Source organism: Sciurus vulgaris, assembly GCF_902686455.1.
Source record: "Sciurus vulgaris genome assembly, chromosome: 13".
Taxonomy (NCBI): Eukaryota; Metazoa; Chordata; class Mammalia; order Rodentia; family Sciuridae; genus Sciurus; species Sciurus vulgaris.
Window position 1 is genome coordinate 71689589 of NC_136474.1, and position 212454 is coordinate 71902042.

At 39.7% G+C, this 212454-nt stretch overlaps 6 protein-coding genes across 15 annotated transcripts in view; 1 reads left to right on the plus strand and 5 right to left on the minus strand.

The window, feature by feature from the left end:
• The first annotated feature begins 8747 nt into the window (after positions 1–8747).
• KATNAL2 (katanin catalytic subunit A1 like 2) lies at positions 8748–93177 on the plus strand. 7 transcript variants are annotated; one of them, XM_079108782.1, is made up of 16 exons: positions 8748–8872; positions 44865–44935; positions 50441–50607; positions 51884–51926; positions 56546–56663; positions 57595–57690; positions 59316–59414; positions 59628–59705; positions 62765–62863; positions 65494–65557; positions 65736–65854; positions 70227–70318; positions 72774–72884; positions 89295–89457; positions 90617–90719; positions 91220–93177. In XM_079108782.1, the coding sequence occupies exons 1-16, from the start codon at positions 8822–8824 to the stop codon at positions 91357–91359; spliced, it is 1614 nt and encodes a 537-aa protein (XP_078964908.1). In that variant the 5' UTR covers positions 8748–8821; the 3' UTR covers positions 91360–93177. The 7 variants fall into 7 exon arrangements, with proteins under 7 accessions (XP_078964908.1, XP_078964911.1, XP_078964912.1 ...); XM_079108783.1 differs by lacking the exon at positions 8748–8872 and adding an exon at positions 41045–41646; XM_079108784.1 differs by lacking the exon at positions 8748–8872 and adding an exon at positions 41045–41498.
• On the minus strand, positions 21857–25912 carry LOC306642641 (elongin-A-like). The gene is made up of 2 exons (XM_079108396.1): positions 23596–25912; positions 21857–23410 (listed from the first exon to the last, which is right to left on the minus strand). Exons 1-2 carry the CDS (start codon positions 24562–24564, stop codon positions 22217–22219), a joined length of 2163 nt encoding a protein of 720 aa, XP_078964522.1. The 5' UTR covers positions 24565–25912; the 3' UTR covers positions 21857–22216.
• A 2454-nt stretch (positions 93178–95631) lies between the features above and the next one.
• HDHD2 (haloacid dehalogenase like hydrolase domain containing 2) lies at positions 95632–123685 on the minus strand (the record flags this gene model as incomplete). The annotated part of the gene is made up of 6 exons (XM_079108804.1): positions 95632–97012; positions 101340–101403; positions 104126–104342; positions 116266–116350; positions 120963–121171; positions 123585–123685. 6 exons carry the CDS (start codon positions 123683–123685, stop codon positions 96909–96911), a joined length of 780 nt encoding a protein of 259 aa, XP_078964930.1. The 3' UTR covers positions 95632–96908.
• Positions 123686–134067: 10382 nt separating this feature from the next.
• IER3IP1 (immediate early response 3 interacting protein 1) lies at positions 134068–150191 on the minus strand. The gene is made up of 3 exons (XM_079108803.1): positions 149997–150191; positions 135560–135661; positions 134068–135169 (listed from the first exon to the last, which is right to left on the minus strand). Exons 1-3 carry the CDS (start codon positions 150085–150087, stop codon positions 135114–135116), a joined length of 249 nt encoding a protein of 82 aa, XP_078964929.1. The 5' UTR covers positions 150088–150191; the 3' UTR covers positions 134068–135113.
• Positions 150192–156870: 6679 nt separating this feature from the next.
• Positions 156871–159596, minus strand: LOC306643299 (NF-kappa-B-repressing factor-like; the record flags this gene model as incomplete). The annotated part of the gene is given in 8 exon segments (XM_079109357.1): positions 156871–157843; positions 157845–158524; positions 158527–158550; positions 158553–158731; positions 158733–159238; positions 159336–159462; positions 159464–159530; positions 159533–159596. Coding segments are annotated over 8 exon segments (2346 nt in total). The 3' UTR covers positions 156871–157144.
• Positions 159597–180130: 20534 nt separating this feature from the next.
• SKOR2 (SKI family transcriptional corepressor 2) overlaps positions 180131–212454 on the minus strand; it is a 52458-nt gene continuing 20134 nt past the window's right edge. For 2 of the 4 annotated variants that reach the window (XM_079108233.1, XM_079108232.1), the window contains exons 5-10: positions 208475–208525; positions 203786–203851; positions 203307–203405; positions 193448–193515; positions 185573–185638; positions 180131–180814 (exon numbers count right to left, since the gene is read on the minus strand). In XM_079108233.1, the coding sequence (XP_078964359.1) occupies positions 185576–185638; positions 193448–193515; positions 203307–203405; positions 203786–203851; positions 208475–208525 (347 nt within the window). In that variant the 3' untranslated portion in view covers positions 180131–180814; positions 185573–185575. The remainder of the gene's footprint in view (positions 180815–185572; positions 185639–193447; positions 193516–203306; positions 203406–203785; positions 203852–208474; positions 208526–212454) is intronic. The other 2 variants (XM_079108235.1, XM_079108234.1) reach the window with 1 other exon arrangement.

A 212454-nucleotide genomic window follows, 5' to 3' on the forward strand; every position in this document is an offset into this window, starting at 1 on the left:
AATATTTGGCTCTTGCCCTCAGAGTCAGCCTAAACACAGGGAACAAGAGAACTTCTCTAAGGAGCTTTGCAACTCTGGGCCACACAACCTTCCGATCAGGGAGATTGTGAGACCACTAGAGGAGGAAAAGCCAATCAGTGCACCTGCTGCAGAGGAGGGTCCTTGGGAAAGGGAGCCATCCCTAATGCTTCCAAAGGAAGCCACCTCATCAAGGAGACCCTACCAGGTGAATGGCACTAAAGGAGCTAAGAAGCTGCTCTCAAGTTCCCCAAGAGTCACCCCTGTGGGAACTCAGCTGACTCTTAACAGCAGATAGGAACAAGGTCAATTTGACAAGCTTGGTCTTAAACACCTAGCAAAACATTTAAAACCAAAACACAGTTATTCCTGGACATTTTAAAAACAAAACAATAGTGATTTTCATGTAACTTAAGATGTACACTTGTGTTAGGCCCAAAATAAATAAAACAGGAGGTAACAAAAAAATATTCTTAGACAAAAATGCCTGATAACTATCAAGAGAAACAGAGTTATAAGTTTTTAGTCAGTTTAAGGCCTACAGATCATCATAACCTCCAGTACAGGTAGATTTAACCCATGTTTGCTGGTATGATTCTCTAGCCCTGAGTAGCAAAAATAAAGGGATCTCTACTAAACAAAAAGATCATACCAGTAAAAAGATATTTTACAAAAATCAGATGGCATTGAGTAACTTAACTAAATGTTGTGTTCACATTCCTGATAACTCCAACAGTGTTAAGATTTACAATTAAGGCCTTATCCTCTCCAGCCTTGTTAGACTTTGTTAGGCCTTTTACATAAACAACGTCTCAGCTCTTCCACCTCCTGGTAAGAGATTATTAATTTCTATCAGCTTCATGATATTCATTGACATGTTCCAGATGCTATTTATTTTGCACTCATGGTTTTTTGTTTCTTTCATAGAACAAGACTTTTACCCCTAGAAAGATCCAGTTTCTAAAAAGGAACTTTTAACTGCTTGCCCCACCCCACCTCGCCCCCTCTCAGCTCGAAGCAGCAAGAGCAGTCATCACCCTTTTTCCTTACAGCAGTAAAAAGTCCCTAAAATTAGAGGGATAATAATAAAAATTTTGAAAAGACAGTCAATCTAGATAGGTAAATTGGGTAAAATCACAAAAATAAGGGCCAGTTTGGGTTCAGAAAGTTGGAGGCAAATAACTTCTGAAAGATTCTGAAAATGTTAATGCTTCCAGAGCCCTTCCTCCACCCTTCCCAAGAACCTGCTCCTGTTCTAACCTGTTGTTAAATCTCTCCAACAGGTTCAACTTACGAGAGAACCAGCCCCAAGAGACCACTGATTTCCAAAACCCATTTCAGTCAGAAGACTACATCAATGTCAAATGGGTTCCAAAAAGAAAACATATGGGACTCACGCATTGATCTAAATGAGTGGCCCTGTACTTTCAATCAGGCCATGCATGATAAACTGTTCAACTAAATATGTTAGAGACAGAATCCAGTCTCTTAAGCTAATGGGGTTGCACACTCACTGTAATCACCTATGCACTACTAATGAATCAATGATTTGATTATGTACAAAAAACTAGTGGGGAATGTGATGGGCTGACAGATCTGGCTCCATGAGAATGTTCTAGGCCAGACTCTAAGGGAAATGACTAAACAGACTCCATTTTGCTCTGAGACTCCATGTTATGTAGGAAATAAGTTTCTCCCATGGGAACACCCCGCCTCTGTACTCATCATCAGTTACTTAGCATGACATGTTTAATAATATACAATGGCAACTCCTATGTAATAACCAATGTACCATGTAAACGGTAATTGTGTGGATGGATGTTAGCAACCATTCTTTAGTTTGTACCTAGGTAAGGGTCAGTTTGACCCACTTCCCCCTCTGTCGATGATCTCATGATGTTAGTTTGTAATTTTGAATCATAGCAACAGACACTTATGATTGATGTGATTTTTGGTAAAAGAACCCCTACAACCCTGTGGTTGGCGCTGTTCTCCCAATAGCCATTTTTTTGGGGGCATTGTGTGAGACAGTCAGCTGGCCAGCTTAATAAAGACTCTCAAATTCGGACTTCTCGGTGGTGATCGGTGTGTTCTTAAGTTGCGCCCTATAACATTTCCTGTTAAGGTTTATATTTTGACCTCTTCCCATGAATCACGACTATTCTTAGTGACACATAGAATAGCAAGTCCTTCCTAGAAGGTTTTCAGTTTACTGTGCCCAGATCCATCAGAGAAGTGTATTTCTTAAATAAGACTTGAATGTTGACTTTACTCCTTGATCCACGGACTGCAGAATGGACATGTGTTAGCAGGCATGAAACAACATTAATCCAAGTTTACATCTCCATCCAAGCGTGGGTAGCCAGGTACACTGCAAGTGAGCAATAATTGTTTTGAAAACAATCTTTTTTTCCGAGCAGTAGTTGTCAACAGTGGACTTAAAATATTTATATATTTATTTAACAGAACAAATTTAGTAGTTTATTCAACCTAACCGCATCTACAGTTTTGAAGCACAGTAATTTGTATAGTTGTCCCTTGGTGTTTGTGGAGCAATCCTCTTGACTTTTTCTTCAAAATACATCCAGAGGGTTGGGACTGTAGCTTAGGGGTGGAGTGCTTCCTAGTACGCATGAGGTCCTGGGTTCCATCCCCAGTACCGCCAAAAGTAAAAATAAAATTTAAAAAGACCAGAATCTGTACCCACTGATGGAGGGATAAACACAATGTACTCTATCCATACAATGAAATATTACCCAGTCATAAAAAGGAAGGACATTCAGACACATGGTAAGTTGTGGATTCAGCTCGAAGACAATATGCTAAGTGACATAATCTTGTCACAAGAAGATAAATACTGTATGATTTCACTTCTAGGAGATACTTGGAGTAGTGAAATTCACAGAGATAGAAAGTAGAATAGTGAGGGCTGGGGAGATAGCTCAGTTGGTAGAGTGCTTGCCTCAGAAGCACAAAGCCCTGGGTTCAAATCCCCAGCACCACCAAAAAAAAAAAAAAAAGGTAGAATGGTGACTGTCAGCAGGCGAGGGAGGGAGGCCTAACATACGTCACAGACCATGTCGTCAACTGACGTGCTGTCGCCCAGGCTTCGCTGTTGGATTTACAGAGCCTGGGGAGAGGAGAGTTAGTATAATTCTTAAGCCCCTAGGATTTTCACAATGGTAAACGAACTAGCCTCTAACAAGAGTTCACCTTTTCCTTAAGCTTTGAACCAGGCAATAGCTTCTCCCTTCCAGCTATGAAAAGTCCTTGCTGACTTCTGCTCCCAGCAGCAGATTGTTTCATTTACACGGAAAACCTGTTGAGCATGGCCGCACTCCTCAGGTGTCTCAGCAAGACCTTCCAGACACCTTGCTGCAGTCCTACATCAGCTCTTGTGGCTCCACCTTGCACTTTTTAATTAAGGAGCTGGCTCCTTTCCTAACACCTAACGGACCCACCTCCACTAGTTTCTTTTCTTCTGCATTTTCCTCATCTCTCTCAGCCTTCATGGAACTCAAGAGGTTTAAGGCCTGCTCTGGATTAGGGTATAACTTAAAGAAATGTGGCCATTTTGCACCTCTGAAATGTTCCGGGGATCAGCAATAAGGCTCTTTTGCTTTCTGAGCTCGAAGGCGTAGCACTCCTAACTTCCTTTCAAGGACTTTTCCTTTGAATTCATAACTTGGCTGCTTGATGCAAGAGGTCTGCTTTGGGAAATGCTTTCCTCCTGAGCTTAATCATTTCTAGTTTTTTTTTTTTTTTTTTTTTTTTTTTTGCGGGGGGGGGGGGGGGCCGGGGGCGGTGCTGGGGATTGAACCCAGGGCCTTGTGCTTGCAAGGCAAGCACTCTACCAACTGAGCTATATCCCCAGCACTGTTTGTTTGTTTGTTTGTTTACTTAAAGTGAATGAACCATGACTCTTTCTTTCACCTGAACACTTACCATATGGGTGAGGTGCCCAGATGGGGTCCAGGTTCTTTGCCTCCTGAATAAATAATTGAGCAAGACACTAGAGGAACAAGCAAAGCTAGATTTACTGAAAGTGAAAGAGAAAGTAACAGACTGTGTGGGGGTGGGGTAGGGAGGAGCTCAAGGCTCTGACTTCTGAACAAATCTTGTCTTTTATATACCTTGATCCTCTCCCAAGAACCTTATTGAAGATCTTACCCCATTTTTTCCCAGTGGTTACTTACTTTTGGTACTGGGAATTGAACCCAGAGCGCTTAACCGCTGAGCCACATCCCAAGTCTTTTTTATTTTTTTAAGGTTTTTGTTTTTTATTTTGGGGGTTACCAGGGATTGAACTCACGGGCCCTCAACACTAAGTCACATCTGTAAGGAATTCGGCCTCCCCACCACCTGTCAATCTGCGCTCCACCCGCCTCTTCTGTTATAGGAATTTCCGGCTTACGCTGCCCCTATAGTCTTCCTGCCTCCCACAATACGTTCTAACATGTCATTGGTCCATCAGTCAGTCTGTAAGAATTCTCCTCTGCGATTGGTTCCTCCCAGCCTGCGAAATTCCAATATCTGAGAGAAACCATGCGCCATGTTCTCTCTTTTCTTCTTTCCTTTTCCCCCATCAGACATGAATCATCCGCATAAAATAAAGTCCCTTGTGTGAGACCTCGTGTCTGCCAAGTGTTTTTCTGGGAGCTATCGCCGAGCCACAATTGCCCCTAACAACATCCCCACCTCTTTTTTATATTTTATTTAGAGACACGGTCTCACTGAGTTGCTGAGTGCCTTACTGTTGCTGAGACTGGCTTTGAACTCGCCATTCTCCTGCCTTGGCCTCCCCAGCTGCTGGGATTACAGGCATGCGCCACTATGCCTAGCTGCCCTTTTTATTTTTTATTTTGAGACAGGACCTTGCTAACTGCTGAGACTGGCCTCAAGGTTGTGATCCTCCTGCCTCAGCCTCTCAAGCAGCTGGGATTACAGGTGTATGCCACCACACACTGCTGCTAGTTTTATTTTTGCCTAATTAGAATACAGTTTCCTTTGGTTACTTGATTTTGCCTGATTGGAATCCAGAACCTGTGGCGGGAGTTGCCATGTGAAAAACCCTCTTCTGCTGGAAATTTTCATGGTAATGGGACTTACCTAAACAGAGACAGGATGACACATCCCCCTGTTTTGTATTCCAGCTGGTATTTTTCTAGTATCCTGCCTCCACCATCTTGATGTCCCTAAACTACTTCTTTTAGAGGCCATTGCAGGTTGTTAATTGACTTAATTTCAACATTTTGGTGTCTCAGGGAATAAGTAGACCCTGAGGAGAGACAGGGAGGGGCCAACTAGAGAAGCAGTCAGAACACACAACACCTACTGATTAGATTCACTGCCTTATCTGGGCAGGACTGGTGCCCCCAAACCATTAGATAAACATCAAAGATCACTGATCACAGATCACAGATCATCATAACAGATAAAATAATAAAGAGAAAGCTGGAAACATTTCGAGAATTGCCAGATTGTGACACAGAGACACAAAGTGAGCACATGTTGGAGAAATGGGTTCAATAAACTGGCTCACCCCAGGGTTGCCACAAAACTTCAATTTGTAGAAAACACAAATCTGCTAAATGCAATTAAGTGTGAAATACCACAAATACTACAAAGCGAGGTATGCCTATAAATCACATAGTACATTATCTGGTTGTCTGGCTATGTGTGTGTGTGTGTGTGTGTGTGTATTTATTTATTTATTTAGACCAGGGATTGAACCCAGATACATTTAACCACTGAGTCATATCCCCACTCTCCCCTTTTTTTTTTTTTTTTTTTTTTTAAATGTGAAACATTTAATTTAAGACTTGCTAGGCTGGGGTTGTGGCTCAGTGGTAGAGTGCTCATCTAGCATGTGTGAGGCCCTGGGTTTGATCCTCAGCACCACATAAAAATAAAACATAGGTGTTGTGTCCACCTACAACTAAAACAAAATATTTAAAAAAATATTTCCACTACAATATATAAAATAGCACACAGTGTACACTATAGTTGCCAGGTTTACTTTTCTTTCTTTCCTTCCTTCCTTTCGTTCCCTCCCTCCTTCCTTTCTTCCTTCATTCCTTCCTTCTTTCTTTCTGAAATTGTAAGTAACATTGTGGTTAAGACTTGTATCTTCACCCTTGAAAAAGTCTACATTCCATCACAGTGATGTGTGGTCAGACTTAACAGCCCCAACTGTTAAACACTTGGATCAAGTCATAACCAGTTTTATCTCAGAAGGACTCTGTACACATTTATAGATTCAAGAACCTTAATAGTTTACCCAACAATTCATTAATATACAGAAATATGCATCATGAGAAGCAAGAAGTATCACCCACCCTTCTGCATATTAGCAAGTTGTCACTCCTGAGCAACAGGGCTCACATCCCAGAGGACTGTGGGCAGTCACTTTTGTCATTCGTCCTGAGTGAAAGATGGAATGACTGAAGCACAAATGCAATATATTATAAGCAATCTCTTACAAAAAAGTACAAATTCAAGCAAAGTTCTTCACAGAATTTCCTACAAAACCCCATAAGCTCTCTCTCACACTATCCGGCGAGCCATCTGGGCATCTTTGGGCATGATGGTGACTCTCTTAGCCTAGATGGCACACAGATTTGTATCATCAAATAAACCCACCAGGGCCGCTTCACTAGCCTCCTGAAGGGCGCCAATGGGTGCACTCTGTATCGGTTTTGAAATCCTGGGTGATCTCTCTCACTGACCCCTGGAAAGCAACTTCCGGACGAGAAGCTTGTTGGATTTATGGTATCCTGTAATCTCTGGAAGTGCCCTGTCCGCCGCCTGTAGTGATGAGGTTCCTCTACCCTGCCGGTAGGGGGAGCGCTTTCCCCCGCAGCCTTGGTGGCAGGCAGTTCCGTGGGGAGGCTTTTCCACCAGGGGACTTACGAGGGATCTGCTTGGTTTGGACCATTTTGTCTTACTCAAAGCTGAAGTCTTAGGCCACTCCACCTCCGACCCAAGCTGCCCCAATGAAGACCCCTAGCCGCTAAGCTACTTCAACCAGCGACCAAACAAACCACTTGCCCTCCAGCCCTTTCTACTTTTTATTTTGAAACAGGATCTCGCTAAGTTGCTTAGGGTCTCATTAAGTTGCTGGGGCTTAAGATCTTCCTGCCTCAGCCTCCAGAGTTGCTGGAATTACAGGCTTGCACCATCACAGGCAGCATAGCTGTTTAATAAACTATTGCTATTATTACAAAAAAGTAGTCAATGATTTCAAAATAAGTCAACTTGGAATAAAGTAACGATCGTAAAATGCACAGTGAAGTCCTATAAAGTTGTACAATTAATTTGCATTAATAATTATAATTAAAACTATAATACTCGGTGGGCTGCCCCGCGGGCAGACGCAGCGGGGCAAGTTCGGAGCTGCCCAGGCAGTGCTCTAACCCCGTGAACCCGCCAGGTGTCCGCTCCCTATGACAGGCAGCAGGCGGGCTAGTTTGCCCTGCAGGCTGACTCTCACCTAGGTCCTCAGGCTGCCTATGACCAGCACACCCTACGACCTCCTGGGGCTCCTTCCTTGGCTGTAGGGCGCAGGACACGTCAGTGGGAGAAGGAAGGGGGCATGACAGCACTCCTGCTGTCAGTCTGCGATCCTAGCCAGCCATTGGTCCACTTGTCAGTTTGTGCTTGGCAGCCATTGGCTTAATCCCTAGCCCGGGAATTTTAACTGCTCAGCAATTGGCCCAATCATCATTAGCCCGGGAAATTCAATTACTTAAGCGAAGCTTTCTCTCTCTCTCTCTCTCTCTCTCTCTCTCTCTCTCTCTCTCTCTCTCTCTCTCTCTCTCTCTCTCTCTCTCTCTCTCTCTCTCGTCTGGGCACATTTTCACTTTTCAAAAACAAGTGTCCAATTTTCATAAATAAAAAAAAAAGATTGTGAAACACTCTATAGTTCAATTTCCCAGTTAGGAAACTTTGGACTACTGGCAAAAACTGTTTTAAAAAAGTAGAGGTAGAATGTGTTGAGAAGTGAATAAAAGGTGAGGAAAGAGAAGTGAATGAGAGGGGATCCAATTCAGCAATTATGAGAGCCTTTTTTTAGTTTGAGGAGACGAATATTTTGAATCTCAAGGGGAGAAAATGGATGGAGAAGGCTGAAGATAATGATGATGGTTTGGAATAGGATTCACAACAAGAGACGAGAAAGCCATTGAAGTCGTGGATCAGGAAGGGAGGGGGGCGGGAGGAAGGGAAGGAGGCAGAGTCTGTTTATGCATTCCTGATGAAAGCTTTGCTGATGCAAAGGAAGTTGGAGAAGGAGGGAAAGTTCGAATGCACCGTTTGCTTTCTTGAAAGTCCCTGACGGCCAAAGTGTTCATAGCAGATTCTTGCAGTGGGGGCCATGTAGGGACAATTTTAAAGAAAAGGAGTAACTTCAAACCTTTACCCTAGATGGTGGTGGCGGGATGTCAACATTTAGTCATTGAGTCACAAAGGCCTGCACAACTACCAGAATGAAATTTGGGGTAACTTGCATTTTAGAGAAACAAAATAATTGCAAACCCCGCCCCAGGCTCTAGCAATCATCCTCTCTGTCTTTTGATTGGCAAGAACCATGCACAAGCTCTAGAAAAAACTTGGTTTGACATTGATTGACGCGCTACAGAATCCGTCTGTGGCCAGTGATAGGCTGAGCTGTCTGGGCTCTACCCAATCCCCAGAGGGGCGGGCCAGTTAAGCGTCAGGTTTCCCCGAGCCGCATTTCTGCGATGTCCTTACTGGTCAGTGGCTGGCTCCTCTCCTCCCTGCTCTGGGTCCTAACATATGACTGATGGAGCTTTCTTACCAGACCCTCAAATTCACGCACCAGGCGCGGGAAGCGGTAAGGAAAGCACACGTGGGAACAAAACAAAACAAAACTGTACCGGGAAATGTTCATCCCTGGTCGCCGCAAGCCGGTTGGCGTGTCTCCGGTTGCTATGGCGACAAAGTCCACTACGCTAGTGGCGCCGGCGCAGTGAGAGGCCCCAGGCCCCACTGTTAAAGTCCGCGGCTGGGCTTGAGGCGGTGATGGGGGAGGGCTAAACCTGGGCCAGAGGCGGGTTTAGGGGAGACAAAAGGGATGGCAGACTCCGCTTGTGACATTAAACGGGGTTCCGAAGGGGCGGTACTGTTAGCCTGGATGTCGTCGTGGGTTTGGGGAATGGTCCAAATGAAGTCGTCGAAAGGCCCGGAACCACTGACCTGGAATTAGAATTCTGGATTCTGGTCCCGCCTCCCCACTGCCAGCTAGAGACCTTAGGCATTTAATTTTCCTCGGGGGGCCTCCGTTTCAACATTTGAAAGCAAGGGAATTCGACTCTAATTCTTTCATATGAAGATTACAGAACTTTACAATAACTTCTGTGGCTTCCTGTGGTTTGTATCCTCTACTACCACCCAGCAAACTTTCCAAAGATGACATAAATTGAGAACATGCTATATACGTCAGCACTAGGGAGATAAAAACAATGCTTTTGGGGTGGGGGAGGCAATGAATACAATTAGAAGTTAAAATACTGGACTGGGGAGATAGCTCAGCTGGTAAAAGTGCTTGCTTGCCTCACAAGCACAAGGCCCTGAGTTCGATCCCCAGTACTGAAAAAAAAAAAAAAAAAAAAAGTTAAAAAAGAAATTCAGATTTACTAGTTTGGGATGGGCTCTGTACATCAGTATTTATTAAAAACTCATGGGCTCTGTACATCAGTATTTATTAAAAACTCAATAGGTGATTGTAATGCGTAGCCAAAGTTATGAACTCTAGAATCTTCTACCTTTACAAAACCAATAATACAAAAGATAAAAATAAACAAAACAAAACCCTTCTATTTGGCATCCCCCCTACCTACCAACCTCTCTCTGGTTTTCTCCAAGTTCTTGAAAAAGTTGGCCATGCTTCTCTTTCTACTTTCTCACCTATGAATTGTTCTTAAGCCCTTTTCAATCTGAGCCTAAATTTCCTGCATCAGAATCTTTTTGGGTTGCCTTTTAATAAAGAGATTCCTGGGCCTCACCAAGATTTACTGAATCAGAAACTCTGCCAGGGCTGGGGAGATAGCTCAATTGATAGAGTGCTTGGCTTGCAAGGCAAGGCCCTGGGTTCTATCCCCACTACCCCCACCCCCACCCCCCCCAAAAAAAAAAAAAAAAAAGAAAAAAAAGAAACTCTGTAAACATGCACTCTGAGTTTGAAAACCCAGTTTTAAATGGTCTCCTACTTTTCATGACTTCGGTACTATTCATATACCAAAAACTCCTCCAAGCTAACTCTAGACTGGACTTCTTTGCTGGGTCCCAGGAGCATGTCCTGGAAGATGGAAGATGGAAAGGACAATGAATCACCTGATACTTGACATATATGTCTATTATCTGTGAATATGTCAAGTCTCTGCATCCTAACTTGTTCAATACCTAATTTTTAATCTTCTTCTCTAAAACCTATACTCTTTCCAGTCTTCCCCGGTCTGGGAATGTGAATCCATGATACACCCAATTGCTCAAATCAGAATTCTGAGTCATCTGAGGCTCTTTCCTCCTAGTCCTTCCCCGCCATCTTTTACATAAGGAAGACATCAGCAAACCTAATTGATTCTACTCCTATAATGTAATTTTAATAATTCATGTTTCCACAGCTGCCATCCTGATCTGAGCCGCCATAATCTCTCATGTGAACCACTTCAATACCTTCTTAGCGAATCTCTATTGGGTTTTGCCTCTCTCCAGTTTCTTCTTCAGCCAATGATCAGAGTATTCTTCTTAAAAAGATGTCACTCTATAGATAGGATTTTTTTTTTCTTTTCTTTTCTTTTTTTTTTTTGGTGGGGGGATACTGGTGCTTAACCACTGAGTCATATCCCCAGCCCTTTTTGTTTTGTTTTGAGACAGGATCTCACCAAGTTCTTTAGGGCCTCCCTAAGTTGCTGATACTGGCCCTGAACTTGTTATAATCCTCCTGCCTCAGCCTCTCAAGTTACTGGGATTACAGGAGTGGGCCATCATGCCTGGATAGATAGGATTTTTTTTTTGGGGGGGGGAGGGTATGGCGATTGAACCCAGGGGTGCTTAACCACTGAGCCACATCCCCAGCCCTTTTTGTACTTTATTTAGAGACAGGGTCTCACTGAGTTGCTTAAGGTCTTGCTAAATTGTTAAGGCTGGCTTTGAAGTCATGATCCTCCTGCTGGAGTCTCCCAGGTTGCTGGGATTACAGATGTGCTCCACGGCATGTGGATACACAGGATCTTTTTAATGGCTTTCCATTATGCTTGGGATGAACCACAAACCCTGACAGGCCCTACAAAGTTCTGCAATGATGTCCCACCATGTGCCTCCAGGCTGTCCCCTCACCACTTTCCATTTTGCTTCCCAGCTCCAGTCACATCTCTGGCACGTCTCTGAACTCCATGTGGTCTGCACCCCACAATTGAGTATTTAATTGTGTTGCTTGTATCTAACAGACTCTCAAACAGATTTCTGAAAACTTGAAGGCAGAGATCCAAACCTTATTTTTTGTTGTAGTCCCTAGAGGTGCTGAGAGCAGTTTAGGTATGCTCACTGATGGCAGAGTCTCTTGGGGTCAAGTGAAAGGAAGTGTGCTGATTAGGGATCTGGAGAAGGGAAGAAGACGGAGGTGGAGAAGGTGAGCCTGTGAACTGGATTTATAGAGAAGCTATATCAGTTCTTGTAGTAGAATTTCTGGAATATTTCCTTTTTATTTGATTAATTTTTATTGTTTCAAATGATTTATTTATTCCTTTATTGTCAATTTTATTTTTATTTTTAACAAAGTAATGTCAGCATATTGTTTAAAATTTTAATAGTTCAACAAAACTGTTTTAAGAAATGACTCTCCTGCTTCCCTCACCCTGCCCTCAATTGCTGTTCCCCAGAAGCAACCAATTCACCTCTTCCAGCAGCTGCTTTTAAGAAACACGCTTATACTCCTAAAATTTGCTTTCTCATTCTGTTAGTCTCCCCACTTGTATGAAGGATGAGCACTTAGCTGTCTTTGACCTCCCCCACCCTCTCCCTCCTCCCACCGTGAACACATACTTCCCTTCCCACATTCTCCCAAGAAAGAAATTCTATCACAATTTTTCTTAAATCAGTTTTCATTACTTATATTAACCTGACCGTGTAAATATAATTTACAGCTGAGCTGTATAGACACTGTGGTTTATTTTATTTTTTATTGAACTCAGGACAAGACTCAATCATATCTTAACAAATGCCTTATTTTTTTAGCTTAGTTTCCTATATATTTAATACCACTTCATTCCCAAACTTTCTGACAGAACTATAAAACTCCTTTCAAGATGGCGAAGCTCATCAGATGATTTCCAAGTTCCATTGTTTTCCCCCTTGATAACATCCTGTCTGGATCTCCCACACCCTCTGCTGTGCAGAGTGGTTGCTCCATGAACTAGCTCTACAATTTTCTTCCTGAAAGTTTCTTTCCTCTTTCCTGTGTTAGAAATTTCATTTCCTTAGTTCCATCTTCCTCCTTTTCCTATAACCCTCTTTTAGTGATCAATCAATAACTGCCTGAGAAAAGATACCTGGGAAGTAAAGTACATATACAAAACTCTAGTTTCCTCTTACATTTTTTTTTTTAAACCAGGGAATGAACCCAGGGGTACTTAACCACTGAGCCACATCCCCAGACATTTTATGGTTTTTATTTTGAGATAGGGCCTTGCCAAGTTGCTTAGTGCCTTACTAAATTGTCAAGGCTGGCTTTGAACTTGCAATCCTCCTGCCTCAGGCTCCCCAAATTGCTGGGTGATTACAGGTGTGGGTCACTGCGCCCAGCTCCTCTCATCTTGACTCATGGTTTGGCTGAGAATAATATTCTGGGTTGAATTAATTTCGTCTCAGCTGGGAAGAACTTGCTGCATTACTTTTGCTGGGGATTGAACCTAGAGCTTTCTGCATTGGAGGCAAGCACTTTACCAACTAAGCTACATCCCCAGCCTGCTGCATTATTTTTTAACTTCCAGTATGATTGTGAGAAGTCTGTTGTTATTCTTTCTCTTTTTCTGTAAAAACTTTTAGAATCTTTTCCTTAACATCCTTGAGTTCTAAATTTTTATAAAGACATGGCTTATTGAGGTTCTTTTTTTCATTCACAGTGCTGGTGTGAAGTTAAATGTCATTTAAATCAAGGGCATTTATGCCTTCAGTTGTGGAAAAAAATTCTTGTATTATACCTTTAGATAATTTTCTTCCTTTTTTCAAACCCATTTTTTTTCCTTTCTGGAAGTCCTATTCACTTAATGTTTAACTTTTAAATTGGGCTTCAATAATGTTGTTTTTTATTTTGCCCCTCTTAGCCTTTTTGGTTTGCTTGTCAAGGTATTTTCTCAACTTTTTATTTCATTTTATTTTTAAATTTAAAATTTCTGCTATGAGCCAGACCATGTGGTGCATGCCTATAATTCCAGCAACTCAGGAGGCTGGGGTAGGAGGATCTCAAATTTGAGGCCAAATTGGGCAACTTAGTGAGACCCTGTCTCAAAGTAAGAAATAAGAACTGGGAAGGGGGCTGGGGGCTGTGGCTGTGGTTGTGGCTCAGGGGCAGAGCCCTTTCCTAGCATGTGTGAGGCACTGGGTTTGATCCTCAGCACCACATAAAAATAAATAAATTTTTAAAAAAAGGTATTGTGTCCATCTACAACCAAAAAAAAAAAAAAAAAAAAAGAAGAAGAAGAAGAGCTGGAAATATGGCTCAGTGGCACAGTGCTCCTGGGTTCAACCCCCAGTACCCACACACTCACAAATCAGCTATGATATGTGATATTTTTTCCAGACTTTTTAAATTAATTGACTGAATGTTTCTTTTTCATTGTATCTTGTTCCTGCAAGATGCTGTGGTTTCACCTATCTCATTTTATTTAGATATTTATTGTCTACTGAGTACAAAGAATCATACTAGGTGCTCTTTTATGGGATGGTTCCAGAAAAGTGAATATTTTAAAAATTGACTGATGTACGATTCACATCTAAAAGATGACTCTGTGTGTGTGTGTGTGTGTGTGTGTGTGAGTGTGAGTGGTGCTGGGGATTGAACCCAGGGCCTTGTGCTTGCGAGGCAGGCACTCTACCAACTGAGCTATGTCCCCAGCCCTAAAAGATAACTTTATTGTTTTTTTGGTTGGTTTCAAGTTAGGTGTTTGTCAGTTATGTGTTTATATATTCAAATTTCATTTTAAAGTGGTTATTTGTTTGAATTTGGGAGGGGCTGGTCAGCTGAACCTGGGAAGGAATGGTGGTTAGATACTTTTGAATTCACATTCCGGTTTTCACTTAACATTAGGTCGATATACATTAATTCATTACTTCATATAAAAGCCATTATTTGTGCCCTTTCTCTAAAACATGGCGCTGGTGTTGGAGCGACCCACCTATGGAAGCAGACGCTGTGACTGGTGTTAGGAAATCCCTCTTCCCTTGGCGTTCATGGTTCTTGTCTCCTAGTTTCCCCCTTTTCTTCCTGGTCTCCCTGATGAACTTCTCTCTTTCTCTGACCCTTTAATTCTTGTTCTTTAGGCTCTGAGTTTGTTTTTTTTTGGCCAGCCCCTTCACTAGTTTGATAAAGCACCCCTCCTTGATGTAGCGAGTAGATGTCATCCCATCATCCTACTCTAGGAAACTATAATTGGATATTTATTTACCTGTAGGTTCTTTCCTCAGTGGACTATAAGTTCCTTAAGGGCAAGTTCTCTGGCAAGTTTTCTTTTCTGCAAGTGCATTGATCTTGTTTTTGCAGGACCTCCCAGTTTTTAATATGTATTTAAAACCTGAGATGTTTTGAAAATTCAGATTCTGATTTAATAGTTTTGAGGTGGGGGTTGTGATAATTAATTTCAGGTGTCAACTTGATTCCAGATCTCCAGAATCCATATCCATGAATTCAACCAACCATGGATTGAAAATATGTGAAAAAAGAAATCGTGTCTGTACTGAATATGTACAGACTTTTTTCCTTTATTCATCAAACAATAAGTATCAATAGTATACATAGCATCTATATTACATTAGGTATAAATAATCTAGACATGACTTTAAGTATACATGATATGCAGTTACATGTAAATACTATGTCGTTTTATGTCAGAAATTTGAAATCCACAGATGTTGATATCTTGGGGGACTCTGGAACCAATCCCCTTGGATATTAAGGGATGACTGTGTATGTATATAAACAAATATATCTTCCTGGTTCCGGTCTCTCTCAGAACTCTTACTAACATAGGTTTGTATCACAAACACCGCGTAATACTGATGTCGTCGGTGTCTTTGGGTAGCAAAGATCTGGGAAGAAGGACTTTCTCTTCCAACATTTAAAATTTAGTGTTTGGACTGCTCCTTCTTGGCTGTTGGGTGCACAGTGGGTTTAGCTGTGACTGGATTGTTTTCCTCCAGGTTTTCTTACTTGGAATCAATCTGGCACCATCGTGTGTTTTGTGAGACCAATTCTGAGAATGGGAAGCAGAGGGGAAGGGCCAAAGTTGAGGCATGCTGATGGGACTTAGGGTGCGATCCCTGAAACTGAGTGGAGGATATGGGGAGAAGGGATGTAAAGGGGACAAATAAAACGCAGTGTCTTACAAGTGTCCAAGACAAAATCTGGGCAAAAGAATTAACTCTTGGAGAGAAATGGAAAAGACATGTGGATCTTGGAAGATAATTCTGAATATGCAGGGAAGGACAGGGTCTTTGCAAAGTTGCTGAGACTGGCTCTAAACCTGGAATCCTCCTGCTTCAGTTTCCCAAGGACTAAAATTGAAGATTTTTCTTAGAACATCATTTGTCATATTCATTTGATCAAGAATTTGAAGATTTATATGTGATAAGAACTTCACTATTTGAAGACTTCACCATTACTGAATATGAAAGGGGGAGTCACAATTCTCAAATGAATATTTATGGGCCATCTATAAGTCCTAATATGAAGTGTTGTTCTTTAAATTATTTCCAAACATTGTTCTATATTGAGTAATTCAGTCTTGAAACTAGCACTCTTTGAGAGAAGCTTTGTTTTTATTTGATTCAGGACAAAACTTGGTTAATAGTTCACTATAAAGGATTAAAAGTTGACTTTTGTGAAATATTGATTTTTTTTTTCTTTTTAGGTATAAGTATTCTCAGTATGCACAAGTATTAGTTACCATAGTATGTGGTTAAAATTTCAGTTATCATTGTATTAACTGTAAATAGTTATATAAATTTTGCTACTAGCTTTTTAGTTCATAAATTATCTTGCAAATAAAAGATGTACATCATCAAAAACAAATAAAATTTAGTGTTTAATTAAGAAGAGACTATATCCGATCTGCATATCTCTACCACTTTCTTTTTTTCAGCCTGAATGCAAGAAGCTTCTCAATGCCGCTCTAGGTCCAAGCAAGCTGTGAGGAGCATTGCTTCACAGTGTTTTTAATTTGACCACACAATTAAAAATAAACAAACAGTAATTGGCATCAATGCACAGGAGTGGTTTTTGGAAAGCTGAGATTGATGTATACACTCATGTACACACAAATAATCTTGAAACAAAGTCACTTTTATATATTCTTATGTGTTATTGTAAATGCTCTTCAAAAGTTGCAACTTGGCCTAGGTTAAGCCTTTTATATTAAAAAAAATATTTACTATAAGTATTTGGTAATTAATGAAGTGGCTGACTTGTTTTGAAATGAGTGTTGTTAAATGCCTGAGCTTTTATTAATTGCATGGGCCCCTAAAAAAAAAGCAGAGTAATTGAAAATTTAATTACATCAGTGATTTTCTTCAAAGAACTGAGGCTTATTAAACTTTAAATGTTCAAACATTTAAGCAACTATTGAAATACCAATAGCTATAAACAATGTGGAGTTCTAAATACTAATTAAACAAACTCTAAATCACTGTAAAGCTAAGCTGAATTTTAAGTAACTCATGTTTTAAGTGCTCACTTCTGAAGATTAACTTCACTTCTGACCACTGCTGCAACCCTGTGGGCTCTTTATTTTAGTATTGAACGTTACACTCTGGGGCACTTGACCACCGAGCCACATCCCCAGCCCTTTTTTATATTTTATTTAGACACAGGGTCTCACTGAGTTGCTTAGGGCCTTGCTAAGTTAGTGAGGCTGGTTTGAACCTGGTAATCCTCCTGTCTCAGCTTCCTGAGCCACTGGGTTGACAGGTGTGCACCACTGTGCTGGGCTCTTGGGCTTTTAAAATTCTGTGACTGCTCTTGAGCCACATTCGTCCTGTTCCTGAACCAAGAAAGGGAAACTGTTTAGACAACTGCGAACACTTTCCTCATGAGACTACTTCCTTCCTTCCTTTTTTCCTTCTTCTCTTTCTTTCTTTACTACTGAGAATAAACACATGTGAATTTGTATATTCACGTTTGATGCCAAAACAAAGTTACTGTCTTTCTTTTGTAACAATAACATTTATTGGGTTTTACTTTTAAATATTTTTTTGTTGTTGTTGCAGATGGACACAATTCCTTCCTTCCTTCCTTCCTTCCTTCCTTCCTTCCTTCCTTCCTTCCTTCCTTCCTTCCTTCCCTCCCTCCCTCCCTCCCTCCCTCCCTCCCTCCCTCCCTCCTTCCTTCCTTCCTTCCTTCCTTCCTTCCTTCCTTCCTTCCTTCCTTCCTTCCTTCCTTCCTTTTCCTTTCTTTTCTTTCTTGCTGAGGATTGAATCCAGGGCCTCACATGCGCTAGGCAAGTGCTCTACCACTGAGCCACCAACCCCTGCCCAGATTTTACTTTCAAATATCAAACTATAAATCTCATCACCCAGAAAAATCTTGTAAATCTTTTAAAAAATTGATATAGCCTTATGCTTTCAAACTGAATTGCTAGTACCAAAATAGCTATCTTGCTATATTTAAAAAAACAAAAAACAAACAAACAAAAAAACCCAAAAAACATAGAAAACTGGACTATAGATTTTGGAAAATGTGACCACGAAAGAAGGCCTTGGAAGAAGTCACTGGATCCTGGCACAGAAAAAAGCCTAAGAAGAGCACAAGAGTTTTGCCGAGACAGAGATGGGAATTTGGCAAGATTTGGTTGGTTAGAAACGAGAAGGAAGAGTCTCAGGGAGGAGAGAGCTATGCAGAGAAACGTTCCATAATAATTTGGTTTTGCCTGAATGCTAATTTGGGGCACATACACAGACTATGTAGGTAGGAAGTAGGGGGAAGATCAGTTACCAGGGAACCATAAGCCGAGCACCTCCCAGGACTTAGCATTGGGAGACATTGGAGCTCTGACCAACCAAGTAGAGAAATCTTAGAGAGCAGAAGGACTTGAGTGGAGATCTCATAAGGGCTATAAAAAAGAGGAAGCAAAGCTAGCCCTAGAACAAAGTCTATTTCAAACACCCCTGTCCAAACAGCTTTAAAACAAACCTTGACAGAATGTAAAAACCAAACCACTGGCCAAAACAAAACTACACACTTCAAGACATTCTCAATAGCTGGCATCCCGTCAAACTTACTGAAGGTCATAGGAAACAGGAAAATAAGATAAAATCAGAACAAAAAGCAGAAAATAAAAGGAGCTCTATAAGTGTCAGAGAAGGTGAAATTGGCAGTTGAGGGCTTTAAAAATAGTCTAAATATGTTTAAAGATTTTTTAAAAACATAGTTATGGAAAGGAGAGAAACACAAAGATATAAGCACAAAGAGAACTTCTAGAGTTGATAATGACAGTACCTTCATGGAAACATTCACCGGATGGGCATAAGGAGATGAGTAGGTTGAAGAAACCACACTAGAAACTACTGCACCTGAAGCACACAGAGAGAAGACAAGAAGCAAACGAATAAGCCTCCATGTCCCAAGCACAATATGAAGTGGTCTAACACACGCAGTTCCCATCCCAGAGTGGAGACGGGAAGGAGAAGAAAACGCAGAATAATGGTGGCCCAAACCACGCCCCCATCCCAGAAGTTACAAAAACCTTTCAGGCAGGATATACACTGTGACTTTGAGAAAGCAAGTTGCTGCTGTGCCGAGAGCTGCCCCAGGGAGAGGACCCCCAATCCCCAGGGGGAGCTTCCATCCAGCAACCAGTCAGAAGCGGAGGCCCTCAGTCCTGAAATCATAAACAACAGTATTCTGTGGCCAACCAGCAAGGCAGAAGCAATATTTTCAGATGCTGTGTGTGTCGGGGGGTGCAGCTCTGTAATCCCAGTGACTCGAGAAGCTTCCTGAGTCGCTGGAATTATAGGTGTGTAATCACTGTGCCTGGCTTATAGGTGTTTTTGCATTTTTTCCTTTCCTTTTTTTTTACGGTATTAAAGATCAAACCCAGAGCCTCTTGCACACGTTAGGCACGTGCTCTCTACCACTGAGATACATCTCTAGATCCGTTTTTTGTTTTTGTTTTGTTTTTTTTTTTAAACAGGGTCTTGCTAAATTGCCAAGGCTGGCTGAAAACTTGTGGTCCTTCTATATGGGCATTTGTTTGATGTGGGGGTGGGGTGGGGATTAAGGGAAATTGAACCCAAGTGTACTTAACCATTGAGCGGTATTTCTAGCCCTTTTAAATATGTTATTTAGAGACAGGATATTGCTAAGTGGCATAGGGCCTCACTAAATTTGCTGAGGCTGGCTTTGAACTCCTGATTCTCATGTCTCGGCCTCCTGAGCCACTGGATTTCAGGCGTGCACCACAGCGCCCAGCTGTGGCATCCTTTATAAACACAAATTTCTTAATTTTATTCTGCTGTTCTTGTGTTTTGAGATGGGGTCTTGCTGTATTTCCCAGGCTTATCTTGAGCTCATGGGTTTGATGGTCCTCCCTCCTCAGTCTCTCCGGAAGTTGGAACTATAGGTGTGTACGCTCTACCTGTCTCAAAATTTATAATTTTAATAAAGGTCACTCCATCAACCTTTTCCTCTACAATCAGTAATTTTTATACCCTCAATCTTTCTCTTTTTCAGATTCATGAAGACAGTCTTTCACAGAATCTTCTAAAAATCTTATTTTTTGCAAACCATGTGAAACTGATTGCAGTGTGTATGTGTGTGTGTGTGTGTGTGTGTGTGTGTGTGTATACCCTGGGTGCACATGAAAGGAATGAAGTATTTGTTAGGAACAGTTTTTTCAAAAACACTTATTAGAAAGATGTTCACACTGTTGTTTGTCCATGTGCCTGTGGAACTGTTTCTGGGTCCTTGGGAACTGTGCTATTGGTCTATTTTTTTTTTTTAATATTTTTTAATTGTCAATGGACCTTTATTTTATTTATTTATATGCGGTGCTGAGAATTGAACCCAGTGCCTCACACATGCCAGGCAAGTGCTCTTACCACTAAGCCACAACCCCATCCCCATCCCCATGTCTATTTGTTTCTTATCCTAGTACCAGTGTTTTTGTTTGGGGGGGAGGGCAGAGATTTTTTTGGGGGGGGGGATGGTATAAGAAAGGAAGATTTTATTTTATTTTTTTATTAAATTTTTTTATTTTTACAGACTGCATTTTGATTCATTGTACACAAATGAGGTACAACTTTTCATTTCTGTGGTTGTACACAATGTGGATTGACATCATTCATATAATCGTACATATACATAGGGTAATACTGTTTCATTCTACTATCTTTCCGTTCCCCCACCCCCTCCCACCCCATTTTCCTCTACACCATCCAGAGTTCCTTCATTCTTCTCTTCCCCCTCCACCATCCCCCCTCGTTATATATTGTCACCCACTCATCAGAGAAAACATTCGGCCTTTGGTTTTTTTGGGCTTGGCCTATTTCACTTAGCAGGCTATTTTCCAACTTTATTCATTTACCAGCAAATGCCATAATTTTATTGTTCTTTATGGCTGAGTAATATTCCATTGTATCTATATGCCACAGTTTCTTTATCCATTCTTCAATCAAAGGGCATCTAGGTTGGTTCCACAATGTAGCTATTGTGAATTGAGCTGCTATGAACATCGATGTGGCTGCATCACTGTAGTAAGCTGATTTTAAGTCCTTTGGGTATAAACGGAGGAGTGGGATGGCCGGGTCAAATGGTGGATCCATTCCAAGTTTCCCAGCCCTTTTTTGTACTTTATTTAGAGACAGTTCTCACTGAGTGACTTAGGGCCTTGCTAAGTTGCTGAGGCTGGCTTTGAACTCTCAATCCTCCTGCCTCAGCTTCCTGAGTAGCTGGAATTACAGGCGTGCACCATCCCTCCTGGCTTGTTCTTTTTTGTTGTTGTTGGAGTTTGTTTTGTTTTTCGCCTTTTTGTTTTTCGTGCTGGGGATAGAACACAGGGGTGCTTTACCACTGGACTTATCCCAGCCCTTTTTATTTTTTATTTTTACAGTCAAATTAATCAGTCTTTCCAACTATCAACTTCTGGGGCTATATCTAAGAAGCCCTCATCTACTCCCAGATTTAAAAAAAAAATACTATGTACAGTCTTTATTAATATATACAATTTAGGGACATTTATTAATTAAAAAATTATCATTGCATACAAAGAGCTTAGTTAACAACAAAAGCATAAAAAGGCAATAACCGTGCATGGTGCACTCACAAGCGCAACACCCAAAAAGTGTTATGGGGCACAATTTAAGAACACACCCATCACCACTGAGAAGTCCAAATTTGAGTCTTTATTAAGCCGGCTGGTTGACTATCTCACACAATGCCCTAAAAATGGCTATTGGGAGAACAGCCCCGACTATAGGGTTGCAGGAGTTTTTATACCATAAATTAGTACATCAATCAAAATTGTCAGTTACTGTAAATAAAAATTACAAACTAACATCACAGGATCTGAAATCATTAGCAGAGGGGGAAGTGGGTCAAAATGACCTAAACAATCACTGTTGACATTATCATTAACATGGTAATTTATTTAGGAAACTAGGAATCATAAAGAGAACTATTTTTCATTATACAAGAATTGCCATTTCACCATTTTGTGTTGACACACAAGTCGTGCTAAGAACTGTTGACAGGTACCGAGGCGGGGCATTCCCACGGGAGAAGCATGTCCTGCATAACCTGGAGTCTTAAGGTAAAATGGGGTCTGTTTATTCATTGCCCATAGAGTCTGGTCCATGACATTCCATGAGGTCAAATAGGTCAACCCATCATTAAAGTCCAGGGTTAAGAGTCCAAGTTTTCAAAACCGGAACGCCTCCTCTGGAAATCCCATCTCCAAGACAAGTCCTCAGTTCATCTTCGGGAGATTCGCCTGTTGTAATCTTTGATCGCCTTCGCCATCAGTGGGGCAGCTTTCTTACCAGTGGATTTCCTGATGTTGACCACTGGTGCCAAGTAAGCCCTTCCAGTGTTCAGAGAGGCACCTGTTGGTCTCTTAGCTACAGGGTTAAAGCTGCTGCTGCTGCTGCTGCTTCTGGAGGGGGTGTCACTGCTTCCTGTAGGGTACTGGGCTGGTTCGAACTTGGCTTTTTCGGAGGCAGCTGCTGCTACTGTCCCAAACTTCTCCTGCCTCCTTGGAACATCACCAGGCGACTTAAAAAAGATCATCTTTGTTTTTCGGCCTTGGGGCTTGTTAGTACGAGCAGACTGAATTCTCCTCGTCAGGGCTTGTAGTCGCTGCTCTTGGGCATCCTGAAGCCGCAGATACATCTCCCGCCAGGACTCATTCTCCTTTGGCATTTCTTTCTTAAATTCTTTGTGACAGTGAATCCTCCATAACTGATCTGCTTCTTCAACTGAAACTTGATTGTATTTCTCCATGCAGTACAGCTGATCAGGTGCACATTTCTTCAAAACAGAATGCGGGAGTCCACTTTCTTCCAAGATGGAACCGTTGTGCATAAGTTCCTGGCTGCACTGCTGGTGCGAGGTCATTTGGGCAAGGTGGCCGCATTTGGAACCAGAATATACTTTCATCTTAGAATATTTTCTGCATCCAGTAAATCCAGCTTCTTCCTCTTTCTCTGGTGAAGAGAGTGTTGTTCCATCTGGTTGGAAGAAGTACATCAGGTCGTAGGTAGGAGGTGGACTGTGGGTTGCCTCCTCATGGGGTAATGACAGGTCTGGCAGTCCTGGAGGTGCTTCTGTGGAGAACTCTTCCATCTCGGCCGAGTACACGTCAGCAGGCTGCCACTTCTCTGACTGGTTTCCATTCATCAGAGGAAAGTTCTGAACAAAGTCAAAGTGTTTTCTAGACCTTTTAGAATCATTTTCTTTCATTTCCTTTTCTTTCCCTGCAGTGACTGAAGTCTTCGTTGTTTTCTTTTTCTTCTGAGGCTGGTCATACGTGAGGTATGTCTCAAAATGCATAGTGGGCTCCTCGAATTCTTCATCAAATGACTTTCTATCTGTAAGCAAAAATAACCAAAAGAGTTTCAGCAACAAAATGAAAGTACAAATAACCGGGATGGGAGCAGACTTCATGGATCAGAGATGCCTTTTATTCCTCAGGGGAGTCAGGCATCAGAGACTAACTTTCTGGGTAGAAAATGGCACTGAATTTATTTGGGAAAGGATCCCCTTCTCCCAGGGACTGCTACCTTGAATTGGTGGTTATCTCCCTTCCAGGGCTTACTCTGTCCCTGGGAGAAAATTGATTGGAAGGATCAAAGTGTGGGCATCTCGCTCCCTCCCTCCCTCCCCCCAGGCCACACACTGTCTTGGGGGGGTTTATCAATTCCATATCCTTCACTACCTAAATGAGAAGTTTCTAGCTTACCTTTCTGATTCATCACGTTGTCGGAAATCTCCTTCGCTTTGGGCAACAGGTCCTCTTTCTCCTGGGGTAGATCCAGGGGACCTTCTTGACGGAGTCCTGTCCACTTCTGAAAGGCAATAGCTTGGCCTTGTCCAGGCATGTGGCCCCGAGCAGTGGGCTCGAGGTCCTCCGGGGATCTGGAGTGGTCCACGGACATCTGACGAGCACTGCTGGACCCCACGGAGGTCTGAACATGGCCGCAATCAGAAGACCCCCAGCCTGAAGGAAAAGCTGCGACCCTGGGGCGCTTCTTGCTCTCATCTCTCCCCTCGCGGCTGTGAGACCTCTTGCGAGATCTCTGAGGTGGCCACAGCTCTCTCTGCGCTTTCTGTCCTTGCTCAGGACTGCTCGATGGACTCCTGGGGACGCTCCATTTTTCTTGGTAGCCCCGGTCCACTTCCTCCTTTCGAAGAGCATCCCCGGGGCGCTTTGGGGAACGGCTCTGCTCAGAGTCCTGAGGACCAGGCCCTGGATTTCGCTCCAGAAGAGCCAACTTCTTCCACTGGGCCGCCAAGTCCCTGGCCAAGTCGCCAACAAGCTCTTGTTTTCGCAAGCTCTTCACTGTCTTCCTAACACCAGTCTCCTCAAGGATGTCTGGTGTGATCGGCAAGGCGGAGAGTTTCTTCAGATATTTCTGCAGCTTCTTAGAGCGGGTGCTGGAGGCCAGGCGCGCCTGCAGTTTCTGCACCGCTTGCAGCACCCACTCGGCCGCCATCACTGACCCCGGCTCGGCTTCCTCCCTGGACATGGTTCGGTGTCGCTCCACAGGCAGCATCTGGTCTCTAGGAACAGCGGGCCACCTGGTCTGGGTTCGCTGGTCCATGCTGACCACTGCTGGGTAGGCCTGCTTCTGGTCCCCAGGGTGTAGGACCTCAGCTGGAACCACCTCTGCAGTGTGCGGTCCAGGACCGAAGGAAGCCGCAGACCAGACCTGGCCTTATATAGCCCCCTGCTCCACCCCCTGCGGAGACTGAGCCACGCCCTAATGGACTCCTTTGGTTCCTGGACCGCTACCCAGATGCCGGACTCTGCCTGGACCTATTTTTTTTTTTTTTAATATTTTTATTAGTTATTGATGGACATTTATTTTATTTACTTATTTATATGTGGTGCTTAGAATCGAACCCAGTGCCTCACACATGCTAGGCAAGCGCTCTACCACTGAGCCACAACCCCAGCCCTGCCCACACCTATTGATTAGATCAGCAGGACTGCTTCAATTAGGGGTGACCACCTCAGGCTGTTTCAGCACAACCTAACTCAGTGAGTTCTGTTATTTCTGTTTTATAGAGGAGGAAACTGAAGTTCAGGGAAATTAAATTAAATTGCACTCAGTCACATAACAGGAAGATGAGACGGAAACCAGAACTGAACATGAATAGTCTAGGTGGAGTGTGAGCGCAGGAATTGAGGCCTACAGAGAAAGAGGATGTGTTTAAATTTGGGAAGCTTAGCTCTGTACGGTAATAGTAGTTCCTTTGGTTTGGTTCCAAAGCACATCTAGCATCAAATAAATTGAATGGATATGGCCCTTTGCTCTAATTACCTGACTGTTAGCACTAGGGTCTGAGTTAGAAGAGCCCAAGACACTCCAAGTGTCCTGAGGGCACCTACTCTCAGGTAACACCCTAGAAATACTACATTTTATTATGACTATTAAAATGAAAAATGAGTCTTAACTGAAAATGTCACTGTTGGTTGCATTTCATTTTATGAGATCAAATTGGATTAGACCCAAAATGTAAATGTCAGTGTTGATTACATCACCTTTGATTAGCAAACTTAATTGGATCCTGATTGGATTTCTTAGAATGTACCTGACCTGAACTTTCCCCCAGACTTAGGAAAGCATAGTGGTTACTCTTCCTTTATTTATTTTATTTTATTTTTAAACTCTTGAACAGTTTATATTGACATACATTCTAGGGCGTTGTGTAACTTTCTCACTCAACTTTCCAGTTATCTCAACCCTATTTACTTTGTAGCCTGTATTATCCCCTTCAATTTATGTTGTTTTGTTTCGTTTTTTTAAAATCCAAGTCTTAGAATTTATTAGATTAACCAGGCATGCATGTTTGTAATCCCAGTGGCTCAGGAGGCTGAGGCAGGAGGATTGCCAGTTCAAAGTCAAGGTCCTAAGCAATTTCGCAAGACCCTGTCTCAAAATAAAAATTTAAAAAAGGGCTGGAGATGTTGCCCAGGGATTAAATACCCCTGCCTTCAATCCCTGGGTACCAAATATATATATATATATATATATATATATATATATATATATATGATTATATATTGATTAATATAAATACATATTAGATTAATATACATTAGATTAACAATATATATATATTAGATTAATATATATTAGATTAAAAAGCTCCTGACAGTTTATTATTGCTCTCAGTATTCTCAGTAGTATAAATTTGCAGTTGTAATGTTGCATTATTACTTTGATAGTCAGGAATTAAATTTACATAAATAAAGTTTAAACAAATGACAGGTAGCAAGAGAATGAATAAAATAAAACATCATAGTCCAACAGTGTAGATACATTAAGGGGTTAAGCAAGGTGTGTATGCATATCTATTCTTTCCAATCTTATTCTTTTTTTTTTTTTGTACCACGGATTGAAGCCAGGGGATGTTGCCCCTGAGCAGCATCCTCAGCCCTTTTAAAAATTTTTTATTTTGAGACAGGGTCTTGCTAAATAGCTTAGGACCTTGACTTTGAACTGGCAATTCTCCTGCCTCAGGCTCCTGAGCCACTGGGATTACAGGCATGTACCACTGCACCTAGCTCCAGTCTTATTTGATATGTGTGTGTACATGCACATGCATATAAATGTATGAGTTATCAGAACAAAATCACATAACTGATACTGTTCTCTGACTTACTGCTTCTTTTATAGGATACAACCCAGGATATGGGTTGTATTTGGTCATTTGTACCTTTTAAGTCTCTTCAAATGTAGCAGAGCTTCCTCCCCCTCACCGCCATCTTTTCTATTTTTTTATTTTACTAGTTTGCAGTCATCTATTTTATAATAACTTCAATCTTTTTTGTAGTTGTAGAGGGACAGCTTGTCTTTATTTTATTTTATTTAAAAATTTTTTATGTGGTGCTAAGGATCGAACCCAGTGCCTCACACATGCTAGGCAAGCGCTCTGCCACTGAGTTACAGCCCTAGCCCCAGGTGATGACACTTTAGTCAACAACAGACTGTCTGCAACAGTGGTCCCGTAAGATCCTATCACCTATCAGAGCTGTGACCATCTTAGTTTTCATGAACTCTTTATGATGTTAGCAACACAAGGACATCTGTTAGTGATAAAGCTATCAGAAACTAGCTTGCTGTTGAGAGACACATGGTTTTATTTTTAAATTAGTTTTTTCATTTTTGGGGAGAACTTAGGTATTGAACCCAGGGGTGTTTTACCACTGAGATACATTCCTAATCCCTTCTATTTTTTAATTTTTTTTATTTTTGAGGCAGGGTCTCCCTAAGGTGCTGAGGCTGGCAAATTATGATTCTTCTGCTTCAGCCTCCTGAGTCCCTGGTATTACAGGCAGGCATCACCATGCCTATCTATCTATCTATCTATCTATCTATCTATCTATCTATCTATCTATCTATCTATTTTGTATCAGGAATTGAACCCCAGGGCACTTAACCACTGAGCCACATCCCCAGCACCCCCCATCCTTTTTTGTATTTTATTTAGATACAGGGTCTCATGGAGATGCTTAGGGCCTCCCTAAGTTACTGAAGCTGGCTTTGAACTTGTGATCATCCTGCTTCAGCCTCCTCAGTCACAGGGATTCCAGGTGTGCACCACAGCACCATTTCCATCTATTTATTTTGAAAGACACTGACTTGTCCATGAAACTATGCCAATTGTTTTTCAGAGCATTTACCCTTGTAGATCTGTCTGGTTACTTCCTCATGGTTTAACCTGCTGCTCTGTCTTCTGTGAAATGGAAGGTGACTTTGTGTATTTGTATTACACCTTTTCATTTTCCTCCTAAATTTCACATTGCATTGTCACTGAACCCAGGTTCAGAGGCTTATCCCGCAGGAAAACCAATGTCTAAGAGATGAGTGTTGGGAGGAAGAAAGGCTTTATTCAATGGCCAAAAAATAGAAAAGAGGGAGCTTTGCTCAGCTTAGCTGCTCAACTCCAGGAGGGCTTTGGGTGGGGGTTACAATATAGAATAGGAATAATGAGGGAGAGGGAGGAGGCAATAAGGGAAGGAACAGTCCCATGTTTTCTGGGAATAGGCAGAAATCTTCTAGGTACCATCTCTCTTCGCTTCTTTTGTGATTTGGTGTTTCCAGTTATGGTATCTGATATACATCTTTAATCTTGAAGAGGGGAGGGAAAGAGCACCGAGGCAGGTCTCGGTCAAGTTAACCTTGTATTATAGTTTTGAATGAAACATTTCCCAAATGTTCAACAGGTCTGCTGAAGAGCTGATTAGACTATGGCTCAAAAGTCAAAACAACAGAGGAGACAGACACAAGCCTTTACATTCCATTTCAGCCACTCACAAGACACCTGTAAGCCCCAGAGAAGAGTCAGTGTTTTCAGCAAAGCAGACTTCAGGTCCCTAAGGAGTGACTTAGGCAACTGTTATCATACCATCTACAAAGCTAGTGGGAACTAATAATGTATTGCCCAACTGCGTGGCCTCCCAAATTAGTGATTTTTTAGCCAATTAAGAACAAGCGAGGGTTGGGGATATAGCTCAGTTGGTGGAGTGCTTTCCTAGCATGCACAAGGCCCAGGGTTCCATCCCCAGCTCCCTGCCCCTTCTCCAAAAAAACAAAAAACAAAAAACAAACAAACAAACAAAAAAAACCCACAAGAGAATCTAGAGGGTTTATTTAGGGTTTCTCTCGGTAACAGCAGCACACTCTTACTGTCAAAGGACTGTCACGCTCTGACTGTGCGAGTTGTCTCTATTCTCCATTCTGCAGTTTTCTTAGACTAGAAAGTAGCTTTTGTAAACACGAGCTTTGGAAAACAACATAAATGTCATAATCGCAAATCTTTTTTTTTTTTCTTTTGTGGGGGTACGGAGATTGGGCTCGGGGCATTCAACCATCGAGCCACGTCTCCAGCCCTATGCTGTATTTTATTTAGAGACAGGGTCTCACTGAGTTGCTTAGGGCCTCACTTTTGCTGAGACTGGCTTTGAACTCAAGATCCTCCTGCCTCAGCCTCCCAAGCCATTGGGATTACAGGCAGGGACCACGGTGCCTGGCATCATAATCACAAATCTTGTTCTATCTTTAACATCAATAATATGGTATGAAAAGTCCCCTGTGTTTCAATACTTTATACTTCCTTTCTGAAATCCCAAATTCTATGACCAATTCACAGTCCTGATTATAATAAATGCCCCTCTTCAAGGAGCACTTGCTATGTTCCTGAGCATGGGTGATCAATTCTGGCTTGTATTAAATGCAGTAAATCTCTTTCCTGGATCTTCAAACACTCCTTCAGATAGTTCTAGTGTTTTGCGAGGTTGTGCACCATTCGAAATTTAGGAAGTTTCCTGGTAGAATCAGGAGGTAATCAGAAAGCAAAAACCAAATTAGAACCTACGGGTATATGTATATATATATATTCAAGCTTTTAAGTGAATATTAGATGCAGGAACTATAGAATAGAACTACAATAAAAACATTTGAAAGAAGAGATATGTCCTTTTTAACTGTTTGTTTTGGAGATGGAAAACTCAGTGCAAAAGTTAGATCTCATTACAGAAATTGAAACAAGCACATGCAAATTAATCTCCATTGCACCCGTAAAAAGGAAATTAAAAGCACTAATGTTGCATGTGGTGTATATACAGTAACATTTCCTAAATATCTTCTGGGTTTAAGACTGGGAATGATATTCAATGCTTCCTTTTCCTCAGGCTATAGTATCATAGGATTCAATTTGGAATCTGATAATGGAGACATTTTTGTGGTACAATAGCCCACAGAGGAAATGAAGGAAGAAGTAAACAGTCAGATTATTGAAACAGGCATCTAGATTAGATGTTCACTTTTGGGCCTCCTTTCTTTGGTAGACAGAAATTAATTGAGCATCTAATTGTGTCCATTTCAGGGGCTCACCATCTCTTAACAAGTTAAATCAACCATTTGTTAGTAGCTCATTCTTAGTTTTTTAATTCAGAAGATGATTTTCTATGCTAATTTGAATGGCATGGGTGGAAAGATGTAGATCTGGCAACCTTTACACTTTTAATTAACAAATTTGTAAGACTGCATTTTGTGTTTGAAGTACTAGAAGCTCGTCTTAAATATTTAGTGCTAGGTATTTGAATCGTGTCTTCTCATTTCCAACTCTTTTTTGCTCTTACTATATGGTGAATTTCCATCCAAATTGTCTCAAAGTAAGTCACATTATCATTTCAAGGCCTGGTCAGCCCAAGTACAAGCTGCTTCATAGTCTCCATACTACAAAAGTCATTTCTGAATGGCCTCCTTACCAAACAGGATTCAACATGACTGAACCAAAGGGTGTTTTTCATTTCCCATCATCTGTCATAGATGTTAGGACTCTGGCAAACATTGTGATTTTAGTAAAAAAGAAAAACCAAAAAATTGTGGAAATATTTTTTGATTTGGATCTGAGCCCTGTGTTAATGCAGGAATGTTCCGAAGTGAGATGATCAGATTATCAGAGCAGTAATCTAATCCATTCATCCTCGTTTGGATGGACTAATTGGGTGGCAGGTGGGTGGGGCATGCCCTAGAAGGGTGCGTCTTCCCTGCGGCCCCTTCCCCTCTCTCTCTTTGCTTCCTGGCCACTATGAGGTGAGTAGCACAGAACAGCCACAGAGTTCTGCCTCTCCTCGGGCCCAAAGTGATGGAGCTGGCTAACAATGGACTGAACTTCTGAAACTGTGAGCCCATAATCAACTTTTCCTCCTATAAGTCTTGTCAGGTATTTTGGTCACAGTGATGTGATGTTGGCTAATACAGGCTTCTTATATTGGTTGAAGAATATGGTCAACATTGTTCAGATCAGTTTAGGATCTGGAGGTCCCTCCATCCCGAGTTAGATCTTCTGGCTTCCTGCTTATCCAAGTATGTTCCCTAGGTCAATGGCACTGTTTAAATGGATGTCACAGATGCTAAAAGAAGTGTGAAGGATATGATTCTATGATGCTCCAGCTCAAGTTTTGTTATGGAGGCTGTGAAAGCCACCCAAGATAGCCTGGTTCTATTTCAGTTTGTGGCAATGACCTTCTTTCCTTACTCTGCTTACCTTACTTCTTACCCTGGACCACCCATGGGTAGAGGACAGTAACACTGGATTCCCATGTCTGTGTGTACGTGCATGTGTGTGCACCCATGGACCCATGGGTATTTCTGTAACATAGTGCTGTTTGTCTTCTGTATTATAAAATGCTAAGAGTGGAATGAATAGCTGGGTTAATGGGTGTCTGCATTTTTCACTGTGATAGATTTTTGTTGATTTGCTTTATAAAAGGATTATGTAATTTACATTTTCAACAATGGTATCTGCATACATATTCTTGTCAACTTCTAATGACACAATGCAAAAATTTCTACATTTTTGAAAATTTGAGATTTTTCTTTCTTTTTTTTATTATTGTTTTTTTTGAGACAGGGTCTTGAGCTGGAACTAAAGATGGGGGCAGGGGTCTGGGGAAAGCCAGGAAACTCATTAGAGGGACAAAAAAATAGATCTTGGGACAGATGTCTAAAAGGGGCCTGGGGACTGCGGATGTGACCCCAGTGGTAGAGCAATGCCTAGATGCATAAGGCCCTGGGTTCAATCCCCAGCACCACAAAAATAAAATAAAACAACATGGTAAAAAAATAATAATAATTTTTCAATTATAGAATTATATCCTTCACACTTCTTTTGGAATCCATGGAGTCATTTAAAGAGTTGCCTGGGCTGGTCTTGAACTTACTCAAGCAATCTTTGGACCTCAGCCTTCCAAGTGCTGGAACCAGGCACATCATAAAAATTTGAGGTTCTTTTTGAAAGAAGCTTCTTTTCATACCAATGAACCAAAGAAGTACTAACAATATTTAAGATGGTGTCTTCAATTTTATGTGAGTTACAAATTACTATAAAAACAAAAGAGAAAAAAACAATAAAGAGAAATGTCTATCTAGATGATTTTGTGTTTTGTTTTCTGTCTGATGAGTCGGTTCCTATGGTCACTTTGGTGTAGCAAGCTTGGTGAAGTCCAGAGTAAGGAGTAAGGCAAGCAGAGTAAGGAAAGAAGGTCATTGTCAAAAACCGAAATAGAGCCAGGCTATCTTGGGAGTGATGAGCAGGCCCTCATGCGGTGTGGCTGGAAAGCAGCTCTTTTCACTGCTACCATTTTCACTTTGAACAACTTCAAAATATTGAATAGAATGATTTCCATTTTCAGTCAGACTATATATTGGGGCAAATAATAATTTATTTTTAAATTAAATTAAGCTTATTTAAAAAGTATTTCCATGCTCATTTTATTATCTATTAATAATTTTATTACCTTCTTTCCTTTGCCCCTTCCTCCTCCTTTTTGCATTTTAAAACTACCTTACATTTTAAAATGCAAAAAAGTTATGGTATAATTCCCATACCATACAACTCACCCATTTGAAGTGTACAGATCAATGGCTTTTAGGACATGCACAATTAACATCCAGTGCCACGATCAATATTAGAACATTTTCATCAGCCCTGCCAAACACCCATTAACTGTCACCCCTATCTGCTCATTCTCCTCAGTCCTTCCATCCCCCTTTTATTTTGTTTTTTCATTATTATTGTTTTTTAATTTTGGGGGTACCAGGGATTGAAATCAGGGGCACTCGACCATTGAGCCACATCCCCAGTTCTATTTTGTATTTTATTATTTAGAGACAGGGTCTGAGTTACTTAGGGCTTTGCTTTTTGCTGAGCTTGGCTTTGAACTCTGGATTCTCCTGCCTCAGGCTCCCGAGTTGCTAGGATTATAGGTGTGTCACATATCTTAAACACGAGGAAACTATTAATGCTCAGTGGAGTTGCAGCTATTTTCCATGAAGACATAATGATTAGCATAGTGATTTTGAATGGGATTATGGGCGTGGGCCACCGTGTTATTTTATTTTTTGTGACGCTGGGGATATTTTTTTGTGGTGCTGGGGATTGAACCCAGGGCCTTGTGCCTTCTAGGCATTGCTCTACCACTGAGGCCACATCCACAGTCCCCAGGCCCCTTTTAGACATCTGTCCCAAGATCTATTTTTTGTCCCTCTAATGAGTTTTCTGGCTTTCCCCAGACTCCCGCCCCCATCTTTAGGAAATTCAGCCGAAGCCAATGAGTCCTGTGCATTGTTGGGGAGCACAACCCAAGTATCAGGACACCAAATCAGACCCTCTAACTGTGGATGGGTGTAAATATCATAAGAAATGGGCAAGTCAGTGTCCCATATAGATCTTTCAATAGATAGATGGACAGATATGGACTGGATTAGCTTTATTTATAAAAGGCCTATGGCTCTCCAGCAATTAAAAGGTCTAATCTATGGGTACACTACTCCTGTTGCAGCAGGTGACTCATTTTTTGAAGGAAGTCTAGCTAGTCATTGCTAAAAATGGTCCCTAATGTTAGCAACGTGTGATACTAGGCTTGAGGAATTGTGAGACACACCATTCGTTTGTTATCAATTAAGAAATACCATATGTCTCACTGATACGTGGATGATGACACATATAGGGGGTGGGAAGGGGGCAAGAATGGAGGAAGGAGGGACTCTATAGAGGGATAAGAGGGGTGGGAGGGGGTTGGGGGGGACGAAAAAAATAACAGAATGAATCAAAATCTATTACCCTAGATAAATGTATAATTACACAAATGGTATGCCTCTACTTCATATACAAACACAGAAACAAGATGTATCCCATTTGTTTACAATAAAAATGAATTTAAAAAAAGAAAAAAATTCTGGGAAAACATTAAGCCTTTGGTTTTTTGGGATTGAGAGAGAAGAATGGAGGAACTTTAGATTATGTAGAAGGAAATGAGAGGGGCTGGGTATGAAAAATGGTGGAATGAGACAGACATTATCACCCTATGTACATGTATGATTACATGAATGGCATGAATCTACATCGTGCACAACCATAGAAACGAAATGATGTACCCCATTTGTGTACAATGAATCAAACTGCAGTCTGTATAAAATAAAAAAGTGAATAAATAATTTTAAAAAAGAAAAAAAAAATACCATATGGCAAACCATAGTTGTTTTTGGCTAATTTGGAAGCTTGGCTTTGGTAAGTTAAAATAGCTTCTTTGGTCTGAAGAGAGGGATAGAGTGGAGAGTGATAAGGAATTGATAAAGGGGAGGAAGAGCCCGGTTCAGGAGCTGGGGTTCTGCTCCCAACTCTTAGTGGGCTTTTGAGCAAACCCCTTAACTCTTCTGAATCAGGGCTTCCTGACAATGGTCTCCAGGGACCGTCTAGGCCCTAAAATTCCGGAACCCACATTCCAAGCATGGGTTTGAGAATTTATACATTTAGAAACATAGAGTATCAATCCTGTTTCTTTCTGTTTATGGGAGTTGTATTTTTCTTCTGAAAACTTGATTTACACTGAATGCTACAATGCTGGACATCTTTTTTATGCAAACAAAATCACTTGGGAACTTCATGATGTGCTTCTCCTCTTATTACACTAGATGGCACTACAGGCAAGGCGAATCAAATTAAAAAAAAAGCCATTGATGGCTAATGCTATTTGGAAAAGGACCATTTTACTGTGAACAACTATAAAATATCTTAGACTGGGATTCAGTATGCACACACATATACGCACACGTGTGTGTACACATACACATGCAAAAGCAACAAAAGTTTCATGAAGCACTACCAAACTTTTGTACCTGCTGTACATTTTGTGATAATTGTATTTCATTGAACTTTGTTGCTTGTAAGCCATTAAATTGATTTCATGATCTGCAGTTTGAAACAATGATCTAGTAAATATATCAGGAATATTAGTTTCCAACCACAAAAATGTGTAGGGTATGTGAATAAATACACACTACCCCCCCCCCCCCCCCCCCCCGTACTGGGTACTGAACTCAGGGGCACTTAACCACTGAGGCATATCCCCAGCCATTTTTTATATTTTATTTAGAGACAGGGTCTCACTGAGTTGCTTAGGGCCTTGCTAAATTGCTGAGGCTGGCTTTGAACTCATGATCCTCCTGCCTCATCAATTTTTATTTTTCAATTTTACTTTACAAAAGCTGAGGGGATGGAAAAAAGACAAATACATATTCTAACAGGAAAAATTAATGAAGAACAACTTTTACTTAATACTTGGCACCATGCCAGGTACTGTGGCCTGGTCTTTAATGATGTTTCCATTTCCTGGGAAAGACGAGTCATTTTGAGTGACATAAGAGAGCAGCCTGATAAGAGACTGTGAAGTTATTCCCACAAGCCAGAAAACTATAGAAACAGATAGCTTAAGTGAAAATTTGATGGACTAGATAGCTAATATCTAAACCTTATCTTTGAAATGAACTTTTGTTAGGAAAATTATGTGCAGTTGAACAAAAGGAGTCACAAAAAAAAAGCAAATTCCACTCACATAAAGTTTAAAGGTGAGAAAGTTAAACAAATATATTTTTAAGATGTATATATACTTGATAAAACCATAAAGAAAAAGGGAATGATTAACATGGGTTGGCAGGGAGGGGAACCATCTGCAAGGACACCTGGAAAGGGTTTCCAAGATACTGAAGTTGCTCTGGATCTCAACTAGTGTGGTGTTTGTTAATATTAAAAATGGATGCATATTCTTTTGTATGAATTATATATTTCACAATAACAAGAATAACTAAGACAATTACTGCAATTGCTTTTTTTTTTCTCTGAGAAATGCAAACAGATTCATTAAGGAAAGCAGGAGCACATTTAAGGGAGAATGAGAGCCATCTCGAGAGTGAGAAGCAGCCTGTAATAGCCTTCTTGATTCTCTCTTGTTGGTAATTTAATTTTAGGTTTGTTAGCCTTCTGACTTAAGGGGTCTCATGATGGACAGAGGAAAGAACATGCCCAGGATTGCTGTTTTGCAGTGCCCAGTCACATGCTTTTAAAGCTCTCCTTAGTGTTATCAGATCTGTCCTTGAATATAAATTCAGATTTTAGAAATAAATGGTAAGATCTTCTATTCACAAATACTTTGTATATTGAAAGAGGCATACCTTCAAATAATAGGACTATTCAACAGATGTTTGATTTGACAGTCATCGAAAGTCAAGTTTTAGCAGGGCACAGTGGTGCATGCCTGTAATCCTAGAGACTCAGCAGGTTGACACAGGAGGATGTTATTTGAGGCTAGTCTCAGCAACTTAGGGAGGCCCTAAGCAACTTAGTGAGGCCCTGTCTCAAAACACAAACAAAAAATCAAAAAGGTCTGGTGCTGTAGCTCAGTGGCAAAGAGCCCCTGGGTTCAATCCCCAGTGCCAAAAAAAAAAAAAAAAAAAGAGTGAGTTTTAGAAAAAACTAATGACTTGAAAAAATATATTTTAAAGAAAAAAAACCTCAAATTATCAAATTACATGAGACCCTTACTTTGTAAGAAGACTTAAAGAATATAACAAAAATGTTTTCTTTCCTCTTTTGCCTGTATTCATTGTGTCACTTTCCTACAAGGGCCACATGCTATTTTGGCAAATTTGGACTGGGGTAAAACTCATCATAAATCTATATTGAAGACAATTTTAAAATAAGACTTTCAGAAACGTTTTGAACAATGCAATAGGAATATGATCTGCCAATGGACTACTTTGAAGGAGTAAACATCCACTTATTTTAATATTTTTCTCAATTTTTTGATTTGTTCTAATTAGTTATACATGACAGTAGAATGCATTTTGATACAACATACATAAATGGAGTATAACTTCTCATTTGTCTGGTTGTACATGATGTAGAGTTATACAGGTCGTGTAATCATATATGCACATAGGGTGACGATGTCCTAGTCATTTTATTATCACTCCTACCCCTATAACCCTCCCCTTCCTTCCCTTCCCTTTGTCTAAAGCAAAGTACCTCTATTCTCCCTAGCTACCCCCTTATTGTGAATTAGAATCCACATATCAGATAAAACATTCAACCTTTGGTTCTTTGGGATTGGCTCATTTGGCTTAGCATGATATTATCCAGTTCCATCCATTTACTGGCAAATGCCATAATTTCATTTCTTGTTTAAGGCTAAGTAATATTCCCTTGTGTATATACACCACAATGTCTTTATCCATTCATCTGTTGAAAGGGATCTGGGTTAGTTCCATAGTTTAGCTATTGTGAGTTGAGCTGTTATAAACATTGATGTGGCAGCATCACTAAAGTATGCTGATTTTAAGTCCTTTTGGGTATATACTGAGGAGTGGAATAACTGGGTCAAAGGGTGGTTCCTTCCAAGTTTTCTGAGGAATCTCCATACTGCTTTCTATAGTGGTTGCACCAGTTTGCAACCCCACCAGCAGTGTGTGAGCGCACCTTTTCACCCACATCCTTGCCAACAATTATTGTTACTTGTATTCTTGATAATTGCTATTCTGACTGGAGAGAGGTGGAACCTCAGTGTGGTTTTGATTTGCATTACTCTAATTGCTAGAGATGTTGAACGTTTCTTCATATATTTGTTGACCGATTGTACTTCTGTGAAGTATCTGTTCAGTTACTTAGCCTATTTATTGATTAGGTTATTTGTTTTTTCGGTTAAACCTCCATTTAAATGTGCTGTGAACCCCACTGTAGGTGAGAGTTCCAAGTCCTTGCATTCAACCAACTGAGGTCCAATAATATTTAGGATAAAAATTATCTTTACTGGGGCTGGGGTTGTGGCTTAATGGTAGAGCACTTGCCTGGCATGTGTGAGATACTGGGTTTGATCCTCAGCACCGTACAAAAATAAATAAACAAAATAAAGGTATTGTATCCATCTACAACTTAAAGTTCTTTAAAAATTGTCTTTACTGTACATGAACAGACCTTTATCTTGTCATTATTCCCTAAATAATACAATAAAACAAATTTACATAGCATTACATTGTATTTATTATTAAAAGTAGTCTAGAGATGAGTTGGAGCATACGGGAGTATGATTGTTGGTTTTGGGCAAATGCTTCATCACTTTATATAAGGGACTTGAACATCCTCAAATTTTGGTATCTGTAGCAGGTAGGTGGGAGTGGGGGGAGGGGGTCCTGGAATCAATCCTCTATGAATACCAAGGGACAACTACAGTAGGTCTGACAAATTTGTTCAAAAACAAATTGTTATTTAAAAAATACTTAATTATTTTAGAGAAACTTTATTTCAGAGCAAAATTGAGCAGAAAGGATAGCTCTCATATACCTCCAGCCTCTGCTTTCCTTTATTGTCAGCATCTCATCAGTCCATCAGTGAATTTACTCTGACACACTATTATTGTCCAAAGTCCATTTTCCTTTATGGTTATACTTGGTGTTTCTTACATGTATTCTGTAGGTTTGGACAAATGCTTCATGACATGTACCTGTTATTACAGCAACATATGGAATAATTTTGCTGCCCTAAAACTCCGGAGTTCCTCCTGTTCAGTGCTTTCTCCTTCATAGCCCATGGCAAACACTGACTCATTTAGTCTTCATAATCTTGCCTTTTCTAGAATGCCACGGAGCTGGAGTCAATCCCACAGTTTGTATCCTTTTTTAAATTGGCTTCTTCCACTTACTAATATGCATCTAAATTTTCTTCACACTTTTTCATGACTGAATAGCTCATTTTCTTCTTTGCACTGAGAAATATTCCCTTGTCTGGATGTACCAGAGTTTATTTATCCACTTACCTACTGAAGGACATCTTGGTTGCTTCCAAGTTTGGGGCGATAATGAATAAGCTGTTATAAACATCTGTAAGCAGATTGTTTTGTGAACACAGACTTTCAGTTTATTTGGGTGAATGCTAAGGAGTTTGAATGCTGACTCAGATGCTAAGAGCACATTTAGTCTTTGAAGAAAGTGCCAAACTCTTCCAACGTGGTTATACTGCTTTCCCTCCCACCAGCAACGGGTGAGTTTCTGTCACTCTGCGTTCTTGTCAGCATTTGGTGTTGTCAACGTTTTGGATTTTCAATTACCCCACAGGTTCATGGTGGTAGTTCATTGTTGATTTAATTTGTCATTCCTTGATGACATATGATATCATCTTTTCATTTACTTACTTGCCATCTGATATATCTTCTTTCCTGAGGCATCAGTGTTGTAGAGACCTGCCCTTGGGCTGAAGTGACCTCCGGGGTTCTCATACACTGACACTTTGATCCCACAGGAAGAGTTTCAGTCAAGTCACACCAAGTACAGATAGGAGTTTGTTAGAAAAAGAGGGAGTACAGATACCAGTACTGGTACTGAATGGACCAGCTCTGGGGAAAAAGGCGTAGCTCTTGTAGAGTCTGGGGTGTTTAAGGGATTTGGGTTCCTTTGTTCTTGTCATAATTTCTCATTTCCCCTTAAGTGGTTTATTACCCTTTGGAAACTCTCAGCAAATTTTCTCTTTGGGGGTCATGATGACCTGGTCACAGGGATGACTGTGACCTGTTTTTGGTGATGGCCTGATCCTAAGAGGTTGGTGTAACATTTTCTTGAAACAATAGTTCCCTTAGGGCTTATAATTAACTATGGCTGTGAGAGGTTTGGCATACGAGTTCCCGTATTTCAGATGCTTGTCTGTTTTGAAAAAAGTTCCCTGTGATTCTCAGTGCTGAGACCCCCGAGTCCACTTTGAAGCACATGTCTGCTGTCCTCCCTGTGAGTTACCACCCTTACTGCCCTCCCCCTACCCACCAGCTCATGGCTGCCTGTCTACTTAACTCAGTTTATGTTTTGACCATTTTTTAGTTTTTTTTAATTGTTGATGCTGATAAATCTCAAACCCCAAATTGTTTTATCTGTGCTTCTGATTGACCAGCTATAGATCAGCTTCCCACAACCCCCTCCTTGGGTTTGAGCCACTAGAGGGGCTCAGAGAACTTTACTTACATTTATTTATAACTGCAAAGTATCTAGATAAGACATGCATAAGACAAAGCAGGAGGGAAGGACTATGGAGCATCCAGGACCGCTCTGGGCATGCCACTCTCAGAAACCTGCCTGTGTTCAGCTAGCCAGAAGCCCTCCCAATTCTGCAGTGTGGGTTTTATACAAGCTTTTGTTTTTGGTACTGGAAACTGAACCCAGGGGCACATAACCGCTGAGCCACATCCCCAACCCTTTTTATTTTTCTTTTGAGACACAGTCTCACCAAGTTGCTTAGGGCCTTGAATTTGCAATCCTGCTTTCTCAGCCTTCTCAGTCTCTGGGTTATGCAACCATGCCCTGCTTATGCAGGCTCTATTACGTGGGCATGATTGATTAAATCATTGGTCATTCTTGGTCCACTCTATCCCTAGCCCTTCTCCTCTCCCCAGAGGTTGGGGAAGGGTTGGACTGAAAGTCCCAACCCTCTAACCCTGCCTTGGTGAAGCTACCTATGGGCTGCTAGTCCTCTCATTAGCTACAAAGAGAGCCTGTCACTTTGGAAATTCCAAGGATTTTAAGAGCTATATGGCAAGAAGCTGGGATGAAGAACAAATATATATTTTACAATCTCACAAGGAAGCAGGCAAAATAGTAACTTATTTTATGAAGATATATTTTTTTTTTTCTCTCATTAGCTACAAAGAGAGCCTGTCACTTTGGAAATTCCAAGGATTTTAAGAGCTATATAGGAAGAAGCTGGGATGAAGAACAAATATATATTTTGCAATCTCACAAGGAAGCAGGCAAAATAGTAACTTATTTTATGAAGATTTTTTTTTTTTTTTTTGCAGTGCTGGGGATTGAACCTAGAGTCTTGTGTGCACTCTATGAACTGAACTATATCCCCAATTCCCTGTTAACTTGCTTAAACAGTAATAATTAAACATGACTGAACCTCTTTTTTATGATTTTAAATCATAAAATAATACCATATCCAAAACAAAAACAAAAACAAAGCAGGATGCTATAAAAAAGGAACAATCAGAATAAGAACAAGTTCCTGGAAATTAAAAATATTCTCTAAATAAATTATATAGAATGTTTCAAAGACAAGGTCAAGGAAATTGCCTAACAAATATGAAAAGAGAGAGAGAGAGAGAGAGAGAGAGAGAGAGAGAGAGAGAGAGGAAGAGAAATTGAACACTGTAAGAAAAAAGAATATTAAAAGATCAGTCTGGAATATGTCTTTATTCAGTTAATAGGAGTTCTTAAAAATAGAACATAAGTAAGTAATTTTCTAAGCAAATAATAAAACAAAATTTTCCAAGAATGGAAATGTGGAAATAACTCGCTTGATGATGGCCAACATAGTAAATGGAAAAAGACCCTGTAATGGTTAATTTGAGTTGTCAACTTGATTGGATTAAGAGATGCCAATGATTAAGAGGCTTCTGGTCATGTCAGTGAGGGTGAGTCTAGGAATGATTGGAACGTAGGACAGTGAACTGAAGTGGAGCCCCTCCCTAAGCTTGGGCAGCACCATCCAATAGGATGGAATAAAAGCTGGAAGAACAAGGAAGCAGAGGCAGATGCAAGCTCGGCTCTTCTTGACCAGGTTCTCGATCGCTGCTTCCATCGTCTGAGGATATCGGACTCTTCCCTTCTTCACTCTTCCAAAGTGGGCTCTGCCAGTGATTCTCCAGGTAGTTTCCAGAAGCCTTGGTCTCAGACTAGGGTAGCACTGTTGATCCCTCTTATTCTGGGGCTTCTGCCTCCTGGACTGTGCCGCTACTCGTTCTTTCAGCTCTCCAGCTGCAGATGGCCATTGTGGACTATCCAACTTCTGCTCATGTAAGCCAATCTAATAAATCCCCTTTTATAATCATACTTCCTGTTGATTCTCTTCCTCTAGAGAACCCTGACTAATACAGACTCAAACTAAAGAAACTAATTTCTGGATATCAGAGTTAAAAATGGGATCCTAAAAGCTTCCAGAGAAATGTTAAGTTTGCTTTAAAGGGGCCTTAATACATTTTAAGTTTGCTTTAAAGTTTTCTTGGTACACAGTGAGCCACAACCTAACCTGATGTGTGAACAAGCAAGTACTCACACAAGTGGTTGAGTCTTGTACCAAGTAGTTGAGCTCAGCCAATCACAAGCAGACAACTGTTGCAACTGTGTTCAGGTAAGGCAAATGCAAGCTATAACCAACGGGGCTTTCTCTGTAAGTCACTTCCATTTTCTGTACATCACTTCTTTTTCTCTGGCTATAACCTCCCATGTGGTGAGGTGGGGTACATTCTGAGCCATTTTTTGACCCAGACTGTTGATAGATTCTAAGAATTACAAGTAAAGTCAATTAAGGTCTGTGAAACCACGGTTGTTGTGGTTTTGTCTTTTTAACAGAAGGGGGAAAAAACTCATTACATGCAAGCATCAGGGTATAATGTGATAATGTCAAAAAATATGATAATGTCATGCACTTTGAGTTTTTGTTTGTTTTTGTTAATCCCTAGTTAACAAAGATTAAGGGATTAAGCCCAGGGGTGCTTAACCACTGAGCCACATCCCCGGTCCTTTTAATTTGGGGACAGGGTCTTGCATAGTTGCTCAGGGCCTCAATAAGTTGCTGAGGCTGGTTTTGAACTTGTGATCCTCCTTCCTCAGCCTCCCGAGTCACTGGGAGTACAGGCCTGCATCACTGCGTCTAGCTCCTTGTCCTGCCCTTTCAAACGATCAGATTTAAAGTAGAAGACACTTTCAGGCAGGCAAATATTTAACAACATTTACTTCCCATCCATTTTTACTCAAAAGAATGTATGCTATTAAAAAAAGGGAGTGACCAGAAAAGGGAAAGACTAAGTTTCCAGAGGATCTAACTAAGGAAAGTTAAAAAGGAAAATCCGTGGTTTGTGTCCCTACAACAAGCTCATACAGGAACTCAGCTGGAGGGCAGAGGCTAGGAGGGAAGCCATGGTGAGGCTGAGGGGGTAATGGACACATTATCTGATGTAATCAACAGTGGGGAAAGTGATAGAACTCATTGGTGTTTGGTAACTAGTAATAGGTATGTGGAAAGTAACCCAATAAAAATGGGGTAATTATTCACTTAAAAAAATTGTTGTAACCAGCCCTGGTGGCACACAGCTGTAAACTGAGTGACTTGGAAGGCTGAGGCAGGAGGATCGCCAGTTCAAAGTTAGTCTCAGCAACTTATTGAGGCCCAAAGCAACTCAGTGAGACCCTATCTCTAAATAAAATATAAAGAAGGACTGGGGGTGTGGCTTAGAGGTTAAGTACCCCAGTTCAATCTCCAATGCCTCCCACCCCCCAAAAGAATTGTTGTATGGAATTGAAAAATAATCATAGAAATATTTGGCTCAGCAGTGAGCAATATTAACCTGGTCCTAATAATACAATCAGTTGAATATTGATTTAACAATAAGGGGAGGAGAGGAGAAGAAGGGTATAAAGCATCTTAATTCTCTTCCACCTGGACAGGAAGTAAATAGTTTATGCCTACATAGGTTGATCATAAAACTGTGGCATTATTTAGATATATGGGATTAAATATCAGAAGAAACAGCTGAAATAATTAAGGTCATTCTCTTTAGGGAGTGAGAGTGAGTGGTGAGGTAATGGAATGGGGCAGAAGACTTTGTTTTCATTCAAGTTTTGTAGGAGTATATAATTTTCAACCTTAAAAGGAAGAAAATTTTGGTACATGGCCCAACACGGATGGACCTTGAGAACAGTACACCAAGTGAAATAAGCCAGACACAAAGAGGCAAACACCGTGTGAGTCTACTTACAGGAGGGACCCGGAACAAGCAAATCCATAGAAGCAGAGAGTGGAGAGGCGGATGCCAGGCGCTGGGTTGTGGGGAGTGTGGAGTTCGTGCCTCATGGGATGGAGTGTCAGTTGGGGAAGATGAAGAGGTTCTGGAGATGGACGGTGGGGATGGTTGTACAACTATGTGAATACAATTAATGCCACTGAACTGTATATTAAAGTGGTTAAGATGGTAAATTTTTTTTTTTTTTTTTTTTTTTTTGCGGTGCTGGGGATTGAACAGAGGGCCTTGTGCTTGCGAGGCAAGCACTCTACCAACTGAGCTATCTTCCCAGCCCAAAATGGTAAATTTTGTTATATGCATTTGACCACAATAAAAACTATCTTAAACATAAAAAAATTAGTACTACTTGATTTTTAGATAATTATATGCATGTTTCATTTTATTATAAAATTATTCTTTAGGATGTTCTCAATGAAATATCTATATTGATATCTGTCTCGAGTGTTTGTACATAGATTTCATGACATAATTTGTGGACTTTCATTTTTTCCCCAGTTCTCATCTGTGTTCTCCTTAGATGAAGATGGTTATTTTCAATTAATGGAAGTACCTTTGAATTTAGTATTTTGTGATGCATTTTGGGAGAATTTGTGATACCAGATTACTAAACACAGCATATTAACACTGGGAATAAAAGTACAAATGCTTACAGTTTTAATAAGTTGAATAAGGACCTTATTATGCTGGAATTTTCCTTTTATGAGCCTCTGCTATCCTCAGCGTGCAGTCTAGCCATGCAGTCACCCCTGGATGTGGTTTATTGGAGTTCTCTGCATTTGTGCAGGGACTGGGTGGGACACTGAGTGAATTAAAGATATAGTGGCCAGTAAGTGCAGGTTGTCACAGCTGATTTCTGGCTCATGGTTTTATTTTTATAATCACTTTCCTTACCCTGGTCCAAATAGCAGGAGTGTATTTGTCTCTTCCCTGTTGTGAGCAATAAAAGGCCAATTAGCTTGACAGGAAGTTCAACCGGTAAAGTGCAATCCTAATTCAAATCATTGTCCCTTAAGTTTACAATTCAGAAAGCCAGCTTTAAGAAGGAAAAGACGGTGGAAAACAACTTTATTCATCCTTAGAGACTTCAGACTGCTTCTAGCCTTTAAGTCATGCCACTTGGTTTGATAGGTTGCTGTTACCTTCAAGGGTTTATTGCTATAAAAGCCACGTTAGAGCTTGTCATCCCATCTAAATTTTCTTCTTTGTTCACAGTGCGAGATGAGGACGGAAGCACGCCGAAAAAATCTGCTCATTTTGATTTTACATTACTTAACACAAGAAGGGTATGTTACATTACAAACATTTACAGAGATGATTCCTCTCTTTCTCTGACCTCCGCTTTCCCAGACACAATTAAAAGAGCAGGTTCATATTTATAGAAAAATTGAGTAGAATGTAGAGTCCCCGCACATCCACTCCTTCCCTGGGTCTCCTCTATCATTACTGCTATTACCTTTTTGTGGTGTTGGGGTTCGTGCATGCCAGGCAAGCTCTACCACTGGGCTGCACCCCAACCACTCTCCTATTACTGTGTTGGGGATCAAATCCCTAGGCAGGGGCGCCACTACTGAGCTACATCCCCAACCCTCCTATTATTAATATCTTGAATTGACACAGTACATTTGTTAATGAGTCAATTTTGATACATCGTTAGCCAAAGTCCACAGTTTACATCAGGGTTTACTCTGTTGTATAGTTCTGAGTTTTGACAGATACAGATTGACCTGCATCAGTACTTACAGTGTCATACAGAATTATTTTGCTGCCCTAAAAATCCACTCTGCTCCACTTATTCTCTCTTCTTGTCCTACTGGAAAAGTGAGACAGACTTTCATTTTCTCACTTACCTACATGTTTTTTCTCATTATGCATTGAAAACTTTATTAACAGATCTACTTAGTATTCAAAATACTTCTCCTTTCCCCTTCAGGCTTAAAGATAGCACAGAAATGAAATAACTCTCTTCTGAATTTTTTCTTTCCTTAAAATGTTGGGAGGTTTGTTTTTGATTCAGGGTCATCTCAGAAAAATCAGAATATGCATGGGCCATGTTTTTCAAGAGTTTTTTTTTTTTAATGATAATCTTTTAAAATAAAAAAAATGAAATCTTTGCAACTGTATTGAAGCATCATTTTGTAATTTAAGTCACTGAAAGAGTCGGGGTTTTGTTTTTGTTTTTGTTTGCTAAAATTTACGATGCATGCATTTTGGCCAACAATTTTAACACTACACCTTAAACAAACTTTGTTGTTGATTTACTTTATTCTCTTGTTTGACAATGTTGTAAGCTCGTTGATTGCAAAATGTGATCTTAATGTGAAAGTTTTGATAATGACTTTCCCCCCCCCCCCGGTAAATGTGATGAAATTACTACAATGTCTTTAACACAAAAACATTCCCCATCCCCACTTACTTTGAAACTCACAGTTTTATCAGACATTGCTTTATGATGTTTGAGATTTAAATTTTATTGAGAAAATGGTTCATTCTGTTTCAGTCAGCTTTTTTGCTGTTCTGACTAAAAATTCAACCAGAACAACTTCAGAGGAGGAAAAGTTTATTCAAGGGCTCACAGTTTCAGAGGTCTCAGTCGTATACAGCCAGTTTCATTCCCCAAGGGTCTCAGGCGAGGCTGAACATCATGGCAGAAGAGTGTGGCAGAGGGAACCAGCTCACATGATGTTCAGAAAACAGAGAGGTCTCCACTTGCCAGATATAAATATGTACCCAAAAGCCATGCCCCAATGCCCACCTCCTCCAGCCATACTTACCACTTCAGTTACCACTCAGTTAATCCTTATCAGGAGATTCAATCACTGATTGGGTTAAGACTCTCACAACCAATCATTTCTCCTCTGAACCTTCTTGCATTGTCTCACACGTGAGCTTTTGGGGGACACCTCACATCCAAACCGTAACAATTCTTTCCCCATCACCAACAGTCTTAATCTAGAGAAATGAGTGGGCAGGTCATAAACTGACGCTCACCAGCTAAATTTCTGTATCCATGCATAGCACTGGAGAGAAAGCAATACTCTGAGAAGAACAGACCTGATTTCAGTCCTTTCTATGTCCCCATCTATGATGTGAAGATATTCTAGAAATTGATGAGTCAAGCAGTGTGATATGGCCCGTGGGTTGTTCTGAGTTATTCACCAGACCCTAAGGAAAGCAAATCTAAGGGCAGCATATGAGAATGTGCCAGATGTCTACTCTAAGGCAGGGGTATTGGCTTCTTAAGGTAGGAAAAGCTTCCTGGGTAAGCACATAGAGGTAGGAGCCAGACTTTGTGTTTTGTGTGTGGTGCTGGTGATTGAACCCTGGGCCTCACACACGTGAGCCAAGCACTCCACCCCTGAGCTACATCCCCAGCCCTTTAAAAATTTTTTATTTTGAGACAGGTTCTCAGTTGTCCAGGGATTAAATTTAAATTTAATAAATAGATAAAATTTAAATCCCAAACTTGTGATCCTCCTGCCTCTGCCTCCTGAGCAACTGGGATTATAGGCTGTGTCACCACGGCCAGCAGAATGCTTTTATGTCAAATGCTTCAAGGTCACATGTTTAATGCGAATTAAATATGTGATATGCTTAGAATAGAATAGTGCCTGACACAAAGTGAGTGCCTATGAGTATTTGCTAATTTTACTATGGAAGAGACAGGATTTGGATTTTATTATTTCTATACACAACCTGGTTTAGCAACAGACTTAAAGCATATGGAATGTGAATTTGGTCCATTTTATCAATTCTTTTAATGGAATATCAGCTCTATCTAAAGACTCCAGAAGTGTGTAGCACATTGGGAACAATAATTTTGTTAGGCGTTATTTTCAATTAGTTTTATGCTCAGGTAACCTTAACAAACATTAGGTTAAACTAAAGTAAACAAGTCCCCTTATTTCAGGACTTCTCACACCATCTAATTTGCTATGTGCAATGGGAATATTTGTGCTAACATAGGTATTTAGGGTTCTGCAAACCAATGTGACCAAGGAACTTTTTTTTTTCCCTGAGACTATCTTTAGAGACTAATTTCCTATGGAACACTTTGAGAATGCTGTCTTTGTAGATTAATTGGCTCATATAAAACTTAGGCTCATCATGATAGGACACAGAACTATGAGAATAATATTAATAGTTGCTCAGTAAATGTTATCTGACTAACCACTGAGGAACATATTAGAATATAGATGGGTAGAATAGAAAGCAAGACAAATATGTTTACACAGACATTCCCTGATTTTTATTGCAATGTATTTTACACTCCAGAAATTGTCTCAGAAAGAAGAACTGTAGAAACAAAAAGACCAATAAGTCAGCATACCTAACTCTTCTTCAGTGTTTATTATGGCCAGAATTTACTGTGCACTACTTAAAATGTATGCATTTCCCCAATTTGCCACTAGATGGCTCTTTGCTCTCAAATCAATAAGAATTATACTAGAGTTGATGATTTTCCAGAGACCTGCAGGGAAAGGGGTGAAAGACAGGATTATCATCAAGATGAAAAGTGGACTATAGGTTGTTATTTTTTGTTTGGTTTTTTTGTGGTCCTGGGGGTACGAACCCAGGGACTTGTGCTTGCGAGGCGAGCACTCTACCAACTGAGCTATCTCTCCAGCCCCTGACTATAGGTATTTTAAAGGATCTATGTTAGTATATAAGAAAGGATACCTCTCCTTAATGAAGTACTGGGAATTCAGGAAAGAGAACAGATTATTGTGAATAGGAATGATCAACCTGGTAAAGCCTTGTTAGAGGTGATGTGAGCAGGATTTGAAAGACATGTAGAATATACACAGAAAGGTGTGATTGGCAGAGGTGCAGAGGACGAAGGGGCACGGCAGGAGTGGAACACTTAAGACCAGCGTTTGAATGTGTGAGTGGGAATTAGTGAGGGTAGACTCTGGAGGGTCGTGGATGTTGGCCTTTCAGTCCCACATGTCCATCCTCTGGGGCCTGAGGGATGTAACAGCCTTCCTCCTGCGTCCTGTTCACTTGCTTGCTGCTGTGCCTAGTGTTCTTTCTACTGTGCTGTCCTGTCACTCTGTTGGCCAAGAACCCGAGTGGCACTACAAAAGACCTGGTTCCAGCTCAAACAATATATTAGAAACATGCAGAAGCAATTTTGTTCCTTTGATCAGCTAGCTGGGAAGCATGGGGTCTGCAGTCCTCTTTTCTAGTCATTTTACCACAATCCTGGAAATAGTTCAGAATGCAGTGGGATTCAGTAACGGACTACAAGCAATCTAAAGTGCACGTCCCCGTCTTCCACCTTTGCTTATTTATTGCTTCACAAGTGCCTGTATGTGGTTAGTCATTTTAAAAGAAAGATGTTGAGTTATTTCTGCGCAGTTGAATTTTCTTTTGACTTATCTGTATTTCCTAGTTGTTTCTTAAATGAACATGTATTACTTTATACAAAACAAAATTATGTTTTTTTAAACTTATTTTGTTTTCAATCCCTGTAAAATGGGGATTAAGACATAGCAAAGAAGCCTGGTGAGATATCAGTAAGTATATAAGCTGACTAACTCCCCAGTCAACTGGCTGACTGTGGTGAGTGAATTCTTTGAAATTAACTTGAGAGCCAGGCATAGTAGCGTATGCCTGTGATTCTAGCAACTTGGAAGTTTGAGGCAGAAGGCCAGCTTCAACAACTTAGTAAGGCCCACAGCAACTCATTGATATACTGTCTCAAAATAAAAACTTAAAAGAGTGCTCAGTGGTAAAGCGCCTCTGGGTTCAATTCCTAGTACAAAAAAATTAGCTTGAGAGAGATAAATACATTTAAAGGTCATTGGCAATAATCATGGCAACCTCTTTAAACAATAAATTTTCCAATTGACCTCAATCTAGTGCAGTGAAAAAGGCATAATAATAAAGTTTTCCCCCTCATGCCTTCCCAGGTTTGAATCAGAAAGAACTCTAACCTGAGGTGCTTGGATAAGACCTTAAATTGTATAATAATTTATGAGTATTTGCACATGTGCACACTTTTTGAGAGAAAGGCATTGGTTTTAACAAGAAGTTAACAACTAAGAATTGAGACCTGGAGAGTCGTTCTATTTTCAGAGGATTTTGAGACAAAGCCCTTGCTTCTCATGCTGCCATTTACATTGGACAGCCTTACCACAAAACAAGTCAAAAATGACAGTTCAGAACAGTGGTGACGAAGGTACTCACATACCGCAGCACTGTTAACGTAATGTGACTAACTTACATTACCAGAAACAACCTGTCCAAGCAGACGACATCTTCTTATACCGAATTCCTTCAATGATGCTCATTGACAGATTCTTGGGGTTTCCTTCAGGGCTCATGATGCTTTCCTTTGAATTGCCCTAATGGAGGCAAGTCTTCCTTTTGGGGTTGAATTTGGATTTTAGCAATCTCCAAATGTTACCTAAAATGAATACTGGTGAATAAACAGGTAATAAATTTAGGAACATACCCATTTTTTGGCTAAAGATGAATAAAGGTAATTTATAAGACATTTAGTTGATTTGATTATTTGACTTTAAAGCAAATTAAATAGTTTTGAACAATGATGACATCACTGAGATGAGTACGAAGCTCCCAGAGGTGACTGTTTTGAAAGACATATTTGGATATACTTCACAAACATAAAGTAAGGTCCTTACTCTGTAGGAAAACCTCTAGTTTTCATCTAATGTTCTATTTAAGGTTTACTCTTTGTATTGAGTCTCTTTGGACTTGTAATGCCTATTTTCCTTTGTTCTTTATACCCAGAGTTAATTCTTTTTCTTCTATAAAACTGCCAGATATATTGATGCAGCCAATGCTTTGGAGCAAGAAACTAAACTGGGGTTACGACGCTTTGAAGTTTGTGACAACGTTGATCTTGAAACTATTTTGATGGAATACGAGAGTTATTATTTTGTAAAATTCCAGAAATACCCCAAAATTGTTAAAAAGGCATCAGATGCAGGTATATGACTATTTTCTAGAAATAAGTTTTCATCACCCCATTCTCAGATAGATGGCGCCCTGCAGCCTGCGCTGGAAGAGGAGACCAGAGAGACGGTGCAGCCTCTTCCTCTCTCAGATCCAGAGCAGACAACTTGTACATGATCGTCTGGATATTGACGTCCCTTTAGTCATGTTGGCATTTGTTTGAGGAATGTATGTTTTAGGACATTGAAAGTAAAACCCCAGAGTACCGCAGGTGCTTTTTAGAAGGGCAGAATTAATTTCTGCAGAGACAGAGAGGGCTTTTGGAAGACGATGAATGACAAAGACTTTTTCTTGTTAGGAAGACCTATTATCTCTCTTGAAAATAACATGAAAATGAGTATTGGTGAAGCTAATAGCTCATGTATAGATAATGAAATGCTTTTGAAAGCCATCAATCCAGATAATGATCAATATAATGCAAAGACCCAGTATAGGTTAGCCTTCAAGGGGGCTGGCTGGAGGGGAGATCTAAAACCAGGGCTCTAAGTTTTGTAGTAACATTGACTTAGAAGTCTGTAAGTGGGGGAAGTAATTATAAACCAAGGGAGATCATTGTCCTGTTTACAAGGCACTTGTTAAGCCACAGACTTTAACATTTCATGTAGGGACCAGGAAACTGAGAGGAACGTCAATTAAAAGTAGCCGAGGCTGAGACCCAGAGCTGGAAGGGGTCTGAGAGGTATTTTATCTGAGCTTCCTTCCAATCCAGGATTCAGGGCTTGGTTTCTTGACTGTGTGGTAGGTACAGACCTTGAGGAAGACTTGCCTCCTAAGCACAGGGCAGCTAGCACTGTTACCTACCTGATCTGATTTCTAGATGACTGGCTCTCATCTTGGTCCACAAATTCTGCGGTCTTGCACATGAGGTCTTTATTTTAAGGTAAACTTGCAGAGTATAATTCATACGTGTTTCTTACCAGACTCACATAATCTTTGTGGGGTTCCTCTGCACCCTAGCAACATGGTATCAGGTTCATGAAAATTCAATGAAATGGCAATAGTCAAACCAGTCTGAATTGGAGTTGCCTCTGGGCACATGGTCTCCCCATGTTTCCTGTCTGAGGACTTAGGGGAGATGTTGGGGAACTCTCCCTGGCAACTTCACTTCTAGCTAGATCAGAATGAGTATCTTGTCCACAAGATTATAGTACAAACTTTTAGAACAATGTAAAGGGAGAAACATGCCAAAAAATATTTTGTCTCTTAAGATTAAATTCTTTCCTTTTCTCCCAATATTTGTTCTGCCACAGAAGAAAATAATTTACCACCAAGAAGTGGAGGGAAGAACAGAAGGTAAAGTGAACAATAATTCATCTTGATCAACTCAACTCTGGAAGTTTGTGGCATCTTTCTAGAAGAAACTCTAATGCCCCTCTGTGACCCATTACCAGCAATACCAAACTGTGGTTATGTGACTTAGTGGGCCCAGCCATGGAATCCCCTCAACTTACAACTGTTCAAGACTTGGACCAATGTCTGTGTTTTTTCCAGTTTAACTGCAAATAATTGCATTGAGTGATGCTGTCTTTCTAGGCCATGTAGCATGTGAAGTATGGACCTCAGAGGTTAAAAGACCCAGGCCCAGTTCCTGGCTGTCCTTTTTACAAGCATGGAGCAAGTTTCTGTCCCATACTGAGTTCCTGGCTCATAGAGCACCCAAGGAATACTATTTTCCATTTTTATTTTTACTTACTTATTTTTTCCTGGGGATTGCACCCAAGGGCACTTTATAAATGAGCTAGATTCCTGGTCCCTTTCTACTTTTTATTTATTTTTTTATTTTTTATTTTTTATTTTTTATTTTTTATTTTTTTCTACTTTTTATTTTGAGACCAGGTCTCACTAATTTGCTGAGGCTGGCCTGGAACTTGTGATCCTCCTGCCTCAGTCTACTGAGTTGCTAGGATTGCACGTGTGCACCACCTGGTCCAATTTATTTTACCTTTCTAAACAGGATCTGTAATTTCTCTGTGCACTCCTGGATTACTAAAAATAATCAGTAATCCCGGGCGTTAGCCTGATGGTTCTACCTCCCCAGAGCTGTCTTGGTGGACTGCCCCTGCCCTCCTGTTCTCTTTGTTTCCCATGCACATCTTACACGCCTTTCCCCAGACGCTCACACCTAAATCTCATGTGGGGCTAGGAGTTCCTCACCAGATCCCCTCTGTCTCTTGGCCATTCTAGATAGACACATTCTCCCACAAGGTCCCCCACTCTTGCCTCAGTGTCTGTCATGGTCTGGATGTGAGGTGTCCACCAAAAGCTCATGTGAGACAATGCAAGAAGGTTCAGAGGAGAAAGGATTGGTCATAGCCTTAACCTAATCAGTGAATTGATCCCTGATGGAATTAACTGAGTGGTGACTGGAGGCAGGTGGGGTGTGGCTGGAGGAAGTGGTTCACTGGGGTTGTGGCTGTGGGGTACATATTTTATATCCTGAGAGTGGAGCCTCTTCTGCTTTCTGATCGTCATGGAAACTGCTTCCCTCTGCCACACTTTTCCTCCTACAGCCTCCCCTGGAGCCCCGAGGAATGGAGCCTGCTGTCTATGGACTAAGACCTCTAAAACCATGAGCCCTTAAGTAAACTTTCCCTCCTCTACGGTTGTTCTGGTTGTGTCCTTAAGTCACAGCAGCGAAAAAGCTGACTGAAAAGTATCCTGCCCATCTCTCCCTTCCTAGGCAGCGTTGGTGGTGCAGCCGTGAGCTGCCTTCCGTTCCTCCCTTCCCACTTTCAACACCCCTACCCGGCATTGTCATGGCCCTCTCATAAATGCCCAGGGGTGCCAGGGTGCTGTTGCGCATGGACGCCAACTTTGGGGCAGCAGCGGCTACAGATTTTTGTTATTGTAATAAAGCTGAATCTTCAGAGGCAGGTGGAAAAGAGGTTCCTGTAAGAGCCACATGACATTCAGGCAGGGAAGAACATTTTTAAAAATCTTGGAATGTGATTTAAAAAAAGAAAACTGAGATCGACATCAAAGCAACTTATTATGCCTCATGAGGCATAAATTCTGGATGCCACCACCAAGTTCCCTGCTGTTGTGGATCCAGATCCCTGTCTGCAGCCTGAGAAGGAAGGGACTGGGATACCTCACAGGGCTGCCTGGTGTCACTTACAGTAAAGGTGGTGGAGCCCAGGTGTCCTTCAGGATGGTACTTATGATGGCGCTCTGCCCGAGGCTACCATGGGCTATTCTTTAGGACTGGCTTTATTATTATTATTATTATTATTATTATTATTACTATTTTGGGGGGTACTGGGGATTGAACTCAGGGGCACTTGACCACTGAACCACATCCCCAGCCCTGTTTTGTATTTTGTTTAGAGACAGGTTCTCACTGAGTTGCTTAGCACCTCGCTTTAGCTGAGGTTGGCTACGAATTTGCAATCCTCCTGCTTCAGGCCACTGGGATTACAGGCATGTGCCACCATGGCTTTATTATTTTGACACAAGGGTTATTTCTTTATTTGTAGTTTCTGTCCCCCTGTCAGATTCTAGTATTAAATGAAGCTGCTTGCAAGGAGAAACACTGAGGAGCATTCTAAGGGGCCAGCTTTCAGATGCATGGATTCTCATTTTTTTCAGCCAAATGTTCATGCCTGGAATGTCCTCAGTCTTCTTTGCCAGGTGGACATTCTGTGAACAAGTGTTTTTGAAGGGCTTTGTTTCCCTACAGGGATGGAGTGTGGTGACATGTGGGACAGTGCAGGGTTTCCTCTGTTCTCTCTGAGTACGTGTCTGCACAACATGGAGGTTGGATAGTCAGGAGAGAAAAGAATGGTGTTTCTGTGCATGATTTTATGCTCACAGGGAGTTACTAAGTGACTGTTGGTGTCATGAGACTGGCTACCCGCAAATCAAAGTGTCTTTTGCTAATCTTGCCTGTCACAGCGGAGAGCAAGCTCCCACCCTTGCTGAACGCTCAAGGGAGGAAAGTTATCTAATGTGATAGATGACAGAATTGGAATTCCAAAAGGTCTTGACTATTGGAGGCATGGGCCCCAAGTAACAAGATGAAATTAAATGGAATAAGGTTTAACCCCAACCAAAGACGCCCCACAAATAGCACCTCCATTGCAAATTCAGACCTAGCAATGTGAATAAGCTGCAGGTGACTACACCCGAGTCCACCTCACTGGAAGGTGCTGTGACTGCTAATGTGATCTGACAGTAGAAATACACTGTCGAAAAAGTAGATCACTCTGTTCCGGCCTGAGGGCAGTGGACAAAGAGAAGGTGACCAGGATGAGAAGGCATCTGAAAGCCAGGTAACTTTAGGACTGATGAGCAACTGGAGATACTTAGCTTGAACAGAGGGCTGGGGAGGATGGTCCTCAGAGCAATCCAACCCTCTCTTGGGAAGTGGGCCTTCTCTTCAGGATTCCTCTGGGCCCACCGAGGACTGGTGGCTACAGTTAAAGGCAGGGGGAATTTTCATAAGGTTCCATATTTGAAGAATTTTTTAGCGCTGTCACCTTTGGTCATATTGAAGAAAATCTTGTGAATCAGTTGCGTCCGGTGAGAAATCAAAGTGGAAAAGTAGAGTCCCAGTTCCTTGCCAGACACGGGGATTTTGAGGCAAGTTTAACTACTTATATAGCTTCACTTATTTAAATAAATCCTACTAATAAAGGTTTACATTTATACGATGCTTGGTATTCTTTTCATAGTTCTTTCATATTTGTCCCAGTAAAAGGCCCAAAGACCAGACATTCTTACTCCTAGTTTAGATGAAAAAAGAAAATGAGAATGGTCAGTGTCCACGTCGTGTGATGCTTATCCAGTGGGCCCACCATGTGGGGACCTTGGTGGTATGGTTGACATGGTGGTCTTGCTGGCTAAATGACTATGAGTTTATACTAGCGATGAGAAACTTTTTCTTTTTTTACAAAGAAATGGAGTTGAAACAGCAATTCTCTGAGGTCACTTAGAACATAGGAGAAATACTTGTAGTGAACCTCCTGCAGATGTCTCACATACTTAGGGACAAAAGAAGTGAGAGAAAAACACAGCTTATGACATGGGAGTTCATGTTTTGGCCCCCAAGCAGATCCTGCTGCTCTCGGATGTCACCTTCTACTACAAAATACAGACATTCCAATGTTGAAATCTAGTTTACCTAACCGTGAAGATGTGGATTGCCCTTGTGGTAATGTATGATGTAAATATATTCAAATGCATATGCTCCTGTAACCAACACAAGCAGGCCACCAGCAGGCTCCCCTTGCCCCTTCCCAGTGAATACTGCCCGTCTGTACCAGAGTTACCTACTATTCTGACTTCCATCAATTCCAGCTCCTTTGATTTGTTTTGCCAGAAGTAAATAGTAGTTGATGAAAAATTGTTCTGCAAATGTGAATTATCTGTGACAACAGATATGGGAGAGTTTCACTCCTCCCACAAGCCTCTCTTGATGTTTGTTGCACACAACATGCTCACAGATATTCTAAGCAGGCAAGGTATATCCAGGGTGCTGAATTAAAACCACAGACAAATTCCTAGATTTTTCTAATGTTTCCTAATTTGAGTAGGAGAACTCCTTTCTCCTACACATTTTCCTGGGTCTGATGCTCTTAAGAAAGTAGGAAGAAACAAAGAGGGATTCTTGTAAAACAATATGTTCCTGAGAACTAAAGCCATCTGCCAAAGTGCGGATGCTGTGGTGTGAAGGACAAATGAAGAGGGTGAGTTGGGGTCTCTGAGAGGGAGTGGACCCTCTAGCCTCATTTTGGCAGAGTCCACTGAATAGCCAGGAGGGAGTCAGGTACCAGTTGGGAAGGTGGAACAGATGGAAAGGCCCTATTGTGGTAAATTTGTGCATCTCTCGAGACTTTCTTTACGTATGCTATACAAGTAGTTTATTTGCCTCAAGTGAAGTGGTTAGGATAATCTCTCTCCTCCTTCCTTAGGGTGATGAGTGACAGTTGTCAAAATCTTCCCAAGATCAATCAACAGAGGCCACGATCCAAAACCACAGCAGGGAAAATGGGGGAAAAGAAATCTCTCAGCAAGGAGCAACCAAAACAGGTGAGGAGGACTTTGCTGGATGTTGGTAGTATTACACTTGGTTGAGGAACAACCCCAAGAAAAAAGGTCATATTTATTTAATTTTTGAGGACCCTATCTTTTAAAAAATGCTATATAAATTGTGGAATTTTCTGAAAGTTTTATGAAAGTATACTGCATTAAAATCAGGGACAAATGTGTAGATTGCTCAGTGTTCCTTAATTTGAGCAGGAGGACTCCTTCCTGCCCTCTGTACTTCCCCTAGACTGAGTGCAGGACGAGGGGCCTCGGGGGTGGGGCCTGGCTGTTGGACAGCTCCAGTAGCCCAGCTGAGGTAACTGCAAGTAACAAGTCTTCAGTGTCCCCAAGTATATCCTGGGGTTCTTAAGTGGAGGCCAGGGATAGTCTCAGGTGTGATCGGATCTCAGAATCTCCTGGTAGGCTTCTCCAAAGCAACATGGTTTGTCCTTACCCCAGACCTCCACACTGAACTTTCTAGAGGAGGAAAGGGCAGTAAGAGGAGAGAACCGCACAGGTGGGAAATCAATGCCTCCTGACTCAGGAGATCCATGTCCACATTGGAGAAAACCTTCTAGGCTTTAAAAGAAAGAGGAACAATAAAAATCGAGAAAAGGAATGGCAAAGAATTAATGTAAAAGATTCTTGGTTGGAAGATTCCTCCAATAGAAAGGAATAATTACAAGACCCAGTTGGTGAAAAGGAATCCCTCACCATCAAGGAGGGTCTCTGGTTGTGGCCACTGGGGTCTGACTGAGAGGGAGGAGATGTGACCTGGGGCAGGTGAGTCACACAGGAGGCTGGTTGATCTTGCTGCATCCCCATTTACAGAGCTGGTGTCTGGCATTTGGTTTTGCGGGGGAACTGGCAACTGTAACCAGCAACTTTAAGTAACTCCCTCAGCTGGCTGCTCACCATGTCCCTCTGTCTTCAGGTCGTCCACAATACTCACATGGAGACCGCTGACTTTGGCTTAAACATATCAAGAATCCACAAAGACAGTGCAGAGGAAAATGCCCACCCACGGAGAGTAAGTAGAACTCAGGAAGCGAGCACTTCTTTTTTAATGAACATAAGCAGTATTTTTGTCAAACAGGGAAGTTAAAACCTTATGATCAGAGGTTGCTGTGAGGTAACTGGATGAGGATGACAGGGACCACCTTTGTGGAACAGTGGTCTGGAGTGAACTGCCCCACCTCCAAGGGGCTCATTTCTTTCCTTATTCTGGCCAGCTCTTCTGGCAAACTACACGTGTGTGTGTGTGTGTGTGTGTGTGTGTGTGAGAGAGAGAGAGAGAGAGAGGGAGGGAGGGAGGTGGCAGTGAGTATCTCTCTGGAAATCAGGGGGCGCTGCCTCCTTGGCCTGAGCTGACTTCCTTTAAGGACCTCAATGAACTGAGCAATTGTTGGACATGAAGCCACTGAGTCCATGTCCCCCAGAAGGACAGGTGTTCTTCACCCTCTCTGCTTTTGTCATGTTTTCAGTCACTTTTGTGCCTAGCAGTTTTGTGGCTTTGGTTTCTTTTGTGAATGCTTACATTGATATAAATGGACATTTCTGATTGGGTCACAAGGAAGGGACTATTTAACCCAGTACTTAACCTTTGAAATCATCTGGCTATAAATTCTCTTTCCAGGAGAAATGTTCTCCGGGTAAAGTGTGAATGATTTTCTCCCTGGCATTTTAAGTGTGCATAGGCCGAATGAGAGTGTATATCCAGGGCTGAGCCGCCTAATGGGTCTGTCCTTGTCATGGGAGGGACCCTGGCTTCGGGATCCCCCCACACACTGGATTTCACAGGTGTGCCATTCTTGAGGGCATGGGCTTCAGTAAGCCTGCTGGGTTCACTCTGCCACGTTTCCCTGCTGTGTAACTTTGGGCAAGTTGTCTATAATTTCTCCAAATTTTACTTCTCTCTTCTGCAAAAAGGCAATAAGTGTCGTGTCCATCGTAATGAAAGGAGAGCCTTAGTAAAGGGCCTATCACATAATAACAGTAAATGTTGGCTACTGGAAATATTTGCATCCTTGCTTTGTCCTGCCTGACTCTAGAGGAGACAGGGTGGCTTTGGAGGGTTTGTGGGTTTGAATCCTGGCCTTAAGTCACTTGTTAGCTGTATGACCCTGAGCAAATCCCTTGACTCCTCTGGCCTGCTTCCACAAATGCAAAACCAGGATGTCACTCCCCACTAGCAGAGGTGTTTCAACAGTTAGAAACAACTCTCACAGTGTCCTGTACACACGTTTTGTACCAGGCACTACCAAGAGAGGCGTGCACATCCAGTTAGCAGACAGGACGTGGCTCTGCTCTCGTACCAGTGAGTTCTTCCTGTCCCTGTCACGTTTTAAAAGGACAAAACCAAACAGGGCGCGTTGTTGCGTTAAGAAGCAGAGACATGTGCTAGGAATGGGAAAGTGCTGGTGAATTTTTATTCAAATCCACTTTATTCTGAAGAATTATTTACAGTTTCTTCAGAGTGCCTCGACTGGAAGGCGTCATGGTTTTCTGTATCAGTGCAGGTGTTTTGAAAGCCTGCCATTATGCTTGCCCTACATAACAGGAGATGTAGATGTGGTTTGTTTTACTGAGACTGACACACAACAGATCATCTTCGTGCATGTATTCATGGCGGAAATAACCGTCACTCCCTTCCAGGGCCCGGTCATCGACTTCCGAGGGCTGCTCACAGACGCCATCAGAGGAGCAACTGGTGAAGTTGCCTTGAACACCTTCGACTGTAACCCGGACCCCTCAGTAAGTGGCCAATGTGTGCCATCCAGCTCTCAAACTGCCCCAATCCAGCTAAACCCTGGAAGGGTCGTCAGCACTGGGAGTGAGTACCCTGAAAGCTTGTGATCAAGTCGGAGGTCACAGCAGCCTGTCGCCATTTGTTTCACCAAGATCCTGTTTTTCTTCCTAAATTATGAAGCACTATTGTAACGTGAGCCTTTCTGTTCCTCTCATCAGGAACGATTGCTGAAACCTCTGAGTGCATTTATTGGCATGAACAGTGAGATGCGAGAATTGGCAGCAGTGGTGAGCCGGGTAAGCTCTGCTGTTCAATTCACAAATTTACCGAGGCAGATCGGGGCTCCTGGAGTATTGCGGGCTGCTTCTTTTATTAATAACAATAAATATGATCATTTATTTATAAAGTGCCCCCACTTGCGAAGGCACTCATATTGTTTAGAGGCACAATAATGCATGATAAATAAATTATAGAATCATAAAATTACAATATAAAAAGCCCACTATCTCAGTGTAGAGGCCAAGAAAACCAAAAGACAAAAAGACTGAGAAAGAAGGGACAGGTGAAAGGTTTTACAGCAGGGCCCAGAGTCAAGGAAAGAAGCCTCTCAGAGAAGGAAAGAACGTATCTGCATTTTGTTTAAAAAGTCAAACAAATAGAGATTGGGAGTCTGATGAGCTCATAATTGGAAATCTCCATGAAAAACAGATTAGTAGGAAAGATTTTTACCACCTAGACTTCAGACTTCTCAAGCTCATGCCCCAGAATCTTAAATAAAGGCAGTGAAGCTTCATGGCTAATGACATAGGTCTTTGACCTTGATTTCTAGATCCTTTTTTTTTTTTCTGGCTGTGTGACTTTGGGTGAGTTTCCTGGGATCAGAATGGATTCCCAGTTATAGGTTGTTTTTCAGTTTACACTGATCTTGTTTTTAATTGAAGACTGAAACGAAGGCAGGTTCAGGGAGCTGCTCGAGATGTATCAGGCATGTCCACAAAGGTGGACAAGTCAGACACAGCCCTTGCCTGCAAGAGTTTCTGGTCACGTGGGCAAGGTGCTTTGAGTGTGAAGAACGGGTATTGTGGAGAAAGAAGACGCTAGGAAAAAGCCCAAAGCAAAGGAGAGGAAGAGTGGGGGCGGGGGCACTGGGTGGGGTAAATGCACAACTGTGTGAAGTGGTGTCACTTGTGCAGGTTTCTGAATCCAAGTAAGAAGCAGGGAGTGGAAGGAAATGGAGTTGGAGAGCCAGGGTTCCTGAGGCAGGGCACCCAAGCAGTACCAGGGCTGGGAACTAGCCTCTAGAAACAAGGAACTTTTGACTGGTGTTCCCCAGGGGGGAACCCCATGGTCATCAAATGTGCCTGTGGATAACTTGTTCTAGTGGCAGAGAGGTGAAAGGATGGCAAAGCCATTGAAAGGGGAGACCAGCTAGGACGTTTTTACCAATGGGGGCGGGTGAGGGATTGGGCCAGATTGTGGGGATGCACAAGAAAGCAGAGCAAAGTATGTTTTAGATTCACAAAAATCAATAGTCTCGACGGACTGGGTGGCACACACCTGTAATCCCTGTGGCTCGGGAGGCTGAGGCAGGAGGATCCAAAGTTCAAAGTCAGCCTCAGTAAAAGTGAGACTAAGCAACTCAGTGAGACTCTGTCTCTAAATAAAATACAGAATAGGGCTGGGAATGTGGCTCAGTGGTCTAGTGCCCGAGTTCAATCCCCAGTACCAAAAAGAAAAAACAAGCAAACAAACAAACAATAGTCTCATTACCATTTTTGCAAAAGAATAACAAGACTGAAGCCAGAGCTACAGATATTAAGTGACCTGCAAGGATTCTGTGTGGAATTCTCTCCACGAACCCAAGGGAGGTGGCCATTCAGCCCCTGCTTGAATACTTCTGCTAATGGAGTGATTACCACCTAATAAGACCTGTTCAGTTCCAACTGATAAGTTCAGAATGACACAAAGAGGAACTTGGGTTGGGGAATTAAACACTACTTTGCAAAACCCAGTGTCAGTTTAGAAAAGGGCAAGAAATACTATTATCAATGGATGCCTTGAATACCAAGGTAGATGAAGCCTCAGCATGTGGGAAGATTTCCGCAGAAACAAGAATGCGTGGCTGGTGGGCTTGCCTGCACAACTAGGCTCTAAAGACAGGGTGGCTCTCCCAAGATTTTGGAAGACTGAGTCCTTTCTTTGTCGTCCCATCCGGGAATGGATATGCACATTACACATGACCCAAATCACTTCTATTAATAGTTTCCCTCATAAAAGAGGTACTGCTGTGGTGTGGGACACTTGGTGGAGGAGGGGAGAGGGGTAGGGCCCTGACATCGCACTGTACTTTAAAAAAACTGCTCATATGGGCTGGGGATATAGCTCAGTTGGTAGAGTGCTTGCCTGTCAAGCATAAGGCCCTGGGTTCAATCCCCAGCACCACAAAAAAAAAAAAAAAAAAAAAAAACCAAAAAAAAAAAAACCTGCTCATATTACTTATTAGAAATTAAATAAATAAAATGATAGTTTCCAGATTCATTCTGTAGTCACTCGGAATGACTTTGGAAGGAGGCTTTTTTTTTTTTTTTTTTTTTTTTTTTTTAATGTTAACACTCTAGACATTGTTTGCCTGAAATAGCTCCTACACAGAAAGGCCCCTGAGTGACTGTTCTGAGGCGTCTTGTGAAATTGGAGTTTGAAAACTGTAAATTAGTTATCAGTAAAAGCTACCTTAATTGATTACCCTAGATGGTTGCTATAGGGCTCTCCTGTAAGAGGGAAAACTCTTGCTTTTGCTCTGTTGTCGGCTTCCTTGAATTTTGCAGAAGCAATTGCTCCTGCTGAAAGTAGGGAGTGATCACTAGGGAAAAAAGAGAAATTGGTTTCAGAGGAGCATTATCTCTTTTATGCAACAAATTAAGAAAGTGTTTGCCAGATCAAAGAGCAAGAGAGAAGCCAGGCACCGGTAAGGAACTAGGTTTTGCTATAAAAACTAGTGTAATTTGAAGGCATATTCTGTAACTTCTTTGATTATGATCATAAATCAGCATGGTTTGTTATTGACTGAAGACAGGTAGAGTCCATTGCTAGGAGATATTTTTCCCTTCTTAAAAGAGTCATATTATAGCATCAATGTCTTCTTCAGGGAAAAAAACATCATTGAATATTTTCATGATATCCCTTTGGTGAATAACCCAAAATTACAATGTATACATATACATATATCTAATATGAAAAGTTTTTTTTATCACCAGCACTTTATATTCTATTGTAGGTCAACTAGTCTGCTCTCATGTTTATTACAGCTGTGGAGGAAAAAATTAGTTTTAACAAAATGATCAAATGTGCATTACAGGACATTTATCTCCATAATCCAAACATAAAGTGGGATGACATTATTGGACTGGATTCAGCCAAGCAGTTAGTGAAAGAAGCTGTTGTGTATCCTATAAGGGTAAGGATGGCAGTGGTGGGGTGGGGTTTGGGGGTTATTTCTGCTCATTATCCATCGGACAAGCTGTGTGTCACACATGTCAGGAAGGGCAGGGCAGGCTGATTTTCTGTCCACAAGTTAACTTTTTGCCTGTGTCACAATGCTTTGTCAACGCTAGAGCATCAGGCCTAGTCCATTCTGGACACTTTAAAATCATGTCTCATATTGGTTCCAGGCAGGTGTTTCCTTGATGTGATCATTGAAGATCTAGGACTCTGTCATGTAAATTTGATTTGTTAGTCACTACACGTTAGCTCAAATGAGCCTTCTTCTCTAAAAAGAATCCTAATATGGCAGAGATAGCTCCCATAGGAAAGGGCCTCTCCCTTGGTTTCTGTAGATACTCCCTTACCATCGCTTGGGCCACATGTAAAGAGCAGACAGTACCTTTCCAGACAGGAGCCAGCAGGGCCAGCAAGCTGTGCTCATTACTTATTCCTGACAAATTTCTGCATGGCTCATGAAACAGGTAGAAGAATAGAAAAACAGTTCTCTCCAAATGGGATGGTGAGGAAGTCAGTGAATCTCATGTTTTTGCAAATCAAACAGACTGATTTGCAACTTAGTACCTTAAGACACTAACTTTATTGTCTGTAATTCTGTGGGTAGACAGTTTGGGCGAGATTCAGTTGGGCCAGCTCATCTCTTCTCCACATGGTGTACTGACCCAGCTCAATCACACGTCCGGGGCATCAGCCAGCATGACTGGAAAGGTTGGAGAGACTGGAAAAGTTGGGATAAGGGGGACAGTTGAGGCCTCTGTCCTTTAGCGGGGGAATCCAGTCCTGTTCACAAAGGGCCCCCAGAAAGAGGCAAGAAGGGTAAGTTCTATGTCCTTAGCATTTTTCGGGTCTCTTCTTATATTGCTCATTTGCTATTCACATATTTTTAAGTCTTTTATTTTATTTGCTGATGTCCCATTGGCCCAAATCACAAGGCCAGACCCAGGTTCCAGGGGTGGAGAAACAGTTCCGTCTCTTCATGGTAGGAGCTGTAAATAGTTTGTGGCCATTTTCTATAATCTTCTGCAGTCAGGGTTATTTTATTAAATAACCTACTCATTCTTACCAGTGAGCCCATGGAGTCCTTGTTTTTTGGATGCTTTTATTCTGAGAAGGCAAAACCAATAAACTGATTTTTCTTCCCCCGTCTTTCTTCCTCTACTCAAATATGGAAGTAAGAAATACCCTGGTGTTGGGAATTAATAGAAATTTGCGCGTAGAAACGTAGCTCAACACTTTTAGAAAGGATGGACCATTCCATTGAGATTCTCTAACTGTGTTATCATCATGGCATTTCAAACTTGGCATGTGATGCTATTCAGATTTGGTCAGCATTAGCAAGAAATTAAGAGCCAGCTACAATTTCACTGTTACTATTTTTTAAAAGGGCCAACTGAGATTTTTTAATTGTCTTTAGTTGTAGATGGATGCAATACCTTTATTGTTTAAATTTACTTCTATGTGGTGCTGAGGATCGAACCCAGGGCCTCGCCCGTGGGAGACAAGCACTCTACCACTGAGCCACAAGCCCAACCCTAGGCTTTTATTCTTCCTTTCCTTTGTTCTCTACACATCCTTCCCACTGCCCAGATTATTTGAATTTGAACTAAGGGAAGAGACTTTACTGAGGGCCATGCACACCCTTCTGTAGTCAGTGCCTCCCAATGTGTTTGTCACTGAATGATTCTTATTATTTTATTTAATTTATGTGGAGCTGGGGTAGAACCCAGGGTCTCACACATGCTAGGCAAGCACTCTACTACTGAGCTACACCCTGTGGTTTTTTTTTTTTTTTTTTTTTTCTTTTTTTTAATTATTTTGAGATAGAGTCTCATCAAGTTGTTCAGGCTGATCCTCCTGCTCCAGCCTCCTGAGTAGTTGGGATCACAGGAGAGTGCCACCGCACCTGGTTGCTCCTCACTCCCACCCCTAAAGCACGCTTCACCAGAGCTTTGTACTTCACTTACATACACCTTCATTTATGTATTCTATTGTTCTTTTTGTTTGTTTTTGGTTTTGTTTTTTTGTACCAGGGCTTGAATCCAGGGGCACTTAACCATTGATCCACATCTCAGCCTTTTTTTTTTTTTTCTTTTGAGACCGGGTCTTGCTAAGTTGCTTTGGGCTTTGCTAAATTGCTGACACTGGCCTTGAGCTTGTGATCCTTCTGCCTCAGCTTCCTGAGCTGTTGGGATTACAGGACTGCACCACAGTGCCCAGCAGTTCTGTTGTTTATCTACTAGTTTGTACTTGCTTTACAACATTCAAAAGCATGCTAAATACCACACATGGATACATGACCAGCGTAACTCTACATCATGCTCAACCACGAGAATGGGATCCTAGTCAGAATAAGTTATATTCCACGTATGTATAATATGCCAAAATACGTTCTATTGTCATGTATATCTAAAAAGAACATTTTTTTTAAATAGTGGAAAAAAAATTGCCAAATACTCGGTGGAAGCCCTGAATTGTAGAGTTGGGCTGTGTTTTGCTCTAGTAGTACCAGCTCTCCATGCTAGGCGGGCACAGACTGATGCATTGATACCAAACCTCGTCACTGTTCCTTGTTCCTTTTTCCCACAGTATCCACAGCTGTTTACAGGAATTCTTTCTCCCTGGAAAGGACTACTGCTGTACGGCCCTCCAGGTAAACACAACTTTTCATTTTCATGTGCAGTGGATGAGTTGCCACTGTGTCCTCTTGAGGAGGGGGCAGATGAGAGCTGAGCAACCCCTTCTCCTTCCGGCATGAGACTGACTTCTGTCTGTCAGCCGGGAAATGGAGTTTAAGCACAGGGCTCATGTTTTTCCCCATGTGTCTCTAGGTACAGGAAAGACTTTACTGGCCAAAGCTGTGGCCACCGAATGCAAAACAACCTTCTTCAACATTTCTGCATCTACCATTGTCAGCAAATGGAGAGGGGATTCCGAAAAACTTGTTCGGGTAGGAATCCTTAATTTGGTATCTTTTAAAAAGAATACAGTGGAAACAAAATGATGTTAGCACTTACTTGTTTTTAAGTGATACCTTTGTTAGCTTTTGTCCTGGGTCTTGATTACCAAAAGCTAGAGATATGGATTGACTATTATATGTGGGTATAAATCATGCTCCCATCAGAAAACATGATCTCCTTTCTTTTGAAATTTTACAGTCTTCTTTTGATCATGCAACTTAGGAATGAAATCTGGGGAAAATATTGTCTCTGAAGTGGCCTCTTGTAGAAGCATTCATTATTAAGTGCGTGCAATGGTTTCAGTCAACATTTATTCAGAAGCTACCACTGTATGCTGGTTCCCTGAGCCAAGTACTCTATAGAAGAATCAGGAGACTTAAAACTTAATTATTCTTTCAGATGCTCTGAGCAAATTTCCTTCACAGTGCTCACAGCCTGAGGGTTTATTCCTTCCTAAAGGGTTGTTTGAATCTTTACAATGTTTCATTCTTAGTCTTGGACACATTTTACATTACAAAAATTTACTGTATCTTCCAACCATCTTAAGAAAACTTATGTTTGTGATTTATGCCTCAATGTAAAATGGATTCTTTCCAGAAATTCTGTTAAACTATTGCCTTTTGTAGAACACTGATAAGTAATCAATACTAAGTGAATATAAAGTATTATGTATTTTCTGAAAAGAAATTACCCTAAAATATTACTCTGAAATTACGTTCCCTTGAAATGACTCATTTCCAAAACATTATGGTCTACTTGAAAGTCATAATGGAATATTTTAAAAGAATTGACTTACCTAACATAACCTATTGTTTATTATTTTGATGTTATTTTCAAGTTGTTTCAAATGTGTATGTTTCTATACATTCTTATCACTTTCAGGGTTGTAACTTGTGAGAACATTCATTGATATCTGCTACTTGGATCTTTCTTAAGTCTAACTTAGTACCAGGTCCAAAAACGGGGCTGGTATTTATCTGCTCCCACATTTGTAACTTCCGTGGAATTCTGGTTCACTGGATTTCAATTGGATGAAATTCAACTACCTGTAATCCTTGTTAGTCTGAGGTTTTTTTGGGGGGGTATTTCATTTATGTATTCTGAGTAACAACAAAACCCTTGAAAGATATACCCCAGAATCAACTTAGATTCATCTCCTGTCATAAAAATTAGTGTTTACAGCCATAGGCACAAGACATTGTCAAATGCTCAAAGAAAGATTAACAGTACTTTCCAGAAAAGACTTGCCTAGGCAAAAGTATAGATTTTGATATTTTATGAATATTCTTAACAGTGTTTGAAGCTAAATGGAGTTTCTTATTTAATGTTGGATGGTTAGAAAAGTCAATTAATTAGAACTCTCCATTTTTTGTGAGCATTTTATTTAACTAAAGTTTGCTTCAGCTTCAGTATTGTTTCATTAGAAGAAATGAGTCCTCCCCACCTCCTACTCCTTTACCAAATATTTAAATGTAACTAGTTTTTAGTTAAAAAAAAATAAAAAAAGGGTCAACAGACTCCTGAATCCTCTACTTTGAGGTATCCATTATTAACAGATGCAGTTTAGCCTTCCAGAACATGCTTTCATTATATACTTTCATTAACATTATTGTATATTTTTCTTTCTTTTTAAATACATGTAAGAATACATTACACATTCCCTTCTGCACCTTGCTAACCCCCATACTTTGTAACTTGGATATTGTTCTAGACTACTATATTGAAAACACATTCTTTCATATGTCTACATGCTGCTTCGTTGCATGGATGTACCAAGTATATTTAACCTATCTTTTATTGATGGACATTTAGGTTGCTTCCAGTCTCCTGCGATTATGAACAGAGCTAGGAGGACAGTCTTCTATACTCACCTGTCTGTGCATATGTAGTACACAGGGCAATTTCTTCAAAGTAGAATTGCCAGGTTAGAGGGAATGAGCATCACTGATTGCTAAATTATTTGCCAATGGGATTGTCATAACTTACAGGCCCATCAATGGTTTGTGTGTGTGTGTTTGCTTCCCCACGCTCTGCCCAACATTGTGTAGTATCAAAACTTTAAAATAAAAATCTTTGTCAATCTGAGTGAAATGTATTTTAGTGATTGAATGTGCATTTCAATAGGCTTGTATGTACATTCTGTTTTGAAATTAACTTGAGCATCTTTTGTAGGCTTAGAATATATTCTTTTTTTTTAATGAAAGGCATTTTTACTTGAATATTTGAAAAAATAATTCAAGAACAAGTAGGTAACCTCTGCCAACCTTGAAGGATCTAACTTTTTTCTTTTTATAAATTATTTTATCCTGCTGGGTATGGTGTTACACGCTGTAATCTCAGTGATTTGAGAGACCTAGAGAGAAGGATCACAAGTTCGAGGCCAGCCTCAGCAATTTAGCGAGACCCTGTCTCAAAATACCAAATTAAAAGGGTTGGGATGTAGCTCAGTAGTAAAGCACCCTTATGTTCAATCCTCAGTAACCCCCTCCCCCCCGCCCCCCCCCAAAAAAAAAGAAAAGAAAAAAGAGAGAAAGAAAGAAACTCCACAAAAAACAGAGGAAACTTTATTTTCTCCTTATTTTTGGAGATCTTGGAAAGATCCTTACCTGGAAAATCTTGGTCATGCTGTGAAGCATTCAGATAAAGAAAGCCCTTTAGGACCTTCCCCTAAGTCAGAGAAGCTTTTCCTGACATTTGTTTCTCTTTCTATTCCAATTAAAGAGTTATTTATAGGGAATCTTTGGGCTGTGTTCCTCCCTCCTGTTCTAATGTTCATGCCTCTGAGGAGTTGAGCACTATTGAATAGTTGAGTGATCTCTTTAGCAAATGCATACATCTGTTGGTGCTTACATCTTTCACCCCCTCCCTCAACTGTATGATTTAACTTCCTCCAAGTACCTCTGAAAATTTTAGACTAATGCTTCCAGAAGCACTTACCCAGGATTCTATTTATTCTTTGGGAGTGGGAATAACAGTGACGTTAGCAAGATGGAGACCTAGGCTCTCGATGTGCTTCTCCTTCCAACTGGGTGGCAGTTGGCTTGGTTGAGGTGATTGTTCCCTTGCACCTGAGGGAGTTCCTTAAAAATCATATGGTTCTAATGTTCTGCTTTCCTTTAGGGAGATTGCTGCTGTTGTAATCATTCCCAGTGTCGGATGTATTGGGGCTTTCCCTTGGGTGACGAGGAAGGAAACCTACCTTTTTCTAATTGGGTGGGCTCCCTGTATCTAATAAAGCATTTGCCACAGCGTCCAAGCTTTGCCCTGGTCCTCTCATATCATTAGACTGAGATTTTCTGAAAGGAAAAAACTGACACATGACTGTGGCTGTACCCCTTCCCCAGTGATGGCAAAGGTGAGGATGTCCCCTTCTAGGAAAAGGAGTCCTGTGAGGAGGACCCACTGCTGCTCAGGAGAGCCACACTCCGGCTTTTTCTGAGCCCCTCCCCTCTTGTTTGTTCTGTGGTGCTTTGCTAGTGCTAAGTGACATAGAGAATAAATCCCCCATGGCTATTAAAGAATCTCTATTCTTTTCTAAATCTCTCTGCTTTCTCCGATCAACCAGTGAAGAATTGTATATGGTGCTCAAGAGATCCGTTTCAGGGTTTAAAAAAAAAGCTTTAGATTTTTATACTGTTTTCATCAGCGCCCCATCTCCCTTTGGAGCTCTTTATTTTGTTTTTATATGTCTGTTCTTTTGCTGGTTGCTTTCCTGTTCTTGTTCAGTTCATAACATTTTATCTTGGAATAGCACATCTTACTCAATCAAGAATTGCCTTCACGTACCTGATTGTACCAAGCAGCAGGTGATGTGGGGACCCTATGGAGTGCTTAGGGAACAGAAAGGGGCAAACATTTTCAGCCCTGTTAACCATGACTGGAACCCTATCCTTTCCTTTTCTTTCTGAGAATGACCTTCCTATTGTCCCCACAGATTAAGTGAAAAACCATGAAATGATTTTACAAATCCTAAGGCTTTGTGTCCACATGGAACATACCATTGGCAGGGTGTCCTCAGCATTAACCAAGGGGAAGCTTGGAAACTGAGTTTTATCTTCAGTTCTCCCACTTAGGATTAGTTACCGTGAACTAACCACCCACTCTCTTTGGCTCTAATTTTATCAAGTGATAAATGAAAATAATTGGACCACCCAACCCCCTGGGGTGGTAGTATCGGGAAAAATCATGGTGATGATTTTAAAGTTACTGTGAAATAACAGAGAGCAGAATGAATGCTTTATTATTACAGTCACTCTAAGTTTTTAATCTCTGGGAGCATCTGAGGACTTTGGCTTATGCATATGATGAGTGACGACTTTAAGTATATGAATTTGAACTTGGTCTTGCTTTTCCCCCACCCAGGTATTATTTGAACTTGCCCGCTATCACGCCCCCTCCACGATCTTCCTGGACGAACTGGAGTCAGTGATGAGTCAGAGAGGCATGGCTCCTGGGTAACAGACGGGGTTTTTTTGGTCATCATTTCTCCCCTCTTGTAAGTGTGTTTGATGGTCGGAAGCCCATCGACATTTACCAGCAGAATGAGCCTATTAAAAAGCCCACAAATTTTCTGCAGACACATGGAAAGGTCTTTAAATTAGATCCTGTTAACTGAATAGCTGATTTAAGTAGTTTTTATAACCGGAGGAAATGTCAGCCTCCCTTCCCCCGACCCCACAGAGTGGTTTGTAGGCCTGAAGATCATCAAGTCCCAGGATCCCAGGCTGCCACAGCGGTCCTGTGGCTCAAAATAGCTGCCTGTGACCGCCTCCTCTGGAGCCAGAGGGCTGCCCGTGGGGAATGGGGCTTGCCCACTCAGCCACTGCAATGGGCCGAGTCTCTATCTCACTCCCCGGAGGTGGTCCTTGATGGTGTGAGAGGCCAGGAAGCCACCATTTCTCTGACATTGGGTCGTGGCTCAGCATGTCTGATTTTAAATATGTCACATATGTTATTTGTAAAGATTAAGTGTCAGTTAATGTCCCCAGCAGGAAGGAACACTTCTTAGACTGTAATAAACCTTCTGTCTACTCTCTCAAAAGGCCAAGTAGGGTTGTTTTTGTGTTTGCTTGATTTTAAGGCTTTCTGTCTTTGATCAGATGTATTTTTCATTGAAACTTTTTATTATTTTTGGCATCTCTGACTTGCAAAAACAGATCTCAAAAATCTCAACACAGCTGCATTTATTAGTGACCTTTAATGGTCTATCATTAAAGCAGAATAATAATAAAAAGCACAGTAGTTATACTTGTTGAAAACATAACTAGAATATAATTTATGACATTTTACACATTGTAAATCATCTTTCTGGCCGGGAAAATCAAGCAGGAGGATGCACCCAAGTCCGGTGGGATTCATGCAGTTGATTGAAGTGGAACACTTTCCATGGTTTAACCATTGCTGTCAGCTGCAGGCTGTGGCACTCTGCTTCTCTAAGTAGAGCCTGCCAGGAGCAGGAGACTGCACATCCAGCTGGGAGCCCCTGCCACCTCAGTTATCCCCAATGCAAAGACAGGCCCCATGTGGCCTGCCCAGCAGTGGTGACCTGTGTACTGGCTCTTAACATTTGCTGTGGAGGTTTTCCTCCCCAGGGTCTCCCACAGCACTGATGGGCTCCAAGTTTTGCCCTGAATTTCAGTTTCCTTGTCTGAAGTTTGAATATTCTAAAACTAGAGTCTTTAAAGAGTCAGGAAATAATGGCAGGTACGCTGAAGTGAAAAAAATTATAATTATGGGCAAATGCTAAATAAACATATCACTACCCATAAAAGAGCCTCTCTCTTAGGAAATAATAGTTGTGTACTAAGGAGCATAGATCTTAAGATACGGTTGAGCATCCCCAAGTTGAAAATCTAATATCTGAAGTGCTCCAGAACCTGAAACTTTTGAGCTATAACATGACAGCTATAACAAGTGGAAAATTCAACACCATGGTTTGTTTTATGCATGAAATTATTAAAAATATTGAGTAAGTTACTTTCAGGTATGTGTATAAGGTGTGCATGAAAGATAAATTAACTTTGTGTTTAAACTTAGGTCCTTTTTCCGGGATATCTCATTATGTATATGTAAATATTCCAAAATTCCAAAAAAATCTGAAATATGAAATACTTCTGATCAAAGCATTTGGAATAAGGTTTGGGTTGCCACCCCACACCTGCACAGAAAAGCTGAATTCCATTTTGCCCAAGAGAGGTATTTTTTGTCCTTATAACTAAATCTATGCAGATGAAGAGGAAGAAGAGTCTGTGGAATGTGGTCAGTGTTGAAACCCAGTTTGAATTGGTCAGGTTCTCTCACTTGTTCTTTCTTGGTGATAACATCTTAGGCAATGGTTGCGGAGGGCTTAGAGGGCAAATTTGTGCAGAAAAGTGCCTCCACTCTGCTATGCAAAGAAACCACAGGTTCCATGTCAATATCTTGCCTTTTATTAGAAGAGAATGAAGCAGATTCAGTATAGTAGTTCATCTCTCTTGAAAAATTTAGATCTATAAATTATACTAAAAGAAATACTGTATGAAAGTGCTTTCATGCCTGCCATATAAGGAAAAGGGATTATTCTCAATTATTCCATTTTTCAAAGCAGTGAACAATGCCACAGGTAGACATAGCTGAGCTTTATCTAAGTTACACATTGGCACTGTTCACCCTTCAGTTACTTTCCGTTTACTGCCAATCTTTGGTTTTCTTTTAAATACTATCGTTCTATTTATTTCCTTTTTTTCTATTGATTTCTATGTGAAAATAATATCATACTGCTTATTTTCTTTAACTGACATGAGTGGCTTCGTTTGCTATCAGGTCAGAACCCGTTCTGCAGTCACTGGGTCACTGCTGTGAGTGCCACTCTTGTCACAAGGGCAAATCCTCTGCCACTTGAGAGAATCACATCTTCTTGTCCCTCTGTAGGGGAGAACACGAAGGAAGCCTTCGTATGAAGACAGAGTTACTGGTGCAAATGGATGGACTGGCGCGCTCGGAGGATCTGGTGTTTGTCTTAGCAGCTTCTAACCTGCCATGGTAAGAAATCAAGAGAGTACATGTTGAATACATTTTCATGAGCCGCTAAGTACAGGTGAAGATTTTATAGTGATTGCTTCAGGCAAAGCCTAGTTGTTTGGTTCTAGCCCTGGAAGATTAATTGGAAGGCTTACTGTTCATGGCCCCAGTCCTTGCTATCTGTACCATGAAGGAACCTGCCTTAATGGAACAAAGGCCTGGGCTACTGCTGACAATATTTAAAATGGACATTTTGAGTTTAAAGCTAAAAGCTAAATTATATATAGTCAGTCCCTGTACTCACTGGTACTGCAGCCACAAATTCAACCAACAGCAGATTGAAAATATTGTGGAAAAATTATGTTTGGACTGAACATGTAAAGACTTTTCTCATCATCATTCTCTAGACAATATAGTCTAACAGTGACTCACCTAGCATTTACATAGCATTGGGCATTACAGGTAATCTAGAGAGGATTTAAAGTATATAGGAGAATGTGTATGGTTATGTGTAAGTACTGTGCCATTTTATATAAGGGATTTGAGCATTCTCAAATTTTGGTATCCACGGGGCATGGGGGAATGGAGTCAATCCCCCTTGGATCCTGAGGGATGATTGTACTATGTTTAAATTAAGCAAGGCTTTGGCACGGTGCTTTCAAATGCTTAAAATCTCCAGGTCTCAAAGAATATTCCAGAAATAATGTTTGGATTTTATCAGCATTAAAATTAAACTTTTAAGTTAGGAAGAAAATCTTTTCTTTAATGTTGTACAGTAAATAGAAAACTAAATAATCTCTAATTGAAAATATAATCTACTCTCCGTGTCTTTTATTCAAACTACATCCCAGAGTGGTTTCAGAACAATTCTAGAAGTGGAATTGGGAAATAAGAGATGTTGACTAGGGAAAAACAATATCTATTTGGAAAATATATTTAAAAAATAATTATAGTCCCTTTATAGTTTTAAGAATATTTTCACATGCATTATTATTTTTTAGAGCCACAGGTGAGGCAGGAGACAGATAAAGGAAATGTTGCTTTTCCCATTCTCAGAGGGCGACCAAGGTCAAGAGAGGTCAATCTATCCAAAGTCAACAGCAGTGCTGTAACTGAGCTGGGACTTGTGACTCTGCCTCTACCTCTGCCCACCTGCCCTCTCTCCCCCATCTCTTTTTCTACATTCAAAGATAAAAGGAGAAAACTCTTTCATAGAATGTGTTGATCATCTGGGATTCCAAACAAGAACTAACTGAGAAGAAATCATGTTATTCACATGCGATCTGTTGTTTAAAATGTATTCATAATTTAAAAATGGCTATTGTGCTCAGGTGATGTATAATTCTGAAGATATATAGATATACATAATATTAAAGTGAAGTGAACAGAACTGTGATTTAAATGTCAGTTTAAGTGAAAATAACTGGAAGCTGTTGTTTTGGACTAAACTCCTGCATGGATCCCAATAGACCAGACGAAAAATCAAAATGGAGTCACCCATGCTAATTCCAAGTCACCAAACTGGAACCAAGCTGTAATCTGCCATTTTGAGAAATCAAGAGGCAGAGATACTAGCGAAAATTCCCAAACTGGCCAGTTTTGATTGGTATAATAATGAAATTAATTTGCTTTAATCATCCTAAAAAAAAAAAAAAACTTAAAGTAACATGATGTTAACCATTTTTCTATTGTTCTGCTCCCTGTTTCCACTTTACAAAAAAAAAAAAAAAAAAAAAAAGCCTCGAAAAAAATAAAATACTTGGGAATCAATCTCACAAAAGAGGTGAAAGACCTCTACAATGAGAACTACAGAACACTAAAGAAAGAAATCGAAGAAAACCTTAGATGATCAATCCACTTTTTGTTCTTCATGTCTGCTTTCTTCAACCTTTGTCTATAAAAACCAGCCCCTTCTGCTGAGCTCGCTGGAACAGTTACTCTGTTTTATGATATGTTACCTGATTCTGGAATCTCAAAGCCAGTTAAGATCTTTAAGCTAAATTTGTTGTAGTTGATAAATGGGATTTGATAAATGGAATCCTTTAGGGAAGGAATCTCCTTCGTCCATTTGAGACAGGATTGAACATAACCCCTTTACAAGCCCCAGGGTGACCATGAGAGTCCACTGGGATGGGTATGTTTCAAAAATGTCCTTACAGTTGAGTTGCTGAACTGGTAGTAAACATGCTTGCACTTCATAATTGGTTGTTCTCTTAAATCTTGTTTAATCTAAAACAGACTTCACTACCACACCCCCCCCACCCCGCCCCTCCAGGAGATTGATCTGCAGAACGTCCGCACTTCCTGAATTTGGCTCATTGTATCCTCATGGTAGTAGTTAGCTCTTCCTCTTACCCTGATAATTACTCTAGATTAAAAATTAGATTGATTTTAGATTCAGCATTAATAGAATTTTTTGGCAAACACCATAGACAATGCTGTATACATCACATTGCGTCTGTCCGTGGGTCTGCGATGGTTGGTTCCTCCACTTTTGGTTATGCTGAGACTGGCCTGTAGGTTCAAGTCCATCAGTCTGGCTCCTCTGCTATACCAATCCTATTGATGGTTCAGTATCTGCTGATGGTCTTTGCTGGAATCCATTATTGCACTATGGGCATGATTCTGTCATCCCTTCTGCTTAATAGGTGAAATTATTCTCTATAACAAGGACTTCCCCTCATCAGTAGGCTACCTGGTTATCTTGAAGTGTAGTTCATACTAGAAAAGCAGCATTCTTCCTCTTTGATTTTTAGAGCTGCAAGGTGATACCTTAGCCACCTCCTCAGTGACCAATGATCAGTCATCAACCTCTCTCTCCTTCCCTCCCTCTGTTCTCATTATGATTGTTTGGTATAACTCCATTAGTTTTGTGAGCTTTACAAAAGCTCTATTGACCTGTAACTCGGGTACTGCACAGTTCACCCATTTAAAGAGAACAGTCTAATGGTGTTAAGTACAATCACGTCATGCATTCTGAGAAATGCAAAGTTAGGTGATTTTGTCTTTCTGTGAAAGTCATTAAGTGTACTACATAAACCTAGATGGTATCGGTCAGTCATTCAATGTGGCTGCTTCTTTTTTTTTGGCGGTGCTGGGGATCGAACCCAGGGCCTTGTGCTTGACAGGTGAGCACTCTACCAACTGAGCCTTATCCCCAGCCCTCAATGTGGCTTCTTGATGCTGTCAGAGACCTGGCAAATGTGAGGCATGTATGGCGGCTGTCTGTGAACAGCAAACCTTTAGAAAATGAGTAGAACGAATACGGTAGAAAGTAACAATAAAAAGTACAGAATAGGGTGGGGGGGGGAGGGAAAAAAATAACAGAATGAATCAAACAACATTGCCCTATGTAAATTTATGATTTTTAATAAAAAAAGTACAGAATAGTAAATACATAAACCAGTAGCAGTCATTTACTATCATTAGCAAGTGCCGTGTGCTGTTCATCATTGTATGCGCTCTATTTTATATGACTGGCAACAGAGTGGGTTTGTCTACACCAGCATCTCCACAGGCACATGAGGGCCCATCGCACAGTGATGTGATGACATCATGAGGCAGAGGGAATTTTGAGCTCGCCTATACTCTCCTGGGGCCACTGTCATACATGCAGCCCATCATTGTCTGAAACGTCATTATGCGGTACTTGACTATGGTGTATTTATAGGATTTTTACAACCATTACCACAATCAATTTTAGACCAAGTTTTCTTTGCCCCCAAAAGGAACTATACCCATTAGCCATCACCCCATTCTCCCTCGACCCCCAGCACTAAGCGACCACCGATCTATTTTCTGTCTCTATAGATTTGCCTATTTTATACCTGTGAGTGGGTCATGTGGTAACTACATTTAGTCATTTGAGGAACTGCAGACTGGTTTCCAAAGTGATGCACCATTTCACATTCGCTGCTGCAATGGAGGAGGATGCCAATTTCCCCCCATCCTCATGAACACTTGTAATTTTCTGTCTTTTTGATTATAGTAAAGTCATCCAGTGGATAAAAAGTGGTACCTTGTGGTTTTGATTTGCATTATTTCCATGATGACTAATGATATTGAACATCTTTTCATGTAGTTATTGGCCAATTGCTCATCTTCTTTGGAGAAATGTCTTCAAAATTTTTTGTTTATGTAAAAATTTCTTTTTCTTTTTTTTTTTTTTTTTTACTGAGAATTTTAAAATATATTCTGGATACAAGTCCTCTACCAGATAAACGATTTGTAAATATTTTCTTCCACTCCATAGCCATGAGTTCCTTCCTTCTGTCAGCCTAAATAACTTACAAAGAAAAATTCTCCAAAGATTAGTAAGTTTATTTGGGAACAGCGGAGCACTGCAATAGGAATGCATAGTCAACTATGTGCATATGTGAAATTCAAAGGAGTTGAGGCAAGGGGGAGTTTTAAAAGGCACAGTAAGGAGGAGGGCATGAAATTTGGGTACAAGAATCCTTGGCCACAAGGATTAATAAAGAGTGTTCAGGGGGCTGGGGCTGTAGCTCAGTGGTAAAGCGCTTGCCTAGCATGTGTGAGGCACTGGGTTTGATCCTCATCACTGAATAAGAATAAATAAATTAAATAAAATAATTTTTTTTTTAAAAAAAGAGCGTTCAAGGATCAATGACAAGGGTGGTGTCATTTCAAGATTGAACAGCCAATTGTTGGCAGGTGTCCTTGAAGAAATATTCTCTTTGTGTAAGGCTGGGTGACCTTTGTGAAAGGTTCTGGTTCTGACAGTCTTTTGTGAATATTTCTTTTTTTTTATTTCTTTTTTTATTTTTTAGTTGTCAATGGACCTTTATTTACTTAGTTATATGTGGTGCTGAGAATCGAACCCAATGCCTCACACATGCTAGGCAGTGCTCTACCACGGAGCCACAGCCCAAGCCCTTGTGAATATTTCTTGGTGTCAGGCACAGAGGCATGAGATTGCCTCCTCCATAACTTCCTGGCTTTATATTACTTTTTTGTTTGCACTTGATACGAGTGACTTCATTTTCACTGTGACAAGTCTCCCCACCTACCCTTTCTTCCTGTTGTCCCTCTGCCCCTTCCTCCTCTCCTGACTTTCTGAACTTTTTAGTTCCTCTTTTTCTTTCTGCCTTTGCTGAACTTCTGTGTCTGTCCCACTCCCCAAGCCTGGAGCTTTTCAGAGGAGCTGTACTGGGTTATTCAACGGTAGCTTTGTCTAATAGAAATGTAATTCCAGGCACATGAATACTTTCAAGTTTTCTAGTAGCCATATGAATAGAAAGGTAAAAATAAGCAGGTAAAATTGATTGTGAAAATGAATTTTACTTAGCTCAATATATCCAAAATATCATTTTAATATATAATAAATATAGATATTATTGCCATATTTTACTTTATATTTTTCATACTAAATCTTTGAGATTCAGTGTATATTTTATACTTCGAGCATGATTTGGTCACATGCACATATAAATTTTGTGTATATATCAGAGTTTCTCGGTTTAATTTTTTAAAGTTTTTATTGAGTGCCATAGTTTAATAGGCACAGTCTCAGTTTAATTTAAATACTATCATTCTTTTTTTTTTTTCCTTCTTTTTATGGGTCCTGGGGATTGAACCCAGGGGCACATAACCACTGAGCCACATCCCAGACCTTTTTAAATTTTTTTAATTTAGAGACAGTGTTTTGCTAAGTTGCTTAGGGCCTCACTAAGTCACTGAATCTGGCTTTGAACTTGCAATCCTCTTACGTCAGCCTCCCGAGCCACTGGGATTACAGGTGTGCACCACCCCACCCAGCTGATAGTAACATTCTGATGAGAAAAATGGTACAGACCTGGCTTAATTAAGAGGAAGAGCCCACTAAGGTGAGCTTTCTCAACCTTGGCACTGCTGACATTTGGGACAGATAACTCTTTGTCATGAAGGCTGCCCTGTGAGTTGTAGAATGTGTAGAAGTATCCCTGGGTTCTACCTACTGGAAGCCAGTAGCATCACTCCCTGGGTTGTGACAACCAAGGTACATCTCCAGACATTGCCAGGTCCCTGAGGGGCAGAATCACCCCCAGTTGATGGTCACTGGACGGACAGAAAGACTTGCCAGGCAGTACATGGAGGAAAGATGTCACATATTTCACAGCTAAACTTTCAAGTTTATTAAAGAATCCCATAAAATAACTGAACTTGGTTTTCTTAAGCAAAAGGCAGCATGTTACACAAATTGTTCTATCTTGATTTTTTTCTCTTATTAATATAATATCAAAAATTTTTGTAGATCTTGGTGGCTGCGTAGTGCTCCATTTTGCGTACATGATAATTTATCTCATTAGTCGCCTAATGATGGGCATCTGGCTTAATCCGACTCTTTTGCTGTTAAAGATAATTCTGCAGGGGCTGGGGATGTAGCTCAGTTGGTAGAATGCCTGCCTTGCAAGCGCAAGGCCCAGGGTTCAATCCCCAGCACCAAAAAAAAAAAAAAAAAAAAAAAAAAAAGATAATTCTGCAATGAATAAGTGTGCATATCACTTGGTGTATTTGCCAGTTTGTCTTTGGGGTAGTTTCTGGAAGTAGACTTGCTGGGTCAAAGGGTTAATGTGTATGTGTGTGAAATTATAGTAGAGACTGCCAACTTTCTCTCCATGGAGGTTGTGCAGCTTTGCATTCCCACTAGTGTCCTGCTTCTATTACTTAACTTTATAGTGAGAACACTTCCAATGTCATTAAATAATCCTTAAAAACTGGAATTTGTGGTGGTTGCCCAAAATTCCCACAAGTGAACATACCATAATCATTCCTTTCCTGTCGAACATATATGATACTCTCAAGCTTTATTATAAATAATGCTGAAATGAACTTCTTTGCATAAAAACTTTTGAATAAAGTACTGGCTATTTTCTTTTTCTTTTCTATTTTTCAGTTGTAGATGGACACAATATCCATATTTATATGATCGAACCAGGCACCTCGCACGTGCCAGGCAAGTGCTCTACTGCTAAGCCACAACCTCAGTCCCATCCTGGCTATTTTCTTAGGATAGACATCTGGAAGGTGGATTATCACAGCAAAGGGTGTAGATATTTTTTGAATATCCCTTGTGGCATATTGCCAAAGTCCTTCTCTGGGGAAAGACTCTATGAAGAACAGATATGCCTTATCAAGAATATTGAAAGAGACCACTTTCTTGGCTTCAGGGTCTTAGATGAGGGGAGAGGCTTACCCGATTCAAGTAGACTGTCCTTCTGCAGGAAAATAACTAAACCATATCAGAGTCTGTAAAGACCCAGTGCTAAATTCCAAAAGAAATACTTCCGGTTAGTGATGGTTCTCATCTATGGCATTTTCCAGGACACTAGGCTCTCCTTCCCTGCTTGCTTACTGACCATTGTCCCTAGAGACATCCATTGTGTCTCAAAGGGGCAACCGTTTTCCTGTTCTCTGCAGTGAGATGGCACATGGCCTTTTCCTCTTCTGAATAGAATCCCCCCTCGTCTATAGCCTCTCAGAGAGGGCAAGGAGGCAAGAAATAACAGCTCATCTGTGTCATCTGATGTGTAAATAAGCAATAAGAGACATAACAAATGTCACATCTTTAATATTACCACTTAAAGTAATAGCCACGTAAGGGATTTAGCAAGCACAATTAGGGCTAATGTGACCAGCCTTGATTGTCAAATATTTGCAAACTCAGGCCTGGGAGTCCAGAGGGAAACAAAGTACTGAATAGGGCTATTAAGGCAAATGCCATCTTTAGATGTCTATTTAACTCCCTGGTAGTTTGTGCGAATAAGGTGTGAAGATGTCTGTGTGAAGCATGGTGAAACTGGAAAAGAGCTGGAAATTTCAGGAACACTTAAACATGAGATACTTGGTATGACCAGGCCTGGTTCAAAAAACCAAAAGAGAACTTTCTTCTAAATGTTTAGGAGAAAGCATGAGAGCCAAGAGATATGGCACTGGGAGTGGAATTGTCTTGGTGTGTTTGGGGGCCAGCGGGCAGCAGTGGTCCCTGTGCCATTGCTGTGTGACTTCTACTTACTCACTTTTCAGTCAGATTTGAAGCACCTCGGAGACTATTGCTGGCTTGGCTGCCTCTCTCTCACCTAGGTAGACTCGCCTACGGACTGGCTCGTTGCTAAGATATTTCTGTAGAAAGACATGCCTGTGGCTGAAGATGTCAGTAGATGTGGTTCTTGCCACAATCACCAGGCTTTTCTGGGCTCCAGGGAGAATCTGTGCTTTCTTAGGTCCTACCTGTTAGCCTCATGCCTTGACGGAATCAATAGTCTCCAAATGTGGTCGGTAAACAAGTGCAGAAAACAGGTCTATTAGTCTGTTGTGTTCTGGAGATGCCAACCTTAAAGGTTCAGCAGGCTTCCCGCATGGTGCGGCTGTGGGTCTTTAAGATGCCATTGTGCACGGTGACTGTCCCCAAACGAGAAACGATAAAGCAGTACTTTTCACACCTCACACTTATCTGACTCCCCAATCCTTCCTTAAGGACCAACTCAGCAGACCAGTGTTCCTTCACAGGCCTTGGGGAGACATGTATGACGTTAATGCTCCCAGCCTGATGAAAGCATCTTTTGCTACAATTGCTTTCAGTCCTGTGATCTGGGTTTTATCTTTTGCAGCATTTTTGTGCCTATGGTGGTCAGATTGTTTTTCTTGAAATTGTCCCATAACACATCAAGTCCATGATCTTCCATGTGTGGTTCCAAGTGTTACTGGCACAACCAGGACAAAGGAGTAGCAGGATTTGGGAGGTCTGGTGGGGCAGCAGGCAACTGGCCAGCAGGAAGTTTCTAAGCCATGGCTTTGCCCTGGCCCCATTCACACCTTGCTCAGTTTGTTTGGTTCTATCAGCGACTTCACTTTTTCTACCTTACAGGGTGCAGGTTGATATGTAAACCATAAATTGAAAACCAAACTTTTAAAAAATTATAAAACTATTAAAAGCCTTTGATAGAAAATTTGAGAACTAGGGAAAAAACACTCATAATTTCACCATGACAAACCTTACTATCTTTGTGTCTACACTTCTGGTGAAAATGGTTTGGTTAGTTGTTTTTATTACCTGTATATCCTTCTGTGGTAACTTTATTTTCCCAAGAGGGAAAATGTTTTATTGTTTCAGCTATTTATTAAGGTAATACACATTTATTATGTATGTCAGTATTTTTTGAAAGTGAATAGTCCTGTAACTACACCCTGAAAAGAATATAAATCCTTCTACACTCTTTTTAGTGTGTGCGTGTAGGTGTGTAGAATACACACCCACCAAACAAAAATGTGATTGTGTTGTGTGTGGATATCATGTTGCTCTCTGGCTGGCTTTTTTCTTGGCTTGAGACAATGTGGACAACTTTGAAAACCTACTTAATCCCATATAGAATTTCACTGTATGATTGCATCAGAATTTATTTGAATTTCCTTTTTCTGGAGGGTTTTAATATGGATTCCCATGACTCAGCCCTCAACCTGGTCCCATGATGCTTCCAAGTGGACGAGGAGATTCACTGGTGTTTGAGTGCATTAGAGCAGGTATGACGAGAAAGGCTTTCTGTCTGCCAGACCTCCTTTGCCTGGTCTTTTGGTGAAGGAGAGCAGACTTTTCTTGGGACATTTTTATCTGAGTTCTAAGTTATGTGTTTCTCCAGCACCTCATAGGGATAAATGGGAGATTAAAAAAAAAAAAAAGAAAAGAAAAGAAAGAAAGAAAACCAAAAAAACCCGGGCCCTCACTGCCATGTCATTTCTTAAGTGCCAAGGTCCCTAGCCCTCTTTCCATCTTCTATTGTCTCCCTCTGTTTGTGATATCCAGGGATTTTTAGTTCTCTGAGGATAGACTAGAGAGAAAGGGGCCACTCTGTTGTGTCCAGAAGTGAAAGTCTTTTGCTGACATTTTCCTTTCCTTCTTTTCCCTATTCATACATTTTAAACAACTTATTATCTCTGCCTTGGTGGAGTGTTGCTAGTCCTCCCTGTCGACTTTCATTTGTGGCCGTGGTTGTGTGTCTGGTGATTTTAGATGGTGAAATCACTTTAACGAAGTGGACTCTTCATGTGTCCCTCACGGAGGAAAATTCATCGGGTGGTGTCAGTGTTAGAACCACTCCAAGCTGGTTTCTCAACTTAAGACAGTTTGGACCATGCCAGTGAGGGCAGGCCTGGGAGGCGTGGCCATTAGTGAAGCCTTCCCACCCCAAGCGCAAGGCCAGTTTCCCTGCTGCCTTCCACTGCTAGTGGGGAGATGTCCCAGCCTGCCCATTCATGGCAGGCCTGTGCTGTCCTGGGTTTTCACTGTATGTGGTGGCTTTGACTCTACTTCCCATCTTAAATTGGTCCAAGGCTTTCTATGGTGTCCCACATGAAACCTTTGAAACCCAACCATTTTTTTTTTATAACCATGAGGCAAACATCTCCAAATCAGTCATAGCTTCAATGTTGACTGCTCAGTTTTGATTTTCTGCTTCTTCATTTTTGGACTTCAAGAATTTTGACCCTGCCTCCTGTGGGCTCAGCTGTGCGTTGAAAACGTGTTTAGGGATTTATTTTTTATTTTTATTTTTGGTATCAGGGATTGAACTTGGGGCGCTCAACTACTGAGCCACATCCCAAGCTCTTTATTATATTTTATTTAGAGACAGGGTCTCATTGAGTTGCTTAAGGCCCCGCTAAGATGCTGAGGCTGGCTTTAAACTCATGATCCTCCTGCCTCAGCCTCCTGAGCTGCTGGGATTACAGGTGTAATGGGGAATTTATTGGTACCTAGTTCAACTTTTTTACTGGAAACAAAGCCTTCCAATGTTTTTCTGTCGATCATTGGAAACAAATTTTCTGGCAGGAGTAATTGGGGAAACTATCTTTTTAATTGATATTGTAGTAATCAGAAACAATTTGCATTCTTCATTACACAAAAACGGTGCTTTTAACCCATGCATCAATGGGCCACACCTGTGCTGATTGCTGCAGACTCTCCTGCTGGATTCCCTTGTCCCGTGCTGTGGACTTGTCCTCAGAATGGGAAGGGAGGCTCCGGACCTGTGTCTTTCAAGTCGTCTTCAGAAGCACTGCCCAGCCAGCTGAGTTGCATGGATCATCTCAGAGTCTCATTGTTTCCAGGATTTTCACTAAAGATGAAAATATAGTGTTTTATTCTCATTGCCCAGTTGATGCAGGTTTTCTTCATTCATTAGAACTGAGGATGACTATGACGTGCTAATCTCCAAAACAGGATATTCACCTTTATAAAAAGCTCCAGGACTTTGAGGAAGCAGGCCATTTTATAAAAAGCCAGTCGCCCTATACCTGAAGCTCATTCCTCAATCCGTCTAAGCAGCACTTCTTGAGCAGCTGTTGAGCAGGCTGCCTGGCAGAGGGATGGGGAATTCAAGATAAATGGCCATGATCCTTGGGACAATGCCTGAGACGTAGACACCAATAACTATGAGCTATGGACATAGCCAACACCAGGTTACAGGTACGGATAATATGTAGAATAAAATTATAAAAATAGAGCAATTTTTGATGACAGATATTAAAATAAACCCCAAACCTTTACTGAGTACAAAGCACTTGCTCTGGACCTGTAATAAAAGTGATTTCAATTTGGATAGACAAAAAAATGGTCTGAGTCAGAACTCAGATGGCAAAAGGTAGATTCAGGGACCAGCAATCAAATCAGTTTAGCCCAAGTGGGAAATGCATAGGTAGCGTTCTGGCCGTCAGGCCCACTGTGGAAGACAGAGTAACCCTCAATGCTGGGCCCCGTTATCTACTGAAGAATGTTAGAATTCTTTAATCTGTTCTTCAAGGGTTGTCTTGGCTACTCATTTCTGGTGGTTATGAATGGGCTATGAAGAATTTGGTTACAAAATTGATGTTTTTCTCTTACCAGGCTGAGCTAGTTTGTTTGTTTAGTATCAGGGATTGGAGGGAGGGCACTTAACCATGAGCTAAATCCCCAGTCCCCGATCCCCTTTTTGAAATTTAAAAAAAAAATTAAATTAAATTTTTTAAAATTTTTACAGACTGCATTTTGATTCATTGTACACAAAGGGGTACAACTTTTGGTATTTATGGTTGTACACGATGTAGATTCACACCATTTGTGCAATCATACATGTACATAGGGTAATCATGTCTGTCTCAGTTCCTTTTTTAAAATTCTGAGACAGGGTCTCTCTGAGTTGCTTAGGACTCCGCTAAATTGCTGAGGCTGATTTTGAACTTGTGATCCTCCTGTCTCAGCCTCCTGAGTGCTGTCATTACAGGCATGCACCACTGTACCCCGCTTGAGCTAGTCTAATTTAATATATTTTAACAATTGAAGGAACAAACTTGAATTAATTTGGTTTCTAAAGTCTGGTAAAGATCTCTGTTCCAGGAACTGCATGGTACAGCAGGGGGGACTCATTAGGGCTAAGGAAGTTACCTAAAGGTTTGACGCAGGTGCTCAAATGGTCCATGGAGGCTGTTGATGTGGCCAGAGGTGCTGCACCTTTTATCCAGCAGTGGACAGAGGCCCAGCGGGCCAGCCTCTGAGGGCTGTGAGCCTCTGCTGTATTCATGTGTGTTCTGTATCTCATGCTTGCCCGTGGTTCTGCCCTCTCAGTAATGGAAGTGCCGAATAATCAGAAGAAAGGATTCATGAGAACAGAATAACTAGTGTAAAAATCAAAGTCCCCGAGCCAAGGGGAGTATTTTCTGGTTGCCACAAGTTACATTTTTTATATAAATATATTGGCATAAAGAATGATTCCTGGGTACATTCCATTTGTCCTTTGTTTCCTCCCTTTTATGATTGTATTATTATTGATGTCATTAAAAGTGCATTCATCAGGCCTGGCTGTCAGAGAGTTGCACTTATTTTGTGCCCACAAGCAGTTTTGAGGTGAATCTCTTGCTTTAGGGCATTAGTTGATCAATACAGACATCTATGGTGAAGGATTGTCTTCCCACCTCCCTCGGCACGACTGGATGCTCCTAAGGCACCCTGGTCTTCCAGTGAAGTCACTCTGGGGTAGGTGGACACAGAGTGGGTGCTGTCCATGCTGATGCTCCATATCTTCAGATGCATCATTCTGTCAATTTCATTTTGCAAACAGGTATTCCAGAGCCTTCTTTCCAGCTTCAAATTGAATTGATTGTCCTCCCCACCTCCTGTTCTTGCTGTCGAAGGAACAAGCTTGAATTATATTTGGCTTCTAAGTTTGAAATTTGCAATGATGCCTTTTCCAGGAACCCCATGTGACAGCAGGCAGACTGGCGGAGGGCTGAGGAGGGTACCTGGAGGTTTGGCACAGGTGCTCGGGCACAAGGCTTTGGGGTCCAGGTAAACTGTCCATGTGGCCGTGGGCTGTGGAGAGTGCAGTGGGCCAAGCTCTGAGGTCTTGAGCCTTCGCTGTGTTTCATGTGTAGAGATCCCGGGCTCTCACCTCACCGTCCTGAAGATTTCTCTCTCTCTTTGAACCAGATCCTCTGGACTTTGGGTCCCAGATAACCTTTTTCTTTGCTTTTGTAGGTTTATGCCACTTCCAAAACCCTTTAATATTGTTTTAGGAGTTTCAGGAGCAAGTAGAGGTGACTGTGCTCACTGTCCCCCAAGTTTAAGTGCAATCTTAAAATTCATCAACAATGAAGCGTTTTCATTCTGACCTTTGTAACACAGATGGCCATCTGTTGGAACAGCTTTGAGTGTGAAGGACAATGTATCTATTTTGATTATGCGCAGGGGCCACGTTCAAAATATTGCACAACTACGGTGGTTGGGGTACTGACCAATCCAAAGTCATGGCATCTCTCTTGGTGTCTGCCTGCGCACATTATCACTGTGTGTGAGCTAGGAGGAGCCAAGAGTGCTAGGTGATGAACGCTCTGCTGTGAAGCATATTTTTTTCTTTCCTTGACCCTGTGCCTTGAGCATAAATGTTAACCTTGAGAGAGGGAAATGAGGGCTGGGTCCTGTTGTGGGATGAGTTTCGACAGGGTGAGGCTGGTAAAGAAACCAAATGCAGAAAAGACATAGGTGACGTTACTGCTGGTCTGTAGATTCTCAGCTCAGGGTGGGAGGGATAACGGGTGAAGAACAGACACAAACTCTACGTGATCTGCTCAATGTGATTTGGGGTTCAGATATGCTCCCAGAAAATATGTCTCATTTTTCCAGTTTATAAGAAAATATCTTGACATAGATTTAAAATGAGTGTAAGAAAAATAGAAGGAGATGGGCCTTCACAATGTTTCTGTGAGTGACAAATATCTGGTGACGTTTCATTGTTACTCCGTATCAAAGCGTAAGCTGGATGAGCACACAGGCATTTCCCATTTGTACACTGGAAGTTCATGTAGATGTTTGTACCCTTTTAGGAGCTTGAACTTTTAACATATAAAGAGTTCATAGGAGCCAGGTATGGTGGCACAGGCCTGTGATCCCAGCAACTTGGGAGACTGAGGTGGGAGATTCTCAATTAGAGGACAGCCTTAGAAACTTAATGAGACCTGTCTCAAAATAAAAAATAAAAAGCACTGGGGGTATAGCTCAGTGGTAGAGCACTCCTGGGTTCAGTCCCCACTACTGGGGGCCAGGGGGTGGTGCAGTTCATAGACGCAACCTCAAAATTAACTATTAATAATAGGAATGCTAATCCACAGTAACTAGATAGTTCCATTTAACAAGGAAAAGTTCTAATTTACATAATAGTGCCATACAATTCTATAATAATGATTCCAAATAATATATTTGGAATGAAAAAAATTGTTTTTAAATTACTACTTGCAGGATAATTGCTCCAAATGCAGCTCATTAACAGATGCCAAAATGACTGCTTAAAAGAGGATGGGAACTGGGTACCTATATGATGCCAAAGTCTCGTATGTAGAATCCTTTTCTTGCCAGAAGATGCCTCCTTCACCACGGAAAGCTTCACAGTTTCCAGATGACGATAGTAACCAGAGCTTCATCACTAACAGAGCAACGCGCACATGTGAATAAACGCATCACTAAGAAATATGCTGGCCACAAATGTTTACCCTGAATCAAACTAAGCTTTTATATCTAACTTCCCTCTCAGATAGGTGACAGAGGAACCATTTACAGGACACCACAAGGAAAACACCAGACAAAACCAGAATGAGGGACATTCTACAAACTGTCCTGATCTTTTTTAAAAAGGCACCAGGGCAAAGAGACTGGTTTAGATTTAAAAAGATTTAAAAGACATAACCATATGCAATACATGTTCTTTGGATTTAGGTTGGGGAAACCATAAAAGATATTTTTGGGTTGATTGGAGAAAGCTGAATATGGACTGAGCAATAGACACATTATGGAATCAGTGTCAATTTTCCCAGATGTCCCAACTATGTAACTATATAAGAAAATGTCCTTTTTTTGGGAAATGCATACTGAATAATTTTGGGACTATATTTCTTGATGTAATTTACTTCAAAATAATTTAGCAAGGATAGACAGATATACGAAGGAGATATGTCAAAATGTTAACTGTTGTTGAAGCAAGATGGTAGGTATGTAGATATTCCTTATTTTATTTTACTTTTCTATTTGTTTGAAAATCCCATATTAAGAAGTTAGGGAACTGGTCTGCAGATGCAAAATTACATAAACCTGGCCCAACAGAAGCAGGAGTGAGAATCTCAAAGGTCATGTCAGCATTGGGCACCCAGGAAGGAGCATATTGGTGCTGAGTTTACCAGAGCACTGGAGTGAGGTGGTTATTCACTCCAGAATGGATGAGATGTTGGGAAGAGTTAATGTACTTCCCAGAGTGCCCCAAATTATCGTCAGGAATAATTTTCTGGTTGGCAAGATCAGGTTCAATAATTCATGTTATAGCTGCAGTGGTCGTTAAGTTTAGTTGTTAGTTCCCCATACTTTCACCTAAAATTACATCCTTTACATGGGGAGTTTTAAGATTCCCTCCCTCCCTTCCCCATTTCCTTCTTTCTCTCTTCTTTTCTCTCTCTCTCCCTCTCTCCTTCCTTCTTTTTTCTTCCTTTCACCATTCTTTCTCCAAACATGATGTAATTGTAATTGTCCTATCCACTCAGGCACAGGTGTAAAGTGACAGTTAAAATGTAGAATTGCTTCCTGCAATGCTAAATTGTTCTTAAAATATAGTTATCACAGTGGGGCCTGGTGGTGCACACCTGTAATCTCAGTGGCTCGGGAGACTGAGGCAGGAGGATTGCAAGTTCAAAACCAGCTTCAGCAACTTAGCAAGGTCCTAAGCAACTTAGCAAGACCCTGTCAAAATAAAAAATAAAAAGGGCTGGGGATGTGGCTCAGTGGATAAGCGCCCCTGGGCTCAATCCCAAAACAACACACACACACACACACACACACTAAAATATTTAAACCCTCAAATTATAGTTGTTGCTGAAGTAGTGTATTTGCTGCCCTGCCTACTTCCTCTGTTTCTATGGCGACTTCAGGGAGCTGGACTGTGCCATGTTACGCCGCCTGGAGAAGAGGATTTTGGTTGATCTCCCCAGCCGGGAGGCCAGGCAGGCCATGATCCACCACTGGCTGCCACCAGTGAGCAAGAGCAGAGCCCTGGAGCTGCGCACAGAGCTGGAGTACAGCGTGCTAAGTCAGGTGGGCAGCCCTGGAGGGAGGTGTTGGGTTCGAGGGTCCAACAGGTAACAGCCTAAGACAGGGTCATGTAAGGAGCTGCTTTTTTGAGACACTTGAAAAAGATCCAAGCTGCCCCACAATGCAGTGGGCCCCTTCCTCATGAAAGAATGGGCTCCTTGTCACCTGGGGACATTCAAACAGAAGCAGTGCAAGCTGGCGGAAATAGCCTGAATTTTGGACACCAATAACCTAAGGTCAAATCCCGTGGCCCTGGGCTTATTAGCTTTATATATATATTTAGTAGTAGATGGACACAATGCCTTTATTCATTTATTTTTATGCAGTGCTGAGGATCGAACCCAGTGCCTCACACGTGCTAGGTGAGCACTCCACCACTGAGCCACAGCCCCAACACTGCTTATTAGCTTTGACCTCAGGGAAGTCACTTACTCTGAACTTCAGCCTCTCCATCTGTAAAATGGGTAGCAGACAAGCCACAGAGGATTATTGTGATGATTAAATGAGTCTTTCCAAACAGAAAAAACTGTGGGTACACGTCATTTTCCCCCACATCATTACTAATATCCAATCCCAGAGTTTTGTAGCCACATTACCTGCTTTGGGTGGACACTTGAACATGATGTTGAGGTTCCTCAAAGGTAGGAATACCTTTTTTAAAACATTTCTTTTAATTACTTATACATGACAGTAGAATGCACTTTGATACATCTTATATAACCGAGTACAATTTCTCATTCTTCTGGTTATACATGATATAGAATTCCACTGGTTGTATAGTTACATACATAATAATGTCTGATTCATTCTACTATCTTTTATACCCTCAGGAATAATCTTATTTACCAGAAAAAAAATGCCTGCCAAATTTGGTCATCCTTGGATTTGGGCACAAGGGCTCCCTTAGGCTAGCCCAGTTATCCGCTGCTCCTACAGTGCATTTGGCTGGTGTTAGGAAGCTGTTGCCCAGCTATTGAGGTTATCCAAACTTCTTAGCAGCATCTTTTTTTGCGAGCATTAGCACCCAGGAATCTTTGTATAGTGTTTGTTCTCGGCCGACACAGAATCTAAACCAGGGCTCCAGTGGTGGGTCCTGCCGGTAAGATTAATTGCCACCTGCATTCTGCCTGCTGATCAATGGCTGGCTTGGGTGCCGTTTCAGGAGACTGAGGGCTACTCTGGCTCAGACATTAAGCTGGTCTGCAGGGAAGCAGCCATGAGACCTGTGAGGAAGATCTTCAGTGCTCTTGAAAATCACCATTCAGGTATGCTTGGGATCACAGTGAAGGTGATCTGGCAGTGTGTGTTTAAAACTCCAACTCTCACCAGCAGATGGAGCCTGGTGCCTGTTTTTGGTGGCCTTTTGCACTTGGAGCCGGCTGGTGGAATCATCCTCCTTCAGTCTCTGTGGGTGCTGTTTTAGGTCTGCTTTGCACACAGATGATAAATTTCTTAGGCTTTGGGCTATTACTTCTCTGGCACAAACTAATGTTGGGCTGGAGCCATTTGAGGCACTGTATAAATATTAAATAATACTTTTATAACAATACATTTAAGTCACTTTTTTTTTTTTTTTTTTGGCCTGGGCTTTGGGGCTAAGGTAGTTGCACATTAGAGACTCTCTTCCACTGTCTTCTTTGGTCTTGCTCTACTGTATTAACCATTAAGCAGTACGCATGGTCTTGAAAGAAGGTCCACTAGCCTTTCAAGAGTTATCCATCGCCATGAGGTCGACTGTTGTGCTGTTGCTGTTGTCTTCATCTAGAGAGCAGCGATTTTCCTGGGATCCAGTTGGATACAGTGACCACAGCCGACTTTCTGGATGTGCTGGCTCATACTAAGCCTTCAGCAAAGAATCTCACTCCGAAATACTCAGCCTGGCAAAGAGAGTTTGAGTCTGTTTGAAACCATACTTATCCTGACCCAGCTACAGAGGTAATCTGCAGAGGCCCTGTAGCTTTTAAGTGCAAACAGGAGAAGAACATCATGATTAGAACAGAAAAGGACATTATTCTTGAACACTGGATTAATTTGGACAATTGTATGGTTTTGGAAATATGAGACATGTTCATTAATTTTTCATCATTGATGTCAGCAAAGTATTGAAGATTTCAATTACATGTATATGTGCTATTCGGTCAGGCAATGGAGACTTTTCTCACAATTAGACTCCATAAAATTTTGATGAACAATATCCTGTAGCTTTGCTCATTTTTGAACTGGGATCTTCGTTTTTGAAGAGAAAGGTTTTCTAAGTGTTCATTTTTCTTTTTTTCTTGCAACACATTCCCAAGTCTGCCAGATACTCATCAGTGTTCTTTTCTAAATGGCCAATCAGATTAACTTTCAATTCCCTCCCTACTCCCTCTGGCCCTGGTAGTCCAAGGGGAACTGTACCTTAGTAAGTAGATTTGCACCTAATCCCCATTTTCAGTCCTGCATCCCATCCTGGCCTACCATCATGCCCATTGTCCCCAAGGCCTTAAATTACCTGGTTCCATTTTTCAGAGTGTAATGGAAAACCTCCACACTCCTGCTTTGCCTAGGGGTGGTCATCTGGCTGCTCAGCAGGGGAGGGTTTCTGGGACTCCAACTAATATGTTTATCAGCTTTTAGCCAATTCCTCACTTTTTAACCTGCCTTCAACTTTTCTTCCTTGCTACCTGATGCCTCTAAGACTTGAGTCTTTGAGGTTGTTCCACTGGATACATTTTAGTTGTATTTTCTTTGTGCTGATTTTAATGATCAATATCCCATCTACCTTCCATTATCCAAATTATTGTCTTTTTGTTCACTGATGTCCCCTCTAATATTCTGTTGTTGGTTGATCTTGTGGGTTTATAGCTTCTTTACTCATTTTCTCTTATTTTAGTGGAGCTTTGAGGAAGGACAACTAATACACATACATGTTTAATGTACTAGAGTCTATATATTTATTTTTTTGAGTGTATGTAAATTATGCCAGGTACAGTGGCACATACCTGTAATCCCAGCTACTTGTGAGGCGGAAGTAGGGAAATTTTGAGTTCCAGGCCAGCCTCTGCAATTTAGCAACACATTGTCCAAAAAAAAATATATATGTGTGTGTGCGTGTGTGGTGTATATATATACACACATATATGTAAAAAATTATATCTAAATTTATATAGGAAGATGGCTGTTGGAGGAAAATTTGACTTTATCCAATATGATACTTTCTTCTAAAGCAGAGGTCACGACTCAATGCCCACAGAAACAAGGAACTTGATACCAAATGAGTAAAATAAGCTGGGTGAAGGACAAGACAGAGGAGGGGACTGGAGCATTGGGGATGAAGGACACAAAGAAGGGCATTGCAGTGACTCAACCCCAGATGAGTGCGGAAATTTGGATCCAAAATTGCCAGATCTTCCAATCTTCCTAGAAAACCCAGAAATTGATTTTCACTGGAATCTCCTGATTCTCAAATGCTGGCACCTTAGGTTAACCACCTGCCTGTGGAAATCACGACTTACTCCCACACTGCATTTAGATCGCCATCACAGGTCTTATCTGATGGGCCAGAGAGTGTCTGCGATTACCAGATCACCCACCCTCCCTTTCATTGGTTTTGGTGTTTCTCCTAGCAGTCCCTCTCATTATAGCAGATGTGCGGGGGTTTGGTTGCCTACTTACCCTCCTCAGATAGAAGCGCTGACTGGTACTTTTCTTCGTTGCTATTGAATGAATGACACATTCTTGAAAATGGCACAGGCCAAAGCTATCTTTTGTTCCCTAGCACTTACCTTGCTGCAGAGTTCCTGCTTCAGAGGCTTATACAGCCTTTCTGAACTTGTTGGAGCCTTTTGTATTGTTAGATGTACTTTCACATGCTTTGAGTCCCAATTAGGTTGACTCGCAGAAGTAAGGGCAGCATTCCACTGTCTTCCTTATGCTTTACACCCACCAAGCATTTAATAAAAGTATGATTTCCTCAGATACATCAGCCAGTGAAACAAACAGTTTAGATGTGTGTGACATGAAGGTGAGCATTGGAAAATGTCAGGTATTCAAACCGAGAGATAAGCAGTTTGCTATGATAAATGATTTCTGGTGCTCGGGTGCCTCGTTACTGCTCCTTGAGAGAGCAACATGCTTTCGGATAGTAGGCCTTGGTAGCTGGTGTAATCAGAAAGTCAGTAAAGGCCTTGTGCATTTATGCTGAAAAGGCCTTTGTGACTTAGGCCAAATAAGCATGATAATGCAAACAAGGCCCTGCATAAATTGCTGTCCGAGTGGAAAACAGAACCTTTTGGTGAAACAGATTAATGTAGTTTTAAAATTCTTAACTATGGTTGCACAAGGACTTTAGTCACATCCAACGTGAATCACTGATCCAAAAAGCAACTGAACACAATAAACGGAGGTGTGTTTTTCACTTCCCTGTCCAACACACTATTGAAGTTTTTAAATGCAGGATTAAGGGTGAAGTAATAAAACATCATTCCAAGGGAATTTCTGACATCAAAGCTACAGGAAAAGCTCGCCTCCTTTAGAGTGAGGCGGGCCCCTTTTCCTTGTCTTGGGGTTACTTTCAGCTCTGACAGATGCAGAATGGCGGGCAGCAGAGCTTCAGTAAGCCTGGCTCTGGAGGGGCAAGGGAAGTGGTGGAGCCTGTCCTCTGCCAGATGGGCTCTGGACACCTACTCACAGGGCATGCGCCACAGCCCTCTCCTGTCAGTGGGTAACCTCTCATAATCTTTCTAGAACTAAGGTGTCACTTGGTCCCTTTCCTGGCACAAGACAGGATTACAATAAAAATGATGCAGACACTGTCCTTGTGGCCAACACCACAATATGATCCTCTAATCATGGGATGGGTGGAGAAAGAAGTCCTATAGATACGTCAATTACTTGAATTTCCTCCGTGAGGCTCAAGGTGGTCTATAACCAGCTGAGACACACTTACTTGGAGTGTGTGCAGCTACTTTGATCTAAGACGAGATTCTCAGCTGTCTCCATGAACCTCTCTGTGGACAGGTCAGTAAGTCTAATATTTGTTAAATAAACATCTCAAACTAAGATGTCCACGGACCACAGGGATAGTTTAGAATGGAGGAAAGCCAATTCACTGGGCTGGCTATGTTTGCTCAGGTCTTACCTATGCGCATGACTGTTTACTCCCTGATCCATCATGTCTTGTCTTAGCACTAACCTGTCTCCAGAGCATCAAATCCACTATTTCCAAATGTCCAATGGGGCCTCCCTGATATGCATCTTTAAAGCAGCAACTCTACATTGAAACATTTCCTACCTGTCTGCCCACAGGCATGTCTTCTGGCATTACATTCCCATAGTATTTAGTTTTTATGAGTTCAATAACTGAGTGCCTGTGTTGCAGTAAATGTAGAAAAGAATGACTCAGTCCTGTCTGGTGGGGAGAAGAGATGTGTGAAGATACAAGGGCACTATAACAAGTGCCACCTGGACATGAAGGAGGCTGCACCTTGCTCCAGCCTACAGGCAGGGAAGACATTGGAGGGGAGGACACAGGAGTTGTCTTCTTGGGCAGTGTCTTGTGCATTCTCCTTAGCTCTTTGATTAGAAAGGATCAAGGCAAAATCCTTCTTTTATGCTTACTTCCCCTAAAAAATCAGGGCTAGCACAGGAGTTAGCAATTGGCAACGGGCAAACATCTGATAAATTCCTGGGCCAGGAATCACTAACTCCAGTGCACAGGTTAAAGGCCAAAGCTGACTATGGCCTGTCCACCAGACAGTGCTTTCTACCTGCATGCTAGGGCCCTGAGAAGCCCAAGTGCAGCATATTACCTCCTTTATTTCTCAGGAAGACGTTCTCAGATAGCACGTTACTTGTGGCCAGACCTACTGCACCTGATCAGCACCACTGCAGACACACAGCACTTACATCTGCCCCATTCCAGTCTTAAGTGCTAAATGTGTTTCATGCATTTAATACTCAACAGCAACCCTGTGGGTAGGCTCTGCTATTATCCCCATCTTACGAATAAAGACAGGAGGCCTGCGAGGGGAAGTGACTTTCTCAAGGTCAGAGGGCTTGGTATGTGCTGGTGCAGAAGCTCTGCTCCCAGCCCCTCCACGCAGCGTGCTGATCTGGGGTCCTGGTCATACCACACCAGTCTTTTGCACTCTAGACATAAGTACTAAGTTGGGGCATTTGCAAAAATAAGAAGAGTGCTCACCTTACTACTGTTTATTTAGCTTTGCTCCCTCCCATCCAAGACCGAGCTGATCTCTAAACAAGCATCAAAACCCGAAGCTCATTAACATCAGCGTGCACTTCAATAAGGTGAACACTACAATGATGTACAATTACATTCTAATAATTCAATGCCCAAGAGCCCTGTAAAACAATTGCAAAGGCCCAGGATTATCACAGTATGCAAATGCACTAGGAAAATCATTACCTACTTAGTCCCCTTCATTTGGGTGGGTTTAACATGAGAAGAATAATCCATGCTACAAGAGGAGATTTCATTTTACAGCTGTAGTAACCAAGTACATAAAAGCTTGAATCTGTCCCAATAGCTTCTAAAAGATTTTTCCCATAGTGTCAGAGGCAAAAATAATGAAATCTTGCAAATGTACATTTAATAGGACCCTGGTGGACACTAACTTCAAAAATGCATGGTCTATAAGACATTAAAGGCTTGATTTTAGTTTCTGCACTGTTCCTGTTAATAACAATGTCTAATTAAAACATCTGTAAAATACTGATAGTTTTAATTTTACATAAAATTTCCAAAACAACTGTTACACAGTATAATAGGTATCTGCAATGAATAGGTTATTAATGGAAATATTATTTTAAATTAAAATCAGGTTCTAAATTTAAATTAGTCATCTCTGGCTAATGAAGAGAAAGGAAGTCACCCGTGCTGGGAATACAGCAGAAAATCTAGTTTTCAACATCTGTTAAGTAAATTCACTAGATATCTGAAGGACAATTCGTTTTGCTGCCTCTGTCTTGTACTCCACTTGGCTCTTCTGTTAAGTTTCACAGTTGAACTCGATTTCAAAACATCCGGCTACTGCACCTTTCAACGCATTACTTTATAATTTAAAAACCATCACTCAACTTTATTCAGTCTGAAACCCCCTCCCGGTTTCCAGCAGGAGACAGCAGAGAACATCATTCCCCTCTGGAGCTTCTCTCTCCCAGCCCTGCGAACCTGATGAATATTTTAGAGGGAATGGCAGAAAAATCTCAGCTTCTCTTTTCTTTGGGTCTCATCTTCTTTTACAAAATAAAACAAAAGGGATTAGCAAGGCTTAGTAGCTGGATGCAATTCAATGCCTTTCCTCCTAATTAATGCACAATAAAAGAGGGTTAAAGCACAATCAGCTCTGAATGGTTCCTGGCTACTGATGCAGCAGCAATGCAGTGCTGAGTTGTAAGGGATCCGTTCCAGACAATGGAAGCTGCGTGTCAAGTTGCTTCACATGCACGAGGGTTCACAGGAGATGCTGCAGAATGTGGTCCACGGCATGAGGGAAGCTCTCACATGTTAAGTAGGGAGGTGGACTAATTTTTTCTTCATCTGCTGCTCGGTACTTCCCTGAAATGAAGGCGAAGTCAGTGAACCAAGCCTACTGCTGGAATGCTAAATTAATCATGCCCCAGAGCACCTGGGCCGGTACAGCCCACCCTTGCAATTCTAGTAAGTTTGGGGATCCACATCCCCCAAAGCACCTTTTATTGAGCCTTCAGGATGCAAGGAGACAGTTCAAAGAAATGTCACACTCAGTGTTGACGCAGGCCCTCTGGTCATTCACAATGGATGATAGTTTCAGGCACTGGTAGCCTGATGGTTAAGGTTCCCTTCAAATCACACTAATGAAATCACTTTCCTTCCCCATCCCAGCCCTAAAGACAGAAATGATGATTAAACCAATGATTTTAAATGGAAATCCAGATCTGGGAGGGCAGAGACCTTGTAGGCTCCTGAGGGTGACTGGAATAGTAGGCACAGCTAAAAAGCTGCCCTGGGAGCCTGGGGGGCGAAGGGAGAGTAGCGGGTGTTCCCAGGCCAGCACCAGGCAGGACAGGTTGCAGGTAGGCGCTAGGTGGCAGGTCCACTGCTTCTCTCCTGGAATTCCAGGCAGCTTGCTGTTCCTGGGCCTGGCACTCAACTCAACATCCCAAGTCGGAGGAACCATTCCACAGTGGTTGAGAGCTTCGCAAATGTAAATCAGATGGTGCATGGTCCCTGTTTAAATATCCTTAAGAGGGCCCAGGGCCCTTCGGAAAGACTCTTCCCTGTTATTCTCTCCTAGCACACTGTTCTTGGCCTCCACATTTATGACAATGTCTACTGTCTGCCTCACATTTAAAAAGACTGCAGGCTTCCTCAGAGCAGGGACTGTGTCTGCTAGGTGCCCCCGTGGATTCCCAGCACAAACGTCATCATCAGTAAGCTTTCCCTAAATATTTTTTGAAAAAGAATAAATGGAATGAATGAAAGGAAGGAGTAAAAGGAAGAAGTGGGAAGAAGGGAAAAAAGAAGTAGAAGAGTGGAGAGGAAGAAAATGCAGGACCACAGGAAGGCTACTTGCCCTGCAACCCAGGGATGCTTCTGCACTTTTCTTGCCCTCTTTCCATTTTCTGTGATCTCTATTATTGATTTTTCTGCTTTATCCAAATTTTTTCTGCCTAAATCCAGCTACCCCAACAATAGATCCACCTTTCCTACAACCCCCTCTTTAGGTGTTATGGTTTGGATATGAGGTGTTCCCCGCAAGCTCATGTTAGGCCATGCAGGAATGTTCGGAGGTAAAAGGATGAGATGACAGTTGTAACCGCATCAGTGGATCAGGGAATGGCCTACGGAGTGATTATCTGTAGGCAGCCTGGGCATGGCTAGAAGAAGCAGGTCAAGGTGGGGATGGGGGTGTGCTTTGGGATATCTCATCCCTGGCTCTGCAAGTGTGTACTCTCTTTCTCTTTCCTGGTGGTAAAGAGCTGAGCAGTTTTTCTCTGCCATGCCCTTCTGCCATGATGTGCTGCGTCGCCTCAGGCCCACAGGAATGGAACTGGACAACCATCGACTAAGCCACTGAAACTGTGAGCCCAAAATAAACTTTTCCTCTTCTAAGTTCTTGTCAGATATTTTGGTCAGATATTTAGTGATAAACAGCTAACTAACACAAAGGGCTTTGTCTAGCAAACACAAAGCCTGAAACCCCAACCCCATCTGTGTATCTGCACTGTGCTGATACTATCTTATCTTACTGAATGAATTCTTACAGAGAAAAAATCAGCACCAAATGCACAGGTGCTTGACACACACCTCACTGACCCCAGCATCCTCAGGCACCTCTCCGCAGCATGGTCCATGCGAAACTCAATCGGCAGGTCTTCTTCCCCCCTCAAGCTTAAGTCCCTTTAAGTATAAGCTTCTTTTCAAGGTTCCTACTTGGTCTCACAGGTATGTTAATGAATAACTTGCTGTATCACCTACGTCCTAGATCCTGCTAAGGGGCAAATAAGTTTCTTAGCTATAGAGTTAAGGGCTTCTAGAATGTTTCTGTTTGTGTGGCTTTGCCAGTGGGATCTCTACAAAGTACAGATGATACAAGTGGCTCAAGCACACGTTCCAGTTCTAGCACTTCACACTGCCTGTACACGCAGGTGCTCAATGTCAACGGGGGAGGAAGCGGCATCTCTCCTGCCTGACCACAGAAGCCTGTGCCTCCCTGGATGAACGGGTGGGGGGGGGGGTGTGTAGTGGGGGACACAGGTAGCCATATAGGTGGCCCTTTGTAAGACAAAGGGCAAGCTCATTTCTTTCTATGTGACTCTTTCATATGCTAAACAGAAATGAATTCTAGTTAGAACAAGACAAAAACCCTTGAGATTTTAAAGCTTTATTAACAAATAACTAAGCAAATGTATATTATGTATCTACCATATGCTACCCACTGAGAAAAAAACTGTGCAAGACTATCCACAAAGTACTTCTTACTGAATATGAATTATAAGAGTTCAGTAATTTTAAACATGGGGAAGCCCAGTGCTTATCCACTACACTGGGTTAAATTTTATCAACAGAGTTCACAGTTTTAGAACAGTGGGGTTTACTCTGGATTTTTGTGACCAAATCCAAACAGTACAAAAGGGTCTATTTTTATGAGATGGACTTAGCTGCTTTACTAATTGCACATTTTATATTTGATCATTACGCTGTTGGTCTAAGACTAATGATGTTTCTGACACAGGCCATTCACGACAGAGCACACATCCAGTTTTGAGGCTGGTATAAAGCCTAAACTATGTGAGCTCAAGCAAGGAAATTTTTATGGGAATAATACCCATGAGCAAAATCAGTTATCCGAGGATCCCTTAACAACCAGGAGATAAAACTGAACAGGCAGAAAAGTGAGCACGAAGACGCAGGGAGGACGATGTGGCCTGTTTCCTGACTTGGTCACGCTTGCTCATGCCGCTTATGTCACAGGGCCATAATGTTCCCGGGTAGGGGACAGTCATTTTGATGGAGATATGTGAAGAGACACTGTTAATCCTGGAGTGACTGGTGTTACCACTGGCAGGGCTCGGATAGCCCACTCCAGAGCACCGGCTCCGGAAGATGGGGTTTCCCTCTGCACCTCGTATGCAACTGAAGCTCCATGTGGATTTTCCCATTTATTTTAAAATTTAAAGTAACTTTTCTGTAATCACGTATCCCTAAACACAGGTCACAGTCATTTTCTCTAAAAGATTTCCTTATGGTAAAACTTCTACTGACTTTGTGTTTCAATCTTACCTTTTCTGAACAGTCTGTTAAATAGTTCACGACCATTACGTGAAGCCATGCAAATGAGCTCAGATGTCTACAGAACTGTTTATCTGCTATCTGATTTACAAGAACCTCATGACAATTCTCAGACAAGATTTCTGGTTATTATGTGTTATTAGTTTTGAATTCAGCAGGTGCCATTTGAGGGTGGGGTGGAAAAAACCCATTAAGTTTCCAAATGCAAAAATATCTTTACCCTGAAGAAACTACAAGTCAGACTGCCAAAGGGATCCTGGACTTTGAGAGATTTAAGGGCCCAAAAGGGAAAGAGCCATGACCTCAGTCTCACACAGCAAGTCAGCACAGAGATGAGACCACAATACAGGACACTGAATCAGTCAAAGCACCCTATTAGCTGAATCCTCCCCAAGAAGGTCCTTCTCTTTTCCTAAAATTTATTTGAGAGATCATATGGAGTAAACCTAGTTTTGGTGTAGGAAATACTTCCTAAGCTTTTGGTCACCAAAACCAGTAAATGAAAAGAAAATAAGGAAGTTTTCTGTGTGTGCATGTATGTATATCTTTTCACACACTGTGCCCACCCCACCACACCTCTGCCAATACTAAGGATTAAAAACAGGAGGAGGTCACTTCTTTTCTGGTTTTTTTTTTGAGACAGTTCAAGCTGCCAAGGCAGATGAACTTCCGATCTTCCCACCTCAGTCTCCATAGCTGCTGGGATTATAGGTATGTGTCATGTCCAGCTTCTATGTTATTTTTTTAAATGCAAATGTGAACGGGGGATCAGAGTACATAGATGGCCAGTTCCTAAAGAAATCAACTTTATCATCATAGAGTTGGGATAAAACTGTTTTCCGAGGAGCACCACGATTCATGGTCCTTGCTCCACTCTGGCGTGTGCACTGGGACAGCTGCTTCGGTGCCCCGACCTGCTCTTCCCACCTTTGTGCAGCAGTGCCCTCCCAGTGGCCTTTCCCCCTGTAATCCTAAGCCCATTTCGTTTTTTTTCATGGCAGAAAGAGAACTAAGGAGTCTGCGGCTCTGCCATTTCGGCAAAGGCTATTCTATTGGCAACCGTGAACTCTGCCATCCTGTTTTTGGAAAGGCACATGCAGAAGATACATACCAGTTTTTACTAAAATGCCCAGCATGCCGACATTCTGAGCTCCACCAACATCATCCCTGCAATCCTGGAAGAGCAGAAAAAGGCACTTAGTCCAGAGTCTTCTGTTGCTTGCCAACACACTCTGCCAACAATTAATTAGGCTAGGATGGCCACCTGGAATCTCCTTTTTTTTCTTCTTCTTCTTCTTAAAATGAAAGAGGAGAAGGTGAAAAGGGTGACTCCACATGTAATACTCTGAGAACCACATTTGGAGAGGACAGCGCTGCTGAGTTGAAAGTGTACACTAGAGTAAGGAATTCCAGTAACTCAACATGGACAGCAGTGAAGAGTTTATGCTCTGCCACATGACCTTAAAACAGATCATGGAAAAAAAGCATTCCATGCATTTGACAGCTGTTACAGGGAAAAACCCAGCTGTGGACAGTGATGAACTCAATTCAGAAGATCCCATTTTGGGGGCCCATGTAATATATTACTCTTTCTTTCCATCCAACTGTCTCCAATGGGGAGGGTCAAGTCAAAGCAGTATACTTAATCAGACTGCAACATCTAGGTTTACTCCACTACACTTGGGGATCACACATCGATCTGCAAAGAGAGCTCCCAATCCAATCCTTATTCAAGACAGGGATAAATACACTTGCCCAGTGGCGTGCACCTTTATTTCCAGCATGGGGGACGTGAAGCAGGAAGATCATTTGAGCCTAGGAGTTTGTGGACAATCTGGGCAACATAGTAAGTTAAGGCCTATTCCAACAAAACAAAACAAGTACACAAAACTAACAAAATACTAAAAATCCCACCAAAACAGAATATAAAACAAAACAAATACTTTGTTGAATATAATAATGAATGCAAGACAATTAAAATTCCAAGGACTGGTCAAGAAAATCAGTCCTAAAAAAAATAATCATTAAAAAAAAAAGAAAAGAAAAGAAAATCAGTCCTCCTATCTCATATGTACAAGGAAGGATTCATTTAGATTATGCCTAAAGAAGTTTTTTCCGTGAAAAATCATTAATTCTGTTCAATAACAGCCCTTAGAAATTAGTTTCAGAATGTCAAACTCTTTGTTTAAGGTCTTACGTAAAAACTTTTCTGTAATAGTCAAATTTGCCCCACTGAAGAAATGGGGGTGGGGAGAGGGAGAGGAGGAAGGGAAATGGGAAAAATTGCCATTTTCTTGGATTACAAACAACCCTGCTTTATGGTTTGGATATGAGGTGACCATATAAAAATAAATAAATAAATAAGTAAAATAAAATAAGAGTACTGTGCCCATCTACAACTTAAAAAAAAAAAAAAAAAAAAAAAAGAATTCTGGTCTCTGTCCCCAGGTAAATACTTTTTCCACACTCATTTTCCTGGCAAATTTAGCTAAAGACTTGCCAAGAGGAAAAGATGTCACTGAAAACATGGTATTTCAAAATATGACCGAGTTCAATCATTATCCTATCAATTTTTGGTGAAAGATCATAGAAGAAGATGACAGTAGGAGGACTGGCAGACTTGACCACCATGACTTAGAGAGCTAGGGAGTCCAGGGCCTGAGGTCCACTTCCAGCTGTGCTAATTCATTAGCCATGAACAGGCAGGAGACTTAATTCCTTGGGCTTCCATTTCCTACTCTGTAAAACAAAGAGGTTTGGACCAGACAATCTTGGTGGTCCATCCAGCTTGACATGCGGTTCTTTCAAAGTTGAAATAAACCATTGCCACCAACCTACCACAAGGCACTTGCTTTCCAACTCTTTTCCCACCACAGCACACTTGGGAAATAATGTCTGCCTAGTACACTGGGGAAACTGATGAAAGTCCTTACGGTCATAGGTGACCAGCCAGGGCTTCTAACTGTCCCGGCTCAGTTCTGCCACTGGAGGTGATCACTATCTTTAGCTATTTGTGATGCGCTGGGAAATTGTTCCATAAAGCATGTGCTAAGAAAAAAAAATCACTAATGGTAAAATTCCTTAGTTATATGTTGTACTCTGTATAAGTAATACTCAAAATACTTTAGGTTTTTATAGGGGTTTTCTTTTTTGATTTATTGTACACAAATGGAGTACAACTTTTCATTTCTCTGGTTGTACATGATGTAGTCACACCATAGTCACACCATTCGTGTAATCATACATGTAGACAGGGTAATGATGTTTGTCTCATTCCACCATCTTTCATACCCCCAATCCCTCCTCTCCCCTCCCCTCATTTCCCTCTACACAAATCCAATGCTCCTCCATTCTTCCCTCACCATCCCCCAACCCCATTATGTATCAGCATCCACTTATCAGAGAAAACATTCGGTCTTTGAGTTTTTGAGATTGGCTTATTTCACTTAGCATGATATTCTCCAACTCCATCCATTTGCCTGCAAGTGCCATAATTTTATCCTTCTTTATGGCTGAGTAATATTCCATTGTATATACATACCACAGTTTATTTATTCATTCATCTACTGAAGGGCATCTAGATTAGTTCCATAATCTAGCTGTTATGAATTGAGTTGCTTTTTAGGAGTTTTCTTCAGAAAAAATATAAAGAATTTAACTGACTTGCAATATAAACTTTTTAAAAAAAAGTATACATGCCCATCACACTATGGAGAACTGTCAGAAACAATCAAAATTTCAGTTGCTTAGAAGAATACCATCAAACATCTAGAAGAAAGCTCGCTTATTACTCTCTCTTGAGTAACAAAAAGTCCACTTTCCTAAAGCAGTGCTTCCGAGCCAGCTCTCCTAGCATGGCAGGGGAATGCAGGACATCTCCTGGGCTCTTCTACTTACATCTCCGATCATGACGGCCTCCTCAGGTTCACAGCCAGTGCCCCGCAATGCTTCCAGAAAGAACGTCTTCTCTGGTTTTCCCACTACTATGGCACTGGTGTCGGTGGCATACTCCAGAGCAGTCACAAATGGCCCAGGCCCCAGGGCTAAGCCATCTTTCCTCTTGTAATACCTGGCTTTGTGGATCGCTATCAGAGGCGCTCCATCCAGGAGTAACCTAAGAGACCAAAAAAAAAAAAAAAAAAAAAAAAAAAAAAAAAAATTGGCTAAACGCAAGACTTTTATGAGTGGAAAAGAATGTCTGACTTGCAAAGTGGTTTTATTCACACTCAAACAAATAGTTTCTTATTAACTTTTAATGACTTGCTGTCGTCTAATGAATTCACAAAGAACTGCTGGGAATTACACTCAGATACACTAAAGAAAGGTGATAGATTATTAAATTTGGGATTGCTTCAACCTTTTACCTTTCGTGGTTTCAGACACTTTACCCAAATCACCAGGGAAAGAGAATTAAGAGAACTAACGCTAAATAAGGCACTCAAGGGAAGAAGCTTAACTTAATGAGACGTGTTGTTTCCACCTTTCCTAATGGTAAGCAGGAGGCTCCTGGGCCTAAAAACGCTGCTCCACTGTTGCTGTAGGACTTAGGAAATGCACTTCAGAACACTGTTTCCTCGCCTCCAAAATGTTTCTTTCTACTTCAGAAATTTAACAGTTTCTGCTTTCAATTTCACCTCTTCATTCTACCTACCTACTTGTGACAGTGTTTGCAAATCAGGCCATCTTCCCAAAGAACACACTGATGAGGTTTAAGGGACAGCAAGGAACACACTGATGAGGTTTAAGGAACAGCCTGTGGTTAAGTCCCTTCCTTGATTCCAACAGAGGACAAATAACCCTCAGACCAAACAGGAGGCACAGTTTTCTCATCAGTTTCATAACAAAACTCTACAGATAGCTGAGGATCTTCCTTGGTGATTCAGGGTAAATAAAACGTAACGAATCTCCAGGAACTTAACACTCACCTCCCACCTCCACTCCCCAAATCTGCCATCCAGCCCAACAATGTCACCTTTAGTCATGCAGAAGTAGTCATGCACAAATTATTATCTAATGGAATGCAGGACATGATATATTTCTCAAACTGCTTTTAACCAACGGAATAAATGACCTCACTAGCTTAATTTACTTTAAGTCATCTACTTAGTTAAAATATTTAGTATGTCCATGGAGAAAGAATTCATCACATCTTACCCTTCACAATTATGAGTAATTAAGCGCTCAACTATGAAACTGCTAAATTATTCTTGTCAGTGGGCATGGAAATAACTTCCTGTGGGAGATGCAGAATTCAGACATTTGTGATTAAATATTTTATTAAGTAAAAACCAATACTGGACTATTACAGGGGCTTACTGTTAGTTACTACAAATTGCTCACAGCACAGATCCTTCAAATTTGTTCACTAATATTAACACAAATTTATTTCTGAAAGCAGACCTTGAAATCCAGCATTAGGAAATCTGCAAAGCCCCTCCTTCAGCCTCAACCACAGCTGATAGCAATGAGTTAGCAATGCGTGATTCATCTAGCCCCCTCTTCCAACCCACTCCAATCCCATTTATTTGCTTCTCTACCACGGAACTGGAATTCTTTATGCAACAGACCTCAAAATTGCTTTCCACTTACATAGCTAAACTAAAAACTCATTTGATTTAGCTTTGTTAATATTTTATTATATATTAACTGGGGATAAGACTTATCAGCGTGATTGATGTGTGTACTTAATTCCAAGGCAGTAAGTATTTCTTTCTGTGCATTCCCTGGAAGGGCTGAAACAGTGGGTTCCTCTGCATTTCTCTAAGTGGGAACTGGTTCTGCGCTAGTCTGGAGAGAAACATCTGTCCCAGGGAAGTGGTTCCTGCCTTAACTGTTCTCTGCACAGCATAAGCTTCACTGGATCTTGAAAGAGCTGAGGTATATTTAGGAAAAACAAAAAGGGAAACATTGCACAGATTAAAAGATCTTTTACAGGTAAATATTTTTTTTAAATATAAAAAACAGACACCCTGATATTTGCATGTGGTTTTCTACTTACTAGATTGGTAACAAAGGATTCGTTTTGTTACCAGAAATAACACATCAGCAGGACATCTTCTATGAGCCTATTGAGGCATAAGAAGCAAAGGAAAAAGGCAAAAAGAGGTCTGATACCAAAATCTCTGGCTGTAAATTCCAGGTAGGCTGAAAATTCCTAGCCAGGGAACAGGGCCATAAAAACAAACAAAGAAAGAAACACACAAACAACAACAAAAAAACCCAGGCAGAACACTGAGAGAAAAGCCATGGGGATAATTTAAATTCAGAGCTACAATATATTATTGCAAGGGACCTTAAGGCACATCAAAGCCAACATGCCCTGTTTCACAGATGAAGAGACCATCCAGAGACGCTGGCCGAGCTCAGCGATACCAGCCAGGGAGTGCCAGAGCCAGTGCTGTAACCAGGAACTCAGAAACCAGCCCAGCCCTCTGCCACACATACTCCATTCTCTTTCTAAATAACTTAACCTCTCTAGGGAAGTGATGAACTTGTCACCATTTCTGCTCAAGACGGAGCATGTGGAAATGAAATTACCCCGAGCTTAAGTCACTGTCAGATACCTCTTATCCGTTGAACATCAAACTAGCAGGTCACTCTCACCCCACTCTCCCAAATGTTTCTCCCCCAATTCAGTAATTAATAAAAGATGACTGCATCAATGTGATAGTAGAGGTATTCTGGGGGTTTCAGTTAAAAAATAGAGTTTTCCTTGGATGCTTTTTATGATTCACTATTGTTTTAATTTAAACTTATGGCATTTGTGTTTGTATTTTTGATTAAAAATACTTGAATGTTAATACTTCAGAGTTGTCTTGTTCAGTGGATCTCAGCTGGGGTGTGGCTCAGTGGTAGAGCACTTGCCTAGAACACGTGAGGCACTGGGTTTGATCCTCAGCATCACATAAAAGTAAATAAGACAAAGGTATTGTGTCCATCTACAGTTAAAATAATAAATAAATTCACCCAGGCACACAAGTCAGAAATCCTGAAGCCACCCTGGATTTCTCACTTCCCTCACCATCCCCATCTCTGTTCATATCAAATCCAGTAATCTATAATTTAAAAACAAAAATTTAAGTATTTCAAATCTGTTTTATTCTCCAACCTGAACTTCTGCTATAGCCTCTCAATGGTCTCCCTATTACTCTTGCCCTATTATTGCCCTATTATTCCAGTTCACTGTACAGACAGTAGTGGGAGTTTTAAAAAGCACAGATGGGACTATGTCGATCCCCTGCTTAAAATCCTTCAATAATGTCTCATTGCAAACAGACTAAAGCCCAGGGTCCTTCGCATGGCCTGTGGGGCTTGCTGTGGCCTCCCCCACCTACCCTGTCCACATGCCCAATCTCAAGTCACTTTCCCTACTGCGGACTGTGCTCCAGTCACAGCAGTTTGCTCTCATTTCCTAAAAAAAGGTCAAACTGTTTAAACTGCTTCCTGCTTCAGCCTCCACATGGAGATCCCACTGCCTGAATGGCCCCACACTTTTCACAGATTTTCTTCCACTCATTTGACAGGTCTCAACTAAATCTCGGTACAACAATGAAGCCATTTCCAGTCTCCCTATTAAATAAAGTGGGCTTCCTCCCACATTTCATCTCTGTCTCACCCCCCACCTTTTTTCTCCTTCCTATCATTTGCTGTAATTTTTAATCCTTTCCAACTGTTTGATCAGTCTTCCTCATCACAATATAATCTCCAAAGTGCCTGTCAGTTTTACTCATCACTGCATTTCTGACTTAAAATAAAATGGTCTAGCACCTCTCACAAAATGGTTACTGAATAAATCATTTTTTGGATGAACTTTGTATGCCCAGTATCCTGCCCTATAACTCAGGAAATAATACACACTGTCCTGGGAGATAACAGGGGCGATGGATGCATGCAGACCTTCTTCACAATATGTTTCTGGTAATAATGACAACTATTCATAAATGTAGGATGTACAGTATCTACATTATTTAAAATAGGTAACAGCAAATCACTTCATATTTGTGGGCCTCAGTTTCAAATGAAGGGGTTGAACTACATCAGGGCTTTTCAATATCAGTTCACTAACATTTTGGGCCAGAAAATGCTATTCCATAAAATAGAGGCGATATGGCAGCACCTTGACCTTTACCTACCAGATGCCAATAGCACCCTCCTTCAGTTATGATAACCAAGTGTCTCCAGGCATTGCTGAATGTTTCCTAGGAGGAAAAACTGTCCCCATCTGAGAACCACTGGACAAGACAACTTTGAAATATTAACATTCAAGTATTTTAAACTAAAAATACAAACACAAATGCCAAAGGTTTAAACTAAAATAATAGTGAATCATAAAATGCATCTAAGGAAAACTCTATTAACATTTAATTGAAGTCCCCAGAATACCTTTAATACCACATTGATGCAGTCATACTTTCATTAATTATTGAAAACATAAACTGAGTTTTTAAGGACTTTATGTTCCTCATGAAATAGAAATCTTCTAAGAATACTATAAACAAGTGATGAAATGACAAATTAAAACAGGAGATCTAAGAAAAGTTCAACACTACTACTTCTGGTTAGAATCAAAAGTGAAAAGCAAATATATTCCCATAGCTTAGTGAGCTGGTAAGAAATATTGAGAGTGATAAAATATTAAAGTTTTTATCCTTGAATTCAGAAATAAGATAAGGCTACTTTACTATCATCAGTTCTATTTATCACTACCACTAGAGATTCCAACAGTAAGAAAAAGAAAAATATAAGGATTAGATAGAGAGATGTACAATAGTCATTATTTATAGACAGTCCAAGTCAAGTGCCTATGTAGAAGATGCAATCCAAAAGATTCTATAAATATATCACTGAAATGATAGGAAATGTAAAAAGATTGCTGAATACAAGGTTAATACACAAAAACCCAACGGAACTTCTATGTATTAATAAAAATGAAAATAAAATTTAGTGAAGTACTATTTATAATAGCATCAAACAACATGAAATACAAGAATTATTTTAATAAAATGTCTAAAACTCATACTTTAAAAATATAAAACATGTATGAGATAATGTAAAAAAGAAAAACAAAATAAACAAATAAATTTCAAAGGCTAGAATACACATTATTGTTCAGATGCAGATTCTACCAGATCCATAGATTTAATAAAGTATCAAACTCCCAGCAGGCTTTTTTTTTTAATGTTGGATGGATATTAACAAGTTGATCCCAAAATTTACATGGAAATGAAAAGGATGAGAAACAGCCAAGATAATCTTAAAGAAAAATAAAGTTGAAGGACGTACACTGTCAGATATTAAGAATTATTGTAAAGCTATAGTATTCAAGACATTGTAGATAAATAATCTGGGAACAGAGTCACATATATAGTATATGGTTACTTAGTTTATGTCAGAAACACAACTACAATTCAGTGGGAGGGAAAGAATGGATCTTTTTTCCCACTATTTAGAAAAATTTGTTCTTTTTAAATATATATGACAATAGAGTATATTTTGACATATCATACATATGTGGAGTATAACTTATTCTAATTAGGATCCCATTCTTGAAGTTGTAAAGAATGGATCTTTGCAATAAAAATTGCTGAACTAAGTGCCTATGGGGAAAAAATGAACTCTGACCTCATACCATTCATAAAAACTCAAAGAGAGCAAGGTATAAGTGGTGCATGCCTGTAATCCCACCAGCTCAGAAGACTGAGGCAGGAGGATCTCAAGTTCAAAGCCAGTGTTAGCAACTCAGCAAGGCCCTAAGCAACTTAGTGAGACTCTGTCTCTAAATAAAATATATAAAAGGGTTGGGGATGTGGCTCAGTGGTTATGCACCACTGGGTTCAATCCCCAGTACCAAAAAAACAACCCTCAAGGAGATACTACATCTAATTGTTAATAAAGGTAAGATAATAAAGCTTATGGAAGAAAACACAAGAGACCCATCTTCATGTTCTTGGGGTAGACAAATTGTACTCCACCAAAATTAAGAACTTCAAGTTCTCATACTATTGAGAGAGTGAAGAGGGAAACCACAGGCAGGAATAAGACACCTTGAGTAGAACCGGATGTCGTGGCGCACACCTATAATCCCAGTGGGTTGGGAGGCTGAGGCAGGAGGATCCCAAGTTCAAAGCCAGCCTCAGCAACTTAGCGAGGCACCAAGCAACTCAGAGAGACCCTGTCTCTCTATAAAAAATACTTAAAAAAGGGCTGGGGGGTGTGACTCAGTGGTTGAATGCACCTGTGAGCCCCAGCACAAAATAAAAATAAAAATACCTCAAGTACATATATCCAATCAAAAGACTCACATTTATAAGACATAGAAAAACTTACAAATCAGTAGAAAAAGACAACCCAATTATAAAGGGTGAAAGATCTGACTGGGCACATCACAAAAGAAGACATCCAATGTCCATCAAGTATATGAAAGGTTTCAACACTACTTATCAGAGGAATACAAATTGAAACTCTATAGTACACCACTATCTATATCAAACAATAGCCATGATTACACAGACTCTTAGTATTCTGGGGAAAATGTGGAAAAACTGACTCTCATTTGTAGCTAGTGAAAATGTACAGTGTGGTAAGTTATCTTGGAAAACTGTTTGGCAGTATTTCCTAAAGCTAAACAATCACCTATCCTTTCCTCTAGCAATTTCACTTCCAGATCTATACCCAAGAGAACTGAATGCATATGTCTTCCAAAGACACGTAGAAGAATATACGTAGCAGCTTTATTCCTAACAGCAAAGCTGGAAACAATGCATGCCCAATAACAGCAGAACAAAATTTTTAAAATGCTACCATAGTGTGATTTCACTCCTATGAAGATCAAGAGCTGGCAACACTGATGGAAGTCAAGAGCAGTAGTCCCCTTGGAGAAAGAGTGGACAGAATGGCAAAGGGACCCCTCACGGATGCTGGAAATGTTCTCTATCATGAACCCAGTGGGGGTACACAGGTTATCTGTGTATAAAATTTTACTGAGTTGTATGCTTATAATTTGTATACTTTAGAAAGTTCAGTAAAGAATGTATTTTTGTGGCTTATTCCCCTGAAATCTTTCTTTAGAGAGTAGCAAAAGCTGCCTTAATCATAAAAGAATTTATCCCAAAATTATAAAGTATAAATGGTGGTGACTCTGCTATTCAACTTAATTTTGTATTTTTTGATTTTCAGATTTGTACATAAAATTCTTCTCTGGCATGTACTAATGAAATACTTACATACCTTAAGCACTTAAGTCTTAAAACAACTTCTCATCTCCAAAGTACTTTATTTTTATTGTCTGGACTTTTAATTAAGAAGATTGCATAGCAGTTAGCTCTTTCAAAAGTGGAAAAAGTCCACAGAAATATTTCTAATTTGAGCCCTTCTGCCACACTGTTTTGAATCCTCATGCAGGGGCTCTAAATACTCAGAAAAGATTCAGAAGTTACTATACAAATGTGGTAATAACAGAGACCATTTTCCTTCCCTCTCTCTTCTTCCTTTACTAAAGGATTAAATATACTGGAGTAATTAAACTTGCTATTTTTTTTTTTTAAGAAAGAGACACCCCCAAACAAGCAATCTAACATGCAACAGAAACCATTTATGATAAGAATGTCATCCCCAAACCCCCAAACCACAGAAATCTGTCTATCGCTGACTTCTGAAGGACCCTTAGACCCTCTAACAATAAGAGGAAAGACATCATTCACAAAGCTTCAAATCATTATTTTTAAACAGGCTTCCCTGTGCATTTAATGTGACAGTTGTGATGCCCTTTATTTTCAGACAAAGTCATTCTAATAGGCTCCTCTAGAAGCTGATGATCAGTTGCTTTTAATTTAGGAAAGAAAGTCCTTGATCTTTTTCTAGGTTAAGCAATTCTATGCAATGTTTTCTCAAAACTCTTGTGACTTGGTAACTATATTTCTAGGGGGCAAAAATAAGGTAAAAATACATATACTGATCAATCAACAGTTCTCAGTAATTCAAAACTAACTCCAAGAACCAGAATACAAACAACAATAGGAAACTCATGGTCAAACAATTTATTTGTTTTTTTTTAATGGGATATGCTATAGGAATAAAAAATGTTTTGAATAATATTTAAGAGTACAGAAAACATGCATAATATATATTGTTGGGTTGGTAAAATGCAGGTCACCACCTAGTCTACACAGAGTTTACATTTTTGTATGTATATGTATGTGCATAGAAACACATAAACTAATTATGTGCTAAAATATTAACAGTGATACTCTTTAGGTGACAGGATTAGGTACTTTTTTTAGTTTATTTTTTTTGAATACTAAAACATTTCCATAATGAAGTCATATTATTTTTGTGATTATTTTTTAGTCTTAATACCAAGTTCAGGTAAAATTATTAAGAAATCTCTTTGTCTACATAGTCTTCCTCCTAATTGTATCATTAAATTTAATTTATGATTGGTCTATTACTCAGATGCTCCAGCTTTGGGTTTCTCATTCAGATCAGAAGATTTTTAAAGAGAGCATGCTATAAGCTAGTAATATTGCTGTGAAAATCAATGAGCTGAGTTAGGATATTCATACTGATGAATTACCTAGTATTCTTAGGGTTGCAGTTGCAGATTGATGAACATAAGTAGTATAAAATCTGCAAAATAATTCTGTATCACATTTAGGGCTACCTACATATATGTATTATAAGTATAAAGAAATACATGTAAATGAGAACACTAAATTCAAAATTCTATTTCTTATGGATCATGGATAATTGGGGAGGTATTTTAAGAGATATCAAATGTATTGATATTTTCTATTTCTTAAAGTGGCTGATAGGTTTGTGAACATTCACTATATTATTCTTCCTATCTTTTAGCATTAGGTAAAAGGAAAAAAGCTACCAAGGGCTCTTAGTGTTTGAATGTTTTAGACAATCCAAACTCAAATCATATTTATTCCTATAAACGGTTCCCATTCTTTCCCAAGATAGATTCTTTAAAATCATTCTCAATTTGTTCAGGCATCCAAGACCTATCTGTACACGTAGTTTGCACAATATAGATGCACTGTACTGTGCACTTTTGGAGGTGTTTGCCCATTAAAAACACAGTAAAAAAGAGGCAGTGAAATATGAAGGCTGACTGTCTGCCTTAATGCAACATGCCCCTGAAACTGGCACTCGAGGCAGCTACCAACGGGCTTTAACATCAGCGTTTATTCTCATTATCAACATGAAGAGTAATTTAATCGTTGGTTCATTTGAGATGTCTATATTTGCCACATACAATCCAAACAGCTGCTGTCACTGGATGAAAGTCACAGTCTCTGTGGAAACATCAATATGCAAAGAAGGGCGAGACCTAAAATCCTTGTTAACTCTCCACCCAGCTGTTAAGTGCATTTGTGAAATTAGAGTTGACCTATAAGTACACTGTAATGCTTTAAAATGTGGTGTGTGAAAAAATCAATATTAGGAAAGTGTACTAATTAGACAGCATCCGAGCAATTACAAAGCCAGTATTATGTCAACATACATTTTATTACCCTGAGCGAAGCATTCATCTAAGACAGAGACCTCCCAACTTCCTATTAAATATGTCCTTCCCAAATTATGAGCTAAAATCAATCAATACCTTCTCCTTGAATTCTGTGGTTAAAAGAATGAATAAAAGGTAGCGGGGGTAAATTCAGAAGTAAGAAACAGTGCATTATGATACAGGTTCTGTATTTCAAATGAATACTGACTTAACTTTGGTAGAGTTGTAGGCCTTATTTGGGGAGCAGATAGGAATTCTCTAAGAAACTAAAGCAAGATAATGGAAGTAGGTGAAGCAAAAGAAATTTTAAAGTCATACTTTTTAAAATTTTTGGTACAGGGGATTGAATCCAGGGGTGCTTTAACACTGAGCTACATCCACAGCCCTTTCTATTTTTAATTTTGAGATAGGGTCTCACTAAGTTGCTTAGGGGCTCACTAAGTTGCTGAAGCTGGCCTCAAATTTGTCATCTTCCTGACTAAGCCTCCCGAGTCACTGGGATTACAGGTATGTGCTACCATATCTAGCTAATACCTTATACTTTTTTTTTACGTGTGTGTGCAGTGCTGGGGATTAGAACCTAGGGCCTTGTACTTGTGAGGCAAGCACTCTATCAACTGAGCTATAACCCCAGCCCACCATATACTCTTAAAGCATATTTTGGAGCAATCTGGCATAGCAGTGGATGTCCAGGCAATAACTATAGTAAATTAGTTTTAAACAAATGCTGAGTAGCACACTGACTGAGAGAATCACAAATGAAAGTACATTAAGTAATTGTGGTTTCCATTAACTGAGGCTCAAAAGTGACTATGCACACAGGGAATAAAGGTGGCTGTCCTCAAAGTGCGATTTTTGGCCACATAGATTTTACACGAGTATCACCATTTTTAAGATCTCAGCAAACAACGTGGCCACATGTGTAAAACTGGTATTGTGCTCTTAAGTGTCCTACAAATATTCTGATTGTAGGATATATACACGACTAAATGAATTCTACAAAAATATAAGGAAGGATGATTCTTGCAGCTCCTTGTTCTGGTACGAAAAATGGAATTTTAAAAATAATATTCTTGTAGTTAAATACTAAAAGATTACTATGCTATTAAAAAATTTTTAAACTATCTCAACATATCCCTATGCAACATTTTGGACTATTTTCTTGTCATAAATTCAAAGATAAGTTACAGTATTTTGTGGTTTGACAAGACATAAAAGCCAAGATATGGAAACTTCAAGGAAGAAAGTCACAATTTTACTTGCAGATCTGCAAATAAATTCTGATCCAAATTATCTTAGGGAATATGAGAACATGTATACAGTCTTCCTTTTGGAAGTAGCAGCAAGAAGTGCACATAGGTGAAATGCACACATCTAACAGATTTACACATCTTATGTGTTAACTTGCTTCTACCAACAGCCAATGGAGTATCTCCACTTGGAGGTCTCACAGGCCAAATGGCCCCAACTACTCATCATTTCCCAGAGCTCAGACGGAGTGCTTGCTCTCTCACTTGCTGAAGCTAGAAAGCTGATGTTCTTAACTCACTCTTCCTCACCCCCCACAACCCAACTATCCAGCAAGTCATGTGGAAACTATCGAAATCTGTTTTTCTTCACCCCTACTGCCACTATTCCAGTTCAGATTATCATTATCACTCATTGAATAATTGCTTTGAAAGTACAGTCATATGTGCAGTTCTTTTCCATAGCCTGGATTCTCACTGGAGGGAGAATCACATCTACTATTCTTAGGTTAGTCCAGATACTATGTACCGAGATTAGCATAGTCAGTGGAGAATCACAGGAGTAATAATACAAGATAAAACTGCTAGCTTTAAGAGTTAAAATTTGGGGCTAGGGTTGTAGCTTGCTTAGCATGTGTGAGGCATTGGGTTCAATCCTCGGCACCACATAAAAATATAATAAAATAAAGGTATTGTGTCCATCTACAACTAAAAGAAAATACTAAAAAAAGTTGAGGGATGGGAATGTGGCTCAGTGATAGAGTGCTTGACTAGCAAGTGTGAGGTACTGAGTTCAATTCTCAGCACCACACATAAATAAATAAAATAAAAGTCCATTCACAACTAAAAAATATAAAAAAAAAGTCATCTCACTATTAAAAAAGTGTTGAAATTTTATTATGAATTTCTGCTCCAGAATATTGATTCTATAAACCACAAAAACCCCAATGATCATCACATTTTAACATATTGATTAAAAAAAACACAACTAAGATATTAAACAATATTATTTGATGCTGACTTTGAAATAATTTGAAGGTATCTGTCCTTATGCACAATCTAGGCAGCCAGAAAGTAAAGCACACAAAACCTTATGTGAGGGCTGGGGAGATAGCTCAGTTGGTAGAGTGCTTGCCTTGCATGTTCAAGGCCCTGGGTTCGATCCCCAGCACCGCAAAAAACAAAAACAACAACAACAAAAAAAACCTTATGTGAAAAAGACCTAAGAGGAAAAAAATGGGAGTGTATGACTAGATGAAAAAATAAAGAAGTATATTTACCGGAATGCTTGGTTCAGAATTTGATAATGAAAATGTTCTGGTGCCAGTCCTATGACCACAGCATTAGGATCATTTGTTTGTACTCCTAGGATTAGAAAAAATATAATTGTTAAAAAATGCAAAATTAAAGGCAATGCCACATTTCATAATAAAGTAGTATTAAGTAACTAAGTGGCCATTTTTGCTGAGCCATAATCTGAAGTTTAAGAGATTATCTTGCCAATGTATAGTTGGAAGTGAAAGAGAAAGAAACAGAGACAAGGGGGTAGAAAGGGCTACTAATATTTTTCCACATTCCTTGTACATGATCTTATAGCTACTCGGTAACTGAATTGAAAATGGTAACTTGATGTTCTCAAACAAGTAATTTCTAACTTCAAAATGCTTGACTGGTTACAATCAACAAGAACAGCCCTACGAACTATCAGATCAATAGCAACTGATGAGGAATTGCGAATCTTAGAGGCAAGGGAAATTAGACTTTCTAATTGACACGGTTGAGGTTAACACACAATGAATATGGAAAGCACTGCACATTCTATGGTTTTATACATGAGGCCTCATCTATTTTTAGTTTCACACATTTTATAATTAAAACACTTTGTACGGCCTTGGTATCTGACAATAGGACATCAGATATGACAACTGAACATGCACACTCACCACATGGCTTTTCAAAGTCTAACTAAAAGTTCTATGGATTATCCATATGCCAATTTCTGTTTGCCTCTGTATTGCCTGGAGATACCCAAGCTTTCCAATTTCCTCCTTACTTGTTACCACAAGTACTGAGAAATTGGTTAAAGTTTGTTGAAGGAACAAAGTAAAATTATTGACTCTAGTAAGAACTAAAAGGTTTTGGGTATGCATTTTTGTATGTGTGTTAATTCTGTATCTACAACTAGAGTAAAGATGCTCAATATTGGCAAAATTATCTCCATTCCCTTCAAAATTCATCTACCTTGGCTATTTTTATATATATAAAAGTGCTGCAAGTATAGTCCTAGACTGAATGAAAATTATTTCTTCCAGACCTAGAATTCTGCTTATATGTCACAATTCTAACTCAACTGTGGAAACAGAATCTTAATATTCCTCACCTACCTGAAGTCAAGAAGAGAGAAATCAGATTAAAACATTGTTCTAGGGGTAGGGGGGAAGGGGAAAAAAATAACAGAATGAATCAAACAAGATTACCCTATGTAAATTTATGATTACACAAATGATATGCCTTTACTCCATGTACAGAGAAACAACATGTATCTCATTTGTTTACAATAAAAAAAAAATAGATTAAAAAAAACAAAACGCATTGTTCTACAGTCCTTCAGCTTGTCCAGAAACATAAATATGTAGATTGCAGGAGATATTTGTCATTTTTAGTTGCCCAGTAACTGCATGCCAATCTCACAACTGGAGAACTCACCAGCTCATTTGGAGTGCTGAGGGGTGGAGCTTCCTCTCACAACAGAGGCTGAGGATGCTGGAGGTTTTCTATACTCCCTTGCAGCTAAGGGTGCTGAATGGAGGTTCTGCCAATCTGAAACCCCTACCTAGAGCTTTGAATTGGGAGGCAGTAACACAAATGGGAAGATTCCAAGGCAGCAGTGCCAGTGGGGTGAACATGGCCCTTTACAGAAGTCACCCCTTAGCAGGGTCATCATTGGCACCTTGTCAGTTCTGTGGGCAATGGTATACATTGTGGGCTGCACAGTCCTTAAGACTAACTCCAGCTGTCCTTGGCAGTTCAGTGGGTCAGCTAAACAGCTTTTTGTTTGTCTGTCTGTCATGGAAATTTCCAAAACATATAAGTAGAGAGACTGGTATTATAAGTCTTGGTGCAACCATCAATATTTGTCAATCATCCCTACAATTTTTTTTGGAAGTATTTTAAAAACAAATACCAGATAGTATATCATTTTACTCCTTCATACTTCAGTATGTGTCTAATCAATAAAGACTTTTTAAAAACTTTAACATAACATAAAAAAGTCAATAATTTTTTAACATTACCCAATACACAGTCCATATTTGAATTTCCCCAAATGTCTTTTAACTTTGGTATATTAAACTGGCATCCCAACCAGGCCCAATGTTGCATTTGATTTTTATCTCTTATTTCTCTTTCTAAAATATTACTCTTCCCCTTTAATGGTACAATAAGATCATTAATCCTGGAGAAAGCTCCATGTTCTGGATTTGGTTGATTACTTATAGTATAATTTGCTCCTTTACCCTGATCTTTCCTATATGCTGGTAATTAGATCTAGAGTCTTCATTGATTCACATCCAATTTTGGGGCAATTTATTTCATAGCCAGTGCTGTACATTTCTTACTATATTACATCGTAAAGCACAAGAATTCTGGTTATTCGTCTTCTAGTGATGTTAAGGTTGATGGCTAGATTCAAGTGGTGTCAGCCTGATGTCTCCATTTTGATGATATCACCTATTTCCGTGCCAAATGTTGGCATTCTACTTCTGTCATTCCTTTTGCATTTCCTAGCTGGAATACTCTCAACAAATATTTGGTCACCCTAAAATACAGCTCAAATAGGGAAGACTATAGACAAATTCTTAAATTTCACTCTTAATTTATCAGCTTTCAGAATAATGAGTTACTGCCCTTGCAGTCTCTAACAGTGAGCCATGAGTTTCGTGGGGCTGAACATCTCTTTGAACTCATGGTTTTTTATATATGTTTATCAATCTCCACAATCATTCTTTTTGATGCTCAAATTATCATTTCAGGTTGGCTCCAGAGTTCTTTAGATGTGACCTCATCAATCTGAGTAGTTTCCTTACTTACATAAAAAGCTAAGCAAGAACTATAGTGGGAAATAATAGTAGACACCACTGTCTGAACACTGGGTAGTCACTGTTTCAAAGTGTTCTCAGTGGAAGGTCTAGATGATACGTATTTTTTCAGGAAAAGAATAAAGGAGTTGGGAATGAAACTTCAAGGCAATTAGCAATACTCAGCTTTTAATTTACTTGATTTTTATATTTGTATCTCCTTTTTATTATTAATTTTTTATACTTCTTCTTACTTACATTTAAAATTTTGAGTCCTAACAAAACTAACGGTTACTACTTTGTTTTATCCATATCTACAATTTTAAAAATTACAATACCATTATTACTAATAACAAGAAGACTACTAAACATAGTTCAAGCTTTCTCTGTAGTTGTTTTGTCCTTAAAAATTTATCCCAAAGTGAATGAACATGTCAAAACACTGTCAAGTCATATGAAGTAATTCTTTTTTGAGTGGTTCTGTCACCAACTTAATGTAGGGTTAAGTTCATTTTAGAGAAGTTTCTTCTCCTGACCTCCACCTTCCTTGCCCTTTAGGTGACCATTTTTATTAGTCTTTCATTTATCTTTCTTTGGCTTCCTTTTACCAATATAAGACAAATGCGCATATATATATATATATATATATATGTATGTATTCATATGTATTCAATTTCCCTCTCATTTTTCTACACAGAAAATGATAAGGTTTTCTATACTTCACTTTTTCACAGTATAGCCTATGAAGATCACTCCTTATCAAGAGAGAGAATTCTGTCATTATTTCTTTGCTACAAAGCTTTCCATTTTGTGTCTACATCATAGTTTATTCAACCAGTCCCTTCCAATGAACATTTGCATTGTTTTCAATCTTTTGTTATTATAAATAAAGCTATAATGCATAACCTTGTTCATATGTCATTGTATAGTTTTGTAACTATATCTCAGAGATAGATTCCTCCAGTCACTGTTTCATATGCAATTCTGTTAACTCCATAGGAGTTGTGTTATTTTATATTCCCATCAGTAGTCAGATTCTTCTAATACGTTTATTATCAGTTAATTCAGCCAAAGTTGGTTTCTGTTTCTTACAAGTAAAAATTCTAATTGACACACTGTAAAAATTCCATTTAGTACAATTTTGGAGTTCTTATTCTACCTTATATCCACATTAAGCTTCCCTAATCTTTTATCTGTAAAGTTATCACATGACGTTTTTAGTGAACATATTTATATCTATTTTTCTGTGTCATTCCACTCTGAGTATCAGCTACAAAAAAAGAAGCCATGTGGCAAAGCTTCATAAAACTATCACATTTTTCTAGTCTGTTTTTTGAAAGCAATTTTATTTTTTCTTGGTTGAAAAATACTTTTCATTGCAAAATCTCTGTACTATCCAGCATGACATCTATTTTTAAATGAGATCTTGGTTCACCTTACTTAATTGAGTTTAGAGAGTGGCTCTTTGACTGAGGGTTATAATACTCAAAATAATTCTGACATGTGTGTTTTTTTATTTTCAAACTCGGGGGTCAGGATCCATTAGTAGATGATGAATCAAATTTGGAGGGCTCTAAATAGCATGAAAACAGAGCGTACCTCATACAGTATTATTATTTAACATGAAAACAGACACACACACACACACACAGAGACAGGATTACTATGTAATTTTTCCCCCTTATTGTAGATTATGGTCAAAAAAGTTTGAGAAACACCGATTCAGATTTAAACTCCTTATCCATACTGTTGACCATTTCAATAACAACAGATGGAAATCAGAATAAATACTCCTTATGAATGATTTATAAGTAGGTATGAAAGACTCATTTTTAAAATCTTTCCAACTTTCTCCCACCTTTGAAATCAGGTAATGCCTGATCTTTCCAACTTTTTCCCACCTTTGAAATCAGGTAATGCCCGATCATCAACCAGCAGCATAGGCCTGACTTGCTTCTGCTCTACTAAACTTCTGGCTGCAGTCAGAGATGTGAATATTTCATCTTCAGAGATATCAAACTCCAGTTTTTTCAACCTTTCCAATAGATCTTGCTTGCTCTCTTTGGTTGTATTGGTCACAAACCTAACAATTACAGAAGAACCACGTAACCTGGAAAAGGAAAATTCAGAAGTCAGTGGGAAATTTTTAACATCCTACTACCATAAAATCTTCGAATTTGGTAGAACTATGCCAAATGTTAGAAATAAAAGATGTTACTATTTTCATGGATAAAAAGCTTTTTAGTTTTTGTTTTTTCTTTTGCCTGGAATGCTTATAAATATGTACACCCTGTGGGCATTACCACCTCTAAAAACTGCAAAGTCAAACAGAAAAGTCTACTTCTACCTTTTTTTGAGGACTTCTGTACTTCATCTTCACTGCAAGCTTTGATAAACAAATGAAACACCACACTGTCCTCACAGAATATAAGAGGTGAACACAGTTATCTTAGAGATTAGCCACTGGTGCAATCTTCTCTTGGTAAAAATGTAAAAACTGAGGCCTAAAAAGTGACTTGCTAGCTTTATACAGCTGGGGAGCAGGAAGGCTGAGACAGGAATCTTCTGTGTCTTGTAACAGTGATTGCCTATATTAAGAGAACAGATGCCTCAGGATTTTATTAGAGACTGGCTAAGCCCTAATGAGTTATTAAATTTATAAACAGAAACTACCTGGATAGCTCAAAGAGATATTCTCTTTTTATACAGCAAAAGGGATTCCACACTTGAACAACTTATGTGCAAGATTGTTTTGATTCCATGGCCTGCTTTTGAAACATACTAGCATGATATCAAAGAAAGAATTCATTTAACCTTCTTTAAAACTGAAAAAAATTTTCTTGGTTTTATAATGTTTTGATTAAAAACCTAAAAATTGAATTTAGTTACAATTTTTTTTAGTTATCAATGGACTTTATTTTTTATGTATTTATTTATATGTAGTGCTGAGGATCGAACCCAGGGACTCATATATGCCAGGCAAGTGCTCTACTACAGAGCTATAACTCCAAACCCTAGAATTCTTTATTAACACCCTGTTGCTTTTTATTTTATACCTGTCCCCAAAAGCCATATGGCATGAAAGTACTAACTAAGCAAATAGAACAGAAGCGATTTCTATGTATTCACCCAAAGAACATTAAATAAATTTATATGATTAAATAATTCACTGTAACAATGATTACCTCTAATATCTGTGTGGCAGCTTTTCTGCAAAACACATTAAATCTGGTGGTTTGTCTCACAAAAGAAATTCATTACTTCAACATAGCTATTAGCCTAAAAATGAGTAAGTATAAATATGAAATAACCACATCATTTTTAATGAGTTTCTTTAAAAAACTTTTACTAGTCCCTAACTTTCCTTAGTCTGTTTGTTTCTATAGAAACCAAACTGGCAGTACCAGTACAGTGACTTCTCTGGGAGGGAAACCTGCCAGCTCCTATGACATAAGAATGGATAGGTTCCTGCCCCTAAAGAATGGCAGGCTCAGAGTTTACAGAGCCACTTCAGAGATGTCACTGTTCACCAGAAACACTTCTCTTTCAGTCCACAGCAGAGAGCTCATTTTTAAAGTAGTATGAGCACTGCCCATAGGAGCAGACTCATCAACAGAAATCCACCTTTATTCCCAGAAAGCCTGACTCTGAGCAAGAGCACGTCAAGCAGTTGTGTCTGATTTTCTTTAGGCTTTAACCAATACACTGTCCATCATTCTTCTACTTGTAAAATGTCATCATAACTCCTAATACACCAATTTGTTTATATTTCTTGGTTCTCCAAATGGAAAGAAAGCTCTCTGAGAGAGTGCAAAGTCTGTGTCAGTCTTTTGCCCTAACTCCTGGCACTGTGATACTTGGCATCAGATTTTCTTATTAACAGCACACAGTGAACATTTTAAGGTTGGAAAATGATAAGCACCAAATGCTAAGTACTGGTGATTTTGACATTTTTTTTCTTTTAGGATGAAGAAGCTTAATGCCAGTTATTTATTCTGTTATGCTGATATTTTTTCAGGATAACTAGAAGCAAACTGACACATTCTGTTCACATTAGCATGTTATTACTGTGTATCCCCAGTATGTGTAAAACTCCAAGTCCTATAATCAAACAATTTGAGCACATTCAGTGTTGGATGTTAGGTAAAGCTGGAGGAGGCAGAAAATGCCTGTTGTGTGATTGTGTTTCCCTCTGATTCCAGGATTTATTTGTGACTTTTCCAATGCTACTTATTTCACATTTTATATTCTTGAGCTTTCATTTCTGAATTTACATTACTGACTTAGAAAGATATACACAAAGAACAAAGGGATTAGAGCAAAAGGCTGGACGTAATAAAGTAAACCTTTATGTTCTAAGGATATTACAATGCATACATCTTCTAGCTAAACCCAAGGCAGTTCCTGGATATATGGTAAGCTGGTGAGATGCCATCTTAAGGCCGTCCATTTAGCTAATGATCTGCCTTGGTAAAATGGCACTTACAAACATATTTGTCAGCTGAACCTGGAGGATAGCTTGCCTTTTAAGAGCTTCCTGTGCGCCTGGCACAGCTGCATCTTCAATATGAAGTGTGCCATTGAGATCTACCAAAACAGCTTTTAATGCACGGCGTACTGCCATCCTTCATTCCCTAGGAGAGAGCAAATGAAATTAAAAATACAGTTTCAGAAACAATGGACAATTAAAAACTGGTAAGTCTTCAAAAATACCATTCATATCCAGAAAGATATTGCTTAGTGTTAAGCTGTCTTTTGGGAAAAAAAAAAAAAAAAAAAAAGTTTTTAAATATCAAGAACTCAAAATTTGATGCACAAAACTTTTGTAAAGCTTAGTTAAAAAATGTTGAATTATATCTATACAAAGGAAAATGACAGAAGAGACATTACTGCTTACTTTCAGGTTTCTTAAAATAACTCTTCAGTGAACAGTTTGTTTTATTTTAAAATATGAGAACGATGTATTCTGAAGCAGAGATGGGCAGAAGCATTACCTTAGTAAGACCTTCTTCATCATGGGTTATGTATAATAACAGCACATGTGGCCAAGGAGCAACCAGTATTTACGGGTCACCAAGGAAGAAATTTCAGGTTACATAGCAATTTTAAAATAAGGAGATATTTTCCTTACCTTATAACCTGCAACTTTCCTTTTGCATATTTTCCTTTTAAATAATTTCTATTGTGAGTTATAGCATCTATAGAATGTAAGAGAAATATGATTTAAAGATAATAAAGGGTGGGTAAGAATAGTGTGGAAGTTAAAGAAAGAGGATGGGGTTGGTTTAGACTTTTAAAAAACTAATCTGTTTACTTATTTGGTCATTTCTTTTCTTATTTTGTTGTTTTTATAAGGAAATATGTCACACATACAAAAAAAAAAGAAAGGATACTATAACAACCCAATTTCCCCATGATTCAGCTTTAGAAACAAGGCAGCTGGGGTCTTTTGTATAGCTCCTCTGAAGCACTGCCCTTCCTTCCCTTCCCAAGTAGCCACCCTCCTAACTTTTATATATTCAAAGCTTTATACTAAGGATGCTCTGTGTATTTGGCAACTGGAGTTATCACTCAACACCCTTTGTGAGTTGTGTATGTGCTACCATATGCAGTTACATTCATGAGTTTTCACTGCTGTATGGTATTCTATTGTATAAATATACCCTAACTTATTTATCTGCTCTCCTAATCATGAACATTCAGGTAGTTTTACATACCACAGAGTGCATCTACGAACACCCTTGCACACATCTCCCGGGGGACACATGCATAAGCATTTCTCTAGGGTTTTGCTGGGTCTTAAGGTGGACACTTATCCTCATCCTGGCAGGATATTGTCAAGTTGCCTTATTCTTTTGGATCTTTACAGGGCAAATGTTTACTAAGCACTTATGTGTTCAGCCCTGGTGTAACAGTAAAGCTAGAGGAGTCATCTTTAAAATTAGAAGCAGAGGGAAAGGGTTAAAGCTGAGCTAGAAAAAACCTGGGAGGTGGAAGCAGATAATTACCAAAGATTTGGGGGAAAAGGAGAGAGAGGGCTTTTGGATAGTTTATAGAATCTTCCACTGGGACAGAAGGTTGGTGGGAGGAAAACCTCTCCACCAAGCTCTCAGATGTATTTGAGAGCTGGGGCCAACAGGGATAGGGGTTGGTCCAGGTTCTGCCTCAAATTCATTGTGGATGGCCAAGTTTACCCTCTCTGGGCCTGTGATTCTCCTCAATATTTGGAGCAGAAAGGCAGGATGAAGCCTTGATCTTTACCTATTGCTCAAGATATCTGAGCTCAAAGAATCAAAGTGTGGCATTACTCCCAAAGTCTTAATTTTCTCCTCTTAACATGGGCATGCTAATCCCCACAGGGCCTACTTCCCAAGGCTGCCAGGAAAACTCCCAATTGTCCAGTGTTATCCTCTGAAGTACTGTTTTCCCTTACATGCAGTCCTGTCAGAAGGTGGAGGGATGGCAAAGATGACCCCAGATAAAACCACAGGCTCTGGTGTTTAGCATTTTTGCTGAACATTGTCCCCAGAACCTGCTCCCATTCCAAGTCAGCCATGTCTATACACAAGGAACAGACATACAAAATAAAACCAGAGTCAGCCCCAGAACTGACTCAGCAAGTGCTGGCCACTGACTAGTATCACACCATACTCAACAATTTTTTTCTAAGTAAATGAAACAACTACATGTTTAAGGTAAAGCTGAAACTTTCAGACAGGAGAGTATTTTCATGACTTGAAGATAGAGCAGGCTGTTTAAAACAAGATGTAAAAGCAGAAACCATAAAGGAAAAGATGGATAAATTCAACTATGTTTCAAAAGTACTATAAACAGAATGCAATGTTCAGAACTAGTGTTTAACACATAAGAAAGGATAAGACTCCAGGCAATACAAGCCATACTTATGAAGAAAAGAACAAATGGCCAAATAGAAAAATGGAGTAAGACCTCAACACATACTTTATGAAAGAACACATCTGAGCTCTCTCTCTGCTTCTCCTCTGCTATGGGCTAAGCAGCTTTCCTATGCTTTGTCCTTCTACCATGATGCTTCTACCTTGGAGCTGACCGGTCATGGGCTGAATCCCCTCACACTGAAGTACAGAGCCCACTGGATGCCCATATGTCCCAGCCAGTAGCTCCAATGAAGGTCTTGGCTGATGGACAGAACCAACCATCAATCACCAGATATGTGTGTGTGTGTGTGAGCTTCAGATGATTATAGCCCTAGACATCAGACCACGAGCCCTGTGCAAGGCGTAGGAGCGGAGACAAGCCACCCCTGCTGAGTACTGCCCAAATTGCAGGCTCACGAGCAAAGGAAATAATGGTATTGTTTAAAGACAGCTTGGAGATGGTTTATTTTTCAGCAATAAACAAGGACAGTGCTCTGGGTGATTCCTTGCCCTGTTCTGGGAATCCAATATCTGGATAACTGTGTGAGGACCTGGGGGTGGGCAGAGGATCAGATCCTGATGGCAGTGATGGCTTTGTACCTGGGCAAGCTTCCACTGGTTTAGAGCATCCCCTCTGGGTATATGCGGGGCAGAATCTTGTGAGCCTCATTGATGGAAACAGGGGCCATGGTTCTGTGATAACTGGGTGTGCAATGTCAGGGGGAGAAGTGCCACAGGGCAGAAGCCCTCTCTAGGGTTTTCTATTTAATGTGAAATATTTTTATAGTAGCAAAATGTTAGGTATTAGCTTTTAGAAGTAAATCTTTGGTCATCCTCCCACCCTGCTCCAACAAAAGAACAAATCTCAATAGTAAATAACACATGAAGATGCTCAAAATTCACTGGTAATAAATAAGAATGCATAGTTAAAAGCACAATAAGATAACAACACCAAACCAATAGACATGCAAAATTTTAAAGTCTGAAAATATCATGCTGTCAACAGGAATTTGCATATTCCGCTACCAGTATAAACGTTTTGGAAATCAGTTTGGCAACACCAATACTCTACAACCCAGAAGTTCCACTCCCAGGTATTACATGCTTGACGGACAGTTTCACTTTCAGTGTACCGTGAGACATGAACAAAACATCCACAGCAGCACTGCTGGTACACAGCCAGAAACTGGACACAATATAAATGTCCACCAGCAACAGAATGAGTAAATACGTTGTGGTATATCCATATACAGAATACCAAAAGCAATGGAAATGAATGAAGTAAATTCACACACGTCATCTTAGACAACTCTCAGTAATCAACTACAGGGTGAAAGATACAAGTTACAAAATAAGTCACACAGTATGGTTTCCTATAAATATTAAAAAAATAGGAATGAATACATGAGGCAATAAAACTAAAAAGAGAAGGGAATGATAATTAACAAGTTAGGATACCGATTCTCTTTGGAAGACAGGGAGCAGGTGCAAAACAGGAGTACAAAGGGAATCGTGATGTTTTACATTTTGACCTCGATAGTGAGTACATAGGTGGTTTTAATTTCACTGTAATTATTAAACAGCACAGATGTATACCACAAACTTCTGTCTACATGATGTCTATCTCACACAAAAAATTAGTCTTGTTATAGTTTAGTCAATCATTTCTATATTTATATAACTATATTTAATAAAGTTAAAAAAATTAGGCTGGATAATTGTTATACACTTGGCATTAAAAACTCCCACCCTCACAGCATGGTGAATTTTAAGAAAAATCCTGATTCTGCTTGTTTTTTATAATGTATCTGCTGAAAAACAAAAGTGCTGAGGCAAAAAAAAAAAAAAAAAAGATACAAAGAGGTCTAGTTAATCAAATTTCAACTACAAAATCCTCCCGTCCTTATATTATTCTATTCATGATTTTTATTGTGACCTTGAAATTAAGGATTACATCAACAATGGCATCAACTATTTCCTGCCTGAGAAGGGAAACAGCTTGCAAGTCAAAAGCCTAGACTGTTTCCAGGGTCTCCATTTGGATGTTTATCAGTTAAAGGAGTCTTCAATGTAAAATATGCTAACTGCACCACAAAAAAAGAGGGCAAAAAAAAAAAAAAAAAAGATAAAGCACTCTCATTTCATATAAGGAGGAATATAAAATTGCTTTTCTCAAAGCCCAACTTTTATGAAACATTTAATATTCAATAAAAACTTTTTTATTGAATCACCTAAAAACTGCTTTAAAAATCACCTGAAAGTGAATAAAAGAACAAAACAGAAACAAGACTGAAAAACAACAATAGTAAGAATTATACTTTATTTATTTAAAAAACCCAAAACAGTCCACTATTGCCAGGGAACTGTCATAATAAGTACTGATAGTTTTAATTCTTACTGAAGCATCCACATAGGCTTAATGTTTCCAAAATATTTTTTGTCAGTTCCAAAGATCATACCTTTTAAACTCTAAAATAGCTCTTTTGAAACATCACGTTTGACAGTCATTGACCAAGACCTAGAACAAAACTCAGGTCTACCACTCGAAACTCAAAATTCATTTATTTCTCTAGCTGATTCCATTAGACCTCAATCACTTCTGGCATGAACTCTGTTCTCAGCCAAACCACTGTAATACCTGTTACTGGAACCACAAGTTAGTGTTTGGTAAAATATACAGTTATGTTCAGTATTCCCAGGGAATTGGTTCCAAAATCAACAGAAAGTTCAAGTCCCTTATATAAAATGGCGTATTATCTGCACACAACCTATGCACATATTCCTGCATAGTTTAAATCATATCTTGATTACTTATAATACTGAATACCATGCAAATAGTTGTTAAACAATTTTGTTTAGGAAATAATGATCGGAAAAAAGTACAATAGTTTTTTTGGAATGTTTCTGCTCTGCAGTTGACTGTGTGGGTTCAGAACCTGCAGATATGGAGGGCAATCTCTTAATTGTAAAATATCAGTATTACCCTCAAAAGAATTATAAAGGCTTCAAAGGTAGTCCATGTTTTTCATTTATCTTGAGTCCACATCTACCATCTCCCATAGTTTGAACGAATTATATGGAATATCTCTTAGAAGAGCCATAAACAACCGAGAGCACCTGCTCAATGCAAAGGAAAGCACATTCCCTTGCATCCCAAGAGGAACTCTTCCAGATACTTCAGAGGACAGCTGTCCCTTGAATATCCAAGGGTGTCTTAATCCAACAAAGCTGCTTTCTTTTTCCTATAATTACTGAGCAGATGTCAGCACCACCAATCCAATGCCAAATCATGTCAGTCTTGAATCTATACACTCCTCTTCATCTTTACTAAACTACCTCAGGTTTAAATCCTCTCATCTAACGTATGTCAACTTTCTAAATATTTTGTTTTGCATCTTTTATTTCCAGCCCAGAATCCATTCCCTGGAATTCAAGAGTACAGCAAAATATAAGAACAAGGGAGGTGACCTCCTGGGTATGAATCCTGACTCCCTAGTTATGCGAACTTGAGCAATTTCCTTAATCTCTCAGCTTGTTTCTTTCTTGGTAACATAGAAAGAACACCTCTAATAACTGAAAAGAATATTAAGAAAGTAATCCCTGTAAATTATTGTCCACAGTGTTTCATGCTTAGAAAGGGTGGGTTATGTTTTTGGGGGTGGGGAAGGAAGAAGGAACACATGATGATGTATCAAGGGCTACAAAAATCACAGAATAAATATAATGTAAGAGCATTAGTACAGTCTGGGGATTTCACAGGACATCAATATAAATATGTGCGGGGACATATAATTCAAACTTTTTGTAAACACTTAAGATAAAACAAGAAATTTTAATAAAAATGTTCTCTTGGGAGGTTGAAGCTCTTCAGAATGTGCTTCCTAGATGCTAGAGGGAGTAAAAGTTCTCTTTACTTCCTTGTATGGGTACAAAGGAGTTTGGAATCACTGTAACCACAGTAAATGTTGTTAGTCACTCCCCAATGCCCTCAGGCTAAAGTCTGAACAATGCACCTGGGGGTACAGAGTCCTCCTTTACTTCTCCAATTCATTTATCTACTTCCACACCCAGGTTCCAGGCACTGTAATGGGGTCCACTTTATGCTGTGAGTACAAACCTTGCTGCCCAACTTTGGGTGCCTTATTTTATTTTTTCCCCAGGGGACTTATTTTAAAACTGACTTTTTCTTCTTCTTCTTCTTCTTTCCCCTCCCCTTCCCGAACAGCTGAAGAAAACAAGACTAAAATTTTTCCCATCTCAGGCTAAACAACCATGCCCTTCACTGGCTGGAGAATAAAGAAACTCCGAACCTAGGAACTGGAACAATGGCTCTCTCAAGGACACTTGATGGACACTAACTATATATCTACTTATAACATTTGGATCCTGGTCCTTGTATTTCTCTTTTAAAAGCCCTGTGTTCCCACTGACGGGGAGAATCAGTTACTGGGACAGAAGGTCCCTGCATTTCCCCTTTGCTAGCAAATCAGTAAAACTTCTTCCTTTTCCTTAAACCTTCGTCATCATGATTGGATTGGCAACAGACAAGGACCTAGCTTTCAGGTATCAGCAGTGCACTCTCCCTAGAGTCCTAGACTCTACCTCCCTCTTCACTGGAGGTATCTGAAATCACTTTTACTCCCTAACTACCACTCCTGCTTGCTCCGTCTTTCTTTCCCTCTGGTCAACTCCTGTCCTCTCAGTTAAGCATCATTTCCTCTGGTATGCTTTCTGTGATCCAACTCCTTCCCTCCTGGGCAGGGCTAGGCGCCTCGTATACTCCCACTACACGCATCATTCTGTCCTGGTTAACTGCCTGCGTCTCTCCTAAACTGTTGAGCTCTGCATGGAGGGACTAGGTTGCCATTTCCACGTGCGTTACTTAAACGCTCAATAAAAGTGAACTGAATTCATGATCTGGTCTTTAGAGCTGGGAGGACCTAAGACTAAGGATCTTGCAGTACGCACCTACAGCGATACCCGCCGCCTGTCCCCAACCACCGGCTCTAGCCGGGAGGGGTTCAACACTAGTCACCACCGGGTGGGAGACTCGGCGCACTGCGCTTGGCTGGACCGCGGAAGCGCCAGGTCTCATTCGGCGCACGCGCAGGCGGCCGCGGTCGAGGGGCGGCGAGCACCGGGTGTGACGTCCTCCCGGGGCTGGCGCGCGGGTGGGGCCCGGCCTGGAGGGAGGGCAGTGGTGTAGGACCGCCGCCTGTATTTCCCTGACACAAGAAATGCCGCCTCCAACAGGCGTGCCGCCACCGTCCCCAATTCCGCTTCTTTCTCTTCCGTTCCGAGCGACTCCTCACCCCTACTCCGCGCGCCGTCGTCAAGAAGAGCCAGACCAGCCGCACCGTCCGCAAGGCACCGCAGTCCACCTCGCACGCGACAGCAGCTGTCCGAGGGACACCGGAGACTGGGCTCGGGCCGCGCCGGAAGTCCCGCCCCGGCTCCGCCCATCCGCCCGGTGTCTCGGGCTTGAGAATCCCACTGCCAGGGTCTCCACCAAACCGCGCCGGGGGAGGAGGGTACGTTGTTTTGGAGGTCGGCTCCCGCAAGGGCGCGGCCGGCTGGGCCCGGATGCACCACGGGAAACAAAACCTCTGCCTTTTGCTCAGTAGCTGTTTTGCATCTCATAGACCATTGCTAACCAAGTATTATCGAGAACTTTCTTTGCTTACTTCATTTCTTGTGCATTCCCGAGGGCTAACTCAGAACTCGTCTCCTAGACACTTTACTTGAAACATCCAGTGTCCAAGTTGTCATTTCCTCCTTTGCTACTTGAACAGCATCTGGCATTTATTGCTGTCCCCATTACCACCTCTGGCAAGACATCCCTTGTTTCCCACACCAGCCATTCCATAACCTTGCTGGCAGCTTTCTCACCCTCCTGCTTTCTCTCCTCAGGCCTTGCCTACCTATTGGCAGGGGATCAAGTTTTCAGAGGTAAAACAGAAATTTGTGATAGGTTAGATTGGGAGTAAAGGCGAGGAAGGCCTCAAGATGATCTCTAGGTTCCAGGCTTGTGCAATCAAGTAAACTATGAGGTCACTATTGTCTGGACTTAATTGCTTCCTCCTCACCAAAAGGCTCTTCTTGTCAAAGGGCAAGTTGAGCAACGAAAGAATGAGACCTCAAAAAGGAGAGGCTAAATTTGGAAAGAGAGGGGCAAAACCTCCAAAAGAGTGGAGACATAACACAGTATATGAACTAAAGTAAAAACAGTATGATTCCAAAACTTATCTTGATCATTAATACCCTTGGACATTGTGTAAGGTGTCCCAGGTCATTACAAATAATGTTTTCGTAACATGACATCTGATGAACAATTGGAGCAAGGAAAATTTTGGTGAAAAACTATTTTGCTGCATATCAAAACTATTTGGGTAATAACCTTGGAACTAATAAATCAATGAGAAAGTGATTTACTTCTCCAACATTTACTTCAGGTGAACATCTCTATCTTTAGCTGAAGATATCTATGATTGGTCAAGTGTGTATACACACACACATATATATATTTTCCCATATATGAGTCCAGCTCCTGTTCTGAAAGTTATTGGCCAATTTTAAAGAAGAGGCAACCCTAAACTACTGATTTCTTAGGAAGTCTGTTAGAATTGAGTGAAATGGTAAAAGGTTTTGCTTGACACACTAGTAATCTATTATTTTTTACTATTCACTTTATTACTTTCTCTCAGTTTGAGTGCAAACACATAAACCCAAGTGACTACATGTACTTATTGAACACAGACCACATTTTCTATTCCTGCTACATCTCAAGCTAGGATTTAAAAAAAAAAAAAACAAAAAACTTTTAACCATATTTGTGAGAATTTAGAATTTTGGGGAGTGTCTTGAGAAGCCTGGAGGGAAGAGGTGGCTAAACAGTGGACCCTTTGGACCCCAGCCCAACTTCAACAACAAATGGATCTGCCTTCATGTTTTAAATATTATAGTTCTATGTTAGAATTCCTTTGTAAATCTGATTCTTCTGTTCATAACCAAAATTTGAAAACTATTGTATTTGATTAAGGATTAGGGTATAGATTTTACAGTATCTACAGAGTAGAGCCAAAGCACTTCAAATAGTTCAGAGGCACACAGACATAAGGCCTGAACACATAAGGACCGTAAACAGGGGAGTTCTGAATGATCACAAATTTATTAATCCTGTGATAAAAGGAAAGATGTAAGCAGACAATCAGGCACTTAAGTTACAGTCTACTAAAATAAGATCCTATGGTTTGTGAATCATAACTGCTCTGGAAATAAGGACCACTATCTGAAAGCATATAGACTTCCCTTTGGCTATATTAAAACTGGGATTGTGTTAAGTGGCCTCCAGAGGTGAAATATTTTAATGTCCAGTGCTTTACTTTCCTTAGAAGTACTTTGCTGCCGAACACTTGGTCCCTGCCCACTATGACTGCTCCTCAGTGGAGAGATGACTTGGGCAATATCCGGACACTAAACTGACATGAAGGTGTGTTGTAATGTCTTACATGAAAATCGGCATCAGACCAAAGCCTCTTTTCTCTTTTAAAATTGTTCATGATTCATACATAGCATGTGGAGAAATGGGAATGCCCTCAACTGTTTAGAGGCTCAAATTTGACTCACACACCAATTCTTTATTAAGCTGAAAGAACATATTTACAGGAGGTAAGTATCAACTGACACTCCTTGGTAGACTTCCTCGGTCCAGCTGCAGGGCCACATTCCAAACCAAAAATCATCCATTTCTAACTCAGGTGTCACCAACAGGTATTCAATACCACCTGCTCCAGTTTTAGAAGTAACTTAAGTCATGGAATAAATTTACCTTGTAGTCTGCTGATTTATGACAGCAATTCAGTTAATTCACCCAAGAAAAAATGGATTTTGAGTGTTTACTTTCATTAAATTTACACTCAGCAAAGAACACTTAAGAGGTGTTACACACAAAACAGATTAATTCAATTAACACTGACAGGTTTATTCTAAAATACAAAAACAAATGCTTGATTTGAAAATTCAACTTTATTTACAAAAGGTCTACTATCAGCAAAGATGCCATTCCACCCCTTCAAAATAACTGATAATTTTCACAAAAACCATTTACATAGTTTTAACCTTTCTACATAAAACTGTATTATGGGATGAGCAAACAACCTCACAAGATGATCCAAGACATGTAAACAAAAAACATCATCTAGCATGAATGCTCTAGTGACAGAATAAAGAATTAAGAATCACACTTTTTAATGTGCTGTTCCACCAAGAAATGGAAACATGATAATATTTTGGGAGGTAAAGGCTTCATAATAAACTATCTTCACAATATCCTATCTTTCATTGGATAGTTTAATTGTGATTGTTTAGGATTGATATTGCAGGCTAATATTTTTGCTGATTTTACAAAATAAGTCAACATCATTGTAAAAAGGGCACAAACGTTTCTATACAGATTTTTCTACCAATGAAAATATGCAGATACTGGTTTGGTCTCATTATTCAGGCCAATTAATAACAAATTCATAAAAAAGAACTTCAAACCACAATCATCAGGTAACTGACTTATAAAATTAGAATTTTCCCTGAAATCAGAGTATTGTCTTTTATAGTATATATATATTTGAATTTTTCATAACAAGACCATATAGACTAAATATTTAACCAAACAGTTCAAAATAAAATTATCCAAATTATTTACCAAAAGTAATAATTACTTTTTAAAAATTCTTTAATCTAGGGGGATAAACACTCTCACATCACAGCTAAGTCACAAGGAACTTCAAAACTTTGGAAAAAAAATTCATCCCTGAGAAGTGAGAGAAAAACATATAAACAAACAAACAACCCAGAAGCAACAGTCTTGTACCCTTTTAACAATCTTTACCACAGCATGAACTATTATTAATAGCCAGCAAGCAAATGTATTTCAATCCTGAAGAGCTACAACCTTTGGTGACCTGATCTTTTTTCTGTAATTAAACTACAAATGCAACATTTTTTTAAAAAATCAAGGTAATAGAAACTCTGGTTTTAATGTCAACTTTACATTTTTGTCAAATGCAACATCAGCCTGCTAAGAAATGAATATTCTAGTAATGACTGAAGTAATAACTTCCACTGGCATCTCTTCTGGGTCTCCATTTCTCCCACTGATGTTCACCCGAATAATAAAAGCAATACGATAGCAACTGAGTTTACGATTATCAACGGCACTGCAAAGGAAAAAAAGAAGTTTGTTACTATAAAGAAAAATCAGGAAAAAAATTGATTAGTAGCAACTACTAACTAACAAGGAAAGAAGGAAATACCTAAGACTATGCCATCATAATCATGTTGTAAATAGTTACAATAGAGGAACATTAGGAAATGTACCATATCATAAAACTTCAAGCATATTTTAATAAAGGCTTGTGGAACTGCTTTTTCTTAGGCAACCTAATAAAGAAGCCAGTAACTTTTAAGAATAAAGCCAGGTTAGAGAGAAAAAAAAAAAAATCCTACTACAAAAGGGATGCAATAGTTATTCATACTCAGGAGCTTTGCTACTTAAATCAAAACACAAAATTAGAACTTCAGAATGCTCTTCAAGTTTTTCTTCTTACCTCGCATCACAGTTCTCACAGATCGAATAAGGTTCATTAGCTGAGATTTAATTCCTGGCTCCTCTCCGAATCCACCAATTCCCTGGTCTGTTCCCCAGCCAACTGTATAACATAAAGATGATTAGCTGTGTTAAAATTTATTATGCAGTTGCCTTGCTCCCTCATTAGCCATCTTTTAAAAGATTAGTTTGAGTCCTTGTTAAAGACATAAAACATAAAGTCATATGGCTTAAAGACAAGTTAAGATGATACCGAGTTAAATATTTTCATTTTTTTTCTTTTGATAGTAGCAATAACCATGTTTCACTTCATTTACACTTTGATTTTTATAAAATAATGGATAGTCCAAATTATTCCATGACATTTACTTCATGAAGATGACTGCAGTGACAACCTGATAGTTTTTTCTCCTTTTTAGAAATATCAAACAAGGTATTTCATGTAAGGATTTAAAACCAAAGCTCCAAACTGAGTAATTATTTGCTCAATTAAGAATTTATAAAATCCAACATAATTATCAGTATAAAAAAACTGTAGCTAAGAATCACTGTTTATATTATCTGAGTAAATTTTAATATATGCCTGGGCACAGCTTGGCTAGGCCTTTGCAGGATGCTCAAGTTTGCAGCAGGACACATCTTTTTTCCCTTTTTCCTTACATTCCTCTTCATTTTGCAATTGTGAAGTGAAGACTCTATCGCACTATACTGTAAATGAGTCTTTTACCTTTTATGTCATTCTATATGTCATATTTCCTATTATAAGCCATTATTTGTTTACCTTTATGTGACAGTTCTTTTTGTTGTTGTTACTCTAGACATTCTTTTAAAGATTTACATGTCCTCATTTCTGCAATCTGTTCTTCTCTTGTCCTCATTTCAAGTTCACTTTTTACTCTCATATGACTACAGGGCTTAATTAATTCCTGACATGCTAACCCTAAATTTGAAGACAGAGAACAAGTCTTTATCTTACACATGACAGAACCAAGTATCAGGAAACGAGATGTCACTTTGCTTAATCAGCTTTTATTTGGTTGAAATAAGGGCTAAATAACAGTTGCTTTTCTTTTTTGTCACTGCAATGTCATGATTTAAAAAAAAAAAAATTTAAAATTCAAGTTCTCAACAGAGCTGATGCCTGCCTCTGCCCACACTTCAAGGCCTAGCTCAGGTTCTGCCTACAGTCCTTCCAGTTTGAGGGTGTCACTCTGCTGAGCTTCCAAAGCGCAGCCTCCATCAGTTATTACTCTCACTGTCTTTATATGTCTCACGAGATTCAGTAGATGCCTTTGTAATCTTGCTGTTTTGACCCTTTCAGTTTTTTCCCTTAAGAATTAAATCTTTCTACCCCCAAATCCTGCTTACTGAATAAGGTCCAAACTCCTTAAATTGACATTCTGTGTCCTAGAATCAATCCCCCATGAATACTGAGGCATGACTGTAGTCCTACGCACAATTACCCATTAACTGTTGTCTATGCTAAAGGCAGCAGTTTTGATCTCGATCTGCCTTCAGTGTCAGGACCTTTCCTAATTCCCTCCCACTTGTCACAATATACCTTCTTTCTCTTTCTCCCCAAATAATCTGATTACAGTGTCATTCTTCTCCTTGTTAGGTGTTTTCAAGTGCTTTCCATTAGAATATAAATTTGAAGGGCAGGAACTACAATTAGTCATTTTTATTCATCTTTCTATTTTTTCCCACCACACAGCAAATACTTAGCAAATGTTTGTGGAATTAAACTGAATTACAGTAGACTGAGTTAATCTAGGATAAGGTGGGAGAAGAGAAGGCAAATTCTGGGATCATAAATAAGGCTTCCAAACAACTCTATTTATTAATTTTTAAGGCACATGAATTATAAAATGAAACATTCAATGGTATCTTTGTAGAAGAAGAAATGCTCCAATTTTAAATGTACACACCTAATCAATCTAAACATAATTTCAGAAATGTTAAAATGTGAAATAATTTGCATTGCAGAATTAAGGACACAAGACATACCTACATCTTGCCTGAGAAAAATCAACCTCCTATCTCTAGATCAATTCTCCTTGCCTGTCCCTGGCAAGTAAATATACTTATGTTGCTTCTCCAATACTTGTTTTTACTGTATTAAAGGTTTTTAGCTGGGTATGGTGGTACATGCCTATAATCCCAGCAGCTTGGGAGGCTGAGAAAGGAGGATCTTGAGCAAGGCCCTAAGCAACTCAGCAAGGCCCTGTGTCAAAACAAAATATAAGAGGGCTGGGGATGTGGCTCAGTGCACCTGGGTTCCATCCCCAGCACCCAATTTAAGTCTAACTTCTTTCAAACAGCTGTCTGTCTTCCAGGTAGCTGAATGAGGCATTCTTCACTATACGGCAGGGTTCTTTTTGTAATCTAAGTTCAAAATTCAACACATTGGCCTTCAAGTACTTAATAGCACATTAAAAAACTATTTCATGTTAGTCTTCCTAGTCATACATGCACATAAATGATTATTACCAGTTGTATCATCTTCCAACTACATAACTGCCACAGGAAAATATCCATGACAAAGGAGAATGGGATAGTTTTGCAACTAGTTAACAGTCTCACTCACATAAACCTAATAATATATAATATAAAAGTTATGCACAATATGAAAGCAGTCAGGTTCTGGTTAAATGTGATGCATATAGACTTTATTCTTAGCTTCTTCTGGAAGTTCTACGAATAAATGACAATAAAGGAATAAGTTAACAGACAGAGTCTCCAGGCAAGAGAAGTCAATCAAAACCAGATAAATAAATCAATGGAAAAAGATGACCGATTTAAGCAGAAAACACTGAAACCTAACCTCTGAAGGGAACACATAATGAAACAACCAACCAAAAATTGATGTGACTCATTTTGAGAGCCCTGGAAAGGTGAGAAAATCTTTAAAATGTCCCTATGGGCAACCAGGATAAAATCAGGTTCACTGAGAGTCTATGTTGGAGCTGTTACATCCTGTTCCCCCATCCCTTTCTCTTGGTCGTCTTGCAGAGACCAAAACAGAAGCTCTAGACCTTGAATAACCCAGGAAGGTGTAATAAAAGAAAGTCTGAAGACTGAAGTGTCAGATTCTGCTTGTCTCTCAGGTAAGTCAGATTGTATAAGACTCACATTCTGCAGGCAGGGAGTTAGAAAATTATTCTGGAAATTGGACAGCTGCCCAGAAAGAAAGGCTTCAGGTACTGACACTTGAGAGACTTCACCTCAGAGAAATAGCCAACTTCTACATTCACATTTTGGTGAGGTTCATCAGTAAAAAGTCCTGACCACACATGGAGCTTCCAACAAGTCTTTTATTGCCATACACTTAAAAGTGAACTGACAACTAAGGGGGAACAATTCTTAATATGGAAAGTCAAATAAAACAAACACACACACACACACAAAAACACACACAAAAAAACCAAAACAAAACAAACAAACAAAAAAAAAAAAACAGAAAAGGAGACCAAGGAAGAAAAAAATGAACATGTAAAAGGAAACATTAAAAAAAGAATATCCTTAGAGAAAAACCACTGTAACTATGAAACAAGAATAAAATTCTTTAAAAAAACATCATTCAGAGATTAAGAAGGAACTCTGGCTTTATTAGCATAATTAGTTCAAAAGAAGGGTGTTGAAAGGTCAAGTAGAATTCTACAAGGCAAAATTAAAGAAAATTAGAGCACTGATCTGTCAAAATAAAGTTCCAGGAGAAGGAAAAAAAAAAAAAAAAAAAAAAGGAAACAACTATTAAAGAAATAGTAATAGAAAATATTCCATAACTGAAGGACACAGACCTTTAGCCAAAAAGGTTTGATCAAAACACAAAACAATGAATGAAAGAAAGACCCTCATGTTGGCAATTATTGAGAAATATCAGATTCCCCAAAGATAAATAGTCTTAAAACAAGTTAGGCTACCAATAAGGAAAAAAGTAAAATGGCATTAGATTTCTTCATAGCAACATTGGAAATGGGAAAATAAATAAATGTCTTCAGAAAAACTTAATCTACAATTTAATCTAGAATTTGACACCTAATCCACAAATCCCCAAATGAAAGATTAAAACTCATTATTTTTAACATGAAGATAGGAATGACTCCCAGAAAAAAAATGTATTTTCTAACACTGAACTTCTCTTCAACAACACAAAACTTTATACCATGAATTACTGTGATATAAGCATCAGCACTGAAGTAATTAAAACAAAAGGCAAGTTCTTAATTGGCCCACTCTGTATTCTTATGCCTTCAGAATGAAAATGAAAAAACAGAATTCTGGGTTGAGAAAGCAAAGCATTTGTCTAGATATTCCACAGACAAATACAAATGTGAAAAGTAAAAGACCAGGTGCCAAGGATTATCTTTTACTGTAACAAATAGTTTTCTCTCCAACTGCTACAGAGGGAGTCTCAGTTGGTTTTTCTTAGGAACCTAGCCAAAGCTTCAGGAAGTTTTTTTTTTTTTTTTTTTTTTTTTTTAAGAGAAAAACTTTATTTTGTGGCTTTTTTGTCACTTCCATATCTAGAGGATCTAACAAATGATAAGACCAGTTAGCATAGTTGCTGTATAAGTTCAGGAATGAACTTAAAAAGTTACTAATTGCAAATATCAAATATCAAACACAGTTGCCCAGACTTCAAAAACTCACACACAAAATGCAATCATTTTCTAGGCTCAGCTAGAAACATTCTGAGAAAAAGTAGCTATAATTTTGAAGGCTAGCACACCCTGAACAAATCTGTTTCCATATATGGAAAAGTCTGCATATGATTTACTTTTTCAATGTCACCAAGTTTGCTTGTGACTCAAATGCTATCATAAAAGCATCTAATATAGTATACATATACACAACACACACAACTTTGCTAATCTATGTTTTTAAAAATTGCCTTCTTCAAAAAGATCAATGCTGAAGTAAATGATCTGGTAAGCTTAGACAAACCTAGATACTCCCAGTTCCATATAGCAGTTTTCATTTAATCCCCGATGAAATTCAACATATGCTATTTAGGAGTAAATACTTAAAGAGAAATTCCCTATACATTTAAACAAACTCACATTATTAAGATCTACCCTCTTCAGAATTCTCCCTACTGTTCTGGCTCACACAACTTTGACATTCTGAACTCTAAATGATTACACTGGTCTAAAGCAGTCAGACCTTGAATCAAATAATAGCTTATGATATTTTAACTGTTTGCTATGCCCCCCTTTTATATGTCAAAACTCTAAACCTCAATGTGACTGTATCTGGATACAGGGTCTTCAAGAAGGGGTAATCTAAGATCAAGTGAGGTCGTAAAGGTGGGATCCTTGTCCAATACAACTGTAGTCTTACAGGAGAAAGAGATCTCTGCCATGTAGGGGCTGACTACTAGCCAGGAGGAAGGTGCTCACCACAACTGGACCATGCTGGCACCCTGATCTTGAACTCTCAGTTTCCAGAACTGTCAGAAAATAAATTTCTGGGTTATGATATTTTGTTATGGCAATCATAGCTAACCAATACGCTGTTTAATATTTCTTTTGAATTATATGTAATCTAGTACTGGTTTCAGTAAATATTTGTCAAATTGATACCAAGCACCACAAAAACTCTAGTAAGAACACTTTTTGCAGGCATTAAAATCCAGGTTTTTTTTTTTCTTGTTCTAAACAGAAATTAACATTATTGTACAGAATTAGAAGAAGCAATGCATTTCTCCCACTATTATCAAAATACTGACTTGTATAAATACATAGCCTTTAAATCTGGAACTGCTAGAATATAATAATATAAAGCTATTGGGTTATTCGGAAAATACCCATTGACAGAACTGTAAAGATAAAAGAATCCTTCTCAATGAACTAAAGGAGGCAGAAAAGAAATTGCATTGGTGGTATGGCCTGTCAAGTTGGGTCAGAGATGGTCTGTGGGAGAGAGGATGCCAAGAAGTAATTTTGAAAGCACAGGCTGAGGAGTGGCCAGTCAAAGAAAAGAGGGTAAGTCACTGCAGACAGAGAAAGCAGTATGAATAAAGGCTCACAGTGAGGAAGAGCCTCATGGGAAGAATGTTGCATGGTAAGTATTGGGGAGGGGAAAAGAGGAAGAAAGAGTGAGGAAGGGACACCTTGCAGAGGGCTAGTAAGTTACACAAGGGAGTCTGAATATTACAATAGAAAACTATGGATACTGAAGAACCCAGAACCGCAAACCACTGAAGAGCACACTCAGATTTTCTAGAAGGTAGAACAAAGACAAGCAAAACTGGAGGCAGGGCAACCTGAATAGGCTGCTACAGAAATCTAGGCAACAAGAGTTAAAAGCTCATATAAATAATATTTAATAAATACCATATTTTAAAATGTATTTAGATATGTTAAAACAAGAGCTTATCCACTACTTAGATAAGCCACTGTACTGTTTTCCCTTAGTTCTAGGACCATATTCAAATCACATGCTCAGAAAAATATTTCTATGCTTTCTCTGTGCAGAAATGCAATGTGGAAGAAATTTTCATCTAGGGGCACAGATTACCTGAAGAAATTTTGGAAAACACACAGTGCTGAACTTCGCTTCTAGAAAATTTGAACAAAGGTTTGGAGTACGGTCTGGACATTATATTTTTTAAATGTACCTCTAACAATTCTGTATATACTTCCAGGTGAAACCACTGATTTGTTGAGACAACAGCTTTGAATATATGACTGAGGCTATTCTATAAAATATGAGATGCTATGGACATCACACAAATTTATGCTTTTCTACATGTGCAATGGGGAGGAATGGAATTAACTAATGCAGGTGTCATATTATCAACCCCATTCAACTTTGAAGTTTATCACCTCCAACTAGCTCATATATCATTTTGTAATAGCTCTTCATATATTCTGGACAGAAGTCCCTTGTTGAAAATGACCATAAGTGTAACAGTTAATTTTGGACACTGAATTCTATTTCATTGATCTGTATGTCTATTCTTATGCCAGTACCACACTGTTTTGATTACTGTAGTTGTAGTAAGCTTTCAACTCAGAAAGAATGATCCCTCCAACTTTGTTCTTCTAAGATTGTTTTGGCCATTTGGGGCCCATTACGTTTCCTCTGGGATCAACTTGTCAGTTTACTCAAAAGAGCTAATTGGGATTTTGATAGACACAGCATTAAATCTGTAGCAACATTAAGTGTTGCCATCTCAACAAGATTTTGTCTTCTGATCCATATATGTTATATATGTTAAAGGTATATCTTTACCTTTAAAAAAAATCTCTAATTTTTTTCTTTTTAAAAATTTTTCTAATTAGTTACACATGACAGCAGAATGCATTTTGATACAACATACATAAATGGAGTATAACTTCTCATTCTTCTGTTTGTACATGATGTAGATTACACAGGTTGTGAATCATATAGGCACATAGGGTAATAACATCCAATTCATTCTACTATTGTTTATACCCATACCCCCTCCCATTCCTTCACTCCTGTGTCTAATCCAAAGTGCCTCTATTCTTCCCTAGTCCCCCCACCTTATTGTGAATTAGCATCCACATATCAGAGAAACCATTTGGCCTTTGGTTCTTTGGGATCGGCTTATTTCATTTAGTATGATATTCTCCAGTTCTATCCATTTACCAGTAAATGCCACAATTTCATTCTTCTTTAAGGCTGAGTAATATTCCACTGTGCACACATACCAGTTTCTTTTATCCATTCATCTGGTGAAGAGCACCTATGTTGGTTCCACAGCTTAGCTACTGTGAATTGAGCTGTTATAAACATTGATGTGTCAGCATCACTGTAATATGCTGATTTTAAGTCCTTTGGGTATAAACTGAGGGGGATAACTGGGTCAACTGGTGGTTCCATTCCAAGTTTTCTGAGGAATCTCCACACTGCTTTCCAGAGTGGTTGTACCAATTTGTAGTTCTACCAGCATTGTATGAGTGTACCTTTTTCCCCACATACTCACCAACATTTATTGTTTGTATTCTTGATAACTGTCATTCTGACTAGAGTGAGATGGAATCTCAGTGTAGTTTTGATCTGCATTTCTCTAATTGCTAGAGATGGTGAACATTTTTTCATATATTTGATCAATTGTATTTCTTCTTTTGTGAAGTGTCTGTTCAGTTCCTTATCCCATCTATTTTTTTTTTTGGTGTTTAGTTTTTGGAGTTCTTTATATATTCTGGGGTGTGTGGTAAAGATTTTCTCCCCTTCTGTAGGCTCTCTCTTCATGTTATTGTTTCTTTGCTGTGAAGAGCTTTTTAGTTTGATTCCATCCCATTTATTGAGTCTTGAAAAAAATCTAATTTTTATTTTCTTAAAAATGCCTTTCAGTTTTCATGAGATTTGTACTTATTTTGTTAAATTTATTCCTAAGTATTTTATTTTTTGATATCATAAATGAAATTTTCCTTAATTTCATGTCCAATTGTTCATATATAGAAAGACAACTGATTTTTACATACTATTCTTCTATCCTACATTATTAAACTTATTAGCCTAATAACTTTCGAGTAGATTCTCCAGAATTTTCCATACATACAAGACTATATCATCTGTAAGCAGAGGCAGTTTTATCTCTTTGACCTCATAATATGAAAATCTTCATTTCTTTTTTCTTGTCTAATTGCCCTGTCTGGAATCTCTAGTACAATGCTAAGTAGAAATGGCAATAGAAGGCATCCTTGTTTTATTCCTGATCAGGGAAAGCATTCAATCTTTCATCAGTATGTATGATGTTAACCAGGGGTTTTTCAGAAAGGCTCTATGTCTAATTGAGGAGGCTCCCACCTATTTCTAGTTTGATAAATACTATCATGAAAGATAATTGGGTTTCGTCAAATGCTTCTTCTGTATCTACTGTATTAATCATATGATTTTGGTTAATTTAATAACATTTTTATTTTAGAAACATAATGTATATATTAATTGGTTTTTCAAAGGTTGAACCAATCCTGCATTCCTGGAAGAAACTCTACTTGGTCATGATGAATAATCCTATATTGCTAGATTTAATATGCCGGCATTTTGTTGAAAACGTTTGCATTTATATTCATAAGAAATATTGCTCTATAGCCTCTTTTCTTTCTGTTTTTCAAATGCAACTATTACTATCCTTGCAGCATGAATTGGGAAATATTTGTTCCTCTCCATTTTTTGGAATAATTTCTGAAAAACTGATATTAAGTCTTCTTTACATGTTGGTAGAATGCAGCACTGAAGACTGAACTTTTTTATGTTAAGCTTTTAAATTATAAGTTCCAACTCCTTATAGGTTATAGATCTACTCAGACTGCCTATTCTTCTTAAGTCAGTTTCAATCTTTCTAGGAATCTGTCCATTTCTTTAAATTGTCTATTTTGTTGGCATACAGCTGTTCATAGCATTCCTTTATAAACCTCTTCATTTCTCTAAGGTTAGTAAAGATGACCCTTCCCTCCTGATTTTAGTAATCTGAATCTTTTCTATTTTTCCCCTTGGTCAGTGTAGCTGAAGGCTTGCCAATTTTGTTTATCCTTTTAAGGAGCCAGCTTTTGTTTTTGTTGATTCTATTATTTTCCCATTCTATATCATTAATTTTCACTGTAATCTTTATTATTCCTTTCTTTTTGCTTATTCAGGGAGGGGGTGAGAGAGGAGGGATTGAGACTCAAATGCCGGAGATTCTCACAGTTCTGAGATTTAATAAATTTTTTTTAAAAAAAGTTTTTGAGCTGATGTGCTTACGAGAAGTCCCCAAAACTTTGAATGTTTAGTTTTTGTGCTAGCTCTTCATTATTGTGACTAAAATATCTGATGAGAACAATTTAGAGGAGAAAGTTTATTTTGGCTCATGGTTTCAGTTCATGGTCAGCTGGTTCCATGGTAGAAACATTATGGCGGAAGGGCACAGTGGAAAAGGTACTCAAATCATTAGAGGAGTGGAGGCATTAGGGACAAGCCCCCAAGGGCATGCCTCCAGTCATCTATTCTTCAGCCATTCCCACCTGCCTATAGTTTCCACCTCCTCCCAGTAGTCCCTTCAAATTATTAGTCCATCAAATGAACCAATGAGGTTAGAGCCCTCATGAACTAGTCACTTCCCCCAAATCAGACCTCTGGACATTGCGGCATTAGGGACCAAGTCTTCAGCTCATGAGCTATTGGGGGACCTTCTAGATCAAAACCATAACAATTTAAAAACAAATTTTGCCAGTATGGCTGTTTCATTAGAAAGGAGGCCCAGGTAGGTCCTCATACCATCATATTAAAAGTGCTCTCCATTGAGAATAGTTTTCACATTTTTATTTTTTTGAACAAGCTGTTTTTACTTTATATAATATATACATCTTTAAACTATGTACAAAGAACTGGATGAACCCGATAAACATTAGCAATAAAGCAAGGCACAAAATACATACAATGAATATATATATGCAAAGCAGACCAAATTAAATTACATTATTCAGGACATTACACGCATAGGATAAAATCCAGGAGGAATTGTAAAAGTTGTGATACTGGTTGGCTTTAGAAGGGTCATCAGAGGGTTTTTCTCCCTCATAATTTTTATTGGTGCATTATATAGTACGTAATGGTGGGATTCAATGTTATATATTCATATATGTATACAATATAACAATATAATTAGACCAATTTTTACAATATAACAATATAATTAGGCCAATTTTTCCACACTTTTAAGTGGCTTAAATACATATAGACATATATTTCATATATATATATAGCCACACACACACACATATGCACATGTGTATATATGTGTCAGTTTTGCCTCTTGTCCCACAAAGCTTAAAATATTTATAATGTGACCCTTTAAGAAAAATTTTGCTTTCTACTAGAAGCTTTGTTTTACCTTTCTCATTTAGATTCACAATGCTCTTGCAATTAGCTTTTGTGTTCAGTCTGATGTAGAAGTCATAAATCACTTATTTCTTCTTGGGTAGACAGTTAACCCAGAATCATTTATCGAAAGGGCCATCCTTTTAATATATGAGACTCCAGCTCTATTTATATCCTTCTCCACTGTATCACCTTTATCACAAAGTGTCACTACAAAAATGACTCTGAATTTGGATTCTCCAGTCTGTTTCATTGTTCTACTTGTCCAAAAACCTTTTAATAAATTCCCTTCTGCTTACTCAGCCAAAAATCAGTTTCTGTTGCCTGCAACCAAGAACTCTAACAGGAATGAGTAATTTCAGAACTTTATCCTTGTATCTCTAAGACGGCCTTCATTCCAATGATTTCAAATTACTAGTCAGTACTGAAAATCCCTAAATGGAAGTTCTTCCTAGACATCCTTTTGCACATCAGACTTGCATATTCAATTGCCTACATGACATCTCAAATCAAAAGTCTTAAAGGTACCTGAACTAGACTAATTCCTATTCATATTTCAGGACTCAGCTTTACAAATTATTTCCTTAGGAAATAACACTGTCCTTTTTTACCCAGTTTACATTCCCACGTGTTTGTACCCAGTTTGCTTTCTTCAAAGCATTTAGCACAGACACAATGAACTATTTCTGTAATTATTTTAAACATCTGTTCCTCCATTAGGCAGTAAGCTGTATGGGACACTGTGCTACGTTCACTTCTATTTTCCTTTCACCTAATTGAGGGCGATTGCCCATTCGTTATAAGGAACAAAGAAAAACTTCCTGCCAGGAACCATCCTCCTTTGACTAACTCTTCCTATCTCTTCTCAGTGAAGAAAGTACCCTACCTTCTGCTTAATGCCATCTATTCCAACTGTGATTTAGGTCCATTCCCCTTCTACCTTTTTAGAATCCTTGAGCTACCAACCCTTCCATTTCTGTGATGTTTTATTTTATTCTCACAACCAGATCTTCTCCATTGGCAATTCTTTTTTTTACCTTTAATTTTGAAGATTTAAAAATATTTATTACTCATTTTGTCATATAGCCTTCATTTTTTCTCTGCTTAGATACTCCGAATATTTCAGTATGTGCTTTGAAAACTAAGGACATTTCTCTATATAATACCATTATCACACTAAAAAATTTACAGTGATTCCTTAATGTCATCTAGTACTTAGGCCATACTCAAATCTCACCAGAGATTCCCAAAATGCCTTTTACAGTCAATATTTTTGAACTAGGATCCAATTAAGGTCTACACACTGCTTAAGAATTTCTCCCTTATAACTCTTTCCTCTTTCTTTCGTTCATCTGCCTCATGGTCACCCCTGCTATTTCCCACTTTCTTCCTAGCACTGACCTGTTGATGAGAGCGGGAGTGTTCTCATTGTCACTGCCAAAAATCTCAAGCCCTTCCTGCCTAAAAGCAAAAGAACCAACACCACAAAATACATCCTACTCAAGCTACCTTTTCTTCTTTTCTTTCAACTTAATGATAACATTGGATAATTTTGCTGCCACTGTTTTATCACTTTCCACTTACTTCTCAACCCATTCTGGATTTTACCCACTGCTGTCACTGCTCTTTTAAAAATCATCAGTGAGAGGATGGATTGTGTAAAGGCAATGAGGGGTGGGAGGGGGCGGGGGAAGGAATGAGACGAACATCATCACCCTATGTACATGTATGATTACACAAATGGTGTGACTCTACTTCTGTACAACCAGAGAAATGAAAGTTGTACCCCATTTGTGTACAATGAATAAAAAAAAAAAAAAAAAAATCAGTGATCCCAATTACCCTAAATCCTTAGGATACTTTTCAGTACTTATCAAACCTCGCTCCTCAGCAACATTCCACCATGGTACTATCACTCCTTCTTCATACCTTCTTTGACTTTGCTGAAACCCCACTGTCAAGGTTTTCCCAGTTCTGTTTTATTCTCTCATTAATTCTTCTGGTCAGCATTTTGACCTCTGTTAAAGATTAAATACTAGAGATTCTAGAATTTTCCTTGATTCTTTTTGTACTCTACTCCTTCCCTGAGTAATTTAAATCTCTTCACATGTCTTCATTTGTCATCTGTGCTTGACAAACTCAAATTTCAGTCTCCCCTCTGGCTCATGTTTTATTTTATGGACTTAAATCCAGTGTTTATGCTACATCTCCATTTGCATATCTCACAGAAACCTCAAACTCAGCCAGTCCAAAACTTATTTCATTATCTCTTTACCTCTTTAACCAGCCCACAACCCCCAATTCTCTTCCAATACTCTCTAACACTGAAGGTACTGTCCTTCATTTAGTAGCTTAAAACAGAAAACCAAGAGGTCTTTGACTGATCCTTTCTCTCTCATTTCTAACGTCCAACAGTTATGTTCTGTTGTTTTAACCTTTAAAGTATCTATTGAGCTGTACTGGTTTCTAAGGGCTGCCCATAACAAAGTGCCACAAACGTAAGCTTAACACAACAGAAATTTTTCTGTTTTGGAGGCCCAAAGTCCAAAATCAAGGTGCCAACAGGACTGCCTTGCTTAAGACTGTTTTCACCTTCCTTGGTGTTTTCACACCAGTTCTACACCTGCTTAAAGCTCTTCTCATTCCTAACTTCTTCCAACCCTTCACCCTCACCTAGTTAATGTTTACTCATCAGATTTCAAGCTAGACACATTTCCTCCAAGAAGCTTTTGCAAATTCATCAATTACTATCAACCTGCATATCTCTTTATTCTGCATGCTTGATATTTTTACCCGCTAAATGAAACTCCACTAGACTGTCAGGGTATCTGCTGTAATTTCAATTCCAACTACATGGGCCTGCACATAATTTGTGCTCACTAAATCTCTTAGTTAAAAGTGACATGAGTCAATCTTGGCCGAGCGTTTGTGTCTCAATGATTTCACACAGACACACTTGGTATACAGTGACACATGATTCACATAACGCAGTATCCTGTGTCAATTTTCCCTTAGACAAGCAAGCAGCAGCCTGCCCAGCCTGGCATGAAGATCGCTTGATTGTGAGGTTCCTGCAGTCGGAACTTGTGTCACCTTTTATTTCTAGATTCTAACACAGTCTTTGGAACATTGTAGGCACCCGCTAAGCTGTAATGAATAACTGCTTGGAACGTGGGTAGCTGGAAGTCCTGATACTTCCAACACCTTCCCTTACCTATTATCCTTAAAGCCCAGGAACACCTACTGCCTTCCATCCTCCCAACTATCAAGACTCCAAAATGAGCCTCACCCACTCCCCCAGCCCCCAACTCTTGATCAAACTCAGACCCCAGCCTTTCGACCATTATAATCGGTCACAGGGAAATGCAACCAAATTACTGGGCTAAACTAATCACAAGCAGGAGCGTCCCGGGCACACCTCAGTCTCCCCTCCCACCCCGTCTCCGGGACCCCGTGGGCGTCTGTTCAACCTTAACCGGTGCTGAGCTCAACCCTGGTGTGAAGGACCCTCCTAAAAAGCCGACCCCTAGCCCCGGGCGGCACCGCCCGGCACGCAGTCGGGCTCGGGTCCGCCGCCCCACAGCGAGCCCGCGGCCACTCACTGTTTTTAAGGAAGCGCTCCTCGTGCAGCACGGCGATGGCGTTGACGCACAGCAGGGCTGCCTGCAGTAGTGAATACAGGGTGAAGGCCATGGTCTCCCGGAGCCTTCACGAGGCCCAACCGACTCTTCTCCCGCCGCCACAGCGGACGTGGCGCCGCCACCACCTCCGCTCTCCTACGGGAGCCGGTGGGGCCCAAAACAAGTTCTCCGAAGAGCTCCGCCCCCGTCTGGCTAAGAACCGCCCCACGTGCACGTCAGCGGGGCAGGACCGCCGAAGTGTCCAGACGGATGCTGTCCAATGCAGTAGCCGGTCGCTTGGGGCTACTGAGCGCTCGAAATGTGGCTGGTCCATGTTGAGAGGGACTGCAAGTGTAAGTTTTCAAAGACTTAGAGCGAAAACAAATATGGAGACTATCTCATGATTTTAAAACGTTGATTACATATTGAAATAACATTTAAAATATGTAGAGGTAAATAAAATATTTTACTGTTATTTTTACCCTTAATATTTAATTTTTTATTGCCTCTGTGAAGACATATAAATGACATAAGAAGATTGCATTATGTTTCTATTGAACAGTGTGCTCCATATGCTCCCAAGAGCTATAAGAGATGTTCATATTCCCATTTTACCAAAGGGAATGGGGGCTTTGACAACATTTTTAAAAATTTAAAATAAGGTTTGAGAACGTAGCTCAGTAGTGCAGCACTTGCCTATTATGTGCAAGGCCCTGAGTTGATTCCTAGCATGGCAATAAACAAACAAAAACATTGTTCAGTGAGAGACATTTTTTCCTCAACCAAACTCTAGCTAGAGTCCTCTAAGTCTTCTTCTGGACTAGGTTTCCATCTTGGCCTAGAACGATAAGTCTCAACACAAATTATTTCATCCACCCACTTAGTGTTGTAGCAAATGAACAGTTTCTAACATTTCAAGGCCACAGTTGCCGGATAACTCTATCCCTCCTTAAAGTGCTTGCCTGACAAAGCTCCAGGTTGCCAAGAAAAAGTTTTGTTACAGCCAACACCTAAGGATAGGCTGCTGACCACCCTTTCTTACAACACTTACAGTTGTGAATCCTTCTGTCTCTTTAAGATGTAGTACCTCCCTAAACTCCGAACTCTTCAAGAACCTGAAAAACATCCCTTTAAAATGTAACCATCAGGAAGGATAGGACTTCTGTCTCCCAGTCTATCTGAGAGGATATCCTAATTTCAGTAAGTGTCAGCTTGCAAACAGAGCTGGCCTCATTGCATTTACACTGACTAGCCCCATGTAGTTTTTCATTTGCCTGACTACTGAGTCCCACTTGTCCCCCTTCTTCATTATCTCCTAAAAACTCCCAACAACCAGTCACAGTGGGGCATGCCTGTAATCCCAGGGGCTTGGGAGCCTGAGACAGGAGGATTGTGAGTTCAAAGCCAGCCTCAGCAACTTAGAGAGGTCCTAAGTTTCTCAGTGAGAACCTGTATCTAAATAAAATATTTTTTAAAAGAACTGGGGATGTGGCTTAGTAGTTAAGCACCCCTGGGTTCAATTTCTGGTACTAAAACAACAACAACAAATCACCTCTGTACAAATTCAAGTTGAGTTCAATTCACACTGGGCCCTCCAATAGTATTTTTCTGATTAAAATATGACTTTATCATTCTAACATCTGACTTTGTCTTTGACAGCATCAGTAAGAGACTGAGTTACATTATTTTAAACTCTGTAGATTGTTTGAGAGTAAATATGCAAAGTAAACACTTCCTGAAGATGATTCCCAAGGTTCCTTAAGAGAGAAGAGGAGGAAAGTACCACATTCAATTCCAGAAAGGACTTTGGAAGCCTGTGTGTTGGTAGTGCTGGAAGAGAAACTGAATGAAAAAGGAATAATTAAACTCCCAAGAAGAGATTAGGTTTAAAAAGGCCAACTAGTTAGTGCCTATAAGGTAGAAGAGATGTATTGTTTCCCACAGATGTAAATAAACATTTGCTCCAAAATCTGGTCCTACTGCAAGTCAGGTAGAGAGAGACACATGAAGATAAAATAAAGGGAATAAAAGAAATAGGATACCAACAAATCCTCCAGTTCTTCAAGGCCCATATAATGCTAGACACTGCTGATGGAGAGGTTCTTAGTCTGTTGAGCCTGCTATAAAGAAATACCAGAGATTGGGTTCAATAGGAATGAATTTCTCCCAGTTCTGGAGGCTGGAAATCTGAGATCAGCTTCTGGTTGCTGGCTTTTGTCCCCACTGGTGGGGAGAGAGGAAGTAAGCTCTTTTGGGATTCTGTGAACACTGGCTCCACCATCACAACCTCATCTTATCCTAATTATCTCCTAAAAACTGAAGGCTATAATACCCTAACATTTGGGGGTAAGGTTTTCATTGTATATGAATTATAGTTTTTACTTGGTGAAGAGCATTAAAGGGGGAGGCTATGGCTTGTCCCTGACAAAACATGTTGAGGCTTGGTTCCCAGTGTAACAGTGTTAAGAAGTGGTAGCATATTTATAAGGTAATTAGGGGGCTTCATCCTCATTAAGGTGTTAATGCAATTTCTGTGAGAATGGAGTAGTTAATCACAAGATCAGGATGCTATAAAGTGAGTTCACTTTTCCTTGATTCTTTCTTAACCTCTCCTCTACATGTGACAGATTGTTCTTTTACACCAAGAGGCTGTCATCAGAAGCTAAACAGATGTGTCATCATGCTCTTGCACTTCCAGAACCATGAGCTTCAAAATCTCTTCTTTACAAATTACTCAATCTGGGGTATTTTGTTATAGCAACAGAAAATAGGTGACAGCTGGAGATTATGGTGTGGATAAAGTGGAGGTAGGATTACAGTCTTCCATAAATACCCCTTCTGCTGACACTGGGTTACAAGTCACATGATCTGATTCTTTTATTGTCAAAAGAATCAAGTTAACCTCTTTGGACCTCTGTTATTTCATCTGTAAAATTAGATGATTACCATTTCTGAGGCCCCTTCGAGCTAGAAAAATCTCTAGATCTAGCAAAAGCAGCTTATAAAATAGTGTACATGTGCTAGTATCAGGCTATCTGATTCATTATTTTTCAAAAGCATAGGCTTGTAGCCTAAGCTGATAGCAGATTATATAGTTTAAAAGAATTGTACTTTGATGCCTTTACTTCCAAAGAGATTAAAAAACCTGAAGATCATATTATATTTATAAAATAGTTATCACAGACTTAAAAACTGCTTCAAAACAAAAAAATAGGTAAATTCATATTCTGAATCTTAGGTGCTTGAAAGAAAATTTGCTGGTTGTGGTCCATTTAAAATTAGAACTGGCTGCTTCATGCTGAGCTTCTGATGTCTGTTTAATAAGGATTTAAGCATTCATGCTAGTTATTCTACCTGTTGGGGATGAAACTTCTTTTCCTAAGTTTAGATACAGATGTCTCCTTATGGTCTTCTTCTTCCAGGTGTTTTGTTTAATTTTTCTCTTACGGCTGATAGATGGAACATTTTGTCATCTTAGACCATTTTGACATACACATTCTTCTTAACTATTAATGTGGAATCAGTGTTTTCATTCCTTTGACAGGAATCAAAGAATTGATGCTTTAATGATCAATTGGGTCCTGCAGGTAAGGGAGAACAATGGTTGAGATGTCTAGGATCTTTACATTTGGCCCCTGATTAGATGCAGGAGACACAGTAGCTGTAGGATTCAAACTTGACCTTTTAGAGTTAAAATGCTTTAGGACTTGTATAATGTCCCTTATACATTTTGAGAGATCGCGTTCTTTTTTTTTTTTTTTTTTAAGTGTCTTTTTAGGTGTAGATGGACACAATACTTTTATTTATTTATTTTTATGTGGTGCTGAGGATGGAACCCAGTGCCTTATATGTGCTAGGCAAGCCCTCTACTGCTGAGCTACAACCCCAACCCAATACAGATTGTATTCTTTATTTTATTTTATTTTGTCTTTTTCGTTCAGGGAATTGAACCTTGGGGGCATTTAAGCACTGAGCCACATCCCCAGCCCTTTTTTGTATTTTGTTTAGTGACAGGGTCTCACTGAATTGCCTAGGGCCTTGCTAAATTGCTGAGGCTGGCTTTGAATTTGCAATCCTCCTGCCTCAGCTTCCTGAGCTGCTGGGATTACAGGCGTGTGCCACTGTACCCGATGAGATTGTTTTCTTTTTTTTTTTTTTTTTTTTTTTGCAAACCCAGGGCCTTGTGCTTGCAAAACAAGCACTTTACCAACTGAGCTATCCCCCCAGCCCAAAATTGTATTCTTGAATACAAAATTTTTACCCTTTCTGTATCGATGTCTTTTACTTACAACTTTGCTTATTTTTAACTTTGGTTCAGCTCTAAGACTTGCTTTGGCTAAGAGCATGAGGATGAAGTGATACTGTATCAGCTCTGAGCTGAGATCTCAAAAGGTCTTACATGTTTCTCATGCTTCCAATATTTCCATGGGGGATAGGGAAGTCTGGGTTAGTCCCCTGGCTTCAGGAGAAGAATGAGAGATGCGTGAAGCAGAACCAAATTACCATGGCCCCGCCCGGCCTAGACCAATCAATACTCTTTCAATCACAGATCCACGAGAATAAGTGGTTATTGTTTTAAGTCACTCAATTTTAGTGCTGTTGGTTTTACAGCACTTTAGAAGCAACTCATCTCTTCTGTATCTACATTCACTTTATTTTAATTTATTCTAATGGCCTAAATACATTGATATTCCTTGAAGATTCCCAAATTTATATCTCCTACTCGGAACTCACTCATGAGTTCTTGGCAGATGTTTCCAGCTCACTTGAGTGTCTAATTGAGTGTCTAAACTTATCTTGTCCCAAACTGAACTCTTGATTATACTTCTGAAACCCACTTCTCCTATTTCAGTTTATAGTGACTCCAGTGGTTCAGGGAAAATTACTTGAATCATCATTGGTTCTTTTTCTCTCACACCCCGCCTACCATCCACCAGCAAATTCTGTTAACTTTCACTTCAACACATGCTACGGTTTCTATGTTCTTTCCAAAGTGCATGTTGAAATTTAATTGCCCTTGAAACAACAGTAGAAGCAGCAACCCTCAAGAACTGATTAGGTCATGAGGCTGTGCCCTCATGAATGGATTGATGTGTTATCTCAGGAGCAAGTTCATTATCAAAGAGCAAGTTTGCCAGGCTGTCTTGCTCTCTTACCTTCTCTTTGCCCTTCTGCATGGGGTGACCCAGCAAGACATCTCTCACCAGAGTCGGGTTCCTCAGTCTTAGACTTCCTATCTTCTAGAACCATGAGGCAACACATTTCTCGTATTTTTCAAAATTTTTTTATTTGTTATTTTTAGTTATCCATGACAGTAGGATGTGTACATACCATGCACATGGAGTATCCCATTTTTGTGATTGTACTTGATGTGGAGTTACACTGGTCTTGTATTCATATATGAACATAGGAAAACACATTTCTTCTCATTGTAAATTTCCTAGTCTGTGGTATTCTGTTATAGCTGCATAATATGGACTAAGACAACCTATATCCAAAGCGGACCATTTCCCACTTTCTCATCAACTAAAATCCTGGTCCAAGCCACCATCTCATCTCTGGTGTAGGTTAGTGTAGAAGACTTATTTCTGTTCTTGTCTCTCTGCAGCTTATTGTCCCCAGAGTAGCTGGAGTACTTCTCAAATTAAATAATGAAAGCAAGTTATTTGTTGAAAGAACTGGGTCATTTGTCCTGTAGAACTTCCCACATTCTGGATTATGCTGATCCCTTTTACTGCTGTACATAATACTCAAATCAGCTGTAAAAAAAAAAAAAAATGAAAACACTTGCCTATTAAAGAAAGCAATCACTATTTAAACTGACAAAAATCTTTCCACTAATAATAAAAAAATATTAGGTATGTGGTAAAACTTTTTTTTAATCACAAATTGTAATGGTTAATTTGAATTGTCAACTTGATTGGATTGAGAGATACCAATGATTAAGAAGCTTCCGGGTGTGTCTGTGAGGGCATGTCTAGGAATGACTGGAATGTGGGACAGTGAACTGAAGTGGAGCCCCTCCCTAAGCATGGGGAGCACCGTTCAATAGGATGGAATAAAAGCTGGAAGAACAAGGAAGCAGAGGCAGATGCAGATGCAAGTTTGGGTCTTCTTTTTTTTTTTTACCAACTTTGGCTCCTTTTTATTCAGGATACACTAATTCTTTTTATATATTTTCTTTTTTTTACATTCCAGAAATAAGCGAAAATAGCAGTTTTAAATATGTTACAAAGTTGGCTTTGGGGGCTTAATAAGCTTTTTGAGAGAGGGACCAGCCAACTGACCTTTTCATCAAAGCACCAATGTATCTTCAGTCGTTTACCAAGTTCTACCATAGCTGTGGCTGCTCTGGATGTGTGGTACATCCAAACCGTGTGAAAGCTACAATGGAGGGTTGCTGTGAGTCTCTCTGCAAGGCACCAAGAACAAACAGTTCAAGCTTCCTTTCTTCAGACTGGATCAAAGTTTTTGAACCTTTTCAACTGCTCTCTCAAGTAGTGCTCTCTCAGCATGAAGACTAGAATTTGTTAAAACCCATATATCACAAGATACAGTAAATCACTTCCAATATTTTGGAAATCACATGATAGAAGTTATAAATAAATGAACACTAAAATTACTTTAAGAAAGTTTTACATCATTTAGTTGATAAGTACATTTACACATACAGCACAATTTGCTATTAAACATTCTATAACTGGCTTCACACAAAGATGAAAATAGATAATATGAAATGATCTGACATTTCCAGTATGTCTGGAATTAAAACCGTAGTTTTACTGGAGTCAATATTGACTTTACATATTGTTGCAGATTGTATGCCCTTTAAAATGTGAATTTCTTTCTTAGGGTGAAATTCTATTTGGATATGTGTTCTTGCTTGTATAAACTACTAAAATCGGACACAGCAATATCAAAGACACAAACAGTAACTGCACAATATCATCAGCTGGAGTAAGCTACTGCAAGTGGACAGAATTCTTCAGATTCCAATATCTAATAAAGCACTATATGAAATGAACGAGATGAAACGTGTTAAGAATGAATATACTCTGCAAGGAGAACAAGTAGCATTTCTTTTAATTGGTAAATCGGCCTCATTTGGCATTTACAAAATGAGTAAGATCTCAATTTGCCTGAGGCATAACAAGCTCATAATGCCCCACTTGGCCTTCCTGTTTGAGCTGGTCTAGTAGGTCTTCCTTCCGTCTTTTTCTACCTACCACCAGGTACCTATCATGTCTCACCCCATGAGACTTACTCTTCAGGCCGTACTTCTGAGCAATCTGATGTATTTGCTTCCGTTCATCATTAGTCAGCTCCGTAGAGAAAGTCAAGTCCGTGTGGCTCTCTGAGCGGGCGTAGTTTCTGATGATCTGTTCTATATCTTTCTTGGCAATTTTATTGACCCTCTCTACATCAAGACCAAGCCCTTCCCGCTTATGCTGCTCTTTGACTGAAATAGGCTCCCGGATGCCCTCTCCAGATTTACCTAAACCACCACCCGTCCAGCCCATCTTTCTCAGCAGCTGATTTCCTATGTTATCTTCTTTGATTTGTTGTTTGTAAGCCTCTTCTGCCGAGCGGCCCTGAATTTCATTTCTTGAAATCACATCTTCCACAGTTCCTTTCTTCAAGTTGTTGATGACGGTCGGCTGGGTCTTTTTGAGGGTTTTCACAGCTTCGCCAGCAGCTTCGTATTTGACAGTTTTCTTCACCCCAACAGCTTCTGCGATGACTTCACTCTCGAGGATCACCTTGCATTTCCAGCGGAGGCCTGTCATCCTTTCATAGACGTACTCGACCGTCATTCGGTTAAACTGCGCCCGCCGTGTCATTCAAGGTGCACACAGAATTTGAAGAATTCTCATAAACCACAAGATCCTTTATATCCTTCTTCTTTCCAGATCCTCTGGGTGAAGAACCCGAATGGCACTGAGAACTTTTGACAGATGGGTAAGTGAGTTGTGTTTTCTGAAGAATTTTTAGAGCCTCAGCAGCAGCTGCATGCTTACTTGTTTTCTTGGTTCCATAACCTTCAGCTAAACAGTGGTCTTGCAAAAACACTCGACAGCGCCAGGTGCGATTTGGCATCATCTCATATTTGTACTCAACTGACACTTTGTTGAAAGAGGCAGAATTGTTAAGGATGCCAATGGCATCGTTTGCATTTTCCGTAATGACAAAATTGGTCCAGTGTTTGGCAGAAGAATTAAAAATGGTCTGCCCGGAAGCATCTTTACCTAGCACCACCAGGTCTTCGGGTGGTTTCAGAGCTGGAGGAAATTCATAGGAAAGCATGCCAATCTGACACACCACAAGGTCCTCCCCAATTGTGTGCTTGAATTTCCGCCGGACAACTCTAACCTCAATACGCTTCTGCAAGAGTTTTACTGCAAGCTCAGTAGTTCGATCCCTGGACCCATTCTTGCTGCCAGCATAACCTGTGGTTAGGTAGATATTTTGGCATCTAACTTCACAAGCGTAACCATCTGTTAGAAGTTTTTATTTTTTGGGATATCAGCAGGAGGGACTCTTTTAAAGGAGCGTATATATACTCAGGATTTGTCTTACATGCTTGAATACAACGTGTTAACATGTATGTATAATTAATTTTATCTGATCCAGAAGTCATCTCTGGATTAGAAAGGTTCTTCCAGATAGTTGCTATTAATTTTTCAATAAAATACTGCTTCTCAGCTACCACTGACTCGGTATGTCTGTGAAGGTGAAGGTGAAGGCTTGGGAGCTGACTGAGAGTTTGCCTGCTGTGATGTGCTGCTTGGGGCAGGGTTCTCACTGTCAAAATACACGTTGGTTGTTACAGGCTGGTCTTTTGTGAAAATAAATCCTGATGAATCGCAATACTGAGAATTCCCATCTTGTACACTTAAAGAGTCTTGAGTATAATCTTGGTAGATGTTTCTTGGCATGCTGGCAAAACGTGTTTGCTCATTTGCCTCTTTTGTTTGAGGGCCATAAGGATCTTCCTGTCTTTCATCTTTTGAACTACTAGCTACAAAATGGACAGGCTCAAAACGAGGTCTCGCATGGAATTTGGAACCGGCTTGCTTTTTAGTAGGATTTTGACCATCATATGTTGAGAGGTGGCGTTTTTGACCTTTGGAAAGTTTGGACAGCATCAGATCATATGAGGGCATCTCTCCGATATCAATACCTTCGGCCATTTGAAGAATTTTTTCCATCAAGCGAGGGCTGTACCTGTAATCCCAGCGATTCAGGAGGCTGAGGCAGGATTATCGCAAGTTCGAGGCCAGCCTCAGCAACTTAGCAAGACCCTCAGCAACTTAGTGAGACCCTGCAGCCCAGGAAAACGTGGTTGGTCCAGGCAGCAGAGAGCGCGAGGAGCTGGTCGAGGGCAGCCCCAGGATAGCTGTGCAGGTGAGGACAGATGAAGCTACGCCGCAGAGCCCACTGCCAGTCACTCGTGGCTATAGCGCCACTGCTCTAACACTGGCTCAGGCGGGGGCGGAGGGAGGGGCGGCAGTGGCGCGGCGGGAGCGGGGGCGGCGGCGGCGACAGGAAGTCGCCCCCCAACAGCAGACGTCCTCCAGCCATCTTCTCTGCCTCCAAGCAGGGACCCCGCGAGCCGCCAGGGGTTGTGAGCAGTTTGGGTCTTCTTGACCAGGTTCTTGATTGCTGCTTCAATCGTCTGAGGATATTGAACTCTTCCTTCTTTACTCTTCCAATGCGGGCTCTGCCAGTGATTCTCAGGTAGTTTCCAGAAGTCTTGGTTTCAGGCTAAGGTAGCACTGTTGATCACGCTTGTTCTGGGTCTTCTGCTTCTTGGATTGTGCAGCTGCTGATTCTTACAGCTCTCTAGCTGCAGACGGCCATTGTGGACTTTCCAGTTTCTGGTCGTGTAAGCTGATCTAATAAATCCCTTTTTATAATCATACTTCCTGTTGATTCTGTTCCTCTGAAGAACCCTAATACAGAAATCAAATATTAGAATAATTCTTCAACAAATTCATTGACTGTGCTCTCTTTCTCTTCTTATTTTTAGATCTCAGCTTCTCTATTCCTATAATCATTAAAAAATAGCTCATGAAAAGGATGATGCATTTTATTTATTAAAAATTTAGATTCACTTTGAAGACTGACAAAAATGGATTATGGTTTTTAACATTTTTATCCTGTTAATATATTTTCCTAGCTATGTTTGTTTTGGTGTCTATGTCTGAGATATGAATCAATGATGACTGAGCTATGTTTGCTTTTAATCTTGTTATTTACATAGCAACCTTGAATTTAAATGGGCTTATGGTTGCAGAATTTACCCAAATGGATTCTATTTGAGGTTAGCATTGGACCAAAATAGGAAAATCCCACAGGAAGAGTCTCATTCATGTTTTTGGACTCATTCAAGCTATTTCTGGTAGGAGACTCAAATGAAACCATTTGCAAGTTGAAAGCTTGTGCATTATGAAGTGTTTCTGGAAATAGGGCTCTTGGAAATGGAAAGTTTCTTTAAAAATAAAAATGAGTCACTGCTCCTATTTAAAAAGATGTTATTACCAAATGGCTATATTGAGCTAATTTTATTTTTAAAAAATACCACCTAAGTAAATAAAATCAGAATTTAAAGAAACTACAAACTCAAATATATCACTCATCCATTCATTTGTTCATTTTTTTATTCAACAAGAATTTAGTGCTTACATCATGCAAGGGGTTGGGTGAGGTGCAGTAGACCAAGTATGAAGAATAGACTCAATCCTGCTCTGATTAAAAGGATCAACTACTAACAAATGAGTCATAAATGCGAGAAGTTGCAAAGCAGTAGATTCTCAATGCTTAAAATAAGGGGAACATGAGACTAATATAGAGTTCAGGACGAGCTCTCCCTAAAGGCATCTGGGGTATTTAAATATATGCGATTGCCTTCTAGTTCAAGATGGTACACAAAGTACATGCATTTTTTCTTCATTGCTTTTGAAACTTTATTAAGTTATGAAGGACTAAAAAGAGCAAATGCACTTAGAAAGGCAAAGATATGAAGGAACATAAGCAATTTCAACAATCTCTGAAAGATAAAAAAAAAAAAGGAATGAAGCATATTGATGGATGTCATACATTAAGGTGGGTAAGACCTTAGCCCAGGATGAACCATGGAGGCATTGCAGTGAAAGTGGAAGTCATTGTCCTGAAGAGTTGCACAAAATCTCCTGATTCAGAACCAGTAGGTGCAACAGAGGTCTAGAAGAAAAAGCAGGGCTGAAAACAGATGAATCAATTGATGATCTGTATATGAACTAATCAGCTTTCCCTGCAATGACTCCCAAACCCCCCTGGACAAGATGGCAGACAGTCTGGCATTGCCTTGGGCAAAACTGAAAAGAATTCCTCTTAGGAGCTAAGGCTTCTAATGTGAGTACTGCTGCTCTGTAGTAGGGCTGTTTTTATGCTAACATTTGGGAGACAGATTGCTTCACTACTGATTCCCCACTACTTCAAACCACAGTTGAATGGATGGTTCCACACTTTCACAAGTTCATAGAGTTTCCAGTTAGATATTTCTCCCCACATCAATTATATAACTATGTACTTGCATTCATTGTTGTTAAATATGGACAGGCTAGCAGGACAGGTGATGAGATCCAGCAAAGTGAAAAAGAAAGGCTGAGACAAAAAATCAGTAAAACTAATCTCAGAAAGGGACAGAGATAATTTAGAAAAAATGGTAAAGCAAAAGTGATTTGAGTGGCATTTATACACAACTTTTATACCATAGGAATGAAGTAAAAGAAAGAATTTTCAAAATTAAAATCTTTATAGCCCTCTAAAAACTTGCATTGGAAGATAAAGAAATCTCTTAAAGTAAAACAGTGACAGAAAACAGGAAAAATGGGGGTTTCATAGGGACAAAGACATGGACCAAAAAAACAATAAATTAAAATTTCCAGAGATGAAAAGAATAAGAGTGTTCACACTGAAAAGGCCTCGTAGGTGTTAATCCCCTGCCAGCACCACACACATGAAATTCATTACCTGTACCCATCATTATGAAATTCAAAGGATCTTATAAAAGAAAGATTCTGAAAGCTTCAAGGAGAAAGACATCAGAAGGTCTGGGAGGGTAGCTCAGTGGTAGAGTGTTTGCCTAGCATGCACAAGGTCATGGATTTGATCCCCAGCATTGAAAAAAGAAAGGAAGAAAGGAAAAAGAAAAGAACAGAGAAAAGAAAAGAAATAACAACCAACAAGTGCCAAAGACAGTAGCACACTTATTTCAATGTTTTGAAGGAAAATAATTCTGAATCTAAAAATGAATAGCTAAATTATCTACTAATAGAGTAAAATAAAAATCTTAAAAACAAAGACAAGAATAACATTCTTTAAGCAAAAATTATGCTTTGAAAAGATTTTTAAACATGCAAAAGAGCCAGAAATGTTTTACATAAACAGCAAATATTTATTGAGTACCCATTTTGGCATAATTTTAGGCAATAGTGATAACCATAATAAATACAACAGAGGCCATGCCTTTATGAAATTTTCTAATGAAGATAAGATTTATGTACTTTTTAAAAATCACATAAGGGAGTTTATTAAGCAAACAGAGTGTCTCCCTGCAGGGTAAGAGAGAAAATGAGAGGAAAAGAAAGGGAAAGAGAAAGGGTGCATGCTGGAGAGAGTGGAAAGTGAGGGGGAGAAAGAAAGCAAGTCGGGAGAGAAAAGCAAGAGAGAGAAAAGATGGTGGTGAAGCTATCTTTAAGAATCCCGCTGGGCTAACAGGGGACAATATCGGAGAAGGATACTTGCAAGCTGACTGATGAACCAATAGCTAGCTAGGATGCTCACAGACTGATAGTAGTTGGGAGGCAGGGAAAATGACTGCACCAGAAAGGGTAGGGAGCAGCTTTCAGACTGAAAAACTAGGTCGTGATGCAACGGAAAGTGTGGGGGAGCAGCTTTGTATTACATTCCCCCGTTTCTGTTTTAATAAGAAAATCTTTTGTTCTCCAGTTATTTCCCGCCTTATCTCTCCTTCCTGCCTAAGTGTCTAGGGCTGGTTTTGCAGGTGAGATGTAAAAAGTTCATTCTTCCAGGGGCAGTGTTCATCTTCCAGACTTCCAGAGGCAGATGGCTTTCATGGACTTCATTTCCTTGATTTAACTGATCCCCAATTTCTACACTAACTGCTTGTACCCAATTCTGGCTTAACTCCTTTACTGCTTTAGGGAAAGGGGGCAATGACTGATCTGGCTTCTTCGAGCTGGAAGGGGGCAGCGTGGGACAAGCAGTTTGGAGTTCCCTTTTTGGAAATCGGGTTAATCGAGGGGTCCATGGTAGAAGTCTGGCTGGGAAGAGCAGGTTGTAAAGGCATCTGGGAATGGGTGCTTCTATGAGAGAAGAACAAGAAGGCATGAGTACTGAAATGAGATTAATACAATATAAATGTTGCAGAATCTGGAACATGCCAATGAATATCAGAAAGATGACAGAAGTCAATAATCCCTCACCAGGGGGTGGAAGAATTGAGAAGTTGTTCCCGTAACAAGGCCTAGCAAAGGCTGGAGAGGACAAGACCTTTATTTGGGAACTTTAACATTGTCTGGGTTATCAAGAATGTAAATACAACATTTAGTAGAGATACTAGTAAACATAGATTAAGCCTACCTGTGTAGGCCTTAAACTGACTAAAAACTTCTGACTCTGGCAGTTTCTCTTCATAGTTATCAGGCACATTTGCCTAAGAATCTCTCTTTTGTAGCTTTTAGTCTTTATTCTAGTGGGCTAACACAAGTGTACATCTTAAGTTACATTTAAGTATTATTTCTTTTAAATGCCCAAGAATGGCTATATTTTGGTTTTAACTGTTTTGTTAGGTGTTTAAGATCAAGCTGGTCAAAGTGACTTGTTCCTGTCTGTTAAAGAATCAGCTGAGTTCCCACAGGGGTCACTCATAGAGAACTTGAGAGCCTTAGCTTTAGTGCTGTCCGTTAGGCAGGGTCTCCTAGATGAGGTGGCTTCCCTTGGAAGCATTAGGGGGTGTCTCCCTTTTTCCATGACCAGGTGCACTGATTGACTTTTCATCCCCTAGTGGCCTCATCAATGTCCTTGATCAGGAGTTTGTGTGACCCACCCAGAGTTGCAAAGCTCCTTAGAGAAGTCCTCTTGTTCCCTGGGTTCAGGCTGACTTTGAGGGCAAGACCCAAATATGGACTTTCCTTGACCTCTGTATTTAATCTTGATCTCTAAGTTTGACCTTAACCATCAAGCAAGCCAGTCTCACCAGTCATAAAGTATCAAACTTTTGAACACAACTTTAAATGAATTAAAGTCTGGCTTACTTTGGAGCCAGAGTTGTGCAGCAGAGTTGTGAGGCAGAGCCTTATCTCAGGTAAGGCGGGGCTTTTCCTAAAGCTAATTTTTTCCTCTTTTGCCATGACCAGCATGACCAAGTTCTCAAGTTCAGTGAGGGGCAAAGGAGTATTAGAAAATAAATGTTTATAAACACAGATTTTGAAGATTAAGCTGAGATCAGATGGAGTTCTGTTCTCTGATGGAAATGCAGATCTAAAGAGTTACGTCAGCAATCTTTATATATGTATGTAAGCATTATTCTTTGTTTTCAGGAAAGTTACAGAGACTAGGATATTAAGGTAACTTTTTTTTTTTTCAAGGCTTCAAAGTGCAGTGTTAGGAGTTCTGTGTAGCTCAAGGAAGTCCACTGTCCAAAGTTACTGTAAGGTGGGCAGGAACCAGAGAAGGGAGCTGATGAAACACTGGTAATCTAGCAAAAGAATTCCTTCCTGCCTGAGAGCTGTGTGCCTGAGATCAATGTCAGAGCTGATAGGACTCCTGTATAGAGCCTTCCCAGGGAGGGTACTGCCACAGCAGTTAGGCATCTTGTGCCCCTGCACAGGAACACTCCCAGGCACCAGGCATGCCACAGCCATGAGGTCAGAGACCCCAATCTCAGTCACTGTTGTCCCATTTTTGCTACTGCGCATTACACTCTTTCTTAAATGTCACTTTAAGAAGTTTAACACAATTTAACATTATATCTAAAACATGAATCAAAGAAAGGCTGAGAGAGCTTTTAACTTTCCTTTTGTGTGGCAAAGTGACAAAATGCTTTCATGTTTCACGATATTAACCTTTAAGCAAATCAGGCTCTCACTAATTTTTAGAAACACATTTACATTTAAATTTCTCAGTGTAACAAATTTTACATATACCCTATTGATGACAGGTAAGACAAGGTTAATTTGGAGAATAGCAGCTTGATAAATTTTCTGCTTTAAAGGCTTGTATACCTGGAAAATATGAACACATTTAATATCGACTCTAATTCACTCATATTATTGTAAAAAAAAAACAAGATATCAGACAAGTGTAAAAAAAAACCAAGATATACCAACAGTATTTGCAGTCTCTTTCCTGTAGAAGAAAAGTCCTAGAAAAATTGATGTTAGACATTTTATAAACATCAACATTTAATGAGTTTGACCACCTGGAGACTTGTGAGTTAATTTTAAAGACATTTTGCTTCTATTAGTTTACCCAATTTAAATTGAACCTTTTTAAATCACATGAATTAAAAATATTTGGATCCATTTTTAAAATTTTAATTTTATGCATGCATATATTCAACATAAAAGCAAAGGCCTTGTAATGTTTATCTCCATTGCAATGTAACAGATGTTCAAAAATAACTCTAGAGTTGGATAAAAAGAACTGATCAAAAATCATTAACCTAGGTATGTAGGATCAAAATTGTGAGCTAGCATTTAAGAAAAACAAGAGTCCTAGAAGAAAAAAATGATAATGGCCTTTAATTATAGCATAAGAAAATGATAAAGAGAAGGGCAGAGAGAAAAGATGAGAAGGAGAGATAAAGTGATCTATTTTGCAGCCCAGGGGAAATTTAAAATAGACATTTTTTCCTTTTCTTGGGTTTGAGACTGGTCTAAGCCTTGACTGAGATCTGAAAGGGGCTAACAGGTTCCTGGTTAGTAATTAATTCAGGTTTGGATGCAGAAAATTGTGAAACATTATCTCCCACTACTTGTGGGGAATGGGGCTGCTATATCATATTCCTTACTGGGACATGCCACTGATGTTGGGCTGGTTACTCCCTCCACACCAGCGTATCTGGGACCTCATGGCAGGAGGACTAGGTGGGCTGGGCCGGGGAATGGAAGCAGAAACCGCTGAGTCAAAGTTGGAGGAGGAGGAGGGATTAAGAGGGGGAGAAGAAGGAGGCGTTTGAGTTTGCAGGAAGAGCATAAAAGCACAAGAAAGAACAGACTTGAAGATAAGGAATCCCTTTCCATCTGCCAGCTCGCTCACAGAAGCTGTGTGCCATTACTCGGCCATTTTGGATTGATTATCTAAAGGGTAATCAAGTTTTGATGACTTTAAACGGGGGGTCAGGCGAAGGGTTCCCAGGGGTGAATCTGCTGGAATGGAGGACCCAGATCCCATGGTGGAGACTGATACAGCCGAGTCTGTGACCAGGGCGTCCCAAGGCCAGAGTAGTCGACTGGAGACGAGAAGGCAGCACATAGATGGTGTCGTCACACAAACATCAATGTGGGGCCAGGCAAAAGCCCAGAAGAGTTGAGGACCTGATATCAGGGTTTTCGAGTATGAGTGCAAGCGTGAGATGAGCCTCAACCCTGAGAGAGAATCTCCACCACAAAATCAGGAATCCACCTGGTAGATAAGACCGACTATAGGGGCAGGCCATAACTATAAAAGTTGTGGCTGGGGGTACCCCAACCCCTCAGTCACCTTGAGGGTCCCGGATAAACTGGCCTAGAGGAACCAGCCTAGAGGACTCACCAACCTGAAGTCCGGTGATGGATGCAGAGCAGAGCGTCTGGGCAGAATGGAAGGTGGGTCCTTGTCCGGGGGCACTGGGGCATCGGATGGGGTTCCACTTGCCTAAGAGGCAGTGGAAGGACCCATCACGAGTCACAGCACCAATGTAAGGAATTCCTTGAAAACCATGCTGGACACAGGAAATCACATAAGGGAGTTTATTAAGCAGAGTGTCTCCCTGCAGGGTAGGAGAGAAAATGAGAGGAAAAGAAAGGGAAAGAGAAAGGGTGAGTGCAAGAAAGAGTGGAAAGCGAGGAGGAGAAAGAAAGCAAGTCAGGGGAGAGAAAAGCAAGAGTATGCATTGTTTTTGAAAAAGTTATTTGAAGATGTACTCCAGCAACACATTGATGAAAAACAAGAAAACGAATGATAAGAAATGGCAGAACTAGACCAAGCAGCCAGTGGGAAGTCTTAGATGAGAGGTATGCTGTAGTTCCACGAAGCCCTGGTCCAAATTAGAATAAATCAGTGTGCTTCATAAGAATCTTTTATTGAAAGAAAGAAATTTGAAATAGACTCACGTTAATAGGTAAAATGAGAAAGCAGCTGGAAGACATAAGTAATATGAAGTGGTAGTCACTGATGGTCCTCAGCAGTATCTAGCTGCATCCTTCCCAAGTGCACCTGACATTGACATTTCTCAGAGTTCCCTACAACTAGGTGGGACTGTGCAATTGAGTTCTGACCAATAGAATTTAAATTTAATTTTCAGGCTAAGGCAGTAAATAAACAATAATGCTTCTCTGTAGTCTCTTTTTTTTTTTCTGTTGGCTGCCTGGATGGAATGGATCCCATGGAGAACTGGGAAGATGTCAGGAAAGCTGGGGCCATAGGAGGGAAGGACATTTTCTCCTGAGCCACACTATATAAGAAATAAACTTTTGTAATGATAAACCACTGACTGAGAGTGCGTAATTTTTATTACTTAAATTATTAATTAAACATTTCTTAATCTACCCTAATTACAAATGTGGTTTTTGTTTCTTTATAGAAAAAACAAAAGAAATACAATCTGGATTTAACAAAGTAAAAGGCAGAACAGGAAACACTTGATCCAATATAAAGTCAAATTAAAGGTGGCCCTCGATGATGCAAAAACTTGGTTCCAAGGAACAAATAAATATGCAAAGAATGAAAAGAAAAGGAATTGGTAATCGAAGGGAGAAAGGGAGCTTGGGGAGAAGGCAGAGTTCAAAAAGACTGTTCAGACCACTGAGCCACATCCCCAGCCCTATTTTGTATTTTATTTAGAGACAAGGTCTCACTGAGTTACTTAGTGCCTCGCTTTTGCTGAAGCTGGCTTTGAACTCCTGATACTCCTACCTCAGTCTCCCAAGCTGCTGGATTATAGGCTGCGCCACCGCGCCTGGCTTTTGATTTATTCTTAAACCCAATAACTGTAAACTCCTACCAGTTCTATGTTGGTGTTGGCAGGGCTAAATCTACTCTGCATCTGGAACCAATTTACAGAATGTTTGAAAGATCAAAAGTCAAGAAATGTTTTTGAGTATAAGCAGAGGAGAGACTACAACTGTGAAAGGGAGAGGTGGTGATCATGAAACCAGCATGCTAGGGAAGGAGATTTGCCTGGCTGGCCACATTTCAGGGGTAGTCTTCCCGAATTATGATATCCTGTATACATGTTGAGAATATTTAAGGCCTCCAAGTCATCTGCATTGGAAAACATTAAGTGCTGCATTTGCTAAGCCAAGAGGAGCACAAAGTAGGTTAGGGACTATCTGTTCCTGCCCTAAAGGAGTGTAGAATCTCTTGGGCACACATAAGACAGAAAGAGCAATAAAAACCTCAGAAAGAGCGAGTAAGGGGTCCAAATGACTAGTGCAGAAAACCAAATGCCCTTACAAGATGGAGAGAAGGGGGAGAATCTGAGGGTCTGGAGAATCAGGGTCAGGAGTACACTTGAGTGATACCTTGAGGGTTGGGTGGAACTTTGGAAGAAGAGAGGGAGGGGGGTCTTCTAGATGAACAAGTGGTGTCAACAAAGGCAGGAAGGCCAGGAACAGGTAGCCAACATAGGAAAAGAGTCCTGATAGAGGACAGCAAATGTAGATTGTGTCTGAAGTACATAGGGCTTTGGATAACAGGTAAAGATTTGGCTTTTATTTTGTAGATAGGTAGCATCAAAAATTTCAATGTAAAAGTGGTGATACAAAGCACAAGGGTATATTTCTTTTTTTGCTGTATTGGTTTTTAAGCCTTTGGATATTTGAGACTATCATAGCAATTCATATAGTTTTGTTATAGCTGCAAGGGTCAATTAGCCTTGGCTTATCGAGAGCTAGGAATGAAAAGTTCTGTTCCAGAAGATGGAGCACCCATCTGTTGTTGCCAAGAGTTTTCCCTTCATTGTTACTTAATGCTAAAGGAAGGAAATCTCTTAGGAGTTCTGAGAATTAATTAGTATCTCCCAAGGGTTTCCTTAGGTCTCTTGTTATTTATGTAGCTTATTAAAGAAAAGATATTTCTTTATAAACATCGCCTTATTAATCTTCATTGAGTCAATGATATATACATTCAGGAAAGATAGTTGGGGGCAGAGGTGGGGGAAAAAAACCAAAGTATATCAGGAAGGATGACTATAGATATTAAGGAGAATTTGCAGATGGTGAGGGCTGTGCAAACCTGTTCTATTATTAAATAGTATTTCTTTCTCTAAATAATAGAAAGACCACATAGTTTTCTTCTAATGTTATTTTCCTAAGCAGGGAACATAAAAAGTATCTTTTATGTCCACACATAGACATAAGCAAAACTGGGACTACTGTAAATTAATATGAATGGTATGCTCAGCATTTGTTTGTCAAGGATAGTTATTTTGGGTTCGCCTTCCAAGTGAATGAGGAATCTGAAGAAGGTCTAGGTATCAGCCTCAGCAACATAATAGAAATAACTGGGGAGGTTATAACAAGCCCATGCCCTCAAGTGTAGTCCGGCCCAGTTAAATCAGAGTCTCTGGGAGTGAAACTCAGATATCAGATACACAGATTCCCATGTGCAGTTGATACTGGCCAAGACATGCAGCTAAAATAATTAAGGGTCATGAGGGCTCCCAAGAGAAAATAGACCATAACAAGGGGAATTGTTTGGACTCTTGGTAAGTTTGGAATAAAAAAAACAGGGTTTCCACTGTACATTTATGAATTCTCTTCCTACCTTATTCATACTTTTATCTTGAGCAGAACAGCCACATGGCCCATATATTTGAGATGTAAACTGCACCACATGCTCTCCTAGTCAGAGCAAGCCATGGTGACAAATTCACTGGACCTCAGTCTAAATGGGGATCTGACACACTATTGTTTCCTTGAAGTAGAGACTTAACACAACAATTCACTTGAAGGCCTTGTGAAAGGGAAAATTGTCAACTTCTTTCATTCATCACTAGTAGAAGACATATCTCATAAAGATTCTTTTTATGAATTTCAAGCATCAACATGGTAGAAAATATTCAGAAGAATGTGAGGGGAATTAAAAAATATGTGTGAAGAATACAAGAAAGATACAGGTAACTCCTGACTAGCACACACAGAAAATCGGGGCTATCTTCTTGTATGAAAATTTCACAAACATTGCAAAGCTGAGAGAATTTTAAAGTCAACACTCACATGCCTGCCACCTAGATTCTACCATTCAGATTTTTTAAAGTATCTTGTTTTTTATAACTTTATTTTATTTATTTATTTTTTAATGTGGTGCTGAGGATCAAACCCAGGGCCTTATATATGCTAGGCAAACACTCTACCACTGAGCCACAACCCCAGCGCCATACCATTCTGATTTTATTATATTTGCTTTATCACATTTATCCTTCATACATAAATACATCTTGTTTTGGGTGTACTTCAAAACAAATTGAAGACTTCTCACACTCTCTCCTAAATATCTGAACACACCTATCATTAACATAACATACATGTCAATATTTATATTTATATTTTTCCTTTGATAAAAATTTGCATATAAAAAGTAGACATTTTAAGCATATGCTTGCTGAATTTTGACAAATGCATATACATTTGTAACTCAAATTCTTTCTTGTCCTTTCCCAGGTAATCCCTACTTCTACCCTCCCCACACCCTCCCCAAAGGAGATGCTGCTATGGTTTTAACCCTATATAAACTGGTTAGGACCATTCTGAAACTTCCAGTAATTACAATCAAATAATTACAGTAAGGATGGGGATATAGCTCAGTTGGTAGAGTGCTTGCCTGCCAAACACAAGGCCCTGGGTTCAATCCCCAGTACCGGACCCAAAAAAAAAAAAAAAATGTATATATATATATATATATACACACACACAGTATATATCCTTGTGTGTAGAGCTTCTTTTTAAAATTTTTTTGTTGTCGATAGACATGATACCTTTATTTTATTTACTTATTTTTATGTGGTGCTGAGGATCAAACCCAGTGCCTCACACATGCTAGGCAAATGCTCTTCCATTGAGCTATACCCCCAGCCCTGTGTAGGGCTTCTTCATTCAGCAAAATGCTTTTGAGATTCACCTATTTTATTGCATGGTCATTAAGTCACTTTTTTATATCACTTAGTATTGCATCATATGATTGTGTCACAATTGTTTTCTATCCATTCTCCTATTAATGGATACCTCAACTGTCTCCGGTTCTTGAATATCATGATGCTCTAAACATTCTTATACTAATCTTTTTTTTTTTTTTTTTTTTTTCAGTACTGGGGATTGAACCCAGGGCCTGTGCTTGACAGGCAAGCACTCTACCAACTGAGCTATATCCCCAGCCCTCTTATACCACTCTTTTCATATGATTGTGTTCATATATTTTCTTGGCTAAATACCCAGGAGTAGCAGTGCTTTGCCAAGGACAGGTATATATTTAGCTTTCTTTTTCCCAGTGCTAGTGATCATATTTAATTTTGTAAGAAACTGCCAGACCATTTCCCAAAGAGTGTGTAACATCTTACAATCCCATTTATAAGATACGAGAATTTTAGTGGCTTCACACCCTTGTCAGTGTTTGCTGTTGTCGGTCTTCTGAATTTTAGTCATTCTGGTAGGTGTACTCCTATCTCATTGTGGTTCTAATTTGCATTTCCTGATGATGAATGATGTTGATCACTTTTTCATATGAATATTGATGTTTTGTACATTTTCGAGAACTTTCTATTCAATTGTTTTGCTCACTTGTAATCTCAGATATTCAGCAGGCTGAGGCAAAAGGATTGCTTGAGCCCAGGCATTAGAGGCCAGTCTGGGCAAGGAGACGCAATCTAAAAAGGATTGATTTAATTAAATTTTTTTTAAAAGGATGGGAATGTAGCTTGGTAGCATTTTGCTTGTCTAGTACATGTGAGGCCCTGGGTTTGACCCCCATCACTACTTAAAGAGAGAGAGAAAGAGAAGAAAAATTGGATTGAACATTTTTTTAAGTTGAAGTTCTTTGTTAGACATGTTTTGCAGATTTTCTTCCTAGTTGGTGGCTTGCACATTCATTTTCTTACTGGTAACTTGTGATAAGCATATTTTAATTTTGATGAAATCCAATTTATTAGAGTTGGCATTTTTTGGCAGTTAATGCTTTGTGTGTCTAAGAAATTTTTTACTTGCTCCCATAGTCATGAAGATATTCTCCTATATTTTGGTCTGTAATTTTTTTTATTAAAAATCATAAATTTACATAGGGCAATGTGGTTTGATTCATTGTTATTTTTTTCCCTTTCCCCCCCACCTCTCCCACCCCTCTTTTCCCTCTATACAGTCCTTCCTTCCTCCATTCTTACCACCCTCCTTATCCCTAACCCTAAACCTAACCCTAACCCTAACGCTAACCCCTTCTACCCCCCATGTCCTCATCCACTTATCAGCGAGATCATTCGTCCTTTAGTTTATTGAAATTGGCTTATCTCACTTAGCATGATATCCTCCAATTTCATCCATTTGCCTGCAAATGCCATAACTTTATCATTCTTCATGGCAGAGTAATATTCCATTGTATATATATGCCACAGTTTCTTTATCTATTCATCAACTGAAGGGCATCTAGGTTGGTTCCACAATCTGGCTATGGTGAATTGAGCATTGATGTGGCTGTATTTCTGTAGTATGCTGATTTTAAGTCCTTTGGGTATAGGCCGAGGAGTGGGACAGCTGGGTCAAATGGTAGTTCCGTTCCAAGCATTCTGAGGAATCTCCATACTGCTTTCCAGAGTGGCTGCACTAATTTGCAACCCCACCAGCAATGTATGAGTGTACCTTTTTCCCCACATCCTCGCCAACACCTATTGTTGCTTGTGTTCTTGATAATCGCCATTCTAATTGGGGTGAGATGAAATCTTAGGGTAGTTTTGATTTGCATTTCTCTTATTACTAGAGATGTTGAACATTTTTTCATATATCTGTTGATTGCTTGTACATCTTCTTCTGTGAAGTGTCCATTTCCTTAGCCCATTTGTTGATTGGATTATTTGTATTCTTGGTGTAGAGTTTTTTGAGTTCTTTATAGATTCTGGAAATTAGTGCTCTATCTGAAGTATGAGTGGCAAAGATATTCTCCCACTCTGTAGACCCACTTTTTGAGAAGTGGGTTTCACTATGTTGCTCAGACCAGACTTGAACTTGTAGGCTCACGTAATACTTCTATCTCAGACTCCCAATTACCTGGCACTACAGTTGTATACCACTGTACCTGACTTTGCTACATGCTTTTGAGTTTTATATTTAGGCCTATCATCAGTCTCACATTAAATTTTATATATATGGTGTAAGGTAAGGGTTGAAGTTGTTTTTTTCATGATGAATGTGGAATTTTTCAACATTACTTTGTTGAAAATATTTTTTTTCTCCATTACTTAGGCACCTTTGTTAAAAAATAAAATGGCTTTGTAAATGTAGTCTTATTTCTGGACTTTTTATTCAGTTACAGGATATTTTTGCCAATTGTTAAAGTAATAATTGCAATGACTTTATAGTAATCTTTAAAATCAGGTACTGTAAATTTCTGTAACCTTGTTCTTCTTTTTCAAAAATGCTTTGGGTAACCTAGATCCTTTGTACTTATATTTAAACTGTAGAATTAGCTTCCCACTTCCTCTCAAAGTTATTCTGGGAATTTGATTGAAATCATATTCAATCTATGAATATATTTAGGGAAAATGGACATTTTAGCAATAATAAGTTCTTCAGCCCCATGTCCATGGTATATACCCCGCTTTCTTTCACATTTTTTATTGGTGCATTATAATTGTATGTAATGATGGGATTTGTTGTTACATATTCATACATCTTACACAATAATCTCCCTAGTTTTTAAGTCTTTTAAACTTCTCTCAAAAATGTTTTGAGATTTTTAGTGTACAGGTCTTACATGTCTTTTGGTATACTTAAGCATTTTTGTGTTGAGGTGAAATTCACATAACTAATCATTTTAAAGTGTACAGTTCAGTGACACTTAGCTCAATCATTATTATGTTATGAAACTACCCAACTATCTAGTTCCAAAACATTTTCATCTCTCAAAAAGAAAGCTCTGTATCCATTAGGGAGACTCTCAACGCTCCTCTTTCTCCTACACCCTAGAAACCACCAATTTGCTTTTGGATCTCTATGCATTTATTAGAAATATGTATCTGTATTTTGCAAATCATATATCTGAGAAGGGATTTGCATCCAGGTATATAAAGAACTCTTACAACTGGAAAATAAAAAAAATCCAACTAAAAAATGGGGGCAAAATATTTGAATAGACATTTCCCCAGAGAAGGTATGTACATAAAAAGATGTTCAACACCATGAGTCATTCAGAAAACACAAGTCAAAACCATATGAAATACCGTTTTACACCACCAAGATGACTATTATCAAAAGGACAGGCGGTAACAAGTGTTGGTGAAGATGTGGGGAAATTGAGACCCTTGTATATAACTGTCCAATTTACCTACCTTTTTCTTTTGTCTCTAGTGCTTTTGATGTAGTATTGAAGAAACCCAAGGTCATGAAGATAAACGCATATATTCTCTTCTAAGAAGTTTATATTTTTAGCTCTTTGGCAGATCAGTTTTTGAGTAACACTGTCTTAGAGTGTTCATCCTTTTAGGAATCATGCTAAGCATGGAATTTCAGCTTCAAGTGAGGTTGCTAACAGGTCTTCTAGCACCCTTAAAATTATGTTGACCTAGGGACTTCTGACACACTTATGTGTAGATGGGGTTTTGCTTGGTTCATTTGGCAGTGAGCAGTGGAACTAAGTGGTTAAAAGCAGAGAATTGAAGTCACAGTGGTCCTATATTGGAATTCCTGTTTTGCCACTTACGTGCTAAGTGCCTTAACTCCAAGTTTCAATTAAATCATCCCTACTTCATAGGGTTATTGAGAGGATTAAATGAAATAATACATTAAGATACTTAGCACAATGTTCAGCTTCCTATAAACACTTGATGAAAGTTGGCTGCTGCTATTATTATTGGCTGCCAAATAATTGTATTATAGTGCCAGATAAGTAGAGGGAGGAGAAAACAGCTACATAGAAAATCACAGTTTCACCAGTGAGGATTTAGTACTGAATTCAAACAGTATTTAACCATGTTTTAAAGCACATAATTTGGGGAAAATGTCAATTCTTTTAAAAAGTCAATCTCTAGAGGGCCATAAAAGCTATTTTAATCACTACAACTAATTACAAGGAAGTATAAATCAATAAACTTTGCTAAATGGTCTAAAATATAATAAAGAAAACCATCATTAACAGTCATCCAGGAAGCCACTGTCCTTAATAGTGAGATGATGTAAAAGTTGGATGAGTTTTATTATTGAAAACTCTAGGCGTTAACAATGCTTTCAGGGAAGTTCTTAATTCAGTACAGAGTCAAGGCTTTTTAGAATGATTATTTACTTTAGGTAACTTGAATTTATTACTTCTACATTATCTGTATATTCGTCCTGGCATGGAAAACACATGGCCATCTGAAGAAAGGCGTTTTCAGTTCTCAAGAGTTTTCCAGCACTTTTCTCAGGTCAAAACCAGTTTACTTCCCATCCCTTCTTCTTAAACTGCAACTCAGTTTTGGAGCTCAAATCAAGACAGGAGACAGGATGCATACAGAAAGCCTTAGCTCTTCTCTCCTGGTCCTGTGTGGTGGTTACCAGCTCAAATTTGGGTATTCCAGTGCTGTTACTATTGCGAATAGTGATGACAGACAACCTTCTGCTCGTGAGCTGGCCATCACTGTTGAGCTCTATTTCCTTGTTGGGTCTTGGTTATATTCCTGGTCACATCTTCGCTCGTATCACACCTGAACCCATTAAGTCTTTGGACAGTGTACCTTTCCAACCCAGTTCCTGTCTTGCCCTGGAGAGCAGACCAAATTCAGGTCCATCCTTATTCCCTATCGTTTTACCTGATATTAGTCAGCTTTACCTGATATAGTCAGCTTTGCATCACTGTGACCACTATGTCTAAAAAGAACAAGGTAGAGGAGGAAGTTTATTTTGGCTCATGGTTTAGAGGTCTTGGTCCATAAATGGACAACTTCATTGCTGTGGGTCTGAAATGAGGCAGACCATCACAGTGGAAGAGCATGGTGGAGGAAAGCAGCTCAGGACATGACGGGCATGAAGTAGAGAGAGAGCTCCCTTCACCAGGGGCGAAATATAAATCCCAAAGGCACAGCCCCAGTAACCTACTTCCTCTAGACATACCCTATCGGTCTCCAGTTACCTCCCAGTTAATGCACATCAATGGATTAATCCACTGATTAGGTTATACCACTTATAAGGCAATTATTCCACCATTAAAAAATTTTCATTGTCTCATGCATGAGATTTAGGGGGCACCTTGTACCTGAATGATGACCCCTGCCTATGCTGTAATGGGAGATATCAAGGATGTTATAGATTGACTCAGTATGAAAATGAGGTTAAGAGGTTGACAAGAACTGAATTTGGCATTGACTCTGCAACTAAATAGAGTTTACATCCAATGACTTCCTTTAGCTCAATCAAAGGACCAATGAGATAAGAAAATGAAATTAACAGCATAAATATATATTGGAAAGCACAAATAAGTTGTTGACTGATCAGGACCCCCAGATAGGGTGAAGGGTTTATAGTTAGAGTTAATAGAAAACCTGAAATAACAGTGTTTAAATAAGAAAGAACCTCATTTTTTTCCAATATTAAGAAAATTTGGAAAGGGGCAGTTCAGAGTTGGACTGGTGACTCAGTAGTCATCGGGCACCCAGCTTCCATTATATTTCTGTGCCATTCTAGCATATGGCCCAAAATGGCTGCGAGGGCTCCATCCACATTACAGATACCAGGAAAGAGGGAAAGGGAAGGGAAAAAAGAAACACTTCTTAACCAAAGCAAGCTCTTTTGAAGAGAACCTCCTGGAAGTTCTGTATGTTGCACCCATTGGCTAGAAGGTAATCACAGACCAAATATATCTAACTGCAAGGAAGTCCAGGAAGGCGGTCTTTTATTGACATTTATTGCCACCTGAGAATGGAAACCAATGGAAGGCAACTAGCAATTTGCCACCTATGGACACTCTTAGCAAGAGAGAGAGAGAGTTCAGAATAATAACAGTGGAATGATCTGCTATGGAGTTGGTTCAAATAAAATAAGTGAGATCCCTTCACTCAGTAGCTACAACATGACAGGGGCCATGCTAAATGCTAGGAGAAGATGGTGAGCTGAAATACCCCTGATCTCCCCACCAAAGAGGGCATAATTATAAACATGGTTTGGGTGTCTGTGGAAATTTATAGGATGATCCAGCTTTGTGCACTTAACTTGGAAGACAGAGACAAAGGCGCTCACCCTCTGGGGCCTGGGGTCTGCCAGAGGGCCCCATTAGATGACACAGTCACACATTCTTACCGTGCAAACACAGGTCCTTTTCTCTGAACTTCTTCACTGCTAACCAAGACTGTCTTAACTCTTAAATGACAGAGCTCCTGTAGGTTTGACCATATCCCTGTAGCTAGCAGATAGTCTCCCTGTTTTCCATGGGGCTGAAGTCACAATCACTGCAGAATCTAAGGAAATTGGGATGTGATGTCCCTCTCTCCTTGCCTGTGGCCAACAGACACACAATTACTCAGGCACTCTGAGGATCGAAAGCATCAGTCTGAAATGTCTAGTTTGCCCCAACAGAAAATACTTTATTGGTTGGGCCAGATTATTTGCTTTGATTTGCTACAGTCTTTTCTGATCTTCTAATTTAATTTGGAATTAAAACAGAGAATTTTGCTTGCATTGCCTCTTTTCTTCATTAACTAGTATTTGGGTCAACCTTGGAATTTTGACCTGATAAAATAGTCAAAGAAAAGAGCACAGCATTTTTCTGCTGTCATTTTGGAGAACCAAGAATTTTGTTCGTCCTTCTGAAGAGAGGCTTTATTTTCAGCCCCATGCAGCAGCGTAGATGGATGTCTTGTCTGTTTCTACAAGGCAGCTCAGATACACAGTCATATCCAGTTTTAGGAAGAAATTCTTTCTGATCCAGCTTAAAATCATCGAGCATTTCTAGAATGGGGAGAAGGTGTTCACTCTCCTTGATGAGAAAATGTGTGGGAGTAAATGACACATTTTCATATCATAGGCTGTCGATCCCAAAGTATATCACTTTATGGTCGCAGGGATGATTATTAGGTTCCTGTGCTTGTAGCAGTCCACAGACTGAGTCTGATAAAAGCATTTAATGAGGTTCTGAGGTTATGGGAATAAGGACATCAGGAGTCCTCTAGCCCTCAGGGAGAGATGTGCAGCTGGGCTTCTTCGGAGCTTAGAATTTAGATGGAGAGCTGGAAAGCATCAAGGAAGTTTTATATTCTCAACAGCAGAGGCCGATGGTCTTCTCTGTACTGGTCATGGCCACTGACTCAATTCAGAGCTACGCCATGGTTAACAACTCCGGGGCTCTAGAGACATGGTTATGGTGTATCTGATTCTAATTTCCCATTTGCTGATATTTGTGCACTTAAAAGAATGATATTTTAGGTTAGTTTTTAAACACATGTGCCATCCCATGTTCAAATATAAGTCTCTCCTGGAAGGGTGGCTCAGAGCGAATATCCCTTATCACAGCGTCTTCATATTAGTTTTCCTTCAGTGGTCAGTAAGATCCTGTCCTCAGATTCTAGTACTTGGTTTACAACCCTTCCCTGATATGGCTTCTCATCCTTCATGAGCTAGGACGAAAATCACAAATGAGTATCCTTCCTTCTTTATTCATGTGTTCTATAGTTTGGATCTTGGATGACTCCCAAAGGTCCATGTATTGAAAATGTGCTTCCCAGCCTGTGGAGCTTTTGGAAGGTGGTGGAAATTTTAGGATGTGGGGCCCAGTGGAAGGAGGTTAGGTCATTGGGGGCATTCTCACTGGGGTATCAAGACCCTGGCCCCTTACTCTTTCTCTCTGCTTCCTGATTGCCATGAAGTGAACAGCTTCCTTCTCCCCACACTCCCTGCCATGATGTACTACTTCATTGAAGGCCCAAAGGCAGCAGGGCCAACAGACTGTGTGTTGAAATCCCTGAAACCATGAGCCAAAATAAACCTTTTTTCCTTATAAGTTGATTTGTCTCAGATATGTATTACAGCAATGAAAAGCTAACTGATGAAATGTGGTAGCCAAGATAAAAACATTTATCTGTGTCAAGGGTAAATTGTGATAATAGAGTTTGTAGGGAAATGTATTCAATATCCTGGTGATGCATTTTAAATGTCTTTTGAAGACTGCCAAACGATGTCAGTATTGAGATGCATCTTCAGTTAGGGTGGTCTTTGGTGACCTTAGGTTGGGAGACTGTTCATAGCAGACTTTTTGCAAGGCAGTCTTTCCTTAGAAATCTTAACTGCAAGGGGGTTACTATTTTGGTGCTTCTATCTATCTTATCCAAAAGGCTGAATTTTGGGCAAAACATGAATGCATGGAGTTAGTTTTAACATCACATGGTCAATTCTATCACCAATGCTTTGGAAGACCTGGCAGGAATTTAGAACATGACTTTACCTATACAAAGATCCTCACATGATGGAGCGGTCTCCATATGCTGATTAGGGTGAAAGGCTAACTTAGTTTTTAATAATCATTTTTGAAGGACTTCCACTTTTAAAAATAATTTATTCAAATACTGTATGCCAAAATAATTATAAAATGCAATGGCTTTTATGAGTTGCCCCCAAGCAAATGTGCATTTAACTACACAAACAAAACTATTACTCCATAATTTTTTTTATTATAGACTTTTTATCCACATGAATGTTAAAGAAACTACAACAGAGTTAAATACCATTTTTGATAACATGATTATATTCTTAATTACACTCGATATTAAACTGTAAAATATTTCCAGAGGAATACAATTTTCATTCATACAGCAGGCAAAGTACCAGCAGAAAGGGGCCACGTGTGTCTGTCTAGTTCGCCATGAAAAGCAGGTTCGTAGAGCTGACATTTTCCCATCTGTCGAAACACGATCCCCACTCCTGGGACAGGTCTTCTGTTTTCTTTCCACTAAGAATCACATCTTCAAAAGTAAAAAGACAATTGTATAGAGCTGCTTTCTCCTCCTGGGCAGTACTGAGACTTCCTGGGACCGTTCGTGGATTTCCCACCCAGCCTGTTGGCTAACAGCACTTCCCATACTCTGGGTTCAGCTATCCTTTAAAAACACAAATACTCAAACTTTGGTTCCACCAAAAGATGCGACAAGCATTGACTGCTCTGGTTGGCTCCCCCCTCCCCCCACTAATGAATGGCTACAGTCTATTTTACATGGTTGTCCATGCTGCTTTGAGGTCACTTGTCCTTGGGTTCTCCCGAACCTGATTTTGTATTTGATTCCCAAGCCCTTTCAGTTTGCAGTCTTTCTGCAGGTCAGAAGTGCTCAGTGGCAGGCTGTATTTTACAAGAGTACAAGAGTAAGTGGATGTGTGCACCTGGAATAAAACAAAGGACAGAATGATGACCGAGCGTAATACAGGCAGATAATTTTCAAACACGAGAAGTAGTAGTTACTGTACCCTTAAGGGAAGACATTGTTAGTGCAGTTTCAATACAATTTTTAAAAATGTAAATATGAAGGCATCTTCCTGTTTACATGTTTGTCTGCTATCTTATATTATGCCTCTCTGACACTGAATCAAACTAGAACTCTAAATCAGAGTGTGCTGGTTTGCTTTGCCCTCCTTACCAAAAAGCCATCTGGCTGGTTCCAGAAGCTCTGGTTTGCTGTTGGACAAACATGAAGACAGCCCACAGTGAAAGGGCGGACAGAATTCCATGCTCTGGTGCCTTGTTGGCTTTGGTTGGATGGTCCATGTTTTATTTAATTTTCTTGTCTTAAGGCATTAGGGAAACCGTAGAAGTATGACTGGAGGTTTTATGATTCAAAATCAACAAGATCATCAGGTTATTAACTGTATATTTATAACTGATAATGGAAGAGGTGAATTAGGCCACGATTTTAGGTTACAAACCAGAGAACAGATGAAGAATGGGCTGTGGGACCAGCCAGCCTTGCCCAAGTCCTGCCCCTTCTTAGCAGTGGGTCCACGGCCCACTGACTCAGCTGTCTGCTCTTCAGCTCTCTCTGCTGTAGGATGGAAGAAGTACTTATTTCAATGGATTTGATGGAAGATTAAAGAAGGCAACCTATTCAAGGTGCTGAGAACAGTGGGGGTTCATCATTATTCTCAGTAGAGATTCTTGGAAGAAACTGGTCCTGTCGTTTCTGACTAAAGATGAGAGAAATGAATATATATATTATTCCCCCTTTTTATCCTCTGTCACACAAAAGGAAGGCACAAGGTTTGACTACAATCTCTCCATCTCCTTTTAAGACTTTTTTCTTGTTACTACTTTTATAGCAATTATTCCAGAATAGAAGAAGTAGTGGGAATTTATCAAAGAGGTAAATATTCTCAACATGGGGAAAAGTCATATTTTCAAATTCTCCAAGAGGATGCGAAGTAGTATTTGGTGATGAAAAACATGCAGACATGAGGCAAAATAGGTGGCCATCCATTGGCTGTTATACATGCTCTTGACCTGACTTTGATAAAGCAGCCCCTTTGTGGGGAGCAGGGAAAAACATGGCAGAAGACTGGCATGCAGAGTGATTGCCAAAATTTTAGAGCTGAAAGAGACTTTGATTGGACTCATCCACACATCATTTATAGATGAGAGTGAGATTCAAAGAGACTAAATGATATCATCAAGATAACATAGGAAGTATCCAATCTAAAACCCAGTCTTTTCTCAAGAGCAGCCCAAGGATTCAAGGCAGAGAAGTGGCTATAGAGCCAAATAGACCAGGACTGAATCCTGGTTCTGTTATTTGCTAGCCCCAGTGTTTTCATTTATGAAACGGGAACAGAGTCTACCTTATAGAGTTATAAGAACTTACAGATGAGTAAATTATATGATAATGCAGTCAAGAATTTAGCCCAGGATCTGGCATAGTTAGTACCCAATAAATGATAGTAATTATCATTTCCGACCTGGCCAATGGGTATTTATAGTTATTTCCATAAATGTTTATTTCTATAAACAAGGTATTTTCTAGAATTCTCTTTTCATTATGGAAAATTATTTAATTCTTTTCTGTCAAAAACATGGGTGTTTCGACCTGTTATGTGAATGGTATTTGCAAAATGATTAAAGGAGGTGCTTAAAGAAAACAAATGTAAAGTAATAAATTAGCATTGACATCATGACCTTTTCTATTTGGGGTACAGATTTCACAGATTATATTGGGGTGTCTTTGCAGGAACTGCATCATAGAAATAACTAGTGTTAAGGAAGAACATTAGGAATAATTCTGGGTTTAAAAACAGGCCCAGATGAAAGAGTGAAACACAGACATTCTGAAATGTTCAAGTCTTTTCCATTGTACTCACGAGCTCTCGATGTGACAAACACACAGAGCAGAACAACGTCTAATCTAATAGGGCCTGTTTTAGGAGGTGGCTTGAAGATAAATTAAACAAAGTACACTTTACACAGCTGGTAGTTACACAAATAGAATTCATTGCCCCAAAGGGGACTATGCCTATGTTGAAGAAAGACTTAAATAAATCCGTGGGTAATGGGCACTTATGGAGTTATCGAGGGCAAGTTAAGAGTACTAAGTGTATATGCCTCAATTTTTAGGGTGATATCATTAATCACAGTAACTTGGCTCTTCTGATGAATTATAGTCAGTGTCTTGGCTGGAGTGTTCGTTTCCTTGGACTCAACATGGAATTTCTTATGTTCTAACGTAGGGCAAAAAAGATTTGTGGAGCAGTGATATGTGGCAGTACTTGCTCAGTTTATTAAGTGGATTGCCTGTGGTTTTGAAAAGCTTCCTCCCCTTAATAGTCATATTGGAATCCACTGGGTGGCAAGAACACAGCACACAACCTTAAGGGTCACTTTTGCATAAGACATTAATGCATCAATCCCTAATTTGGAAACCTGTGGTCACTCAGCAAGACAGAATTTGTCTCTCTCCCCTCGTGTAATGATTTTTATTTTGTAATCTCTCTTGGGGTAACTCCTTGCAGGCTTGGCATGTTGAGAATCAGAGACTGGCTCTAACAATACGGCCATGATTCTCTGCCTGGCTGATTTAGCTAAGCATTTAAGTAACCACTAATCTTCTGAAAGCACCAGGGTCTACTTAGAGAAATCCCTGTTGTCTGCAAAGATGGAAACAAAATCAGCATGGAGGAAGCATTAGTTACTAAATACAAATCAATCTCTTTTTTTCCACCTCGCCGTACGCTCTATCACCATCAGAAGCGTGGCTTCAGGGCAGCGAGTCTTCGTTTTGTAGGTGCAAGATGGGCTCGTGTCTGACAAGCAGGGAAGGTGAGCTGGGGAAGTGGGAGGAGTAAAAGGAAAGTTCATTGAAGTTCCTACGCATAAATCAGACCACACTCTAATGGGCGAATCTCACAAATGCTGAGCAAAAGAAGCCAGACACAAGAACATTCTGTGCAATGTTCTTTGCGTGAAGTTCAAAAGCAGACAAAATTAACCTGTCTAGGGTGGGAGAAACTGGATAGGGAGACACCAGGTTCTTACTGAGTGCTAGAAATGTAAAAATTGAGTTGTGTGTAAATCCACTGAGTTTTGACCTGGAGACTTCATGATTTATATGACTTTATAATATGTAGACTATGCTGAATGTGTTATGCTTCAACAGAAAGACTATTTTGAAACATACATGTTAATATTTCATCTTTTATTTGAAAGAAGATTAGTTTGACACTTTCAACTATTATACATGTGGTGTTATAAGAATTAATTGGGATCATTCTTGCCTTGATTATCTTGATACTCGGAATTAAGATTCCCTGGAGTCTAAATGTTTTAAAATTTTCATTTCACACTGCTGGTGCAATCCTGGTCTACTATAATGTGAAAGAAATCATTCAAAGTCAACTTCAGACTTAGTAAAAATACTTTAATATATAGAACAGAGCCAAACTCAGGCACATCTGTGTATCACTCTGTGAAGATGGAAGCAGAATGATTTACTATCTGGGCATCTCTGTTGCAGAAATATCTGCTCATGAGGATAAGAAATCCATGCACTAGGGGCAAGCTTCTAAAGTTGGGAGCCTGGAATCTCTTCTTGGCTTTGCAACATGAACACAGCATATCACATCTTCCTTTTCTGTGCCTCAGTTCCGCCTTTGTAAAATTAAGGGACAGTGTACAAGTGAGAATGTTTTGGAGAGGGCTTAGAGTGCCCGATGAAATGCATTATCATTAAACTTATTTAAGGCAAATATGGAAAATGGTCACTAATAAAGATGATGGCAAGAAGGATTGTCATCTGCGCATGGAAGAGGACACGTGATAGGCAGAGGAGAAGCATGAAGGGAAAGGAAGGAAAGGAACCTTGAGCCTACATCAGGAGGAATTCTTTTTTGCCAAGAAATTCTATTGAGTTGAAAACATGTTCCAGAGGGAAGCAGTAGGGAAAATCATTCCGATGGGAATGGATCAAACTGATAAATGGCCACAATCCTAGCTGCATCTTACTATATTGCTACAGAAACAATCATGTCCTAGTTTTTGCATTCCTACAATTCTAATAAATACATATGTCTTCTTCCATGGAATCAAAAAGTTGTTTTTGAAATGCTTAGACATTTTCTGAATAAAATCAGTGAATTTTCACTGTCTGTTTTTTCTTAAGAGTTCAGAATATTTGTCTTTTAAATTGTTGCAAGCTGTGACCTGGAACCTGGCTTAAGCTTAGAAAAACTCTTATTGGTTCAGAGAAAGAATAAACAGAAGGTCTCAGATTGACCCCCAATTAGTCATATCACCATCTTCAGCAAAGGGGAGACAGAAAAGATGAGATACCATAAGCATGCCTGGTGATGTTTCCAAGGGGTAGTAATGAGGGTGCAGAGAGAACTCTAAAGAGAAGAAAATCGCAAGATAGAATGAACATCACTTCCGCAGACCAGAGAATTTCCTTACTTTCAGGAATTTTCCATGGAATTTATAAGAAGCACTTAGACATTCATTTAGCAAGTCTCATTCCCAGATATAGTAAAGTTCATCAGTGTATTGACTTAAACACAGGATACAACTTTACCAATCCCTTGGGGTAGTTCAAGTTCATCAATCAAGAGCACAGTCAGCAATAACAATATGGATTGTTAAAAATCTCTTTTCTCTGGCGATCTCACCTTTTAGCTTTTGCTGAGATGGGCACCAAGCTTTTCTTTCCTGATCAAGCTTGCTGCATAGGGGATCTGCAAGACAAAAGCAAAACCATTCAGGTAAGCTGTTTTGGAGGCAGATGTGTAGTGGAGCCCTTTCATCATGCCTAACAATTCGAATGCCAATGGACCCTCCCTGAGGAGAAGGTCCCCATCTGCTCAACAGTAGGAACTTCTGGGGTACAGCATTCCTGAGTTCTGTTAAAAAACACATCAAGGACAGAAGGGGTGATCACACTGGATTGTTGCTTTAGCTAGTCCCTGAGGTTAACAGGTAGTACTTCATTTTAAAAAGTTTTTGAAATTTTGCATTTAGTACTGTGGTATTATTTTTTAAATATGAAAAGTGAATTGCAGTACTATAATAATGTCCAAAGTCATAACAAGAATTGATTACAAACTAGTTCAATGCAACCTTTCAGTCTGTTAGAGTGATTTCTTTATAAAATATAATAGCATCATAAATCACAGGTGAGACTAAACACAAACAATTACTTTGGGTAATTCCTAATAACTGATAAGAAGCACCAGAAATAATTGTAGTGAATGGAAAATATGAACCTCGAGAATTCTACCTGGATAAACTCAAAAAGTATTTTTGAATACTGAGGTTGTGAATAAAAACCTATCACATTTGATATACTACTTTTCATTAAGAAAATTCAAATGGTTGAATTTGGACTACAAATATTATTTAGTTATTTTCTCCACTAACCCCAGGTAAGGTCCTCTGTCATTGTGCTACCTACCTGAATCATTATAAGACTAAACTCAGGAGTCTAAACATTTTACCTATTTTATATTTAAAGAAATACATATTTGGCCTTTGAGAATGTAACATGAAGCCTGACATGGTGGTGCACATCTGTAATCCAGAAGGGAGGCTGAGGCAGGAGGATCAGAGTTTAAAGATAGCTTTAGCAATTTAGTTAGGCCATAAGCAACTCAGTTAATTAAAAAAAAAAAAATGTGTGTGATGGGGGATAGGGATGTGACTCAGTGGTTAAGTGCCCCGGGGTTTAATCCTTGGTACCAAAAAGAAAAAAAAAAAAAAAAAAAAAAAGTAACATGAAAATATGATGTTACTTAAAAAGAACAAGGGGAATGAAATTATTTTCATTTTTTAGGCAATGCTTTTGAATCCTGTTATGTACATCTCCACATTCCTAGCACATAGTGTGTTTTACTGTCTTAATCTACCAGCCCATAAATACAAACCTTTATTAATGGAAAGGAGCTGCAAATTTACACAATGATGCTAGTGACTCAGGTGAGCTGGACCATTTTACCATAAAAATAGGTCAATTGAATCAAATAATCTTTTTAATGTGAAAAAAAGGAGAAAATTCAAACAGTTCCTGATTTTAGTACACAATCACAAACTAACCATATTGGATGGGCACAGATCTGATAAAGGACATAGATAGTGGCATTGAAATTAATGATTCATGTAGCAACATAAAAAGTTCAGTGTTTAGGAGGTGGGTTGGGATCAGCTAGCTAACTATGACAAGGATAGTTACACAGGGACCTACTCCCGTTACCTCTTCTTTTCACTGGAGGTTATGCGACACTTGCTGTTAACAGAGATACCATTGAATCTTGCTTTTCCATTATGGTGAATGCTGCAACAAGTCAAACTCTTGAACCATCTCTCTGAGTAGCTGTGCAACATAACAGAATCCCGAATATAATTCTATTATTTAGGATAACAATAAATTATATAAACTTTTGGGTACAACCAGTTACCCATAATATTTTTGGAGGAGTACTGAATATTAAACCCAGGGCCTCATACATGCTAGGCAAGCACTCTACCACTGAGTTACATTTCCCAGCCTTTTTTATTTTTATTTTGAGACAGGAGCTCACTAAGTTGCTAAGGCTCCCCTTGAACTTGTGATCCTCCTGCCTTGGCCTCCCAAGTCTCTGGAATTGCAGGGGTGCACCACCGCACCTCGATTGTGCCACTGTCACTTTTAGAAAGAGTCCTCAACATCAGGATTGGATGCCACAGATTTATTGTCTGTTCTGTGCCAGGCACTAGGAGAGATAAGTCAACATCACCAAGGGCCACCAAGTGTGTAAACTATTCATCCTAACCCAAAGTGCCAGAAGGTCACTATTCTCAGAGCTAAGTCAAAATGCCTTTTTCTTTCCTTTGTGTGTGTGTGTGTGTGTTTTTTTTTTCTCCAGGAACAACAATATACATTTCATTAGGGTAGGAAGTGGAGAAAGAAAAGAAAAAAGGACATTTCCAAATGCCTTCCCCAAAACCCCAGACAGGAATTTAAACTGCTGTGAGAATTATCTCTGCACAAACACTAATTTTTAAATTTATTTCCTTGAAATGAAATAAAAGCTAAACAACAACAAAAATGAAAAAAAAGCAAAAATTAAAGAAGATTACATTATTACATGACCTACTGGTTCATGAAAACTAGGTTATTTCATTGATTCCAAGATATGTGTTTCTCATATATCTTCTCATATACCCCTCACATTTTAACATCTCTTAAATCAGATTATTATAATTGATGGCCTCTTAAAATGACAGTTGGAAATTTTTTTCCTTGTGATTAACCAAATAATGTGCCTCTTAAAATTGATGGTATTTCAGGTTTCATAAAATGCAATATTGAATTTACAGGCACATCAGCAAACTCCCCCCAACTTCTAGGAGCTCAGGATTCTAGAGGCTGCACTTAAGTTATTATTCCATGGACATCTCCTACAACAGAACTTAAAAATACTTTTTTTTCATTTTGACTAGCTTGGAAATCACCAAGAATGACATGGACAAAAAAATAATTGATTAACAAATTAATTAATTAAAATGTATATAACCTCTAAATTATCCAGTTGACTCTAATTGAGCAAAAGTATTGGGTTTGATTAGGGAGTGTAGCTGAGTGATAGAGTACTTGTTTAGCATGCCATGAGGCCCTGAAAGTCCTGGATTTGATCCCTAGAAGTGGGGGAAAAAAAAAAAAAAAAAAAAAAGGATTGGAGAACTGGAGTTCTTCAATTTCCCTAGTTTGTGCCAGGAGGGAGTTAGCTTGAGTTCACTCAGGTGAGTCAATATCTCAGAGCAAGAAAGGTGAGAAGGCTATAGAACTAAGGGAAACTGAGCATATTATTAAGACGCAAGGCAGTTGTAGATGAATAATTGGAAAAAGACACTGAATAGTGGAATAGTCAAAATCTGTCGGCTGTTAGAAAATCTTAAAATCTTGTAGTCCAAATCTGCTGTTAGAAAATCTTAAAATCTTTTTTTTTTTTTTTTTTTTTTTTGCGGGGGGGCGGTGCTGGGGATCAAACCCAGGGCCTTGTGCTTACAAGGCAAGCACTCTACCAACTGAGCTATCTCCCCAGCCCCGAAAATCTTAAAATCTTAAAGAAGCTTCCACAGAAGTTCACATTTGCCTCAAGTCCCCTGACTCGCAGGGACCTCCTTTTGACACATACTGAGCCACAAAAGCAAAGTCCTCTAGAGGGCCAGGAATCTTTCTCTAAAAGTACAGTACAGAACAGTAACTGTTTGATTTACTTTTTCCAAAAAACGTAAAACCTATTTTTACAAACTCTCTGGGTTGAGACTAGGAATCTGGGTAAGTTCCCATTCTAACTAATACTGGAGATCCTCCAAGGAAAGACCATACGACCAAGGAACCGAGTCCTTGTCCAAAAGCCAGCGCTCACCAGCAATGAGAAAGACCTACTGCTCCTTTCCCTACAAAGAAGCATTGCGCTCTCACCATTGGGAAGTGGTAAACTGCTTTTTTACAAGTCCACAGTGAATGAAACATTAGTACTAAATCTATTGATTGAACATCATTTTAATTGAGGCTTTTAATGAAGAACTTTGAGACTGGTTCCCCTAGCTGCATGTGACTGCAGCATTCTGAAAAAACAGCAGAGGGCACTTCAAGACTAGGACATGTGCTTTGTCTTGGTGCTTTGTGGTAGCTGTCCTGCAAGTTCCAAGGACGAGAGTCTGGGTCTAGCCCTCATCATGAGCTCCCTGTAGCAGCTTCACAATGTCCTTCAAGGACTAGGACAAAAAAAAATAAAATAAAATAAAAAAATAAAAATTTAAAGGAAAAGAAAAGAAAAATCAGTTTATTTTCAACAAAACTGCAGTAATAGTTGATACTCGGATGCATTGCTTTAAAAAGTCACCAAATTAGCAATGGAAAAAAAAAAAAAGATTATCAGGGCATTCTAATAGTCCCAGTTCATGTTGTAAATCATTATAATCCAGTTCCTGGAAAAACTAATCAAAGGATTATTCACTGAATAAAATATCTTCAGCTTCTTCATAATCCAAAGGGATGAAGGAATTTTTTTAATTGAACACATTTCTCCTAGAATCACAATTTCTTTGTGAATGAGGAATCCTTTACCTTTTATCATACTAAACATTTACGTTTTCATGAACTTCTTAAATTCTAAAAATTTGTATTTGATTCATAGTGAGAGGAATTTATTTGTTTTGTGTAAATAAATCCAGTTTAAAAGGAAAATGCTTTAAGCATTTGAAAAACCAGAGCAGAGATGCAGGATTTTAACACAAACTAGGTCAAGTACTCTGAAACTCAAATTTTAAGCTATTTTTTAAAAAGTGTTAGCCTGTGTTCCTGAATAAATGTTAAATAAACTAATTCTACATATGCTTTAAATTTGGCATTGAGATGCATGCATATTTATTTATAAATGCACAAAGAGAGTTGATCATTTGACTCTATGGTTACCACAATTTTGAGTTTAATAAACTGGAAAAAAGATGCTCTGGCAAAGAAATGATAGTCAGCAGAGAATCTAAAAATGTAGGATCCAAAGAAATTCACAAGTTTTCTTTTTGTGACAAAGATACCCGAGATGCTTTCCATCTAAGTCTTTTGAATAGGAACACTGTGTAACAACATAGGATAAATGCACTGTGGGTCTATGGGAGTCATTACAAAATATGATGGTTTTAATATATTTGAATGATCCATGATTGCAAGATAGGATTGGTTTTTATTTCATCTAAAGAAAAAAAATGCTTATTCTGTAATAGGTACTCTGTAAACTTTAAGTATAAAATAATTTTGGGTGGATTATTCTGTTCTCAGAAAGCAATGTATGCAACAATATTTACTGATGGATGAGATCATTCAACAAAAATATTGAGAAAGTCAATAACTGTGATACTTCACAACTCCTTAATAATCTTCAGATAGGATTTTCTAAAGACACTTTCCCTCAGGTACGTTAGCAGATATACATAAAGCTGAATAAGGAACTAGATAAATCACTGTTCAAGTAACATCGAGTCTGTTCTATCAGTTCTAAAGCAGATAGTATAAAACAAACACAGATCCTTTCTGCATAAAAATCTCCCTAGCTATAAAGGTTTAACTGGTTCAACTATTATAGACACTACTTGCAACACTGGCATAGTATTTTATGACTTGTATGTGCATTTCATGTTTATCACTCACTTGCACCTTATAACATCCCTATTGGGTCAAGCCTTATGATAATTCCCTTTTGAGAAAAAAAAAAAAAAACTGACAACATAGGCCTTAAGCCAAGTCTATAGACCTCAGCACTCATGTCTGCTAGTTGCAGACAGTGCAGTATTAATACACCAGTGCCCCAAAACTCACTGGTATGTCTTCCTTTGCTAGTTGTGGGCAGTGGTTGCTTAAACACTCATGTTCTTTTACATTCTTGTAAAAGAACATTTGAGGAAATCAGGACCAAGCCAGGGAAATTAAGAATTAAGGGGACTGCTTTATGAGAGCATCAGAGTTAGGTCAGGTGGGCCCATGGGTGATGATTCATTTGGCAAATATTTACTTCTAACTAAATTGATGCTAGACACTGCTATGTATTTAAGGCAGTGTGATGCCCCTGGGCACTTTATGGCAGGGGACACAAAATAAGGGGAAGAAGCAGGAGGGACGAATCCTATTTCACGAATTTTTCTTGTCGGTCACCTGTTTTGTGAATTTCAGGAATTATACCTGTAGGGTTGGGGAGAAAATTCTAGCTTTGGCACAACTATTTAACTTGTTGTCAGGAATACTTTATGATCCAGAGGATTAGGGATGAATATGACTCATCTAGATCCATGGATAAAATATTTTGTAATACAGTCTAAAAAAAATGTTTAGTGATACCAACTCATGTTTTCCAGGTACCAATTATCTCAAAAGACATGAGACATTTTTTCTTCTATCAAAACCACCTGCTTATTTGCTAAAGAAATCAAATATTAAAAAAAGACATTAAGTTTACATAACTGGCCTTGAAAAGGGGAAATAAAATAAATACTCAGTTTCCTTTCCTAATGCCAATTTCTTATACTCACCACCACCCTGAAATCACATTTATTTTTTTGGTCTCATGTATGGCAATTTTAAAAAATCTGAAAATGAGGTCCTATGTAAAATAAGTAAGCTCTAAAAAATTTATATCCCTCTGCTTGTATTCAAATTCTTCCTTTGGATGAAAAAAACCAAAAAGTATATTCACAGCGAGCAGTTATAGCTCTAATTATCTGGAAATAAAAAAAAAAAAAAACTGAAAATAGTAGATACATTTTTTTTTTTTACCTGTTATGAGGGATTTATTGCCAATTGATTAAGAAAATTCTCTTCTCCTCAGTGAATTTAGGTACAAACAAAACTGACAAGCAAGACCAACACAAGATAAGGTCCTATTTAAGGGGCATCTTGCATAGAGGTTTTCAGAAATGACAGCTGTCACCAAGGGACTGAGATCAGGAAAAACGAATCGGGTGTTTTAAAAGATCCAAGCAGCACCTTGTTAACAGAGCCTTCAGAATTCGAGAAACATGATGAAACCCAAGACTGTTTTAAGAATGACCCTTAGGAATCTACATGAACACAGGCACAACTTCTCTGATGCAGAAAGGAAACATTAAAACATATTTCTTAATGCAGACAGAGACTAGACATCTGGTTCTCCAAACGAGACGCACAGATACCCACACTTAATGGTGTAAGGGTAACAGATCAGCTCAAAAATGTCAAGCAACCCAAATTATAATAATCATGCTGGTAATACCACTAAGGATCAGCATATGTCTTTATCCAGGTGATTAAAAATATCTTGAAAATATTGAGCAGAAATTAGTTTCCCCATTGTACTCATGAAAATGAGGAAGCTTGGGAGACCCTTCTGAGAACACTAACGAATAATACCAGATGTGTCTGCGGGGGACAAAGGGAGAGGAATTCAGAAAACAAACAGAAATCCCAAACAAAGCTCCTGCATTTATCAGACATCCTTCTGTCCCCCGCCCCACCTCTCCTATATAAATAGATTACTTTTAGGAATGATTAGGATAGAGTAACACACTTTATTTGGAAATAATGTTTCTTTTCATTATCCTTCAAGTGAATGTAATTGGTTAATTGTGTGAATACTAAGCTCTATTGACTGTGGAGGGCCTGGCTCAGGTGTGGGTCAGGAAAGGAGGGGTGGGCAGGAAACAGTGGCCCTTCACTGTGCTCCCGTGCATCCCAGCACCGGGTTTGGACGTTTATCCAGTGGAAGGAAATGCAGGTACCTCTAGTTCACCCACAGAGACAATTTACGCATCTGTCTATTAACACATGGTAGGTAGTTACATTTAGAGGAAGCATACGGACACATCTGTTTACCCTGTGCCTAAGTAAATCTCTTGGTAATTAGCATCTAAACCAGCTGAGAGGTAAGTGGACCCAAGGACTCCCTGGAAAACACATGAACAGTTTCATACATATTTGGTGGTTTGAAAACAAACCAATCAGGTTGGATCTATTTTTAAGTAGAAATTCATCTTACAATTTGTAACTGTTGCACCATTTCTTCACGGTAGGCTAGTTCCCTCTTCATCTGATCCTGAAAATTGTCTGTAGCAAAGAGGAATAGAGAAGGAAATTAGTTAAAGTGCACAATCTACTTTTAGTATACAGTTGGCCCTCCATGTCTGAGGGTCCTGCATTCATGATTCAAGCAACCTAAGATCAAAAATATGCATTTTAAAACAACTACATCTGTACTGAACATGTACAGATTTTCCTCTTGCCAAAATTCCCTAAACAATACAGCATAACAACTATTTACTCAGCATGCACATTGTATTAGGTATAGTAAATAATCTCGAGATGATTTAAAGTATATAGGAGGATGTGCAGAGGTTATATGCACATACTATGTCATTTTATATAAGAGACTTGAGCATCCACGGATTTTGGTAGCTGCAGGGGGAACCAATCCCCAATGGATGCCAAGGGACCACTGTATCTAAAATATTGCTGACAGTTCCATAGAGAGTCCCTGCTCTGTAGCCCTCCCCACTTTTAAGTAAAACATTATGGCTATTTAAAGAAATGTTTTCAGCAATCTATGATTTCATTAGAATAGATAGTAACTTCTGAGAGAGTAAGGCCTATGTCTTCTATTTCACAGTATCTCAGCCCCCAGCAAGTCTAATCCCTTGCACAGAAGAATTATAAAGAAAGGTCCACAGCATTTATGCTCTCTAACCTTTGCACACTTGTGTAAGGAACAGCACTTGAGCTTGCACTGTCTCTGCAAGCCCAGTGCCAGCGAGGGGATGAACTGATGTGCAGGGGATGCCTCCTGGGCCAGGAGAACCCGAGTCTGTGGAGCACGCCTGCTGGCTTCCCGGCAGCTCGCCCCACTTGTGTTCCGGCCTGACTCCCCTGGCATCCTTCTCACCCCACATCAGCCCTGGTATGTCTCCCTTTGGCCCGCTGCCATTCTGTAGACTGCCTTGATCTGCGAAGCCGGGGATGGGGGACTTTAAGAGATATTGTTATACAAAACTGCTTTATAATTCTGCATATCCATCATTTTCTTTCATTTAAGAAATGACTTTCAAATGCACAGCACAGTGCTGCATCTTCTCCATATGATCTTTTTTGAAGTGTAGACTTGGCTAACTTTGGCTCTTTCTGCTTTAAAGCAGAAATGATCATGATTTTGAGATTAAGTATTATAATTTTTTTTTTTTTTTTTGCATTTACGGTTAATAGGGCAGCTGCTTAGAGAAACGCCATCCTCAGCTTTTCCTCTCCGCTTCCTTTCACCTCTGCAGTCAACTGTGGATCCTGTGTGTCCTCCCTCCATCCTCCCTCTGTCACTGTTACCTCCCAAACACAGGCACCTCTTCCTGAAGAACTTCCCAACTGACCCCAGACCTCTGGTCCTTCCCTTTCCAAATCCTTTTCATTCTCCTGCTTAAAAATCTCTGATGGCCGTCATTTTCAAGATAATAAATAAATCTTTGGCACTCATGAGACTCAGGATACTTAGAGATTAAAAGACTTTGTTGCTTTTATTTATTTATTACTTCTATCTTTCTATGCTATTTGAATTCTTCCCTCAACCCCTAGCATGTATTTTACTTTATTTTTTTCCCCTAAGACCTGATCTCTACTCTCTCCTCTGAACTGGGTGTGAAAGGCACTGCAGGGCCAGAAGTATCTGTGCAGAGGGAGGATGGGGGCTCTCGTTCCCTTGGGGAGGGAAGAAGGAAGCAGTTCTGGCACAGACCTGGGGAGAACGGAGTGGGAGGAGACGGTGTCCGGGAGTGTCAGTGGCTGCAGCAGAGGGCACAGAGGAAACGCCCTGCACCTGCCATCTATCAAACCACCCTCCAAACCTCAACCATGCAGCCAACTCGGGGTCTGTGCCTCTGCTCCAGCGGTGTTCTGCCTTCACAGAAAACACCAGCCTTTTCTTTAAAGTCCAGTTCAAACATCACTTTCCCAAGAAAGCCCTCTAATTCCCCTGCCCCTTCTGCCAGAATCGGTCACCTTTCTTTTGTACTCCTCCAGCACCCGGTCAGGACCTCTGACAATGCGTCCACAATACACACTATTAGTCATTACACATTTGTCTTCCAGCTTATCAGTGAATTCTTGAGAAGCAGGAAGGGAAGTTGTAGACACTTTTTAAATTTCCCCAGGCCCTCCGCAGTGCTTGGCACACAGCAGGGGTAAGCTGATGAAACCAGCACAGTACTCTCCAGCAGCAGGTCTGGATTCTGCCATCGACGGGAAGTGCCCCACTTTGCAGCCTCAGACCTTCATCTGGAGAACCGAGGGTGTGCATCGCTGTGCTCTTGAGGTCCTTTCTTGCTCTAGTGTCGTAAGATTTGATGATGAGGTAAACGGATGTGGCTGGGCTCCAAGCACCCACCCCATCTTTCCCATGCTGGGAGAGGAGTGGGGGATTTTGATTCACACAGATAACAATTAGGGGTGGGGGGCTGTGTGAGGAGCTGGCAGCCACCATGCCACACTAGGGCTCTCCAGAGTGGGTCAAAGCCCACGGACTGGGACAGGGCAACAGTCCTCTACAAACTGCCCTGGTTCCAACACCATGGTCCATTGCCCCAGCCCAAAATGCCTCCAGGAAACCACTGTTTCCAGACACAGACAGTCCAGAAGAAGAACAGACCTCCCTCTAGGAGACAGCGTTCCTCTAAACCTCAGCAGGCTCCTCTGTCTCTCTAGGGGTGCAAAGTGCCTCTGACCAGTGTGGGATACTGAGATAGACTAGGAATGAGGGGCAACCAGAAGCTGACCTGACTGGAGTAATTCCTTGGGATTCCAAAAGATTCTGAGAGTCACGGGGTGGAAATCGCTAAGGGCAATTCAACATGGAATGATGTGAACTAGTCTTCACTTCATTCGAGCTCATTGCTCTATTATCACACATTATACAATCCCTTACAATGAAAAGAAAAACAAAGGCATTAAATTATTGTAAAAAAATGAATGATGAATATTTTTGTAAGGATTGCAGTAGGGAAAGGCATCAGAGGCAAAAAATCAAAGAGGAAAAGATGGATTGATTTGATTAGAGAGAACTTAAAAACTTTGATATAAAAATAAATTACAAATTAAGCTTCCCAAACACAAAACACCATTGGTACCATCTAAAGATATTGATACAAAGCAGAGAATATTTGTGTCATGTCAAAAATGTAATATTTTGGTAGGTGAGGGGCTCCTACAAATCAATAAGAAAATGGACACATCAGAAGAAATACAGGGGAGGATATAAAATGGGGCTTACAGAACATTCGAATGAATGTTCAATATATTAGTAATAAAAGAAAATAACATGAGGCACCATTTTCCAGTTAAGGTAGAGAAGACTAAAAGAAAAGATGATAAACGTGGTCCCAGGGATGGCAGCATGAATTGGCACACACTTTGGGGGAAGAAACTTGAAAGTAGATGGTAAGAGCTTTAAAAAGTTCATACTCTTTAATATAACAATTCTTTCAGGAGTTTATCCCAAGGAAATAAGGAAATTATAACGGACATGTGCAAAGATTTTAGTTACAATTGTGTCCCTCATCTGAAGCTTGGACAAACCATACTGCCTAACGTAAGAAGACTTCATAGGGACCTTCTTAGTAGCTCAGTGGTAGAGCACTTGCCTAGCATATGTGAAGCCCTGGGTTTGATTCCCAGCACAACACACACAACACACACACACACAAGACATTTATAGAATGATGTGTAATAATAAAAAGATTGTGTGTGTGTGTGTGTGTGTGTGTGTGTTTCTGGGGATGCAACCCAGGACATTACACATGCTAGACAAGTGCTCTACCACTGAACTACATCCCCAGCCTCAAGAGACACATTTTAAGTGAGAAAAAAGAAGGATTAGTTAGACATAGGTACAGGCCTATAATCCCAGCAATTCAGGAGGCTGAGGCAGAAGGATAAAGTTTGAGGCCAACCTGGGCAACTAAATCAGGCCCTGACTCAAAATGAAAAATAAAAAGGGTCGGGTATGTAACCCAGTGGAAGAGTACACCTGGGTTCAATCCCCAAATTTGGAAAAAGAAGGAGAAGGATAAGAGAGAAGGAAGGGGGGAAAAAGGAAGATAAAAAAATTATATAAAATTTCACTGTTAAAAAAAGAAATTACTCTGTATTAAAAAGACTGAAATTCCAAAATGTTAATAACCTTCACAAGATTATGGGTGATTTTTTTGTTTTCTTCCTTTTGTATTTCTGTACATTTAAAATTTTCAAAGTCAAGCATGGGTATAACTTTTCAGATACAAAGATTGTAAATTGGCAAAGAAACAAAAATATTAAAACCTTTGCTGTATTCTGAAGGTTGTTGGAAATATAATTGGAGATGAAATCATTAAGCTTATTTCTCTAATGAGAATCACTTAAAACTCAACTATTTTTGGAAAGAGATGATATAAAAGGAGGTAACAGAGAGAAAGGCTGCAGTGCAGCGTGCCAGCCAACACAGCGGCTCAGGCTGTGCACTGCAAACAGGACAGCTTGAAAGCCAAAGCTCTCTAAACAGCAAGAGCGGTATCTAGCCTGCACTCCTGGGCCAGGGTACGAAGAAAGCCTGTGTGACAGGTCTGGTGACCTGGGACACCTTACACAGGGAGCACCAGGCTGTGGGATTCTTTTTCCATACGCATCTTCATTTTGCTATTACTATTTTCAAGCAACTACAGAGACTTTTGGTCTGTATGGTATTTTGGAAAGTCCCCCCCACCTCCAGAGAAGGAAGAGAGAGGAAGGAGGAGGGAACCACTGAACATAAATGAACCCCCAGTAACAGCCACAGGGGGAAGATGTGGACAACCAGATTCAGGTAGCAGATGTAGTTTGTTTTTATTAGGACGTAATCAGCTATCTGGAAGAGCAATTCCTTATGCGAATCTGAAATGATGACATTCTAGATGAAATCTACTCACGTTTTTCATGAAGCCCCAGCTCCCTGGAGTAACCAACTGACTTTCCCCCACAGTTCTCTCAGGGGCTACAAGTTTGTCCCCATGCCTGCAGAACCAAGGACTCAACTCTCAGCCCGGGTTGGCTCCTTTAGACAACAGTCTTCACTGATCCTCTTTCAATATCAATTAAAAAAAAATTTTTTTTATTTGTCAATGGGCCTTTACTTATTTATAGGTGGTGCTGAGAATCAAACCCAGTGCTTCACACGTGCTATGCAAGCGCTCTACCCTTGAGCTACAACCCCAGTCCTCAATGTCAATGCTTATCTCTTTAAATCTGACGTCGACATCTTCACCGACCATTTCCCAAGAGTCCGTTTCTGTACCCACGGTGTGCCAGGGCTGGAGGCCCCCTGCCACTGGCCCAGTTCTGAACCTCTGCACTGCGGTAGGGTGACGAGAGGAGACAATGCCCAGCACAGCCGAAGCCCAAGTGTGCACAGGAGGGCTCATTGCAGAACAGGGTGCCCACTGCAGAGGGGACAAGGCGTCCTGGAGTTGTGCCCAGATGAGGAGGAGGGCCAGGCCAAGGGGACCATTCCCAGCCCGAGAAATGTAGAGTGCAGAGGTGGAAAGCCAGGGGGTGGGGAGTGTCCGCCTGCTAACTGGAGCTGGGAGTAGGGAGAGATCCAAGGCTGGCGGGGCAGGGTGGGCCAGCCCAGGAGGGCCTTGAGAGTAGATAAGGAGTTAATGTGGACACCACATGTCGAGAGGTGGGCAACCATTATGGCTTCCTGAATGGAACATGGGCCACGGGCAGTTTGAGGAAGAGTGAGATAACCACAAGCAGGGCCGGGAAGGGAGGTGAGGGGCACCCAGTCATTGCCGCCAGATTTAGGGCCAGGCTCTGAGTTCATAGGGATGGCGGGTGGGAAGAAAGCAAAATGAATTAAAAACTACAGTCAAAGGATGAATGCTATACTAAAGTAAGGCATAGTTGGAGAAGAGAAAGGGAGAGGCGACAGATTTGCTAGAGGAGGACAAGATGTGGTAATAAAAATGACTTTTTGACTTCACAGCTGCAAAAATGATCAGACCAGTCAACAGTGGGGGACTTTAAAATGGTGGCATTTGGGGTCACCTTGAGTCATTTTCTGTAGTCCAATTCAACATGGTGGTCATTGCAGAACATGTTGGATCAGCCATTCTATTGTCATCACAAAGTGACCTTGATCACAGTGGAGGTGCCCATAAGCCATCCCCCCCGACACCTATTTCCCTTCAGTTCTAGAATCCATTTTTCCCATGTTCTTAAGATAGCCTCCTGACCGCCTTTCACGCCCTGCTCAGTCTTTTAATTCTTTAGCTGTCCTATATCAAAATAAGCTTCACTGCCTGTTCCACCTTCTCTAAGTACAGACCAAAAATTCTCTAGATGCTCTCTTTTCTGATCTTAGCTGGCTTATGATAAAGTCTGTGCAGGAATGTAAGCATAAAACTTTAAAACATGTTTGTAGTAACAACTTGCATTTCTTGGCAGTTACTGTGCACCCAGCTCCATGGGAAACACTTCAAACACTTCATTCATTTAATCCTCTCTGCAAGCCCTGGAGGTAGGCACAACATGGCTTTACTGTTGGGGAAGAGCTTAGGGAACTGGTCTCAGGTCACTAGCTAGTGAGTGGGGGAGGCTGCTGCAAAACCTGGAGCCCTCCCTCAGAATCCCCTGCCTGGCTGGATCTTTTGCTCCTCTCTTCCACCAGGGTCAGGCAGGGGTGCTCATGGAAGCCTCGGGTTCAGCAATAGAGATCTGCTTGTTCCTTCTCATCCTCCCAACCTCTGCCTCCTGACCAAGGATGGAGACTTGTTTCTTTCTCCTTCTTCTTCCCTTTTTCTTTATCTCTGTTTTCTTCTCCTTTCTCCTTCTTTGTCCTCCTCCTCCTCTTCCTTTCCTTTCCTCCTTCTCCTCCACCCTCTAATCTTTATCTGTACCTCTCCACACCCAGGGTTAATTCCTGTGGACCTCACCAACCCTCAGGACCACAAGAAATCCTCAAAGTCCACTATTTGGTTCCAGTTTTAGAAAGACTTTCCTAGATGCCCTGTTCTTCCTCCTTCTGCTACATAATCACCACCATCATTGCCGTTATGTCAACTGCACACTTATGTTGTGCTTCTGTAAGTGCAGCACTTCACTTCCATGGTCTCATTTAGTCCTCTCACCCTCTGAGCAGGGATGATCTGCCCCATTTAACAGTTTCCATGGTTAGGCAACTAACAAGGAGCATGGACTCAGGTCAGGTAGATTTTTGAGGCTGGATTCCTATTGTCACATTTTACGGCTCCTACCCGGGGGTTTTAATTTTAAAATTGAAATTAATTTTAAACTTATATATTTTTAAAGACGTGTACATATTGTTTGCTTTCCCACTTTCTTTGAAAAGGTGAATATGACTAAAAGGAACTCCAGAAAGCTTGAATTACATGAGTGTGTCTGTCCACCTCTTAGGAAGAAGGTTTCCAAAACGCTCATGGGGTTTCCTCTAGGCTTTCTTTCCATGCAGTTTTACAAAGGCCAGAATTTTCATCTGACAGAATCTAAATCCATCCACTAGCCTTACACCCCCTCACATTTACTTAACAGGCACATAATTCGTATTTGCTATTTTCATCCGTGTGAAATTGACTGCTTCTTTGTGGTGTGTCAAAACCACACATTATTCAAACTTGGGCACACACATGCCACTTCCTTGGTCAGTCAAGTATGGTACCCATAAAAAAGTGGAAATTTTTGTTGTTATTCAGTTGAAGTGTTTTATATATGCGGCAATCACAGAGGATTCATTTTAATTCAGATCAAAATAATGAATGATAGATTTGAATTGAAACTGACCAATCGTAGCAATTTTTTTCAACAGAAATGTGTTGTACACACTGTATGATAGAGCAGTTACTAAGGAAAATGTATAAATTATTGTAAGTCAGTCAATTCCTTAAAAGACTGTTAATTAGGTTTTTTATTAATGAGATAAATTATGGCTACACTGTCTTCATGGGGGGGCTAAAGGGGCACATTAGGGATTCAACAGGACTTGGACCCATTCCAGTGGATCTAAAAGTAGGACTTTGCAAACTCTACGATTAGAGAAACACCAACCATGGGGAAATAAATCGTTTGCTGTTTGTTCAATGCTTCAAAGAACTGTAGGATACAATCTTTCTTAAGATATAGCTTTAGAAGTTAGCAAATCCTGGATCCTATCCAAGTACCTGTTTTTTAAGGCTTCAAAGATATTTTTAATGTTTTTCTTTCCTTGAAGGTACAAATGTCATGATGTTCCTAAGTATACTACCAAAAGTTATTGGCTGTTCTCCTGCTTTCGATTTTATTCTGAGGCCCAGAGGTATTCTCTGGATTTAAAACACTGAAGCCCTGAGTCCCAAACCTGCCTTGTAGTTTCCAAGAGATCGTAAACTTGGCAGACCCTCCTGCTCCTGTGGTCAGAGCTCTCCCCCATCCCTCAGCTACCTCCTTGTGTTGAGCCCCCATTAAGTGTTGGTGAAACTCAGTTTGACGTGTTGCCAGAACCTGGCGCTATTCACAATGCTCCCGAGGTCCACTTCCGTTTGTGCTGACGATGGCACCTGGGAAGCTTTGGTGAGCGCAGACCTTCAGGCTCATATGATCAAAATGGTCAGTTACTAAAAAATCTTGCTGGATGCTGGTCTGTGGCTCCGGCACAGACCTGCCAGATCTAATTTTGTGATGCCCAGATTAGCAGCGAGGTTCATGTTGATATTCTAAAGAATTGTCTCAGAAAAAATTGATTTTAAATTTATATATTTTTAAAGAAATGTACATCTTGTTTGCTTTCCCACTTTCTCTGAAAAGGTGAATATGACTAAATGAAACTCCAGAAAGCTTGAAAAATACTGCTAGGATGCATTTGTCCCATGTGACCCAGCTCAGGGCAGATGAATTTTAGAACTCTGGATACCTACATAAAAATCTTTCCAAAATTCCAAGACTCTGGGAGCAGAACAATAATTTTTAGGCTACAATGTCTCCTGTCCCCCCATTTGGAATGGAATTTTAATAATCAATGCTGACTCAGAATGCAAAACATCTAAAGTTTTATCAGTTTTCATCTAAAGGTATATGAGCTTTAATTAGTCCCCTCTTTAAGTCCCTTTAAGTTCCCTCTTAATCCAGTTACTGAAAGTCAACCATGGTCCAAAAATATTAAATGGAAAATTCCAGAAATAAACAAATCATAAATTTTAAATAATTTTCACTATACTATGTGTTGTTATTTTTCTATTTTATTATTGTTGTTAATCCCTTAGTAAATTAAACTTTACCATAGGTATTATGTATAGGAAAAATCAGTATATGTAGTTCCTAAAGGCAGTTTCATGCACTTAATGGGAATCTTTGAATGTCTCCCCCAATGATAAAGAGGTACTACTGTAACAAAATATTCATGTACATTAAATTGTTAAAGTTTACATTTTCATATTTATATGTAATGCAGGCACCAGGTACTCATTCAGAGTTATTTGAGAATAAGAGTTCATTTGCTTTTCCTACTTTAGATAATAATAATACCCAAGTAATTATTTTGTTTAAAAATATACAATCTGACTATATGAACATATTTACATTTTAATTATATGTTTAAATACTTATTTTTAAATAGACACTATACACACGCACATACACATATCTATACATAAATACCAAAGGCTTTTGTAAGAAATCTTATCTGTGAGCCAACTGAAAGCACAAATAAGAGACTATAATTTATGAACATTTAGGCAGACCATGGGGAGACTGTGTGGGATTGAATTTAATCACTTAATACTTAGAATCACTTTCTTAAGGCTAATAATAGAAATGTCATCAAATATCACAAATTCAATGAAATAAAAGTGATTTCTTACTGAATACTGGGAAAGATGTGTTTCCTTTTAACACTTGGAATTCTTGTTCTAGTCGTCTCCGTAAATCTATTTGTTCAAATAAAACCTTCTGAAGTTCTTCTAATAGGAAAAAAAAGAAGAGTCATTTTACTAATCTGTATAAATAACTCTCTAGAGAACTGTTATATATGGCAATTTATTATTATAAGACAAAATATTTTACCAGTTTAAAAAGTGTTGCATAGACATAGGATAGATTTTGTGCAGAAATCCATGAATATAAATCAATGTAATATATTATTTTAAAGTATTGTATTACAGTGTCATGTATTGATTGATATGTATGCATTAATCTCAATTATATCCACCCAATGGTCCATATATTATTCATATGTTGCTTGTCAAGCTTAAAATATGGTGTAGAACAAAAATATCCTCTTATTATCTCCATAGTCTTTTAAAGCTAAGAGAAGTTCTACAGGATGAAAACTTTTCTTTACCTTTCCCCATATTTTCTACATCCTTTTTGAGTGAATGAGGTGAACTGGTTTCTTGTGTATGTTCACCTTTTAAAAAAGGAGAAAAATATTATTAGTTTTGTGTAGGCTCTTTTCTGAAAGTCTTTCTTTTCATTTTCTTTTCATATCTACAGAAGAGTTGATTGAATATAACCTGAAATTGGAACTGCTCAGAACCAAGTGTGGTTTTCATTTGCTCATGCACGATTCTCCTGAACCGAGGAGGGAACCACAGAAAGTAAGGGCACAACTGCCTGGCCTGTGCTCGGCAGCCCCATGAAGGCAGGATCCTGAAGTCAACCCACCAGGTTCCCCACCACTTCCATCCTGTACAACAGAAGAAATTGCTAGAATGGGCAAAAGAGCGGGCTGGACAGGTCAAGATTTCTGACAGAAATCTGATCAGAATCGCTCTCCTCCCTGACGTGAAGAGTGAAGTAGCCTCATTGCTACTGGGAGGCCCTCAAGACCACAGAGGCAGAAGCCTTCTAGACTTCCTGGGTCCCTAAAATGTGGGGCACTGAAAAAGTGGGGCAAAGCCTTGGGCTGTTCTTTAGAGAGCACTGATGAGCTCGAAGGGGTTTCCTGGCAATGGATGGCTTGTTTAAAAAAAAAAAAAAATCAACTTAAAACAGGGATGTGAAATTAGTTATCTGCAAGTTTGTAAATATTTACTTGCTTGCTGATAGTCTTTTAATTACTCATTTTGGACCAATAAAAATTATATTGTGGGAGCTGGGGGTGTAACTCAATGGCAGAGTACAGGCTTAGCATGCACAAGGCCCTGGATTCAATCCCCAGCACCAACACAAAAAATAAACCAAAAAACTCAATGATGTTGTGGATAAATTTTAGATTGTTGTTCTTACCTATTTTGCTTGTACTGGCTAGAATAATAGAAAGCTAAAAAAAAAATTGTAAAAGTTCTATCTACAGTACATTGAGTCTACATAATCCAGAAAATCTAAATAAACCAAAGAAATCCAATCATTCAGTTAAGCAGATAATTGTATTTTCAAACTTTCAACTGATTTCTGCAATGTCCAAGTAATGTAATTAAGTTTTCTACTTTTTTTCTAAAGAGGTATGGTAGAAGAGATAAAGGTACTCTGACATTGGGTAGGGCTGTAATCCCAGCGACTCAGAAAGGTGAGGCACAAGGATTGCAAGATCAGGGTCACTCTGGGCAACTTAGTGAGACCTTGTCTCAAAATAAAAAATAAGAAGAACTGGGATGTAGCTCAGTAGAGCACCCCTGGGTTTAATCGCTGGCCGAGCCAGAGTGCCCTGAAAAGGTTTTATGGATTCCCCTTCCCAGTCCTGAGGGGCTAGATCCCTCCTCTGTGTCCTGAGAGCATCTTGAACAGGCCATGGTCCTGTCTGCCGGTTCTTCCTCACCCACTAAGTCATGTGCTACTTGGAGGAGGGGCTCTGTCTTTTCGTGTGGTTGGGGCCTAACATGGTGCTGGAGACACAATAACCCTTCAATGAAGTATCTTCAGTTGTTACTGAAAGGAATCCCAGAAGGTTGTAAATTCTAAATTATGGCATGGGTAAGAATTTATCATTTCAATTCCCTTCTATTTATTCATTTCCCTCAGCAAGAAAAGAAATGTAATGGCCCCAGGCACTTGTAGGAATACTGGGAAATTTCATTGCCAATGTAAAATTTTCTATGAAAAGAGAAACAGAATTTCTCCTGAAAGCAGCAACTTATACTTGGGTATCATGGACTAACAGGAAAATCTTCAACATGATCCTGTACATGGTAGTTCTGCATTCCACCTGGTGATTGTCAGGAGTGTGTGCATGCTATGCATGCTCATGTGTATGCAAATATCCATGCTTGTGTGTATGCCAGAATTCCAGAATATATGCACGGATAGGGATGGAGCCTAATAATACCCTTAGGCTCCATTTCCTTATTCCTAAGTTCCTTAATGGCAGGCATGTTCTCTCTAGCTAGTCACTTCCACACAATCCCATTCCCACCCCTCTTGGACGTGACCTCTCTAGGCCTAGGTGTGAAAGTTCACTCTTAATCTTGAATCCTTGGCTTCTTCACATCATGAGAAAATAACAAGGAAATACCTGTGAAATAGTTTTAAATATAGACCTCGATGTAACTCCTAATAATACTATTATCTAGAAGAAAAACAATATGAAGGTTGACACGAATCACTTATATGTAAAGGAAGTATAATGGTATTTCGAAATGAAGATAAATGTATATCATGTGCAGTTTTGCCTGTTTTGTCTCAGTCAGCCAGTTAAGTGTATAGAAGTTTCACAATCATATACAATACTGAATCTGGAATCAATTTTTTTTTTTTTTTTTCAGTATTGGGGATTGAACTCAGGGCCTTGTGCTTATGAGGCAAGCACTCTACCAGCTGAGCTATCTTCCCAGCCCTACAATACTGAATCTGAATGAGAGAAGAACCAGCATACACATATCTTTGCACTGGTCTATGGGGCATAATGAGACTGTATCATTCTACAACTTTCGTGATCACTCAAGACATGATGTAGATGAGATCATTTGTTCCTGAAAAGGCAATTCTAGAAGCCATGTTCTATGCTCTCGTCACATGAAAGACTGAATTGTTTTTGACTCATTAGTATATTTGATGGACTGATTATTTTATATTTCACTTCAATTTGATAATTCAGGTTAAAAATTAAAATATGATATGCAAATTTATTTTCCAATTCACAATTAGTCACGTTTACATGGGTATGAAATCACTAAACAAATAGGTAATAAGAAAATGTTAACCACAGGAAAATCTGATGACACTAATAATCAGCTTTTCTTTTTATCAGCTTAGCAAAGGTTTTATTAATATCAGTGTCTATTTCAAACAGATATTTTACTGAAACTTTTGGAGCCAAGAAGATTTAAATGTTTCTCTTACAAAGCATTTTTTAAATAGTTAGATGTTAGGTAAATAAGGAGCACAGAAGCAGCTTCAACTACCTTGTGTGCATCTTATACTGGACGGTTGCCTTTTGTATATTACTAATCTGTGAAAACCAGATTGTTAATGGTGGTTAAAAATGACCTCTGGGAGCCTGGATGTTTGTTCACTATTGCTGCTAATGTTTACCATCTGGTTAAAAAAAAAAAAAGGCAGTCTAATACTAGATTAAATAAATGTGATTTAATTGACAATGAGCTCCCAATTTTTATAAATATTCCATCAGGTTAGATGCATTTTACTTTTATAAAATTAATGAATGGTTTTGGAGACATCCCAACATTAAACTGCTGGCTTTTTTCTCCCTCATAGTTTCCCTTAAAAAAAAAAAAAAAGTGACAGTGTGGGGAACCATAGAAATCCAAGCAGTAGAGCTAAAGTAGAGACTGTTACACACGGAAGGAATTTTGGAGGCCTGACCTCAAACATGTCTTAAGTCAGACCACACAAGAAGACAGGTGAGTGGTTTGAAGTTGGAGCATAATGAATAATCAGGACATAAAATGGATTCTGTGAGCCAGGCACAGTGGTGCATCCTTGTAACTCCACCTAGTACAGAGGCTGAGGCAGGAGGATTGCAAGTTCAAGACCAGTAAGGGGAACTTAGAGAGCCCTTGTCTCAAAATTTAAAAAAAAAAAATTTTTTTTTTTTTAAATGCTCAGTGATAGAGCATCTCATGGACAGATGTGACTAAAAGCTGCTGCTTTTGGGTGTGTCCACCATAGTCCCCCACCAGGGTACCTTCACAGGACCAGCTCACTCTGCTCTGGTGGTTTCCACACAGCCCCAGCTGATAGAGGCAGCAGCGAGCTACATGAGAGAAACTCCACTGTTCCAGTGCAATGGAGACCAGGGGACTGCGGCTATAACGTTCCTGCTTTCCTGTTCTCTCTAGGGTCCTCCAGCACCAGGTGGTCCCAGATGCTAGGCGAATGCTCCGCCCCACCCTTGGTTCTGCCCTCACTCAGCCATTGGGAAGTGGAAACACAAGAGAAATGGATGTGAGAATGTGTCAGGCTGTAGCAGGCAGGGGCAGTAACTAGCGAATGAAGAAGGAACTGGAACTTACAAAGAAAAGGCAGTCACAACTAATTAGAACGAATAAAATAAAATAATTTTTAAAAAGCAGTCAATAAATTCATTATCACTACCTTCCAAGGCACAAGAGTTACTACTTTCTCTTGACTATCATGCCACACCTCTGCTCAAGAACCTGCAATAGCTCCCAGCGGTCTATATCAAAGAATTCATTCTAAATTCTTTCCTTGAAGCCTCCAGGTTCTCCCATAGCTTTGTCATACCTGCTGAATGGAGGTGTCTGTTGCCAACACAAAGCCTTTATTAAAGTCAGGCCTTTATTTCCCATTTCTGTTGGATGGTTCTGTCTTATATTGTTTCTCTTGCCTAAGGTGCCCTACCCTTTCCTCCCTGTTCATCCAAAATCAGAATGCCATCCAAGCCTCTGTTAGTCATAGACCCAAAGTTTGCATCTCTCCAATATTCATATGTTGAGGTCCTAATCTCCAACTCGATGTTTCAGGAGGCGATTGGGAGGTTTTGAGAGCAGAATCCTCAGGAATGGGATTAGTGCCCTTATAATAGAGACCCCGGAGAGCTCCCTCCCACTTTTCTGCCACATGAGAATACAATAAAAAATAGCCATCTATGAATCAGGAAGAGAGCCCTCACCGAACACTGGGTCTGCTGGTGCCTTGATCCTGGACTTCTGAGAATCCTGAACTATGAGAAATAAAAATTGCTTAAAACACCCAAGTCTATGGTATTTTTGTTATAGCAGCCTGACTTCAATGACACTTTTAGAAGCTTTACTCAACATTAGCAAGTGCCATTGACCTCCTTCCTGTGTTGAAGTTCAAAATGTTTATCATCTTCCCTTTGCCCCTTTGTACCCAATATTTAGTGTTTCTCCTATATTAATCTGCTCTTCTCCACAAAAAAATGTTTTTTGAGAACAGGGAGATGCTGACCTACAGGTAACCCTATCCTACCCTAGGGAAGGATACAAATGTATTCCACTAATACTTGCACTTAACTCATTCTGATTTATGAAAGAAACATCAACTAGTGCTATTATAAATCCTCATGTGTCATAAAGGGTTTTAAAACATGAACTCAGTTCTACAAATGAAAAGGCACATTTTGTTCCATTTATACATTCTGACTAAGTTAGGCTAACTCTGTATTTTCAATTTACTGGGGAAGTTTGTGATATTCCAGAAGGAAATGTTTTGTTTCATTTGGCCTTTCAAAATAAAAACGTAGTCCTGAATTATAACCAAAACATGGGAATATATCAATGAACATATATGTAAGTTAAAATAACTTACACTTTTAGAGCTTATTTAATTATTTACTTTTATTTTATTTTTTGTGGTGACAGAGATTGAACTCAGGGTTTCATGCACGCCATGCAAGGGCTCTACCACTGAGCTACATCTCCAGTCCAAGCTCATTTAATTATTGCCAAATGAGTAAGTGAGATGACATGTTCTGTTTCTGGTCATGTGGCAGGAGGAGAAGTTGATTAAATAGATACCATTGTTCTCAAGCCAATCACTGAATTCAGTAAATCAGATCATTTAAATATTGTAGCCTGTATGTGTGTAGGGTATACTATGTGCATGGGATTAATATGAAATGCCCCTCCTTTCATCCCCCACTTGGTCTCCTGTTCCTTGTCTTGGCTATTTCCTTCTTAAATTCTCCCTTGATCCTGCACTGGTACTCAGAGATACTGCCAGCTGTGAGCAAGTTGCCTGTCACTGAAAGGGCCTCTGTGTCCCCCTAGTACTGCTGTTGACAACACTTGAAAAATATTTGGAGAAAATATTTCCTTTTATAGAAAGCAAGCATGCTATATAATTGCCCACTCAAGGTAACTTTAGTAAAGGAAATTATTTTAGTTGGAGGCTTTGTCCGTACATGAGATGCACATGTACTCTAACGTTTGGATAAAGAATGTTCCTTTCCGTCAAGCATCCAAATGTTTCCATAGTTCATGGGAATTGTGTGCTACTGCCTCTGTTCTGGTGCAGGGGAGCAGATACATCCTGTACTGGAAGCTGCAAATGGTCTCTGCATGCTGTCCCCAATGAACTGCCATCCCCTTTCAGGCTGGACTAACGTTCTGCCTTCCTGCTTCCCAGCAACTTCAGCACAGGGCCTGACCTCTGCTGAACAGACTCCATTCATACACATTTAATTCCCAAATAAACATTGAGTTTTAATAATTGATCTTAGTTCTATAATCTGGAGTTAATCAAGATTTTTCTGTAATTTTTAATTTTCTCTTTCTCTTATAATCTATTTTAGAGGTATAAACAGGATGGGGGTCAAAATTAATCTACAGTTGGTATAACTAGTATGTTTAAGAATAACCAAAATTTAGCACAACATACGGTTTAGAGAGTTTTTATTTTTTATTTTTATTTTTATAACCAAAAATAATTGTTTGTTTATTTTTTTTGCTTTGTTTTAGAGAGTTTGTAAAGAATGCTTTGCATTAAGACATTAAAAAATCAATTATATAGAAGGCAAGGTTAAATAATTTTCTCCTCTATCAACGGGATATAGTCCTCTGCTAATTTCTTGGTGTTAAATTTCTACATTAAACTACTTTCCCTGTGATGTTTGGCACTTAGTGAGGTCACAGAACAGAAGAAAAAAGAAAATCAATATCCCTGCAGAGGGTATTCTGTAGAATGAACTAACTAAATATTAACTCCATTAGGGGGTTGCTGAAGAACAAGTGCAAGATTAAGATTAGACCCAAGAGTTATGGAAAACTTTATAATTCATGATCAAAACTTATTGTATAAACATTGCTTCTTGAATCAGTATAATAAATATCTTTGATCAGTGAGTCTTGAGTCCATTCAAGATTTCTCTTGAGTTTTAGAATTGGTGTTGTGAGTTAATACTATTTAATATTTTTTCTAGAAAGCTTCTCATTGTCCTTCTCTATCTCTTTGAGTTTTATATAAACTTAAAAAATCATTAGAAAGAAAATAATATTTTGTAAATAAAAAGAAACTGATATATGAAACATAAGGATTATTTAATTTTGAGTACATATATTGAAAGACCTCAAAATACATTATAAAAAAGTAAAAATTTGTACTAAATTAGAGTTTAAAGGTTTTATCCAAATTTATAGGCAGATAAACTGAGACACAAAGCTTACTTGAATTTATCTAATAAGTGAGAGAATTACAACCTAGATCTACTACTCTGTGCTTTTAAGAATTTCTCTTCTTCTTCCTTTGCATTTTTTTAAAAAAAATCATAAGCATGTTCTAAAATAGAATGGAATAATAAATCAGAGAGCCTCATCCGCTATATATTCATGAGAAGTGTAACTGCTTCTTACTATTCTAAGAAATCCATCCACAGCATATTAAGTACACTAGAGAATCATGCCAGTGGAAATCAAATTGATTTTAAAACTTCTATACATATAACAAGATGCAGCCACGCTCGGAGTCCGATGGTGCTGGGGTTTCTACAGTGAAAGGGATTGAAAAGTGGGGATGACTCCACTTCCCTGATTTCCTTGACCTGCAATAGCTTTGAGCCGTCTTACCAGCTTACCCTACTGCATTCAATTTCAAATCACTTAACTTCACTGAAGTTATTCAAAACGGATATGCAAAACCTTAACTCTGGGATTGCAAGTGAAATGCTGTCATTTATATTTTTGAGTGGGTAATATTTTGACCAAACTACTATCCCCTCAATCTACTGGGCTTGGTTTTAAGCATGGTCCACTTTTAACAGGATCTATAGATAAAAATTCTCCTAGCTTCTGAGAAATTTGGGCTGCTTAAGAACTTCAATGTTTGGTCCTTCTCATTATACAGAAGTATAACATCACTCTGTGTAGGGTTAATAGCCATTAACCAGGAGGTTTAAAAAAAATCATTTAAAAATATAATCTCTCTAAAATTGCTGCAAAGTAACTTACCAATACGACTGAAAGGTTGAAGGAAGGCTAAACTGAATTAAATGATGAACTAAAAAAATCTACTGGAACCAAGTATTGCTGCTAAACTGAATTTGTATTAGGGGGCAATTAATGTGAGTAACTATCACTTGAAGATATTCCTACATCCTTACTTGTTTAGAAAAAGGTTATTGAAATTTCTTGATAAACTACGTTTCTGATAACCATGGGAGAGAAAAATTCATATAAAAATAAAAAAAATGCATTCTGATTTATCAGGCAGTTGGAAGAGACAGTTCATTCTTCAATGTTATAGTTGCATATACGAAGAAATTAAATATTGTTGTTTTCAATAACAATGATTGGATTAGACATTACTGAAAGCAATGCTGTTATATAAACTTTGCTGGATGAAATTCTAGGCAGATCCCTATCCTAGTATTCATACACAGTACAGTTAGTCTGTCTCCTCCTCTTGATTGCCAGCAACTCGAGGTTAGAGACTGGTGTTGATTTCTATTTGCATCTCCAAGGCCTAGCAAAGTAGCGAGCATACTATAGGCATTTGAATCAAATTGTGGAGTAAGTGAGTAAATAAGTCAACACTGTCTTGTATGTGTAGACTATGTTAACTTTTGTTGCATGGGAGAAATTATTTCCACTAAGCCGCAGTGAGTAACGGATAAGGCATTTGGCTACTCTTGCT

Excerpts from the sequence above, each read along its gene's own strand:
- KATNAL2 (XM_079108782.1), top strand. The coding sequence starts at position 8,822 with ATGGAGCTTTCTTACCAGACCCTCAAATTCACGCACCAGGCGCGGGAA. Across the intron at positions 56,664-57,594 it reads GCAAGGAGCAACCAAAACAG|GTCGTCCACAATACTCACAT; the intron begins GTGAGGAGGACT and ends CTCTGTCTTCAG. Across the intron at positions 59,415-59,627 it reads ACTGTAACCCGGACCCCTCA|GAACGATTGCTGAAACCTCT; the intron begins GTAAGTGGCCAA and ends TCCTCTCATCAG.
- LOC306642641 (XM_079108396.1), bottom strand. The coding sequence starts at position 24,564 with ATGGACCAGCGAACCCAGACCAGGTGGCCCGCTGTTCCTAGAGACCAG. Across the intron at positions 23,411-23,595 it reads GAGGGAGCGAGATGCCCACA|TCCATGAAGTCTGCTCCCAT; the intron begins CTTTGATCCTTC and ends AGGCATCTCTGA.
- IER3IP1 (XM_079108803.1), bottom strand. The coding sequence starts at position 150,087 with ATGGCCTTCACCCTGTATTCACTACTGCAGGCAGCCCTGCTGTGCGTC. Across the intron at positions 135,662-149,996 it reads GGAGCGCTTCCTTAAAAACA|TTGGCTGGGGAACAGACCAG; the intron begins GTGAGTGGCCGC and ends TATGTTATACAG. Across the intron at positions 135,170-135,559 it reads TGTGAGAACTGTGATGCGAG|TGCCGTTGATAATCGTAAAC; the intron begins GTAAGAAGAAAA and ends TTTCCTTTGCAG.